At 51.0% G+C, this 266528-nt stretch overlaps 78 protein-coding genes across 78 annotated transcripts in view; 40 read left to right on the plus strand and 38 right to left on the minus strand.

Moving 5' to 3' along the window:
• Positions 1-5221: 5221 nt before the first annotated feature.
• Positions 5222-7465, minus strand: MIND_00539600 (Abhydrolase-4 domain-containing protein; the record flags this gene model as incomplete). The annotated part of the gene is made up of 11 exons (XM_037362179.1): positions 5222-5458; positions 5504-5564; positions 5612-5633; positions 5681-5734; positions 5782-5816; positions 5865-6399; positions 6448-6505; positions 6567-6910; positions 6960-7179; positions 7226-7291; positions 7343-7465. The coding sequence occupies 11 exons, from the start codon at positions 7463-7465 to the stop codon at positions 5222-5224; spliced, it is 1755 nt and encodes a 584-aa protein (XP_037222471.1).
• A 1210-nt stretch (positions 7466-8675) lies between these two features.
• On the plus strand, positions 8676-9871 carry MIND_00539700 (uncharacterized protein; the record flags this gene model as incomplete). The annotated part of the gene is made up of 2 exons (XM_037362180.1): positions 8676-8930; positions 8975-9871. 2 exons carry the CDS (start codon positions 8676-8678, stop codon positions 9869-9871), a joined length of 1152 nt encoding a protein of 383 aa, XP_037222472.1.
• Positions 9872-11138: 1267 nt separating this feature from the next.
• On the minus strand, positions 11139-13263 carry MIND_00539800 (MFS domain-containing protein; the record flags this gene model as incomplete). The annotated part of the gene is made up of 12 exons (XM_037362181.1): positions 11139-11507; positions 11555-11737; positions 11788-11900; positions 11948-11988; positions 12037-12070; positions 12118-12314; positions 12359-12554; positions 12601-12675; positions 12723-12847; positions 12895-12993; positions 13040-13137; positions 13192-13263. The coding sequence occupies 12 exons, from the start codon at positions 13261-13263 to the stop codon at positions 11139-11141; spliced, it is 1602 nt and encodes a 533-aa protein (XP_037222473.1).
• A 1934-nt stretch (positions 13264-15197) lies between these two features.
• MIND_00539900 (DNA helicase) lies at positions 15198-18414 on the minus strand (the record flags this gene model as incomplete). The annotated part of the gene is made up of 6 exons (XM_037362182.1): positions 15198-16043; positions 16093-16627; positions 16682-17064; positions 17117-17533; positions 17587-18103; positions 18158-18414. The coding sequence occupies 6 exons, from the start codon at positions 18412-18414 to the stop codon at positions 15198-15200; spliced, it is 2955 nt and encodes a 984-aa protein (XP_037222474.1).
• Positions 18415-18877: 463 nt separating this feature from the next.
• On the minus strand, positions 18878-20113 carry MIND_00540000 (Osmosensor protein; the record flags this gene model as incomplete). The annotated part of the gene is made up of 6 exons (XM_037362183.1): positions 18878-18909; positions 18960-19146; positions 19199-19839; positions 19874-19887; positions 19932-19980; positions 20026-20113. The coding sequence occupies 6 exons, from the start codon at positions 20111-20113 to the stop codon at positions 18878-18880; spliced, it is 1011 nt and encodes a 336-aa protein (XP_037222475.1).
• Positions 20114-20706: 593 nt separating this feature from the next.
• On the plus strand, positions 20707-22083 carry MIND_00540100 (uncharacterized protein; the record flags this gene model as incomplete). Its single annotated transcript, XM_037362184.1, has 3 exons — positions 20707-21184; positions 21239-21711; positions 21766-22083. The coding sequence occupies 3 exons, from the start codon at positions 20707-20709 to the stop codon at positions 22081-22083; spliced, it is 1269 nt and encodes a 422-aa protein (XP_037222476.1).
• Positions 22084-22192: 109 nt separating this feature from the next.
• Positions 22193-26630, minus strand: MIND_00540200 (uncharacterized protein; the record flags this gene model as incomplete). The annotated part of the gene is made up of 8 exons (XM_037362185.1): positions 22193-22385; positions 22431-22534; positions 22585-22818; positions 22876-22947; positions 22993-23106; positions 23155-23317; positions 23706-25291; positions 25338-26630. 8 exons carry the CDS (start codon positions 26628-26630, stop codon positions 22193-22195), a joined length of 3759 nt encoding a protein of 1252 aa, XP_037222477.1.
• Positions 26631-27809: 1179 nt separating this feature from the next.
• On the minus strand, positions 27810-30358 carry MIND_00540300 (uncharacterized protein; the record flags this gene model as incomplete). The annotated part of the gene is made up of 12 exons (XM_037362186.1): positions 27810-27916; positions 27963-28064; positions 28111-28567; positions 28618-28784; positions 28833-28907; positions 28954-29262; positions 29309-29495; positions 29545-29649; positions 29701-29909; positions 29955-30066; positions 30111-30191; positions 30236-30358. 12 exons carry the CDS (start codon positions 30356-30358, stop codon positions 27810-27812), a joined length of 2034 nt encoding a protein of 677 aa, XP_037222478.1.
• A 3984-nt stretch (positions 30359-34342) lies between these two features.
• MIND_00540400 (Glycoside hydrolase family 1 protein) lies at positions 34343-36757 on the minus strand (the record flags this gene model as incomplete). The annotated part of the gene is made up of 16 exons (XM_037362187.1): positions 34343-34655; positions 34706-34888; positions 34938-34957; positions 35010-35030; positions 35088-35107; positions 35157-35180; positions 35231-35311; positions 35367-35511; positions 35576-35586; positions 35643-35681; positions 35734-35870; positions 35919-36041; positions 36094-36131; positions 36179-36277; positions 36325-36699; positions 36755-36757. 16 exons carry the CDS (start codon positions 36755-36757, stop codon positions 34343-34345), a joined length of 1632 nt encoding a protein of 543 aa, XP_037222479.1.
• A 371-nt stretch (positions 36758-37128) lies between these two features.
• Positions 37129-42592, plus strand: MIND_00540500 (Mip1; the record flags this gene model as incomplete). Its single annotated transcript, XM_037362188.1, has 12 exons — positions 37129-37162; positions 37215-40654; positions 40708-40816; positions 40867-40984; positions 41031-41155; positions 41201-41421; positions 41479-41699; positions 41745-41891; positions 41940-42153; positions 42268-42422; positions 42471-42533; positions 42583-42592. 12 exons carry the CDS (start codon positions 37129-37131, stop codon positions 42590-42592), a joined length of 4857 nt encoding a protein of 1618 aa, XP_037222480.1.
• Positions 42593-43342: 750 nt separating this feature from the next.
• On the plus strand, positions 43343-47786 carry MIND_00540600 (uncharacterized protein; the record flags this gene model as incomplete). The annotated part of the gene is made up of 11 exons (XM_037362189.1): positions 43343-43724; positions 43775-44127; positions 44174-44232; positions 44284-44387; positions 44436-44629; positions 44679-44843; positions 44894-44911; positions 45157-45182; positions 45240-46849; positions 46899-47086; positions 47133-47786. The coding sequence occupies 11 exons, from the start codon at positions 43343-43345 to the stop codon at positions 47784-47786; spliced, it is 3753 nt and encodes a 1250-aa protein (XP_037222481.1).
• A 2791-nt stretch (positions 47787-50577) lies between these two features.
• On the plus strand, positions 50578-51366 carry MIND_00540700 (PLP-dependent transferase; the record flags this gene model as incomplete). Its single annotated transcript, XM_037362190.1, has 3 exons — positions 50578-50677; positions 50724-50969; positions 51020-51366. The coding sequence occupies 3 exons, from the start codon at positions 50578-50580 to the stop codon at positions 51364-51366; spliced, it is 693 nt and encodes a 230-aa protein (XP_037222482.1).
• A 568-nt stretch (positions 51367-51934) lies between these two features.
• MIND_00540800 (Alpha/beta-hydrolase) lies at positions 51935-54875 on the plus strand (the record flags this gene model as incomplete). The annotated part of the gene is made up of 19 exons (XM_037362191.1): positions 51935-52181; positions 52244-52441; positions 52482-52522; positions 52572-52665; positions 52715-52752; positions 52881-52973; positions 53022-53135; positions 53186-53256; positions 53307-53632; positions 53678-53709; positions 53747-53810; positions 53856-53927; positions 53980-54015; positions 54070-54076; positions 54127-54236; positions 54291-54301; positions 54349-54427; positions 54483-54565; positions 54615-54875. The coding sequence occupies 19 exons, from the start codon at positions 51935-51937 to the stop codon at positions 54873-54875; spliced, it is 1977 nt and encodes a 658-aa protein (XP_037222483.1).
• Positions 54876-55290: 415 nt separating this feature from the next.
• Positions 55291-56084, minus strand: MIND_00540900 (N-acetyltransferase domain-containing protein; the record flags this gene model as incomplete). Its single annotated transcript, XM_037362192.1, has 2 exons — positions 55877-56084; positions 55291-55829 (listed from the first exon to the last, which is right to left on the minus strand). The coding sequence occupies exons 1-2, from the start codon at positions 56067-56069 to the stop codon at positions 55291-55293; spliced, it is 732 nt and encodes a 243-aa protein (XP_037222484.1). The 5' UTR covers positions 56070-56084.
• A 429-nt stretch (positions 56085-56513) lies between these two features.
• Positions 56514-58412, plus strand: MIND_00541000 (Aspartic peptidase A1; the record flags this gene model as incomplete). The annotated part of the gene is made up of 14 exons (XM_037362193.1): positions 56514-56717; positions 56765-56953; positions 57004-57022; positions 57072-57083; positions 57138-57233; positions 57286-57301; positions 57356-57562; positions 57611-57669; positions 57712-57762; positions 57806-57831; positions 57880-58005; positions 58050-58145; positions 58195-58247; positions 58298-58412. The coding sequence occupies 14 exons, from the start codon at positions 56514-56516 to the stop codon at positions 58410-58412; spliced, it is 1269 nt and encodes a 422-aa protein (XP_037222485.1).
• Positions 58413-58502: 90 nt separating this feature from the next.
• Positions 58503-60699, minus strand: MIND_00541100 (WD-REPEATS-REGION domain-containing protein; the record flags this gene model as incomplete). The annotated part of the gene is made up of 8 exons (XM_037362194.1): positions 58503-58790; positions 58838-58984; positions 59032-59092; positions 59133-59238; positions 59284-59462; positions 59512-59846; positions 59899-60198; positions 60244-60699. 8 exons carry the CDS (start codon positions 60697-60699, stop codon positions 58503-58505), a joined length of 1872 nt encoding a protein of 623 aa, XP_037222486.1.
• Positions 60700-60927: 228 nt separating this feature from the next.
• Positions 60928-62957, plus strand: MIND_00541200 (uncharacterized protein; the record flags this gene model as incomplete). Its single annotated transcript, XM_037362195.1, has 9 exons — positions 60928-61006; positions 61055-61417; positions 61464-61549; positions 61600-61649; positions 61699-61945; positions 61996-62122; positions 62173-62284; positions 62334-62573; positions 62624-62957. 9 exons carry the CDS (start codon positions 60928-60930, stop codon positions 62955-62957), a joined length of 1638 nt encoding a protein of 545 aa, XP_037222487.1.
• Positions 62958-63165: 208 nt separating this feature from the next.
• On the plus strand, positions 63166-64198 carry MIND_00541300 (uncharacterized protein; the record flags this gene model as incomplete). Its single annotated transcript, XM_037362196.1, has 5 exons — positions 63166-63208; positions 63253-63369; positions 63421-63449; positions 63496-63562; positions 63606-64198. The coding sequence occupies 5 exons, from the start codon at positions 63166-63168 to the stop codon at positions 64196-64198; spliced, it is 849 nt and encodes a 282-aa protein (XP_037222488.1).
• Positions 64199-64217: 19 nt separating this feature from the next.
• On the minus strand, positions 64218-65705 carry MIND_00541400 (Agmatinase 1; the record flags this gene model as incomplete). Its single annotated transcript, XM_037362197.1, has 8 exons — positions 64218-64365; positions 64412-64490; positions 64538-64578; positions 64623-64891; positions 64936-65007; positions 65056-65077; positions 65138-65380; positions 65440-65705. The coding sequence occupies 8 exons, from the start codon at positions 65703-65705 to the stop codon at positions 64218-64220; spliced, it is 1140 nt and encodes a 379-aa protein (XP_037222489.1).
• A 660-nt stretch (positions 65706-66365) lies between these two features.
• MIND_00541500 (Alpha/beta-hydrolase) lies at positions 66366-69335 on the minus strand (the record flags this gene model as incomplete). The annotated part of the gene is made up of 21 exons (XM_037362198.1): positions 66366-66626; positions 66673-66755; positions 66802-66880; positions 66929-66939; positions 66989-67098; positions 67151-67157; positions 67210-67245; positions 67300-67371; positions 67418-67481; positions 67527-67549; positions 67599-67921; positions 67971-68041; positions 68092-68205; positions 68257-68349; positions 68398-68429; positions 68479-68517; positions 68568-68661; positions 68713-68753; positions 68790-68990; positions 69054-69195; positions 69246-69335. The coding sequence occupies 21 exons, from the start codon at positions 69333-69335 to the stop codon at positions 66366-66368; spliced, it is 1986 nt and encodes a 661-aa protein (XP_037222490.1).
• Positions 69336-69987: 652 nt separating this feature from the next.
• MIND_00541600 (PLP-dependent transferase) lies at positions 69988-71684 on the minus strand (the record flags this gene model as incomplete). Its single annotated transcript, XM_037362199.1, has 7 exons — positions 69988-70266; positions 70316-70613; positions 70659-71058; positions 71109-71354; positions 71401-71512; positions 71582-71592; positions 71645-71684. 7 exons carry the CDS (start codon positions 71682-71684, stop codon positions 69988-69990), a joined length of 1386 nt encoding a protein of 461 aa, XP_037222491.1.
• A 1963-nt stretch (positions 71685-73647) lies between these two features.
• On the minus strand, positions 73648-76222 carry MIND_00541700 (uncharacterized protein; the record flags this gene model as incomplete). The annotated part of the gene is made up of 3 exons (XM_037362200.1): positions 73648-74313; positions 74365-74552; positions 74599-76222. The coding sequence occupies 3 exons, from the start codon at positions 76220-76222 to the stop codon at positions 73648-73650; spliced, it is 2478 nt and encodes an 825-aa protein (XP_037222492.1).
• Positions 76223-76913: 691 nt separating this feature from the next.
• MIND_00541800 (T-complex protein eta subunit) lies at positions 76914-79370 on the minus strand (the record flags this gene model as incomplete). Its single annotated transcript, XM_037362201.1, has 16 exons — positions 76914-76985; positions 77036-77163; positions 77210-77216; positions 77270-77296; positions 77345-77458; positions 77507-77784; positions 77834-77985; positions 78033-78091; positions 78138-78187; positions 78235-78366; positions 78414-78467; positions 78512-78667; positions 78720-78860; positions 78906-78948; positions 79007-79063; positions 79119-79370. The coding sequence occupies 16 exons, from the start codon at positions 79368-79370 to the stop codon at positions 76914-76916; spliced, it is 1722 nt and encodes a 573-aa protein (XP_037222493.1).
• A 209-nt stretch (positions 79371-79579) lies between these two features.
• MIND_00541900 (T-complex protein eta subunit) lies at positions 79580-81520 on the minus strand (the record flags this gene model as incomplete). Its single annotated transcript, XM_037362202.1, has 6 exons — positions 81473-81520; positions 81036-81422; positions 80935-80987; positions 80094-80889; positions 79705-80049; positions 79580-79657 (listed from the first exon to the last, which is right to left on the minus strand). The coding sequence occupies exons 1-6, from the start codon at positions 81491-81493 to the stop codon at positions 79580-79582; spliced, it is 1680 nt and encodes a 559-aa protein (XP_037222494.1). The 5' UTR covers positions 81494-81520.
• Positions 81521-81561: 41 nt separating this feature from the next.
• MIND_00542000 (DNA repair protein) lies at positions 81562-85549 on the plus strand (the record flags this gene model as incomplete). Its single annotated transcript, XM_037362203.1, has 16 exons — positions 81562-82129; positions 82177-82233; positions 82281-82794; positions 82847-83088; positions 83148-83564; positions 83616-83726; positions 83774-83816; positions 83861-83908; positions 83960-84101; positions 84149-84294; positions 84341-84598; positions 84643-84733; positions 84780-84907; positions 84942-85179; positions 85229-85351; positions 85400-85549. The coding sequence occupies 16 exons, from the start codon at positions 81562-81564 to the stop codon at positions 85547-85549; spliced, it is 3276 nt and encodes a 1091-aa protein (XP_037222495.1).
• Positions 85550-89467: 3918 nt separating this feature from the next.
• On the minus strand, positions 89468-91669 carry MIND_00542200 (PseudoU-synth-1 domain-containing protein; the record flags this gene model as incomplete). The annotated part of the gene is made up of 10 exons (XM_037362204.1): positions 89468-89753; positions 89812-90047; positions 90097-90162; positions 90202-90210; positions 90260-90731; positions 90779-90810; positions 90859-91011; positions 91054-91147; positions 91198-91620; positions 91662-91669. 10 exons carry the CDS (start codon positions 91667-91669, stop codon positions 89468-89470), a joined length of 1779 nt encoding a protein of 592 aa, XP_037222496.1.
• An 834-nt stretch (positions 91670-92503) lies between these two features.
• On the plus strand, positions 92504-93190 carry MIND_00542300 (Carbohydrate-binding module family 13 protein; the record flags this gene model as incomplete). The annotated part of the gene is made up of 3 exons (XM_037362205.1): positions 92504-92827; positions 92882-93067; positions 93122-93190. 3 exons carry the CDS (start codon positions 92504-92506, stop codon positions 93188-93190), a joined length of 579 nt encoding a protein of 192 aa, XP_037222497.1.
• A 175-nt stretch (positions 93191-93365) lies between these two features.
• On the minus strand, positions 93366-98121 carry MIND_00542400 (uncharacterized protein; the record flags this gene model as incomplete). The annotated part of the gene is made up of 9 exons (XM_037362206.1): positions 93366-93887; positions 93942-96108; positions 96155-96219; positions 96423-96786; positions 96838-96951; positions 97006-97251; positions 97295-97330; positions 97382-97735; positions 97790-98121. The coding sequence occupies 9 exons, from the start codon at positions 98119-98121 to the stop codon at positions 93366-93368; spliced, it is 4200 nt and encodes a 1399-aa protein (XP_037222498.1).
• A 323-nt stretch (positions 98122-98444) lies between these two features.
• On the plus strand, positions 98445-99595 carry MIND_00542500 (uncharacterized protein; the record flags this gene model as incomplete). The annotated part of the gene is made up of 3 exons (XM_037362207.1): positions 98445-98881; positions 98930-99186; positions 99234-99595. 3 exons carry the CDS (start codon positions 98445-98447, stop codon positions 99593-99595), a joined length of 1056 nt encoding a protein of 351 aa, XP_037222499.1.
• A 542-nt stretch (positions 99596-100137) lies between these two features.
• MIND_00542600 (uncharacterized protein) lies at positions 100138-101849 on the plus strand (the record flags this gene model as incomplete). The annotated part of the gene is made up of 8 exons (XM_037362208.1): positions 100138-100505; positions 100559-100906; positions 100962-101297; positions 101353-101466; positions 101516-101560; positions 101611-101620; positions 101667-101726; positions 101775-101849. 8 exons carry the CDS (start codon positions 100138-100140, stop codon positions 101847-101849), a joined length of 1356 nt encoding a protein of 451 aa, XP_037222500.1.
• A 409-nt stretch (positions 101850-102258) lies between these two features.
• On the minus strand, positions 102259-102618 carry MIND_00542700 (uncharacterized protein; the record flags this gene model as incomplete). Its single annotated transcript, XM_037362209.1, has 1 exon — positions 102259-102618. The coding sequence occupies one exon, from the start codon at positions 102616-102618 to the stop codon at positions 102259-102261; it is 360 nt and encodes a 119-aa protein (XP_037222501.1).
• A 2538-nt stretch (positions 102619-105156) lies between these two features.
• Positions 105157-106142, minus strand: MIND_00542800 (C1D-domain-containing protein; the record flags this gene model as incomplete). Its single annotated transcript, XM_037362210.1, has 4 exons — positions 105157-105335; positions 105382-105778; positions 105828-105883; positions 105938-106142. The coding sequence occupies 4 exons, from the start codon at positions 106140-106142 to the stop codon at positions 105157-105159; spliced, it is 837 nt and encodes a 278-aa protein (XP_037222502.1).
• Positions 106143-106449: 307 nt separating this feature from the next.
• MIND_00542900 (uncharacterized protein) lies at positions 106450-110837 on the minus strand (the record flags this gene model as incomplete). The annotated part of the gene is made up of 13 exons (XM_037362211.1): positions 106450-106774; positions 106823-107412; positions 107461-107505; positions 107554-107702; positions 107749-107965; positions 108016-108504; positions 108552-108657; positions 108708-108783; positions 108819-109165; positions 109209-109435; positions 109480-109895; positions 110033-110670; positions 110722-110837. 13 exons carry the CDS (start codon positions 110835-110837, stop codon positions 106450-106452), a joined length of 3741 nt encoding a protein of 1246 aa, XP_037222503.1.
• A 15554-nt stretch (positions 110838-126391) lies between these two features.
• On the plus strand, positions 126392-127960 carry MIND_00543000 (Fatty acid synthase; the record flags this gene model as incomplete). The annotated part of the gene is made up of 6 exons (XM_037362212.1): positions 126392-126574; positions 126628-126753; positions 126805-127070; positions 127126-127229; positions 127262-127680; positions 127727-127960. The coding sequence occupies 6 exons, from the start codon at positions 126392-126394 to the stop codon at positions 127958-127960; spliced, it is 1332 nt and encodes a 443-aa protein (XP_037222504.1).
• Positions 127961-132456: 4496 nt separating this feature from the next.
• On the plus strand, positions 132457-133872 carry MIND_00543100 (uncharacterized protein; the record flags this gene model as incomplete). Its single annotated transcript, XM_037362213.1, has 1 exon — positions 132457-133872. The coding sequence occupies one exon, from the start codon at positions 132457-132459 to the stop codon at positions 133870-133872; it is 1416 nt and encodes a 471-aa protein (XP_037222505.1).
• Positions 133873-134880: 1008 nt separating this feature from the next.
• On the minus strand, positions 134881-136174 carry MIND_00543200 (Glycosyltransferase family 32 protein; the record flags this gene model as incomplete). Its single annotated transcript, XM_037362214.1, has 3 exons — positions 134881-135148; positions 135202-135552; positions 135603-136174. 3 exons carry the CDS (start codon positions 136172-136174, stop codon positions 134881-134883), a joined length of 1191 nt encoding a protein of 396 aa, XP_037222506.1.
• A 420-nt stretch (positions 136175-136594) lies between these two features.
• MIND_00543300 (3'(2'),5'-bisphosphate nucleotidase) lies at positions 136595-137792 on the minus strand (the record flags this gene model as incomplete). The annotated part of the gene is made up of 4 exons (XM_037362215.1): positions 136595-136786; positions 136832-137083; positions 137132-137331; positions 137381-137792. The coding sequence occupies 4 exons, from the start codon at positions 137790-137792 to the stop codon at positions 136595-136597; spliced, it is 1056 nt and encodes a 351-aa protein (XP_037222507.1).
• A 76-nt stretch (positions 137793-137868) lies between these two features.
• On the plus strand, positions 137869-139468 carry MIND_00543400 (uncharacterized protein; the record flags this gene model as incomplete). Its single annotated transcript, XM_037362216.1, has 4 exons — positions 137869-138144; positions 138199-138390; positions 138798-139067; positions 139121-139468. 4 exons carry the CDS (start codon positions 137869-137871, stop codon positions 139466-139468), a joined length of 1086 nt encoding a protein of 361 aa, XP_037222508.1.
• A 962-nt stretch (positions 139469-140430) lies between these two features.
• MIND_00543500 (Metallo peptidase M43B, zinc-dependent metalloprotease, pappalysin-like protein) lies at positions 140431-141518 on the plus strand (the record flags this gene model as incomplete). Its single annotated transcript, XM_037362217.1, has 5 exons — positions 140431-140510; positions 140563-140727; positions 140777-141140; positions 141191-141278; positions 141328-141518. 5 exons carry the CDS (start codon positions 140431-140433, stop codon positions 141516-141518), a joined length of 888 nt encoding a protein of 295 aa, XP_037222509.1.
• A 6974-nt stretch (positions 141519-148492) lies between these two features.
• MIND_00543600 (uncharacterized protein) lies at positions 148493-150627 on the minus strand (the record flags this gene model as incomplete). Its single annotated transcript, XM_037362218.1, has 15 exons — positions 150387-150627; positions 150322-150336; positions 150241-150261; positions 150164-150189; positions 149594-150117; positions 149493-149545; positions 149414-149445; positions 149331-149367; positions 149231-149286; positions 149072-149179; positions 148847-149027; positions 148784-148801; positions 148674-148738; positions 148593-148626; positions 148493-148545 (listed from the first exon to the last, which is right to left on the minus strand). Exons 1-15 carry the CDS (start codon positions 150598-150600, stop codon positions 148493-148495), a joined length of 1437 nt encoding a protein of 478 aa, XP_037222510.1. The 5' UTR covers positions 150601-150627.
• Positions 150628-151979: 1352 nt separating this feature from the next.
• On the plus strand, positions 151980-154590 carry MIND_00543700 (ATP dependent DNA ligase; the record flags this gene model as incomplete). The annotated part of the gene is made up of 2 exons (XM_037362219.1): positions 151980-153641; positions 153688-154590. 2 exons carry the CDS (start codon positions 151980-151982, stop codon positions 154588-154590), a joined length of 2565 nt encoding a protein of 854 aa, XP_037222511.1.
• A 3256-nt stretch (positions 154591-157846) lies between these two features.
• MIND_00543800 (uncharacterized protein) lies at positions 157847-158689 on the minus strand (the record flags this gene model as incomplete). The annotated part of the gene is made up of 2 exons (XM_037362220.1): positions 157847-158228; positions 158286-158689. 2 exons carry the CDS (start codon positions 158687-158689, stop codon positions 157847-157849), a joined length of 786 nt encoding a protein of 261 aa, XP_037222512.1.
• Positions 158690-168731: 10042 nt separating this feature from the next.
• On the minus strand, positions 168732-169619 carry MIND_00543900 (uncharacterized protein; the record flags this gene model as incomplete). The annotated part of the gene is made up of 2 exons (XM_037362221.1): positions 168732-169361; positions 169407-169619. The coding sequence occupies 2 exons, from the start codon at positions 169617-169619 to the stop codon at positions 168732-168734; spliced, it is 843 nt and encodes a 280-aa protein (XP_037222513.1).
• Positions 169620-176782: 7163 nt separating this feature from the next.
• MIND_00544000 (Glyco-hydro-79C domain-containing protein) lies at positions 176783-179287 on the minus strand (the record flags this gene model as incomplete). The annotated part of the gene is made up of 10 exons (XM_037362222.1): positions 176783-177232; positions 177283-177337; positions 177390-177603; positions 177649-177770; positions 177802-178164; positions 178210-178416; positions 178462-178673; positions 178721-178889; positions 178942-178954; positions 179002-179287. The coding sequence occupies 10 exons, from the start codon at positions 179285-179287 to the stop codon at positions 176783-176785; spliced, it is 2091 nt and encodes a 696-aa protein (XP_037222514.1).
• A 417-nt stretch (positions 179288-179704) lies between these two features.
• Positions 179705-182034, minus strand: MIND_00544100 (Glyco-hydro-79C domain-containing protein; the record flags this gene model as incomplete). The annotated part of the gene is made up of 7 exons (XM_037362223.1): positions 179705-180085; positions 180141-180506; positions 180553-180566; positions 180613-181254; positions 181310-181397; positions 181449-181673; positions 181729-182034. The coding sequence occupies 7 exons, from the start codon at positions 182032-182034 to the stop codon at positions 179705-179707; spliced, it is 2022 nt and encodes a 673-aa protein (XP_037222515.1).
• Positions 182035-182408: 374 nt separating this feature from the next.
• Positions 182409-183371, plus strand: MIND_00544200 (uncharacterized protein; the record flags this gene model as incomplete). The annotated part of the gene is made up of 4 exons (XM_037362224.1): positions 182409-182650; positions 182701-182921; positions 182970-183297; positions 183344-183371. The coding sequence occupies 4 exons, from the start codon at positions 182409-182411 to the stop codon at positions 183369-183371; spliced, it is 819 nt and encodes a 272-aa protein (XP_037222516.1).
• A 969-nt stretch (positions 183372-184340) lies between these two features.
• On the minus strand, positions 184341-185158 carry MIND_00544300 (BHLH domain-containing protein; the record flags this gene model as incomplete). The annotated part of the gene is made up of 2 exons (XM_037362225.1): positions 184341-184344; positions 184395-185158. The coding sequence occupies 2 exons, from the start codon at positions 185156-185158 to the stop codon at positions 184341-184343; spliced, it is 768 nt and encodes a 255-aa protein (XP_037222517.1).
• Positions 185159-185317: 159 nt separating this feature from the next.
• MIND_00544400 (Zn(2)-C6 fungal-type domain-containing protein) lies at positions 185318-186053 on the plus strand (the record flags this gene model as incomplete). The annotated part of the gene is made up of 5 exons (XM_037362226.1): positions 185318-185360; positions 185411-185686; positions 185741-185924; positions 185972-185993; positions 186048-186053. The coding sequence occupies 5 exons, from the start codon at positions 185318-185320 to the stop codon at positions 186051-186053; spliced, it is 531 nt and encodes a 176-aa protein (XP_037222518.1).
• Positions 186054-187752: 1699 nt separating this feature from the next.
• MIND_00544500 (RNA polymerase II subunit A C-terminal domain phosphatase) lies at positions 187753-190433 on the minus strand (the record flags this gene model as incomplete). The annotated part of the gene is made up of 6 exons (XM_037362227.1): positions 187753-188460; positions 188506-188682; positions 188730-189208; positions 189255-189529; positions 189574-189957; positions 190006-190433. The coding sequence occupies 6 exons, from the start codon at positions 190431-190433 to the stop codon at positions 187753-187755; spliced, it is 2451 nt and encodes an 816-aa protein (XP_037222519.1).
• Positions 190434-190640: 207 nt separating this feature from the next.
• MIND_00544600 (uncharacterized protein) lies at positions 190641-191711 on the minus strand (the record flags this gene model as incomplete). The annotated part of the gene is made up of 1 exon (XM_037362228.1): positions 190641-191711. One exon carries the CDS (start codon positions 191709-191711, stop codon positions 190641-190643), a length of 1071 nt encoding a protein of 356 aa, XP_037222520.1.
• A 2336-nt stretch (positions 191712-194047) lies between these two features.
• MIND_00544700 (uncharacterized protein) lies at positions 194048-195795 on the plus strand (the record flags this gene model as incomplete). The annotated part of the gene is made up of 2 exons (XM_037362229.1): positions 194048-194311; positions 194359-195795. The coding sequence occupies 2 exons, from the start codon at positions 194048-194050 to the stop codon at positions 195793-195795; spliced, it is 1701 nt and encodes a 566-aa protein (XP_037222521.1).
• Positions 195796-196341: 546 nt separating this feature from the next.
• Positions 196342-198077, minus strand: MIND_00544800 (Protein arginine methyltransferase NDUFAF7; the record flags this gene model as incomplete). Its single annotated transcript, XM_037362230.1, has 2 exons — positions 197466-198077; positions 196342-197421 (listed from the first exon to the last, which is right to left on the minus strand). The coding sequence occupies exons 1-2, from the start codon at positions 197997-197999 to the stop codon at positions 196342-196344; spliced, it is 1614 nt and encodes a 537-aa protein (XP_037222522.1). The 5' UTR covers positions 198000-198077.
• Positions 198012-201885, plus strand: MIND_00544900 (ARM repeat-containing protein; the record flags this gene model as incomplete). The annotated part of the gene is made up of 17 exons (XM_037362231.1): positions 198012-198078; positions 198122-198205; positions 198253-198442; positions 198489-198583; positions 198629-198869; positions 198919-199006; positions 199057-199155; positions 199208-199421; positions 199473-199830; positions 199882-200373; positions 200425-200536; positions 200588-200792; positions 200845-200951; positions 201003-201170; positions 201220-201289; positions 201343-201817; positions 201867-201885. 17 exons carry the CDS (start codon positions 198012-198014, stop codon positions 201883-201885), a joined length of 3084 nt encoding a protein of 1027 aa, XP_037222523.1.
• Positions 201886-202126: 241 nt separating this feature from the next.
• On the minus strand, positions 202127-204252 carry MIND_00545000 (Non-specific serine/threonine protein kinase; the record flags this gene model as incomplete). Its single annotated transcript, XM_037362232.1, has 6 exons — positions 202127-202882; positions 202928-202977; positions 203023-203430; positions 203480-203922; positions 203969-204110; positions 204168-204252. The coding sequence occupies 6 exons, from the start codon at positions 204250-204252 to the stop codon at positions 202127-202129; spliced, it is 1884 nt and encodes a 627-aa protein (XP_037222524.1).
• Positions 204253-204323: 71 nt separating this feature from the next.
• MIND_00545100 (uncharacterized protein) lies at positions 204324-206011 on the plus strand (the record flags this gene model as incomplete). Its single annotated transcript, XM_037362233.1, has 6 exons — positions 204324-204625; positions 204673-204873; positions 204926-205282; positions 205332-205422; positions 205469-205693; positions 205742-206011. The coding sequence occupies exons 1-6, from the start codon at positions 204417-204419 to the stop codon at positions 206009-206011; spliced, it is 1353 nt and encodes a 450-aa protein (XP_037222525.1). The 5' UTR covers positions 204324-204416.
• Positions 206012-206438: 427 nt separating this feature from the next.
• On the plus strand, positions 206439-208156 carry MIND_00545200 (uncharacterized protein; the record flags this gene model as incomplete). Its single annotated transcript, XM_037362234.1, has 5 exons — positions 206439-206755; positions 206811-207143; positions 207196-207528; positions 207575-207688; positions 207739-208156. The coding sequence occupies 5 exons, from the start codon at positions 206439-206441 to the stop codon at positions 208154-208156; spliced, it is 1515 nt and encodes a 504-aa protein (XP_037222526.1).
• A 66-nt stretch (positions 208157-208222) lies between these two features.
• Positions 208223-209626, minus strand: MIND_00545300 (ANK-REP-REGION domain-containing protein; the record flags this gene model as incomplete). The annotated part of the gene is made up of 1 exon (XM_037362235.1): positions 208223-209626. The coding sequence occupies one exon, from the start codon at positions 209624-209626 to the stop codon at positions 208223-208225; it is 1404 nt and encodes a 467-aa protein (XP_037222527.1).
• Positions 209627-214356: 4730 nt separating this feature from the next.
• MIND_00545500 (uncharacterized protein) lies at positions 214357-217938 on the plus strand (the record flags this gene model as incomplete). The annotated part of the gene is made up of 5 exons (XM_037362236.1): positions 214357-214462; positions 214515-216187; positions 216235-216419; positions 216467-216501; positions 216551-217938. 5 exons carry the CDS (start codon positions 214357-214359, stop codon positions 217936-217938), a joined length of 3387 nt encoding a protein of 1128 aa, XP_037222528.1.
• A 4255-nt stretch (positions 217939-222193) lies between these two features.
• Positions 222194-223137, plus strand: MIND_00545600 (uncharacterized protein; the record flags this gene model as incomplete). Its single annotated transcript, XM_037362237.1, has 2 exons — positions 222194-222604; positions 222658-223137. 2 exons carry the CDS (start codon positions 222194-222196, stop codon positions 223135-223137), a joined length of 891 nt encoding a protein of 296 aa, XP_037222529.1.
• A 100-nt stretch (positions 223138-223237) lies between these two features.
• MIND_00545700 (uncharacterized protein) lies at positions 223238-224514 on the minus strand (the record flags this gene model as incomplete). The annotated part of the gene is made up of 4 exons (XM_037362238.1): positions 223238-223940; positions 223995-224161; positions 224209-224287; positions 224318-224514. 4 exons carry the CDS (start codon positions 224512-224514, stop codon positions 223238-223240), a joined length of 1146 nt encoding a protein of 381 aa, XP_037222530.1.
• A 782-nt stretch (positions 224515-225296) lies between these two features.
• Positions 225297-226483, plus strand: MIND_00545800 (AB hydrolase-1 domain-containing protein; the record flags this gene model as incomplete). Its single annotated transcript, XM_037362239.1, has 3 exons — positions 225297-225498; positions 225539-225874; positions 225921-226483. 3 exons carry the CDS (start codon positions 225297-225299, stop codon positions 226481-226483), a joined length of 1101 nt encoding a protein of 366 aa, XP_037222531.1.
• A 140-nt stretch (positions 226484-226623) lies between these two features.
• Positions 226624-227575, plus strand: MIND_00545900 (uncharacterized protein; the record flags this gene model as incomplete). Its single annotated transcript, XM_037362240.1, has 3 exons — positions 226624-226741; positions 226788-227083; positions 227135-227575. Exons 1-3 carry the CDS (start codon positions 226636-226638, stop codon positions 227573-227575), a joined length of 843 nt encoding a protein of 280 aa, XP_037222532.1. The 5' UTR covers positions 226624-226635.
• Positions 227576-228757: 1182 nt separating this feature from the next.
• On the plus strand, positions 228758-229128 carry MIND_00546000 (uncharacterized protein; the record flags this gene model as incomplete). Its single annotated transcript, XM_037362241.1, has 3 exons — positions 228758-228787; positions 228843-228929; positions 228991-229128. 3 exons carry the CDS (start codon positions 228758-228760, stop codon positions 229126-229128), a joined length of 255 nt encoding a protein of 84 aa, XP_037222533.1.
• A 347-nt stretch (positions 229129-229475) lies between these two features.
• MIND_00546100 (RFX-type winged-helix domain-containing protein) lies at positions 229476-231460 on the plus strand (the record flags this gene model as incomplete). Its single annotated transcript, XM_037362242.1, has 3 exons — positions 229476-229581; positions 229632-230562; positions 230611-231460. The coding sequence occupies 3 exons, from the start codon at positions 229476-229478 to the stop codon at positions 231458-231460; spliced, it is 1887 nt and encodes a 628-aa protein (XP_037222534.1).
• Positions 231461-232831: 1371 nt separating this feature from the next.
• On the plus strand, positions 232832-234144 carry MIND_00546200 (Gpr1 family protein; the record flags this gene model as incomplete). Its single annotated transcript, XM_037362243.1, has 5 exons — positions 232832-232959; positions 233010-233143; positions 233199-233349; positions 233857-233959; positions 234013-234144. 5 exons carry the CDS (start codon positions 232832-232834, stop codon positions 234142-234144), a joined length of 648 nt encoding a protein of 215 aa, XP_037222535.1.
• Positions 234145-236496: 2352 nt separating this feature from the next.
• MIND_00546300 (Pyridox-oxase-2 domain-containing protein) lies at positions 236497-237294 on the plus strand (the record flags this gene model as incomplete). The annotated part of the gene is made up of 1 exon (XM_037362244.1): positions 236497-237294. The coding sequence occupies one exon, from the start codon at positions 236497-236499 to the stop codon at positions 237292-237294; it is 798 nt and encodes a 265-aa protein (XP_037222536.1).
• A 70-nt stretch (positions 237295-237364) lies between these two features.
• On the minus strand, positions 237365-237926 carry MIND_00546400 (uncharacterized protein; the record flags this gene model as incomplete). The annotated part of the gene is made up of 4 exons (XM_037362245.1): positions 237365-237574; positions 237625-237660; positions 237710-237736; positions 237792-237926. The coding sequence occupies 4 exons, from the start codon at positions 237924-237926 to the stop codon at positions 237365-237367; spliced, it is 408 nt and encodes a 135-aa protein (XP_037222537.1).
• Positions 237927-239890: 1964 nt separating this feature from the next.
• On the plus strand, positions 239891-242065 carry MIND_00546500 (uncharacterized protein; the record flags this gene model as incomplete). The annotated part of the gene is made up of 9 exons (XM_037362246.1): positions 239891-240123; positions 240171-240597; positions 240648-240959; positions 241004-241329; positions 241376-241478; positions 241528-241560; positions 241608-241711; positions 241758-241842; positions 241898-242065. The coding sequence occupies 9 exons, from the start codon at positions 239891-239893 to the stop codon at positions 242063-242065; spliced, it is 1791 nt and encodes a 596-aa protein (XP_037222538.1).
• A 1343-nt stretch (positions 242066-243408) lies between these two features.
• MIND_00546600 (Gpr1 family protein) lies at positions 243409-245182 on the plus strand (the record flags this gene model as incomplete). The annotated part of the gene is made up of 3 exons (XM_037362247.1): positions 243409-243612; positions 243667-244165; positions 244215-245182. The coding sequence occupies 3 exons, from the start codon at positions 243409-243411 to the stop codon at positions 245180-245182; spliced, it is 1671 nt and encodes a 556-aa protein (XP_037222539.1).
• Positions 245183-245491: 309 nt separating this feature from the next.
• On the plus strand, positions 245492-247791 carry MIND_00546700 (Autophagy-related protein; the record flags this gene model as incomplete). The annotated part of the gene is made up of 15 exons (XM_037362248.1): positions 245492-245675; positions 245721-245740; positions 245782-245822; positions 245869-246019; positions 246067-246190; positions 246237-246454; positions 246504-246604; positions 246651-246688; positions 246739-246890; positions 246937-247030; positions 247074-247147; positions 247197-247239; positions 247287-247438; positions 247490-247535; positions 247589-247791. The coding sequence occupies 15 exons, from the start codon at positions 245492-245494 to the stop codon at positions 247789-247791; spliced, it is 1641 nt and encodes a 546-aa protein (XP_037222540.1).
• Positions 247792-249765: 1974 nt separating this feature from the next.
• Positions 249766-250383, minus strand: MIND_00546800 (uncharacterized protein; the record flags this gene model as incomplete). Its single annotated transcript, XM_037362249.1, has 2 exons — positions 249766-249769; positions 249818-250383. 2 exons carry the CDS (start codon positions 250381-250383, stop codon positions 249766-249768), a joined length of 570 nt encoding a protein of 189 aa, XP_037222541.1.
• On the plus strand, positions 250374-254218 carry MIND_00546900 (Protein kinase domain-containing protein; the record flags this gene model as incomplete). Its single annotated transcript, XM_037362250.1, has 5 exons — positions 250374-250461; positions 250514-250644; positions 250694-250799; positions 250851-251339; positions 251391-254218. The coding sequence occupies 5 exons, from the start codon at positions 250374-250376 to the stop codon at positions 254216-254218; spliced, it is 3642 nt and encodes a 1213-aa protein (XP_037222542.1).
• Positions 254219-254441: 223 nt separating this feature from the next.
• Positions 254442-255331, plus strand: MIND_00547000 (N-acetyltransferase domain-containing protein; the record flags this gene model as incomplete). Its single annotated transcript, XM_037362251.1, has 1 exon — positions 254442-255331. The coding sequence occupies exon 1, from the start codon at positions 254618-254620 to the stop codon at positions 255329-255331; it is 714 nt and encodes a 237-aa protein (XP_037222543.1). The 5' UTR covers positions 254442-254617.
• Positions 255332-256369: 1038 nt separating this feature from the next.
• MIND_00547100 (uncharacterized protein) lies at positions 256370-256846 on the minus strand (the record flags this gene model as incomplete). The annotated part of the gene is made up of 2 exons (XM_037362252.1): positions 256760-256846; positions 256370-256693 (listed from the first exon to the last, which is right to left on the minus strand). The coding sequence occupies exons 1-2, from the start codon at positions 256832-256834 to the stop codon at positions 256370-256372; spliced, it is 399 nt and encodes a 132-aa protein (XP_037222544.1). The 5' UTR covers positions 256835-256846.
• A 380-nt stretch (positions 256847-257226) lies between these two features.
• MIND_00547200 (Linalool dehydratase-isomerase) lies at positions 257227-259102 on the plus strand (the record flags this gene model as incomplete). The annotated part of the gene is made up of 6 exons (XM_037362253.1): positions 257227-257625; positions 257677-257894; positions 257947-257971; positions 258020-258204; positions 258252-258893; positions 258940-259102. 6 exons carry the CDS (start codon positions 257227-257229, stop codon positions 259100-259102), a joined length of 1632 nt encoding a protein of 543 aa, XP_037222545.1.
• Positions 259103-259310: 208 nt separating this feature from the next.
• MIND_00547300 (NHL repeat-containing protein) lies at positions 259311-260828 on the plus strand (the record flags this gene model as incomplete). Its single annotated transcript, XM_037362254.1, has 5 exons — positions 259311-259538; positions 259582-260259; positions 260305-260453; positions 260501-260697; positions 260758-260828. The coding sequence occupies 5 exons, from the start codon at positions 259311-259313 to the stop codon at positions 260826-260828; spliced, it is 1323 nt and encodes a 440-aa protein (XP_037222546.1).
• A 2664-nt stretch (positions 260829-263492) lies between these two features.
• MIND_00547600 (uncharacterized protein) lies at positions 263493-264596 on the minus strand (the record flags this gene model as incomplete). The annotated part of the gene is made up of 6 exons (XM_037362255.1): positions 263493-263601; positions 263649-263872; positions 263922-263968; positions 264016-264349; positions 264403-264525; positions 264576-264596. The coding sequence occupies 6 exons, from the start codon at positions 264594-264596 to the stop codon at positions 263493-263495; spliced, it is 858 nt and encodes a 285-aa protein (XP_037222547.1).
• Positions 264597-264853: 257 nt separating this feature from the next.
• Positions 264854-266528, plus strand: part of MIND_00547700 (uncharacterized protein) — a gene marked incomplete at both ends in the record, with an annotated part of 2855 nt that continues 1180 nt past the window's right edge. Inside the window, 10 exons of the mRNA XM_037362256.1 lie at positions 264854-265052; positions 265105-265150; positions 265196-265298; positions 265345-265392; positions 265440-265487; positions 265532-265545; positions 265595-265725; positions 265771-266272; positions 266320-266359; positions 266407-266528. The exon at positions 266407-266528 is cut by the window's right edge and continues 385 nt beyond it. Coding sequence (XP_037222548.1) covers positions 264854-265052; positions 265105-265150; positions 265196-265298; positions 265345-265392; positions 265440-265487; positions 265532-265545; positions 265595-265725; positions 265771-266272; positions 266320-266359; positions 266407-266528 — 1253 coding nt within the window. The remainder of the gene's footprint in view (positions 265053-265104; positions 265151-265195; positions 265299-265344; positions 265393-265439; positions 265488-265531; positions 265546-265594; positions 265726-265770; positions 266273-266319; positions 266360-266406) is intronic.

The raw sequence follows: 266528 nt of genomic DNA on the forward strand, positions 1-266528 counted from the left end.
ATTGGTGTGTGGAGGGGTGTGTACTTTTACCACATACCTTGGTATACAATTGGTGTACAGGATGGTATATGGCTGTATACTACCCCACTGTATTATAGTATCCCAACTGGAGGTGTCCACTAACTTTAGTACCTAGTGTCCACTAACTTCCATACCCTAGAAGTTAGTGGACACCCAGTCTATATCAATTAGTATGTATAGGGTGTGTACTCTACCAAATATCTGGAATATGATGTACGGGATGATATATGGCGGTATACTCTCCCCACTGTATCATATGGCCCAACTCAGCTAGTGTGTCCACTAACTTCTATACCCCGGAAGTTAGTGGACACCGGCTGTATGCTTCAGGCTATATACATCTATTAAATCCTATGAGTTTCTCCTGAGGATAAATATAGTATTGCTCACAATAACTTTTGAAAGTCAGTAGAACCAATTAGCAGTGCATAAATAATTCTGTAAAGCTCAAGATGTACTCTCAGGTTGGAAGTCCTAAGTGTATGATATACATCTAAGTCAATTGTGATTTTGTTGAGAAACCGGGCGCATGATTTTATTTGGAATTAGATTTGACCCAGTATTGCTCCTGTTATTGACCCATTGATGTGCAACGACATTTTTGTTAGTGGACGCCAAACTATTATTGGTGCATAAATAATGGTCTTAGAGCTCATCTAAACTCTCAAAACAGATGTACTAGGTATACTACACACATCTATTTTGATTCTGACTTTGTCAAGAAAATAGATACATGATTTTACCTTGGTTCAGAACTTGAATTGCAAAGGCATATTGCGTTCACACTAATTTTCACATATCTCTCGGAATCGCTTACAAATTGATACACATCATTGGGCATGTATTCGAATCAATATGCTGCAAACCCCATACGATTTGACCTAGTATTGCTTCTGTTATTAGCCAATTGATGTGCAACGACATTTTTGTTAGTGGACGCCAAACTATTATTGGTGCATAAATAATGGTCTTAGAGCTCATCTAAACTCTCAAAACAGATGTACTAGGTATACTACACACATCTATTTCGATTCTGACTTTGTCAAGAAAATAGATACATGATTTTACCTTGGTTCAGAACTTGAATTGCAAAGGCATATTGCGTTCACACTAATTTTCACATATCTCTCGGAATCGCTTACAAATTGATACACATCATCGGGCATGTATTCGAATCAATATGCTGCAAACCCCATACGATTTGACCTAGTATTGCTTCTGTTATTAACCAATTGATGTGCAACGACATTTTTTGTTAGTGGACGCCAAACTATTATTGGTGCATAAATAATGGTCTTAGAGCTCATCTAAACTCTCAAAACAGATGTACTAGGTATACTACACACATCTATTTCGATTCTGACTTTGTCAAGAAAATAGATACATGATTTTACCTTGGTTCAGAACTTGAATTGCAAAGGCATATTGCGTTCACACTAATTTTCACATATCTCTCGGAATCGCTTACAAATTGATACACATCATCGGGCATGTATTCGAATCAATATGCTGCAAACCCCATACGATTTGACCTAGTATTGCTTCTGTTATTAACCAATTGATGTGCAACGACATTTTTGTTAGTGGACGCCAAACTATTATTGGTGCATAAATAATGGTCTTAGAGCTCATCTAAACTCTCAAAACAGATGTACTAGGTATACTACATACATCTATTTCGATTCTGACTTTGTCAAGAAAATAGATACATGATTTTACCTTGGTTCAGAACTTGAATTGTAAAGGCATATTGCGTTCACACTAATTTTCACATATCTCTCGGAATCGCTTACAAATTGATACACATCATCGGGCATGTATTCGAATCAATATGCTGCAAACCCCATATGATTTGACCCAGTATTGCCTTTGTTATTAACCAATTGATGTGCAACGACATTTTTTGTTAGTGGACGCCAACCTATTGGCACATGAATAATGTCTCAGAGTCCATCTGAACTTCCAGAATAAGTATCTGGGGTATAGTACACATACACCCATGGATATACCACCAGGCCTATGTATTTTAAGGTATTATTGCTTCTGTTATTACACAATTAATATGCAATAACTTTTAGAGAGTTGGTAGACATTATCCAGGCTTAGAGGGTTTAACCGATTCTCTAGCCATATTGAAATAGGCAAGCACAATAACATAGTATGGTATATATTCCCTGGAAGAAACTCACAGGATTCCATAGATGCTCATAGCCTGTAGGATAGAGCTGTAGGTCAGAGTCAACTCATAGAATTTCAGGGTAGGTTCTGTCTGGGTCAGGTCAGAATACATCAATGTCTAAACCTAGCCAAACCTGAACCCTTATATGGTCAACTGACTGGGTGTAATGTCTATTAACTCTGAGGAGAGATCCACTAACTTTGGTACCCAGAAGGTTAGTGGACATATTTCCAGTTGGGCCACCATGATACAGTGGCATAGTGTACCACTATATACTATCCCATACATGGTATCCAAGGTATTTGGTAGGGTACACCCCCTCCCTATACACACTGATTGATAGACTGGTGTCCACTAACTTCCGTACCCTGGAAGTTAGTGGACACAAGATACTGAAGTTAGTGGACATACTACTCAAGTTTTATGATACAGTAGGGTAATGTACTATGATATACTATCCCGTACATGATATTCAAGATATCTTATAGGGTATACACCCTGTACATACCAATTAATATACTAGGTGTCCACTAACTTCTGGGGTATGTAAGTTAGTGGACACACTACTCAAGTTAGGCCATAGTGAGGTAGGACACTATCATAGGGCTATCCTGTACATGGTATCTAAGGTATTTGGTAGGGTACACCCCCCTCCTATACATACTGATTGATAGACTGGTGTCCACTAACTTCCGTACCCTGGAAGTTAGTGGACACTAGGTACCAAGTTAGTGGACACACTACTCAAGTTAGACCACCATGATACAGTGGGGTAGTGTACTACTATATACTATCCCGTACATGATATCCAAGATATTTAGTAGGGTATACATCCTGTACATACCAATTAATATACTAGGTGTCCACTAACTTCCGGGGTATGGAAGTTAGTGGACACACTACTCAAGTTAGGTCATAGTAAGGTAGGACACCATCATAGGCTATCCTGTACATGATATCTAAGATATCTGGTAGGGTACATACCCTCTTTACACACTAATTAATATAGGCTGGTGTCCACTAACTTCCGTACCCTGGAAGTTAGTGGACACTAGGTACCAAGTTAGTGGACACACTACTCAAGTTAGACCACCATGATACAGTGGGGTAGTGTACTACTATATACTATCCCGTACATGATATCCAAGATATTTAGTAGGGTATACATCCTGATACATACCAATTAATATACTAGGTGTCCACTAACTTCCAGGGTATGGAAGTTAGTGGACACACTACTCAAGTTAGGTCATAGTAAGGTAGGACACCATCATAGGCTATCCTGTACATGATATCTAAGATATCTGGTAGGGTACATACCCTCTTTACACACTAATTAATATAGGCTGGTGTCCACTAACTTTTTGTACCCTGGAAGTTAGTGGACACTAGATACCAAGTTAGTGGACACACTAGTCAAGTTAGACCACCATGATACGGTGGGGTAGTGTACCACTATATACTATTCCATACATGATATCCAAGATATCTAGTAGGGTACACACCCTCATACACACTGATTGGTATAGACCGAATACAGAAGTTAGTGGACAGGGGCTTAGTAGACACCTCTGGTTGGGATAACATAATATACTACATATTGTGCACTACTACCACGTATTGTGCATATATGATAGAGTAAGTAGTTATGGACTCAGGAAAGTATACTTGTAGTTGTGGTGGTAGCTAGTTCTATAATGCCCTTTTATCCCCTCTCATTAGAGTGGAAGGGCATTATAGGATCTGTAACATCATTACCTCTTTAAATTTGGCATCTGGATCATGTGGTAGGGTATATAGACCTACCTACTACTATGGTATCTGTACATACTGACAAATATAGGTAAGATGTCCTCTCGCTCTGCGCCTAGGACAGTTAGTAGATAACTGCTCAATGAAATCATTATGAAAGGGCTTCAATATGGTATATGAATAGTCATAATAACCTATAGTATGGATATATGTCCAGAAACTTCCTATATACCTATCTATATACATATGTTGTCCACTAACTTCAGTGAACATATTACATACATCATAAGCCTATATTTTATTAGAGAGAATGAATTTCAACTTGATTTCTTTACATTACTGGCTAGAATTACCTTCTTTACAATTTTGATTTTATGATCGCAGATCATTAGATCAAAAGTCTTATATCTTCCTTAATATGTTAGATATTCAATTTTTATTGATACATCTAGGCTTATCTAAATGAAGCGCACAACTTTGATCTTTTGATGCGCCATCAGATCGGGACAGTGGGCGGGGGGTCGGGTAGTGTCGGGATCACAGCTGGAAAGAGGTTTGATGGCTGAGGAAGATAGCCGCGAGTGTGGTGTCACCAACACTCATGATGAGTCCACTAACCTCTGAGGACTTGGGCCTCCGCTGAGCAGGATGTCCACTAACACTCACAAGGAAGTTTAAGAAAGCATAGGCAATCGCGTTAAACCCCTCTAGTTAGAGGGAGAACCCCCCCCCCCCCTTGCCCCTCTAACTAGAGGGGATAAGCGGGCACTATAGGTGGACTTCGACCGTTGCCTTGTGCCCAGCAAGAGCATTGCTTGTCGTGACCGGTAGACACCACTGCAGCTAGATATCATGAAGAAGAAAGCAAGGCAGCCAGCGAGTGGTCTTACGAAATGCTGTACCCCTTCCCGCACAACTCTGGGTCTTTGGCAAGGTCGCTACATATTTCCTTTGCGATTCGAGTGTCGCCATAGTTGAGACTAAAGTAGTGGTTGATCTTGGGATACAACCAGTCTTTCGGGGCTTTATGTGGTTCAGTTGAGCCAATAGGGAAGGGAACGAAGTACGCAGTCTCGTTGAGGGCATGAAAGTGAGAGTGATGGAAGTCTGATTACATCATAGTTCTGTGATGATGATAGTGTGGGTGGTGGACAAAATATATCTGCCCTTCAGCATCGACTAGGGTTTAAGCACGTGTGGACAGGTCTTTGGAGTCTTAGACGAATTCTCGTTCAACCGACATGCAAGAGTTCCGGGCAGAATGATACGCTAGAACATGGGCACATGGAATTCCATCGACAAACGTTGTGCGTTATGATACAGCTCCATGTCAGACTCAGTCAACAGCCCCAGGACTACCTGGGCTTCCTCATAATGACTACTTGCAACAGGGAAAAGCTGGGTGTCAACAGAGCATACAGTCCCCAGCTCAGGTAGTGTGCCGTTAAGGAAATACGCGCGAATGTGTTTGTGGGTACATAGTGAAGGGCCAGAAAGTGAGCAATGCTGCGAAACGATGAGCCGTTGTCTGGTAAGCCGGCCTGCACCCACCCCAAAGGAGTCTTGCGTTAAGACGACCGAGTCTTTGAACCCCTTTGACACTTTTTGCGCTCTGAAAAGGATTCAGACGTCCAACGAAGTGTGTGGCAAGAGACTTACGACCACAGAGGAGTCACGGGGTCTACATTAGATGAGAAAAACAACGATTTATGGTGGATGCACGCTTACCACCGGTATTACCGATGAGCAGTAAGGGGAAACTCGTGTTGGCAGTGAACGGTCCTGAGTCGATGTAAGCACACAATGGGTAATTGAAATGACCTAGGCACCTTGAAAATTCGTCTTCGGAAATTTTGGCCATTCCCTGAACCAATGCATCGACCATATATGACTTCAGACCAATAGTACTCACAAGCAACCCATGCGCGGCATCGTCCACTGATCAGCGAATGTCGAAGTCTTGCTCAACTCAGTATAGTATGCCTCGAAATCCTCGTAGTCTGCCGAGATTTGGGCCCCATCGTTACATAACACCGCCCAGGTCGCTTCACCCAGGCTTTCGAACTGGAATTCTCCGGGATTGCATCCACATTGGAACGGCTGTCTCATTCCTCGCACCACCAAAGACAACTCCCAGAAGTCTGACGCGTTTCCACTCGCGAGGCTTGCTAGCGCTTTGGCCAGGGTGGGAAATTGAGCATAGGGAACATATAAACTTCGGAAGAGCGTGGTTCGGAAAGCGGAGAAGTCGAGAATCCCATGGGATGTACTTGTTTGAATAGGAATGGGTCGAGCACGCAGAGAGGAGGCAAGAGTTTCGATGTTGGTGAGGATTTGATCGGGACTCCCGGAATAGAATGCGCAACCAGAGGGACCGGCAGCTGCACAACCAACAGCAAAAGCTCGAAACACTTGATCAGTGTCTCGTAAACTGTTGGACCACTTGGCTGTTTGGTCTCTGAATTGACTCTACAATGAGAAGCCGACTGACATACTAGCATAGTAATCGTCCACGTCGGTAACTCCATCTATGACAATCCGTCCAACATTATCCTAATGAGTTATGTCAGCAATAGTTGGCGGCACTTTCAACGACTGTAGATTTACTGGAAACATTGCAGCAAAAGTTGCTCCCAAGACGCTGCCATATCTGTCCCGAGCTAAGAAACTTTCCGAATAAGTCTGTGAGAACGCTCGAGAAGCCCCAGTATTGCAGCTTCTCGCTGTTGTGCTTTTGGACAATACGCAGCATGTCTCGGGCAGTGTAATCAGTGTGGATGAATTTCAGGCTCCCATCGTCGTTCCCACGTGCCAGTTGCCCCATCAGAGTCCCATGGGCCCAAATTCGTGGGAGGACCTCTGCTGACGCGTTTGGTGAGGGTATATTCCACGCATCAAACAACGCTCGTTCGGCCCGACTCGAGAAAAAGTTGGCACGGGGTATGGAGCGCGCAATGCCTGCGGGTGAGTGAGTTAGTTAAGACTGAACGCGCGGTTATGGGTTTACCTCGTGGGTCAAATCCTATGATGTCGAACTCCGGTCCAACGATGGTTTGGAGTCGGTTACCGATGTTGATGGCCATGTCGACGCCTGAGCCTCCGGGGCCACCTGGATTAATTAATATGGGCCCTCGATAGCTTGGGGAGTTGTGAGAAACGACTGAGTGGACGCGGACTATGGCGATAGCAGCCGAAGGGCCGTTGGGATTTGTGTAATCCAAAGGTACCTTGTGACATCAGGCAGCCGGTAAGGGAGGCTAGCTATGTACTCACTTTCAGCCGCGCACAGTGTTTGTCGCCGTAGCATTCTGTCCAGACAAGGTCTTCAGATGGGTTAATCTTGCTCCAAATGAGTGCAAGGGTGTCGATTCAGCTGCCAATGCAACTGACCGTTGCCCAGGAGAATTTGTCCAGCGACTTGTCTTGTTTGCAGATATTGCTATACGCAAGGCAAACGCGGCCGATCCATACAGTCGAGAGGAGTACGACGCGTAAAACTTGAAGGGCGACCATGAGTGGCTAAGACAAGTGACGCGATCAGCGGTTGCAATTCTGACAACTGCGTTATTTATGCATTGATTAGCAAAGTCCCTTTCGATAAAGTGACTGTCTTCACATAGCGCGCGTCGTGGGGAAGCATACTAGTGGAAGGCAGTCCCAACTTGAAGTCACAAATGTGACTTCACTGTCACAGCAGAGACCAAACCCAGTGCTGTACAAACGGCCGTCCAAATCGGGCGAATGGCCCCAAAACGGCCCCTTTTTTGATTTTGCCTGAAGGGACATTTGATTTGTGACTGAAGGTGCCTATATTCGTACCTGAAGGCACTTAAATTTGCACCTGAGGTCTCAATATTCATGCCTATAGGCATCATTCGTTCTTGCCTGAAGGCATCTTGCAATTTATACCTGAAGGGACTTATAATTGTGCCTGAAGGATAAAAAAACTTGACTATAGGCATTTTCATCGTATAAGTACCTCTGGGGACTTGATGGTGATGTGTTCCAAAAAAGGCAATTTAAATAACATGTCATTTCAACTCATTTAAGCCACTCTCTGCTCATAACACAATGTATCTCATGAAGGGATAATTCATTAAGTTGTATCAGACTGGTTAAAAATGTCCTCAATTAATTACAGCTTGGATTTCTTAGATCATCATATACATCAGTGATGCCAAAGTACAAACCATTTAGACCTATCCTATAGCATCTTGCTCTTGTTGGTTTTCATGCTGTTTCTCTGTTATTTGGTGACTTGCCTATTGTGCTTTGCTTCAGGATTTTGAATGGTAGCCTTTTTTTTATATTACAAGTAACTTGAATTCATCTCAGTTTCTTCAAGTAATGATAGGCCTGAGGGCATTTTTATTTGCTACTGAAGGGAAAGAACAAAACTCACTACAGGAACAAGAATGAGCTGTCCTGCAGTGACCAGAACTTACACTGAAGGGGCAAAACATAATGTACTGTAGGTTCAATGCACTTGCACCTGAGGGAACAGAAATTGTGCCTCCAGGCATGAAATTGAATGCCTGAGGGAGCATAAAATATTGCCCTCGGGCACGATCTTTCGTCCCTGAGGGCGCATTGGATTTTGCCCGAAGGCAACTTTTTTGTCACTGGGCCGTTTTGGGGCCGGCCCATCAATGGGCCGTGACTCGTACAGCACCAGTGCCTATCTGTCACAGCATTACTAACTCAGATTTTGTGTCGATCCTCGATGTTGTCGCATGAAACTCTTCCCACTGAGCTCTGGCTGGAGGTCTTCGACCATCTAGACAACCACCGCTCCTTTACCGTTTCCCATGCCCCGTTTCAGCCGATTCCAGGTGTCGCCAATGAGAATAAAGTCTGCCACGACTACTTCACGCTCGTGCTCGTGTGTCGCAAATGGCGAGCGTGGGCTCTAGAGCGACTATATCGCAACTACAAGCTGTCCAAGACCGCTAAGTCGCCTCTCCAGTATGCAAACTGGGCAAGTGCTCTGTGAAACCCGTTATCGCGCTCAATTGAGAGCAGGTCAGGCGGGCAGTTGTGCCATATACCACCACTGCAACAGAGACACACAAGCCAATGCCCTCTACCGAGATTCTCAGCCGGCTTCCTAACCTAGTTGTTCTCGTCCGACCACCATATGCCCCCTCCCCACTGCGAAACCCGCGTTTTGAGTTTGACGCGACTTGTCCGCCGCTTCCCCAGCTCAAACGGCTCGATTGGTGGAACTACATCGAAGCCTCGCGCTCTGGAGGCATCAATTCACTCACTTCAGTCCTAAAACGTGCCCCCAATATCGAATATCTCTTCGTTGGCGGGGCGTTCAGCCATTTTACTGCCGTGGCTTTCCATGGCCTCGATATAGCAGCGAGTATACATCTTCCCCGCCTACGCACACTCAGAATCAATATTTCCGACGCCCTCCTCCTTCGACACGTTATGCAACGCTGGGAATTACCAGCTTTGGAAAACTTTGTCTTCGACTCTCCACTCGTCACAGGTAGTATTGGCTCGCGGCTTCTTTGGGAGACGATGGGCTCGCGACTGACCACTGTCGAATTTGGAAAGCACGTCCGATTTCTTCTGGATGACCATCTTGGGCCTTGTCTGCGTGGTTGTCCGCTGCTGCGTCAGGTAAACTACTACCTCTTTATCACTGCGGCCCTTGTCGCCGAGGAGAACGAAACCTTCCCCAATCTGGAGTGCATTGGGGTCAGCTTGTCGCATACGCCGTTCCTTGGTGGTGAGGCGGAAGAATGGGAGCATCTGTGGCGCCATGTGGACGTGTTTTGCTCTGGGGTACTTCCCAATCTACACACACTCAAGCTATGGGACACAAAACCAATTCTTCACTCGGACATACGCCTCCGGGACATGCGAAGGCGGCTCGAAACGAAAGGAATTGTTATACAGTTCTGCTGATCTACTCGTGAATCGCCCAAATAGTAAACACGCTTAGTGTCTCGTGGAACCCTGCTGTTGTCGATTTCCCTCAAATTCGGAAGTTAGGCCACCGGCTGCGCTGGATCGCCATAGTGCATTTCCGTCATATTTAGCTCAGTGCATTGGTGGTCTGATGCAACTAAGCCTGCGGAGGTCAAAGGCGACGCGTTGGGGCACGGGTGTGGCCAGGTAGCGGTGGTATAGTCGATGATTTTCACGGATTTGCCCACAGGAATAATGTGTTGCGGGAACCGGGCATCCAGACGGTGGTGATGGATGTTGGCTGGAAGGAATATGTGTTGCAGCAAGTGAAAGAGGAGGAGACGCACCCTGAGTGTGCAGCGCGCAGACGGCGAGGATGGTTTGTCGACTAGGAGTGATACAGTATCAGCCAAATAATTAACCGAGGCGGGGGAAAGGGACGAGCCGCAATTCGCTCGATCTGATGGTACAGCCCCCTCCAACCCACTCCAGCATCAAACAAGTCGTGTTGTGGCTTCCGTACTTTCCGCAAAAAGCGCCATAAAACTCTGGCGCGTACTCGAAGCCCTTCAATGCCTCGGTGTAGATTTCCGCCTCGTGACTGAGAAGCAGGCATTGCTGCTCCTGGACGCCAACCTTCAGGACGAATCGTTTGGCCGTCCCTGCTGTGAGTTGCTCTAGTGTGGTACCACGTGGCCCTCCCCAAACAACGTAGACCTTAATTCCGCTCTTAGGGGAGGTGCGAGGCGGCCCAGATGCCAGGCAGACATAGTGCTCTTGGACCGCGTTGGAGGTGAAGGAACACGGGGTCGCAGTTGGCGTGTAGTAGAGCGTAATAGACATCGTTAGTGGGATGTGCAGAGAGCGGGAGGAGACAGACAGTGATGTTGAGCCAGTGCGCTGCCTCTTTATACCATGTCCGTGAAGTGTGCTTTGTCCAAACTTTGGACGCGATCAAAGCCATTTGCAAGGCAGTGCCACTTGCCTTACTGGGCTCGAAATCTCCGCATTGTCCCGCCTCTTCAACGATTTTGGCGCAAGATCTTAGATTTATTTTTCATCAAGTTGTTTCGTCACGTGAACTCGCGTGATCGCGTCGATGTGATCAATCTCATCTCCGTCATCATCATTACCCTCCTTCCTATTTTAGGTTTTTGATGGGAGGCGGAATTTGCACAAGTGATCGCGTCTGACCCGCAATGTTTTTTTTTGTTGGCTCGCGACTCCATGCTTGATAGACAATCTATAAATAGCTAATATGTGTTCATTTGTTTGAACTACTGCTCGCGGTTTCCACTGCCGGAGCAGTCTTTTCGCTCGTATGCGAATGCGTTGTCGCCGCTCTCTCGAGATCTTGCATTGCAACATCTTCCGTGACAGCGTCAGATTGCGGCGCGTCTTTCGCTGGGTCTTCCTCCTTGGTATGGCCAATGATGCCCATACCACGCATCCCCACAGCGGTGATTAACAAACTAACAACACCGGCGGCAAAACACGTCCACGCAGCGTTGCGGAATCCGACCATGAGGACCTCTGGCGAGTCGATGGCCAGTTGGGGATGGGCGTGTTGGTATGTTTGAGAGGTGCCGGTTGCGACGCTCGAGGTGACTGCGAGGCCCAGGGAGGTGCCGATCTAACAGGTGATCAGTATATTTGGAGCGGAAATAATAATCGACTTACGCGACCAGCGATGCTGAAGAGCCCGCCAGACAGCGATTGCGAGTCGTTGTCGAACATGGAGGAAAGGTAGAGGTTTCCGACAGGGTAGCAGACGTCTGCGCCAACGACGAATATCATCACAAGGAAGGCCGTTGCCCAATATGACGCGTGGACGTTCATCGTGGCGAATATGAGAGGAGCAATCTGCCAAAGCTCGTGAGGAGTTTGTGGGAGTAAAGAAAGGAACAGCATACCACACAGCCCAAGATGCCGACCATAAGGAGGGGCTGGCCAGGGACTCGATGCATGATGTAGCCCGTAACAAGGTTGACGAGGAATCCGGCGATTGTCATAGGAATAAAACGCACTAGGATCGGTGTAAGAGTCAGAGAATGCTCGCAGCCAAAGACCTACCAGCAGTTTGCAGAGCGTTCAATTGATTAACTTGTTGGTAGCTGAAGAGAATATTAGGATATAATGAAACCGACTCGGAATCGACTCACTATAGCGTGGAGAAATAGGTGACAGTGTTGAAACCTTTGCTCACAGTCAGAGATTTAACCAACACAAACAGACACACGTACTCCACCATACGAAGAACTGCATCCCAAGAACGCTGAGCATCTTCCCCTTCCAGATCGACATGGGCAAGAGAACAGAGAGGTTGCGTTTCTCTCGGTAGCGTTCATAAAATACGAAGAGGGCGAGCACAACCGCGGAGCCGGTGAAAAGGCTGGGGATCTGCGGAGTAGACCATCCCTTGCGAGCAGTCGTGGAGTCACTGGAATATTGAGCAATCACGTCGAAGAAACTGAAGGAACTTACGCGAGACTATATGTGAGCATTCCGAAGCCTGCCGCACTCAGTATCGCCCCGCCCCAATCGATGCCCTTCTTGTAACGTTGCGCTGGCCGTTGATGGATGAGGAAAGCAAAGCCGAGGATAACGAAGATGACGCCGAGCCCCGACTGCATGTAAAATACGGCTCTCCAAGTGGCTTTACTTTGTGTTAATACACCACCTGACGAAAGTAAGCCCCTGGTCAGCGAAATTTACGGACTACACACCAAGTAGGAGGCCGAGGATGAAGCCTAGAGGCTGTCCAGCTCCGAGAACGCCATACGCTACATTCCGCTTACGGCCTTGACGATCGTTCAATCCAACGAAAATATTGCCTTAAAAAACGCACCAGGAGGGAAGAAGGCAGACAGAAGCCCGATGCCGCTTGGAGTGTTTGCAGCAGCCCCGATTCCGGTCAGCGCGACGAAACCAATAAAGGAGCCGCTGGTTGGAGCGAATGCGGTAGCAAGACTCCTAGTTGTGCGTTGGAAGATTTTTTGTGGAGGGGGAACAAGACTAACCATATCGCAAACCATATTGACCCAGTCAAGAACATGAATCGACCTCCGAGAATATCTCCCAGTCTTCCGCAGAACAGCACCAAACACCCATACGAAAGCCTCTCGGAGGGTGAGCCGGCCGGTGAAAAGGACCATAAAAACTCACGCGTAGACGTTAAGCGGCCATTGCAAGTCGGCTTGCCTGAAGCTGAGGTCTTTTCCGATTGTCGGTAGCGCGACAGTCAGAGCGCCAGAAAAAAAGACCTTTGCGAGTCAGTTCAATCACAAGACCCTCAATAGATTGCTGCAGAGACGTACGGTGAGAGTGGTTACTCCGGAGACGGACAGAATCAGGGCTAATTCGTTCAGCTGGAGACTGCTGGAGTCCATCTTCGATGGGTTTTCCAAGGGTTTTCCAACTTTCTGTCGGTTTATCTATGGTCGTTTCAACGGCAGTTACAGGCCGCATGACGTCGCGCGAATGGTGCTCTTACTCAGCCAAGGCTGACATAACGTCCAACGTCCTGGCATTAGCCACTGCGCCACGTATTTCGTTCGTGTTCGTGGGCCCCAACCGAAGCCTTCTCTGAAAAACAGCCTGATTTGATTGTTATGTAATCCAAGGATAGCTGTTATATGGGCACACAAAGCTAATAGTAAAACAAACATTATTGGAACTTATTCTGTACTTGTAAAGTATCCTGGATCTTCCTGGCAGTCGATATGATCAGGATTGCTCATTATGGTCTTGCCCTTCTTTTTCGGAAACGTAGACCTTGCCAACTCGTCCCAATGTGTTCTCAATGACGCCAGGCTATTACTGGTAGTTGGACGCGTACTAGCACGATTAAGTTCCCATTCCACCGTTAATGCAACCGGAAATCCTTGTTTGTCAATTCGAGTCAAAACATCTTCTTTGTTGTAGTTGGGGTTCTGCCGATCAAGCGAGTACTGGCTTTCCAGCAAGGCAGTGAACGACTCGAGGCAAATTGTCCTCATACTGGCGAGCTCGACAGGCTGCCAGTGCGGCGGCAGCGGGATGTGGTATAATAGCTCTAGATCATACTGTCCATCCGTCCCGGGCCTCTTGGGAGGCGATCGCAAAACAACGTCGCATCGGCCCGCGTCGAGACCGCCAGACCACATCGTAGTATTTTTAACCTCAACTCCGCTTGGGGCACGACCTTCAGCGTCACAGTCGCTCATCTGACAGCGCTTATGCTCTTCGTCCAACTGGATGTTATCGACTTCCAACTTGAAGTTGAGCTGCTGCCCAATTATAACTTGCAGCACGTTGCTTGGGGTGGCGACACAGCCAGGCTCTTGTGGCACAGTTGTGGCCAAGCGCTTCAAATTTCGATATCTCTCTCGTCCCGCTTTCGACAGCTGTTCATACGGCGCTCTTTGGTCCGGCGAGAGACCTTTCCAGAGATTTGCAACGTAAAGGAGCTCTTTCTCCTCTCCGCTTGTGGTCGACGGCAGCTGCTTGAGGTAAACCGATCTGTGGCGACATCGTAGTTGTAGTCTGGGCATAGCAGCGCGACATAATAGACTCACCGAAAGATTATGAAGGCGTTCGCTGGACGTTTGAGCCCACCCGTGTCTGCGTCTACGACGAAGTAAGCGACCCCTCGTTCCGCCCAGTGGCCAAGGTAAATTGCCTTTTTTCTTCCGGCGGGGCTTTCTCGTCGTCGATGCTGAACAACGGGCTGCAGATTTTTTGGCCGGCGCAGGAATTTCGTGGTTGCTCCAAGAGCGGGAGTCCGTGGACGATTTCGCCAGCCTATATAAGGCGTTCAGAAGCAGCCCATGACTCCCAAGAGACAGACAAACTGCATAGGCTGAAGCTGTGACTCGGTGGATTTATGATGTTGTTGACTCGGGGTGGGAGATCTGGAAAGGTCTGACTCTGGGACCGCAAGCCTGCTTGTTTTGTGTGAGCGACGAGAGGGCGGCATTGCAGGACGAGGGCCCTGTGGTCAATAGCAAGACAAAGAGTGGGATGCTAATCGAAGCATAAAAGGAGAACAAACCGTGGGATTAGAGGCGCAGCTAAACTTCGAGAATTCGAAGTCGAAAACGCCCACACACAGAGTCATGACGAACTAATTTAGTCTAAGACTGGAACAAGTTGGAGAAGGCAGTGCCTGTAGGAATGCGGAGTCAAGACCAGACTAAGGCGCCCTGTTTTGAGTCTTCGATTTGTTGGTTCACAGTGGGGGAACAACATGAACATGATGAATAAGCGCTGATGTCATCAGAAAGAAAGCAGATTCAAAGCAAGGCTGTTCTACGCTACAAAATACAACAACAGATTCAGAATTTTACATAGTCGACGCGAATGAGGAACCCTCCATATCTACTGACGGATGGACCATATAGTGGACTTTGACGTTTTCACTGTCTGTTGGTTGGCTCTCTTCCTCCATTGACGGGAGCGATTCCTGCACGTCGCCCTTGACTTCGAGGAGATAGTTGTCCTTGACGAGCTTTCTGAGCATCTTGGTAATCAACTCCTTTTCGTAGTCCGCATCCGCTTCGTCCTGCATGTCTGGCTCTTTCAGCTCCAAGTACCAGTCTATCAGATCGTCCCTGTCCACACCCAGCCCCGTTTCCTGCTCCACAGACGAGACATGCAGCACAATCAAGCTCTGGAGAGTTATGAACTGATCGTGGGTGATGATCATCCGTCGTTTCGGCGGGGCGGGGCCTGGCTGAGGCTGGTCGCTCGTGCTCGCATTCGTCGGGTCTGACTCTGAGCTTGCAACTGGTGCTTGGCGGTGAATGGTCGTCACTGGGATCGAGTGTCCATCGGTATCGTCCATGGACATCTCCACATCACCATCAGTTTCGTCCTGTGTCTGACCGTCGTTTGTGGCTGTCGGTCTAGGCGCATCTCCTCGCTCCCCACGCAGCTCCTCCTCGTCAAAGTCGATGTCGTCTTGCTCAACGTGGATAATCGACTGTCGAAGCAGACTATACGCCTCCCGCACCATTGATGGGTCAATGATAGATTTGCAGTTGGCCCGCGCTATGGCTTCGCAAAGTCGAATCATGCTCTCCAGTTGTCGGACCGTTATCCTATATGAATTTCGTCCCAGACCAGTCGAGTCGTCTTGTCGAAGAATCCGGTACTTTTCGACGAGGATGTCAGCTGCTTCGGGCGAAAGCTATAACGTCTTTGTAAAACAATTGCAAGTTTAGGGCCAAGTTAGTTACCTTGGGATTGAACGTCCTCGCATAACGAATATACCTCTGCAAAGCCTCCGTACTGAATTCAGGATTAATAGCCTCGTTTTGGAATCGGTGGACATTGACGATATGCCGGGCAATGTTGAGATCGGTCTTCTCGTCGCATTCGTCGAGTACCACAAAGAAGAGGTCAAAACGACTCATAATGGGCGAAGTCATCTGCACATTACTCCTGAGGGACTTTTTCCGGTCGTATCTTCCTCCAATCGGATTCGCAGCCGCAAGAATCGACGTTCGTGCATTGAGTGTAGCATGAATACCGGCTTTTGCAATCGATATCGTCTGTTGTTCCATGGCTTCGTGAATAGCGACTTGGTCACTGATGTCCATCTTGTCGAATTCGTCGATAGCGCAGATGCCGTTGTCCGCCAACATGAGTGCACCAGCTTCGATGGTGAAATCACCCGTTTCCTCGTCTTTGACGACAGCGGCCGTAAGACCGGCAGCAGAAGAGGCTTTGCCGGAAGTGTAAACTGCTCTGGGAGAGAACGAACAGACATATCTAGAATTTGGGTATGAGAAAACTAGAATTCGGCGCGAGCAAGCGGTTACTTACTTGAGGAACTGCGATTTTGATGTTGACGGGTCCCCCACAATACAGATATTGATGTCTCCACGAAGATGCATGCCTTCGGGAGTTTCCTTGTGGACACCACCCATCAACTGCAGAAGAATACCCTTCTTCACTATTTCATGACCGTATACGGTTGGAGCGATGCTCTGGACGAGACGATGGTAGATATGATCTCCATGAAGCATACTCTTGAGTTCGTCAAACTCTTGCTCCGTGAACGTGTTGATGAGGGCTTGTCGGATCCGCTTTTCGTGTCTCTCCTCAGGAGTGCGATTAGCCTTTTCCTGTGCCGATTCTTCTTCGTCAGATTCTTCATCCTCCATAGAGTCCGCAATATCCTCTTCGCCTCTCAGGTTTGCCCCACTCTACGGAACAAAACATTAGTTATAGGAGAGAGAATAAAGTAGAAGACCATACCCTCGCATCCGAGTCAGTCACCATACACGCCAAAAACGCAGTCTTGTACTGCAGGTCCCGCACACCCAGACTCTTCAAGCCCGTAACACCTCCACTAATCCCACCCGTTACCGCTCTTCCACTTCCACGACTCGCATCGCGTTGAAGTTGGGCTTGATTTCCTCCAGGTAATCCGAGTTGGCTAACATCGGGAATAACGATGAAGGTTCCCGTAAACGTGCATTTGTCCCCGGCCTTTGCACGTTCGACCATTTCAGACCGAAGGATAACATCAAGCGACCGTGGCATTGAGCCAGTTGGGATTTCGGAGGGGTTTTCTTGGATACGGAGCTTTTGCCAGTCAGTAAATTTCGAGTTTTCGATTTGCAGTTTCCAAGCGGTGCGATTGCCGCAGGTGAGGTTAGGACATAATGAAGGCTTGAAAGAGGTCAGTCGAGCATAACAAACACGTTTGAAAATAGGGTACGCACCTCAGTGTATTTGAACTGTTGCTCAATATCTGTCACCACTCCACTGCAGACTTCGCAGACGAAGGTGCCTGATAGCAACTCTGGTCTGACTTCGCTCGTCCGCGTCACAGTTCCGCTGATGCTCATGAGAGTCCCGATCTTCTCTGTCCTCAGACTGCGGATGCCGGAGACCAGAGGGAGGCTATAAAAAGCGACATTGAATTCGCGTGCCTTGTGGTTCGCCGAATCGGTGTTTGCCTGGCTGGGGTTTTCTTTGAGGTATTCTGGCACATATTCGCCGACCAGATTGACGACCGCTTGTTGCAAAAATGGAACGAAACGGTAGTACTGCCGTTGAATCGCGCCGGCAAGCACATCGTCCTTCAGGAGGACATGGGTGAAGTCGACGTAAAGAGTGGTGATGTTGTGGAGGGCCATATCGCGAATCTGCACGATATAGAGTAGCTCGTCAGCTTGTGCATCCGGAACATCGCCCTCTGAACCAGGTGTGGGGGCTAACGCGACCCCTTCAGTATACCTATTAGACGCGATCTTGTCACCAACACCCCAGACAAGACGAATGGCAACTCACGTCCGTAGAAACAGCTCAAAAGCCTGGGTTACGCTTGCTCCAACATCATCTTTCACACGAGGAACGTCGTTTGGCTGGGTTCGTTGCTGACGACCGCGTCTCCTGCCACCACCACTATTTTCTTGTTCTTGACCTTCTTGCTCATCTTCGTCCATCGATAATGCATTTGTTGTTGGTCGCGCAGCAGCGGACGATGTAGGATCGGGCATGCTGCTCGGAGGCAACCCCCTCGCAGGAGAGCTCATCTGGGTGGCCATTGGGAGATGGGAAGAGAGTCGCGTTACTTGTGATGTGACTGATGGCGCTTCGTTCCATATTTTTCGAAGAGAGGGAAAGAAACATGCTCATCACATGGCGAGTCCCCCAGTGAACTCCCTTGAACTCGGCGAAGAGCAGGATCTAAGCCCTAAATGTCGGTCCAAAACATGATATCGTAGCTGGCGTGTGGTATATTTTTCAAATAACGGTAGCTAGAAAAACAAGGGACAAGAACACAAATACTGCAGCCGCTGCTGACAGTAACAACCAGGTATATCAAGCAGCGACTGCGATGAGGGACGACGACGAAACTATCTGTGAGTGGTACAACATAGTCTCCATTATGGATGGAAGCAAGTAAATCGTGAGTAGATTCGGGTTTGGGGGTGCGCGGGGTCGTAAATAGGGCTCTACCAGTACACTCGGGATCTTGCGGGCATTGAATGTTGACGAAGTCCGCGGCTAAATAAGCTGTAGGTAGTTCGAAGGAGCAACTGAAATTTTGTGAGTGAATGGACAAGAAGGTTAGAAAAAAAAAACGCACTTCCAACCGAGCCGTCTGCTTTCTTTGCCTGCCACCATTTTCCCTGCTTATCAAGAATGTCAAGTATTTCACCCTTCGTAAAGGAAACTTCATTCGGGTCGTCAGCAGCAGCGGTATCTGGCGTTGATGGGTAAGTAAAGTAGTAACGCCAGCAATTGAGGATACTTGCATGAGTACAGAGCCTTGGCTTTGTAGAGGTAGTCGTTTCCACCAGCGTCAGCTCCCTGTGTGGGTCCCACGGGTGTCGTGGTTGACCCAGACATCAATGGTGAACTCGGCCCATTGTCGCCCCCTCCTATCGAACCGGGTCCACCACCACCAACAGGGAGATTGCTCAGGCTGCCACCTCCACCAGTACCAGTGCCCAGGCTTCTATTGCCCATTCCACCACCTTCGCTTGCTCCTCCGAAACTATTTTGGCTTCGCACGCCCATCGTTTGGCTCCCGCCACCAATTCCGCTCCCGATCCCACCACCCATACCGCCCATCTTGGAGTCATAGCCCATGTCAGAGCCAATTCCACCGCCTGTTCCATAATTGCCTGCATAGCCATTGCCGCCCATGTCGTGTGTCGACGCTGCCCTTGTCCGTCTTCTCCTCGACGGCGGCGTTAAGCCACCAGTGCCGAGCAGGTTGAATATGTGAAGCGCCAATGAATCCTCTTCAGATGTGAAGTAGAGTACCCAGACGATGTTGACCATGGCGAGAATGAGCCAACCAGCGGCCATCGCATCGAGGGAGCCCCGGCCAGAGAAGATACCGGCGTTAACACCCTCTACGGAGAAGACAATTGCTACAGCGCCAAAGGTTGATATTTGGAAACGATGCATCGCAATGGAGTCAGTTGCGAGCGTCCAGAAGACGCCAAGAATGAGGAAGGCTTGAAGGAAGATGGCGAACCATAATACGCCGACAGAACCATGCCCGACTGGAAAAACTCAGCATTAGAGTGAGTCAGGACTTCACACTCACATTGGGCTGTTGCTACAGCTTGGGAAATGAACGCAATGAACCATGCAACCTGGGTCTGTTTGAGTTATGGTCCGCCAAGCGGATAGGGACGCACTATGGATAGTATGCTGGTGAGCAGGAAGAAGTAGTGAGTGAGGATGGGAGTAAGGTCGAAGCCAGCCGAGTTTTCCGCGCGGAGGCATGGGTGTTACAAGAAGAGGTTCGCTGCGTTGAGCAGTGCAAAACAAACAACAAATCAATGCGTCACGCCCAGCTTTTTTTTCTTACTCTCAGATTTCTACGTCCTCAAGGCCTTGCTGGCAATCTACTGCCTTTTTTGCAACCCCTTCTATGAGCAGGCACACGCACACCACCCTTTCCCCCCTCTTGACGACGGCAACTGCGCCCGGGAAGTCGATCTATGACGCATTTTCGGTGATGTCAGCCGCCATCCGTTTCTTTGCCCAAACAGTCTAGCGAACGCAAACATCTGGATCCTCTTGTTTTTTGCAACTTACCCATTTGCGCGTCGGTATCTATCGCAACATCTTTACTTCAAGAAACCAAGATATGCCGATGCTGATGCAAATTCAGGTCTCGGATACGCCCGAGAGTGGTCTTTCAATCAACAGTGTCTTTCAAGCCTACCACCAGCGAGGTACGATGCCTCAGTAGCCTATACGTGAATACGTCGCTCGAAATCAACTGGCCCGCAAGATCACGTGAGCATCAAAGAACCCCTCGACAACTCCTTAAACAATCCCACTTGCTCTTGACCATCGACAATTACGAGTCAATGTTGCATTGGATCTTTTCCAGACTGCGCACCTTTCAACAGCGCTACTCTGTTGCCACCAGCAGTCCCGTTCAAGTTCCCAACGAAATCTATGGCTTAATCGCTTCACACCTTCCCACGGAAACTCTCCTCGTCCTTTGTGGCGTATCACGTAGTGTTTATCTCGAAGCGAACCGGTACCTGTATTCTGCTCTAACGATAACACCCATTCCCGTTGAGAACTGGCAACGCCGCAGTGCAAAGCAACAACTTGGCACGCAGTGGATCACACCCCATCGCGGTATGCTGTGTCTTCGTTTGTGGATCAAGGCGCTAGGCGAAAACTCCAAGCTACCGGTACATGTTCGTTCTGTCGTACTCAACCTTCCAGACGATTTTGAACCGGACGATGCGAGAGAGCTTGCCTCCGTGCTTTGTTTATGTATCAACCTCCAATGCCTCGAGCTTCGTCGACAGGACATGCGTTTTTGTCCTATAGGTGAACTTCAGACTGGTTGTATGAGTCAATCTCATTGCTTATGTTGTTTCCCAGTGAATATCGAGAGCGCATGCATATTTTGGAAAACTCTTTCTGGATGCAACTTCCAACTCACACATTTCCGAGACACGTTTTTCGACATCCATGAAGCACACCACAATGCTTTCCAAACTTTCTTACAGCGCCAAAGTCGGCTTGAATCCATTTCTGTGTACCAAGACGTTGGAGAGTGCACCTTTCCCAGGCTACGCCGACTTGAAATCGTGTCTAGCAACATCTCGCTTGCAGCCCGGTCATCAAGCTTGGAGCAAATGAAACTCCATGTCGGAGAAATTACATGCCATCCTTCAACATGGGGTATTCTCAAGGACATGAGACGCTTTGGCCAGCGTGACGCAACTAACCAATTGACGCGGCTTGAACTAGTCTACCATCGTGAATTTTTCATCGTCGACGTGGTTGTCCGTTATGTTGCCGAAGAGTTGCCCCATCTGAGGGTCCTTGTCATCCGACAACTCCGTTGTAGCGTAAGATCTCCCATTGGGCAACTCTCGCAATGCTGACTCTTATTTTGCATGTAGATCAAGCAGGTTGTAAATCACAACGCGAGCTTAAAGTCGGCGATGAAACAAGCCACACAACTAGAGGCGTTAATCCTCACCTTTCAGCCCGGCAGTTATGCTGACGCCGTGGGTTATCACAGACTGCTCAACTATCACGAACAATGTGCACCTCATCTCCGATACATCGAAATTGGGCCCGTAGCACAAGAGGGTAACTGCTACATCTTTAATCGTCACCGTCGGCCGTATCGCACGAAAGAATACTTCGCAGCTCCATATTCGGTTGATGATGACATTAGGCAGTGGGCCTATTGGAAGGACGAGCGAAAGCAATGACATTTTGCACTGATACTTATTGTAGTGCTCCGAAATCAACATACACGCTGTACTTTCCCCGCCAGTATTCTTGACTACAAATTGGCTTTTGAAATTGTTTCTTTAGATTTTACGCAGGCACCTCATATAGAGGCGATAACAACGCACGGCCATCAAACAAGTCATACTCCAAGTCCTTCAAATTGAGCTCCTCATTGCTCACATTGCGCAGATTGAGTGCCCGATGGAAACCTCGATCGAGGCCTTTGGCATCCAGTCCAACGAAGCGGGCGTAAATAGGGACCCCACAGACTTTGCAAAATCTGTTCCAGTTTAGCCACGGGTGAGCATGAGATGCGAAAGGTTACCCATGGAATACCCCACGTTTCCCAAAAGCGTATTCAGTGATAAACTCGTCGGCGCCACGGAAGGTGATGTCGTCTGTCTGCGGGTAAATCCACACCGCGCCGTTCTGGCGGACTGGTGAGTAAAACTTGGCTATTCTTCGACCACCACACTGACCCGGGCGCAGATGCTGCAGTTGCATGTGCGGGCGGCAGTGACCTTGGCTGGGTGGGCCAGCACATATGCAACGGAGCCGCAATGACAGTTGCCGTGGTAGAGGGCTCTATCTTCGGAAACTGGGTTCGCAGGACTGACTGGCGGTGGGGGTTGGTATGCGGTGCCTAGTTCGGAGCCTTTGAATGAGTCGCTCGGCTGGAGAGACCAGAGATCGAGGTTCTGAATAGCTCGAAGCTTGGGGAAATGTTGTCAGATCATGCGAACGTGCAACATGGCCATGAAATGACCGACATTGACGAGGACACCGTTGCCGTTTGCAGCAGAGAGACGGGCCAAGACCGCTGTGCCGCATGTAGGACAGAACTAGCAGCTCTCAGAAGCTTGAAAGCATATGCATTTCAAACCCACCTTATGCGCAATCCTCTTATCAGCGAATTCGTAGCTCGCGAGTGTTGTGTTCTCGTCGCCCTTTTCGATAACAAACAGTGTTTCTTGGCCGAGACGATACCAGAGATAGCTTTTCTGCGTTGCATCTTAGCATAGAAACATTATTGCGAGGACAAAGACGACCTTGGAACAAATGCTACAATCGCATTCTGTAGCTTTGGTGATCTCGGGAGCCTTGAACGAGAATTTGAATGCCCCGCAGTGGCAGTTGCCTTTGTACTCGACGAGCGCTGGAGTGCTTGGTTCGACAGACATGTGTGGTGGTAGACGGAAGGCCGATGCGACTCTGGGAAAACGCCGGACGATATTTATAGGCTTTGGTTGACTCACAAGTGTTGCTGACCAAGCACGCGTGATCGTGCTGATTCGCCTTATCTCGGATGTATGAGGGCATTGCTGGCTCAATCCGGCGTTCATTTTGGCGTTCGAGATGCCCGGCCGAAAGTGAAGTTCACTGATTTTTTTTTCAGCTGCAATGCTAGAGACTTGACTCCGTCTGACCCAAGTTCGCGTTCCGCAGCAAAGTGAAACAGTTCGTAACGCAGTCTGGTCATAAAAAATTCTACAAAAAGTACCCATACACATTACAGACACGTAGATCGTCAGAGGTAAGCCAATAAGTAAAAATACAGTCAGTTTCTGTTCTTCTCGAAAATTCTTACATAATCACACACCCCTCCCCATTCTCAGCAGCAGCTGGCGACCTCCTCCCTCCAGGCGACCACCAACGCGTGCCAACCACGCGACTGGGGCCGACTTCTTCCTCGTCTCCGTCAAAACTCTCGTGTGCCGTCCTTCTCGTTCGCGATTTCCGCCGCTTCTCTCTCGAAGCTTGGACGGCATTCACCGTCTGCCAGCCATAGAAAGTCTTGACCACCACCCGCTTCTCGTCCAGCTCATCCTGCCCGTGGCCGGCCTTGATGTCCTCTGTTTGCCCGTCCCTAGCATCAAGGTAACCCAATTCCTTGGCACCATATGATACCCAGCCCAATCTGGGTCGCGTCGCAGGGGAGAGTTCCCTCAGTAAAGGCTCCCCAAATCCACGGCAATCCACGGCAACTAGTTTGGCGTTGCTCAGTTCGCGCTGACGAATCGTCCGGACAAAAGTCTTCATGACAATGGGCCCCATGTGGGTATTGTCGGCTTCGAGGACACGAAGTCGCTTGCAGCCACGGATCAGGGAAAGGAAAGCATCGTCAGTGAGTTCCATGGCGCCAGAAACAACGAGATGTTCCAAAGGCGATAGGACAACATCGCCTTCCCCCTCCTCTTCTTCGTCCAACGGTGGTGTAAGCGCAGTCAGGACCGCATCAGTGATTGATGACGCGTCTTCCAGGTCCAATCTCCTCAACAACGGAGTCGTGTTCAAAAGTCTGATCAACCCGTCGTCTTCAATGCTGCTGCCAATTCCCGCCAGCTCTAAAAACTCCAATTTGGGGACGGCAAATGCAAGATGAGAGCACACTACATCGGTGAGGAGGATGCACGACGATAAGATCAAATGACGAAGTCTCGTGACGCGTCGACGGAAATGAGTAGCTTCGTCGGTGGTTCTGCCAACCTCTCGAGCATTGAGAGTCACGATCTTGATTCCGTGCGCCAAATCCTCCTTGTCTTCATCGCGACACGCCACCAAAGCCTCGATTGCAGTGTTGTGCAATCCGCGACTATAACTCAGATCAAGCACTTCAAGAAACGGTGCTGCCCGCCCGAGAGTCGCCATAGAACTGTCATCCACATGTTTGAGCCCAGAAAGACGAAGTTCTTTTACCGCCATATACTCTCCACGCAGAACAAAAGTAGCAGCAAGGTTGCGAATACCACTCGCGTCAATATTCATACACCGCCCGAGATCCAGCGTGGTCAACTTCGGACAGTAAATTCCGATGATCTCGCATGTCGTGTTCGTCACCGCCGAAAGGCCCTTCAGGCAAAGTCTCTCCAGAGACCGCGATTGGATGAGAAGGTGGTGTAATGAACGCGTGGTTATAGATGAACAGCCCAGCAAGTTCAGTCCGGTGATGAAAGTGAACGGCAAAGAGCCAGAACGGACAGAAAGCGAGGAGAGATTGTCTGTGACCTCGATAAGGGTGCCCGAACTAAGCGAGACATGACCGGCAAGGTTGACCTGGCGGATAAAGCTCCCCGCAGACTGAGCAATTTGGAGGAGAAGCGAGCTAGGTAGAATGGGAAACGCGTGCAGATCGAAGTTGCGCCAAATTTGACCGTCAAATACAAGTGATCGCCAGCTTTTGGAGACCTGCAAAATGTTATTGGAGCGACATATCGAGAACAAGTTCACATACCCGGCTGAATCGAACGAGGTCACGAAGGGCTTTGTCGCGTCCGACCCACTTGTTTCTAGACGAAGATGCTTTAACAGCAGTCCATTGATCATCCCGGATAGCGCGTGCTAGGTCCATTTCGTGTATGGCAATTAGTGAAAGCAAAACTTGTACCCGGAGCTCCCTTGGCAAGACATCATCGAAGTAGTTCACAACCTCAAAGGGTATTGGCGTGAAAGCATCGGTCGCGACACCCGGAATGAGGTCGAGCGGGGAAACCGGGAAAGGGAAGGACTGATGCCGACGATTGAGTATGACCTCATCGTATTCCAACCGCAACACCGAATCATTTCTCCAAGGCGCAAAACAATTTCCAGCACCTAAATCGACTGAAAGTCCTTCGGTAGGCGACGAAGGTGGGGTCGGGCATGCATCGCCATCATATTTCCTGAAAAGCAGTTTGCGCGCCAAAGTGCTTCTTGTTCGGGATGTCTTGGTGGACTTGACCGTTGAGTTGCCGGCAGCGAGGCTAGGGAGAGACCGACGTCGGAATAATGGACGAGCAACTGTGGTCGGGGTGTTGGCAATGGGAGCCGGAGGAACTGGAATGGGGTCAATGGGTAAGAGTGAAGTAGAACTATCAACAGGGAGCGACCCCGTATCGCCAGAAGACTCTGGCTGCTCATAACTGAGTTGCGTCGAGGTAAAGTTCAAAGGAGGAAGAGTGGGTGGAAGCTCTTTCTCCTTGCCTTTCCCTTTGCTTCCCGACGGTTGTGTTGGGTCATCGTCAAGTTCCATCGAGGTAGAGCTCTGCTCGTGGAATTCTTCGAGACCAGGGGAGGAGAAATGTGACGAAAAGGAAGAGAAGATATGGGTAGCGGCTGGTTGGCCCATGTCAAAGACATCCCTAGGATTGGGCAATGAACCTGAAGGAATGGCGTCCTGAGCCCTCCAGCTCGACCCTAGTATAGGATCATCGGGTGAATGTGAGGTTGAAAACGATGAGGGGGAGGCTAATGGGAAATATTCCCGGTCGCTATGGCTTGTTGAGGCCTCCGCAACATCAAATACATCATGGAGATCCGTTTGCAGCGCAGAAGGAATGTCCATCGGCCGTGAAACGCCTTTGCCCTTCCATGGTGAGCTCAGGCTCGCGAATTTGTCTGTTGAAGACAATAGGATGGAAGCCGACTCCTCAGTGGTCATCACTTCCTCCATCGGCGTAGGGGAAGACGACATCGCAAGGAGGCCTGGAGTCGCGGGAAAGTCAGAGAAGGGGTCAAAGTCGCTTTGAGCATCGTTCAAATCGAACATGGCTCAATGTCAGAGGTCACGATAAATGGACTAGGTAGTTGCGTGAAGGGGCAAACCCAGTGCAGTGCAAAAAGAGGATGTTCAGCAAAGTGGGCAGGCGGGAAGATGGGAGTTGAAAGGCACAGGCATGCCCGAGATCGAAAGCCGATTGAAACGATAAGAGCACTTCGTTTGAAGTGGCCGCAACCGCGAGACGCTGTGACAAGAGTGACACGGGTGACCGTTCCGGCTTTCCGGGTCGCCCCTCCTTGACTCGATTCGCTTCTTCTTCTTTATCGGAAGAGAATTCAACGTCGTCATTACTGTCTTTCTACGTTGAAAACTTTACTAAAATCGTTTTGAAACTGAAGTAAACTGGCAAATACGATTCATTAGCAGGAACAAGGAAGAGAGTATACGATAACAGCACTAGTCAGAGCAACAACAAAAGACGGGGAAAAAAAAAACTCAGGGCGACGAGCCGTTCTTCTCTTTCTCTGCTTTCCACAGCTGGTCGACGCGCTTCTTGCTGTTATACGAAACTCAGCAAACAACACAACAGCAATAACGCAAAGCTCACCGTTCTTTACCATCGGGTTCCTCCTCCTTCAACTCAGACATCTTGACCTTCTATCGGACTGGCTTTTCAGAAACAACGTATAACATCTGGATCAGCCACGAACCACAAAAAGCTGATATGAATTGAGCTTGCGGCGCTTCTTGCTCAAGTTGGTCCGTTCTGTTCATTGTATCGTCAACGTCAGTCGAATGAAACTCGATGAATGGTGCGCACTTTTCTTGGCCGAAGTCTGCGTCTTGTTGGCTGAGGGGGGGAGATGTCTTCGATGTCGTGACCATCTGAACCCTTGCTACAGTATAACTGTCGAGGTCCGGTGTTCAGCTGAGCATAGTGAGTGGGATACACGACTCACGCTCCAACTAACAAGTCTCGAATATGGCGGGGAAAGATGACAGAAGGAAAAGAGGGTGAAAGCGGACAAACAGGACACCTTAGCCTTTATACCTCTCCGTTGACAGCTTCGAATTTTATGTAAAAGGATTGCGGAAACGCGTCCAAGCGTCATCGTACTTTGGACTGTCAACCGACTATTCGTTGCCATCGCGTTCCGGCGTAGAATTGTTCCTTTTCACCAAGTCTTGGTCGCGTTATTGGATGAGCCGCTTATGATTCGCACAAAATCAAATAGACGCGTCCTTAGAGCTACTACTCCTGGGAGAGCCCGCTATGCTCTCAAACAAGTTGTTTCCATTGACAATCCCAGTAGTCGCGACCAAGAATCGTCGTCCTGCAAGAGTTTAGCTGTTATCTTGCCACTCAAATCACAAACTCACCCCGGTTCTGCCTTCCCACCCACCGCAATGCCGCAATCTCGGTATAAGTGCATCCGCCAAGGAAAAACACGACTGTCGTCGTTGGTTTTTGTAGTGGACGCACTGAAGAAAAGTCAGCCTCCAGAAGGCGCCTATAGAAAATTCGCACAGAGAGATGTCATTGATGCGGTCACTGAGTTTGGCCCACCCTTGCCGCCTTGTACGATATCGACTGTTTCGCCTGGAATAGTCGCCAATATATCTTCAAACCCACGCCATCCAGCAATGGGATGCGCCTGGACTTTGACGGGCGTTTGTCCCTTGCTGCCTTCGCTCTTCTCCTTCTCCGCTGGGTTGCTTAACACGCCACCCTTCTGTGCCACACATTGAACAAGTCGCACACTGATGGGTGCATAACCAGAATAGACGAAACTGATATCATTTTCGACCTCGTCCAATGCTTCTGGTGTGTCGTCGATCAACAGCCGAAGCGATTTTCGCAAGCCTGCGAACGGGTACTTCGATGAGTTCAGTGGGCTGTTGGCAGCTAACGGGTTTGGTATGAGGAGGTTTAATGGCGATGACGAGAGAGACAGGAGAAGGGGAAGGAAGTTGTACCCGTAGGCCTGGAAAACCATATTAGAGAAGAGCATTTTATGGAAGAAGAACAGCAGACCTGGAGTATTTCGCGCTTGAGGTTCTCCAGTGCCTTGGATTTTACGCCGCCTGCTGTGAGGCTCGCAAGACAGAGTAGCCTCAATACTGTCTGCATGTCTGCACCTTGTGCGAGCAGATCTTCAATCGCAGCGACCTGACTGTTGACTTCATACGACGCAAGTAGATCTATTGACGGTCAGAATTTTACACTTAATTGGTACTAAGGCAGTATACTCTGTTGTATTTCAAGCGTTTTGTTGAAGATTTCGGTCCTGGTCAGTGGGACGAGAAGCTCCGAAAGCCCGGTGTCTATGATGTGTCAGGCTCTTTATGCCTCTGAATGAACAGCACAAACGTAAACGTAGAGCTTGATGCTCGCTCTGCAGGCCACCGAGTTTCCCAACGAAATCTTTGAGTTGAGCAACTGTCTTAGCCTGATGCCGCCCTTTGTAGTCTTCTTCCAATCGCCTTGCAACCTTGTTCAAACGTTTCCCGACCGAAGAAAAGTTGAGGTCGCGTAGCTCAGACAAGAGCGGGTCGGTAGCAGTCGTCAGATGGTGTTTCTTCTTGGCCTCCACTTTCTTGAGCGATGTCCCGGTGGTTGTGGTCGGAGCTGCTCCCGGTTGCGGTGGCGTTAAAAGGGATATAGGCAGCTCGACGTGGGCTATTTCCGCGATTAGGTCTCGATGATGGAGAAGGCGAAGGTTTACAGTTCTTTATTCCAATGAGTTCGTCGACGAGACCTTCGTAGGTCAATTGAGTGAGCAATGGTGTCACCATGTCGACTCTGCGGTCGATTATGATTAGAGAATCGATCTTGTCTGATTCGGATTGGAGGGTGTCGGGTGTAGAAGAGTCTGTGGTGGTCAAAGGTCGTGTTAGAAGTGTTGCCAGACGCTGGATGCATGATTTAGATTGTATCGCTTGGAAGGAATAGTCAACGCACTGCTGCTTGGTCCCCTTTGCCAACGATCCTTGGGAATAGCCCGTATAACTTTTCCAACGTTAACAGAGCCTGGGCAGAATCATATACGACAGTCTCATCTCCGTCCTATGAGACCGTTCAATATTGACAGTGTAGTTATTTTTCAGGGAGACATACCACCCAAATCTCCTTGAACGCCGTGTCATGCTCCAGCGACACGACATCTGGAGCAATTGGAATGAACTGCAGTCCATATGGCACAATATGCACATCGCCCAGAACACCCTCCTCCTCCAATATTCGAGAGACGAGCGTAGATTCCCGAGGGACAAGGAGCAGGGTATATGTGTGTTTTTGGCCTTCACGCGCGTGTGTTTTGATTTGCTCTGTTTTGCCATTAGCTTGGGGAATGAATAGACCAGAAAGCGCACCAGCTATTATCTTCACATACTTGATCCTCGGCCGGCATAGATATACGATGTTGGTGGTGGTTGACGACAATGGCCCCGCCTCGAGCCAAAACATCTTGTCGACGCCATGATGCTGCGACAATGATTCGTTTTGGACGAAGGAAGTGGAGGTTTTACCTTGAGAAGTGCCACCTCAATCACCAGACCCAATGGCCCAGCAAGCGATGCATCCAGGACGAGAGTTTTGGCTCCGTTCACCTGCGCTTTGTTAGCCAGCTACGAAAGACTTTGTGCCCACGAACAGAATTGAGTGCATCCACCAGAGCTTTCTGTCCGATTTCCTTGAGGAGGTTTACGTCCAGGAGCGGCTCATCGACCTCTGACGATGCCTGGACTGTTGGTTCGTCGGAGGTAGAAGTTGCCATTGAGGCATCGGGCCGGGACAGTACCATGTACAAATCATGATGTCATCACTGATTCAATCAACAAATCTTTCAATTTGCAAGAACTTTCTCCATCCTACAAATATAGTGGGATACTCTCTGGCTCCTGTATTCTCCCACTATTTTTCCACCAGGAGGTGCTAAAATACAGCAATATTCCGTGGATCATCACTCCAAGACTCAAGTCTCCAATCTCCTCCAAGTCCAGTTCTGTTTTGTACTGTTGGCCACTGACCAGGACATGGCAGCTCGACTATCATCATCCAGCTCTCGTCTGGAGGTTGTACGACGCCGGAAAATGGTGTCACCACAATTTAAAAGCCGCGTCAACAGGACGATTAGGAGCATTGACCCTAGAACTCTTCACCCATTCGCCAAGTAGCGCGTCGGCGAAGGCGCTGTCGCTGAACGACGATATAGCAAAGAATGACCAAGAGGATGATGACGACCCCTCCGACCGCAGCACCGACCAGGACCGTCGTTTTCACTCTGGAATATGTGTTACACGTATTCAGGAGTCGGATTCATCATCACATGCCTTGATCCACTAGTATTAGCGGCAATACCGGAGGGACTCGCACCCGAAGTCTCCGGTAACACAGGTTGTCCCGCGGAGAGGTTTGGTTGGGATCGGAAGACGGAAGTGCCGGTCGGTGGGACTTGCGAGAATACGGTTGTCGTCTCAACAGCAATAGAACTGGATGCTAATTAGTTGGATTCAATAATTGAGGGAGCAAACAACGTCAATAGCGGGAGCGCATTGGAAGATGTATTGGTTTGCATGGGATTGCCTGGCAGAGTAGTCTCAATAGGTGCTGTTCCGCCACCTTTTGATGAGCCTGAGCTCGAGGTAACCGGATTATGCTGCGATAACACTGGCAGGACTGAGCTAGTAGCTGAAGCCGTGCTAGATGGTGAAGCTGATTCCGAGAGGGTCGGAAGAGACGAAAGGGCAGAGGAAGTCATCACTTAACAACAACGGCGAGCTGTGAGCAGACCTTAAGAACTTGGTTGCGAATGGGTCGAGCGAAATAACTCGCTGATAACTCCCTCGCCAATGCGGACGCCACCTGCAGATCATGAAGAACATGACGGTTGTCGATCTTCGTTGCAGTGCAGAGTCAATGAACCGTGTCAACGCGTGAAAGCCCGTGAAGCCATCATCGCCTCATTTATTCATCCAAATGATGCTGATATTTCCCACTCAAACAGAGTCTGAGTCGTATCCATACGTATCGCTTTCCATCATCTTCGTCCCACAGGAGACACACGATATTGCCCGACTGAGATCGTACTAGGAGGGGCCGAGGAGTTTTCCGCGGGTGAGGTCGGGAGGGTGTATGGAGCAGAGAAGGTGAGACTGCTAAACGTGCGTGGGCCGGCGATTGGGTCAACGGTAGTTCTCCCTTCGAGCTCTATTTCGAGCGGACTGCCTTCTAGTCGGGCTAAGCTTCGGGGCAGCCGACTCTGCCTTCGTCTTCTCCGACGGAATAGGAAGAAAGATAGCACGAGAATGGCAATAACTCCGCCAACAGCAGCAGCTATCGGAATTACTGGAAATGAATGACTGGGACGCTTCAGTGAGCTTTGAATCGGTGGCGGGTTCTCGACTCACTTAGCAAGTGAGCTGCGCGAGCTCGTTGCAACAGACGGGGCACTACTTGATGCAGTGAACAAGAAGCTGGGGGTTGCCAGTGCAGTGTCGATAGACGAGTTTATGGTGAAAACTACGTTGGATCTTGTTGCGGAGAGTGACTCGGTGAGAGTCGGACCACTGTTCTCATGTAGTTAGACTAAACAAGAAAATTTCGGTAGATAACGTGCCTTGAGCTCACAGGAGTGCTTCTGGGACTAACCATCATTGCCAGTGTTATGAACGCGAAGTTCCTCTGTGGAATATTGCTGAGCTGCACAGATTATCAAATGAGATGCAAGAGTCTAACCTCCAACTGGGTAATGCCTCTAGAAAAGGTATGAATGCGTGTCGAGAGAGCTCAACGCTTTAAGCTGAATTGGAAGCTAATCTGAGCCATTGTCGCTTGTGCCTTCAACGTGCTGAGCGTGAGGCGTGTGATCTCTGTGGCTATCCTTGAATACATGGCGCGTGGCGCGACCACAAGAGTCAGTTGTATGATGAGATGATGGAACTGCTGAGCAGATAGCGGAAGAGCAATGTTCTGTCGATCGTGGTTCAAAGGATCAACTGTGACATCATGATAGTCACACTTCTTGTTGAGAAAATGATTCCATCTGATTGCAACACTTCAATAGAGATATACCTTCTGCTGGTTGTTCTTGTTACACGGGAATAACGCTTCGCCTCGAGAAAGCTACCGGATCTGCTGTGAAAGAGACAAAGCTTTCAATGGCTGGGCCTACTGAGAAAGCCTACAAGGCTCCAATGGCATGACGTGTTGTGTTAGTGTCGCAAGACAAAGTTGAGCTAAGCTTCCCTGGTCTAGTTGGTCAAGACGTCGGTCTCATATCTCTTGAGGGATTTAACTGGATCCTGTAATCCGAAGGTCACCAGTTCGATCCTGGTGGGGAGCATCCTGTTTTTCTCCTAGTTACTGTGGGTTATTTGCGAGTGCCGACATTATTTACCTTTCGGATGGCCTACTTTCTTTCCATACTGCTGTAAATTTTGTCCTTCAGAGCACAATGCTATTAACTGGACTGTGCTTCGTCCTGGCCTACTGTTTTTCCGGTTGAACTGACATCTAGTACTTATGTATCCTAATCACTTCGAGACTCGAAGCTGTCGAGGTCTCGAAGAATACCAAACACACTCGAACCAAATGATACTGTACTTCGATCTCTGCTTCCAAGTGTGATTTCTCTCTAAGAGTCTCGGGCCTGGATGATTTTCTTCAGCGAGTGCTGGGCCACGAGTAGTGTTGCGCTTCATTCAAGGAAGAATCCGGTGTTAGAATAGATTTCAGCTGTTGAGGTGTCGACCTTCAGGCGTTGACTTCCTACTCGGAGACTTATTAGGAGACTGTCCTCGACATCAACATCTATATCATCACTTGACCACCATGACCCCACTCAGCGTTGCACTCAACCCCGACCGGAACAAATGAAACAACCTTCTCCCGAACGAACATCGAGCATCCTATACAGTCTCTGCTTCAGTGGCCGCGACAACCCTCCCTTGTGATTTGTCCACAACACGAAATCCTTGAATTCACCAAGTCGCGTGCGAGTTTAGATGGCGTTTTCTCAATTCACCGGCGTGTTGTGGAGCGTTGCATCCGAGTCTCTTGCGTGCGACCGCCCCAGACGTTCGGGCTCCGTTCCGCTTCTTTCGAGCTATTCTTGTTGAGCTTCGCGTGTGTAGTCCGTCTCTTTACTTGGCAGCAGCGATGGACATGGCCTTTGAATGGCCTCGGCGAAATCCAGGAATAAACAACAAACGAGGCTCGGTACCGCTGGGTCCAAATCTCCGAACTGATGCACCAAGTAAGATACCATAAGGGGACAGTGGCGAGCAGAATGCTGACTAGCGTCCAGATGCATTGAAAGGGTTGGAGAGCGGAAGCTTTTGTTAAATCATTCAATGTGGCCGGTTGCAGTGGCCGGAAATCGCCCGAAGAGTGACCTTGGGACTGTTTTTGCACCACGACTCTGACTTGTCAGGCTGAAGGGATTTAAGCGTGAGACGGGCAGGCAGAAGATGTTGAAGGTTCAAATGAGACTTCTACCTCGGTGGGAGCATAGATAGTGTCTGGGGGATCTCGATAATTCTCCGATGCGTCCCGAACTGCCGAAGCGCTTGTGTTGGTCCCTGGGTCACGTTCCCGAAACCAATTGAACGACGACGATTCGTGAAATTCATGAAATTAATGTAGCAAAGAGGAATGCGAGTGCACAACTGCGAGTATGTTACTATACAAGAGGGTGGGTGATGTACAACAACTACAAGGTGGCCAACGAGCCAGCCAATATGGAGATCATCAAGTCCTTTCATCTCCGTTTCAACTTGACAAGCGACAGCAGGGCGACGATGTACTTGGCGACCCAGGCCTTGAGCTGCTGCAGGATATTCGGGTGGTTGAGAGAAACGGCGGAAGCACCAGCAACACTGGGCACTTTGGAGGAGATGGTGGTCGTGCTGAGAGTGGTGCTCCCAGACGATGACAGATGTTTGAGTGGCGCGGGTGGGGGAACCCGTTCGCTAAACCACTTCGACACAAACGACGCAGAGGCCTTAGGTAGGCGTTCTTGGGTTCCGTAGTCAATGTAAGTTACCCCAAATCGAGTTGTGTAACCGTCCGCCCTTTTTTAATAGCCTTCGGTTTGTGTCAATGGACGGACAAAAACACGCACCATTCAAAGTTGTCCAATAAGCTCCATGCTAAATACGCACGCACATCCACTCCATCTTCGTTGATTGCAGCCTGCATGCAAGCAGTGACCCCGCGATAGTAGTTAACGCGATCGGTGTCGTTTACTGCGACATCGCGGGGCTTGGAACTCTCGTTCATGACGGCAAATCCATTCTCGGTGACACTAGCGGGTCGGTAAAACATGGTTTGGAGCCGGGATAAGAAAAACTCACTAGATAGGCTTGCGGTATCTCTGAGACGCGTCAGAATGCGGGGAAAAACAATGTTCCGAGTTACAATCGCACCTTCCAGAGATAGTTCAAGAGCTTGATGCGGAAAAACGCTTGTCAGAGTTACTTTTGTAGGCTGAAAGCAGTGCTCACAGAACGGAATCCTTCAGGGTCTGGCAATATATTCAGACAATGTGACCAGTGATTTGGAGACAGACGTACAGTCCTGAAGCCAGGCACAATGTGCTGTCGCTGTGTCAACAAGCCGAGTCCAAAGGAAGGCACAGGGCACGCACCTTGAGTTCCAAGTTGAGTTCCGTCTGGTCGTGTAAATGTGTAGTCCACCAAGCCCTGGAATTCATCGTCTCCACCCGCACCTAAGAAAACCCGTGATTAGTTTTGACACATCCATAACGGAAGGAGTGAGCTAACGGCAAAGATTCGTGGTATAGGTATTCATCCCATAAAAGTCCGACGAGCCATGGACGAGTTTCCATTCTTCCGGCGTGAACGGCGCCAATCGCGCTCCCAGGATTCGCTGCATTGAGGCAGGGTATCGTCCAAGGTAGATGGGGTCCTAGAGATAATTTTGGGTGATGAGCGACAGAATCCGTGGGTAACGAAACCTGACGTTGACGTACCGCATACCAGCCTGTAGAAACATCGGAGAATAAAGAAACGCGTGTGTGGTGGTTGATCTATACGTACCGATAGCGAAATCAAGGGCTGTTTGGGCGCCTTCCACATCTGGCAAGAAAGAAACGCGTTAGTCAAGAAGCCGGAAAACGGCATTACTTACTCTCAGGAGTATCGTCGTAGGGCATTTGCCAATCGCCATTTAAGGTGATGCCTATTTGCCCCCCTTGGATTGTTTTGTATTGCTCGCGATATACTTTTGTTGCGTGGGCGTGAGCGAGGATGATGTTGCGGCCAACACTAAAAGTAGCATAAGAGCAACTCAACGACGAATCTCAGGAGACCCACATCCACGGCTCCGTCGAAGAGTCGCCTTCGGGGGACCGGGTACGGTCACTCGATCGGCCGGGGGCGAAGACTCCGCGACCGTAGCCTAGAATGGCCACACACCAAGGTTCATTGATGGTCAACCTTTCAAAATAGTCAGACTTGAAGTATTTAGACAATGGCACAAATAGCAAACCAATGCTTTACACGGTCGCCAAATGCCTCGAAGCATACCTAGAACGCGTTGGAAAGAACAGCTGACGATCGAGAAACACACGCACTTTGGCATAGTTCGCATAATCCTGGACGATCTCGTCCTTGTTAAGCCAGCCTCCATAGCGATCATGCAAAGCTTGAGGAAGATCCCAGTGGTACAAGGTCTGTGAAGGTTTAGGACGAGTAACTAGAGTGGAACAACAGCACACACCACAAACGGAACGATGTTGTTGGCGAGAAGCGCGTCGATGAAGTTCGAGTAGAATTCGATGCCTTTAGGATTGACGGGATCCTTCCGACCACCGAGGGGTATGATACGCGACCACGAAAGGGAAAATCGGTATGTGTTGACGCCGTATTGTTTTAAGAGAGCAATGTCGGTCTGCCAGAGCTTATACGAGTTGGTAGCCACATCTCCGTTCTTTCCGTCGAGTGTTTTACCGGGAATACGCGAGAATCCGTCCCATATGGAAGGTCCTCGACCGTCGACGTTTGTCGAGCCTTCAATTTGAAAGCTGGCCGTTGCGAAGCCCCATAGGAAGTTAGGTGGGAGCTTGGTCACGAGCGGAGCAGCCATGAGGGTCGACTGGGGGCATTCGTATCGAGTTGTTGCTCGTCTTAAGTAGGCAGAAATCCATCACCATGCCCGGGGAAGCTTCGGAGCCTCGGACGTTTGACAAATTTCGGCCCATTCTGCTCACAGAAAAGGCTTAAGGGGTCAAGATTTGGGTAGAAACACGAGATTAGCGCGACTTGAACAAGTAGAAAGACAGAAAGTCTGGTAAGAAGGCTCACGATGTCATGCAACCGAAGGCGGTCGTACTTCGGACATGCCAATAAGTTCGTCGAAATCATCATAAGCAACGTTGCACTAAGTTTTATGACTCTCTGGTCGTGTAAAACCCGTCCCGAGATTTCACCAGTGGTGGTTGAGCGCAAGAGTTGTTCAAGACGACAACTGTCAATTTTCGAAGGCATGATGACGTAAACCTGCTTGCTGTTGAGCGTGTACCTCATGTCGCAGAGGAAACGGCCAACTTTCATTGCTGGTGCGCAATCATACCGACTGGTTGGCTTCTTTATCTAATTTTTTGGGTCTAGGGAGTACACATGAGGACTTTCGAGATGATTCGAGTGAGCGAGAAGAGGAAGGGGATGATGAGCCTGAATACGACGCACGCAATGGCCTTCTCATGAACGGGACCCACTTTTCCGACGAAAACCCCCATGAATCAGAAACATCTTCGCCGCAGGCTCCTTATTGGTCGACAAAGCGCCATACTAGTTGCGGCAACCCAACTCCACCACCATCCTGGTCAACCAAACCGATTCCATGGCGGGGCTCATCGACAAAGCTAAAAACTGCTAATGCCGCTCTGGTTCTGTGTCTCAACATCGACGTGGATCCCCCAGACACGGTCAAAACAAATCCTTGCGCAGTGCTTGAGGCCTGGGTTGACCCTCACACGATGCCTTCTCAGAAGGCAATGGAAGCCATCGCGACAAACCTCAAACTTCAGTTCGAGGGTTTAAGCCTCAAAATCATGTATAAGCCCATCCAAGACCCTTCATACGACGACCTTTGGCGTGCCTGCCAAACACTGAGGAAGAACGCCAAAGACGATGCGGTCTTGTTCCATTACAACGGTCATGGAGTACCAAAGCCGACAGAAAGCGGAGAATTGTGGTGTTTCAACCGGGGCTACACTCAATATATCCCCGTTTCGTTGTCAGAAATCCAGGAGTGGCTTCGTTCGCCTACCATTTACATTTGGGACTGTTCGGGCGCTGGTCATCTGCTTAGTAACTTCAATATCCTTGCAGAGAAACGCGATATGGACGATAATATGCGCCATGGTGGTCCTATGCACGGCTCACAGCCTTTTATGGCTTCCCTTCAACTCGCTGCTTGTGCGGCCCACGAACAACTGCCGACTTCTCCTGAACTTCCTGCCGATCTCTTCACTTCTTGTCTAACCTCACCCATCGACATTGCTCTTCGATACTATATCATGCACCACCAACTACCGAACAACATCACCGCAGACATGGTTATGCATCTCCCAGGAGACCTGAAGGACCGCAAGACGCCGCTGGGCGAGCTTAATTGGATTTTCACAGCGATTACTGACACCATTGCCTGGACGACGTTCTCACGAGATGTCTTTACGCGATTATACCGCTGCGACCTCTTAATCGCCTCCTTGTTCCGCAATTTCCTGCTTGCCGAGCGTATCATGAAAAACTACCACTGTACACCTCACACTCATCCCCCACTTCCTCCAACCAACACGCATCCTTTGTGGGCAACCTGGGACTTGGCGGTCGACGCCTGTCTTCGTCAACTACCCAATTTAATTTCTACACCAGCTGACTCAGGTCCTGTTGATCCAGGCACCACATTGCGTCCGGGGCGGATTGGTCAAGGCCATCCTGCGAGGGCGGGCTACAACTATGTTCCTAGCCGCTTTTTCGCAGACCAGTTGACTGCATTTGAGGTGTGGATTTCTCGTGGCGGTGCCGCTTTGACGAAACGAGGTCCAATGTCACTTCCCGCATCGAGCGAGCAATTCCATGGGTCGGGAGACAGTCTTAACGCCTTGTCGGAAACCGAGCCCGTCAAAGAATCACACCTTGTCCCTCGTAAACCTCCAGATCAGCTTCCTATCGTACTTCAAGTGCTGTTATGTCAACCACATCGACTACGTGCCCTTATTCTGCTATCGCAGTTCGTCGATCTGGGTCCATGGGCTGTGAATTTAGTACTTTCGATCGGCATTTTCCCATACATCAGCAAGCTTCTCCAAGCCGCCGGCCCTGACCTCCGACCTGTGCTTATATTCATATGGGCGCGAATCCTTGCTGTGGATCCTTCTGTGCAAACGGATCTGATCAATAATAACGGTTATCGCTATTTTGCGTCGATTTTAGGGGCACGTGACGACCAGACGGCATTGCCCAACTCGTCAGAGCACAAGGCCATGTGTGCTTTTATTCTAGCGTCAGCTTCTCGCGACTACCCGCCGGGCCAGGAAGCTTGCTTTCACGCGCGCGTGTTTGAGCACTGTTACGAGAAATTAGACGACCCGGACTATCTTTTGCGACAGTGGACCGCCTTGTGTATAGCCCAAATGTGGGATGGCCATGATGAAAACAAGAAATTTGGAGTGGATAACGGCGCCCACGAACGATTCGTCCAACTCTTGTCAGACGACTCGGTGGAAGTTCGTTGCGCTGCATTGTACGCGTTAGGGACATTCATGGGTGCAACGGGGGCGTTAGCTTCGAAGAAGAAAACAGGTGGTGGGGGCAGTGGTGCAGTAGCCCTCGAATCCCGAACGGACCACTTCAAACTTGAGGTTTCTATCGTCACTGGGGCCATGCTCGCGATTCGGGATGACGCTAGTCCCATGTGTCGAAAGGAAATGGTGGTCTTGCTGAGTTGTCTCGTCAAAGAGTATCGCGGGCATTTCGTGGTGTGTGCTTGGCTATATTGGGAAGAAGACAGGAGGTGGAGGGATGGGCATGTGGATGACGATGACATAAGCATCACCGACCAGGCTATCGCAGAATGGCTGGATAGCTTCCCTGCCGAAGAAAGTCAGGCTCAACGGGTCTATCTTTCCTCATTCTTCACCATGTTCATCACATTGCTCGATCTGTCTGTCGACCCTTACCCGGAAGTGGCTACCAACGCGCAAACGGTGCTTGACTACATTATGGCTCTTCTGATTGAGTCGCCCTTCGCTCGTCTTTCTTCCTCTTCCCTGCTGGATCGGCCCCTCACTCCAGATAATGCAACCAGTACCACCTCTTCTCGTACGCGAGTTGGATCACAAGCATCTTTCGTCTCTCTTTCGCCTTCTTTTGCACCGACTGCAGCGGCTCCCTCTCCTGTAGTGCGGCCAGCCCTCTCGCGAACGGAGACGATGACCAGCACCATCTCTCATGGGGTATCAAACACCATTCGACGAACTTCGTCATTTGCCAACGTCATCAAATCCTTTGCAAATGGTATTGCGTTCCCCACAGCAACGGAGGAAGGCCATCATCAAGCTCATCATCCCCACCATGCATCTATTTCAGAGCCGGTAGCTCGACAAGACTTCAATAAACCCACTGCATCTCGGCCACCGTCCCCTCATCTGAACCTCGCAAGATACGCTTCACCATATACACCAGATGCACTGATTGACGAGGAGAGTCACCATTTACACTATACCCCGAAACGCGACGCAACTTACCACCCTCAACCGCAAGCGGCAGCTCCTGTAGACTTTTTAGCTTCAAATGTAATTGAGGCTCTTACCGCAGAGGACATGGAACGACTACGCGCAAGGAGGCTGGCTGGACTCGGTGGACGAAGAAGCCATCATCGGGGTGGACCATCAGCCAGCCCAAGCAGCAGTATGTCGTCAATGGATTCAAATGGAAGCGTCATCTTGGGCCTTGGAACTGGTATCGGGATGGCGGATGTGCTACCGTTGAGAAGCACGTTCTTCGATTGGTGTTGCGAATACTTCACAGAGCCACAAATGCGGGTGAGTCTTCATTCTTGACGATTAGAATTTATGATATCAATCAGCTTTGTCAGCAAGCTGAAGCGGATGAGCCAGGCAGCATCCAATATAACTACCAGATCTGGCGGCAACAGCGCAACGAGAAAGTGCTTGAGGAGACCGCGAAACAGGTCGAAAATTTCGGTGTGTCGTTTGTCCAAAGATTTTGCAAGAGCAACCTGACATTTGGGCAGAAATGCGTTCATGGGATCGGCCAGTTGCGACCCTACAAGTTCATGGTTACCCTTTGACGATGGCTTTCCACTCCTTCGACAAACACCTGTTCATCGCCAACGAAGCTGACATCGTCAGGTTAGCAATGTGCATTACTGTCGTTCGGTCCTTGACACTTTGATAGTGTTTGGGATTGGTCGCAAAAGCGGCGATTGAGCTGGTTCCATAACGGGAACACCGCTGGGACGAGTGTTACCTCTCTAGAAATCATCAACCAAGATGTAGGTGGTATCATTCTAACAGGCGCCTGTAAGCCCATCTGCTCTTTCCGGACTGAAATCTCATTCGATCTAGCGGATGGCATCGTTCGGCTTTACAGGAATTACGACCCCTCTGTTGACCAGGGGCCTATCCAGATGGTTAGCGCGTTCCGAGGCTTGACCGAGATTGTCAACATCAACTCGGGTGGTGCTGGCGTCGTGATGGACTGGAAGCAGTCCACAGGGCTTCTGCTTGTTGGCGGCGACTCACGCATCGTTAAGGTGTGGGATGCTCAAACGGAAACGCCTATACTTGTTCGTTGGCTGCTTCTCTGTTCGCCTCCGAGTATCGCCCGCTGATGTTTGCTTCAGGATCTCGAGACAAACTCGGAGAGTCCGGTTACCGGACTCGTCTCAGATGCGGGCGCCTCATCACAGACTTTTGTGGCCAGTTTTGGCAACGGCGAAGTGAAGCTGTTTGACCGACGGTTAGAAGAGGAAAATGCGGTTGTCGCGCATTTCCTTGGCCACGAGTCTTGGGTGCAAAATGTCAGGTTGCACCCAACGATGCAGTCGCAATTTGTCACGGCAAGGTTCGTCGTGGAGCCCTTGTCGTGTTCATTTCTGATTCGTGGCAGCCTGGATGGAAAGGTGAAACTCTGGGATTATCGTGGCAAGCCAGAACACATCGCTGCCCTCAATGTCAATTCATTGGCAAGTTGGGACGTGCACCACGATGGAATTGCCGCATTCGATGTCCATCCGACAGCTGGGGTTTTTGCTGCGTATGTCATGTCGCCCGATTCCTCCTTGATTTTTGACCTTGTGCACAGTTCCAGTGCGATTAATGCTCGAAGTTGGAGGAGTCAGCGCGTCACAGTACAGTCCTTGGACATGGATTTTGTCTCTGCGAGCACTACAAGCGTGTCTAGTGGACTCGGCTTCCCGCCATCAAGGACATTCCCGTCGCCGTTTATACCAAGACTGAGCTCTCTCAAGTTTCATCCCTTGGAGTTGTTATATGGCGTTGGCGGGCCGGATGGGACGGTTAGGGTTATGGGCGGCGGAAAGCTGTAAAGGAAGATTAATCTACATGTACCATATACTTAGAATCAGCTTGGATGATATCTTGGACAGTCATCAGATACTCTACTCTTTTAGGCAAGCGAATCGCCATTTGTGGAAGCCGGCCGTGCCGATACTCTCCCATTCCCAGCCTCACTTCCTTCTTGGTATCTTTCCTCCTTGGTATTCCCCACCAAATACCTGAAGAGCTTCAATCAAACATTCCACATTCTTCAAATTTCCTGGGCCAGGTTAAAAGATTAGCATTGTTCACCTACGCCGTAACTATACGTGACTAGGAGATTTTATGCGTCAACTTGGCGTCAACCAAATGAGTCAATGAAGGTTTCTCGGAACTTTGGGTTATTCATATATATTCGGTCCCGAGTGTCTAGATTCACACGGTTGCAGACTTGCTTGAAACCACACAATGAACCACCAGTTAGGACCACTCCAGCTCAACTCTGCTACTGGAGAGCCTTTTCTCTCGCTTCTGGCGCACGATGATATTATCGTTACTCCTCCGCGGCAAACAGACAGACCGGCCATGATGGAATACATGAACGACGAGCGGGTCTATCCATGGTTGATCAGCCCGCCCTACCCATATACTCTTGGTGCTTACTTGGACTGTCTGATGGTCTCCTTTACTGAAACTCTGGAGCAGAGGCTGCGGACTGGTGGCTTGACCAGGCCATTCCAGCGGCAGAAAAAGTACTCGGAGAACTGGAGGAGGCGCGAAACGACCCCGAACTGCGAATTGTCGACGAATGCCCGGTGACCTATTTACGAGAAGTTCAAAAGGACGGGACAGACGTTTTTATTGGCAGCATTCGATTCTCCCTTTCCTGCCAGCCGTTCGAGCTCAAGCCCAGTGGGAGGGTACCCGCGGATGTTGGCGACAAACCGAAGCGTGACCCGAACAACCCGGACCTTTGGACGGTAGGGTATTACCTGGCGCCGAGTCACCATGGGAAAGGCATTATGTCGGATGCTTTCAAGAGTGTGTTGACGCTTTGGGCGATTCCAAGGATGGGAGTGAGGAAAATGGCGGTTAATGCTCTGGAGGGGAATGCGGGGAGTGTCAAGATCTTCACCAACCACGGGTTTCGGCTCCGGGAAAAGACGGATGATGCTTTTGTGAACGCGAGAGGAGTCATAAAGTCCGTCCATGTGCTTGATTGGGAACTTGCGTGACCGCGAAGGTGCCCACTTCAAGTTGTTTCTTACACCGATGGCGGGGTTTGGACATGCAACTCTCGAGACTCATTTCTCCTTTGAACCAGGCTATGTGAATCTAAATCATGGATCATTTGGCTCTCTACCGCGCCCTGTCGCTGAGGCATGTAGTGCTCTCGAACGACAGAGTGCAGCGAATCCAGACCGTTGGTTTCGTGCTTTCTACCGGCCAGCGCTTTGTGATGTCCGGCGACGACTGGCGGAAATGATTGGTGTCGAAACAGAAGAGTGTGTATTGCTGCACAATGCTTCTCATGCTATCTCGACAGTATTGTGGAATATCCAATGGAAAACGGGCGACGTCATTGTCCTGCGTAAGTAAGTAGTCTCTAATCCTGAGTCTTTTTTAATGACAGCAAAACAGTAAACACCACTTACAACTCAGTCGTCAGTACGGCGGAATATTTGACTGACCGACCCACGGGTTTCGCTCCCATAATCTCCACTCTTACGCTCGGCCCATTCCCCACTACCCCAACGGCACTGCTAACTCAATTTCGAAACCATCTTCGGAGTATTTCACGAGTTTCGCCTACTCAACGCATAGTTGCAGTAATTGACAGTATCACTTCCCTCCCGGCCCTGCTCTTGCCGTGGCAGGAAATGGTGGCTATCTGCAGAGACGAAGGTGTGCTCAGCGTAGTCGACGCAGCACACAGCATTGGGCAGGAGATGGATCTCAACCTGACGGTGGTTGGACCCGACTTTTGGACTTCTGTTCGTTCTCCGTTTGTTATCTGTATGTCAGCTGATACCGCTTCAGAACTGTCATAAATGGCTTTTTGCCAAACAATCTTGCGCAGTGCTATATGTTCCTCGACGGTATGCCGATCGCTTAGTTAGGTCCACAACTTTCGTTGATTGGTTTATTAGCAACCAGCACATGATTCAATCAAGCTTTCCTACGTCCGCTTCCTACATCCCCACCAGCCGCCGCTCGAGCGGTGGATTCACCAATCTCGTAGAACAATTTGAATGTGTGTGTCCATATCTGATCGTATGTATCCTAACACAGACGGCCGCAGGGAATTCGACAGTGGACTTTGTCCCATTCCTCAGTGTCGCCGCAGCACTTGACTTTAGACAGTCGATTGGCGGAGAACAGCGGATTAATGACTATTGTCGCAGACTTGCAAAGACGGGGAAAGAACGGCTGGCGGACATTCTAGGGACCGGTGACAAGACCTTGAGTGAGGATGGCGCAATGGAGTTGAACATGGTGCGGCGATCGCGACTCTTCCTCTTACGGTGGCTGATTGAATCATCAGGTCAATGTTGCGCTGCCCATTCCCCCCATTCTCGCCCATTCTGAATATGAGTCGGCGATCTTGGCCGCTACAACCACCAAGCTGCTCGACGCCAGTGTTTTCGTGAAGATTTTCCTTTTCCAGGACGTGTGGTGGGCAAGAGTGAGTGCACAAATCTTCAACGAGGTGTGTTGGCTTGCTCGGCGCCTGCACTGGCATGGACTTAGGATTGTCAGATTTCGGACTTTGAGAAGGTAGGTCAAGTATTGACGGAGATTTGCGAAGAAATAGAGCTAGATGCGAGGCAGTCAATCGTATAATAAGGCTGGAGCGTAATGCAAAGTACTACAATTGAACTGATCCACGCGAAGTCCTGTGATGTGACATCAGTTGATCATCAAACACGTACTCTTGGCACACGTGATGTGACACAACTTGCCATTGTCCAACGCTTTGTCTGTGTAGCTGCCGCTTTGTCGTTGCGCTTTGAAGAGAGAAGGTCCACTATAAGTGGCACCCACGCTCGTGAGTTGAGAGCATTGCTTTCCTCACTCTCCGCTCACTCACCATGAACTTGAATAGTTTTAATCCTGTCCTCTCTCTCGGAGTCGACCGCCAAAAGGACCGTCACCGAACCGGTCAGCCTCAGGCTCAGTCTCCCCGACCACGTCGTGCTGCACCTGCAAAGCGCGATTTGTTGCTCACGGCTATCAGCAACTCAGTATCGGGCTCTTTCCACTCATCTGAGCTACTCAACACGGGAATGCCAAACAGTCCTGCACCTTCTACCTCACTTCCGGGTGGCAACTCGCAGAACAGCAATAACAACATCATTCCGACGGGCCGCACCTCCTCGTTCCAGTTCTCATCCCACGGCAGCGAAAATCTATACGCGGATGTCACCGAACTTCGCAAAGCCGTCTCCGTCGAACTCTCTGGGACTTGGGTCTTCGAAGAGGCCTCCCAGGAGAACCCGTTGCATCAACGTCTCTGCGACAAGCTTGATGCCACCCACCCAGAGTTGCATGAAAAGGTGAAGGATTGGCTTCACAAATACAGGGGTTACAACAACAAAACGAAGGAATGGAAGGCAATTCCACAAGACCAGTCGTCAGAGAAAGCTCTCTACGAACCAATAAGACAAATCATCGACGACATCGTCGTTAGATTTCAAAACGACAAATCGAAGGCGAAAGTCCGAAACAGGAAGCCGAAGCTCACTCGCAAAGTCATCATCACCGCCAACGAAAAATTCAAGCACCACATCAGTGATGGCGTGATCCCCACCTCAATCAAGTCGTGTTTCGACATTGGCATTTTCGGGACTGGACCTTCAGCCGCCTCCGAGCTCGAACTTCCGGAGCCGCCGTCCTATGAAGATGTGGCGACGCCGGTAGAAATAAAAAAGGATGATGGTGACGTCCTGGAGGTTGCCAAATCGCCTGACGTTCAGGAGCAAATCGCCGTCTATGCTCGCGAGGTGCTTGTTCAGCAACCGAACCGCAACTTCGTGCGACTTCCCCTCATGTCTGGGAAATACATGCGCGTTGCCCACTTTGACAGGGCGGGGGCCCATGTCTCGCCTGCGTTCAACTACCACGAGGACGCCATTACCTTCGTCAAACTCATCTGGCTGTTCAGCTCACTCGACGAGGCGGAAGTCGGTTACGACACCTCTATTTACTGGGAGAATGGTACTCGCTATATCGAAGTCACTTCTCCCTCTGTCTGGGATCCAACTACCCAGTGCTGGATTGCTTCCCTTGGCCCACCGAGGAAGTTGAAGATCGTGCCACTGGAAGGCGAACTGCGTCCGCTTGATCCCGTCTTTTTCCGACGCGCTATTCGCTCGAGGGGCACAAAGTGCTGGCTGGTGGAAGGGCCCAACGGGGAGCGGTTCTACCTCAAGGACTATTGGATGGGGGCAGAACGCACTCCCGAGTCTGACCTCCTCCAAAGGGTCGCTGGTATCTTCGGCGTTGGCCAAATGCATCTTTGGCAGAACAACATCGCGACCATTTACGCCCAACGTTGCCATCAACCTGACGAGCAGATATTCGCGACTTACGTGACTGGCCGGCTTGTGGGGAACCGTGCTCTGATGCGGATCGTCCTCGACCGCTACGTGGGGACTTTCGAGGAAGCGGAAACCGCTCTCGAGCTTCTTGAGGCCACGCGTGATGTTGTTTGTGGTGCGTGTTTCCTTCACTGATTATCAACCATTTATTGACGCAACCTCAGGTCATAGGGACGCTTTCATCGAGAAAAGAGTCCTCCATGGCGACATCAGCTTCAACAACCTTCTCCTCACCGAAAACGCTCGGGCTGAAAATCCGAGCCCCGACAAGCCGAAGGGCGTTCTGATTGACTTCGACATGGCCCGGCATGTGTTGGCGAACGAAGAAGGACTGTTTACCGATGGAATGACGGTGCGTTGCCGTTTTATGCCCCTGGATCTTCCTTACCATCTGTCAGGGCACTCGCGCTTTCCAATCTGTCAAGCTCTTGTTGAATGACCCGCTCCTTGGACCCCACGACAACATGGACGATCTGGAATCCGTGTTCTATGCGCTCTGCTATGTTTGCCTTGGCCACAACTGTGTCGGGAACATGTTGCACCAGTTACCAAAGCCCATTCAGCAATGGACAACCACCACAGAAGGGTCAACGCTCGCGGACTTGAAGAAGAGCTTCCTGAAAGATCCCCTTACCTTCGGTGTGCAGCGATTCGATGGCGACGAGCGCAAGATTATGCGAGAATGTCTAAACGACATGCGCCGATTTTTCTTGCCTCGCATTGAAGCCTTGGCCTCGATTCTCGAAGAACAAGCTATCAATCTCGAGTCAGACGAGCCAGCCCCCGAGCCATTGAGTCATACATTTGCCGAGGCCCGCGCCGAGTACCAGGAATTCATTTCCCTCATCGACGCGTCGCTCGATAAATTGCGGGCACTTCCGCCAAAACCCGCTAGTACTCCATCTAGTCCGGGCAAACGACGCCATTCGGAGGAGGAAGAGACCCCTCCCTCCTCCGAGTCGACGTCTCCCTCGAGTCTCAAGCGTCAAAGACAGGTGGCTAACCGTCAACCATTGGCGCAACCCAGGTTTCGCACTCGAGAACGGAATTAGGATAGCTAGCTAGCCAGTGTAAAATGTTGAACGAGAAATATATTGGAGTTTGTACAACTTTTGAACAACTACTGCTGAGTTTCCGCGTGCCTGTGAACACCATTGAGGATTCTGCTTAGCCTGCTTCAATTGCCACGCTCAGTGCTTCAATTTGTTTTTGTGCACAATAAGTATTACCACCAGCGACCGAAGTCTTCGTTTAGCTTGCCCTCACTGTGCGCATGAAAGGCTTGGTTGTTGCGAAACGATTCGTTACCCGTTCCATTGACGTCAGACTCAAATCTCTTCTTGATCTCGTCGTGGTCCTCTGATGAGAACCTTCAAGTTAGCGACATAACTCAAGCAATAAAACGAATGACAAACCAGCAACCGTCTTTGGGACACCAGGCAAGAGTTTGCAAGGGAAGGCTTGTCTAAAGTTGAGTTTCGTGATCAGGTCATGATCATGATACATAGAGGGAAAGAGTCCTTCATGGCTTTCTTCTCTTTCGTGAACGACTGTCTTCACGGGTCAGAAAAAGGATTGCGAGCGAGACTACTTCATGGCGACATCAACTTCAACAATCTTCTCCCTACCGAGAACTCGACAAGCCGAAGGGTGTTCTGAACGACTTTGACATGGCCCGGCTCATGTTGAAGACATGGCCCGGCTCATGTTGAAGAATGAGGAAGGACAGTTCACTGAAGGAATAACCGTGTGTTTACGATTTTCGAGGCCCCGGGAAGCTCCACCAAATGGTGATTCAAAAATTTGGGTTTTTGAGGCCCAAAAATCGCGATTTCCTTGTCCAAAAAATGGGTTTTTGAGACGAAAATTCTGAAAACCTTCTTCAAGATATGGGTTTTTCAGGCCTTGGGGAGGTTCGCAGGAAAGTTTTAGACTGGCCTGTGCACCAGCGTCTCACCGAGTAACAGATGCCTTTTTTTGAGAGGTGAATCACCGCAAAGAGTGTTAGTTTCAAGGTAAAACCGCCGCAAGACACTTTTTGATACCTGTAAAAATTACCATTTTTGGCAGGTGTCACGCAGTTACATGTCACGATCCTTCTTCAAAAATGGGTTTTTGGGGCCCAAAAAATTGGGTTTTTGAGGCCAAAATTCGGAAATTTTTTGAAGCACCCTTTGGTGGAGCTTCCCGGGGCCTGATTTTCGTATCCTTGCATCAACTTGAAGTTGCTCACTTTTTTCCAGGGCACTCGCGCATTCCAGTCGGTCAAGTTGTTACTCAACAATCCTCTGCTCGGCGCCCCCGATATGGACGATCTTGAATCCGTGTTCTACGCGCTCAGCCCTAAACCCCGCGCTGAATTCATTTCCTTCATCGACGCGTACTTCCGCCCAAACTTACTCTCAGAAGCCCGAGAACGTAGGAGAATCAGAGTAGCTTAGTGCTCGTTGTAGTGGAACGAAGAATATATTGTAATTGGTACAATTACTGCTTACTAGTAGATTCTGAATGCCTGTGGACATCTACTACGCCACCGTTGATAACTTCGTCGTCGTTCTTCTGCTTAGCCTGCTTCAATTGCCGCGCCGAATGCTTCGATTTGTTTTCGTGCACAATACCGCCAGCAACCACTGCATCTGAAGTCTTGTCTCCGTTTTGCTTGCTCTCACTGTGCGCATGGAAGGCTTGGTGTTGCGAATCGTTGCCCGTTCCATTGACGTCAAAATCTTTAGACTTCTCGCCATTCTTCTTGATCTCGTCGTGCTCCTCTGATAAAACCTTTAGCAACATCACCCAAGCAATACAACAAATGACAAACCAGCAACCGTCTTTGGGACACCAGGCAAGAGTTTGCTCACGAGGGAGGGCTCGTCGAAGGTTGAGCCTCGTGTTTCGCCTTTAGACAGCTTTCCGCCTAGAGCATCGAGAGTAGCAGCAGCCAAGTCAAGGTCGCGAGGAGGGAGGGGGACTGGAGGCTTGACTGCAGGCAGCATAGGTGAATCACGTTTCGGGAGGTCAACAGGCGGTTTGACGGGAAGTGAGCTCTTGGATAGATTCGGGCTGGGCGGTGAAACAGGAAGACCACGTTTAGGAAGGTCGACAGGAAGTTTGACAGGGAGGGCGGGAGCGGCAGGGGCGGCGGGTGCTGGCGAGCCACGCTTAACGTGTACCATTTTCTGAATGAGAGATTAGATGACAAAGCACGCGTCGAGTATAATAACACGCACGTTAGATGGGACATAGACATCAGCCTTCTTCTCGCTGTTGGGGGTGTGGACGTTTGCTGTAACGGGCTTGGGGTCGGTAATGTCGCGAGGAAGAGGCAGGTTCTGAGTGAAACGCGTAAAAAGCGAGTTCGTTGAACGTGAAATCAAACTCGCCTTGGTGGGAAGACCTTTCTGGGCAGCGAGGTTGTTGACCGGTGCAGGGACGACAGAGGCAACGGTGAGGGAGGCGAGCGAGGCGAGAACGAAGAATTTGGGCGAGATCATGGTGGCGAGTAGGGTGTAAAGAATGTGTAGAGAGATGGTCGTCGTTCGAGTGCAAGGGCAGGTGGGTCCGTGACCGCAACAGCAAAAGAAATTTATAGCGATTATCTTATCACGCCATCATTTGATGCATCTGATCCAATATTTCTTTTTCCTCTTCCACTCCGACCGATGTATGCGTTGCCTATTCAACCGGCACTCTACCTCGGGGGTTTATTCGCTGTCAGATAGACGGCAGGTGCTGCCCGCTCACGTACCAGCAGGAATATCTTTGGTGCGTATCATTGTACCTTGCCTTTCTGACTCATCTCACCACCTTAAAAAGCATGTCGAATTCGGCTAGGACCTTCCAGCCATGTCGTGGAACGATTTTCAAGGAAAAACGCCTCCGCCCTTTGGCCATGCGATGCTAGAATACTTTGCCTTCGACCCTGGCTACACCAATCTCAACCATGGTTCGTCTTCATATCAGACGACATTCGTCTCTTTAAAGTTCACCAGGCTCTTATGGCTCTCTTCCACGACCCATATCGGCCTACTGCGACTCTCTGGATGTTGAAGCCGAGTCCAACCCAGACAAATGGATTCGTCAGACATACCTTCCTCTTCTCACCAATGTCCGTACTCGTCTTGCAGCTCTCCTTGGTGCCAAGCCGGAAGAATGTGTAATGGTCTCTAACGCGTCCCATGGAATATCGACGGTGTTGCGTAACTTGTTATGGAAAGGGGGCGACATTCTTGTTACTTGTTCGTGTCATTTTTGCTTTTTTCTTGCTTGAGAATGAACGAAAGCGCAGATAGCACGACTTACGGCTCTGTATTGTCCACTGCTCAATACCTCTCCGATACTCTGCCTCATCCGACAGTGTCCCAAATCAAAATCACTTTTCCCACATCTCGTTCGGCTGTCCTAGACCAATTCCGCGCGCATCTTGTTGCCATCCTTTTTTTCAATCTGGCCAGCAATTCATATGTCTGTTCTCTTCCGAGTCACATGAAGGCCACAAAAACTTTGTCGAGCAATTCGTCTCCAACCATCAACTTCGTTCCTTTCCTCGTTGTTCAACTATGTAAGTATACGGAGATTAACGCCACCGTCAAGATCTCGCAAAGCCTGGCATCATTCAGCTCGCAGAAATGCTAGGTACCACGGGCCATTTGCCTTCCTCCAACACCAGCAGAGAAGCTCGGAAGAACGCTATTGAATGATTGCACTAAACTAGAAGCAAGCGGCGCAGTCGATAACGATGTCAACGGCAAGCTATAACTACAGCTTTGCGTTCAGTTTGGTTTCTTGTTAATAGATATCACTCGCGTCAACTTTGATCGTCGCTTTATTTTTCTGCCTTCTTCCTCAATGAGCTCGTTGGACTCAGTCAGCCGCTATCTGGTCGACCACTTAAACTTCTCAAAATTTCCTCGTTATCAGAAGCTCTGGCGACTTGAAGATGTCACCTTTGAATATCGGCTCTCTCTCCTTAGTCCACTCATCTCGACATTGGGCCGATATGTTATAACCTTGCATATGCTGCGTGCTTAGACTGTGAACGTTGATGTCCAGCTTAGGCAACGGATAACAAAGTTTGTCTCAAGCTGCGCTGCGCCTTATGGCAATCAACGTTTAGCAAGACCTTCTAGTCAATGAGACCACTATTCAGTTCATTTTTATTGTTGACTGGTTCCCCACGGCTGCCTGAGCTCATGACTCAACGATGAAACGGGAATTGTCAACTCCAAGGGAAGCCGTTACAGTATATGGTTTGGAGCACCACTATAAATTCAGCTGCTCCAAAACCTCTCAACCAAAACCTCCCGAGAAAGTCAGAATGCTCTTGTTTATGTCTCTCGTCACGTTGGCTCTTCGAGCCTCGCAATATGCTAATGCTCAAGCACCGAGTACTTTCCCGCATGCATATCCAGGAATGCCCACCACGAATTACGGCCCAGACTGGCAACATTGTCGGTATCCTTTTAATCTGAACTCGCACTCGCCGAGAACTGATTTGCGACTTTGCTGGTAGATTTCGAGGTTACCTCACCACTGCCCAATGTTACCGAACCTCTGGGTGTTCGAAGCTTCGCCGGCAACGTCGGAGTTAACCGTGAAGGGCATCCCAATGCAACACTCTTCTTCTGGGCGTTTGAGAAGACAAACGGCAGTCTTACAACGAATTCGACGACAAAGCCATGGATCATCTGGCTCAATGGTCTCTCTTCGTGTCAGCGATCTGTACAGCGACTTACTATTTGAATGTGCAGGCGGTCCGGGTTCGTCCAGCATGATTGGCATGATGAGGGAGGTAAGAGCAGTGCATCATCTTCGATCGCCATTAATCCCTTCATCGTTAGAACGGGCCATTGCGAGTCACCGGCAACTTTTCTATCATACGGAACGATCTTAGCTGGAACAAGCTTGCAGATACCATTTGGATTGACCAACCAGGTTAGCGACATTGCTTTTCTTCGTCCTGTCTGGCTTGAACAATTTCCAGTCGCGCGGGGTATTCTACTTCTGACGCGGATGGCTACGGTTTGCTCTCTTTCACGCTGTGATTGCGATGGTTTCTGATCTAGTTTAGTTCCCGACGAAGATCACATGGGGGAAGATTTTGTACTTGATTCGTCTCTTCATTTTTACCTCATCCAAACGTCTTTCAGGTTCAATTCCTGTCCAACCTTGTCAAGATATTTCCTAGTCTTGCGAAGCGTCCTCTGCATCTTTCGGGAGAGTCGTATGCAGGAACTTACATTGTGGGCAATCTCCTCGCCGCCTCACCTTGCCATGAATCTTGCGCCTAGCCATACATTGCCAAAACGATATTCTCTACTCCCAACCCGCCAGTCAGACTCGCCAAAATCATTGTTGGCGATGGAACACTGGGAGACTTTGCGACCTCCGAACATCTGCCGACCGTAAGATGCTGCTATCTTGATTGAACCTGCGAGATGAAACCGTTTTCTAGATCACGACAATCGAAACGTACCCTCAGCTAATCAGTTACGACCCAGAGGTGTACGAGTACTTCAGACTCCAGTGCGTAATTGAGGACATGGTCGTCGTCATTGTTGAAATGATTTTTCCAGACAGCATTTATGCGGATACGATCTCAACTTCACCTACCCAGAAACGGCACATTTCCCCACCCTCAAGGACCCCAGCTTTGGATCGACTTCCTTCCCTTCCGCCGCGCTTCAAAATCGACAATACAAGTCTCTCAAGGAGCTCGCTGTTGGGAACAGTCAATTCAAGAGTGCCAACAATAAACGCGACCTGGCTCTACAAGAGGAGCGTCGACAAGCGTGGAAGCGAGATTTGTCCGGCCGCGCAAATGGAACAATCGACCCTTATTACGGCTGCTACACCTATTTGGAACTCTTGGACTACGCCTCGAACTTCTCGTTCCCTTGGAGTACGCCATTCACTTGCGAGTTGAACGTGAACTGACATGTTATAGACACGCCTCTTGGCGGCATTGACGCGAGTGCTGTTCTATGATTCTACCTTCCAGCTAAATGCTGCTTAGGTCTATGATGTTCCGGATGGGCTGAACCCCGAAGTCCCGAGCGACCCAACGATCTTCATGAATGGTCCGATTCAGTATTTTCTTGCTTTATTGTTGAATTTGGCTGTAGACCCTCTGACGAGAGCCGCGCTCCATGCACCGACATCCAAGAACTGGCTATCCTCTTTTAGCTATCCATTCGGTTTGTCCATGGCCGTTTTCCATGTCACACTTCCTGACGAAGAGCCCTGCAGGGGCAGCACCAGATAACACTCCCATTCAAGATCCTAGTGATTACTCGTCTTCACACAGAGGTTCTGTTTTGATGCTGAACCGATTTACAGGCCCAGCGTTCGCCGTCTCTTGTCTTGAAGTTACTGTGAATATGTTAATGATTGCAGAGCGATGGTTTTCTTGACGGATTTGGCGGCCAACGCATCAGCGAAGGGCGTCGGCATCGTGTTTTACGCGGGCAATGACGACTCGTTGGCTGCGCACCGTGGAACAGAGGGTAGGTGTTACCATTCATTCCATCTTGCTCACAACAATGCCTGATGATTTATAGTCGTCATCCAAGTGAGCAGATAATAGTGTTGCAGGTCAACCCTGATGCACGCATCCAGAACATGACATTTGGTGGCATTCAAGGGTTTACGCAGAAGCCAGCAACACCTTGGACGGATGACAAGGGCAATTTCGCAGGTGCGACCAACGATCTTGATTCTTCTCTCGCCATTATCATTTAACCGCTTGGCAGGAATCATCCACCAAGAGCGCAATCTCACCTATGCACTGTTCAAAGGCGCTGGCCACCGGGTCCCCGCCTCCGTCCCTGAAGCCGTATGTCTCTACCCCATCCATTCACAACAGTCCACGACATTTTGCGCAGGCCTTTGTGTTCATTCGCGACTTCGTCCTTGGAGCCAAGACCACGGGTTTGGTGAGGAGTGATGGCACTATTGTTGGTGGCAAAGACCCCCTGCTCGCTATGGATTTCATGCAGGGAAGCAACGTGATCTACTATGGGAGTGGGGCAAACGCGACGACCAGTTTGTCGACTGTTGTTCCGAGTGCTACGCTGGTGTCATGGCAGAAGTTTTTGGCTAGTCAGACTGCAACTTCAGACACCTTGTCAAGTACCAAGTGTTAGAACTAGTACAGAAACTTTAGGACTTCTCATGAACTTATGGATTTCAGCATGCGCAAAGAAGGAGCACAAAATTGATTAATATTCTTTGTGGCAGTGGTAAAAGTACATTGATTTGTAGCTACAAAGTTCCCTTCAGATACCAGAAGTATCCTCACTAGGAGAAGGTTTCCAAAAATTGTCGTAAGCCGAAGCAGACGAACGGTTCGGATGTAATTTGCAATCAGCAAAAGACCACGGATCGGTGTTAACCTCACTTCCGATGGTACGTGCCCGAGCACAAGAGATGGGGAATCAGGTCGGCGACCTCGCCTCTTTATACCTTTCAGTGGCGGTGCAGGTCTGCGCACGGACCAGCGAGCTGATCAAATAGTCACGTTGCACGTAGTCTGTCGCACCCATCTCCGATGGCTCTCTTCTACAGATTCCACTCATAAACATGAACCCCGCTCTTCCGTGTCCCTCTGACATCGACTGTATCCTCCGGCCATGTCTTGTGCAACACCATCCCATTTTTCCTGAAGACCTTTACGCTGCCCTCATTTCCGGTCAACGCGCTGACCCTCATCTTGCACATTCCCATGCGTGGCACTCCCCACTTCTCTAACACGGTCTTGAATGCCGCTGACATCAATCCACGGCCATGGTGGCTCGGAACGATATAGTATCCGACAGTCCAGATGTCTGGGTTGGCTGAGTTGCGCTGTGGCTTGGGGTCTTGCCCCAGCAACTCAAGCGTCCAGCCGGTGCCGTCCAGCTCGAAGGGCCGCTGGGCAAGCGTGAAGTCGATGCCGCCAACAAGAATTTCGCTCCCATCGGCCAGAACCTCCCGTATTATCGTCACTGGGCACGAATCGACCATCTTTAGGGCGGGCTCGTCGCGCGCTGCCTCCAGCTCTGCCAGAATCCTCTGCGACAGCGGCACCGCGTTTTCGCCCAGCCACCACTCCGCATTCGCTGCAAACATGCATAAACAACGGCTGCTTGAACCGCCCAAGACGTACCTTTCGTGTAGGGAAACGGCGTCCCCGTCAACCACTGGTACACCCGCTCGTCGTTGAAGACTGGCACCATCGCCTCTACATCGCTCATCCGCGGGGGCGTTAGCACGATGTTGTCGTACCCTGGCAGCCGCAAGAACGGTTCCCCCGTCGTTGGATTAACCTCCAGTGGATGGAGTTGGTGATTGATAGTCATGGGCGTTGAAGACACAGATTTCGCCGCTCGAATTGTTTGTCGGCGTGGATTTATAGTGGCGGCGCTCGTCGCTCACCTGATTCAAAATTGCCTATTTGGGCGGCGGATCCGATGATGTTACATGTTTTGTAGTCAACTTCAAACGATGTACTGGTAAGTAAACTCACTGAAAGGCAGACACATAATCTGAACCTGACTTCAACCTCGAATCAACTGAGAAGGATTGCTAAACCCAGTCAGGCACATTAGGCGTCTTGAACCCGGAAGGTCTGTCCCACATGTGCTTCACCTCTCGATGTACTATTCCGCCGGCCCGACCTATTCCCCTGCTGCTTCCAGCTCCCCCAAGAGGCGAAGAAGACGGCCGGCACTCTGTAACGCCGTTTCAATGCGAGCAGCCTCATATAAAATGACTACTCGTCTGCCTCGCTCTCTTACCACACCATGCAACTCACGGCAACTCTCATCTTGACCGCATTGTGCTCACTCGTAGGCTCCGTGCCAGCGAGCGTCAAAATCGATAGACTTGTCAACTCTATGGGCTCGGGGACACTCTCCCGCAAAGACGTTGCGCGCGCTCGCCAGCTCAAATCCGGGAGAGCGCGCAACGATAGCGTGCCGATCGAGGATCGGACTTTCTCATTTTTCGTGCGTTTTATTATTTTCCGCATTCCTCATTTTTTGACCCGATTTAGATTCCGATCCAACTTGGATGTCCCCCCGCTACATGTAAGCCGCTCGCCGTCTGGGCCCGCGACGCCGCTCATGGGACACTCAAAGACAATGTCATCCTCGACACCGGCAGCTCCAACACCTGGGTGGGGGCACAGACTAGCCACCCCTACATCCCAACGCGGTGCTCCAAGCTCACCGGCAACGCTGTTGTAGAACTCTAAAGTATATGTGAACCCCACTCTGATTGCGATTTTATCAGGAAGTCAGCTATGGTTCTGGTCAGCTATGTGCCTCTTCATGTGTTGCTCAGATTTGACTGGGAATCAGGATTCTTCGCTGGTGAGATAAGATAAGACTCCAAACACGCCTTCGCTGACCCACTGAAATTCGCAGGAACGGAATATAACGACACGCTTGCGCTCGCTAACGCGTTGACTGTGCAGGCCCAATCGATCGGGGCTGCCCAATTTGCGCGGGGCTTCGGTGAAGGTAAACCATCCAGGAATGCACGTGATTGAAAACATCCTCAGCATCGCTTGAGCGGACGGAATTCTTGGGTAAGTGGTCACTGTACCGTCTCTTCCCGCTCACAAGAGCCACCCGTTCTCTAGCCTTGGACCAGAGGATCTCACGGAGGGCACCCTCACCGGCCCCAACGCGCCCTCGACCATGCCCACCGTCAGCCAGAACCTGGGCCTCACCACTTTCAGCATCTTCATGGCTCCGATCAACAGCACTGCTGGCGACAAAGGCACGCTCAACTTCGGCCCGGACACTTGTCCAGATTCGACCCAATGCATCGAGGCGCCGCACTTCACGTTTGTTGCGTGACAGAGGAAGTCTAATATCGCTAAACCGCCTCTTAGGCCCGTGACCACGAGGTCTCCCGCGTCTCACTTCTGGGGAATCGACTTAGTCATCTCATGTGAATAGCGCTGCTGAATATTTTCGCGTCTAACAAGTCAAGATGGCGATGAAACCATTTTGGCGAGCAGCACGAATGGCAAGCCGAATTCCGGTGAGCCAGCCGCTATGTTGTCTGCAACTCACAAATATATCAGGCGTCGTGGACTCGGGAACGACATTAGTGGGTGTGATTTCGTGCACAGAGTTTATCACAAGTTGAACCCCCCAGGTCATCCTTGCCACGGATGCTTTCAACCTCTATATGGCCGCAACTGGCGCGACCCTAGACCCAAATGTTGGCCTGCTCAAGCTGCCCACGGCCAACTTCGCTGGAATGAAGGACCTTTGTTTTGCTGTAGGTCGATCTATCCTGTGCTAATCGTTACTAGCTATATCTAGACTGGCGCGAGTCGATTTTGCCTCACACCTGATGCCCAGGTGTGGCCTACGTCGCTCAACACACTCATAGGCGGCGACACGTCGAGTATCTATTTGGTGAGTTGCAGTTTTATCCATTTCTCGGGCTCAAGCTATTATGCCATAGATCACAGCGAATAGTGAGGAGTTGTCTGGTACTGGGCTGGACTACATCCTCGGGTGAGGAGCCTTTGTTTTCGCCACTTTTTTTTTTGACATCTTTCGCGCAGACAAATGTTCCACGAAAGGTTTCTCGTAACATACGACTTGAGCCAGAACGCGGTTGGGCTGGCAAAGACGCCGTTCACTGCTTCAACCACGAACTGCGGCAGTCTTTGTGCCTGATTTGTCCTGTTGTCACTTGTGATGCTTTAAAGTAGAAAATTGGACGGCTGCTATCGCAGCTCTAAATGCATATGCGACGTGAACACAACTTCACGGCTCCCAGTCTTCATCGTCGTCAGACATCAACACATCCTCTTCTTCATCATCCTCCGAGTCCATGTCCCCCTCGCTCTCAGTGAATGTGCCAGGCATTCGGCGTTGCGCCAGCCGTGTTGACCTCCGCGATCCACTCGCATTAGCCTCAGCCAGCCCAGTCCGCTCTCTCTCAACCCAGTCCTCCAACTTTCCACCCATCTTCGAAAGCCCCTTCCATTCGTGACGCGCAACGCGACTCCCTCCCCGGCCACCTTCCCACGCGGCACTCATCAACACAGGTTCCTATAAGAGTCAGTGTCAACCCTAGAAAACGGAGGGGGAACACCTACTTGTGAATGCCAGCTGACATCACGGACACACGCCTCAAAGTCCATCGCAGCCTTTTCCGCAGGCTCCGGCTCGGAGGGGTCAAACGACATCGCGAATGTCTGAGTTCGGTCAAGTACTTGTACCACCCGTCCGTCAAGCGACCAGATCTAAGAAAATAACTAAGAATTTACCAGGAACGCAATAAAACGCTTACATGGACCTTGCCGTCTGCAGAGCCAGAATAGATGTACTGCCCGCCAGTTGTCTCAGCAGGACTGAAATGGCAACGAATCAGCGTCCTGAGAACCGCGTGACCGTGGTAGGTCATGACGCTGCAGTCCTTGGGATGTGCAGCAAATTTCGGTTTTAGGGTAATGCGGGTAACGGTAGTCGTAGTTGGTGCCATAGAAGTGGTCCTTCTCTATTAAAAGTTAGACCAACAATAAATAATGCGTGCAAGTCTGACCTTCTTCAAACTCGGCGTTTGTCCGCATCTTGCGCAAGTCCCACAACCGCAGCTTCTGGTCCTTGCCGTTACTAATCACATATCGCCCGTCGCCTTTGGCTGAGACATAGGTGATACCCTCAGTATGACCCATCAGCACGCCTGAAGGTGTTTGTGAAGCACCAAGTGACCGTCGATCCCTGTGTTTGTCAGGAAGAAAGAAAGAATTCAGACGCTTGGGTCACCCACCAAACTTTCAGGAACGAGTCATCCGATGCACTGACCAGCACGTTACCAGAAGCAGTGTCAGCCCAACAACAACTGTTGACGTCGTCCGTATGGGCTTCAATTTTAACGGCGCGCCGGTTGGCGAGGAGGTCGTAGACAAATATTTGACCATTTCCTCCAGCGATGATTTCCTGGCCATCCGCTGAGAACCGACAGCTATATATTCGGTAGGCTCCAGCATCAAAACCCCAGAAGTTATGTTGGCGCGGTCGATGGGTACCGGGTGGATCGGCGAACGGTATGGGAATTTGTGTGGGTGCAGGGTCAGTCGTGCTCGTCATATAACATGTTGATGACTGAAAACATGTCTCAGTGGATGGTAATCGTGACGTGCTTTGTAAATAGTACCATTGAGGCATAAACCATGCGCTCATTGTCGCGCGAGAGATTGGCGTCAGTAATCGTCCATCGTCCTGGGTAGGCTTGAATGGAGTTCTTGAGCGCCATATTGGTTTTGAGGTGTTGTGAAGGCTCAGTATATTTCTTGCCAGCCTCTCGACGCTGGACCGGAACGGTGGTGTCAAATATGTTCAATCGGAAGTCTTGGGAGCAGGTGTAGAAGAAAGAAGAGTCGGCGGAGTATTGGGCAGTGTAGACGTTGGCATCGAATTCAGCGACTGTTGTCCCACTGCTATTTGGGACCAAACCCTAAAGATAATGAATGATGTTCACACAGAGACGAAAACAACGCACTGTAGTATAGTCCTCCCTGTAGAACCGTGGCCTTGCTTGCGATGCTCGAGCCCGAATTGTCCTTGCGATGTTGAAGTTGTGGTCGCGAGCCCTAATCTTCGGCCCTACCCTCCCGAAATCACCACTATGGATAAGGTTTACGCCGGCTTCCTGGGGGTCTTTGACCTCTTTGAAGTAGGCCCGGTGGCTCTGCGCATGCATGGCTCGTTGATAATGCTGGTCATCTTCCTCGTCATCGTCATCGTCGTCTCCATCGACTTCAAGTTGAGCTTCTCCAGTGAGTAGTCGGTTGAGATCTTCAATAGTCAGTCCACGGAGACCAGCAGCCCCCTGGCGTTGGAGAAGAGGGCCAAGGAGTGCTTGGAGTGCTGCCGCCTGGGTGGAAGCCCTGGATTGGCGAGGGGCAGTTGTTGAATCGTCGTCCGCGCTCTCCACATTCCACACTGGGTTGCTCATCGCAGGTGGTGGGAGAAGAGGAGAGAAGGTGCGGCTGGCATCCGGCGATTCCTACTCGTCCGATGTCTGCTCTGTAAGATGCGTGCGCTGACGTGATGCCGTGGTGGCCGGCATAGCCGACAGGTGTCCGTAATCACCGATCATGATCAACTGATCATCGCGTGACACGGCCGTGACCTTCCTGAACACGAACCCCGGCCCGTCATCAGTCCTTGCCACTCCCGCGCCATGGCGGAGACGAAACCCCTCATCAGACTCACCGCGGACGAGATAAACTGTCTCGTATACGCTTTTCTTGTCGACTCGGGTTTGCCGCGTCTCGTCCGCGTCGTTTTTTCCTGCTGACGCGGTCCAGGATTCAGACATGCTGCCTTCAATCTGCGAATGGAGGCGCAACTCGAGAACGGTCCCAACTTTACGAAGCACATACCACGGGGAGAGCTTATTGACTTGCTCGGCAAATCGCTCCTTTTCCGCGAAGTCGAAGCGCACTGGAAATCAGACAACCTTGCGCTGAACTGTCAGGTTGGTTTCTCGCTGCTGGAGCCACATATTTGCTCTCTGGTGGCGCCGAAGGAAGATGACCTTCCGCCCTCAGTCTACACCCAACGACCCCTTCTCCAGTCTATGCATGAGATGTATGGAAAACGGAAAGGCGAGGCACTCAACGGCGGTCCTGCGGACAAGAAACTAAGAAGAGACCTCAGTGACGGAGAAGGTATGCATTAGAGAAACTAATGGTCATTGAGCCGCAACGGTTATAGGAAAACTTAAAATCAAGGTGCAAGGTCCCAGTGACCATGAGACCGACCCACGCGCTGTGCTTGTTCTTCCAGGACACAGTACAGAAGTATTCGCCATACAAGCTCTCTGCGTTTCTTTGCATCTCACGCGTGATAGGTATTTGTTTGCTCTTTCAACCCCACCAAGCCAAATGTCCTTGTTACCGGGTTTGGAAATTTCTCTCGTATTTTTTTCGCCTGCTTACTGCCGATTCAGCTCTAAGAATGCGGTCGTGAACATGTGGGATCTACCTTTTCCTCCACCTGCATCGTCCGCCAACTTTTCTGTGGCCCCTGCAGAGGGACCCCATCAATTGGAACATTTCCCGGATGTCATTCCAGGTGATCTAACTAATATCGAGTGGAATCACGACGGATCCTTGGTGGCAATCGGCTCATATGACACTGTATTGCGCATCTTCACGATAACAGGCGACTTGTACATGTCGCACACACAGCATAAGGTATGTTCACGCGCCTTTTTGATGGCACCGGAAACTGAAGCCCTCTGGAGGCTCCAATATTCGCGGCCCGGTTCTCCAGAACAGGAAAATGGCTTGTTTCGTGCAGCTTAGATGGAACAGCTTGCGTCTGGGATGTTGAAAATCGCGAGTTGCTGATGCAATATCGCGGCCATCAAGGTTTATATCCAAAATCAATTCTCGTGACTCGGGAGTTGACGACGCACTAGATTGCTGTTTGGACGTTGAATGGCTTTCGGATGAAATTTTCGCGAGTTGTTCATCGGATAAAACTATCCATATTCTGCGAGTCGGCCAGGCGAACCCACTCGCCATTCTGACGTAAGTTTAACCAGACCCGTCAAACCTAAACCCTGCTGATCGCTGTCAGTGGCCATGAACGCGAAGTCAATCAAATTAGAGTCAATCCAGCGGGGACTCGACTTATTTCGTGCTCTGATGACCAGACCGCACGGGTCTGGAATATCGAACACATTCTGCGGCAGTCTGACTCAAACGGAATGCTGGAAGACACTCCCGAACCGATCGTTCTTTCTGGACACACCAATTCGATCCAGCTAATTGCTTGGTGTTGTAATCTGGAAGCGGGACCTAATGAAGTTCTAGCAACGTCAGTATAAGTTCAACTCGATCAATATCGATGCTTTATCTCACTTATAGCGGGTCTTCCGATGGAACTGTACGTTTCTGGGACAGCATAACAGGCGCATGTCTCCATATCATCGCTGACCACAAGCGGGGCGTATTTTCGCTTCGTTTCAGCCCCGACGGCCAGCGCCTTGCAACAGGCGGTGGCGATGGCTGGCTACACGTGTACGATGTCAAGACGCGCCAACTTCGTTGGTCTTGGTTTGCTGGATTCGACAAGCCCGGAATTTTCGATATTGTCTGGCAGACACACCCGGCATTGGGAGTGGACCGAATCGCACTAGGGCTCGAGTGTCGTCAGGTGGCGATTGTTGATGTGTTGAAGGTTCCAGCGTTGCAGAAGTAGCATCGGTACTGTTACTCTCTGTTACTCGTCTCTTGCTCTGGCTGGCGTTGCACATAATGTGTGGGCCGGTATTTTATAAACCATGAAAGCTGTTAGATTGCGGTGTCTGTCACATGTCACAGCGTGAAGCTTGAATAATGCCGCAGACACTGCCCTTTGCGAAGCCCCTCATAAACCAACTGACGACGAACTCAAGCACCCACAAAACATGACCGGTGAACCTCACCTTGAGACATATGGCTTCCCTCCAGGTCTGTACTGAATAGGCTAATCTCTGAGTCAACTGATGGTGTAGGCTACTTTATCATCCGTTCTGTGGGTTGCAATCGTCTGCTCGACGTGACCCTGGACGAATTCGAGGATGGGACCGAGATAGCTCTGTGGCCAGAGAAAGACAAGAGCATTGTCGAAAGTGCGTTATGGCTTCAACTTCCAACCAAATCCTATTGACATACCGCGAAAGCCCGACGCAGCCCGGAAGCAAACAACCAGGTTTCATTCTCCTTCTTAAACCACGAAACTCGACTGACGTGTATAGGTTTTCTTCATCGATACGTCGGGCGCTCTATGCTCTCGTTCTTCTGGGCACGCGATCGATGTTGAAGGTAGCCTACCTTGCCCAACTTACACCTCTAATGTTCTTTTTAGGTGATGCTCTAGTCCTTCGTCACCGTCGACCCGTTTCCTACCCCTTCCCTAACGCATACTCGCACCCCTTACCCCGCTTTTCCTATTCTCAAGAAACAGGCGAGATAACGGTCCATTTTACACACGACCCGAGCCATCCCCCACCATACTCGCTTTCGACGGAATGGGCCAACACATGGGAGCGCAAGACATACCTCCTAGCGTCCGTTCCGCTCCGCAAGCCACGCACAATCCTCGACGACGCCCACGCCTTCTTGTCCACCGCCATTTCGACCGTCAACCCGCTTACCCTCTTTAGTGGCGCCCCGACCTCCCCGCCGAAATCGGGGATTACTCACGAGGCAGTCGTCAGCACCGATATAGACCTGGGCGAAGACGAAGTGCTTGAGGAGGAACGCGGAGAGGAGGCTGAAGTGGATGACTCAGCCGAGTGGGGTCGCAAAGTGAAGGTGCTGGGTATAATCGACAAGGACAGGGAGGAGCGCGGCATAGTGGAGGCTGCTCGGATGCGAAGAAAGTGGCAGATTACGTCATTGCGGGCGACAGACGCGCGGACTGGGGAGGGCGCTGCATCTGAAGGGTACCGAGCATAATAACGGTGACATGTATTTTCTACAACTCATCTTTCGGTCGCGTCTTACGTGATGGTGGCTCCTCAGAAAGGAATAGCGAAAGAAAGTCGTGGACGAGGTCTGCAGCGACCGTTGCCGTGTTTTCTGCCCAATCATATGCTGGAGAAACCTCGACAACATCTGCACCGCTACGACAGGGTTTTAGGCTCTGTCGAGCATGAAGAAAAAACCTACACAAAGTTCAAGCCTGCTAAACCACGAATAATCCGTTTAAGCTCCCTTGCGTGCCAGCCTGCGGGTTCTGGTGTTCCAGCTTGCAGGAATTAGACCAATGTGACACCTAGGACCGAAATAACTCACTACCCGGTGCAACACTGGGGTCCAACACGTCGATATCCAAGCTATCCTGGTTACCTTTGTGGCTGAAAAGATTGGTTTAACTCACCTCAGATATACTGGTGTGTTTCCAACCCGCTTTCTTATGATTTTAACGATTTCGGGGATCCCCAGCTCGTCGATGTCGTCTGTGGAGATCAACTGGAAGCCCACCTTGTCGTCGTTTTCCAAATCTTCTGGCCCAGCAAGCTTGGTGCGTATGCCCGCATGTATGGACGCGTTGCTCATAAGGCCTTCTTCATGAGCCAGGTAGAAAAACGTCCCGTGGGTGATTTGCGACTGTTTTGTGATGGCGCCGGCATAACCAGGCCAGGTGTCCTGAATCATTTCAACGATGAGGAGCTGGAGTGGAGAAATGATACCAGGTGTGCATCGAAGTGGATAACGCTGATTGGCCCGTATTTTCTATATAATGCGCGTAGAATTGGGAGCACCTAGCGATGTTCAAAGACGGCTTGGAGTTCAAACTAGCACCCCCCCACAATCGTGTGATCCCCGCCCAAACTACAGGTAAAAATCCAATCAGTGAACACTCACAGCTTCCACCAGCAGAGGTGTCGTCACCTGATGATTTTCGGAAGAGAATTTTCTGTCCCAGAGGCTGTTGGCCGTGAGAGCAGTGTCGAGTATGCGACCTCCATCTGATCTACCGCCAATGCGTTGTCGAACGGGCTCACTGGGACGTCTCCGCAATCGAGAATCGTCGCGCCGACCTTGTAAGGATTCATTTTCCACGACATGGTGTACCCTCGAGCCTCCCGCTGACGCCTACTACCAGACCGAATAGCAAATGGCCCGAATCTTGCCCTTGGGGAAGTCAGAGTGGCCTGCGATAACTTGAACTTGAACAGTAAGTATTCACATACCCCGGGCGGTAGGTCACTCCCGTGTCGAAAGGCATCCCCAAGATAGCAATATCAAATTTCTTGCTTTCGTCTTCAAGACAGCGCGTGTATGGAATGTGCGAGAACGAAAGCGGGCCAGAGAATGGCTGGTCGATCTGGGCTCCGTACTTCTCCAGCCATGTCTCGGCAAAGGCGTCGTTTTGCGTTAATGGCAATTGCCGTGGCGCATCCGAGTGCGCCATAACGGCTTGCGTTATCAGGGAAAGCGAAAGCAAGAGAAAGCTCATGGTCGTTGTGGACGAATGAATCTCATCATGGTTCGGATTCAGATCGGCCCGGAAAAGTGGTAAACACGGTCACGTGAGACTATTGGTCAGCGAAGTCGAGACCGGGTCCCATCTTCAAGAAAACGGAATAATGTCGCCTTGAATGTTGCACAAGATAAGTATGATACGAATCGACTTGGGTGTCTGAAGAATGAAGAAGTGGAGCTTGAATGCACATCAGCTTAAAGGGTAGAAATTGCAAAATCCGAGTCACTGACTCACTGGCATTCAAGATCGAACACTGCCAGTGGTCCGTGCGCGAGTCGCACAGCCCCAAAGGGTATAAAGTGCCAGCTCGTCCCAGTGTAAATCCCCATCCTTGTGCTCGGGCGCGTACCATCGGAAGTGAGGTTAATACCGATCCGTGGTCTTTTGCTGATTGCAAATTACATCCGAACCGTTCGTCTGCTTCGGCTTACGACAATTTTTGGAAACCTTCTCCTCGTGAGGATACTTTTGGTATCTGGAGGGACCTTGGTAGTCTACATTGAAGTCAATACACGATTCCGATTGAACAAATCTTTTGTCCTCCTTTTCCCTTGCCAGTGGGTATCTTCCTTAGGCTGAACATTTAAATGAGTAAATAAAGCTGCTGCTACAACTCTATGACCCTATGCACGTCTAGTGCTTAGTAGTGGTCGCTGCTTTTGAGGTTGCAGTCTGACTGGCCAAGAACTTCTGCCACGACGCCAGCGTAGCACTCGGAACGACAGTCGACAAACTGGTCGTCGCGTTTGCCCCGCTCCCGTAGTAGATTACGTTGCTTCCTGGCATAACGTCTGCAGCGAGCGCGGGGTCCTCGCCGCCAACGACGGTACCATCACTCTTCACTAAACCGGTGGTCTTGTCTCCCAAAACGAAATCCCGGATGAATACAAATGCCTAGCAAATCATCGGTATCAAATTAGTGGATTGAACAGAAACGCACTGCTTCAGGGACGTAGGCAGGGACGAGGTGGCCAGCGCCTTTGAAGAGAACGTATGTCAGGTTGCGCTCCTGATGAACAATTCCTGTCGGTCGATCAGGTAATGTCGAGGTAAAGAATAGCTATCGCACCTGCAAAATTCCCCTTATCGTCCTTCCAAGGGGTCGCTGGCTTCCGCGTAAAGCCTTGGATACCGCCGAACGTCATGTTCTACTAGTAGTCAATATTCCGATCCACAGGATGATGAACTGCGCCGACTTGGATGACGGCTAGAGCGAGCATGAGGGTTTGCTATCAAACACAAACACAAACACCCACCCTCTGTTCCACGATGTGCAACCAACGAGTCGTCATTTCCCGAGTAAAAGACGACTCCGACACCTTTTGCCGAGGCGTTTGCTGCTAGTTGTGTCAAGAAAACCATTGGCCTACAGTCATCAGCATCTCCGCAATGGCGAATGAGAACAAAAGGTAGCGAACGCGGGACCTGAAAACGAGTTGAGCACCGAAACATGAGTTGCTAGCAGACAGGTGCTTACTAGGGTCTTGAATGGGACTGTTTTCCGGCGTTGACCCTTGAGGAATAAATAAGATTAGCCCCAATATTCCAGACGGAAAGGTGAACGGACCGAATGGATAGTCGAAAGAGAACAGCCAGTCCTTGGAGGTTGGGGCGTGCAGCGCGGCTCTCGTCCTAGGATCTATACCAAATTACACAACAACGAGGAAGTAAACCGCGAAGCAAACCATTCATGAAGGTTGTTGGGTCGCTGGGGACTTCAGGGTTCAGCCCATCCGGAATATCGTAAACCTGACGGATTTCAATTTGAAAACGGCAGTAAAGAACAAAACTTACGTCAATGCCACCCAAAGGCGTGTCTATGGTGCGTCAGTTTATGTCGAACGCGATGCAGTCAGAACAACCTACTCCAGGGAAATGAGAAATTGGCAGCGTAGTCGAGAAGCTCAAAGTATGTGAAGCAGCCATAGTAAGGGTCAATGGTGCCATTTGCGCGGCCTGACAAATCCCGCTTCCACGCCTGTCGACGCTCCTCTTGCAGGGCCAGATCTCGTTTGTTGTTGGCACTTTTTAATCGACTGTTCTCCACAGCAAGCTCCTTAAGAGACTTGTACTGTCTATTTCTAAGCGAGGCGGAACCAAAGATCGAGCCGAAGCTAGGGTCATTAAGGGTCGGGAAATGGGCCGTTTCTGGATAGGTAAAGTTGAGATCGTATCCACACAAGTGCTGTCTGAAAACATCATTTCAACAATGACAACACTCTGTCCCCAAGTACGCACTGTAGTTTGAAGTACTCGTACACCTCTGGGTCATAGCTGATTAGCTGAGGGTACGTTTCGATTGTCGTGATCTAGAAAACGGCTTCATCTTGTACTGTCAATTGAGGGAGCAGCGTCTTACAGTCGGTACTTGTTCGAAGGTCGCAGAATCTCCCAATGTTCCATCGCCGACAATGATTTTGGCGAGTCTGACTGGTGGGTTGGGAGTAGAGAATATCGTTTTGGTAATATAAGGCTAGGAGACAAATCAATAAGATCGTGAACCGGCGACTCGGAGCTGGCTCACAATATAGGTTCCGGCGTACGACTCTCCAGAGAGGTACAGAGGACGCTTCGCAAGACTGGGGAATATCTTGACAATGTTAGACAGGAACTGGACCTAAACTGGGATGAGTGAGGAACCAAAATAAATCGATGTGTCAAGTACAAAGTCTTGTCCCATTTGATCCTCGTCGGGGACTAAACTATGTCAGAAACAATCCCAATCACGGCTTGAAAGAAGACAGACCGTAACCATTCGCATCGGAAGTAGAGTACCCCGTGCCAACTGGAAATCACTCGGGTCAGATGGGACGAGGCACAAACAATCACACTGACCAGGTTGGTCAATCCAGATGGTATCAGCGAGCTTGTTCCAGCTAAACTTGTTCTGCACAATAGAGAAGTTGCCCGTGACTCGTAATGGCCCGTTCTAACGGTTACGACATCGATGCAGGGACAATATTAATGATGCCCCACTCACCTCCGTCATCAGCCCAATCATACTGGACGAACCGGGACCACCTTTGGAGTCAGTTTAGCGATGGAGATATGCAGCACAACAAAGAACCGTGCCATTTAGCCATATCATCCACGGCTCTGTCGTCGACTTTGCTGTGAGACTCCCATGCGTCTTCTCAAACGCCCAGAAGAAGAGTGTTGCGTTGGGATGCCCAGCGCGATTGACTCCGACGTTACCCGCAAAGCTTCGAACACCAAGAGGCTTGGTGATATTGGGCAGCGGTGAGGTCACCTCGAAATCTACCAGCAAAGCCGAAAATTAGTCGTTGAACGAGTGAAGACCATGAAAGATTAAGTACAGACAATTTTGCCAGTGTGGGCCGTAACCCGTTTTGGGCATTCCAGGATATGCATGCGGATAAGTACTAGGTGCTTGAGCATTGGCGTAGCGCGACGGTCCAAGAGCCAACGCGACAAGTGAGATAGCCAAGAGCATTCTGACTTCCTGAGGGCGCTTGAATGAGAAGGATTGCAGCAGCTGAATTTATAGCATACCTGGCCGGTCCCGAGCGCGGCACGCTGTCGCGGTGTCCCCGGATCGTAGACCGCTTTTGCTTTACAATTGCCGTTTCGTTGTCGAGTCATCACCAAATACGGAATTACGCAGCCGTGGAGCACAACTCATCAAGGACGAAAATAGACTGAATAGTGGCGAGCATGGTTGGCGAAGATCTCCCTGACTAGAAGATCTTGTTGACTATTGGTTGCCATAAGGCGGGCGCGGTTTTTGACGTAGTTTGTTATCCAGTGCGTAAGCTTGACGTCTCCTTCCACAGCACGCAGAACCTGCATGCTAATAATACAGGGCCGTCCTCGCAAGAAATCGCCGAAAGCATCACAGGCGACATTTGCGATGAGGGTGAGAGAACGAAAATCCCCCATTGCGGAGAGTGGAACATCTTGTCGAGTATCCATACTGCGGGCACAGTGGCAAAGCTTCTAATGCGGTAAGCAAGCAAAACGAGTTTCGCATGCATTGATGAGTGCATTCATTTTTCGCTGGTATGAACTCGGGAGGTGATTAGCCAGCGTGGGAATATAAGGCGGGCACCGAAAGCTTTTGAACAGGGCTGACTGAGTTGAACAAGGCGAACAGGGATCCAAGACGCCAACTGTCTTTTGACTCATGAGGGCGGAGTGCAGAAAAATAGAGCGGCGATCAAAGTTGATGGATATCATGATGATCCGAGGGTAGAAATACCAACGAAAATATGCCCCCCGCGACGCAAAGCTGCAATCATAGCTTCCCGTGTACCACATTATCTACCGCGCCGCTTGACTTCAATTCAGCGCAGACGTCTAGTAAGACCCTTCCGAGCTTCTCAAAGTCGGCAATCTCACTCCACACCTGAGCGCAACACCGTGTCCACCACCCCGAATGCGTTTCGTGGTCCTCAATGTACCACACAATTGTAAAGACGCCCGACTCTGGGGAAAGGAGCCGTTGGGCTATCTTTCTTTGGATAGGTGCACGGTCCAATGCTGGCGTTTGCGGGAGAGGAAGGCGGACATTAACCTGAATTGACGCATAAAGAGAAGCAAATGTGGGGTCAATATGTAAGTACCATGTTAAGAGCCATTCCGTCGTCTGCGATAAGTTGGCCGGTGGTACTCAGCATTTCTGCGAGCCGAATTCCTCCGCGCTTGGCAAGATCACGACAGTAGGCGTTGATTTTGTTCTCCCCGCCCAGCCATGCGCGGAAGTCGAGGGCAGCAGACACACTGAGGAAGGGGACAAAGTCGATGGTTGCAGTCCAGTCGAATTGCTGGACAAAGTTTTTGTGACCTTCGTGTTGCGGACGTGCAGAGGGAGAGAGATATGCGGCCGAGGTTGGGAATGTGGACTTGATGTAGTGCTGGTTGCTGTTCGGCGATTGATAAACGAGGTATCAAGTAGAAATGACCTACCGAAGAGGAACGTAGAGAACAGCCGCCGACCGTTTGGCATATAGCCACTTGTGACAATTAGAGACCCAGAAATCTGGATCGACTTCATTCAAGTTCAAACCCGTTTCTTGTCCAACGAGATGTGCAGCATCAACGAGACTGAGAACGTTGAACTCTTTGGCGATAGCGACCATTTCTTTCCAGGGCAGCCAAAGACCTGGTACTGAGACCATACCATCGATGACTGCGACGACTTGCTGACGAGGTTGGCGTTGAATGGCGGCAAGATGCGCGCGGAACTGCTTCAGGACGACAGAACGAGTTGTGGGGAAAGTGATTTTGATTTGAGATAACGTCGGATGAGGCAGAGTGTCGGAGATGTATTGAGCGGTGGACAATACTGAGCCGTAAGTCGTGCTATCTGCGCTTTCGTTCAGTCTCAAGCAAGAAAAAAGCAAAAATGACACGAACAAGTAACAAGAATGTCGCCCGCTTTCCATAGCAAGTTACGCAACACCGTCGACATTCCATGAGATGCATTGGGGACCATGACACATTCTTCCGGTTTGGCCCCAAGGAGAGTCGCAAGACGAGTGCGGACATCGGTGAGAAGAGGAAGGTATGTCTGGCGAATCCATTTGTCTGGGTTGGACTCTGCTTCAGCATTCAAAGAGTCACAGTAGGCAGATACGGGTCGTGGAAGAGAGCCGTAGGAGCCTAGTAAACTGTGAAGAGACGAATGTCGTCTGATATGAGGACAAACCATGGTTGAGATTGGTGTAGCCAGGGTCGAAGGCAAAGTATTCTAGCATCGCATGGCCAAAGGACGGAGGCTTTTTCCCTTGAAAATCGTTCCACGACATGGCTGGAAGGTCCTAGCCGAATTCGACATGCTTTTTAAGGTGGTGAGATGAGTCAGAAAGGCAAGGTACAATGATACGCACCAAAGATATCCCTGCTGGTACGTGAGCGGGCAGTATCTGCCGTCTATCTGACAGCGAATAAACCCCCGAGGTAGAGTGCCGGGTGAATAGGCAACGCATACATCGGTCGGAGTGGAAGAGGAAAAAGAAATATTGGATCAGATGCATCAAATGATGGCGTGATAAGATAACCGCTATAAATCCCTTCTGCTGCTGTCGTCACGGACCCACCTGCCCTTGCACTCGAACGACGACCATCTCTCTACACATTCTTTACACCCTACTCGCCACCATGATCTCGCCCAAATTCTTCGTTCTTGCCTCGCTCGCCTCCCTCACCGTTGCCTCTGTCGTCCCTGCGCCAGTCAACAACCTCGCTGCCCAGAAAGGTCTTCCCACCAAGGCGAGTTTGCTTTCACGTCCAACAAACTCGCTGTTTACGCGTTTCACTCTCTCAGAACCTACCCCTTCCTCGCAACATCCCCGTCTCAGCGAACGTCCACACCCCCAACAGCGAGAAGAAGGCTGACGTCTATGTCCCATCTAACGTGCGTGTTATTCTACTCGACGCGTGCTTTTTCATCTAACCTCTCATTCAGAAAATGGTACACGTTAAGCGTGGCTCGCCAGCACCCGCCGCCCCTGCCGTACCCGCCCTCCCCGTCAAACTTCCTGTCGACCTTCCCAAGCGTGGTCTTCCTGTTTCACCGCCCAGCCCGAATCTATCCAAGAGTTCACTTCCCGTCAAACCACCTGTTGACCTCCCGAAACGCGATTCGCCGATGCTGCCTGCAGTCAAGCCTCCTGTTCCCCTCCCTCGCGAACTCAACTCGAATGCTGCTGTTCTCAACTCTCGAGGCGGTACCGACCAAACTGATAGCACGACTCTCAACGAGCCCGCGATCGTCAGCAAGCTTTTGCCCAAGCTTCCAAATACCATTGCGGGTTTGTCGTCTCTTTTGACCGTTGACATCGTTTCAACTGTTCTCAGGACACTACGACGAAACGAAGAATGGCGAGAAAGTGGATGACTTCGACGTAAACGGCATCACTGGTACCAGCTGGAGAGACCAACTTGTCCACACGCACTCTGAAGAGCAACCCGACGGACGCAAAACGAAGAGCACGGTCATCGCTGGCGGTTTGCTTGAAGGCCACTCGGAAACACATTCAGCCCGCCAATTGACGCAAGACAAGCAGAAGAACGACGACGAAGTGATCAATGGCGGAATAGTAGATGTACACAAGCACACGGAAACCAAGCAGTAGTTACTCCAATATATTTCTCGTTCGATGAAAAGCCAAAGTCGTTAGTCGATGAAAAGCTCAAGTCGTTAGTTACATCAAGTCTAATAAATTCTTCGTCGAAGGGGCCGTTTATTGCTGGACGGGCTTAGGCTTGGGCTTGTGCTGGGAGTAGGAAGTGCCCGTAATTGATCGAGCGACGCGTCGATGAGGGAAATTAATTCCTGGTACTCAGCGTGGGCCTCGGCGAATGTATGGGTCAATGGGTTCAGGGCTGACTCAGCCTGTTCCGCGAGAATTGCTGCTACTGTAACGTTAACACACAGTTATTCCTCCAGTGAACTGTCCTTCCTCCTTCACCAGCACAAGCCGGGCCATGTCAAAGTCGTTCAGAACACCCTTCGGCTTGTCGAGTTGTCGGTGTAAGGAGAAGATTGTTGAAGCTGATGTCGCCATGAAGGACTCTTTTCCTCTCTATGACCTGATTAGGAGATAAAGAGTTGATAATCAGGGAGGAAGACACGAAACTCAACCTTAGACGAGCCATCCCTTGCGAGCAAACTCTTGCCTGGTGTCCCAAAGACGGTTGCTGGCTTGTCATTTGCTCTATTGCTTGGATTATGTCGCTAACTTGAAGGTTTCATCAGAGGACCACGACGAGATCAAGAAGAATGGTGGTATTGTGCACGAAAACAAATCGAAGCACTCAGCGTGGCAATTAAAGCAGGCTAAGCAGAAGAACGACAACAAAAGTTGTCAATGGTGTTCACAAGCACGCGGAACCTAAGCAGTAGTTGTACGAACTCCAATATATTTCTCGTTCAACATTTTACACCGGCTAGCTAGCTATCTTGATCCCGTTCTCGAGTGCGAAACTTGGGTTGCGCTAGTGGTTGCCAGTTAGCCACCTTTCTTTGACGCTTGAGACTCGAAGGAGACGTCGATTCGGAGGAGGTAGGGGTCTCTTCCGCCTCTGGATGCTGTCGTTTTCCCGGACTAGAGGGAGTGCTAGCGGGTTTCGGCGGAAGTGCCCTCAATTTGGCGAGAGACGCGTCGATAAGAGCAATGAATTGTGGATACTCGTCATCGCGAGCCTCGTCAAATGTATGACTCAATGGCTCGGGGGCTGGCTCGTCTGACTCGAGATTGATAGCTTGTTCTTCGAGAATCGAGGCCAAGGCTTCAATGCGAGGCAAGAAAAATCGGCGCATGTCGTTTAGACACTCCCGCATGATCTTGCGCTCGTCGCCGTCAAATCGCCGCACAAGAGACCCAAGGCCTTCCCTCAGGAAACCTTTTTTAACGTTTGCCAGTGTCGTCTCGTTTTGCGTGGTTGTCCATGAGGCAATCATTTTCGGTAACGGATTCAACAACCTCCCATCTAGGTCATGGGCCAGACACACGTAGCAGAGCACGTAGAACACGGATTCCAAATCGTCCATGTTGTCGTGGGCGCCGAGCAGCGCATTTTCAAGCAACAACTTGACCGACTGGAAGGCGCGAGTACCCTGGCCAACAGTGAGCGAAATAAAAGGGTAAAAAGAGAGTCAGAAACGCACAGTATTTCCCTCGGTAAACTGCCCTTCCTCGCTCTCCAGCACAAACCGGGCCATGTCGAAGTCGATCAGCGCACCCTTGGGCTTGTTGGGGCTGGGCGTCGGAGACCGCGAGTTCTCGGTTATAAGGAGGTTGTTGAAGCTGATGTCGCCATGAAGGACTCGTTTCTCGATAAGAGCGTCTCTGTGACCTGAAGTTGCGTAAGTAAAGCGAATGAAGGCAGCAAAGTGACGCACCACAAACAACATCGCGAGTCGCTTCAAGAAGCTCGATGGCGGTTTCCGCCTCCTCGAAAGTCCCCACGTAGCGGTCGAGGACGATCCGCATCAGAGCGCGGTTCCCCACAAGCCGGCCAGTCACATAAGTCGCGAATATCTGCTCGTCAGGTTGATGGCAACGTTGGGCGTAAATGGTCGCGATGTTGTTCTGCCAAAGATGCATTTGGCCAACGCCGAAGATACCAGCGACCCTTTGGAGGAGGTCAGACTCGGGAGTGCGTTCTGCCCCCATCCAATAGTCCTTGAGGTAGAACCGCTCCCCGTTGGGCCCTTCCACCAGCCAGCACTTTGTGCCCCTTGAGCGAATAGCGCGTCGGAAAAAGACGGGATCAAGCGGACGCAGTTCGCCTTCCAGTGGCACGATCTTCAACTTCCTCGGTGGGCCAAGGGAAGCAATCCAGCACTTAGCAGTTGGATCCCAGACAGAGGGAGAAGCGACTTCGATATAGCGAGTACCATTCTCCCAGTAAATGGAGGTGTCGTAACCGACTTCCGCCTCGTTGAGTGAGCTGAACAGCCAGATGAGTTTGACGAAGGTAACGGCCTCCTCGTGGTAGTTGAACGCAGGCGAGACATGGGCCCCCGCCCTGTCAAAGTGGGCAACGCGCATGTATTTCCCAGACATGAGGGGAACTCGCACGAAGTTGCGGTTCGGTTGCTGAACAAGCACCTCGCGAGCATAGACGGCGATTTGCTCCTGAACTTCAGGCGATTTGGCAACCTCCAGGACTTCCCGATCATCCTTTTTTATTTCTACCGGCGTCGCCACATCTTCATAGGACGGCGGCTCTGGAAGTTCGAGCTCGGAGGCGGCTGAAGGTCCAGTCCCGAAAATGCCAATGTCGAAACACGATTTAATTGAGGTGGGGATCACGCCATCACTGATGTGGTGCTTGAATTTTTCGTTGGCGGTGATGATGACTTTGCGAGTGAGCTTCGGCTTCCTGTTTCGGGTTTTCTCCTTCGATTTGTCGTTGTGAAAGCCAACGACGATGTCGTCGAAGATTTGTCTTGTTGGTTCGTAGAGAGCTTTCTCTGACGACTGGTCTTGTGGAATAGCCTTCCACTCCTTCGTTTTGTTGTTGTAACCCTGGTAGTTGCGAAGCCAATCCTTCACCTTTTGATGCAACTCTGGGTGGGTGGCATCAAGCTTGTCGCAGAGACGTTGATGCAACGGGTTCTCCTGGGAGGCCTCTTCGAAGACCCAAGACCCAGAGAGTTCGACGGAGACGGCTTTGCGAAGTTCGGTGACATCCGCGTATAGATTTTCGCTGCCGTGGGATGAGAACTGGAACGAGGAGGTGCGGCCCGTCGGAATGATGTTGTTATTGCTGTTTTGCGAGTTGCCACCCGGCAGTGAGGTAGAGGGTGCAGGACTGTTTGGCATTCCCGTGTTGAGTAACTCAGATGAGTGGAAAGAGCCCGATACTGAGTTGCTGATAGCCGTGAGCAACAAATCGCGCTTTTCAGGTGCAGCACGACGTGGTCGGGGAGACTGAGCCTGAGGCTGACCAGTTCGGTGACGGTCCTTTTGGCGGTCGACTCCGAGAGAGAGGACAGGATTAAAACTATTCAAGTTCATGGTGAGTGAGCGGAGAGGGAGGAAAGCGATGCTCAACTCACTAGCGTGAGTGCCACTTATAGTGGACCTTCTCTCTTCAAAGCGCAACGACAAAGCGGCAGCTACACAGACAAAGCGTTGGACAATGGCAAGTTGTGTCAAGTTGAGTCACATCACGTGTGCGTATGAGACGTGTTTGATCAATTGATGTCACTTGAGGCTGAACAACTCCTTACATAGTACTCCGCTAATATCATACTAATATCATTTACAAGACTAGTAAGTGTCTAGAAACTGTTCCCTAATACGCCCCAATAAAATTTTGTCGATAGACACCGTCTCTTGAGCCTTCAAGTCGCTCGGGGGAGCCGCTGAATGACATACTGTCACATACATGACCAGTGGGAGAAAGGATTCTTTCAGTCACAAGCATTGAATCACTGGTTATCGTTGTCCAGTGCTCGAGGTGACGCGACAACTAAATACAGTCCGAAGTAAGGGGAGACTGAAGACAGGAAGTGAAAGTTTCCAGGTCAAGTCGAACGTTGTCCTGCGCTCCGTCACATCACGTGTGCCAAGCTGACGCATTTGTCGCCCCTGATGACTTCAACACTCGCCTCGTATCCGAGCAGTTGCACGCCGTGAGGGTGCTCTCACCACAAGACTCTAGTTAAGACAGCATGAATTTAAAAGTGACTCGACCCAGCCACATCTAATATGCGAAACGGAAGTCCAGGCGCTCGTTCCCGACGTCCTTGGTCGTCTCAACATACTCTTGCTGCTCCTGTCCAGGAATTCAAACGCTTGAACCTTGCTCAAGTGGAGAAGACGCACCTTCTTTGTCCAAGAGTTCCATTTCCTGTCGCGCCACCGGTTTAGCGTGCGGTAAAAGAAGAAGGTCAGGATGTAGAGGCAGATGTTCATGCAGCAGATGCCGATCAGGGCTCTATTTCCGCGCTTATCTGTCAACAAGTTAGCTGGGCGGAAAGTGAGAATTAGAATTCATACATAGTGGCTGAACGAGAAAAGTCATCAGAGATGAGTAAGCGAGCGATTCGGCAGACCCACCTTGTCGTCGGTTCGATAGATATTAGCCTAGGGCAATTATGAGCAAGTACTGGCTACAGGAAAGTAAATGCAAACATAGGTTATGGCCCCGGCTTGCACAAACATATTGTAAACGCTAGCGGAAACGGTGCGGGTGCGAACGGAATACGAATTCCTCGACGCCCATGCTACTTGAATAGGATGAACATACTGGGTCTAATAAGCACACGAAAGGACATGGCTGCAATGGTCACCGACCGGGAAACCCGTAACGAGTGTAACGACGGCGAAGTAGACCCACTGGGAGGTTGCCTTGTTGAACGTGTAAAGTGCGATGAGTAGCGGTAGCGCCCATAGCTGCAGAACTATCGTCGCTGCAACACGGCTGTTGACTATCTCGCTGAGATATGCGGTAAACAGCAACATCAATAGGCCAATGACTGTGGACGGAATGGAGAGCAGGTTGGCTTGGGTAGTTGTGAAACCCAAGTTCTTAAGCGACAAGGTAAGGTAGATCTGCGGGGGTCCAGTCGGAACTGTAAATCCGGGTGAGCCACCACCACAAAAACCGAGCAAAATGCTGACTCATGTGGACCAGGCCCAAGCAGTAGATCGGCCACATTCGCCAGTCTTTCAGGGCCTGGAATATCCTCCTGGGAGCAAGTCCTTCGCGGTTATGCATGTCTGACTTGGATGGATCGTCCCGCAGCACTCGATTCACCATAATCGTCTCTTCCCTGCTTGATCTGATAAGATAACGATACCAGTTGATTGCATCACTGACCGTTCAGTAAACCAGCCTTTGGGCCGGAGATACTTCAGTTTCGTTTGTGTGGGTCCAGGCTGTGGTAGTTGAGCGTGAAGCTAGAGTGATAGCACATATGCTTGCCGGCATCATGAGGTATGAGACGAGCCCGACAGACAGAGTCAATAACCCCTCTGCGGATATCAACGCCAGAAAACCACGATTAATGGAAAGCACCAACCGAGCAGGAAAAGATATCGCCAGCCAGCCTTCCCAGCAACTCCACGAAGACGAAGAATTCCAGTCGCGAGGAACGCGCTCACAATGTGTGAGACATAGTTCGACACCCAAAAGTAGGCGAGTCGGATGGGAACTGAAGACTATGGTTCGGATTAGAATAGGGCAAACCGGAATGCATACGTTCGCGCTTGGTGTAGAAGTAGCTGAGATAAAGAACGACGTCAGGGATGAACCCTTTGGATCAGTCAGCTTTTGAATATCGTTCACATGAAGCTTGCCTCCTTCACATAAGCCAAGAAGAAAGCGCGTCGCGAGGAAGGTTTTCCTTCCAGTAAGCCAGTATTGACTGAATGCGACAGTGCTCCAGCAGACCATTTGCGTCGGAATCCAGACATCAGGGCCCACCCGTTTAGAGATCAGCTGAGACGGCAACTCTGAATGTGCTCTTCAGATAACTCCGGGAATTATATACCGAGGCAGTCTTACCAGCAATGAGGAAGGAAAGTCGGAAAAGTGTGTTTCCGAGATTGAAATCATTGGTCGTCAAATGTAAGTCATTCAGGAAGTTGTCTGTGTTGGCCTGGGAGATATTCGTGCGATCGAGATCCAGGCAAAAGAACATGATGGCTGAACAGCGTCAAAAAAACAGTCAACAGAATGAATAATGCTGACCTGCCCATATCATGATTCGGCGGTCAATCTTACGGACAAGACGCTGTAATCGCACGTCAGGAAATCAATGAGTTATATGAAGGGTCAAGAGCACAACGAGCCTTCTCTTCCCTCCAAGTCCACCGCGCATTGGGGTCGAACCGGTGGGTGTTTTCATACTGAAAACAATGTCAATTTCACAATGAAGCCCCAATAACAGTAAGCACTACGCACTTGAGGTGGTGGACGATAAGCCTCCAACGTGACTGGGTCATCAAACACGCTCGGCTGTGTCGCAATAGCATCGAGGTCATGAGTAGGCGTTCTCCACGGCGCGAACAGTCCAGTTGACTGCTCCAACGGCGCGCCAAGCGGCGGAGCTTTCTCCTCCGTCACTGATTGAGTAATTGACTTGTTGTCAGGCTTGTCGACCGAGCTCGTCACGTCAGACGACGCGCGCTGGTGACTCGGGAGATACGTGGTCATCGCGAGTGGAGTGCCTGTGAGAGTCAGTTCACCGAGTCTTTATAAGAACGCGTTCCTGATTGCAGAAAATGACCAATGGCGCCATAGAGCTCTTAGAACGCGCGATGGAACTCGGTCCGGTTACGACACGGGATCGCGCAATTGGAGGGTGGATGGCGAAATTTCCTTTTCTAGACTGCTGATATCACGTACTCTCTTTTATGTAAGAATTACCGCCGTGGTCCACCTCCTCGCCCTCTGAGTGCCCTCTGTGCAGTACCAGGTGGTGCTTTGGGACCCGCTTTGGCCTGTGAAAGCTATTAGGTCCTAAACATAGAGTTATAATAACACGCACCGCTTCGCTCTGTGGATTCCTGACCGTCTCGTCAATGCTCAAAACTAAGCAAGCTGCTTCTGAAGCGCTGCTGATGGCATTGAGTTTGACGAGAGACGGCTCCCAAACAAACGCGTCCATATTGTCTCGCACACCCGAAGCCCCATCAACATCGACACCAGTCCATTTTTCTCCATTGGCGTGTTTCATGCGCAGCTTGTTGAGAATGTCCGTAGAATCGAGCCCAGCGTTGTCGCAAATTTGCCTTGGAATAATTTCAAGGGCTTTCGCGAATGCTGTGATGATGAGTTGCTGTTTTCCTGGGATGGAAAGAGCATGTTTGCGTATGTGGGCAGAAAGATCCATCTGAATCTTGTTAATTGTGGCCAGAGAAGACAGATTGGACGCACCTCGACAGCACCGCCGCCTGCAACGACCTCTCCGTTTTTCACCGCCCTCTTCACGACCATGATTGCGTCATGCAAACTCCGTTCGACCTCCTCAATAAACTGTTCTGCCCCACCTCGCAGTACAAGGGTGCATGTTTTGGATTTGGGGCAGTCTTGGAAGAGGTTGTACCGCTCGCCACCAATCTGCTTCTCCTCAAACGACCCACACGTCCCAAGATGCTCCCGTTTGATGTCGCTGCAAGTCGATTGGATGTCTCCGCTCGTCGCTTGAACAACACGACGCAAATCGCCGCCAGCAACACGGCCCGCACAGAAGATGTCACGGTCGGCAAACCACTGGGTGGCCAGATCACCGATGGGCAGTTTGCTGAGCACAACCTTCGCGCCGGTTTTTTCTATTGCCTGCAGTTTGCGGTAGATAATCTCCCATTCGGCGTTGACGATGGCCTGGTAGTCGGCCACGGCATCAACACGAACTTCCGCGTTGTCTTTCTCCGCCTTGAGCTCGAGTTCGACGTTAAGACATAAGATGAGCGGGTCGCGGAATGATTTTGGTTGTTGCTCCGCGCCAGCGTAGGTGAATGTCTTTTTGAAGGCCACACCCTTGATCAGCAGCGAGTCCTGCATTCCTCCACCAGCAACTTTTTTCACGCCAATCAATGACTCGTCGAGATCGTCTTGGTCAAGACATTGAACAGCATCGACGACCATGTTAGAGAAGAAGGGTTTTTCGGAGTGGATGAGCTTCGATGACATGGATGTAGATGCGCATTTCAGTAGGAGAGAGCGGAATTTCCTAAAGCGAGAATGAGCAAAAAAAAGAGAGATGGAAAAGACACACTCAGGATCGGACTTATCGACGGAGATTTGTATGGCCTTTATCCTATCAGTTGCCTAACATTGTGAATTAGAGGCTGGGAATGAATGGTTTTAACCGCGCACTAGTTGGGAAGCCAACCTGAACCCCTTCATGATAATATGCGGACTAACACCATCCTCAATATACGTCCGAACCTCCTTGAGAAGCTGCGCCGCAAGCAAAACGACACTCGTTGTTCCATCTCCAACCTCGGCGTCCTGGGCTCGGGCAATATCAACGAGAGTCCTTGCCGCAGGATGGACGATGTCGAGCAGTTTGAGGATAGTTGCCCCATCGTTCGTGATCTGAGCCTCCCCACGGTCGTTGACAATGAGCTTGTCCATTCCCCGAGGCCCAAGTGTGCTTGCAAGGGTACCCGCGATGGCCAGGCATGCAGAGATGTTCGAGAGCAATTGAGGGTTTCCTTGCGATGTATCGGTCCCCTCTCGCAGGAGAACAACGGTGGGTTGCTGGAAATAAGCATTAGGTATCTTCAATGAGGCTGGATAGCTCGCTTCACCATCGGGAGCCCGCGCTGCATTTTTGGACGATTTGGTGGAGAAGAAACGCGACTGTCACAAGTGTGACTTCTTTTCGACGCGTGCAGTCATGTCCGACTCAGAAATGCCCACACGACCTCCGCTGTTCTTTGCTAGCTCAGACTCAGAAGATGAAGATGTTCCAATGGATGCAGAGGCTGAACCCGCTACTTCTGAAAGAGCATCGTCTCCCGCCTCTTCTCGTTTGTTTTCTGAGGGGAGCGATGCTGAAAAAGACCCCATTAAGAAACGCCCCATCCTTGTCGACTCTGACTCCGACTCTGCAAAGAATGCGGCGCGGAAGCCGCCTCCCGCCAAAAAAAGACGTGTTTCTCCCCCGCCCCCGCCTCCCAGTCCACCCGCTGTCCAGCTTATGTATCTGGGCGACCTGGTTTGGGGACATGGATGGAGCAATGTCTCTGGCAAGGGGTATATAAAGCCTGGCGAAGAGGTCAAAATAAAACGCGAAACAGTCCCCACCAAGGCCGAAAACAAGGCTGTGGCAAAGGGGAAGAAGGGCGGGGACGGGAAAAAGCAGATGTCGCTCGCTGCGATGCTTAAGCAGCCCTCGAAGACCGCTGCTGCCAAATCCAAGAAGACAGACACTATTGTCCGCCTCTACAACTCGCGTGGCTTTCGTATGCCCCCTTCGTTGCTTTCACCCGCTTGCTCTGATGTTTCAAAGAAATTGGTCGTCTTCCTGATGCAGTATCTTCCTGGGTGGCGCGGTTACTTGATCTTGGTGCGTCGTTAACAATTATTCTCAATGTTGCATCTAAGGCATTCCAGACATCATTGAATTTCGCGGCCAAATGGTAGACTGTCCTGAGAGGTTGACTACGGGTTGCAATCTAGTCATTTCCGTTGGGGTATACATGCTTCCAACAGCCTTCCAGCCTTCTAAAATGGACACCGACACGAACGAGAAGCCACCTGTAATGTTTTCCGAGGGCGTAGAGACACTGGACGAACAGCTATTGCGCGAGCGAAAAGCATCGATTCTCAAGCTATTCGATGAACTCAACCTTCGACCAACAGCGGGTGCCAACTTTGCTCAGCGGAAATCGGACGAGGAGATACACGACGAAGCGATGAAAAAAATGGCTCCAGCTAAAAGCAAAAAGGTAACGGAGATTGTGGGAGACGGTGAAGAAATTGAGGTCGAGGAGGGCGAGGAGGTGACGGACAATGATCTTGCCATGATATTCCAGAAGGCACAGAAAGGTGACCGCGCGATGGGCGAGATGGACCCGCCCGAAACCTTTACGCTGTCGCTGAGAGGGTACCAGAAGCAGGCGTTACTGTGAGTCTCCGTCTATGTCAAGTCCAATTTCCCATTCATAAATAATTATCAGCTGGATGTCTTCAATAGAGCTAGGCAAAATGGATGCCCGTGAGGCAGCATCAATGCACCCGCTTTGGAGCCAATATCTTTTCCCGCTCCCGCATTCGGACGGTATCATCGATTTGACTGCCGACCAGAAGCCATTTTACTTCAATCCCTATTCCGGCGAACTCAGTCTCGACTTTCCCAAAGCCGAACGACAAGGCCGCGGCGGGATTTTGGCGTTGGTGGCACATTTTGCGCTTCAGTCCGGTAACTAACTCTCGGCTTAGTGACGGTAAAAGATCCTCTTCCTGTACTATGGCTTGAAGCTGACGAAACAGAGATGGGAATGGGCAAGACCATCGAACTGGCTGCGCTCATACACACCAACTGCGAGCCCGACATCGACCGGCCGGTCGAGGAGAAGCCTGTCGGGAACAAACACCGCCAGCTCAAACTAAGCAATGCGTTCAAGAAGGTTCCGCGGAAGAAAGGCGCCAAACCTCCGACAGCGACGCTGATTGTGGCCCCAACATCGCTCCTCGCACAATGGGAGTCAGAATTGCAGCGGTGCAGCAAGCCCGGGACGCTCGAAACGGTCGTTTGGCACGGGCAAAACCGGCTGGACCTGCAGGGCATGCTGGATGATGACGATGCGGGTTCGATCAAGGTGGTGGTAACCTCGTATGGTGTGCTTGCGTCCGAACATGCAAAGGTGGACAAGTCAAAGTCCCCGCTATTCGAGGGTGGGTACCAGTTTTCTGATTAATATGGCGGTTTTATGGATCCTCGGTCAGTTGAATGGCTTCGTGTGGTCCTAGACGAGGCACACGCATGTAAATCAAGGACGAGCAAAACCGCCAAGGCTGTCTATGCACTCAGTGCTCGCCGGCGCTGGGCAGTTACTGGTACTGTGTTTTGACCGAGCCACTTTGCGAGCTGAATAACCGTTCAGGGACACCAATCGTCAATAAATTGGAAGATCTATACTCGTTATTGTCCGTCCTTCTCCACTAAAAGTTTGAGCTTGACATTTCTGCAGAAAGTTCCTTGACTTCAAACCTTGGGCCGATTTCTCATTCTTTCGCTCGTATGCAGTCTCCTTTAGACTCATGGTAATTGCGCTAATGTTGTTTATCAGATTCATTACCTTACCGTTCCTCGCTCACGATCCTAAAGCGATCGAAATTGTGCAGATTATTCTTGAATCCATCCTCCTGCGGAGAGAAAAGACGATGCTCGACACGAACGGCAAGCGTATCGTAGAGTTGCCACCGAAGGAGGTATGTCGCCACTGCCCATGCTTCTGCAAATATTAACGACAGAACAGGTCGTTGTTGAGTACCTCGACTTCTCCAGTCTCGAGCGCAGGATATACGACAGCCTGTTCAATTCCGCCAAGCGAGATTTCCTCCGACTCGATGCCAAGGGCTTGGTGGGGAAGAACTACACCCACATTCTTGCGATGCTCATGCGGTGGGTATCATCTCTATCAATGTGTGCTTTACTTGACTACATAAAGTCTACGGCGTGCTGTTTTACACCCGAATCTCGTCCTCACAAGCCGCGATGAACCCAACAAGTCCAGTCAAGACGAGGAGGACATCGATGTTAACGAGCTTATTCAGCGTTTCGCAAACGACGACGACGCGGCTGGGGCGAACGTGTTCGCCCAAAACGCCCTGCAAAACCTAGATATTCCTGATGACGACGCGGAATGCCCCGTCTGTATGGACGTCATGGAACTTCCGATGGTCATTCCCGAGTGCATGCATCGCTGGTGCGTGTAGTGGCTTTCAGTGGAGCAATATTCAACTGCTATAGTTGCAAAGATTGTCTATTAACCATATGCGCGAAGGCGGAGGAGGGTGGTAAAGATGCTACTTGTCCTACATGCTCCCGAGGTCCAATAAGGGTATATAGTCTGTCTATGTCCTCCGCTCTTTGCTGAGGTTTGGCAGGAAAAAGAGCTGATGGAGGTATTCCGGCCGCCCAGGAGCTCGCAGAACCCCGAACCCGCGGTAATTCTGCGCAAGAACGACTTTCGCTCATCGACCAAACTCGATGCGCTGATGCATAACCTCCGTTTGTCGCTAATTTACCTGAAAAATCGCGTCTGATAGTATGCAGGAAAGCTGCGGGAACAAGATCCGTGTTTCCGCGCGGTCGTCTTTTTCGCAGTTCACGTCCTTCCTGGACCTCATCCAGATCGTGCTCAAGCGGGACCACTTTGAGCACTATCGCTTTGATGGCTCGATGGATGTGAAGACACGGGGCGCGGCCATTGAGCAGTTTAAGGCGCCTGCCAGAAAAGCGAAGGTCTTGGTCGTCAGTTTGAAAGCGGGGGGTGTTGGACTGAATGTGAGTTTGCGCGTTTCCAGCGAAGCTGCACCGCTGACGGGTAGATTAGCTCACTGTGGCAAACCATGTCTTCATGATGGACTGCTGGTGGAATGCGGCCATCGAGAATCAAGCCATCGACCGTGTTCACCGAATTGGACAGGAAAAGACTGTCTATGTCAAACACTTCATCGTATGTCTTTCTACACACTCCCGGCCATGGCCTCTGACCCCCCACCAGATTGCACACACAATTGAGGGCCGGATACTGCAGATCCAGAAGCGAAAGACCGCCATCATCAAGGAAGCATTCCGCAGCTCTGGGGACGGCAAGGGAGACCCAGAGAGTATTGAGAACCTGAAGATCATGTTTGGAGACGAGGAAGAGTGAAATCATTACTAATCATATAGAATATTGTAGCATAATTGGATTTCTACTATAAGCTGTGAAAGAGTTGATAAGTTTGACCTTGAGCTTGGCTAAATATGAGCCTACTGTATGCCCTTCTGCCAGTGATGGTGGAAGTCTTAAGTTATTGCCATTTTCAAAAATATTGGCACTATGGCCACCTAGTGTTTTTCCATCCTTTTGCTCACTTTTGAGAGGGCAAAATGAAACAAAGACAGCTCTATGAATACTTTCTAGATGAAGCTCATTTTGGTCTGTCAAATCATATATGGCCTAATTATCGAGACAAAGGGTTACTCTTTATAAATACTTGAATTTTTCAGAGCTGAATCAGTTTGGCTATTGATATCTCATGACTTTGGAAGCCTTTAGTTTCATGCATATTAATATTACATCTTTCAATGCTAAACAATTTATTCAAGTAATTTATCCATAGATTGGAGAGGGTATAAAGGCCCTCAGTTAATGCCAACTTCATTCAAAAACAGCAATAAACTAAACTTGAGCTTACTGTTTGTTATCCCAGGCAGCCAGATACTGGAATATCTAGCCTGCTAGGGCTGGAAGTTGGCCCCATCACATTTGTCACACAGCCTATCACGCAGCATCAAAAACTTGTTGTCGACTCATCTTGATAACGGCTCCATATTTCATTCTTTCACCAAGATAAGGGTCAGGTTGCCCTCTCTGACCGTCGGTCCAACGGCGAGATGGCCGAGCGGTCTAAGGCGCCAGACTAAGGCCAGTTGCCTATGCAACACACCTTGTCGATCCATTCGATAATCTGGTCTTTCGGGGCGTGGGTTCGAATCCCACTCTCGTCATGTTTTACTCGGTTTCCAGCTTTGCATTTTGTCCAGCTGTGTGAAGGTCGGTACTTCGTGATTGAGACTACTAGGCAGCTACCAGGTAAGTAAGGTTCACTGAAATCAGTTTCCTTTCTTTGGGATGTCCATCCAGATTTACTCTTTGAAGCATTGCTTGATGGAGTTAATTAAGCTTGTTCGACAAACAAAACATATCAGTTACACAGATAGCCTAAGTCGCAGCTGACGAGCTACTGATTAACCTCCCCTTCCCACTAATGCTACTTACAGTACTGAAAATCCAAAGTAGAAATTTACACATTGGATCTCACCCGTTTGATTGCCCGCTCAACCCTCACACTCTCTAAATCATCCGCGCGCACCTTGACGAAGCGCTTCCACGCGCGGGCCTGGCGCACGTCCGAAGTATTGCTGACGCTGGTGAGATACGAGGCTATCACTGAAGCACTGTTCGGAATCGTCAACGATGGTGGTGGTAGTGAGGGTTTCGTCGGTATCAAGCGAGTTGTCCAAGTTTTTGGTCTTGTTGGCGCAGCGGGCCACGGCAGTTCGGGGAGACTTGACGCTGAACGCGTCTCCTGCAACTTGTGGTTAAGGTCCAAAAGCTCTGTTGCGGTCCGCGAGAGGGTGAGGTTGTGAGTGGGCGCTAAATAACTATGTCAGAAATGAGAGCAGGAAATACGCCAGGGACACAGACTCTTCACGTAGATGCTATACGATCCTTCCTGATACGCCGACTCAGCCACGCTCACACTCCACTTACCCGCTGGGTATTGCAAGTTTCTCCGGGAGCGAGGAGGGGATAACGCGCGTGGTCGACCATTGCCAACCGACGTGTCAGGTTTGCGAAAGACAGCCAGTCGATACTTGTCAACAACTCCCCGCGCAAACAGACTGGTACTAGTAGCGGGTCCGTTCCTGTCTTCGTTCCAGCTGCCATCAACGAAATCCCAATCGTCCTCTTCGTCGTCTTCTTCTTCGTACCCGTCCGTTTCTGGGTTTGCAGTCCGCGCCTGCCTGTCCTCCCAGCTCTTCAATCCGAGCAGGACTTGGAGCACTTTGTCTCGTCTCCCATACCGTATATCGTTGACCCTGACGCTTCCTATCGGCACGCCGTTATTCATTAAGAAGTCGAATAACCGATAAAGGCCCTCCTGATTGTCGTCCGTCGGGTCTTGGGGAAATGCAGAATCGGGAACGGGAGGGGATGAAGGTGTTCCATTGATTGCTTCAGCGAGACGAAGCAGACCCAGCCCATTGTAAAGTGCCCCCGCTGGGTCAACAATATGAAGGCTTGATGGAAGATGGGCGTTGGCCCATTCCAGCAGCCCCATATCTAACTCTTCAAGGATACTCTCGTCACTAGAAGCTAGCGACACTCTCCTGATTCCAAGTAGGGCTTCTTCTCCTTCCTCAACGGGAACAACCCTGCTTTGATGAGGATATCCTTCGTCGAGTTCATTCACATTGTCTTCTGTCCTTCAACGATAAAAGTTAGTGTTGACGGAGGAGAAAAGGTCTGTGTGCTCACAGCGGCACAACGACCGTGAATTCCTGGACCTGGTAAGGCGTCAAGAACCATTGCTGGAACAAGGCACTCATGGCCCATGCATTGGCATTTGGTAACAGTGCTTCAGCTTTAGGGCTAGTGTTCCAATTAGCGACAGCAACATTACAAATCAAATAACAACCCACAATCTGAGTGACGCGACGACTTGCAACATGCTACGATGCCATTCATGTTCTTGGACAGTCGCTTGAATACCGCGGTGGACGACCATATCATGGAATCCAGATAGCAAAGCGGTAAACAAAATGTCCAACCCATCTACGTCCATCGAGAATTCGCCAGTGTCAACCTCAGTTTGCTGGATATCGAGGTCTTGGAGTATCTGGGAGGCGCTCTCGCCGACTTTGCGCAACACACTGTCAAAAAGGGGACCAGACTGGAGCCAGAATGATGGCAGTTCGAGTATTCCACCGAGGTAGCGGAGGGAAAGCGAGACAGACGGTTCTGACAGAGCGCTATTTACTCCAGTTAGTTGTATCCAAGACAAGATGTAGATCTCACCGAGACCACAAAGTGATCAGTAGATACTCGATAACCGTTAACCCGCCATTGCAGCCCTCCACACGAGAGTTCTGAGTGGGACTAGCTTCCACTAAGCTTGCAATGTTGCTGTCGGCAAGGCAAGTTGCAGCAAGCTTGATAACAAAATCCAGCTCTTTCGCATCTTCATGGTCTGGTGGGAGCTGTGGCGTCCAGAAAGCACATAGGCCATTTATCGTAACCGGAGAGGCAACTTTGCGTTCGACAAGCTTTGTGGCGAGGAAGAAATGCCGCAAGCCGGGGCAACGTGTTGCAACATCAATGACACCAAAAAGCGCGTCAATCTGCGTTCTTGGCGTCTGTGTCCTAAAGATTTTGTCAGAAAGAGAAACATAGAAGTTCACAATGGAGTAACGCACGGCACAGTATACGCTAACAACTTGGCACAATCTTTCCTCAGTGTCGGGACACTTGCACTCTTGTCGCGCAAATCTGGCAGGCCACATATCTTCTTCTCCCTCCCCTTGACCCCTCCAGCGTCAAAATACCCGCTTATCCGCTCAACGACCGCAAATGGACCCATGCCCAAGCGGTGGGCAGCGCGATTAGCCGCACCTTCTGCGACTGAACCGAGCGAATCATATATCTCGTTTAGGGTTCTCCCGGGGAGGATATTAATGCTGGATGGGGTCGAGGCATGGCCTGTGTAGCGATGAACGAGTGCCTTGGATTGCTGAGTGCGGACGATAAGCGCCGTGCTGCTCATTGACGAACACAGGTCAGAGGAAACTGTGGCTTCAGCCTGTCAGATGACAGCTCGAAGGCAGTACGCAAGTAGTAGTAAGAATAGGTGTCATAGATGCGTCCATTTGTGAATGCACTGGATGGGGCGATGCGCGATATTCTGGCTCGAAGGACGGAGGACAATTGGAGGACAACAAACAGGACTTCACATCATTTAGTACATCATCAATCAGTGATAAGATCTTTTTTATTTCCTTCCTTCCTTCCAGTTGTAGACTGTCAGCCATCCAGCTCCTCTCTCTTTCCCGTTAGCAGTGCTGCTTCATCGGGGTCCTCTTCATCGTCCACCTCTTCAGCAACAACACCTCCAACTGGGAAACTTGTCGCATCAAATAACTTTTTCTCCCTGAACCCGCCTTTCCGATGACGCTCCTTGCCTTTCGCTTTCCCTTCTGCCAATGATGGTAGCTGAATAACCGCCGCCGCAGGAATAGTCCCACGCGGGTTGAGGTACAACAAATCACTTCCGCCATACGCGTCGACCATCCGAATCCACGCGTCAAATCTACACATCAGCGTCAACCCACTAAGAAGAAAGAAAGAAAGAAAGAGACGACACGTACAGCCCGTCCCGTTCTTCAACTGTCCTCATATTCTTATATATCCACTGCTCCTTGAACGCCTCCATTTCCGGCCGATGTCGGTCGAATTTGATGGGCGGCCGGTGGTCCGGGTCGTCCTCCTTAACTTTTTCATTCGCCTTGGCCACACGTGTGTTGTACGAGTCAAAAATTGGCTGCTCGAGTAAGAGCCCAAGCGCGGGCATTTTGGGTATGAAGACGTCTCGCGGGCCATATAGCTGTATGGAAAGTGTTAACAAAGGTGTAGGAGGCCAAGAAAGTATAGACCTCGTCAATCAATTCTGGCGGTGTTCCAGTGCGACAGGTTAGCACTAACGCACTGATCATTTTGCGCTACTCGTTGATGAGATGTTTTCCTTTGTTGACTCAAACTCTTACAATCTAAACCATGATTGTCAGTTCAACACACAAAAAGACCTTGGTGGTCTACCTGATGCATCATGAAGCTCTGGCCATGGAACAACACGCTGATCCATTCCGTCTCCCCATACACGACTGGATCAGCAATCTCGATGTTCTTCATAACCCTCTGATTGCTCCGATCGCCGAAGGCCCCATTGACCGTGAAATTGTGGAAGTTGTGTGTGGCCAGGTAGCGTCGAGCACCAGCTCGCAGTCGTTCCATTTGGTCTGACCCTATACGCCAAGCGCGTTTCCGCGCCATATCAGCAACTTCGTCTTGATTTGGTGTAATGGGAATGTCGCGGTCGTCGTCCATATTTTCCAGCTCCGTGACAGGGAAGATCTGGGACCAGAATTCATTCCCAGCGAATGGTACATCCATCGGAGGTGTGAGCGAGGCAGCGTGTTTGACGAGGACGCGATATAACGCTGAGGTGGGCTTGGGCGGAATCAGAAGGTAGGACGGAAAGAAGTACGTGTATTTCCGGCTGTCGCAGAGGCTGGGGTAGACGTGAATGAGGTTTCTGGAAAGGAAAACGAGACGGACGTCCTTGGGTTGAACGAGTTCTGGACTCGTATCTAGGAAATATGTTCAGATAAGAGTTGGAAGTCATGGAGAGGACACACATGTCCCCAAAGCCGGATTTCTGGGGGTAATTCCTCGTTTATGCGGGCAGCGAGGTCGTCAACACCAGGTATCTGAGTGATCATTTTGAGGGCAACTACGTTCCCCGCTGCGTGGACTCCGGCGTCAGTTCTAGCAGCGCGACCAAGGCCAACCTAATCCAGTCAAGAAAGCCACAGAAAACAAACAACGCTTACCTTGACTGGATCGTCAGCATTGTCCTTCGACACCGCGCCTATGCGGACAAGCGCGTCAAACAGCGTGTTTTCAATCGTTTTAGCGTTGCGTTGGCTACAAGAAAAGTTAGCCAAGGACCTGAAAATAGAATTTCCTTCCCATACATCTGCATCCCGCTATACCCAGACCCGCAAAAGCCAATGAGCAACGCACACATCCGCTTGGGCAGCCGCGGTGCCTTTGGTTCATCGCTGTCGACGCGTTTGGCGCCCCCACCCTCCTTCTCATCAAACTGCTCGCGCTTCCTCCGGCCCATTTTCTTGCTAGTTTGCCCCTTTGCCTGCTTCTGGCCCTTCCTACTCTTTCCCTCGCCATTGTCAGGCTCTTGTGTGGTTTTTGCGCGCTTGGGGTCGGGGCTACCACGTTGATCTTCGTTTGGACGCTTCGCAGTGGGCGATGGCTCGGAGTCCATAAGGCTCAGCGCGTCGACAAAAAGAGAGGATTGATGTCGAAATGAGCGCAGAGAGGTCGGTGCGAGCAAGACACGCAAGAGCGCATGCAATTGGTTGAAGGAAGGCACTTCGGAACTATGGGCCGATCGATTATGTAATTGCCTACGATGATAGACGTCGTCATGAACAATGGCACTTGTAATGAACAATCTGGATTTGCTCCCCCGATTCTCGACGGGTTTCCACCAGAGTTGGTGGACTAGAAAGGTGGCCTTGATCCCCAGCTGCCTATGTAAAAATCTCCAGGACTATGTCCTTCTCTGTCTTGCTATTGAGTGTCACAAATGCTGCGTCACCTTTTTGGATCGACACAGTGTGCCAGAAAAAGTGGAGTTTGGTGCTGGTATTCTGAGGCAACGGAGGAAATTATAAATATAAATTTGTGCATGAGAGGGTCAGGAAGAGTCATATCTCCCTACTGCCCCAGCTCCGGTGAAAATCCGTGAAGAAATGGGGTAGTAAACATACGATAGTAGTAACTCTCGCTCAGTACTAAGTAGTACTACCAACCGAAAATGATTGTATGTACTGGCATACTCTAAAGAAAGGTCCCAGCTGGAGCAGTGCGTTACAGAGTCAACATAAACATCGCGCTGCGACGTGGTCTTCAAGTTGGCTCACATAAGAAATTCACGCCGCTGGCAATCACTTGCTGTCTTGCCTCAACCAAGCCTCAACTAGTGGTATCATGGCTTTTCCAGCTGAATGCTTGCCCTCTGACACTGAAGCCAATTCCATGCGGGGCTTCTTCCCTTGCTCTAGTGCAAGTTCTCAAACACTGGCACTCCGAGTCCATGCGGTTCAACTCGATTATAATCCAGGCTCGACTGCCCGCCCCACCCAGCCCCCTAACAAAAGCAAGGAAATATAACCCGACGTTTCACCTCCAGGCCGTTATAAAACGGATTTCCAGCCTTGCGAAGAAATCCACCCACCCTCATCGCGTTCTTCTCCTTGAATGTTCTCCAAGACGCTCATCACCCTCTTGCCGCTGGCGCTCGGCGCTGCCGCTGCCACATCGCGTGACATCGGAGATCCACAACGCGTGGTGTACGTGATTCGTTTTCTCCGCCCTTGGCTCAAAATCTCTAACCCCGTTGCAGACAAAGGCGGTTGGAGCCACGGGTGTATTGGGGCATGGGGAGACAAAGAGGGTTCGCCTGTGCGTATAGACGAGTGCCATGATAAGATTTGGGACGCGGGCCGCTACTGGGAGCTCGTTTTCGCCAACCCCAGCGGGCAAGAGGTTGGCCCCCAGCAAGTCAAGGTCTACGGCAGCAAGGTGCACTTTGTGTGTTTGTTTACTTGCTTCATCGGTTGACGCGGCGCAATGCAGTGTCTCGAGGTCAAAGGCAACGTTGACGCGGACGGAACCCGCGTCCAAATCGCAACATGCGACAAGAACAACGCCAATCCCAACCAACATTGGACCTCCCGGCCCGACTCCACGCTTCGCTGGGGCTCGACCAACAAATGCCTCGACGTCCTCAATCGCGATCCCTACTATGCAGCGGATTTGGTGGTGAGTTGCCTTCAAAGTAGATCCAGTGGCCGCTGATACTAGCCATCGTTACAGATTTTACCCTGCGAGGATGTCAAACGCTTCCCGACCCAGGGCTGGTCTGATCATTACCTGGAGTTATAGAAGCGCACTTCTTACTAGAGAGCTACATACGAATGGTGGTATAAGTCGTTTACTCCAACAAGGAATATAAAGCTTACTAGTATTTGATTTGCCCCACTGTACCTCCGGAAACTTTGCAATACAGAAAAAAAAGTACAAACAGCTATTGACTAGCAAGATACACACGAAAGCAAGATCAAGCAGGAGGATGGGGCCCCATATATGACAGCGCAGAATGCGACGAGGCTGCAGAATTTGCACGTGACCGTGGCCGCGAATGCAATGTGGCCATAGAAATTGGCCGTGGCGGCGGGCCCGCGCCAAAGTTGTAGCCAGTATCAGCAGCATAGTAAGCCGGGTCAACGTATGTCTTGGCGTCATATGCGCCGTAGGCACTCCGAAGCGACGCGTTGGAGGCTTGCCGAGATAAGCTTTGCGGGGCTAGCGCGAGACTTGTGCTCGAGCCATTCATGCTCGGAGGCCTGTTCATTGGAATATGGGTCGGAAGTGGCGACCGAGTCAACGATGTCGACCGTGGGCGCCCCGGCGTGGATATCGACTTGCCATGCAAAGCAACCGGTACAGTTATTTCTGCAGGCACCGTCAGCGCCTGTGGCACAAATCCAAGCGGAGCCTTTTCTGCAGCTGGCGCGGGCAGCGGCTCAGTTGGGTAGTTGGGACTCAAATATTGCTCCGTTTGCGGAGGAAACGCGTAAATCTGCGAATGGAAATGAATCAATTCGAAATCTTCAACATCGTAGTCTTCACTTACCGGAGAATTAATCTGCATTCCGCCTCCGAAATCAGACATTGGCGATCCAATGTCAGACGGCGCAACTGGTCTTTTTTCCTTGACACGCCGTAAACTCTGTCGCGGCACCAAATCAACAGGGGGGCCTTGACTGCTCCCAGACATCGACCGCGCTCGCAAATGTGCAGTCCCGACTGACGGAGACAATGGCGCGGGAGTAGTCAACTGGGCAGGTACCCGTACATTTCGCGGTGGCTGATTCCTCGGAGCTGCATTGCTGCTTCCAGCCCCACGCATCGAGGCCGCAAAATCCGGATTCGAGTATCTCAATTCATCCGCCATAGTTTGTCGTTGATGTCTCGGGTCCTTCTCGATTGGCGGGGGCACAAACGACTCTGTTGATCCCATCATGCTCACGCTCCTTCGACCTTGATCATGTCCGTTGACGCGTCTCTCCTGCCCACTAACACTGCGCCGATGACCACTTCTCACACTCGCATCCTCTCGAATTGCACCCAAACCGGGATCCTTCTGCATCTTCGAGCTGGTGGCAAACTGGGCAGCAGCAGAGTCAAGAGAAACGTGATGCATATGTGGGTTGTAGCCCGATCGTCCTGAAGCAACCGACCGAGCAGTAGTTGATCCAGCATTTGAACGAGGACGACGCGGGGGTTGATACCACGAAGGGGGCTTCTCTCGCTCAACCGGCTCGCGATTATTATACCATGAACTGGTCCGTTGCATCAGTGGCTCCGGTGATGGTGCTTGAGGTGAGGCCATAAGTGGATTGGCGAGTATGAATGGTGGGGGCAAAGGAATGTCTCCATCAGGTGATACAGAAGGAATATAATTGTCGGGAGGTCGGGCTGGCTGAGGTGAGGGTTGTCGTTGGGGCTGTGGTGAGGGCTGGCGCATGGGTTGTGGTGAGGGTTGGCGCATGGGCTGTGGTGATGGTTGGCGCATCGGTTGACGCGAGGGTCTATGGGGAAGTTGAGACCAATGCTCTCTTGGAGGGGGCACAGGTGGTGGCTCTCGCATTTTATATCGTTGCGGCGGAGGAGTGGGATCCTTTCTTGGGGGAGGTTCATCGACAGGTGGAGGAGGAACCGCCGAAACTCTACGATTGATGAACAATGAGTCTCTGGGTTGTGACAGCCGTTGTGGTGTGGGTGTAGAAGTTGCAGGCGGTTGTGAAGGAAAGTCTGTTTGCACTTGCAGCGAAGGACGACGTGATTGCGGCGCATCGTTGAGCACTGAAGGTGGTGGAATTTCGATGGGGTAAATAGATAGTTGAAATGAAGGAGAACGCGCAGTCTCCGGGGGCTGCGGCCGACTAGATTCAGGTGCCATTAGATTAGGTTGTGCTGGAGATGAATTTGGGATAGTATGGATTGGCTGAGAAGTCCTTTCAGGTGAAAGGCGTCTTCTTGGTCGTATTGAAGCTGCGTCTAGAATAGAAATGCCGTCCGCCTGTGATGGTTGATAGGTTCCATTCTCCTCCCGCTGCTCATAGTCGTCGTCGATGGTAAGCCTGTCTTCAGGATCCAACCCTTGTCTGAGCGCAATTTCTTCTTGTGCTCTTCGGAGTCCCGCTTTGAAGCCTAGTTTCCTGCCTTCCTCCATCGCATCCGTCACCAGTTTCTCCTCTTTGAGCCGTCTTGCTAACGTCCGAGTTTTGGCTGCAGCGCGTTCAGCTTCGTCGCGCTGTGTTTCGACCAACTGAACCACTTCCTGAGCCCGTGAGATCTCCTTCTGCGCATGCTCAAATTGAAACTTCCACATCCTCAGTTCTTCGTTCCTTTTCGCAAGAAGCCGCTCCGCATCGCTCTTTGCCCGGTTGGCCTCGCGAAATTTGTCCAATGTTTGTTGGGTGACAATCTCAGCGGCTGCCGCCCGTTTGACCTCATCCTCTAGCCTCTCAAAGGCGCGACTCAAAGTCTTCCTCAGCCTCTTCCCCTCGTATTCTCGCTCAATGAGCATCGCCAGCATTTCCTCTGGGGGTAGACCGCCATACGCCTGTTCCCTCTGTCTTCGAAATCGGTCCGAAGGTCCCCGTTGGCTATGCCGGACGCGGTCAACTTCGTGTTGTGACCTGTTGGCCTCTGTAGGCGACAGAAGCTCCGTTCGGGGCGACGGGGTCAGCTCCTCGCGGGCAATGGTGTCGTTGACGAATTGACGTAGGATGGGACTGCTAGTAAGTTAGTGGAAGAATCGCCTGGGGTGGTTTGTACGACCTTTCTTCATCCTCAGAGTAGCCGTGGAGTGACATCCACGGCTCGGTCGACGCGTCGTTGACCGCCTCGTGGTCGTGTGGGTGGGACAGATTGATCGTCACGTCACGTCACAGCTACGTAAATAGCAAACATTCTGTCCTTTGACATCGCTGATTCTCGAGCACTGTCTGTCCCCATTATATTCGGCCTGCATGCGTATGTGCAACTAAATTTTCTTTCGCCTGCCCTACAACAATATATCCGACCGAGAGAATATTAATTCACTCACTGCCTCAGAGTCCGTGTCTGAATATTCAGCTTCCCGAGAGGATACCAGGTCACTGTCTTCCCCAGAGTCCGTATCGCGAGTTGGCGACAGAAGCCTTATCGGTATCACGTTGGTTTCTGCTCCAGAACTTGAGTCCGTGGTCAAAAACACGGCGCTGAGCATAGAGGGTGTTAAACGACGGCTAGCTACGCTTAAATTGCCAGAGCGATGCTGGTCCGATGGAAAAGACATTAAACTGCTGCTATCCTGTGTCATTGACTCGGCATTCCCGCTGTCTGGTGTGTGTGGGCCGGAATACCCGCCAATGAAGGGATCCTCATTGTGCATCATCTCCTCCGAGTCCTGCCATAAATATTCGTCCGTCCTTGCATCGATTCAGTTGGTCAATCTCGTAACGGTTGGCAAGAAATCTCACAAAGGAGCCACCACGGTAAACGTTTGGAGCCTCACCGGCGCATCGAACCAGCCGCGGAATGCTTCGCTGGTGGCCCACGCATACGCGCATGGCAACAGCGCCTCGGATTTAGGGCTGACCAAGTTAAGCAATCGCAAACACAAAAAAGTCGAAGTTGGGCAGACGCACAATCTGAGCGACAATACGAGCTCCAACGTGCTCTGATGCCATTCGCGATCTTGCTCTAGGCCGTGGCGTGCGATAAGGTCGTATGTTCCAGATAACAGCGCGGCGCAAAGAATGTCCAGGCCATCCAAGTCCATCAGGGGAGGCTCGCTCAAGTCGATGGTTGTTTCCTCTATGTCCATGTCTTCAAGTATTTCAGCTATGCTTTGGCCAAGCTTGCGCAGCACGTTTGTAGAAGAGTGGGCCTGACTGGTTCCAGAATGATGGGAGTTCAAGGATTCCACCCAGGTACCTAATGGCGAGTGCAACTGACGGGTCTGCGGGGGTGCTACAGAGGGGTTAAAATGCAAGTTGGACAATACCAGTGTAAACAACTAACCGAGACCACAGGACAACGAGGAGACACTCGATGACCGTCAGTCCATTGCTGTTGTAGTCGCCAATATTGGGGTTTTTATCGGGACTTTCTTCCATTAGAGAGGCCAAGTTGCTGTCAACAAGACACGCCGCTGCAAGCTTCGCCGCAAAGTCGAGGTCCGCTGCTTCTTCCTCTGAAAGGTAGCGTCGATTTGGAGGCTTCCAGAGATGATAGAGTCCGTTTATGGATATTGGGGAAGGCACCTCGTGCTTTATTGTCTTGGCTTCAATAAAGAAACGCCTCAAGCCAGGGTATCGCGTGCTGAGCTCGACGACACACTCAAGCGCCTCGATCTGTGTTTTGGTGCTTTGCATGCTGTGATATGTTTGTATTAGCGGATGGACGAGCCAAAAGGATAGAGTAATATACGGGAGGGTGTAGGCCACCAGCTTTCGGCAGTCTTTCCCGAGGCCACTTCTCCTCAAATCACGCGTGGGCAAGGCATGTATTCGTTTCTCCCTCCCCTCCACTCCCTCATTGTCAAAATGGCGCCTTATGTGTTCTGAGATGGCGAGCGGGCCAAAGCCTAGCCGATGGGCAGCACGGTTTGCTGCTGCCCCCGCGGCGGTGCCGAGCAAGTCGTACAGTTCATTCAGCGTCCGTCCTAAACCTGGAATCACTGGCTTCAACTGTTGGTTTTGACGAACAAGCGCCTGAGATCCTTGAGCGCGGAGGACAACTGCGGTGCTGGCAACTGGCATCTAGAAGAGAACAAGAGCGACTGCTTATGATTATCCTGATGCTCCAGCCATAGATATGTAGAGCTTGGGAATTTAACACCTTAGTTGTGATGGCACGGCCTTGCGCAGTTTTTATAGATTAACAGAGGTGTGGACGGTGAGCATGTAAGTGGAGGGCTTCGCGATGATTCTGTAGCAAAAGAATCCGTCGAGTGAACGGGATAAGGAAGAGACCTTGCTGTCACGTGTCACATTCGGCTTCGGAACGGATTGCCGAGGTCACGCACACTTCTTTCTTCGGAACCCCCATGGACATGTAGTTGGGCCCCTCCTCTTCACGAAAAATGGGCAGTCCACCGCAAGAATGGGACGTCTGGGAGTTCTCCAACGAATCCGTGTTGCACAGCCCCCTCACTCCCGCCTCCCACCCTCTCATCTTTTCCGCCCTCTTTAACCTCCGCACATGGCTTTTCTCTGACCCCCTGGGTCTCCACACGCTCACCCACCTCACCTTTGGCCGCGACGCGAATGTACCTTGGGAATCAGCTGTGTTCGCTGAGCGAAGAGATGCTATTCGCCGTTGGCTACATGACGACCCACCCAGAATCGACTTTACCGACGACGGCACGGCCTCGATTAGCGATACCATTCCTGGCAGCTCGCAGAAGCTTGTCCGCATCAGAATAGCGCGTTCTATTCTAAGGGCTATACTCAAACTGGAGGCCGGCATAGAGCATGAAGACGACGGTGACATCTCTGCAGGGATCCCACCCCAGCTCTGGTGTGTCCATAGTTTAACTCTGTTTCGTTTTGCTCAATAGAGGTATAGGATTGTGCTTTTCCTGTTTGAGAGGACCATCCTCCACGAGCTGGCCCATGCTGCCCGATGTTTATTCTCTGTCCCCGCGAAACCACTCCATGCGCGCGATAGAGAAGAGTGTGGCTGGGAAATGGAGGCCATCACTGGTGGCGCCGTCCATGTATATATGACTGGCCAGGAAGGGGTACGCAACCTCGAGGGGTCACGCATCATCGGCCTGGCCCTGCAAACAGGGAGAAACCCTGATGTTTGGCGCTGTGTTGACCGTATGCACTTGCACTTTTTTCTCATTTTGTTACTCACCACCGTCTAGTCAACCAGCGCGACCTGCTCAAAAAACTCGCAAGCGTCGACTGGCGCTACATCGAGTGGGACCTCGCCCGAATGCCCCAAACAGTCAATTTTCACGCCACATCCGTTATCTGCAGTGGCGGGGAGGTCGCCACCCCATGTAGCGTGTGGGCCAACCTCGAGGAAGGCTGCGCCAGGGCGTTCACACAAACAGAGTCTGTCGCATCGCCGTCGCTGTCTCATGTTTCTGCTGGATTCAGTGACCTGTCGGTCACCCTTACCGATCAGCGCGGGCGCGCGTATGTCGTGCATAGTCGAGAGGGAAGCAGCAGCCCTGCGTCTGCGACAGCGTGGCCCCCCGCGCGGAAGTGGGGCACATCATAGATTTTTTTTCTCCATTTAATCTGCATTATCACAAGGACAATCTACATATTCACTCGGGTTTACAATAGCTTAACAAGTTGCAGTCATTCAGAAAGTTGAATGCAAAATCATGCTTCTATGCTATTTTATGTCGACACAAACGATCAAGGCTTGCAATCTCTTGAGTTGCTTAGAGATTATTGTCCCTGATGATAGCTAGCTTGTTGACTTTGGCTGGCAAAACGGAGTTCCCCAACATTCCATTGGTTACTCCGCGCTCATGATCGGAGCGCCCACCGAAAAGTTGAAAACCCTTCGCTGGCACGTGACTGTCAGCGACCTGCTCTTGCCATCATACCCACGCCCATGCTCAATGTCCACATACACGCATAGACCACGTTGCCCTTGGCTGTACTACTAATCAGAAGCTCCTGGACTGCCCTCCGTCAAGCTGTAAGCTTCGAATTCCCAGCATGTAAGTGTCGATCCAGTTTCTCACTTAAGTTTGTCGGGACGATCGCGATAAACCTCCGTGCCTTCTCCCCCCGCAAGTTCAAACTCCAATGAGCAGTCAAGCCATCATCGTCCGCCCCCATGTTTCTAATGCCCTCGTTCGTGAAGCCCACTGGGGGAAGCCAGCCTCAGCGATCCCATTTCTTGGACGAACACTGAACGAATTATACGACTCGCTCGGCACGGTCGCGGGGACTGTCGCGAGTCGTGCTGCCCATCGACTGGGGCTGGGCCCATTCCCGGTTGCCGAACGCATCACGCACTATTTCGAAAGCGATGGAGCAGAGGAGAGGGAGCGGAAGATATGTGCATTTCCCACGCTTGATTTGCGGAGGACACGCAACCACACTACCAGTGGGGAGCCCCAAGTTGAGCTGCTCGTGAAAGACTGCTCCAAGCTGATGGCCTATACCCTCCCGTACGCTTTGTTGTCCTTCGTGCCTGACTTGTTCTCAGGCTGATATATTACAGTACGCAGACCGTGAAAACGCAAATAGAGGCGCTTGAGCACATTTTCGAGCTCGTCACGCGCTACCCCGGCTTGCGCCGTTTCTTCCTCGCAGCCAAAACCACGCAGCGCAAACTACCATTGCCAATAACCATAATCAGACTGTGTAAATTTTGGACGCCCGCCCCGCGACTCTACCTATCGGAGGACGATGCGACAGAACTTGATTTCGTTGCCAAACTCGCCGCGACTTGCCTTGTCGACAGCGATATGGCGGCGTCGGTGGAAAAATGTCCCAGCCAAAACTTTCTCGTCGAGAGCAGCGGCGGATTGACGATCATCGAGTGCTTACTCATGACATTATGGTCTCGGTGGGTCATCCCTTTGCCTCCGCATTGGGATTCTAACTCATGAATGAATTCATAGCACTCCTGCCGATCCGTCAGTTGCGCTCTCCATCAGGTATCTCAGTGGAATCCTCGAATTGCCCTCATTCTGGCGTCAATCGGGTCCGCTCTTCTATAACGTGCTGCGCAAGCTCAGCCAAAGCATAACCGAAATACTTGAAGATCTTGACATCAAGGAAACCATCATTGACTTGAGCGAACCATTCCTGATGGACTTCGACGGACTGGATATTCTATGCACCGTTCTGCTATCCGGAATTCCCCACCTTGTAGTTCTCGGTGGCATCGAGCCGGCATCTCAGTCTCAGCAAGAATGGTATCAGAGCGCACTGCGGCTTGTGTCATTGCTGAGATTGTGTGTTCATAACTTGTCCCATCATTTCGTCCCTTTACTGATTTGCTAACCCTAGTCCGAAAGCTGAGGCACTGCTACCAAGGGCATATGTGTGGGCCACCAGCAAGGAGCTCCAAAGCTGGTTTCCTACGCCGTATAAGCTCGAAGCCTTCACGATGGTGGTTCCTTCGTAAGCAGTCTGTGAATCCTAGCTTTTGAACTTTTTAATTCAGAGGCAGCCCGAGCTCAGAAGACGTTCTACGCGCAATACCAGTCGATGATGGGTAAGTACTTACTTTCACTTTCAATTTTTTGACAGCTCATTTGAATGCAGCCCGGTTTCGGTGTTTTCAGAGTATGACGAGTCGTTGTTATGGTCGTCCGACTCAGAGAGCTACAATGTTCCAAGTTCTATCTATGCAACTCCTGAATCGATACCGTGGGCACCATGTACGCATATTCTCCTCTCGATGGTGTCCCACTATTGACAAGCTTAAGGAGCCAAAAGCAAGAGCCACCATACACACGGTGTCCACTGACATTAACAACATTCCCCCCCCCTGGGCCGTTTAACTTTGCTATTAATAGTCGCTTGCCATCGCAGGAGGACTTGACAACAGAGCATGCATGGGACCACTAAAGCTAATGTAAGAGTGGAAGACGATTATTAATAGTATATGTGGATATTGATGACATTTCGCAATCTCCATCGAACATCACACATCCAGAGGCGTGCAGATGTTTCGCTAAGAGAATGAGGCGAACAACATTAGGATTTGGCATGGTCGCTATGTAGTTGGTCAACGAGTGCTCAGCGCATTTTTTCCGGGAGTAATATGGTGTATTAAATGAAATATTAATTTCTGCTCCAACAATAAGCCATCATATGTCCAGGCCGATAACAAGTCTGTTAAACAAAAGTGCAGAAAAAAGCGAAAAAAACGGGAACCACCCGCAACTGAAACAAAGAAGCCAGAGCTGGTTAGGCTCTGAGATGGGAACCACCCACCGGAAACGACGCAAAGTGGTGAGCTTTGCCCAGAGTGCCATTCGATCCACGGCAGCCACTAGGTTGATCAACCATTGAGCCCCTTGCCAGAGAGTTGGCACGCTCGCCACCGCTCGTACTCCCATTTGCGCCGGAGCGAAAACAAAGAGAGCCGGCCGCGGGTGGATGCGCCCTTGTCTCCCGGTCATCCTCGTGCATGTTGTCCAACTGACGCCCCATGAATGCGAAACGAGGGAATACATCGAAGTTGCGCGGTGTCAACTGGAGCATTCGTCCTGAAGCCGGGATTCGCGACGTCTGTCGAGTTGAATCCGCCACGGGGGGTCGTTCCATGGTTGCCTCTATTTGTCCTGGGCAAGCAGAGCCAATAATGGTTGCTTTCACGAAGTCTTTTCGTGCTTCACGAATTCGTATCGCGGCACCGCGCGTCCTAGCGGTGTGGCAAGAACGCTCCTTTGTTCTGCCGCAGAAGTCTGTCTCTGCCTTCACGGATTACTACCGTGGTCGGGCCAGCTCGCCGCTGTAGCGCCTTCACGTCTGCCACGTGTTGCGATGTTCCCTACCAGAACATTTTCTCTCTCTGCAAGAGAGCTGCCGGTCCTCCGCGGCCCTCCTCGAGGACTGTCGCATCGATCACGCCGACGTAGCGACTGACAGATTCAGTCCAAGAGAGTTGGCACGACTCCAGGTGGCAATTCGTACTCCAGGTGTGCTAGGAGCCGGGTAAAGCGGGGAGTCGTCCTCGTCGTCTCGGATAGCTTGGCATTATTGGCGCAAGCTGGTGTGGCCACGGCCAGCGACACACACACAGATGGTGGTCGGGACAAAAAGAGGTCAAGGTGACAACGTGTTACCGGTAACGTGATCAACTTTCTTCCAAATGCGTCAACATGAATCATTGTCTAACTACATTCCAAAGCCATATCTAGTGTACGTCTACACTACCATGTGGATGCGCGAAAGAGACATTGTCCATGTCGACTCAAAACCGAACACAGTCATCCACAGCAAGCAACTCAAAATCCAGCAAGTTACGATCCAAGCAACTCTCCAAATCCAATCCAGCAGCAAATCCCAACCAAACGAGCTGGCCCTCATCTACGAGCCAGTCGTTGAAACAATATCAGCGGAAGCTCCGAATGCGACTGCTTGAATAACTCGGAATTCGAGTGCAAAACGGCGCGATCACGGAGGTGATGGTGAGGGAGTCGGAGAAAAGGAAGGGGTGGTGCACATATTCCAAAGCCCTCGTACTTTCTCCCCAGCAAGCAAAAATGATCCATTATACGCGGAAGCTCCAGACGCGACCGCTTGAATAACTCGGAATAGCGAATCTCTGGTTCAAGACGGCGCGGTTATGGAGGTGATGGCAAGGAAGTCGAAGAAAAGGAAGGTGGTGGTGCACATATTTCGAGGCCCTCGTACAATTCTCCCCCATAAGCAAAAGCATTGTTTGATCATCTTAACGAGCCTTCTTGAGGATCCCCAGAAGTCGTTTACCGGAAGCAAAGCGCAAACTATGGTGCTCTTGTTTCTTCCGCAGCCTTGCACGAAGTCCTCTCAGTGCGATTTCGTACGATAACTCCGACTTAAAAGTCAGGACCGGCGGTAGTGAAGGCGATCGCAAGCCCCAAATACGAGCAACACATAGCAAAGCGCGTCTCTTGGATTCAAACAACTGCATGAGACGTGTTACTTGTTCGGGTTGACGATGTCGTGGAGACGGAGGTCGAGGAGGCGGGTTTGGCGGAAGTCCAGGATGTGTTATGGAGCTCACTAGCCATGCAATCGTAGTGGCGAAAGCCGTGATGGGAACGACAATGAGGCCCAAAATGAGCGCAGCGAATGATGCCGAGTTTCCGAGTCGGCGAATGACTATCAGTCGAGTTGCGCCATAGAGGTATTTGACCGGTGCTGGCAGTCGCATTGCAATGGGACCGGCGTCAATGGCGAGGATTTGTATTGTCGGAATGCGACGGATTGCCTCGAGGCCCTTGGTTTGAACGCGCTTGAATTTGATTGCCACATGCTCGAGAAACTCGGCGAAATATTTGAGGAAGATGAGAGCGAAGAGCCATTTGAGCCAATCATTTTGGCGAATACTGTTGAAGTCGTCTTCTTCAACGGGCCCGTTTGGAGGCGGAGGGTCTTCAGGCTCTGGATATCGTTGCGAATTGTTGTCTTCTTCCTTCTCATGTTCATCGTTATTCTGGTCGATGTCCTCTTCGTCTCCAGGATCATCATCTCCATCGCTATTATCTTGAGCTCGGTCGTTTGTTTCATTGTGGTTGTTTGTCTCAATGGGTGGCGGTGGTGGCGGTAGTGGCGGGGGCTGCCCAGCTCTCCGAAGTCGTCCACTACCTGGTGTGCGCAACCAAGTGGCTTGAAACATGACCAATTAGCCAAGGAGTGGAGCAGCTGAGACACCGACGACTAACCCGTAACTCCCGATGCAAGAGCAAGAACAATAACGCCGACTACCGAGTGCACACTGCTAGGCTTGACAATAATGTCCATAGTCTTGGTTGGTGCAACATTGACAAGCAAGCATGCAGACGGTTTCACCTTCTTAGGACCGACACGACTGTCTAAGCCCACAGTCATAAGCAGAAAGGTGATCTGGCAGAGGCCAAGAACGAGGCGGGGAAGAGAAGAGAAAGTAGCGCGGGGAGCAAATATCTCTTGATACGAAAACATGGTAGTTCAGAATGAACAAGCAGTGTCACTATCGTCACGGTGGAAAGGTTCAATTAGCCTGCCGGAAAAGGCGATGTCAGTTTCACAGAATTAGGAGGTGGAGGATCGCATACCTTATCGAGGGACAGAGTCGTGGTAGAAGAGTTAAACTATATAGTATCCATCTTCACGAGCTTACTTCCCTGTTTTTTTCTTTTTCTTCTTGGGTGACTTAGCATTGTCTTCCTTCCTGTTGGGCCCCTTTTCGGTTTCGATGCCCTTGTTCTTTTTCTTCGATTTCTGAGATAACTCTTCGTCATTATGCAGCGACGGAGCAGCTCCTGCGGAAGGCTGAGCTTCATCGTCCCCATAACCTAATATGCTCGTCAGCGGACGAAAAAAACGAGTGCTAAAACATACCAGCAAACGGATCGGCCATAGGTCTTCGCCTTTTGCTGCCCGCGACAGGTTCCGGCTTTGAATCCAAATCTTGCTCGACAGCCTTGCCCTTTCCTTTATCCTTTACTGCAGACATTTCCTCCTCGTTGATGATCTCCAAATCGCTGTCTTCTTCCTCACTTCCTTCATTCGCCAGCTCCTTCTGATACTCCTCCCGTTCACGCATCTTCTCTGTCACTTTCACGGGTACGAATGTAGACGGTGGTATTTCCTCGATTTCGGGCTCCTTGTTCCCGTATGTCGCCCGGGCAATAGCATGCTTGATGAATCGCGTTGCAGCACCTTTGTCCAGTTGTGTTGACGGCGTCTCTGGATTCTCTGCAGACGATATTTTCCCAAAGTATTCCTTGACACGATTCTGCTCGAGTGTAAGAAAAAAGCTTCATGTGCAGAACAGATTCACGCACCAGCTCCTCCACAACAGGATGGGTCTTTGGATCCAAGCCTTGTGCCTTGAGGTATACTATATGCACCCTCATTAGCATTCTCTATGCGACGAATAGAACAGGAAACAAACTGAAAACGAGGTCATAGACAAGATATGGCACCAGAGTTTGCAGTTTTGCGCGTTCGAGAGCAGTCAGGTCAGCGAGGGTCTCTGCGAAGGGCTGTTCGAGTAGAGGCGCTATAGCATCCTCTAGATTCGTTAGAGACGCGTCAAGCGCCCCAAGCTTCGCCTTCAGCTTTGTCGTCTCGGTGGTCATGAAAAAAGCTGGAATCATCACAAAAAGTGTCGGTTTGATGTATCAGGTTTTGATGCCAATAAATGCCAGCAAACCCGCTACAAGCCCCTAGCAAGACCGGGGAAGGTTCAGTTTAGTTTACCACCGGACAACAAGCGGTTTATGAGGCAGCCAAAACCCTTGCCCAGATAGCAAATCCCTATTACTCCCTGGCAATAATATTATACCTGACCGATGTGACCTTTTCTCGCCAAGTATCACTTATAAGTGGAAGGCTGTATTTACAAAGTGAAATGGCAATTCTTGATCAATTTCTTGTGCGTGGCGCGATAAAACCACATCACAATTATTCTGAATCATAACCTAATCTGCTTACAATAGTAGCACCGAGTGAATCTTCGTCTTCGCCACCCTCGTCTTCTTCACGCTCACTATCCGAATCAAAATTGACACCCTCTGCAACCCAGTCATCTGGCTCCCCTCTTTCTTCATCTTCCGCCACAAAAGCCGCCGCATTGACCTCCTCCGCCATATCAGCCACCACATCATCATCGACAACTTCTTCGGTTATTTGGTCCTGTTCTGTTGTGGGATTGCTCGTTGGAGCTCGAGTCTTGCGGTGACCAATGACGCGATCATGATACCGCATCATCATATCTCGATCGACGACCCTAGAATGAACTGGGTCAAACACAAGTTGACTACTTGACAAAACTTACATATTGACATAAAAATATTTCCAGTCTTCGTCTTGTTCAGATGCCCGTCGAGCCATAGATTTAGGAAGATATTTTGTAGTGCGGCCATGAGCAAATGCTGGGATGAGATGACAGCCACGAATAATATCGCTGGGGTCCAAGAAGCCAAATGTATCGGGAACGTCATGAGGCATATAGTGTACGCGAGGCAGGCGCTTAGCCTTTAGACCACATCGGTAGGTCGCATCACGCTGCAGCCACCGCATCCAAAGGAACTCCATACGCTGAGCTTTGTTAGGCTGGTCGGCCAGAAGCACACGGGCGTGAAAAATCCCAAGGACTTCGCCGTACCAGAGTTCATGGGAGTCCGAGTCCTGTGGGTCTTGACCCGCAACGATGCAGAATTTCCGGGTCCGGGGGTTGATGACGTCTTGGTCTCTTCGGAGATCGTAAGTGGTGAAGTTCACTCGCAGAGTGGCATGACTATAAAGGGCGTCCTTCTCGAGTACCACATTTATGAGCTCTTCATCGGTGAAACATGTGTCGTCACCATCGTACTCCGAGCCCAGGAGCCTTTGTCGTAGATGAGACTTTAACTTGCGCGTAAAATTCTAGCATAAGTGAGTGAAGGAAGAAAACCGAGATAACTAAGATCTTACATGTAGTGCAGGGTCAGGTATTACAGGATCGGGTGGGTCAATAGCCTATACACAGCCTCAGTTAATGAATGGTAGGATCGAGAAATAGATCACCATTGGACCATCTCCACCATCCGAGTCCGTGTCAGTGTCTGAGTGCAAGTCCGTGTCGACAAAGTCTGAGAGACGAATCGATGTTCGGGTGGAATCCGAGATGTAATGATGTTGTTCCGGAGGCACGTATGTATAATGGCTATAGGTAGCTTTGGGACAGAGCACAGTCCGCAAGCGTTTGCGTCGGTTTTTGACTGGCTTTGTGCGAAATCGTGGAGTTGGCGTAAGTGGAAATATTCGAGGCCGAGGGTGGGTTGACATTTCCTTTCTCCGCTTCCTTGTACCGCCTCCTTCGTTCCCACATGGCCCTCATTAATCGTCGACGTTGTTCATGCTTCGCAATCTGCCTTACATGTTCTCGTTTGTTGGTTCGTTGGTAGAAATACTTCACGAGACGGTGTGCAACTTCTCCCTGAAAGATTTCAGACAAGCTCACGCCAAGTCCCAATAAATGCTTCTTACATTTTGGGTGGAAGTAGAATCAGTCGTTCCAAACCGCGCAATAGCATCGGGGTAATCGGGGATTGCGTGAAGCTTGTATGTGATCAAGTTGAATGGCTTTTCCAGCCTCTGAGCGGGCGTCTTCTTCTTCGAGATCGGAGGTGTTGCCACAGCCTGGGTAGCAGACTGCGATGAGGCGGAAGGTATTGGTGAATTGTCCGACGTCGGCGGGGCGGGAGCGGATAAGTTTGGTGGAGGGGTCTTGGATGGTTGGTTCATTCGTCGCCTTGTTTCTCTGGGAAGCTCGTAGGTTTTGACATTCACAGTTTCACGAGCAAAACGACGGATGGTAGCGCAAAGATCTTTGGTCGCCAGGCGAAAGAGCTGGATAGTAGACGTAGTATGCATCCGGAGCTTGGCATATCCGTGCCAGATTGCTAATTCGAAAGCAAGTTTGTCGATCAGTGCTTGATGCATAGGAAATAATCCTTCGAGAACCGGAAGAATACACTGTAGAATGCTCATGAGTAAGTTGTCAAGCGGGAAGTGTGGCCGACCTGTATGATGTCTTCGTAGTTTCTGGCGGCAGCGTACTTTAACTCGGACACGTTCTTGCAGAAAGAACGGATGGTACTACGCCCGAAGGTGGGAACCTGCCGGAATCTAGCATCTCCGTCAATCTTCCGCGCCCTGATTGGATTGAAAATTTTTACCGTTGGTCAAATTCATCAATGTTCTTGAAGGCGTGTAACATTCGAATAATATGGATGACGATGGCTTTGGCGACCCCTAATTCGACTTCATGCAAGAGGTCGGGTACGAACATTGTGAACAGATTGAACGGCGTCTTGATCGTATCCAGTTTTGAGAAAGCATTCTAGGCAAATGAGCAAAGCGAATGATATGCGTGTGGTAAATACTCGCTCGGGTAGGCGCCCAAGATTGTGCCTTGAGCATTTTGTCGATGGCGGAACCAGCAACTGCATTTCCGTTGCCAAAGATGGCCGCCCGGGCGGACTCGATGGTTGACCGTCGTGCATGATCCTCCACTCGAATGTTACTCCGACGCTTCATGTCATTGACAGTGCCCGTCTCCATGATCTGCCCCTTCTGTATAAAACACCGGGGACAAGGGCAACCGCCGAAGCTTCGAATCGTTGCAAGGAGAACTCTGTGACAGATCAGTAAAAACTACTTAGATAGACCGAACCCACTTTTCTGGATAGTCTGCGCCATATATGAGGAAACGCGGAAATACCAACCGAACAAGCCCATCCCAACACTTGATTTTAATGCCGTTATCGTAAGCGTCCATAAATTCGTCGGACAGTAATAGCTCCCAAATCGCGTGGATAAGTTCGCGCTTCAGGTGAGTATATACCTCATCGGGCATATCACAACCATATTGCTGACGATATGAGTCACGGACAGAATCTGGAAGCTAATATAACTTAGAGGCGTTCATACGAGGATCAGCTACCTTACCGAAGCGAAATAAACTTGATGAAACCCAGCGTTGGATGTTGGTTTGCCACGAAATTCTTTGGGGTGATTTCCAAAGAAAGTGTAGCCTGGCCAGAGGGATGCAGTGCCGAATTGTGCGAGATGGGTTGCATCAGACCACATCATTAGTGCAATGACGATACTCTCTACAGCATCATCGGGAGTTTGAGGAGCCGGGGGCTGGGGAATGGCGTGATAGGCTTCAAGCATTGCGGGGGAAGTATAAATCTCGCTGAATATTTCTTCGTGGCCAGGGAGGAGAGGAGGTAGCCCATACTCGTTCAGAGTTGGTGCGTCATCCTCGGCCATAACGGGTGACAGCAAGTCGGATTCAGGAATAGCGCGCGCAGTGAAAATGGAGTGGTATGGAACCGTTGGAAAAGAGGCCCTTGCAAAACCTCTTTGATGGGGTCGAGCAGAGGACGATGGAGGATGTCGTTGACAGTAAAACAAGGCGCCGCAGTTTCGGATTGTTTCACACCCACACAAGGGAGCCTGATTGTAACAGAAGCACTCTTCCACTTATCTGTGATACCAAGTGGTGTGATACCGTTCTTGTCGAGCTGGTCTAAGAACTTTTGGGTAGAAAACGGCGTTGGCAATTCATGCAAAGAGATTCCATCTGACTGTGCCTCCTCGTTCGGATGCAGGAAGTTCGTAATCAACCGATCGAATCCAGCGATGGACTGTGGATGCTCTTCTTCGACATGGTATTTCATCATATGCGCGACTGAAACGTTGGGGAAGGGGTAGTACCATGGCTCCGGTGGAAGTGGAAGAGTTTGTAGAGCCGGATCACCAGGTTTGGGCACCCGATACAGGTCGGAGAGGCCCACAGACTCATCAGGATCGTGAGTTGGGCGACGAGGATAAATCTTGTAGAGACCAAATGCATTGGGCAAAGTTTGTACCCAATCTTTTGGAGGTGATGGAAGCGACGGGGCAGCGTCAGGTGGCGCGGGAGATGGCGCACTTGGTGGAGATGCGAAGGTAGGCTGTGAGATCTGATTCTGACCGTCGCGTCGTCGTCGAAGCCGGTGGTGGTCGTGGTGGTGCTGCGTCGTTGAACTTAGAAGGGACTCGAGTGCGCCGGTTGGGAAGTCCACTGGGCCGAGTGGCTGGAGGGGAGGGTGGTCGTGGTGGCGTTGGTGGAGGAGGCTGGTCGATCTCCATCTGCTATTGGTGTCAGAACTGCGTGGCAGCATAGAAGAACAGAATAATTACTGGGGTTTCCACGGAAAGTTGGGATTGGTTTGCCAAGTGCTGTTGAATGTACTGAACAGATTCCTGGTGGAGCCGCTTGAATCGAGAGCAGGTTCGATCGTGAACAGTTTGGGCATCTTCGCGGTTTTTCAAAGTTTTGCCGCATAATTGGCATTCAATTTTGCTCTTCGGCATCAAGAAGTGAGGAGGGTGGAGGAACCAGGGAACCAGGGACCCAGCCAGACAGGCAATTGCCTGCCTGTGGTCACCGTTGACCGTTCAAAAGGAAGAAGGAGTGATTAGTCAGCAGCCAGTGATTTGGTTGACTGAGACACGAAATTATGATCGGTGAGATAGCTCATCGTTCAAGTAATTGGTGAAACACTAATATACGACCAGCAGATGACGGGGGCGACGGTGCCAAAATGAAAGTATGTTAATTACGCTAGAGATTATACAGTCCTTCAGTAAAACCCGGTCATTTGAGGCATTATCCCATTCGTCTGGGAAGAGGAACAATAAGAAGCCCACCAGTTAGCCGTTTTGCGCTCATGATCCTCTTGCTGCACAGCTCAAACATATTGTTGACCCTACAAATAGTCGGAACAAGAACAACAAAGAAAACAAAGCATACCTCGACAATGGAGTTAACGATCTCAAGAAGAATACCCGTCGAAGTCGAAATCGTATCGACAACCTCGCGCAAGGCTGCAAACGTGCAGTCCTTCTTCTTAGAGAAAGCCCTTCATGCACGTGTCCTCGAAAGTAGCCTTCTCGGTGACGACAAGCGCGATTTGAGTCAAGTCGGTGGCGAGGAGTAGACCTTGTGTGGCTGAAGGTGTACTTGGGTTGTACAGGTCCATTCTCATTCCCTGCTCTTGCGAACATTGGCCAGTTGGAAGTCGCGATGTTGACGCTGATGTTTTCCATCGCGCATGTGGCGAATCTTAACGTTCAATTCATCACCAGGGATAACCATTCCAACGAAGGAGACATCGTAACTAGAAAAATGAGTTAGTGAGGTAAAGAAGAAACAGACTTAAAACATACGAAAGAACGCGTTCAAGATGGCGAACGATAGTCTCAATATAGCAACGAGTGGCTGCGCTGTACCACAGACCATGGAGGATTGCGGCGGGGAGGGAGGTGTAGTCAGAGAAGTACGGGTTGATGTGGATGGGGTCGAAGTCACCCGAAATGTTGGTTGGAGGAGCGTGGAACGGAATTGAAGTCGAGTTCAAGGTGTAGCCCTCGTTCGAAAGAGGCATCGAAAGACCTTGCGCAACACCATGTCGTTGAATGTAGGCATCGACTGGGTTATTACGACAATCGTCTTCTGCTGAGCCGACTGGATTGAGCTCCTTGAGCTGGTTGCGGACGAAGACTGGACCGGTGACAGTGATGTTGCCGTATGAGGTCTTGTCCTTGAACGTGACTGGTGACTGGATACGGAAAATCAAGCTCGTTCCAGTAGCAGCGGCTTAGAGTTGTCGATCCACTCAAACCAGTCCTTTGATTGCAGAACACCAACAGCAACATCCGTTTCGAGCTTGACAACGTAGTCAGGTTCCTCCGTCATCTCGAAAGTGTTCTCGTAGTCGGTAAAGCGACCACGGTAGAGGAAAGCGGAAACGACCTCGATGACCAGCTGCCGGGCCCGATAGACGTGACCCTTGATGGGCTGGCCGACACAAATCTTGGCCTCAGCAAACATCTCCAGTGCGAGGGGGTTTCGGGAAGCCGTTGGACAAATAGACCAGAGCAAGTGGTCGTTGATGAAAGATCGAGTCACGTGCTGATTTGGCGGTGGCCATTCCGAAGGACATCGAAGTGGTTATGCGCACGAGTGCTGCCCTGATGTGAGCATACGAGGTTGGCAGAGGAGAGGCAGTAAGAGATGGGGAATAAATCGGAGGGAATGGCTCCGATATGCTTGAGTTGAGGAGATAACGCCGCGGTACGACGCGACCAAGGCCACGCTCAAGCGGAAATGCTCCTTGGTGATAGCGAAGGGAATGACGATGAGATTGGGTATGTATTTGCCAATGAGCATGTCGGGATAAAGCTGGGTAACAATGATCATCGACAAATCTAACAAAAGAAATAAAGAGCAGTTCATACAAGCTCGCAAGGTAGGAGTCCGCCAGAGGTACGAAGAGCGAAATTGTAGAGATGCCACGCTCAGGTTTGAGGTGTCCGTCAGCCTTTTGCGTGTCTTGTAGACAACCGAAGTATTCCTTGACGATGTCGCCCAACATCTCCTTGACCTTCTCGACAGTGAACTGTTCCGTGAGCTGAACAGGATGCAATGAGTTTTAGTCGACGAAAACAATGGATTGAACATACCTTGGCAATGTCGATCTTCTGGATCTTCAGGTAGTTGAGAACATTGGTCGTCGGGGAAAATTGACTTCACGATAGCCTTTGAACTGCGTTAGCAACTTTGAGAATCAAACTAAAAATGAGCAAATGAACCTGTGAGCCAATGACAATCGCGAAATCCATTGGCGCGGTAACCTCCTCGTTTCGAACGGTGGAGAACGACTCGCCCGGTTGCCCACAATAGCACAGAACTGCTCGACAGCAGCGCTCTCCATGGTGACCTCGGGACCATGGAAAGTGTCGTGGATGTCGATTCGAGGAAGGACGGCATCGTCTCCATACTACAATTTCCACTTGGAGGCAAGAAGACGTTGAATGAGTTCGGCATGAATGTTGCCCAACATATCCTTGATGGGCTCGTCCTTGATCTTCGAGTGTTTAACAGCCATGGGGCCCTGAAGGATGAAAACACGCGGGGGGTCTTGGTCGAAGACAGATCGAAGCTGTCTTCAGCAGCCCAAAGAGAGTCCTACGGGAAAAGATCAGTCATATGAGAAAAGTAGGGAAAGTCGAACAAACCTTTTTGAACCATACTTCGAAAGTGGCATCAAGAATGGAAATGAAGGGAACAAGTTTCGAGGAAGGAGGCGGAGTCTTCTGCGGCAAGAAGCTGCTTAGTGGCAATCAGATACTCCTTCAAGAAGGACTCGATGAAAGGCAACGGGTCTTCCAAGGACTTGTAAGACTGAAGCAGGGAAGGCTTCTGTCCACCACCGTCGACACCCGCGAAACGCTCTTCAACCCGACCCTTGGCCAGTCAAGTTGCGCAACGAGACATCGACCCACCGATGTTCGTGGGCAACAAACATCAAGCGGACCATACGCAGGACGGTTTCCTCGTAGGTCATCTCGCCGAGCTCCTTTGCGACTCTGCCATCCTTCTTCCAACCAAACCACAGCTTGCTGAAGTCGCGATTCAACTTGCCAATAATCTCGTCCCGTCGCTCCAACAACCAAACGGCACGCTTCTCCTTTGGCATCTTCATCCTCGGCGGCACCGAAACCACTAACACCAACGAGAGAGATATTGGGTTGTTGGCAGAATTTGCAGTGGGTTTGGAGAATGGGTTGATGGAATTCCTCGTAAGAGTGGTGACAACAATACGACCACCAGTCCATTGGAGGATGATGGGGAAGTCGGCGTTGGCAGCAGCGATAGCGACAACTTGTCGGATTCTGTCGACTGAGCCGGGCTTGAAGGCGACATGGCGGATACCAGCAAGACGGAGACCGCGAATGATGTCTGCGGCCTTCTCCGTGCTCAGGATACCGGCCGCGACGCAGAAACCTTCGACGGGGAGCTCTTGCCACAGTGGGAGTTGGAAGCCAGGTGGCGCTGGTTGATGTAAACGACACCAGCGGGAATCTTGGCCTGTATTTCGGCGACTTTGGAGCGGAGAGCAGCGTGTGGTGTAGTGACCACCACTAGCGAGCTCTGTGATAACCAGCGTCAAGGACAGCACTGACGGAACCGGCTTGAACAGTCGAAGGAGTCATGCCCGCGACCATAATGGGTGGCTTGCCGAGGAGACGCGAGACGGGAGTGTCGATATACATGGTGCCATCCATCACTTGGTAGAATTCGTTAGTATGTGCAGAAATGAAAAGGTAATTATTGTAACATACCTGGTCTTCACCAACCTCGGCGAGAACTGCTTCGTCCACCAGTCGTCATACTTGACGCTCTGCGAACCAGATAACTCCGCGTCGCCCTTGGTGGCGCGGTCGCCCACAACGATAACACGGACACCTGGGTTCCTCGCGGTCAAAAGACCGATTCCGCTCAACCCTCCAGGTCCAAAGTCGACAGTATGGGTAGTAGTCTCGAGGAAGTTGGTCGCTGCAGACCAGTGGATTGCCCTCGCTGGCAGTGATGGAAGTCGATGGCGACGCTGAAAAGATTACATCAGCAAGATGATCAAACATGTGAAAAAAAAATCACCATCCTGCGTGGATTCGAGGCCTCCTCTCCATCCAAATCCTCTGCTATGATCTTCTCCGTCTGGCCGACAAGGTATCCATTGTGGCAAGGAACACCGACAACCAAGAAACGAGTGGAGAAGATGGGCTTGCGTTGAGAGAAGGGAATCTTGCTCTGAGCAGGCTGCTCGGAGCACGAACCTTGCGAAGGCTAGTGACAAGGCCATAGAGGGAGCGAGCTGGACCGGTAACGACGAAGGCGCGGGGGCATTGTGAAGGGAGACGCTGCAAGGCAGTTTGTCGTTGGTCGAGAATGGTCAGTGAAGTCCTCCATATCACCAACTTGTTGTCGAGACCGAGTTCTTGTGGGGTCTTTCGCGCCATTTGGAGGTAGCGAACCCGTTGTAGCTTGCCAGCAAATGTTGAAGCCACTGCTACAGATGCGGGATAGGCAGTCGATGGTCATGGAGACGCGCTAGAAAGCCATGAAACGACATCGAGGCCGAAGGTAGTGGAATGTGGAGTTTTGCGCTGGCAGCAAGAGGGATAATAAGCGCATCTTTGGTAACGGTTTCAATGAATTGCGCGACAAATCGCTGATAAATGTCGTAGAGCGATTGCAACTCGTCAAAATAGACCTGGTTCGTGCCTTGTCCGCCGAAAAGGGCGAAAACGGAGGCCTTGTCATTGGAAACGGTATTGAGAAGCCTAGATCGTTCCCATAAAGTTGGTGGCTCCCGTCTTGATGTAAGAGTCTGGAGCTAGTAAGAGTATGTATGGTCTTGCTCGGAATCCCTGCTTCATTACCTATAGAGTCTTTTATTCGCGGGCTATCGAGTTATAGCTAGTAGTCGGTTTCAACTTTTGGGGCTCGTTGACTTTGTTCGCGGAATCCAATCCGCCGTCATTTGCAACAATATGGTTGTCAAGGACGTGCATGGTGTTCGTTGTAGATAGTCAGGGCCTCTTCGAATAGTCTATGCTCTACAGCAATCTTGGCGATTTCGGCTGGGGATGTAGCCAACAGCCTGTGCACCGGGATAGCATTCAGACGCGAGAGGAAGTTGCAGTTGCCGTTCCATGGTGAAGGCTCAATTCGATAAGCTCAGCCGAGTCCTTCAGATGGTCGGACTGGATGAATGCGGCTGTCATATAGTCAGATGGTGTAAAAGCAGATTCGCAGCGAGTTTTGGAGGGGCTGATAGTGTCAAGAGGAGCCTGGTTGATGGTCGTTTGAAGTGTATTGGCCAACGGAACGGTGAAGGTCGAGAGCGTCTAGTGAGACATCATCGTCGCCAAGAACTTGAAATTGGAGTCCTGTGACAGCGAGCCTTTACCTCCTTTGCGGATGCTCTGACAGTCTCGCTCACAAACGACTGTTCATACGTCCTGATTGCTGGCAGTCCAACGTCAAAGTTGCTGTGCTCAACTTGAAATCACTGTAAATTCAATCTCCCGACACTTATAGCACCACCCGTGGCTCAAATTGTCTAAGTTATTTCGTAGGTCGGAAGTACTGCTGGAAACTGTTTTACGAACTGAAGTTACTAATCTAGGTCTGACGACGGTATCTCGATTTCGGTCATAGGATCGTCCAATTCCTGCAAGACTTGTGAGGCCTTGTCCACCATGTTGATCAATTTGTCGACGTTCTTCAGCAAATACGCTCCCCGCTTCTTGGCTTTCAGCAATGCGTTCTCGTAGGACCCGACGCGAGCCATGGCATCCTGGTGCTTATCCTGCAACTTGTCAATCTGGTCCTCCGCCTCGATAACCTCTTGGAAGAACTGTTCTCGACCGTGGTTGACGTGGGAGAGCGTGATCCTAAGCTCTCGGATTTTGTTGCGGTGGGCGCTGACCTCAAGCTCCCATTGCTCATTCTCCTTCTTGATGGCATCCAGCGCATCGGCAACACCAGTGTCGGTGTTCTCCGTGTCGTTGGCTTCCTTTTCGCCTTGCTGCCGCTCCGCTTGCGCGGTCAAGAGTCTGATTTCGAGCTTGGCTGCGTGGTGCGCTTGTTGCAGGGCCTCGTGTTCTTTGCTGAGTTTCTCGTATTTGGTGCCTGTAGCCCATGATCAATCCGTTATGGCTTTCAGCGCAGCGCACTCACGCAAGTTGGTGGCATCATCGAAGGGGTTGGGTTCATCGCTTGGGACAGAGCTAAGCTGGGCGCAAAAGCATTCTGGCTAACTTACCTGTATTGCGCCCCAAGTGGTGAGAAACTAGCTGACCCGCGCGTTGCTGCCCCAGACGCGCGTTCGCTGATTGAGGCGTAGGAGTACTCGTCACGGTAGCTGAGGCCGAATGAATATGGGTGTATTTGCGAACGAATCCACGAAAGACAGCCGAGTCGGAAACGTCTGAAGATAATTCAGACATGGTCAAAAGGAAAAGGTGAGTGAGAGTGACCACCTTCGATCGTTGAACTTGGAACAGAAATAAATTTCCCGATTTGGAAATCTGAGTTTCTGTCACTTTTGCACTCGATTTCTTGCCTCCCCCTTCACCTAACTCAGAAATTTCTGCCCAACTCTCGAAATGTCTGGTGGGTATCCCATAACCGGGAGATGTTAAGGCTCACCCATTCCAGATACAGTCCAAGTTGCAGTTTTGGAGGCCGAGCTTGAGACTTTGCGCGAACTCAACCACCAATTGCTCATCGCCAACGCGAGTGTCGCTCAAGACCGCGACCAGATACAGCTAAAGCTAAACGCACTCGAGTCTGCGCCTGCGCATCAGGCTTTGAAGGCAGTGAGGGTCGAGCTGGCTCAAGCCAACTTCAATGCTCTCGCTTGTCAGACTCAAATAAACTCTCAAAAGCAATTGATTCAGGTGCGTTTTGAGATTTTGTGGACATCTCGCTCGAGCCTTATGGTCTTTGACAGAGTTTCATGGCGGAATCGATTCATCTTCGGACCAATCTCCAAGTGGCCGAAGGTCAAATCGCCCTTCTCCGAGCAAAGAATTCAATTCTTGAGGGGAAGTTGTCTGAATATCAAGCGCAACTGGCGAAGGCTTAGTGGTGTGTCGGAGGGAGTTCAAGTGTTGTCGCATGTATTAGTCTGAGTCGCAAAATACATCTTTTGGCAGCCCACACGACGCGTGACGTCCTTCATTCTGCTTTCCTTGCGCGTTCTCTGAACGGTCTGTATTACTTTCCTTGCGCGAGCTACTTTCAATTACCCGCCACTCACATTCATACCGTGTCTGCTTACTTGCCAGGGCCCAGCCGCCTCTACGTAAGTCTCCTTGGCCGGTCATTTAAATGAACCGGAGTGATCAAGTTTATTATTTCCTTTTTTGCTTCCACCTGCAGGATGGCGTCCCAGCTTCCACACGTTTCCAAGACTGCGAGCAAGTAAGTATTGCCTTCTTTCACTATTACTTCCTATAGCTCATCCTCTTTCAGCCCTGTGACTGGCGTCGACCAGACTCCGAGTCTGCTCATCGCCGGTAAGTTGACCTCCCTCTGGTTTCGTCGCACTTCAAGTTAGCCCTTCAGACAATTTGCGTCTGAAAGAGTCCTGCGATGTCATGGCGGGCGAATGCCGGAACCTGCGCAACGAACTTGAAGAAGCCCACATCGCGCAGACCCGACTCCAAGCTGGTTATGATCGGCTCGCTGCTCTTCATCGCACTCAAGACCAAACCAACGCTCGCCTTAGCACCCAAGTGTTAAAACTCGAGACCCAAGTGGTCGACCATGAAAAAACCTCCTCGGCCTTGGACCTGGAGCTTGTGGCGCTCAAGACGCAACGCGACCGCTCCCTCACTCGTATGACAATAGCCACTCGCGAGCTCGCAAGTAACAAGGCGCTTATGGTGCGAAAGGATCAGGCTTTGACCGAGTTGGATCGAGAGTTGATTGCTATTCGGATGCAAGCTTTGAACGTGCGCGATGCTCTCCAGAACCTGCTTGCCAATGTCGGCTTGGCTGTTGCCACTGAGGACGACTCGGAGGAGGAGGAGGAGGTCGCCTCTTCAGATCAGATGGAACATTAGTGCTAGATGTGCATGCTATCGGACCGTCGAATGTAGACTGGCTATCTTCACATGAATTTGAATTGCAAACGCGTTATATTTGGGACCATTGATAATACTACTTCAGTTACAGGTACATACAAATATTTCATTTCAGTGCAGCGCGATTAAGACATCAAAGCTTCACCTGAGTGCTACAGTATCCACAGTCTGTATGTCCACACCGCACCAGCATTTTCCTCGACTGAATATGAGTGGTGACAACGGCCTGCGCCCGAGAAATTTCCTGCTCGACGTGGCGACTTTTTCTTCGCCACCAAATTGACTTGGTGTTGAAGTAAGTCGAGAGATAGTACTGTTTCATGTAGTCTGAGCTCGACGGTAGCCTGTTCGTACAATAAGACCCTTTGTTGGGCCTGCAGCAAGTGTTGAACCCGTTCGGATTGCGCGGGGAGTGACCTCGACTTCTAACGTCCAGTCTCGGTATTTTACACTCTGCTAAAGGTTATTAAGGCTCAGATTTTGCAGTATTGGAATTCACCATAGTTTCGGTCTCACTTGATTCATCTGGTTGGTGGGATGCGCACACAGACGGACTGACATCGGCGTTCACCGGTTCGGCTGGGCCCATGATGTTTTCTGTCCACTCTCCCCCAGCTAATACTCCAAGGTGCTGTTCGGAGAGACGAGGGGAATGCAGAAGAGATGGCTCTTCTCGCAGTGTGAGGGAGCCGTTCATCAGTGAGAAAACCAGTGATCACGCGGCAACAGCGTGACGGTATCAACGCACTGCCACATTACTAACGTTGTCTTCAACTTTCACTCCCAAGTCAAGTAACCGGAAGTTTGCCATGCGCGAAGTCGCCGAAGTCGCGTTCCTGCTGCTTATGGAGTGCAGTGCCCGCCTTATCTGGTTCATTAAATCTGGTTGACAGCTCGTTCCGGCTGCACGTGTAGGCAACCCTGAAAACTCAAAATCGCCATTTTGGGAAACTCAAGTCGTGAACGTCATGCCTGCACAATTTTGGTCTTGTACTTCATGTTCTCAGGTATGAAACCATCCACAACTACGCGCCATGCTAACCAATATGTTAGATTTCGACGCCCAAGCACACTTCGCTGCCGCCGACAACTCCAACGATGTAGATCTCCCCTACCAGTTGAACGATTACGCGCTCACTCACCTGGACGACGATTACAACAATCCATTCGATGCACAGGTATATGCGCCCTACTTGCTTGTTCTTACAGCTCATGCGCTCCAGTTGGATTCCGAGTCGGAGCAAGTTATTGCAGCACAATTCACGTTCGAGCCGGTATCGCGTTCCCCATCGCCAGGCTGGTTAGCACTATCGTCTTCGACCTCGCCTCTTGCTGGCTCGTCTCCACCAACGTCTTCTGTACATCCCAACACGTCTCCTACACCAATATTCTCTAATATTCCCCCGGACGACTCTCTCGCAATGACTCTCGCGGGCGACGCATCCATGATGCCAGATCACGCGTCCATTACCCCATCCACTGTCCATGAACACATCTGCGCCACTGCAACGGATGCATCATCGTCCATGGGCGTGTCTAAAGGTTGGCCTCCCGTCACCCACTCCCCGACGACCACGACGACGACCTACGACCACCCAACTCGTCAAACTGCAGCTAACATGTACGCGCCAGAGGCGCAATCTACTACTGGCTCCCACACCACTCATTCAAACACGAGCGGCATTCTCCAGCACATGAACACATCTGAAGTACGGCGTCCCTAACACCCACTTTCATACGACCACCTATCCCCGCGCCACCTATCCAACGACTACCAATGTCTTTGACCCCATGAAATCAACTGAAGCACGGCCTTCGACCACCCATCCAACGATCCAGCCCGAGCGCCGAGTCGATCATTCGAAGTCTTTGCCGATTAAACCTGTGGCTGTTTCCAATCCTGCGATCTTACCCGTCCCTTCTCCGATCGTATCAAGTTCCACAACGATTCCTGCATCACAAGTGCTGGCAATTGGTATCCATACTCAAGGGAACATCGCAAGCAGATCGGTCTTCCGTGCTGCCACACGACCGGTTCGTATTTCTATCTCTGGTACAGAGCGCTGACTTTCTTTGGACTTAGATCACAGCTATAGAGGTACCTACTAGCCGAAGAGCGCCTGTCCATGCGCCATCTAGGGTGGGTTTTATCTCGTCATGCACAGTTCATTCACTTACCTTCAACTCAGTTACGCGCGGAACTGCGACTGAATCCATACAATGCTGCCCGAGCTTATCGCACTCACGGCCCCCCGCATCTTCATGCCCCCCGTTTTGGACCAGAAATCCAGTGCAAATTCTTCAAGCGGAAACTCGTCCTCAACCATGTCCAGTTTTATCTCGCGCTTCAACGCCAGCACCATGGAACCCAAGCCACGGGGTCCTCGCAAAGCTCTGGCAGCGACTCCTCTCCAGTCGGTGGATTTGGTACTCAACACCACCGACAACCAGCGAGATACCCGATTGTTGGGTTATTTGGGGTCTTTATTCTTAGGCCACTCCATGGCGGTACAAGAGTTCTATCCAGACATCTCCAACCTGGCGCAATTCGATCAATTTCTGCTTGCTGCGCAGAATTGGCTAAATGCACGACCCTCGGAATTTCCGACCGTCTCAGATGGTGCGCCCACATTGATCTAGGGATTTGCGCATGTTCTGACTATCAGCTTAGCCGTATATGGTGCATTTCTCAGCAACATGCGAGATCACGTATGATTTTACTACCTCTGAGTGAGTGCGCATGCTGAAGCATCCTCAGATAATCCGTTCTGTCCCCCAAATTTGGACAGGATATAGGACACACATGCAGTCGCACCTTGCCCAAAAACTCATTGCCGACTCCGACGTGCACGAGCTTCTCCGAGGTTACCAAATTCTGCATAATTCGGTATGTATGCTTACACAGACGACTGGTCTTCTAACCCAATTATAGTCCAATCCTCATGCAGATGACAACGATGAGGAGGAGAGTTTCGAGGATTTCGACGAGGAGGATGGCGAGATCACGGGCGAAGTCCACTCTGGCGGGACCATGCATACCGTCCCCCCAGGTCAAGTCCTCGAGGGCGAACCACCTAGTGGCCTCACCGACGAGGAGGCCAAGGACCACCGGAAGAACTTCATACTCAGTCATCGACCGGAACGCGGCAGTTTCACTGGACGTTATCTTATCTTGGCCATCAAGGCGCTGCTCAATTACCGACTCCTTAGCCCGATGTGCTTGGAAACATTCGAAGAAGTTATACCGCTTCCGGTGATTGCGCTCAGTGCAGTTTTTGGTCAGTGTCTTTTTTTGGCACTTCTCTCTATTTCACCTTTCATTCAGCTAATTCACGTACTTCATACCATTATCAACCCGGCGGTGCGATTTGAGAGCTCACGATATAAGATGCTTTACTATGCGATCCTCGAGCTGCTGGAGGCGACTTGGAATCATCCAGTCCATGGGCTAGCTCTCCGCCGCCTCAGCGCCAAATTGGTTAAAGCCCTCGGGAAAAGTCAGTGCTACCTATTGTCATTCCAGAGGCTGACCGAAAGTTGTAGGAAAACAACAATAGAAACTGTCGTCGATGTCTGACAAGGCGCAGGCGCCTCATTTTTCCCTCAAGTGACGTATTTCATTCACAATTTGTAGTCTTCACCCCTAGATACTGCACAAATAGAACCAATTCATTGTCCTGACTATGAATATTGTCTGAATTATATGAGAGACCGTGAATTATTTGTGACGACGAAGCAAAAAGTGCGAATAGTATGATCGCATCATCATCATGATGCTTGAGCTGTGTTACTCTCAAGTTCTTACCACCACGAGCTTCACCCAGAGCCTACTATCGGGATGATAGAACGCTCTGCAGACTTCGGGGAGCACAATCAATCCAAGGACGTCGTCGTCCGAGTAGCTCATATCGCAAGGTGCGTCGTTATGCATTGCATTCCCGTTTCACTGAATACTTTGCAAGCTGCTACAGATTTCATCGCGTGTTGTCCTTCTACCTGGACGAGCAACCAACACTACTGACCGACCTTCTCACTCTTCTTATTTTTCGCAACATCGACAAGCGAAATCATTCGCCTCATTCCGATTCGCCTCTGATTCGAAACTCCTTTATCGCGGCAAGTTCCTTCAACTTCAAGTCCTCCAGTCCTTTCTCACCACCGCCCACAGCTCAAGATTGAGGACTTCAACGACGCCTACAACGAAGAGGAAGACTGCAAAACCTTGCGGAATTCCATCAACAACTTCGACAACTTTAGTATGTCAAGTTGTCGTCAATATCGCGACTTCTAACTCGCGTGGCGAGGACGTATTGGAAGGCTTGGCCGAGGTTTTGCAGCTCTATGTCTTCACTGGTCAAGGTTCGCAAGAGCAGGGAATGGGAATGCAACTGTACAATTCCTCGGATCCACTTTGGTGGTATCAAGGGTCAGGCTATTTCGTCGTCGCTACATGGACATAACCTACAACACAACGGGCAAGGACGGGAACTTGAGCTCTTCTCGTACATTGATACTCGCACACCGAAGTACACCTTCGGCCACCCACAAGGTCTACTTTTCGCCACCCAATTCACTCAAATCGCGCTTGTCGTTACCGAGAAGGCTGCTTTCGAGGACATGTGCATGAAGGGCTTTCTCCAGAAGAAGGACTGCGCGTTTTCGGCCTTACGCGAGGTTGTCGATAGGATTTCGACTTTGACGGGTACTCTTCTTGAGATCGTTAACTCCATTGTCGAGGTATGCTTTGTTTTCTTTGTTGTTCTTGTTCTGACCATTTGTAGGGTCAACAATATGCCTGCGCTGTCGAGCTCGTTGCTCTTCAGACGATGACCAATATTTTCAACTACCTGAAGATCCAGAATCCATCAACAACTTCGACAACTTCAGGACGTTTGCCTTGACCAAGCGCCACTCCTCGAGCTCCGTCCACTTGCCGTGTATCTATCTATCGAAGGTACGAAGAGTACCCCGTTTTCTGTTCTCTTTTCTCACTTTCTCAGTAGAAAGATTCGCGATGGGACCAGCTTATCGTTGAACGGCAGACTCTTCAGGGATGCAATAACCACAGCAATGTCGTTGGATCCACTGAGGTTGCTGAGCAACCAATGCCGACATCGCAATACTTCGCGCAGCCTGAAACAGATGTGAATGGTCGAAGAAGGGAGTGCAGGGGGAGCAAGAGGATTATCAGCACAAAACGGCTAACTGGTGGGCTTGTTACTATGACCAGACGAATGTAATAATGCCTCAAATGACCGGGTTTTACTGAAGGACTGTATACTCGAGCGTGGATAACATCCTTTTATTTTGGCACCGTCGCTTGGGATGTCTAGTCTGGGTTTGAGAGCGACAGAAACCCTATAGCTAAGGCTTCTGACGCTCCAACTTGCTCTTCCTCCCGTTCTGCACGGCTGCACTCGCGCTGAATGTACCGCTTATGTAACATACTTGCTTGACACTGAACACGCTGGCTGACTCGGACAGCAGCAACGACGACGGCGACAACCAATTTGCAAGCGAGAAGTCCGAAGGCCCCTCGATGAAGTTCATGTGTACATAGCGATACCGGTCACGGAGAGCCTCTTCAACACCAACTATGAATACAGCTCAATTGGAAACAGACAACCTCTTGCCACACGGCCGTGTAGAAACGGTGACTACCACTACGGAGACGTATACTGGGCCTTCTATCCGTGGAGACGCTTCAAAATCCGCGCTCTGAAAACCTTACTTTACCTTGTGGCCGAGGAAGCAGGCCCAGTGAAAGCAGACACTCTCATGCCTTTCTCACTATGGAGCCTGCTCGCTTGCATTCTGAAGCACGGTTGAGACTCGGATGGCGACGATGTGAGACTGAAGTCTGCACAAGTACGTGTCTTTAGTTTCACTTGAACTTTTATCAATCGTCGCAGCGCGCATCCTCTGCTCAAGATGCGCATCTGTCAATACATAGGCCTACACGAAGATTCGCTTGGATTAACAAAATAGAATTTGCTGTAGTGGGTGGTCAAGTAGCGACGGTTGATGCGGAGCTGGTATCCAGGCCATCTTTTACAGAAGGCTGGACTGGTGGAATAGGTGCCTTTTCCATTGTTTGCGTCGAGGTGTGCACTGTGAAACTCGTCAAGATGCACCCTCAGATTCTCAAGCATTACCAAGATTTCGCTGCCCTCGAACGGGCGGCATCGCTTATCCTGCGGCACTTGACATCCCGAGGTCCGCACTTCTATTCCATTTTCGCTTGTCTTCCACTGACCCTCCATACTTAGTGGCTTGTCAATCATCTCACCAGCAATGCTCACCGTCAGAACCTTCACATGGCGCTTCAGATTGCGACCAAATGCTTCGACATTATGGGCCCGTCTGATCGATTCAGATGTTCAAGTGTTTCAAGCGATTCGGAGGTTTGTCTTCTACTTCACCGTGTCTGTTAAACTGACATCCACAGGGCGTTATGAGGCCCTTGTCAGCAGCCCAATTGCGTCTATGACACGGTCGACGAGCTCGCGAACGAAGTTGAGCAACAAAAGCATTCATTCTTCCCTGCCTCGAGGCCCGTGTTCAAGCTGGTAGCCGGGGCACCGCCGTTTTCAATGCTATCGCACAAATCGATATTTACACAAATGCTGAAGCATTCGTCAAGCGCAACAATATGTATGTAGCATCTGACAATTACTGATTTAGCGGCTGACACGCGCGCGCAGCTCTACGATTCCACGGTGGTTGAACGCGACCGGTCCTTCGCCTTTATTGCCTATGTCAAAGGCTTCTGTGGATGAGGAGTAGATTGCGATTTATCCACCGCAACAACGTAACGTGTGGGGTCAAATTCTCTCAGGTGACAATAGTCATCGTCCTCAGCTTATTCATCGGTCAGATTTTTCCAAAGTATATCTGTTATTATCTGCAGCGGTTGACGACTCACTAAGATTGTCATGTGCTTCGCTACCCCGACAACGCATTGAACATCTTCCGAGGTTCCAACATCCTCGCGCTTGCAACTTTGCGAGCCTGACCAGATCCCTTCGGCTCCCAAATCAGCGCTTCTCAATACCGTTTCCAATGACAAGGCCTCCGTTTTCGCCCTTTTCGGCGGACAAGGCACGAACCAGGTCTATTTTGACGAGTTGCAATCGCTCTACGACATTTATCAGCGATTTGTCGCGCAATTCATTGAAACCGTTACCAAAGATGCGCTTATTATCCCTCTTGCTGCCAGCGCAAAACTCCACATTCCACTACCTTCGGCCTCGATGTCGTTTCATGGCTTTCTAGCGCGTCTCCATGACCATCGACTGCCTATCCCGCATCTGTAGCAGTGGCTTCAACATTTGCTGGCAAGCTACAACGGGTTCGCTACCTCCAAATGGCGCGAAAGACCCCACAAGAACTCGGTCTCGACAACAAGTTGGTGATATGGAGGACTTCACTGACCATTCTCGACCAACGACAAACTGCCTTGCAGCGTCTCCCTTCACAATGCCCCCGCGCCTTCGTCGTTACCGGTCCAGCTCGCTCCCTCTATGGCCTTGTCACTAGCCTTCGCAAGGTTCGTGCTCCGAGCAGCCTGCTCAGAGCAAGATTCCCTTCTCTCAACGCAAGCCCATCTTCTCCACTCGTTTCTTGGTTGTCGGTGTTCCTTGCCACAATGGATACCTTGTCGGCCAGACGGAGAAGATCATAGCAGAGGATTTGGATGGAGAGGAGGCCTCGAATCCACGCAGGATGGTGATTTTTTTTTTCACGTGTTTGATCATCTTGCTGATGTAATCTTTTCAGCGTCGCCATCGACTTCCATCACTGCCAGCGAGGGCAATCCACTGGTCTGCAGCGACCAACTTCCTCGAGACTACTACCCATACTGTCGACTTTGGACCTGGAGGGTTGAGCGGAATCGGTCTTTTGACCGCGAGGAACCCAGGTGTCCGTGTTATCGTTGTGGGCGACCGCGCCACCAAGGGCGACGCGGAGTTATCTGGTTCGCAGAGCGTCAAGTATGACGACTGGTGGACGAAGCAGTTCTCGCCGAGGTTGGTGAAGACCAGGTATGTTACAATAATTACCTTTTCATTTCTGCACATACTAACGAATTCTACCAAGTGATGGATGGCACCATGTATATCGACACTCCCGTCTCGCGTCTCCTCGGCAAGCCACCCATTATGGTCGCGGGCATGACTCCTTCGACTGTTCAAGCCGGTTCCGTCAGTGCTGTCCTTGACGCTGGTTATCACAGAGCTCGCTAGTGGTGGTCACTACACCAACGCTGCTCTCCGCTCCAAAGTCGCCGAAATACAGGCCAAGATTCCCGCTGGTGTCGTTTACATCAACCAGCGCCAATTCGGCTTCCAACTCCCACTGTGGCAAGAGCTCCCCGTCGAAGGTTTCTGCGTCGCGGCCGGTATCCTGAGCACGGAGAAGGCCGCAGACATCATTCGCGGTCTCCGTCTTGCTGGTATCCGCCATGTCGCCTTCAAGCCCGGCTCAGTCGACAGAATCCGACAAGTTGTCGCTATCGCTGCTGCCAACGCCGACTTCCCCATCATCCTCCAATGGACTGGTGGTCGTATTGTTGTCACCACTCTTACGAGGAATTCCATCAACCCATTCTCCAAACCCACTGCGCAATTCTGCCAACAACCCAATATCTCTCTCGTTGGTGTTAGTGGTTTCGGTGCCGCCGAGGATGAAGATGCCAAAGGAGAAGCGTGCCGTTTGGTTGTTGGAGCGACGGGACGAGATTATTGGCAAGTTGAATCGCGACTTCAGCAAGCTGTGGTTTGGTTGGAAGAAGGATGGCAGAGTCGCAAAGGAGCTCGGCGAGATGACCTACGAGGAAACCGTCCTGCGTATGGTCCGCTTGATGTTTGTTGCCCACGAACATCGGTGGGTCGATGTCTCGTTGCGCAACTTGACTGGCCAAGGGTCGGGTTGAAGAGCGTTTCGCGGGTGTCGACGGTGGTGGACAGAAGCCTTCCCTGCTTCAGTCTTACAAGTCCTTGGAAGACCCGTTGCCTTTCATCGAGTCCTTCTTGAAGGAGTATCTGATTGCCACTAAGCAGCTTCTTGCCGCAGAAGACTCCGCCTCCTTCCTCGAAACTTGTTCCCTTCATTTCCATTCTTGATGCCACTTTCGGAAGTATGGTTCAAAAAGGTTTGTTCGACTTTCCCTACTTTTCTCATATGACTGATCTTTTCCCGTAGGACTCTCTTTGGGCTGCTGAAGACAGCTTCGATCTGTCTTCGACCAAGACCCCCCGCGTGTTTTCATCCTTCAGGGCCCCATGGCTGTTAAACACTCGAAGATCAAGGACGAGCCCATCAAGGATATGTTGGGCAACATTCATGCCGAACTCATTCAACGTCTTCTTGCCTCCAAGTGGAAATTGTAGTATGGAGACGATGCCGTCCTTCCTCGAATCGACATCCACGACACTTTCCATGGTCCCGAGGTCACCATGGAGAGCGCTGCTGTCCAGCTGATATAGCTACTTCTATGCAAAAGATGTGGGCCACTGCCCATGGGTGTAATGCAAAAGATGTGGGCAACAGCTTTAAAGTCACAAATGTCACAAGTATTTTCATGATAATTAATTATTTTAAGGCTTTCTAGCACCTTCTAGGTGATGGGATCAATGCCTTTTATATAATGTTTTTGATGTGGAACCATTTTTGATGAAGATCAATTGATTTGCTTATTAGGCTCTGTTCCATCAATGTGACATGTGATTACATCAATTCCCTTGCCCTGTATTATAAACTGTTCCAAATTATATACCGAATCATCGGCCTGAAGAAATAGTGACTTCTATTACCATATATAGCATTAGCTTAGTCATAGCTATCAATTTGGCTCTTTAATCTAGTATTTATATTACAGGCTTGTGACCTGTGGGCAATTGCCCACATCTTTTGCATTAGACTGGTGGGCAGTGGCCCACATCTTTTTGCAAAAGACTGGGTATACAGGGTGTGCTGTCGAGCAGTTCTGTGCTATTGTGGGCAACCGGGCGAGTCGTTCTCCACCGTTCGAAACGAGGAGGTTACCGCGCCAATGGATTTCGCGATTGTCATTGGCTCACAGGTTCATTTGCTCATTTTTAGTTTGATTCTCAAAGTTGCTAACGCAGTTCAAAGGCTATCGTGAAGTCAATTTTCCCCGACGACCAATGTTCTCAACTACCTGAAGATCCAGAAGATCGACATTGCCAAGGTATGTTCAATCCATTGTTTTCGTCGACTAAAACTCATTGCATCCTGTTCAGCTCACGGAACAGTTCACTGTCGAGAAGGTCAAGGAGATGTTGGGCGACATCGTCAAGGAATACCTGGTTGTCTACAAGACACGCAAAAGGCTGACGGACACCTCAAACCTGAGCGTGGCATCTCTACAATTTCGCTCTTCGTACCTCTGGCGGACTCCTACCTTGCGAGCTTGTATGAACTGCTCTTTATTTCTTTTGTTAGATTTGTCGATGATCATTGTTACCCAGCTTTATCCCGACATGCTCATTGGCAAATACATACCCAATCTCATCGTCATTCCCTTCGCTATCACCAAGGAGCATTTCCGCTTGAGCGTGGCCTTGGTCGCGCGTCGTACCGCGGCGTTATCTCCTCAACTCAAGCATATCGGAGCCATTCCCTCCGATTTATTCCCCATCTCTTACTGCCTCTCCTCTGCCAACCTCGTATGCTCACATCAGGGCAGCACTCGTGCGCATAACCACTTCGATGTCCTTTCGGAATGGCCACCGCCAAATCAGCACGTGACTCGATCACTATCCTCTATCCGCATTTGGTATATAAATTACGCCGATCATCCTTCACCTCTTTCCCTCATACTTTACTGCTCGCAGCGTTGGGATGCCTGAATCGCAAGCAAACCCTGACCCGAATAATCCGACACCTCCTCCTTCATCCACCATACCCGTCCCAATCCCCCCCCCTCGACTTCGCTCACCCCCGAACAACAAGCTTTTTACCAGGATATTCTTGACCATCTCGGCTTCAGCGTTCCGCCTGCGGCGTCCTCTGGTATCCAGTCCGTCCTAGGGAAGCGCAAACTTGGACCTCCCCGAAACGCGCGCAAGCCCACTTCTTTCTTCGACGGAATCTGTCAATCACACTGTGCAGGCTACATCGAGGGGCTTACCACCAGTTAATCGACGCTGCGAAGTTTACTCCTCGCGGCGCAGATGCCTTCTGGAATATGAAGCGCATCCTTAGTTATGGCTGTCTCAAATCTTTCCCCGCTGCTGGGGCTGCTCGCTTCGAGGACCTTCCTCCCAGGTAATATTCAATTCATCGACTTTCTTCTCTCATTATGCGTCACAGCGAACGTGCAGGTCATCACGCGGACATTTTCGCGAAGATTATGTCAACATGCCGCGTCAATCTCTTACCTGTCCTGCAGCACATCTACCATGACTCGAATAGTCGTCCCGCCGTCTGGCAAGCACTATGTGATCGAGTGAGTGTTCCTTTTCTCTTATTAGCCTTCCTTACTATGATTTAGATGGCCCAAGCCGCTCGTGAAGCACGAACTCAGGATACGAACACATTCAAGAACAGCTTGCGCATTGTACTCCCAATTCCCGGCTCGGACTGCCTATTTCCACCCATCGAACAAGGCATTGCCAAATCCAAACGGGGTCTTGCTCATCCTCAACTCCGCATGCTACTCATGCCCTGGAAAGACCGAGTTCTATTTCCACCTTTAATCTATGGACCACCCGCTAAGTCAATCATTCGCGTTCCCATTCGATACCAAGGCTTATTATTATTTCAGTCCAACACCCACTCTATCGTAAGGTTATCGCCTGCGTGCTCATTTCATTGACGAGTCAAACCGTGTTAGCCCTGAAGCTCAGATGTGCTTTTACTTTCGCTACCTCAATTGGCCCACTCATCCTTTCTGTAGTATCTACGACAAGATCGTCGCAAGTCAATACACCCCGTCTTGCAAATACTTCCCTTCGTTTTGCTACCCGGATGGCCAGTGGAACCCCGACGCCTATCTAGAAAATCTATTCACCGGGGTTGCAATTTGGCGAGTATGTATTTATCTTCATGTCTGACTTCCTTGAATATTGATGCTCCAACAGGGCATTCGGCTTTTATTTGTCTCGCGTCTAGGCGCAAGTAACGCTGCAGACGACGAGCTCTCTTACGGTTGTTTAGCTGCTATTCACAACATTCGTCGTGTCACCGCTCATATGGTCGCATATGTGGTTGTACAGGTAATGCATATATCTTCTCAGGTCTACACTGAACCTGTTTAGGTTCGGCTATCCCTCAGCAGTGCTCCTCAGTGGGCAAACCAAGAGTCTAAAAAATACAAGTTTACTGTTCTCTATCAGAAGGTTTTGGATGCGTTTGCTGACGATTCCGACCCCGATCGCCCCGAATGGGGCAAGGAGACACTTGACTGGTTGACTGAGTATCCCATCTACCCTCTCATATTCTTGTTTCTTATTGTTTGCAGGCGGGTTTTTGGCGAAGGCGAGGATACCATGTCAGATGGGTCGGATTGCGATGGAGCTGCCAGCGAAGATGAAGCAGTGGCTCAACGTCGCCGTCGTGCTAGCCAACGTGTGCTTGCGGATGCGACCAACTCTGGTGGTACTTGAATTCGTGTTGCGTTCCTCATCTCCATGTTTGTATCCTCTCTAATCCTTTTCAAAGCAGGACCTATCCCATCCCATTATGTCATATACCATCTATATCGTGATCGTTTAGTGGTCCCTCGTCGTTTACCCGCTTCTTCTACGCTCGTTACCGGTGCCTATCCACTCGCTTATATCTTACTCCCAAATTCAATAATTGTTCTTCGTGATGACTGTGGATTGGATTGATGGGTTGATTTTCTCGCATCATTAGCCCGCAGTGGTAATCCGTCGTCAGGCGTTTAGCAGTTGGCAATCACCTGGAATGGCTTACAGCCGTTGATTAAATTTGAAATGGGGAGCAGCAGACTTGATGTCGTTTTCAACAGCTTGTATTCTCAACCTATCCTGTTCTTTAGCTTCCCAGTGCCAATGAGAATTTTAGGCCGTTGCAAATTTTGGCTTGAGTTGAGATGGCCTATAAGAGCAAAAAACTCTCATATTCTCCCTAAGGTTTTGGGTATCTATTAAGGGACTCGCTAATTGCCTAGAATCCTTGGCAATCAGTTGTAGCACTGGTAAACAAGACAAAGGTTAATAGGCAATGATAAGGTCAGAAATTCAATGCAAGAGAGACACAACCCTATTCAAGCCTTACAAGGGACTTTTCAGGGTTTGTGGGTTTGAAGATCTCCATATGACCAAGATATAACTCGACTCAGAGGATTGTTGACGCTTACAAGACCTTACAGCTGTTATAATTACGTAGCATGACCGTTACATCACGCGGCCGCTTTCTGTGATGATCGGCGATCACTCCATCATGATGGCTGTGCTCTCGATTTCAACAAAACCCATGACGGTCCTACTCGACCTTCCTGTCGAGTTGATACTCCTTATAGCGTCCTCCATCAGCACTATCTATAATATTGACCCTGACTACCGACTACCGCCACACAAGTCGATTTTCTACCCTCGCAGGATCTTAAAACCAGTCTTGAGGTTGTTGCCCGACCTCGCGTCAATCAACACGCTATCCAGAACCTGTAAAGCTCTGTACAATGTCGTCAATCCTCTTCTGTATGACGTTTGCTCCAAAAACGAGGCTCTCGGTCGACTTTCTGTCCTCTTTGCGGTTGAACACCAACTCGAAGAGGTCGTGGACAGACTCGTTGCTGCCGGAGTCAGTCTAGACTTTGAAGTTGTCGTCGAGAACGACGTATACGGCCTTCTGCATGTCGCGGCCTGGCTGGGCTACGTTGGAATGGTCCAGAAGCTGTTGGATGTTTATGGAGATTCAGATGCGAGGCAAACGTGGGTTTATCGACGACTAGGTCTGAACTCAAACAAAACGGCGCTCGATATGGCTGCCGAGTCTGGTCGGTCTGATGTTGTGCGACTACTGGCCGCTATCCCCTTGCCCTCCTCCCAGGTTCCCCTTCGAATAGCGCCAGGGTACAAAAACAGTTCGCGCGCCTTGGCAAGAAAAGACTTTGTGATCGAGTATGCTGGATTTGAGAGCAGGCGCATGTATATTGGACGAGCATTTTCCGGCTCCGTGGCGACCAAAAATGCACAACTCGATACCATTAGGTGGCTTGGGACCCATGAAGATTGTGACGTGAATTACTGCGACGATGGTGAAGACTGTGACAACAACTACATCCATCCTCCACTTGTACGAGCTATCTCGCCGCTGAATTGCCAAGCCTCCGTCGTAAAACTACTCCTGCAACTGGGAGCAAACCCCAACTTCCACAAAGACAACGATCACGCGCCTCTCCATATTGCCGCAACCAAGGCACTCGTCGAGGCGGCCGAACTGCTACTCGACGCTGGTGCCCATGTTAATGTGCCCGGTGTCAATGGCGGCACAGACCTTACCGATATACTTCGGCCCATCCGCCATTTCACCCTCAGCAGCAGAGCCCAGATGCTGCAGCTTCTTCTTGAGCACGGAGCAGATCCCACAGCGACCAATGGTCTTGGCCAGACGCCTCTGCATGTGGTGTTTGGCCTGGAAGACGCATCACATGTCCAAGAGTTGGTGGGGATACTGTTGCAGTTTGGTGCCGGTTCGACTGTTGAGAAAGAAGACTTGCAAGTGCCTCCCCGTACGCCCATAACACACTCCATGCGGACCAGCAATATCGGTGCGGTCAAGGCATTTCTTCCCCACATTCAAAACCAAGAGCTCAGACAGCAAGTAGTCCAATGGCTCACGAATGCATCATTATAATCACATCACATCCAATACAGTCTAGTTCCTGAATGGTTACTAGCTCAGCTATAATCTATTGATATAGAGCACAACCTAATTATCAGATTCTACGTGATTATGTCATGAAAGGATATCTTGCAGCACATTCCGCAATTGCACAATCTCCTCGCCCAGCTTTGGCCGTTCGGGCTCATAGTTATTAGTGTCTGGGGCAACACCACCCATGCCGTTTAGCATATAGCCCGCTTGGAAGAACCGGGGAACAGAGGCATTCGGGAGCCCATACCTGCCGTCGCAGACAAGGCGAGGAGGAGAGTCGCGGTTCCAGATGATGGAGTGGCCGATACCGACAGTTGTGACAGCACTATTGCACGCAAAAAGGGCGGCGACATCGCTTAGTGTCCGAGGGTCAGTTGTAGGGCGTTGCTTTTTTTCGGTGCCTGGACGGGGAAAGAGTATATGGACATCGGTAAGCGATGGGAAACGTGCGAGGCTGGCGAGGAGTTGGCTCGAGATTGTCTAAACGTTGAGTGAGAAATGAATGGAGCAATTTGGTAGAAACCCCACACCTCATCTCGTCCATACGCTTGCCATTTCCACTCGAAGCCAAATTGTGTGAGCTTGGCTGGATCACACAGGTCAAGGATGGCTTGAACGTCCGCGGCATCTATCCGACCGAAGCCCACGCGCAAACTTGTGAGGCGGGACAACACCCCTCGCAGAGCCTCTGCATAGGCAATCGTCTCCACGGTTTGCGGACTGACCAGTAGTTGCTGGACGGAAAGCTTTGCTGGCATCAATACACATTCATCGACCCACAAGTGTGTAAGATTTGGCAGTCCGCCAGAACCCATCGAGGCCAGAAATGTGGTCACGAGACCGGGATACGCCCGAGCACTTCTGTTTACGACGAGTCCTCGGTGCCATTCATATTCGTCGGCGTCAGAATGATCGTTGCTGTTTTCATCATTGTCGTCCTCCGAGTCATCTTCGCCATCGTCGTCATCAACTTCATCATCTTCATCATCATCGTCCTCCTCCTCCTCCTCCCTCTTCTTCTTCCTCCTCCTCCTCTTCTTCTTCTTCTCCGTTGTCCTCCTCCTCTGACTCATCCGCAACTTCCTCAGGGTCCTCTTCTTCTTCGTGTTCATTTTCCACTTCAGCGTCCGAATCCCAAAAATTACGTTGGTTGTTGCTCGTATTGTCTTTGATTTCCAACAGGCGCAACGCGTTCATTTCGAGTGGCGACAAGGCCTCAAAAAGGCGTATCTCCTCAATAATATTGAAGCTGAAGCTATTGCCAAAGGGATCAACAGAAAAACGACAGTAACGAACAAGGAAACGCACCTATATCTCAACTCTAGGTAGAGCTCTTTCAGAAGACCGCGATCGACCAGGTTTAATGGCCCAACTTGAGCAGCGCGCAACGTTTGCTCGCATACTACCAGCTTTAGACTGTGGAGAGATGGGAAACCAAGGAAGGGAAACTTGAATTGGGGAGTCGCCCCCCTTGGTGGCGAGCCAGCACCATCCCAATCCCAGACTCCTTCTGTGATGTCGAGTGTAAGGTCGCGCAGCCGAGTATACGTTTTGAAGTCATCTATCTTGCTCTGGAGAACCGCAAACATCGTGCAATTGACATGTCTGAGCTCCAAGGCAGAAAGGCGGGGCCCAATCGTTGTTGTGAAATCATCAATGCTGTGAACTCACATGAAAAAAAATAGCGATAATAATGAAGTCAGACGCACTCCCAGCTCTCTGCGTCATACCCCGCGCTGAAGCCTCCGGGTTGTATAGAATCCGGCAGAGGAGCTGCCCCCGTCTCATCCATGCTAAGATATGGCGCACAATCGACGCCGAATTTTTCAACTCGCTCTAAATTCTTCAAGGGTCCCAGAATAGTCGAGTCAAGTCGTAAGCCCGGATAGCCACGATAGTCGAATGAACGCAAGTTACTCGTCAAACCGAGGAGGTCCACAATCCTGCTTTGCAGCGCCAGGACACTGGCTCGCGGCTTGGGAAGGCTGAAGAGGTTCATGGATTTGTGTTCGAGTCGGATGATAAGATGGCGGAGATGGTGGGCTCGCGGCTTGGATTCTCCAACAGGGGTTGTGAGCAGGTAGTCCAGAATGGCATTCGACGCTTGTGTCGCTCGGGCATCGAAAGAGTCCAGGTTGATCGGCAACTCCCACAATCGGTCCAAAGCGACGAGAAGCAGCGGGTGGGACTTGGGAAACACTTTGAAGAGTGCGTAGAGCGTTGGGGGGTCGTGGATGTAAGTCAAGATGGCCGCAAAGACATCCGTGTCGAGTTCAGCCATTATGGTTCGGGGCGAGGAGAATATGGACTGGTCGTGGTTGAGGACAACCAGTGCAAGCAACGTGCAACCAAAAAAGGGTCCACATTTTGGGGAACTCGGCGGTCAGAGTCTTGGAAGAGTTACAGTCCTAATCCGATCGATGACATCGACGATCACATCTTTTTTCGTCGCACGTTTGGGCTCTGGAGTGAACGCAAAGTGAGAGAGAGAGAGTAGAAGAGAGTGCCTTTTCCGTCTCGTTTCCCCGTCAATCTCTCGCAACGCATCACCCGGCCCGACTCAGACATCACTGACTTGCCCGTTGGCTTGGATCCAGTAATGCAGTCAACAGAATGGCACAAACGCATAAACCCTTTTCAACTACCTCTGCAGTTTGTTTTTCGTTGCGCACGCAGTACATTTTATTCTTTAATTTGTAGTCTACACTTTGGCTTTCGCACTGTTCGCCTGTTGAACAGCCTTCAAAACCGCTGGATGCACCTCCCCGCCCGCTGCAACGACACCGAAATTCTCCCCGAGTGTCCGACCTAACCCAAAGTCAAGCCTTTCTCCTCGCGAGTCAGTTACGATTCCGCCCGCCTCTTCAACAAGAAGAGATCCAGGCGCATGGTCCTAAAAGAATTCAGTTCAAATGTGTATTTCTGCTCAATGACGAACCCAAATCTTTTCCCGATAGCCCACACCAGTGGGCATACGGAGATACAGGCCACCGTCCCCGCGCGCCAAACACCCGTATTTTGCTTGACTATCCATCCGCAACGGAGGCTTGGTTATTCCAAGAAGGGTCGATATCGTGTCTGTCGTTGAATGTGAAGAATGGGCTGCCTCGACTGACTCTAGAAAACTGAGGGTTGCTGGTGTAAAAGCGGGCATTCTAAGCAGAGCTTCGGAAGGTCCATTGAGAGGAAGCTATGTCGTCCATTGAGGATTGGAATACCATCGCAATGGGATACTCGCCTGGAAGCAGCCTTGACCTTTGATCGCAAGGAAGATGCAGCCACGCTCGCTGTCTGGCTTGGACAAATCGAGTGGGAGATTCGGACAGCCGATGATGCCCAATTGTACTTGAGCGTCAACAATCAATGACACACAGACTGCGTATTGCTCTCCACGAAGGAAACCCTTCGTTCCGTCAATGGGATCTATGGTCCACATTCCTGGAAAGCGAACTTTAACGTCAATCCAATAGGTCAAGCGGAGACATACGGCCGTTGCGCCCGCCCTCGTGGCTGCCTCTATCAATGGCATCCAATATTTCGTCGGTTTTTTTGGTCTGCCCCGGGCCGATTCCCCAAGCAACATCGTCGCCGTCGATGAGTGGTGCATTTATAGCCTCGTTTGCGAGTTCTACAATTCGCTCTCTCAAAGCCCGGCCTTCCTCCACGCGCAAGTCTTTGGAGTCTTCTTCGCCCACAATCGGGTCGTCAGGAAACGCTCGAGCCAGCATCGAGCTGATCAACGCCTGTGCTGCGTAGTCGCCCACAGTCACAGGCGATTTGTCGCCTTTCGTTAGAGTTTCATTCTTGACAAGCTTATTGAAGACGGAGTCTGTGAGGGCACAGGCCCTGCGGACAGCAGAGATAGCAAGCTGCCGTTCACGAGCGAATGGCCGCGCCATGGACGTGAATCGGCTGAGGAGGGACATGCACGTGACCGATCAATGGCTTAAGTAACGCCCGTGACAAGAAATTTTAATGCTACTTGCACTTGGATGCTCCCGTCGTCTTGCCAGACCACCGCCTCGACGATGGGCATCCTCTGCGGCAGCGCCTTCTCGAGCTGTACCGTCATTCTTCAATCGCAAACGCGGTGAAGATGAAGATGATGAGGAGGCATCCGAGAAAGCTAAGGCTGGGGATGGGAGCATAACTTTCCCCCAGTTCCTCATCAAATTCGACAAGTTTCGTCTCGCGTCGCCGCGAAACTGGCTTGCCGAGACAGAGAACGAAGAGGGACAGCGCACTTCATTCGTATGTTTTTTTTGTCGTCGTGTCACTATGGGTTTGCGCTGACGTCGTCGAAAGCCATTCCCCATGAACCCGTCCTTCAAACCTCCACCACCCATATCTGATCAGGTTCGAAGCTACATCTACGAGCTATATATCGACAACCCCGAGACCAACAACATACGGGTTCTCTCGCAACGGTTCCACATCAGCCTCAAGCGTGTCGAGGCAATACTACGCCTCAAAGGACTCGAGGCCGCTCATGTCAAGGTTCGTGCCCGTTCTCTGTTCCTCTTGGCCTTCGTGCCATATGATGAGCCTATAAAAATCGATTAGTCTTTAAGACACCTACATGGTTACGAAAATTTCAGCTTTACCATCTGAATCCCGTCTTCGACTCTATATATTTCGTCTCAAACTTTCGCTGACCCTCCCTTCTTTCTAGGTATATAATGCTTGTCTTTTTCCCTAACATGCCACTGATTGGTGTGTTTTTCCAAATAGGATGTGAGTGTTTACCCTCATCCCTCTCTATGATGATACAAACCTATCATTCGCGAATTGAAAGACGCTTTGGCGCCCTTACATCGCTAAGCCTTGGTTAAAACGATTTCAACCCCATCTGAACTGCACCTTCCATAACTATCGCGGTTCAAGATACTGACCAACGTGTTCAGGGCAAACCTTTGCAAACAGGATTTCAATGGGGTATGGAGAAGCTTCTAGGCGTCAAGACACCCGGGGCCAACTACTTCCTCAGTGAAACGCCGGCCACACTAGCCGATGAGGGAATGCCAGAGCGCGTTGACGTGGACAAGGCGGATATGTTGGAGCAGTTGGAGAATCGTGACGCAGCCAGACAGCGCTTCCAGCGACAATACTGGGAATCTGTGGTTGACGACGGACGGGCAAGTCTTTCCCTCTCTATCTCTGGCTGCAACATATTGGTAACGCACGACAGGCCCCTCTCCTACCCGCTTCCTTGGAGCATTCGCGCCAGCTCGCGATCCGCTCTGCCGAGCGTGCCCTGAAGGACAAGTCGAATCCCCGCCTCATGCCCCGCTTCCCGGACACGCCAACGATCAAGTCACCGCGCGCCAAGGTGCAGATTATCGAGAAGGAGGGCAAGCTACCGGTGCATTTCGTGGATGTTGGTGGTCGGTTTATCGAGGTGCACGAGCGGGAGAGACGGATGGTGGCGTCTCGCCGGAGAAGGGCTCTGAATGCGAAGGAGTCGAGCGAGAAGGTCCTGCAAGGCTGGATAAAAGCGAGAACGCGGCATGAGAGGGCCAGACGCCATGCGGTGAAGAAGAAGGCGGCTCAAGAGAAGCCGCAGACCACGGTATAATATGCTCCCAATTGGTACAATTAAGTAATGGACGATTTGGTTCGTGAGTGCATACTGGTCGGTGATGATGGGGTTTGCTTATCTGATGCTGGCCAAAATCACGTGTTTGATTGTCAGGTTGCTGATAAAATGATGTCACAGTGCCAGTCACGGACACGTTCTTTCCCAAACCCTTGCAAACCAATTGCAAACCACCGTATTCCTTTGCCGCAGCGACGGTGGGGAATCGACCGACACTCAGGCTCCCTTGTTTCGGCGTGAACATTGTGCAGCTCGGACATGACCGGATCTCAGGAATCAGCGGCACCGCCGGCACCCATACCCGAGATCTTCCTGGCCGCGCCATTGCTTAGACCTTCAAGCCCGAGTTTTCGACAATCGCGCAAGCCTGCCCAGTGCCCACCCTCAACGTGCTCCTACAGCTCTTCTGTACGCGCGGACATGATCGTCCACCCGCCGCGTGCTCGGCGGCCGGCCGAAACCCGCTGCCGGCGATCTCGGGGGACGGTGCCCAGCAAGATTCCAGTTATTGCGATAGCGCAGACTTTTCTGCTCGACAGACTGCTCGCGCTAGCCGACCCGTCCTCAAGCACGTGCTTCCCGCGATGGACCCACAGCCGCCTCTTTGCACTGGCAGTCTCGTAGCTTGCTTGGTCCACTGGAACGGGGGGATCTCGCCGTCAGGCACAGCGGCGAAGCCCACTGCCCAACCAACCAAAGCCCCCGCTATCTGAGGCATCGTGCCATATGCACCCAATGCGAATTATCAGTCCTTCCTCCTTCTTCTCGTCATCATGGCCCATAACACGGTCAATTCCACATGGACGCAGACCGCAGCAGCACGTCCCGCGAACCGCTGCTCAGTCAGCTTTCTCGGATTGCTTCACTCGTCGCTTTATAAAGGCAGGCTGTTGAGAAGATAATGGTCACCCGTTGGTCTCTTTCCCTCTTCGCAGCCGACTATGATCGCCCTGAAAGCCGTCGTTCTCGCACTCAGTGCTGTCTCCGCTCTTGGTCACCAGCTCGCGTCTCGCCAGCCCAAGTGAGACGATTTTTTTTTGGTTTTTATCTCGTTGTTACTCACGTGCGCCCAGGCGTGGCTGCGCGACCGAAATCTCCGCTGCGCAGAAGGACGCTGTCGAGGCGGACTTTGCCGCACGCCGTACGGGGCTCCCTGCAAAGAAGGCTGCTCCCGTGACCATCCCGACCTACTTCCACATCATTCGCGCCGAGGAGACGGTTGACCGTGGCGACATTCCGTGCGTGGAGTAGTTTTTTCTTCTGATTGATACTTACTCCCTCTGTCAGTGAATCGCAGGTGATTGCCCAGATGGACGCCCTCAATGCCGCTTTTGTCAACACACCGTATACGTTCGAGCTGAAGGAGACGACCCGCACGACAAATGAGACCTGGTTTGACGTTGCCTCGCCCTGGGGCGACGATGCTGTCTACCAGGACGACATGAAGGCCACCCTTCGCCGGGGCGGCCGGGAGTCGCTCAACTTGTACTCGCTCGGGTTCACTGACGTCAGCGATGGCCTGCTCGGCTACAGCACTTTCGCGTCGAGCTACGAGAGCAACCCCCAAGATGACGGGGTCGTGTTCCTCTACAGCACCGTCCCTGGCGGCAGCAGGGCGATTTACAACCTTGGCGGCACGGTATCGCACGAAGTGAGACTTGATATCTCCCTTTTCTTTGGTTGTTCAACATTCTCTGCCAGGTCGGGCACTGGGTCGGCCTCTACCACACGTTCAACGAGGGAGACGGCGGAGAGGAGTGGGACACATGCGACGTCTCAACTGACCTAGGTGAGTCTGCTTGAAATAAAATGCAGCTCAAAGCCCAACTCTGCCGCAGTCGACGACACCCCGGCCCAGCTTTATCCGACCAACGGCTGCCCCGAGCGGTCAGACACGTGCCCCGACGTCCCCGGGGACGACGCGATCCACAACTACATGGACTACAGCGACGACGTCTGCTACAACAACTTCACCCCCGGCCAGGTCGAGCGCATGATCGCGCAGATGGCCATTTACCGCGGGCTCTAGGCAGTGGTGGAGACCAGGGGGCATTTTGGATAAGTAGCTGGATGTTGTATGTAGTTTTATTTATCTGGTGCTAACACACAACAACGTTCGCCTTGTGATGCTCGCAGGGCCGTGAATGTGCATCAGATTGTGGCTCCCTGGACTGTGCAGTTGTGGACAATTGAAGGCTGAGAACTTTGTCAATATTATAATGTACTAGTAGGAATGAAGAACTAATTTTGCAGTTGAAAAGAGGGATTTTTCGCTGCCAGAAACTATCTGAAAACTTTGAGAATTATATACTTTGAGATTGTTTTTTTGCAGCACCCTAGCCAAACACGGTCGCCAACCTTAAACTCCGGAGACGGAGTCCGTCTCCGGTCGTAGTAGCGCTTGTACTCCTCTTTGGCCTTAGTGAGCGCGGCCTTGGCTTCGGCAACACCAGTGGCAATCCGGTCGCGGAACTCGTTCACGGACTCCATAGCGGAACGGACTCCGGGTTCGAAGCCCATGCGCGGGAGTCGTCCCGTGTCCGTCATGAAGGGGACTTGTTGCGTGGAGGAGTGAACGTGATTGTTGTAGGCGAACTCCGCGGCCGGAATCAGCTCATCCCAGTCGTCCTGCTGATAGTTGGTAAAGATCCGCAGGTACTGCTCCAGCTCCTGGTTGACGCGCTCTGTTTGACCGTCTGTCTGCGGGTGGTACGCGGTGGACGTGGCAGGCTTGATGCCGATTAGACGCCAGAGTTCTCGGGTGAAGTCCGTGATGAACTGCGAGCCGCGGTCGGAGACGTACTTCTCCGGAGTCCCATGGTGCCGCCAGACATTCCGGTAGTAGAGGCGGGCTGCCCCTACTGCATCGACCGTCGTATGACACTCCGAGAAGTAGGCACGCTTCCCAAGGGTGTCGACGACGACCATGATCGCGTCGTACCCATGGGCCTCCGGAAGCTCGACGATGAAGTTGACGGAGACGGTATGCCAACGCTCTGGGGGCGTTTCCGTCGGGTGCAGCTCTCCGTGGCGCAGTCTCCGGAGTGCTTTGGTGCGACAGCACAAGTCACAGGTCGCGACGCACCGGCCAATATGGCGAGACATCTGAGGCCACCAGTAGTTCTGGGAGACCAACTCCAAGGTCTTGAAGCGACCAGCGTGTCCGGCAACTCGAGTGTCGTGGCAGAGCCTCGATGATGCGTCTCCGGAGGTCCTTATCCTTAGGTACGACAATCTTCCCACGAAAGTGAAGAAGACCACCGAAGACAGCCCACTCGTCAGAGCGCGAGGAGCGGGGGCCTCGAGCTTGACCTTGGACCTTTAGAAGTTGCCGGGCCGCTAGTGCGACGGGCTCCTCTAAGTCAGGCTCACCGGAGAGGGCATCGCGGATGTCGCAAAGGAGTTCAGAACCAGGGCCGGAAACGGAAACACCTTCGAGAGCGCGGACATGGAAGAGTTCGGGCCGCAGAAGGACGACGCCGGAGTTGTCGGAATCGATTCCGTGGTCGGGTCTCCGAGAGAGGGGCGTCAGGTCGGCCCATGTCGCGGCCGGGCTTGTGGTGCAGCGTGAAGTCGAACCGGGAGAGGTAAAGGGACCAGCGGGCCTGTCTCCGGTTGAGGTGCTGCGTCTTCCTGAAGTACTCCAGATTCTTATGGTCAGTCCAAATCTCGACGGGATGCGCGGCGCCCTCGAGGAAGTGTCTATACTCCTCGAGTGCGCGGATGATCGCCAGCATCTCCTTGTCGTGGATTTCGTGAGTTGCGCTGGACATCATTTAAGCTTTTGGAATAGAATGCTACAGGGTGCCACTTCCCGTCCGGGGCGGATTGTGAAAGAACCGCCCCGTCGCATAATCAGAGCTGTCCGCCTCGAGTCGGAAAGGCCGTGCGTCGTCCGGAATCGCCAGGACCGGTTCCGAGGTGACTGCGTCCTTGATTGCTTGGAACGCGGAGGCCTCCGCGTCGCCCCAAGTCCATTGCTGGTCCTTCTTGGTGAGCACGAAAAGAGGGCGCGCAAGGGTCGAGAAGTCCCAAATGAACCTGCAGTAGAAATTAGCGAACCCAAGGAACTGCTGAATGTCCTTCTTGTTTTCCGGAGTCGGCCAAGCGGAGACGCCTGCGACCTTGACGGGGTCCATTTCGACGTGGTTGTGGGAGATGATGACTCCGAGGTACTCGATTGACGATTTTTCAAAGTCGCACTTCTCCGCTCGGAGGTACAACTTGTGCTCTCGGAGTCGCCGTAAGACCTCCTGAACGATCTGCCGGTGTTTCCGGAGGTCGGAATGGGCGATCAGGATGTCGTCAAGGTAGATCATGACGTCTCCGGAGAGGATAAGGTCCTGGAAAATGTCATTCATCATCGTTTGGAACGTCGCGGGAGAGTTTGTCAGGCCGAAATACATCACCAAGGGCTCAAACAGGCCTCGGTTAGTCCGGAAAGCCGCTTTCCACTCGTCACCTTCCTTGATCCGGACGTTGTTGAAGCCCCAACGGACGTCGAGTTTGGTGAAGTAACGAGCGCCTTTGAGCCGGTTGATGAGGTTGTTGATCAGCGGAAGGGGGTACCGGTTTTTGACAGTCATCCGTTGAGAGCACGGTAGTCCTGGACGAAGCGGAGTCCGCCGTCCTTCTTCTTGACAAAGAAGACCGGAGACGCCATCGGAGACTTGGGGGGCGAATCCGGCCCGTCGAAAGCCCTTCCTCGATGAACGCGTCGAGCTCGCGTTGCTCGAGGGGCGAGATGGGGTACACCTTGCAGTTGGTGGGCTTAGCGTCGGGGACGAGTTCAATGGCGTGGTCCCAGGCTCTCCGCTCCGGTAGCGTGTCGAAGGACTCCTTGTTGAAGACGTCCTGAAACTCCTTAGCCCAGTCCGGGATCTCAGAGGGCGGAGGGGCGGAGTTTCTGGCGAAGGCTTCGGCCAGGCGCTGTGAGACAGTACTGCCAGCGCGTATCTCCTCCGAGGGGCGGAACGAGGTGTAGAAGATGCGGTCACCATCTTCAAGCTGACCATCGTCTTCATCGTCGTCGGAGTCCGGCATCAGATCAGGCAGGGCGGAGTCGTCACCGGAGACGGAATCGTCTCCGTCGTCAGGCCCAGAGAGGTCCATGGCGCAGACCGAGGGGAACGGGCCGGAGCGGAGTCGCTTCTGGAGCAGCCGGAGTCGCCGTAGCTCAGTCCGTTCAACGCGTTCTTCCTCGCGGCAAGTGGAGCAACCGCGGGGGCACCGTGTCATCTTGACCTCCTTGGTTTCCCAATTGATTTCCGGGTTATGCTTCCGCAGCCAGGAGTACCCCAGAATGAGGTCTTGTTTACCAAGATGAGTGACGGCGAGTTGAACACGCTCGGAATGGCCTTTGTAGCGTAAGACCAAGTCCGCGATCTGGTTGATGGAGCCGGCATCGTTCGGAGTGCCATCAACGTTAAAGACCGGAATCGGTTGCGCCAGGGTGCGGACCGGAATGCCATTCCGAGCGACATAGTTCGTGTCGATAAAGTCGGAGGTGGCACCACAGTCAACCAGGCCAGAGAGCGAGAGCTTAAGCGCTGGTAGTGGACTCTAGCTCCAACGGGAGGTGGAGGGAGTTCACTCCAGGGGAAGCAGCGACAGTGTACTGCTTGGGCAATTTCTTTTCCCAGGCAGTGAGGCGGCGAAGGACGATGACCGGAGTCGCGGGCGGAGTCGGAGACGGAGTCGAAACGGAGGCGGGGGGAGGGTATGTCTTTTGTTTCAGGCTCGTGTAGGGCAAAGGAATTGATTCGTCATACAAACAAGCGAAACGATTTACGGACGCGAACGAGGGCACACCAGTCACTCGTCGCGGGGACAAAATCCTCTCCGGCCATCGACTCCGCTGGCTGTTTCCGGCAGCGCAGCTGTGTCCGAGTAGCGGGCGATCAACTCCGCTAACATCTCGTCACCGAGTTGTTGGATCACCTCGTCGAGGATGTCCATTGAGCAGACATCCAGGGGAGGGGGCAATCTCGGGCGAGATGGTTTGGGTCGCCGCACCTGAAGCAGGCGCGACGAGGGGCACCCCGAGCCCTAGTGCGATCCAACTCCATGGGGACGGGAGCTGGAGGCGCCGGAGCGGGGGGCGCGGGCCGCGGGTGGCACGACCGGAGCCACCGGGCGGAAGGGAGCCAGAGCCGGGACGCGGTTGACCGGAAACGGAGTCCGAATCAAACCGCCAGGCGTCTTGGGGGGGGCTGACTTGATCAGCTTGGCCCGGACCAGGGCCTCGTATTGACGGAAGGCCCGGGTGCGCCAGCTAAGATAGTCCCGGAGGTCCGGGGGGTCATTCGAGGACGTGATTCCGTTGTTGATCAGGGGATCAAGTCCGTGGCGGAACTTGGTCACCTTGACCAACGCGTCTTCGAATCCGGCGAGGTCCATCAGGTCCTCGAAGTCGTCGGTGTACTGGTAGACATCCTTGGTGCCCATGTGATAGGCGGAAGTCTCCAGTTTGGAGAGAGCGTGATCTTGCTCATTCTCCTCGACGAACCGGAGTCGAAACTCGGAAACGAACGAGCCCCAGGACGGAAACGGAAACGGGGCTTTGCTTCCGTGGCGCTCCGCCCATTGCTGAGCAGGTCCTTCTGCCATAAACGACATGGCATAGCGGACGGCCTTTTCCTCGCTCGCCTCTCCATTGACCACGAAGGCCTCAGGGGCAAGGCGGGCGTAGGTGCGGACCGCGTAGAGGAACGCGCGGCCGCGTTTCCGATCGCCGTTAAAGGTGAACGGGGGGTTTGGTCGCAAGACCAATTTTGAGGCGAGGTTGATATCGCCAAAAAGGGCTTCGGAGTCGCCCTGGACCGGAGTCGGAGTCGGAATCGACGTCTCCGGCGATGGTGTTTGGGGTCCGCCAGCATTATTAGCGGCGGCAGCGGCAGCGGAAGCCTGGTTGGTGAGTAAGGCAAGGGCCTCAGTTAGGCGGTCGATTTTCGCCTCGAGTGCATCCAGCCGAGTGTCAGCGTCAGGAGTAGCTCCGGAAGGCATGACAGGTGCGGGGACGACAGGAGTGGCAGAGGAGGAGGGGACAAGTGGCAGGGGCGGTGGCGAGGGCGGAGTGGACTCGGACTCCGAGCCTGAGTCAGCGCCGAACCTGGCAATCTTGTCCGGTTGATCCCGTAGAGAGTTTCTTCTGCTGTAAGGGCAACCCCGGAGGCCTGAGATCAAGGTCCTAGCAGGGGAGGATCCAAAGAGTGAATAGAAGTAAGCAAATACAAGTGAGGCTGACCTAGCAGGGGAGGATCCAAAGAGAAGAAACTCTAAGGGTCCGCCTGCTAGGTAGCGGAACTATATACTGCGCTCTTGACGCGCCAAGGTTGATCGTTGCTCCGTGCAGTATGCCTGCGCCATGTCGCAGGCCAGGTCCCAGGGGGATCGCCAGGTGGGGGGCGGCGATGCGCCTGGCGGATGCGGTGATGCGATCGCCGGAGTCGGAACCGGAGTCGGACCGGAATCGGAGTCGTCTCCGAGGGGCCGAAAGGGAGGTTCCCCTGACAGGGAGAGCTTGCTTCCCCCTATTCCCATGTCACTAACACTCTTAATTTGTGATGAGGTAGACTTGCACTGACAAAGTGATTTGTCAGCAACTTGTAAGGGCAACCCTAGAGACTCCGATGAAAGCCTAGCAGGGGAGGATCCAAAGTGTGAATAAAAGCTACAGGAAATACATGGAGGGACCAACCTAGCAGGGGAGGATCCAAAGAGAAGAAACTCTAAGGGTCTGCCTGCTAGGGTGCCAACTATATACTGGTTGTCTGTAACTGCCGACGTAGAGCGCAGAAGGCCTGAGCGGTGTCGCAGGCTCTGTCCCAAGGTGATCATTGGGAGGGTTTTGATGGATTGGTGATTGTGCGGGCGAAGGAGGCTGAGGCTGAGAGTCGGGGTGGGTCAGAGCATCAGAGAGGGTGCCAGTCGGATGTGCCTTGGCACCTTGTTTTGCACTTAGTTACAGTGCCGGCTGGGGTTTTCCACCTCAGACCCCATGCTGCTACTCGCCATGTAAGAGGACCCGGGAAGCTCTACCAAAGGGTGATTCAAAAAATTTCCAGATTTTGGCCTCAAAAACCCATTTTTTTGAGCCCCCAAAACCCATTTTTGAAGAAGGATCGTGACATGTCACTGTGTGACACTTGCTAAAAATGGTAATTTTTGCAGGTGTCAAAAAGTGTCTTGCGCCGCTTTTACCTTTGAACTAACACTCTTTGGGGTGATTTTCCTCTCAAAAGGCATCTGGTACTCGGTGGTGCACAGGCCAGTCTAAAACTTTCCTGCGAACCTCCCCAAGGCCTGAAAAACCCATATTTTGAAGAAGGTTTTCAGAATTTTTGTCTCAAAAACCCATTTTTTGGACAAGGAAATCGCGATTTTTGGGCCTCAAAAACCCAAATTTTTGAATCACCCTTTGGTGGAGCTTCCCGGGTCCTCATGTAAGCCCGCTGTGTGGAGCCGTTCCCCCATCTTTTTTCGCTTGGCTGTCACATGTCCGGGTCGATCTCGGAGAATGGGAGTGTCGTCTTGCTGTATCAACAGCTTCAAGTGTCGGACTTGGGTGCACTTCTGGCAATCAATTCCCAAACCTAGTAGGTGTCTTAGGTGAGTGCAAGGTGTGTCAGGGTGTCGTGAGTGTCGAAGATGAACTAACCTAGTGGCCCATGCCAGAGAGGATGGGCCAGGTCTTACCCATGACAGAAATTATGTATTTCAGATCCCCCAAATCTGAATCTGAGCTTAGGATTCTTATAGCAGTGATGGTTGGATCACAAATCAAAGTTTATTCACTTATCAGCTGTGATTCTCTAAAGCTGTACATTCTGCGATGGTTTACTCACCACATAGTGTCTTGGGAAGGGACAGGGAAGTTGTGAATGCTGTAAGTAATGGACAATAATACTTAGGGTGTTGCATGATATATAATACAAATGTGTGGATGTGTATGTGTGTATGTCAGGAGCATTGCGTTGAACAGATTAAAGGATGGCCTGTAGCCTATAAAATTAGGTGTGATTCTTGTAGATGGAATCGCATAAGCATGTCCTTGACTAGAAGAAAATATGAGCAGATTCAAAGACCACCCGGAAGCACTCACTCCCAGCGAGGACATACTTCGTCGACTTGGTGTCCTGAACCAGGATCGTCAGCGGAATCCTACGAACAGGAAATGACATACGATGGCATTAGTAAGATGACAGTAGAAGATTCTCGGAGCGGGTGAGTTTTGTTTGAGGATAGCATCTGTGGGTGGGGTCAGCATAGAACTGGGGGTCCTTGCGGCCATACTAAATTGTTTCTTTAAATCTGCAAAGGATCAGATGTGGCTACAGCAAGATGGCGAGCACGCACATCGCGAAGCACTGTCAAAGTCATTCGGCCGCCGCCCATACGAGTCGACAAAGTCCGCCAAGCGGATGCCCGAGGCCAATTTGGCGTGCATGATGTCGATCTTGTTGAGGAACAGGATGACGTTCGTCTTCTGGAGCAGCTTGCTGGCGACGATCGTCGTCCACAGCTTGTACGAGTCCGCCTAGCCAGGGATCAGAGCGGCGCAATGGACCCAACAAGACATACCAGACGGTTGACAGTTGGATCCTCCGTCAACACTTGATCGAACGCCGAAATCGGCGCGAGGAATATGATAGCGTCCATGTCATCGAAGTAGCTCACCCATGCTGCTCGCTGGTTATTGCAAGTCAGAGCGAGTGGATCAGCGGGAAACAAAGCACGCACCAATGAGCGCGTTCCGCCAACATCAAATATTCGAAAATCGCGGCTCATCCCACCAGCTACAAGTCGTCAATGTTGCTCAAAAGAAAAGGAACTGGCGCACTGGGGTCGGAAAGCCGCATCCGATGCTCAGACACACCCTGCGGATAAATAAAACTCCGCTCGCGGGGACAAGAAACTGCGCACCAAGGTTTTTAACCGAGCCCTCAAAATGTGATCTGTCAAAGTGTCAATTAATGTTGGGCGCACAAGGTGCTTGACCGACCATCGGTAGGAATATATCGCAATGAGGTGACTGCGTCTATCGAGTCAAGGAAGCTGCCAGAATGTGTGAGCGAGGAGATGGACAGAATCGCCAACACGCACAAGCCCGCACTTTCTTGTAGCCTGATGCACTGTTTGTCGAGGATGGCTTGAACTGTAGGGTGCTCCCATAGCCGCTTCAGGTCGTCTCGACATGAATGTAAGACCACGCCAGGGTCATCAGGGTCATCCCAGTCGATCATATTGTCGCCGTCGTTACTTGTCGCAGCCCCGTTTCGGCGAAAGGCACCCTGCCATGCGACAGAAGAGTTGACCGCAATCTCTTTGGGTTGGTGCCGCCGTGATAAAGATGTCATTGGGCGCTCGGTCGGCTCGACTTCTCCGGGGACGGATAAACGCTTCATGAGCAGTTTTTCTACGTCAAGAAGAGACACAAGGCGCATCTTGAGGGCTAGTAGCTCTGCATCGATCCGAAACGAGTCTTGCGATGATATGCTGGAACGCTCGCTTGGAGGTCGGTCATGGGGGTTTTGAGCACGGGTAATCGCGTCAAGGACAATATGGACGGATCGGACAACGTTAAGCTGTATTATAGCCCGCCATGAGCCCCGTTCCGCCCGGAAAGCCTAGTTTAGGTTGAGTGTTTTGTAAAAGGTGGCGAGGTAGAAGGACCTTGGGCTCATATAGCAGCTGGAAGTCTAGAGAGAGTTAAACGACAATGTCTCGAGCCCAGTGGACGATTAACGCACTCTTCAATGTTGTAGACTTCCCTAAGCCAGACAATCCAGTCAGATCCATACGCTGGGAAGCTTAGAATCGCCACAACGAACCTGATTCACTTTGACCTAGCACCGGAATGAGTATGATTTGGGAGGCACACAACACCAGCACGCACCTAGGAGGAGGATTTTGACCGGCTTTGGACGTTTCTTCTCGTATGCTTGTTCTTTTGAGAGTTCGGCGTCAATGGCATCGGAAACTTGCTTTGCCGCCCGTTCCTTTTGCATTCGGACTTCGCGGTCTTCTGGAGTCTCGTTCTGGGGAGGCGCAATTGCGTTTGCGAAGGGGTCGATGTCCTCCATCGGCCGTCGTGCTACTCTGGTTGGCATAAGAGCAGCACGGCACGAGGTGGTTGTGGTTGAAGAGGAGAGGTATAGACTTTTGACTTGACAAGCTTGACATCCTATCACTGACGAAATGATTGGATGCCACAATCCTTGTTCCCGCCCTTCATGTGGGGTCGATTGAGATCCAGAGAGTCAACGATTCCCTCATTCTCGTCGGCCTTACTGTTAACGAAATCGCGATAGAAGCTCTTGGCACAATTTAGACGTCTCACGGCCAATAGTGCTGTCCAATGACGAACCTAGCAAACCACCACCGAACCAACTCGACAAGGCTATGGCGGCGATGAACACCGAAAGGATCAGAGGTGTCGGTGGAGGGATCACCACTGGGTACGCTTCGTTGTCATAATTTGGGCCATCAGCCAGCTTTTTCGCAAGACACCCAGTTTCCCTCCAAGCACTTCCACATTCTGCTCTCAACACGCGACAACCCTCGATTGGACCAAGGCCCGGCATCTTTTACTACTTTCTGGACAGTTTCCACAATCACCGTCAAGCGACCTCCTCGACCATGTAGCATTCACAGTACATTCATCTGGAAACTACTCCCGCGTCAAGTAATATGGATACCTACCAGTGCGGAGCCAGAACGATCGCACCGTCTCTTCAAAGCAAAATAAGTGAACTGTAATGTGTTCCCTCCAGCTCGAATCTCGCCTGATACCTCTCAATGTCTTGGAAGCTTTGTAAACTACCCCGCTGGTTCCACTGGCTCGTTCCACACCTCAACACCCAAAAATAAAAACACCGCGATGCTAGCAGGACCGCACCTTAGCATTCGTCCGAGTCATGTCATCACACTCACCGAAGAAGAACCTCTGCCAAAGAAATCGTTCCGATCACCAACACTATCTTCCTTACCACTCCCCAACTTCTATCTAAACGAACAAATGGACTTGATACGTCTTTATTCGACGACGAATCGAAACTACCACTACTCAATTAGTGCGGAGGTGGGAAAGGTCGAGCTAGCACTGTTGCTCTTTGCATATGGCTTCCGCGTCAGACTCAGCAGCTCACCATTGACAAATGCAACCAGCCCCGAAACTTATTTACTGTCGCCCAATATCGTATTATATACTCTTTTGCGTACCTTAATGGTGAAAGGCCAAAGATACTTTCCTGTATGATAGTATCTCACCGCTTTCTTCCAAACTCGGCAACGTTAGCACGATGTTAGCCAGTTCTCATTACCGTGGGAAGGACTCGGACGCGCTAGATCCCCGAGTCACGGTGACCTTGACAATTCACTCTCCACCATGTTCTGACTCAGAAGTTGTCGTCTCTCCGCTCTGGGGAGACAACGGGTATTTCAAGTCGGGAAACCGAGTGGATATTCTACCCTTGTTTCTGTCCTCCATATGGCGTCGATTGAGATCCAGAAAGTCAACGGTTCTCTCATCCTCGCTGGTCCCACTGTTGACAAAATTGCAACCGAAGCTCTCGGCGCAACGTCCCCCGACGCATTCATCATAGAAGTGTTGTCCAGTGATGAACTGAGCAAAATACCGCTGAACCAACTCCACCAGGCCACTACGACAATGAACACCACAAAGATTATGGGTCTCGGTGTTGGAGGAGATGATTCTGGAGTACGCTTCGTTGTCATCATTTGGGCCACCGGCCAGCTTTTCCGCAAGGCACTCGGTTTCCCTCCCAAACATTTCCACATCCTGCTCTCGGGACGCGACGATCCCCGATTGGACAAAGGCCCAGCTTCCTTGCTTCCTGGACAGTTTCCGCAATCACCGTCAAGCGACCTCCTCGACCATCTAGCATTCACAGTACATTCATTTGGGGACTACTCCCGCGCCAAGTCGTATGGCTCAGACCTGGTCAGTGCGGACCCGGAGTCCCATCGTGGATTTCTTAGGCTTGCAGACGCGTCGCTGGCACTTGATGAGTATAAACTCGCAATGTTGTCGTTTGCTTGCGTATTAGAGCGCTCCAACGACACTCGCGTGGAGGAATACTGTCTCAAAAAGTTACTTGAATGTGCGCAACACACCGAGTGGGGCTCTGTCATGCGAGAGGCCGAGCTACCGCAGATTCCGGATCAGCTTTCTGTCCTTCTCCTTGCGCCATGGTCAGCCTCTCTTCGAAGTAGAATAACTGAACTGGAATTTGTCCCGACCCTCCAGCTCGAATCTCGCCTCCCACTATACCTCCCAGCCTCTCGGAAGCCTTTCAAACTACCCCGCTGGTTCCGCTGGCTAGTTCCATACCATCTCGCAATCATGTCAACCCCCAAGAACGAAGAGGACATCGCGATGCTTGCGGGACCGCACCTTGGCATTCGTCATGTCCTCACGCTCACCGAAGAAGAACCGTTGCCAAAGAAATGGTTCCATGGGAAGCCGATCACCAACACTTTCTTGCCAATCCCAAACTTCTATCCGCCATCGCTCGAACAAATGGACTTGATATTGTCTCTATTCGACGACGAATCGAAACTACCCCTGCTCGTTCATTGCGGGGGTGGGAAAGGTCGAGCGGGCACTGTTGCTGCTTGCTACCTCGCTGCATATGGTTTCCGTCGACCGTCAGGAGCCCACCAAACACAACCAGCGATGTCAGCGCCTGATGCAATAGCCAGTCTCCGTCTCCTTCGTCCCGGCAGTCTCGAAACCTCCCGCCAAGAAGCTTTTGTTTCTGCCTGGTGCAGTGCTATATGGAAACGCCAATCTGTCCGTATAGATCTTCCCGTGGAACCACCGTCATCGCCTATTGAAATCGAGGGCGTGCTTGAGCTGTCCAATATTGACTTGCTTGTCCTTGTCGGTCTACCAGGCTCTGGGAAATCATGGTTTTCGCAGGCGTTGATCGCACGTGACCCCAAAGCATGGCGACGTATCTCTCAGGATGAGGCAGGCAGTCGGGCATCTTGTGAGAGTGAGATCGGGCTTAAGGGTGTGGAAGCAAAAACGTTACTGGATCGATGTAATGCCGCTGCAACGGATCGTAAAGGCTGGTTGCAGTTGGCTGCCAACTGGGCAACCGCTCCAGTTTGCGTCTGGTTTGACGTATGTTGTGCAAACTCTTGTGTTTTCCTGCTGATTTGGAGTTCAGTATGACAAGGCATTATGCGAGTCTCGGGCTCAAATGCGTGCTGGGCACCCTACACTTCCTCCGGGAAGTCGCGTCCGCAATGCTGTCACCCAAATGCACGATATCTTCGTTCGCCCAACCTTGCAAGAAGGTTTCAAAGCCGTCATTCATATCAAGTCGTTTTCGGCAGCCGAAGAGCTTGTCGGACGTCTTTCCCCACCTGTTGGGGTCTGCAAATTTCCTCGAACGACTCATCTCATCAATCTTGGCGCGGCCACAGCAGACGACGAGGTGCTTCCCAGCTATGCGCCCTCTTCCAACACAGCACACGTCGTAATCACCGAAAAGGTTGACGGCGCCAACATGGGCTTCTGGTTGGACCCGAGCACAAAGCAGCTCCGCATCCAAAATCGCTCCCATTTCGTAAATCCAATGTCGCATGCCCAGTTCAAGCCGCTGGGAAAGTGGATTGCAGACCACGAAGCAGAACTAGTGCAGCTACTGAATCGGGACCCGCACTTTGCCAGCAGGTATATCTTGTACGGCGAGTGGCTTGCGGCAACACATTCGATCGCGTATGCTCGTCTGCCTGACCGCTTTCTGGCATTTGACTTTTATGACCGGAGTACGGGCCGGTGGGCCGACCGACGGACTCTCGAAGGGTTGCTGAGTCTGACATCGATTCAGATGGTGCCAATAATATATCAAGGTCCACCAGTAAGTGAGACCGAGCTGAAGGCAATGGTTCAGCTACCCTCGCGCTATTATGACGGACGAGTGGAAGGCGTGTATGTCAAGGAGGAGAGTTTAGATGATGCCATAGTTTTGCGGAGAGGCAAGGTTGTGCGGGCTGACTTCATTGCGGGGAATGAGCACTGGACCAAGGGCATCTTACGCTTCAATGAGCTTGCCCTTGAAGGTTAGATCTCGCGAGCCAGTAGGCCCCGCGCTCACTTTCTCCTTGTTATGTAATGGGTCGATGCCATCGATCGGATCAATCGGACACTGTTAGTAACTCCCGCCAAGCCAGCCAAAATGTTGGCATTCACGGACCCTTCAGCACTGGTTGTTCCCAATCGCCCCTTGAACCACCCCAACGACGAGTCCATCGACTGACTATCTTCTCCTCAACCCATATCATGGTTGAACTTGACACGGATGTCTTTGCCGCCATTCTAACATACATCCACGACACTCCAACGCTATACGCACTCTTTGAAGTATTCCCCAAGTCCCACCCACTGCTTCTCGTCACTTTGGATCGCCTGTGGCAGTTGCCAGTCAATCTCGACTCTTTCGATACACAAGCGACAGAAGCGTCGAATGCTGTCCTGGACAACCTACTCACGGCCCCTGTTGGAGAATCAGAGCCGCTCGCTCGCCATCTCCGCCATCTTATTGTCCATCTCGAGCATACTTCTCTGGAGAGCCGCACCCCGTCGGATCCGCCCGCCGATGTTCTGGCGCTGCGAAGCAGGATTGCGGACCTCCTCGGTTTGACGAGTAACTTGCGCTCGTTTGACTATCGTGGTTTCCCGGGATTGCGACTCGACTCGACTATTCTGGGGCCGCTGGGAGGATTGGGACGACTTGAGCGATTTGGCGTCGATTGTGGGCGGTGCAGCAGCTCTCTGGGGGTTCCGGCTGCTTGCCGGAGTCCTTCAGAACCGGGAGGACTGAGCGCACGTTTTGACGCAGAAAATTGGGAGTGAGTCCTACCTGCGCGCTGAAACTTATTACTATTTCTTATGCGTGTTCACATAGTATTGATACTTTCACAACCACAATCGGCCCGCGCCTTTCTGCTTTGGAACTCAGACACATCAATTTCACGATGTTTGCGGTCCTCAAGAGCAAGATAGCCGAGTTCAAAACGTATACGCAGTTGCGCGAGCTTACACTGGACATCACTGAAGGGGTCTGGGATTGGGACGGCGGTGGCTCGCCGGCCATGGGGGCATCTTCAGAGTTCGAATTTCCTTTTCTCGGGTTCCCCGCCGTTCGTCGCTTAGAGCTGGTCGTGTGCGACAAAACGCTGTATGCTTCTCAAGTGGGGCCATTGAACATGGTCGATCGCACTCTGTTGGAAGAATTGTGCCTGGATTTGAGATCGAGGTCCGTTCTCTTATTCACCAATGTTGTTTCTTCACCAATGTCGTTTCCTGCTGAACATTATCTCTGTAGCATCGGTTGGACAGACTTTGAGGAAATCTACCTTTTCGAAGCCTTGTCGCCACTCGAAATGAACGCGTTGCGTCTTTTGGAAATCAAGGACAATATACTCAACAACCAGCGCAATTTTTGGGACTCGGACGAGGAAGATGATGATGATGAGGATGGGGACGACAATGATGAGGCTGGTGATGAGGACGAAACAGCAGAAGACCAAAATAACCAGGAAGAAGACAAGGACAATAGTCTTGAAGAGTACAACAAATGGGACCGAGATGGCAGAGTATATCCCGGTCTCGTAACCATGTTTCTGGCCTCGATGGGCTCTGGGGGACTGCCAAATCTTACACACTTGTGGGTCGATGAACGTGTGTTGATGCCGGCGGAGCTCTCCATCCAAGAAATACTGTCTGCTTATGGGGACAGTCTTCGAGGAGCTTTGTCCCGCCTCACAAGTTTGCGTGTGGGCTTCGGTCGGGTCGATGCTGCGGACGTTCAAGATATCCTTGACCTGTGCGATCCAGCCAAGCTGACACAATTTGGATTTGAGTGGAAGTGGCAAGCATATGGACAAGATGAGGTATGGGTTTCTGCTAAATTACCTGAAATATCTCTCATTTAGCTCCAGACAATCTCGAGCCAACTCCTTGCCACCCTCTCGCATTTCCCATCGCTGACCGATGTCCATATTCTCTTTCCGCGTCCAGGCACTGAAACAAACGAGCGCGCTACAACTGACCCCCGGACACTCAGCGATGTCGCCGCCCTCTTTGTGTGCAACACTGCTATCACAACTGTCGGCATCGGCCACTCTATCATTTGGGACCGCGCCTCTCCTCCCCTCCTTGTTTGCAACGGCAAACATGGCCTCCCAAATGCCTATGTTCCACGGTTTTTCCAAGCAGGCTTCATGCTGAATGGCATGGATGGCCCGGCGCCAGAGCCTAACAACTCTGTACCCAAGCGGCCAAAACTGGGTGAGGAGATTGAGCAACTGCGGAATGTGTTGCAAAATGTCTTTTCATGATGAACTATATGCCGCGTTCCGTAGATGTATTGTCAACTTGTGCAATCAAGTGAACTCACACTGGAGTTTCTGCCAAACTGGGCCCTGAAGCAGAAACCTGTGCTACACTACAGGGTATTTCAAGTTTTCAAACATCTAAATTCATTTATGGCACTGTCTTCTCAATCCACTACCCTACTTTTTGTTTTATTTGCAATTCAAGCAATTAGAGTTCATTGGCAGCTCTAAAAAGGAGTCTGGACCTATACTGACCCAGAGAAAAGAATGTTTTAGTGTAAACTTTACTGCTTCCTTGGCATATATGTCTGCATCTACAACTGGAATATAACAAGGCCTTACTTGGGAAGGGGTCAGCCTCAGCTCATTATTGTTTATGACTGTGAACTTTAAGATTCTGTCCAATATTTTGCTGGATAGAGTACTGATACTGTACTATCAATCAATTCATACAGTACCAAGTTAAATACTCTGAAGGCTGTAATAGATAAAATAAGAAGTGTCAGAAATCAGTGTAATAGACCATGCCGCACACTCCCGATTGAGTGCCAACAGACGAATAGCTTGACCACTACCTGAGGGTACAAAGGGAACAAAGGGGGAATAAAAGCATGTCCTACAGGCACGCAGACGTCATTACTTATAGCGCTTCTCCGGCACTGCCCTAACCTGGGCTCCAGCCAGCCGCAATCACATGCAGGACCGCACATCACCGCGCTCCTGATACATCAGCAAAATCGGGAATGCCAGGTGATGCCAGGTGACTCGTGTAGTGCAGGTGAGATTAACCCGGCATGGTATGGCCTTGCAGATTGGTTACCCAGCAAAGTAAATAGCTCATATGCCGGACAGCTCTTGACCCAGCTGGTGAATGGTTTGCAGGTGTATTACCAGGCTGTTTGTCCACAACCTGCTGTTTATGACATTTGCAGCGCAACAACCTGACTGTTCAGCAGTATTTACTAACTTTGAAATACAATGCATTTATTCGATGGAGCCCGACGCAAAATACTGTAAGTGGTCATCAAACCCATCCTCTCCATCTTCCAGCCTCAAGTCGATGTTTCCAAGCTTATCTTCATTGTCATCATCATCACTGTCGCTGAGCTCAGTCAGCTCGGACAACTCAGACTTATGGCCTTCGTCTTCCTGCAAATCCCCATTCCCATCTACCAGATCTTCCTCTTCCCCTTCTTCAAGTTCCCCCTCCTCACCATTGTCCAGTGGCATGTCAGTTGATTCTGGTTGATCCTGGTCTGGAACCTCCCATACTTCCTCCTCCCATTCATCATCTGGAACACTGACATAATACGAATGGCCAACACCACCTCCCAAATACCGCATAAGCATGTTGCGGTCAACAAAACTGGATACAAGTGTCAGTAGCCTGTAAATCGACCAAGTGGCCAAAGACTCTACTCACAAGTTAACATAATGGTACTTCCAGTCTGAATCTTTGCCTGACTTGCACGCTAAGGATTCAAAATACATAGTTGGTGTCCTCCCATGAGTGTATGTGGGGATGAGATGGGCTTCGCGGATGACTTTGTCTGGGCTGACAAAGCCAAAAGCATTGGGGTCAGTGTTGGGTAGGAACTCGATGCAATGTAAGTGTTTCCACTTGAATCCACCCTTCCAGGCACTGTCAATGCGGAAATGTCGGACCCATAAGACTGGCACTGTTTGAACAGTACTCATCTGGCCATAAAACAGGTGTTGCACATTAAAATGCAGCACTGCGAGGACACGAGCATAGGCGTATGGATGGTCAATTGTTGTGTCTTTGAGGGCAAGAGTCATAATATCAGAATGGGTTCGGGAGTTCATTGAGTCTTGTCCGCACCGCACGTCATAGCTCGTGTAGTTAACGTGCAACACCCTGTGAAAGTACATCCTATCATTGACAATGAAAAGCCGGTTTCGGTCAGCGGTATCGTATTTGGCTCCATTGGTTGAGTATGTGGGATGCAGAACACAACCCAAACGATGTCATTGGAGTTTTACACAGAAGTCCTGTAACTCAGTCAAAGAAGAGACAACACAGCAAATCAATCAATACCTTGACTGCAGCATCTCCCGCGTTGTTGGTGAGCCAGAGCAAGAGGTTATGGTGAGTGTTTCAACCAAGTGAGATGTGGAAGTGAAACTCTGATGGAGTTGGAGGGAGAGATTCAGTTTCACACTTATGTCGCTTGGAAGACTGGTGGGATTCTGTTTCGGCTTGTTTGCGCTTGTGAGAGCGAGGCATTAAACACTCCGCATCTGAGGCTTGGGCTTGTACAGCAATCTTCAACAAGATAGCCTCTCGGTGTTCTAAATTACTGATTTGTTGGGTTGCATCATTCTTGCTTATTCTAGAATAAAAGGCCTTGCCACATTTATGTTCCGCTTCTCCCTAGCCGATGAAATGAGCATAAGAATAAGCAACAGATAACGGAGACCAACAACAACGGTGGAGTAGGAATTGGAAGTACCGATGTCGGGAATGGTTGGAACATAATCCCCAAGAAAGTGTGTTTTGACTGTGTTCAGGTTGAATTTCTTAAGCTTGGTTCCAGTCAATGTCGCAGGCGGGGGCATATCTCCTGTTGAGCTCGCTTCCTGAACTTTGTGCATGTACTGCTTTTGCCGTGCTGCTTCCTCACGTGGGAGCTCCTTGGTCGGGAAATGTTCACATGTTGTCCACGCAAAACGACAAAGCTGGTAACCCAGTTCACATGTGGCTTCTTGGAGGTGTGCCAAGGAAGCTGTGATATGGACCCGGAGCTTCGCCAGCCCATGCCAGTATGCATGCGCAAAAATGAGATCTTGAATCATTGCGTTGTTGACAGCATATTTGTCAGCCAGAAGGTCCTCAAAAACAGGAAGAGCACACTGGTCACAAGTCAGTATCTGTATTTGCTTGAGAACTGACGACATACTTGCAACAAGTCTTTGAAATCGTAAGCAGCAAGCTTTTTTCATGGCGGAGGTATTATTGGTGAACCGTCAAATTGTGTCACGTCCAAAGGTTGGCACTCGTCGGTAGCTTATGAAATTTGAGGTGGTGAAGAACAAGTGAGCAAGTCAGTACTGACTTGCGTAGGGACCCAGGACTCAGGATAAAGTAAGCCCTCGACTGCTTTGCTCTTAATGGCTTTTGCTGCACAATATATAAAGTGGCGAGCACGGGGTAATTATTGAGTCTTGCTTATGTGATTGGACATGAGCAAATCTTTGGCGTCGTTTGGTGTTGTTTACTGTGCCCAGCTCGTGGAATTGCTCTGTCGGAATGGTGCAACGTGGACATGAGCAGTGCCCTAGTCCTCTGATGGCAGCAAGAAGAACTCTGTGTGAACGTCAGACGGTCCTCGAAGTATGTGGTAGGTAATGACATACTTCTCCAGATAGTCTGCAGAATATGTGAAGATGCGGAAATAGAAGCGTCGGGAGATGCCATCAGGGCACATAATAATAACTCCATGTTTACAGGCCTCTATGAATGTGTCGTTCATGAGGAACTGCCAGATTGCATGGAACAGTTCACAACGATAGTGAGCCAGAACTTCTTTTGGAGGCGCACTGCCAGTTTGCAACTTGAACCAGTCAAGAAATTGGTTGTCAGGGGAACCTCCCTTTCGGCCCGGAGACGCGCCCGATTCCGGTCCGATTCCGGTTCCGACTCCGGTCCGGCCCTCCATCTCGCCCGCACAATCACCGATCCGTCAACGCCCTCCCGACGGTCGCCCTGGGACCTCGCCTGCGACGCCGCCCAAGCCTTCTGTGCCCGACAGCGGCAGCTACGGACAAGCAGTATATAGTCAGCTCCCTAGCAGGGACCCTTAGAGTTTCTTCTCTTCGGATCCTCCCCTGCTAGGTCAGCTTCATTTGTATTCGCTACCAATGTTCACTCTTCGGATCCTCCCCTGCTAGGACCTTGATCTCAGGCCTCCGGGGTTGCCCTTACAGCAGAAGAAACTCTCTACGGGATTAACCGGACAAGATTGCCAGGTTCGGCGCTGACTCAGGCTCGGAGTACGAGTCCGTTCCGCCCTCGTCACCACCCCTGCCACTTGTCCCCTCCTCCTCTACTCCTGTGGTCCCTGCACCCGTCATGCCGTCCGGAGTCACTCCTACCGCAGACGCCCGGCTGGACTCACTCGAGGCGAAAATTGACAGCCTAACTGAGGCCCCTTGCCTTACTCACCAACCAGGCTTCCGCTGCCGCTGCCGCCGCTAATAATGCTGGCGGACCCCAAACACCATCGCCGGAGACGTCGATTCCGACTCCGACTCCGGTCCAGGGCGACTCGAAGCCCTTTTTGGCGATATCAACCTCGCCTCAAAATTGGTCTTGCGACCAAACCCCCCGTTCACCTTCAACGGCGACCGGAAGCGGGCCGCCGCGTTCCTCTACGCCGTCCGCACCTACGCCCGCCTTGCCCCCGAGGCCTTCGTGGTCAACGGAGAGGCGAGCGAGAAAAAGGCCGTCCGCTATGCCATGTCGTTTATGGCAGAAGGACCCGCTCAGCAATGGGCGGAGCGCCACGGAAGCAAAGCCCCCGTTTCTGTTTCCGTCCTGGGGCTCGTTCGTTCCGAGTTTCGACTCCGGTTCGTCGAGGAGAACGAGCAAGATCACGCTCTCTCCAAGCTGGAGACTTCCGCCTATCACATGGGCACGAAGGATGTCTACCAGTACACTGACGACTTCGAGGACCTGATGGACCTCGCCGGATTCAAAGACGCGTTGGTCAAGGTGACCAAGTTCCGCCATGGACTTGATCCCTTGATCAATAACGGAATCACGTCCTCGAACGACCCCCGGACCTCCGGGACTACCTTAGCTGGTGCACCCGGGCCTTCCGTCAATACGAGGCCCTGGTCCGGGCCAAGCTGATCAAGTCAGCCGCCCCCAAGACGCCTGGCGGTTTGATTCGGACTCCGTTTCCGGTCAACCGCATCCCGGCTCCGGCCCCTTCCGCCCGGTGGCTCCGGTCGTGCCACCCGCGGCCCGCGCCCCGCTCCGGCGCCTCCAGCTCCTGTCCCTATGGAGTTGGATCGCACCAGGGCTCGGGGTGCCCCTCGTCGCGCCTGCTTCAGGTGCGGCGACCCAAACCATCTCGCCAGGGATTGCCCCTCCCCGCGGACGTCCGCTCAATGGACATCCTCGACGAGGTGATCCAACAACTTCGGTGACGAGATGTTAGCGGAGTTGATTGCCCGCTACACGGACACAGCTGCCCTGCCGGAGACGACAGCGGAGTCGATGGCCGGAGAGGATTTTGTCCCCGCGACGAGTGACTGGTGTGCCCTCGTTCGCGTCTATAAATCGTTTTGCCTCTTTGTATGATGAATGCAGTTCCTTGCCCTACAATGAGCCCGAAACGAAAGACACACCCTCTCCTGCCCCCGCCTCGACTCCGTCTCCGACTCCGTCTCCGACTCCACCCGCGACTCCGGTCATCGTCCTTCGCCGCCTCACTGCCTGGGAAAAGAAACTGCCCAGGCAGTACACTGTTGCCGCTGCCCCTGGGGCGAACTCCCTCCACCTCCCGTTGGAGCTCGAGTCCACCACCAGCGCGCTGAAGCTCTCACTCTCTGGGCTTGTCGACTGTGGTGCCACCTCCGACTTCATTGACACGAACTATGTCGCTCGGAATGGCATTCCGGTCCGCACCCTCGATCAGCCGATTCCGGTTTTCAATGTCGATGGCACCCCCAATGACGCTGGCTCCATCAAACAGATCGCGGACTTGGTCCTGCGCTACAAGGGCCATGCCGAACGAGTTCAACTGGCCGTCACCCATCTTGGCAAGCAAGACCTCATCCTGGGGTATTCCTGGTTGCGGAAGCATAACCCAGAGATCAATTGGGAAACCAAGGAGGTCAAGATGACACGGTGCCCCCGCAATTGCTCGACCTGCCGTGAGGAAGAGCGCGTTGAACGGACCGAGCTGCGGCGACTCCGGTCGCTTCAGAAGCGCCTCCGCTCTGGCCCGTTCCCCTCGGTTTGCACTATGGACCTCTCTGGCCCTGAGGACGGAGACGACTCCGATTCCGGTCTCGATTCCGACCTGCCTGATCTGACGCCGGACTCGGACTCGGATGACGAAGATGACCAGCTCGAAGATGGCGACCGCATCTTCTACACCTCGTTCCGTCCCTCAGAGGAGATACGTGCAGGTAGCACCGTCTCACAGCGTCTGGCCAGGCCTTCGCCAGGAACTCCGCCCCACTGCCCTCCGAGATCCCGGACTGGGCTAAGGAGTTCCAGGACGTCTTCAACAAGGAGTCCTTCGATACGCTACCGGAACGGAGAGCCTGGGACCACGCCATTGAACTTGTCCCCGACGCTAAGCCCACCAACTGCAAGGTGTACCCCATCTCGCCCCTCGAGCAACGCGAGCTCGACGCGTTCATCGAGGAAGGGCTTTCGACGGGCCCGCCCCTCCAAGTCTCCGATGGCGTCTCCGGTCTTCTTCGTCAAGAAGAAGGATGGCGGACTCCGCTTCGTCCAGGACTACAGTGCTCTTAACGTGATGACTGTCAAAAACCGGTACCCCCTTCCGCTGATCAACGACCTCATCAACCGGCTCAAAGGCGCTCGTTACTTCACCAAACTCGACGTCCGTTGGGGCTTCAACAACGTTCGGATCAAGGAAGGTGACGAGTGGAAGGCGGCTTTCCGGACTAACCGAGGCCTGTTCGAGCCCTTGGTGATGTATTTCGGCCTGACAAACTCTCCCGCAACGTTCCAAACGATGATGAATGACATTTTCCAGGACCTCATCCTCTCCGGAGACGTCATGATCTACCTTGACGACATCCTGATCGCCCATTCCGACCTCCGGAAACACCGGCAGATCGTTCAGGAGGTCTTGCGGCGACTCCGAGAGCACAAGTTGTACCTCCGAGCGGAGAAGTGCGACTTTGAAAAATCGTCAATCGAGTACCTCGGAGTCATCATCTCCCACAACCACGTCGAAATGGACCCCGTCAAGGTCGCAGGCGTCTCCGCCTGGCCGACTCTCGGAGAACAAGAAGGACATTCAGCAGTTCCTTGGGTTCGCTAATTTCTACCGCAGGTTCATTCGGGACTTCTCGACCCTTGCGCCCCTCTTTTCGTGCTCACCAAGAAGGACCAGCAATGGACTTGGGGCGACGCGGAGGCCTCCGCGTTCCAAGCGATCAAGGACGCGGTCACCTCGGAACCAGTCCTGGCGATTCCGGACGACGCACGGCCTTTCCGACTCGAGGCGGACAGCTCTGATTATGCGACGGGGCGGTTCTTTCACAATCCGCCCCGGACGGGAAGTGGCACCCTGTAGCATTCTATTCCAAAAGCTTAAATGATGTCCAGCGCAACTACGAAATCCACGACAAGGAGATGCTCACGATCATCCGCGCACTCGAGGAGTATAGACACTTCCTCGAGGGCGCCGCACACCCTGTCGAGATTTGGACTGACCATAAGAATTTGGAGTACTTCAGGAAGACACAGCACCTCAACCGGAGACAGGCCCGGTGGTCCCTGTACCTCTCCCGGTTCGATTTCACGCTGCACCACAAGCCTGGCCGCGACATGGGTCGACCTGACGCCCTCTCCCGGAGACCCGACCACGGAGTCGATTCCGACAACTCCGATGTCGTCCTTCTGCGGCCTGAACTCTTCCACGTCCGCGCACTCGAGGGCGTTTCCATTTCTGGTCCCGGCTCTGAACTCCTCCGCGACATCCGTGATGCCCTCTCCGGTGAGCCTGACCTGGAGGAGCCCGTCGCACTAGCGGCCCGGCAACTTCTTAAGGTTCAAGGTCAAGCTCGAGGCCCCCGCTCCTCACGTTCTGACGAGTGGGCCGTCTCCGGCGGTCTTCTCCATTTCCGAGGAAAGATTGTCGTACCAAAGGACAAGGACCTCCGGAGACGCTGATGAGGGTGGATGACGGGTGGGGAGACCGGAGATGAGACCGACACTACACAACTAAAACTCAACAACAAAACAACAAATAGTCGTTCTGTCTGAGCGATAACCGTATAACACCGTTCCAAACGTCCAACAACCACCAATAACCGTCTCCTAATACGAGTGCAGAACCCTGGGAACAGAGCCTGTACACGGGTGTGCAAGGTTGTAGGGTAGATCGAATGAAATCTTGTTAAAGATTTGTTTTGTGGTTGTCCTTAAGCGTACTATCGACGAAATCCAGCAATAGGAAAGCGCCAATACGATGCCCAGAACCGTTTATACTCGTTTGGATCAGGAACTAACTGCCTTAAACCCAAGGAGTCGTCTCAAGTCAGGAACTAACTGCCTTAAACTCTCGACCGCCAACCGAAACCAAGTGTACGCCAACCGAAACTCTCTTATACAGCAACCGGAACCCTCAACTCTTTGATCACAACGCCTTTTTACTTGAATGAAAGAGCTAGCAGGATGATATTGACAAGCTAGATCCCCAGATGCACCTAGTAACGCGGGGCAATCCGTGAATCGCTCAAATACAGGACAGAGATATAAATACTAAAACAGAAAATGATAAGATCAGGTAAATCGCCACAACAGAATGATGGTCCATGTGCATAATTTGTAAGGTATCGTTTCGCCATAAGGCCCAGAGTCGAAAATCCAGGTCTAGATGACCGGTAGGCGTGTTTGGTGTCAATGACCTTTGTAAATCCTCCTTTATTGCGACCGTCTATGCATTTTTTTTGAACGGTCCGCTAACCGTTGTTGTTATCGTCGTGTTGCTCCACTTCCTAGCTTTCCATCGATATCCATGACTTGAGGTTAACCGCCAGACACCGTTAGGCAAATCTCTTAACGAGATAGTCGCAATCTATTGTCGAGTTGTTCGGTTGGACGGTTGCGGGTTAAGGTCGCCGCGATTTGCAGCCAAGCCCTCGTTTCCACTGAGTCATGCTTCCCGTTTAACCGCACCTCCACATGTCCTTGTCCTTGCGTAAGCTCCAAACCGCATTCCAATGCTGTCAGGGACTGATCCGTTCAAGCCTGGTTGAACCTTCGCCGGAGCGTTCTGAGTTCGAGTCCCAGCGTGCCAGACCGAATATGCCTTTTAGTTTACACTCCCTTTTGGTATATATATAAAGGATTGGATGGATCCTCTATGTTGGTTGGGCTCTGCTGTTGTTTTGGTTGTTGTAAGAGTCGTTCTGAACGGCCAGTTGCTATCAACAACGGTCGAGTCGAAACGCCTCCTCGCAGATATCTCCCTAACTGGCCATTTGGGACTCATGCCAGTTCCTAGACGTGCGCTGTACCCATGAAACGAACGAAAACGGTGGTTTTCTATGTGTGTTCCAAAATGCGGCTTATCAACGCATCATCGAGCTCTGCCATGACACCCGAGTCGCTGGACACGCAGGTCATTTCAAGACCCTGGAGTTGGTCTCCCGGAACTACTGGTGGCCTCAGATGTCTCGCCATATCGGCCGGTATGTTGCGACCTGTGACTTGTGCTGTCGCACCAAGGCACTCCGGAGACTGCCCCACGGAGAGCTACACCCCATGGAAACGCCCCCAGAACGCTGGCATACCGTCTCCGTCGACTTCATCGTAGAGCTTCCCGAAGCCCATGGGTACGACGACGCGATCATGGTCGTCGTTGACACCCTCGGAAAGCGCGCCCACTTCTCGGAGTGTCATACGACGGTCGATGCAGTAGGGGCAGCCCGCCTCTACTACCGGAACGTCTGGCGGCACCATGGGACTCCGGAGAAGTACGTCTCCGACCGCGGCTCGCAGTTCATCGCGGACTTCACCCGAGAACTTTGGCGCCTAATCGGCATCAAGCCCGCCACGTCCCACCGCGTACCACCCGCAGACAGACGGTCAGACAGAGCGCGTCAACCAGGAGTTAGAGCAGTACTTGCGGATCTTCACCAACTATCAGCAGGACGACTGGGATGAGCTGATTCCGGCCGCGGAGTTCGCCCTACAACAACCATGTTCACTCCTCTACGCAGCAGGTCCCCTTCATGACGGACACGGGACGGCTCCCGCGCATGGGCTTCGAACCTGGAGTCCGTTCTGCCATGGAGTCGGTGAACGAGTTCCGCGACTGGATCGCCACTGGTGTTGCTGAAGCCAAGGCTGCGCTCACTAAGGCCAAAGAGGAGTACAAGCGCTACTACGACCGGAGACGCACTCCGTCTCCGGAGTTTAAGGTTGGCGACCGTGTTTGGCTGGATGCCTCTGACATCAGGACGACTCGCCCCTTGGAAAAGTTCTCCCATCGCCGCCTCGGACCGTTCAAGATAGTCGCGGAGATCAGCAAAGGTGCCTACAAGCTCGACCTCCCTCCGCGCTACTCGAAGCTCCACCCGGTCTTCCCCGTCATCAAGCTTGAGCTCGCCCAGGACGACCCCTTCGACGGACGCCCCGGCTACGACCAGCCCCCTCCGGACCTCGAGGACGGAGTCCCGGAGTGGGAAGTAGAGGCTACCACTACGGCTCATTCTATGCAAAAGATGCTGGCAATTGCTTACCAGGCTAATGCAAAAGATGTCAGACCCCTTGTATTTGCTGATTTTCTCAATGGAACTGATGCATATGACTAATGTTTTGACATATTATGTCAGATAAATCACCTTTTCTTCAGGCCGATGACTCGGTATGTAATATTGAAGACTTGATAGGACAGAAACAAGGAAATAAATAATGGCTTAAGTAAGATTGATCTAACAGAATTCAGCTATCAAAAGCAGTGATGGCAATCAAAAATCGTTCCACATTAGTCAAAATACCTTATTGCCATCAATCCCATCAATGATATCATCTCCCAGGTGCTAAAAACACAGTAATACTTCTGTGAATAATATATCCTAGGCCCTTGCCATCATCTTTTGCATTAGCCTGGTAGGCAGTGGCCATCATCTTTCGCATAGATGGAGCTATATGAGCTGATTCCGTTCCGGTCTATGCGTCGAGACGCCGCATTCAAAGGGGGGGGTGATGTCAGGGGAACCTCCCTTTCGGCCCGGAGACGCGCCCGATTCCGGTCCGATTCCGGTTCCGACTCCGGTCCGGCCCTCCATCTCGCCCGCACAATCACCGATCCGTCAACGCCCTCCCGACGGTCGCCCTGGGACCTCGCCTGCGACGCCGCCCAAGCCTTCTGTGCCCGACAGCGGCAGCTACGGACAAGCAGTATATAGTCAGCTCCCTAGCAGGCGGACCCTTAGAGTTTCTTCTCTTCGGATCCTCCCCTGCTAGGTCAGCTTCATTTGTATTCGCTTACCAATGTTCACTCTTCGGATCCTCCCCTGCTAGGACCTTGATCTCAGGCCTCCGGGGTTGCCCTTACATTGGTTGGGAAGCTGAAATCTTGTAAGACAAATTGCTATAAAAGCCAAGAGGACCGCAAACCTTTGGCATGTACGCAACATGATGACAAGCACGCGCTCGAGGTTTGCCGCAAAGCCATTTGGACTGGTTTCCGAAAAAAAGATATAGCGGCCATAACAAAGCGGTGCCAAAGTTAGCGGGATGGGTGAAGTCTGACCAGAACATAAGAGCGACAATGCATCGCTCTAATGTGCAATCAGGCTTGGGTTGTTGTTGTTGAAGCTTGGTGTATTGCTTGATATAAGCGTCTGAGGAAAATATTTCGTCATAGACTCGTTGTGCAGGCCCGCTGTCGTTTGGCTGCCAGAATTGGCGGAATGAGGTGAATTAGAAGGATGTAAAATTGTTATCAGTCAACACAGCCTTGATTGCTTCCGTTAGATCGCGGAAATGCAGACCAGGGACTGAGTAACGGAGAAGAGACTCATTCTCCATGCGTTGGCGATTGTCGGGGACGTTTATAGCGATGTCAACCTTCTGCCAGCCATCCTTTGTGTCCCCCGATTCACCGCGTAAGTATTTGTCGAATCAATAGGTTTCTGCTTTCAAGTCAAAAGCGATCAAGTCTGCTAACTTGAATAACAGCGACTTGAGATACTCCAATAATTTCATTCCCTTGCTAATGCTCTTCTTTGCAGAGCCGGTCCATATCCAGTTCATGAAGCCCCATGTTATGAAGTTTTCGAACAGTCCATACAATATGTCGTTTATGGCAGTGACAGCTTGCAGGGCTTCCAGCGGAGCAGCCAGCGGGGACAATTGGGTTTCCCCAGTCATGATTTGATTTGGTGGCTTGGGGGAAGGAATATCAGATATGTCGCCGAGTGCAAGGTTGGTATCGGGATTGTGGCTGGGGAGGGAAGGATATTCGCGAAATGGACCAAAATTGTTGGGGGATGTGTGAATAGGCCATTGGATAATATTTTCGGCAATTATGCTCGCTTGTGGTGCCTGAGGCAGCTCGTCCATGGGCTTGTCCGGCAGTGGCACTGGTGCTTCTGGAAGTTGTTGCAAGATTTTCCATGTGGGTTGTTTGGCTTGAGCTCCACGGCTAGCAGGCTGCTCAGGGAGGGGAGAAGGCTCCTGTGGTGGTATCTCTGGCGGGGGATTGACAAAAAGTGGTTCATGTGGTACTGGTTCAGGAGTTTGCAAGCGAATCTACCAGCCAGTTAAAGAAGAAAAACTGTCTAGCATTCAACGCACATTAGGAACTTCAGCTATAGTAGTTGCCCGTTCTGCTACAGATATCCGAGCTGCAGCTTTGCGGGCTCTATATGCAGCCAGGGCAACATCCATTCCATCATCCTTCTCATTAGAATCTTTGCAGGTGTTTCGATGAATTGTGAGGGATTTGGAATTATTGTAGACATGGGTACATGGACCCTGTCGCTGGCAGTAAAATAGTGTGGTGGCCATATGGTGCAAAATGTAAAGGAGTGTGGTTGTCGAGGAAGAGACAGAAGAGAACAGATCACACCGTGACGAATTATGATCATAAGATCACCACTACTTCAAGTTTGTCATTTCATCTGCTACCAATAGTACGAGTGACTTTGTGGGGGGTACAGAGAACAGGTATTAAGCTTCATATGAATGCTCCCGAACCATCTCAGCATCACACCAGGGGCAAAGCTTGCGGCAGTTAGGAAATGGCAGTCTAATGACAGTTGAACTGGAAATTTTTTTGCTTTGTTCAAAGCAAAGAAACCTTCATTTCTTTCCAACTGCCATTTGCCCTGCCATTTCCAAACTGCTGCAAGGTTTGCCCCCAGTATCATCCTCAATCTTGATGTCGTCTGAGTCGTTGCTTTCCCATTGTATCTGAGTCAGCGGCCATCGCCTCGTCTGCGGAGGAATCATCACTGCTTTCGGAATCGTCCGAAGTAAACTCCTCGTTGTCTTCTGGCATCCATCTTAAGAGCAAGCGCTCATCTGCACTTGGCAACTTGGCTGCACAGTGATTATACTGTCGAATCATTAGCAAAACACATCGGAAGATGGAAATAGGATACCTTGAGTGCCCAAACGACAAGATCGCACGACTTAGTTGATTAATCAAGATACGACTGGCTGTTAAGTAAGAGAACACTCACAATGACTGTATTCACAACAAGATTAGCCATAAGGAAACAGCGACCAATGGCAAACTCCATCGGAACGATACGGAGTCGAGAACGACCATTGTCGAGATGTAATTTGATCCACCAAGGCTCCGCACCATAGCGACTATTCCAGCCATGCAGAATAGCACGTGGACTAATACCCCCACTGAATGCTGCACGGGGTTGGCCACCCTATGCGAATTGGATGACAAGATAGTATTTATCATGGAGCTATGACCAGTAGTTAGTGAAATCCCCCAAGTAAAAGACCATGACGAACGGGGTTATATTCACATGTAAGCTCTTGAACAGTGCGCGTGGTTTTGAGAGACTGTGAATAGCTCTAAGGCATATTATAGAGTATAAGTCGTAGACTGCAGGGAGGAAGAAAGCCAGCTGGATATGGAAGCAAACTGGTTGATAACACTGTCAATACACCATCCAAGCTGCCAACCAATGTCTCTGAGCTGTCACTGGCTGGGATTGAAGCCTGAGGATCAAGCTATGGAATGATTCAGATTTGTTGTTCAAGATATTATGAGCTGCTTACAGTCGTTGCGCTGTCATCCATATGTTGCAAGAAAGGGCTAGCATCCAATCCAGACATTGCGGAACCTGTCGACATGGGAGTAGGACTGCTTTGTGGACTATACTTGTGCTTGTCAGAGTCAGAAGCCTGAAATGCGAGCCTTCGATTAGTTAAGTGCGGGAGAAAGTTGCATAACTCTTACCGACTCGATGTCAGAATCATCGCAAAACAATTGACGTCTTAGTCGTGCAACCATTGTAGTCATCAAGCTTGATGCGTAAAGTTTTATAACCAGGAGTCTGGTTTGAGAAGTCGATTTGGACAGGTGAATCAGTGTATGGAGGGAACAAGAAGGAAATAGCAGGAGCTAGTGTTTCGGTTAGGTTAGGACAAGAGATACAAGCGAGCTGAGGGGCTTATCAGGGAATAACAAGGATTTTCGTTTTGAACAGCTAAGTTCCAGCAAGACAATATGGCTTGTTCCGTGTTTTGTTTTGGTCGAAAACAAGACCGCGCGTTGCAGGCATGTGATGTCTGTTAACGCGTTTAGTAGTCAACCTCCTGAGGGACTATAAAACAAAAGAACTTATCGGGTCAGTACTTGCCTTCCCTTTCTTCTGCCCAACCATGGCTAATCCGCTTCAAGACTCCACCAACGTGCCTGTTCCAGCTGCTGTTGCTGTTGCCCAATGCCTCCAAGCGGAGTAAAGCTTTTCGCACGAGTGTTGCCATCCGCGGATGACAGTGCAGGTACCCGCACTTAAACATCCGCAGGTATTGTATCCGCGGATGGGACACTCTTATTCCCACAGATCCTTAGAATACAGGTGTGGAATATTACCGCCACGGGTACCCGCAGATCCGGTTTAGATCACCGATCAGTGGCACTGTCTGTCAAAATGCCACCTCAGCGCTGACCATGACCTGGAACCACAATGCGTGGCCTCCTGGGCTTTGTCTGCGTCCAAGCATACTTGTGGGCTCGGTATAAAAGCAAGTCAGGCAGCCTTTCCAACCCCAAACACCTTCCGCCTTCCACTATAGGCAAACGATCCCACGGCACGGACTCCACTACCGAACTCGAGCCAGCCGGCAAAACGTCAGAAAGCGAACACCCCTGAGGAACGCGACGCAGAACTTCTTCTCAGACTCAAGAAGCTCAACAAAACACTTGATGTTGAGGACAACGAGGCCGTGTTGGGTGCGTCCACTACACTCTTGCTGTTTTCTTATTCACTCATACATGGGATTTTTTTAGCCCTCCAAGTCCGTGAATGGGAGAAAAAGGGCACGGAAACCTACTCACATTACAAGATGCCCCCTACCTTGCGCATGGGAGAAGACGGAATCATCCGCTATGTCTTCATCTGCAAACGGTGTGTGGTCCTTGTTGCGATGCAGCCCGATTCTGATGTCTCTGTCAGCTTCCCGTCAAAAAGTATAAAACGGGCCCGCTACGATACGTCGACAAGCAACCTTGGCAACCATATCAAGACCTGTGAGCCTGGCGCTGTCACGATTAAGAAATACACGGCTTCTGGCGACTACAATCACGGTCGCTTTCGACTCAATCTTGCACTCTGGGTTGCCGTCCACAACCGACCTCATCTCATAGTCAAGGATGCCGAGCTCGTGGCAGCGTTCCGCACTCTTCAGCCGAACGTGCACGTCCCTTGCAACGACACCGTGGCTCGTGATATCAAGATAGTCTTCGAATTGACGAAACCAGCGGTCAAAAGCCTGTTTTCTGTATTCATTCCTGTTTATGGCCTCAATTGGAGACTAACTACATATGCAGAAACACAAGGGCACGCTCCACGCCATGCTCGATGGCTGGACATCACCGAATGTCTTATCAATAGTCGGGCTCGTCATTCAGTTCGTTGTTGACAACGATATTCGGACCTTTCTACTGGACATGATTCCATGCGTCGTTGTCATCCTCTTCAATACCATTTTACTGACATGTCTTGATAGTCTTAGTCTGTCCCATACGGGGAGTAATCTCGCTCGGGCTATCTCAGACACATTCAAAGACTATGGAATCGAGAAAAAGGTCAAATTTATCGCACGACTGTTCCCAACTGACACCATTTCTTGTAGATTCTTGGGATTGTCGGCGATAATGCAAGCAATAACGACACCATGATGGAGTCGTTAGTGGAGCTAATGCCGGAAGGCTCGCGGCTTAATTTAACAACGCGCATCCGCTGCTTTGCGCACATTCTCAACTTGGTTGTGAAGGTCAAGAACTCGGATGGCCATGCTGCGAACAATTACTCATATTTCACAGGCCATTCTTTCCATCTTTGCCCCGCCTAAGGGTGCCCGAGCGATACCCACGGAAGAGGAGGACGAGTTTGATGCCGAGGACGATCTTGAGGCCATTCAGGTGCGGGAAGATGTGGATGAGGCTGTCGAGGCCAGCGATGCGGCCGCGATCGAGGAACTGGACCTCCAGGAGCTTGCAGAAGCTCGCGAACTCGATTTATTGCTGAGTGACGAAGAGAAGAAGCTAGCCAGGGATGCATATCGGAAGGTGCATGAGCTCTAGGCTAGTCGGTGTCCTCCTCATGCTTCCCAGCTCAATCGGCTCGGCAGTCGCATCTTCAACTCGGAACGTCTGCGAAAGCAGCTTACCGAGATCGCAATATTGCTCAAGCTTAACAACGCCAAAAAAAAGCGCATGATTCGTGCAATTCTGACCCGCTGGAACACTATCTACGATGTGATAACGCGTGGTCTTGAGCTCCAACCTGCTCTCGACCGTTTATGCATGAATTCGACGGGCCGATCAAGCATCAAAAGTCTTCTTCTACAGCTGGTATAGCTACTTCTACACGAAAGATGTGGACAATTGTCCATGGGTGTAATGTGAAAGATGTGGATAACTGCTCCTAGGTCACGGTTGTCATGTTTTTTAAAAGGACTAATTAATTATTTGAGGGGCTTGTAGGGCCCTGTTGGTGATGGGATCATTGCCTTTTATATATTATTTGCAATGTGGAACCATTTTTGATGGAGATCAATTGTTTTGATGATTGGATGGTGTTATATCAATGTGACATGTGATTACATCAATTCCCTTGCCCTGTATTACAGACTGTTCCAAACTATAATACGAATCATCGGCCTGAAGAAAAGGTGATTTCTATTGCTATATATGGTATTAGCTTAGTCATATCTATCAATTTGGCTCTTTAATTTAACATTTACTTTCTAGGCTTGTGACTTCTGGACAACTGTCCACATCTTTTGCATTACAGCTGTGGACAATTATCCACATCTTTCCTGAAAGACAGGGTATATGGGGTGCTTCTAACCAGCGATGAATGGCAGCTGATGTCCCAGCTTCGGACATTGCTTAAGGTGCATGGGTTGCCATAATTATAGCACATGCGCTGACGTCTCATCATGGACAGCCCTTCAAGGACGCCACTATTCGTTTTTCGAAGAGCAAACACCCACGCATCTTCGAAGTCATCCCCGTTATCGACTTGATCAACGAGCACCTTGAAGACACAACCCATCTGACGGAAAGCCCAATGTTTATTCACCCCAAAGCCCCAAAGCCTACGCGATCACCACCAACACGGCGCTCAACATTCAATACTGTATGCATGGCCGCAGTTGACGGCCTTGGGATTCTCGACAAGTACTATGCCAAGACCGACGAATCGGTGATGTATCGGATCGGGATGTGTATGTTTCCTCGTTTCCACGCTCGCTTGTTTACTGACCTCGCAACTATCTAGTGCTGCATCCAAGCTACGGGATGGCCTACTTCGACCAGATGGGGTGGCCACAAGACTGGAAAGATGTCGTTGTTGATCTAGCACGGATGCAATGGACCGAAAACTATCGAGTGGATGCTCCAACAACAACGAATAATGAGGTGGGCCTTTCGTCTGACCCGAGCAGCGCACAGTATAACAAGTTTTCAGATGTTTGTCGAGAGGACGATTTTCGATAGGCTCGACATGACGCCAGTGAACACCGATCCATTTGAACACCTTATTGCGTCACCACCGATTCCGAAGGACAGCTGCCAGAACCTATTGTTGTGGTTTGCCACAATGTCGCCATATTGCTCTGTGGAAACCTGGAGGCCACCCAGGAAACACTGAGGGAATCAGACAGCCAAGTCAATGGAACTGTGCTGTATTCTGCAAGGATCAAGTACAGGGAAGAGAGAGTAACTAACTGTGACTAGATGATGTAAACTATGCTGAGCAGGTTTACACTCTGATCCTTCGCCAAATAATCAGGCTTTAATTCGCATGGCACATGACTTTATTGGAGCGCCGGGTGAGTAGCTTGCGAATTGTGATCGTATCTTTTCTCATATCTCTCAGCAACTTCCATTGATGTGGAGCGCGCTTTTTCACATGGGGGCGGAATGGTGACCAAACGTCGTCATGCTCTGTCTCCTGAAACAATTCGTGCCAATGCATTGGTATCGGCCTGGCATCGTGACGGCCTGACCCCTGAAGACGAAGTGATCAAGGCCTTGGGCTCCCGACAATCGCGTAAGAAACGGACCACTGCTGAGGCCACTGGTGATGAGGAGTCATCCGCCGATGAGGATGAGTAGCTTAGTTTGTATAATTTGTAATAAATATCCTTTTCATCCGTGCCATCCGCAACCCGTTGGCAAACCTGCGGGTAGACATCCGTGGATGGCACCCTTACAGATGACGGATAGTCCGGATGCAGGTGCTGATTTTGAGAGATCAAATACCCGCGGGTTGAATACAGGTATCAACCTGCGGCCACTCGTGCGAAGCTTTAACTGAAATCATGTATTTATATCAAGTGGTTATAGAAATAGAAGCCCATCAGTTGAACATCAGCTAGTGATTAGACAGTTCTGATACTACTATTCAGCTGCCACTATACATCACTTAATGAAAGTTGTTTGTATAGTCAAAATAGAGAACTATCATTTTGTGACAATTTGTGACATTCTGCGATGATTGTGGAAATTTCCTTTTTTGGAAATTTCTTATATGTATCACTCTATGTTACAGTATATAACTATATGACATAGCCACTAAAACTACCAACTCCAATCTCTATTGACGAAAGTTCCTTTTTGGGACGCTGTGTCACCTGTCATATAGTGTGCCTCCGGGAGACTTGGTCTGGATGACCTATATTGTATTATTCACCTTTATTCACCCCTTACATACTAGACTTGGTACGAATTTTGCCTTAGAGCTCAACTTTATTCACCCCTCTCCCCAGCAATTATTCACCTCAGGGGATGTTCTGAAAATACTGAGCCTTGTCAATGGCACCCCGGCGGGTTACCACTGATAACTCACAGTGTTTTGTGGGCTAAACAGGTGTGCTCTACATGAATGGTGTCATATATTCACAGGTATATTCTACATTTGTCTATCTAGATGGTATTTCTCCGCCTATCGGGTCTAGTTCACCTGCCTGGTGAAGATCCTGCAGAAAAATGGTGCCAGGTATTGCCCGGTTGGCGCCGAGCAGCCGGGTTGCGATCTACAGCCAGGTTAGTCAATTGTGGCATCTACAAGGCAATGCCGTGCCATGTACTGACTTCCCGATTTTGCTGATGTACCGCTAACAAGAAGAATGCCAAAGAATACACTTTCAAAGTTACAGCAGCTTAATTATAATCTTTGAGTACAGGGAGAGTTCATATCTAGAGCAGACCCAATATGTAATAATACACTTTTTTGATAAATATTTAGGCTTGAATGGGATACACTTATTGTCAAAAAATTATGATTAGGAAAAGGATAGTCTCAATATCTCCTAGATTTGATATCTAACCAGATCAGCTTTTGCATCCTTTATCTGCTCTATTGTTTTGAACCATTATTCACAATTGAATCACAAATAAATTATGCTTTGGGGACCATTTTTTTTTGCAGAAACACTGGTGTGACTGAAAAAGATGATAATGAGTCAAGTTACAATTCGGTCAAATCAGACCACAATAATGCAAGTCCAATCCACAGTCCTACCACAGTCAAGATTGTGCTTCGCGGATCCAAGACTCTCGCTCCATTTATATGGTGATGGTGTTCCTGTGCATGGCCATCCGGCCGTGGGTTATGCAAAGACCACCACTTTCTCCTCCTTCCCGTACTGCCTAGTGCCTCCTGCATTCCTTTCCCCCCGTTCGATGTTGCGAGAACTCCCGCATCTGCCGTCAACGCGGTGAGTGTCTTGGTATGCACAGTCGTCGCAAACGTCTTCGCATCCGTTTTGCCTGGCCCATCATCCTCGAGGAGGACAAGAGCGAACCCTGGTGCTGGCACCTGGACTTGGCACATCTTGGTGAGCGGGTCGCAGGGAATTAACTTCACGTCTAGAATTCCGTGGAGGCGGCCGTCTGAGGATAAATTTGGTCCAAATGACTATGCAAATGAGCAGTGGTTTCGAAGAATGCCGGAGGAAAGGACTGCACCTGTCCGGCCCATGTGATATTCTTCAATGAACTAACAGACGGCGCCACCAAGTATCTGCGGACTTTTCGTCGGCATTCATGTCCCCAGAGAAGGAAGGACAACGCACTTGACATTAACATGCGTCAAGTTGGCCTTCTCCGTCAGAGATATCGTGGCCGTGTAGTCACCTGCACCACTCGGATCGCTGATAAAATTGAAGATGGCGAGTCGCTTCAGGACACCGGCTTCGTAGATTGCATAGCCGGGCGTGTATATACTGCCATTGTTCATCTCGAGGTCCATGATCTGAGATTGGTTGGATTTTCCGAAAATTTCGGCGCCTTGAAAAAGTTCTTGAGACATATTGGAGAATGAACAACACCAACCTACTAAAGCCGCGTAGAAAATAGGACCGACAGACCAGCTCTTAAACATCGACTGGTTGGTTGGTGGGGCTGGGGCCATCAGTGAACACATAAGTTGAAGAGGATCACAAACGGGTAAATGCCTCAAGTAGAGATGAGTTTAAAAAGTGTTACGTAAGAAGACAGACATTGTAGTATGAGCTGAGCCCACCGAGATGCCTGCTAATGATTATCTGGTGAGTCTGAACCGAAACCGTCAACTCACCACATTGCGCCGGTAAAATTGCTATATGCGAGTTGTAGTCCATAATCAAGAGCCCATAACGCGCTACCGAACGAGTCGCCACGCCGGGAAGCCCACCACACGAGGCGCTGTTGGTCTCGAGCATAATGAATGGTAAACCGAGTCGTTGGGCAATGTCAGTGCTGTTGAGGTACCGCTGGACAGCGCTCGTGGCGGCCGTATGGTTGAGATAGCTGGCAAAAACGTCCTGTGGGTTGATCTTTACAGGCTGAGGACAGTTATTCGAGTGATAACTACAAAATTTGCTTGTTTGTAAGGAGAAAGAAGGATTGACGCACTATTCTGCGGAAAGCGCGGCCAAGGACAGGTTGAATTTCTCCAGAAAACCCGCGTCCCAGACATCTTCGAGTTTCCAGTGGCTTGATATGCTTGGCCCGATAAGTTTCTTCCTGGCGAAGCCATAGTGCCCTTTCAGTGTCATGTCGATAAGTTCAAAGTCATCCACATAGTCAGAAGCGTTGTAGGCCAACGGTCGAAGGTGATTCCTGCGCTCAGGTAAGCTTCAGCCGCAATGGGTTCATCCCACTTACAGTCCATATTGATCAGGTTCATTTCCGACCTGAAACCCGAGCAGCCTGTCGCCCAAGATGGCCTCCGCAGCAGAGACGATACCTAGTCGGAGATGCTGCGTATCGTTCATGGGAATGCCGAGGTACCAGTGGACATCCACCAACGACGAAATGTTGGCCAGCATGTACAGCACCTCTGGGGTGTAAAAAAGCGGTGGACTGGACATCACCATCTTGTTGACCCTTCAGTCATGGACAAGGTCGTTACGCAAAAGCTCACCGAATCACTTTCCAATGGCGGTGTGCCTTTCTGCATCATCACTCCGTTGGGAAGAGAAGGCACCAGTGTAGCTGTGTCCTGCGAGTTGCCTCCAATCCGCACACGAACTGACCCTCCTCGCGCTTGGAGAGAAGACATCAGATTGAGGAACGGCACTTGAAGAACCGATCTTCCACCATGATAATATCATTCGAGTGCAAAACAGGGTTGATAAGCCTTACCCATTGAGCCCAACTGGTACCATTCAGTCCCAAACTCAACGAGAGAAAGCAAACACGCACGGACTTGGTTTATGACCGAAAACTCGATCGAAAACCCGAAGAAGTGGCCTCCTTGCGGAATGGACGCCCCACTGACGACAAAGTTGTCAAGTTGGACCGAAAATGCGGTGGCAACTTCAGAGACAGGTGGCGGGTCGAGCATTGTCGAGTCGTATGCGGCTGCGTCGGTGTAGGCGACCACATTTGCTGTTCCAGTTGCGGTTCCCATAAATGGTTGCTGGCTGTACACTGTGATGCGAGCAAACACACATGGTATGGACAAGAAGAGGTCGACAGGGACACGCATAAAAGGACGATGGAGCAAGTTGAGGAGCAGAGTTTATTGGCTTCACCATTCCGTAGCGCTTTAAGGGCGACTCTTGGAGCTAATTTGGGGCACGAAGTAGAGGTGCGCGTCAATCGTGCCGCAACACATTTGGATTTTGGCCGGAGATTGTCTAGAGCGGGATTAGCAAGCTAGTGGGATTTCTGATACCGATAGGTCTGCATATTCATGCAGATCGATTGCTTGGAGTTCAGCACTCTGCATCAATATGGTCAAAGTGGTTTGAGAAAAAAGTTGGTGACAAGAAACAGGTGCCTGCGTGACGTTGTGATCACTTCCTCTCTCAAGTGCTACGGTACAGTCCATGGACCTACATCTACATACTATTATTAGTGCTATAAGCGTCCACGCGTCGCACTGTCTTTAATAACAATATCATCACATCGCCAACAAAGCACCAACAACGCTGCCAAACATCCATAATCCCGACAAGGTTCTTCCCCTTCCTGCAGCATCACTCTTCGCCTTGCCTTTGCTCGTCTTGGCGTCCATAAAGTTGGCACCAGCCTGGCCATTCGAAGCTGCCAAGGCCGTGGGGTCGATCATTGCCGTATTAATCGTCTTCGTTAACGCCGTCGTCGCAAACGTTTTGACCGCCCCGAAACTCTCGCCCGAGCTCGCCATGTCCTTGAGGAAGACGAGAGCAAAGCCCGGGGCGGGAACCTTGATATTGCAGGTGTTGTCCGTGTTGCAGGTTACTGTCTGGACTTGCTCAGCACCAATTGGCCGTCCGTCGGACTGGAATGCAGCGCCAAATGTCTGTTATTTTAAGAATAAGGAATGTGCAAGGTTTTTGGATTGGTCGAATTCTTACCTGCCCAGCCCAGGTGATGTTGTCCTTTGCAGACACCGATGGCGCTAGCAAGTATTTTACCTTGACCTGTGCGGGTGTCCCATTGGCTTCACCGCTATCGCCACCGCCAATAGCAAATGTCATGTTATAATCACTCTCCCCAGAGGGATCGGTCACATAGTTAAACAGCGCCAGCCGCGCCAAGGAGCCACCATCGTAGATAGCATAACCAGGGGTGTAAATGTTGTTGCTGTTCGTTTGGAGGTCGATTATCTGTGACTGGTTGCTCGTTCCGAACGCTTCGGCGACCGCCAACATCGAATAATATACCGGGCCGATGGTCCATTGGCGGAACGTCGACTGGTTGGTTGGCGGTGGAGTCATAGGCTAAAGAAAGTTAGGGAGGCGGATAACACGTTTGCTAAACACAAACATTGTAGTAGACATCTAGACGTCATTAGATTGTGAGGTGGCAGAGAAGCAGCACACAAACCTTGGCCACCGACATGAAGCAAAGCCGTCGTAAAGTTGCTGTAGGCGAGCTGAAGTCCATAATCCAATGCCCACAATGCGCTTCCAAACGAGTTGCTGACACCCGGAAACCCACCACAAGAAGCAGTATTCGTCTCCATCATCACAAATGGTAAATTGAACGTTTGCGCTAATGCTGTGCTACTGAGGTATTTCGCCGCAATGTTTTGGCCAGCGGTATGGTCAAGATAACTCGGGAAAATGGCTTGAGGATCGATAACATTGGCGGCATTGGGTCCACCGAATACTTTGGCGCAATTGTTTGCAGGGTAAAACGACATCGAAACTGCTTGAAGACTTTTTTCGTGGTCGGGAATGAAATTTACATCCCAGACATCCTGTGGTTGCCATTGACCAGAAAGACTGGGACCTAAAAGTTTGCGATCGACAACGGCGACTTTCGAATCTGCACGAAGAGCAGCATCTATGATTCCAAACTCATTCGAGTAATCCTGTGGGCCATAGGTTTTGGGTCGATGGTCGTGTAATGGGTACTGGTCCGGTTCGTTCCCAACTTGGAAAGCGATGAGCCTGTTGCCGAGAATAGCCTCTCCATATTCAGCGATGGCGAGCCGCAGATGGCTAGTGTCGTTCATCGGAACGCCTATATCGATAAAATGTTACGATATGTTCAACCCCGCTGCAGGCTACAAGCTTACCAAGATACCAATCAACGTTCACGAGCGAGGACACGTTTGCAAGCATGAATAAGACGTCGGGAGTGTAAAGCAATGCGGGAGTGTTTGTCTATAGGCTTAATGAGACTTTGAAAATTGAAACTACGCGTTTATTACGCACGGGATTGGACGTGTCTTGCTTTTGTTTCTCTATCATCTTCCGATCCGCCAAAGATTCAACTAACGTGGCTGTTTCCTGGGTGTTACCGCCGACTCTGATGCGAACTGAGCCGCCACGAGATTGTAGGTTTGAGATAAGGTTGAGAAATGGAACTTGAAGACGGGTGCTATGTACTTTGAGGCAGTTGTAACTCAAAAGAAGGCCTAACCAACCTATTAGTACCGACTACATGCGAAGTCAGCATGAGATAAGAAGCAACACGGTGTGTCTACTTACTGACGGTGTTTATTACGGAAAACTCGACCGACAAGCCATAGAAGTAACCACTTTGCGGAATAGATAGACCCGGTACAGGTGAATTATGCAGTTGCTGAAAGAAGGTGGTAGGCGGAGGAGGGTTTGGGACGGGTGGAGGATTGAGTATGGTGGGGTCATAAGCTGCTGCTCCCGTGTAGCCTGCCGCAGCCGCTGAACCACTTGGTGTAGCAGTCGTTGCAGTGACCCCCAAAGGTTGCTGGTGGTATACCGTGATGGACGCCCATGCTGCTGGAAGAAACGGGAGTGCGTAGCGGAGCACTGAACGCATGCGAGGGGGAGGGAAACAAGATGCCGTCTCCCAGGCTGTGGTATTCAGTCGATGGTGACTAAAATAACAGGGAGGGTCGTGGTCGTCAGCGTGTGAGTTCGAGCCGGTGTGGAAAGACCGTGTCGGCTAGATTCCCGCTGATTGGAGCAAAAAATAGAAGACAATCGTGCTCCTGGACCCTTAGCCCGTTGGCAGTCGCATTTGAGTTGCATATGCATTGATTTTGACAGTTGGTCACCGCGAGACCGTATCCTGTGTGTATATTGGAGGACTCGAGGTGAAGGTTGGATTGAACGTGGGTCACGCAAATGTGACCCACCCACATTCACGAATCACGACTGTCCACACAACCGCAACTAGTCTTGCAAGTCTTCATGCCACCTACACCTCCTCCAAAGACGCCAGAACCTGAGGATAACTGGCCTATTCCTAAATTTAACCTGCGGGTGGAAGACCTAGATCATCCTGGTGCCCAACTCTTCTTCGCTGCCCTTGCCAGTCCAGGAACGGATAAGCACAGTCGACACAACAGCAATGGCGTGTTAGAAGCACTCAAATATGCGGTAATCGCCTCGTTCGAATGGCTCTATGCTGTCCCAGAATGCGCTCCAACCAAGTGTGTTGTTGGCTCGCAATTCTTGCTCAGGGCTGACCGTCAACCACCAGTGTCAAACAGATCCTACTGGTTTTAAGGCCAATGGATGGCGTTGCGTACACCTTCGGTTCTCATCACGAGAAGGAAATCCACTTTTCGCTCGACCATATCGAAAATAGCCGAGACCGCGCTCGAGAAGAGATTCTCGGTGTCCTGGTCCACGAAGTCGTACATTGCTATCAGCACAATGGTAATGGGACAGCTAACGGTGGATTTATTGAGGGCGTTGCTGGTACGACTCTTCCGCTTTCTTCTCGTCCATCAACTGACGACAACCCAGACTATGTTCGCCTCCACTCTTCTCTCGCCCCGCCGCATTGGCGACGCTCTGCCCCATCTCGAGAGGACAACTGGGATGCAGGCTATGAGCGGACGGCATATTTTCTCGACTGGCTCGAATCTACATCCGGAGAGGGGACAATACGCAAAATGAATGCAGCGCTATCAGGGGAGGGCGTGACTTGGGAAAACGCACGAATATTCGAGATCTTTGGCGGTGCCAAGGTTGGAGCACTATGGAGGCGGTATCGGGTTGAAATGGGCGGGGAGTCAGTGACGGAGGACGACGAGCACAAATCGAGGAAGGTCGAGGTCGATGAGACGGCAGTGTAAGTTGCTCTGCGTCACGAAGCTGTCTTCCCTGACTATTCACAGGCGCAGCTACAACCCAGTCTACGTGTAATAAGATTACCATGGTCCTAACTTATTGCTATGTTATTAAAGATCGGAATCTCAAACAACTGTTTGGACGGAAATACTTTTTGGGTCACCGGCTACTACAACTTCCGTTGCCGACGAAAAAAAGCTTCCTCCAAAGGAAAGCCTTGTGAAGACTCCACCGATTATGATCTCAGGTAAGATCTCCTCCCAGCTCAAGTTTCAGCTCTGCACATCAACGGCGTCTTGTATTCGAGAAGTTCGTGGATCCTCAAATGCTGCAGAAGCATTCGGTCAACGGTGACTACATGTAAACGAAGAGGCTTTTTTTTACCTTGATACGACTCGGACGAGGAACAACAGTCCTCGCAGCAACGCACAACGAACGAGCTTTCATTGCAAGCACCTGTTCTCCCCAGGATTAATGATGGGGTCGCGTGCCTTGAAGGGCTGCCGAGTCAATCCTTCGGCGTTCGCAACTTACGACAGCGACCACTCCGAGTCAAGTCCACTCTTATCACTTTTAGTCCTACGTAATCCGGAATAACCCATATGATATACTTGCCGTTGTGGGCGCCGCTAGCTGGAATCGATTCCGGCTCGAGCGAGAAACCAAACTCAATCTCCGATGTTTCTGCTCGCTGGTCGAACGATCATGAGCTTTCCCTCAGGATCGGACACAATGAATGTAGCAACCGCAGACAGCGCCTCCTCCCCTTTCTACATTAGCGACGTTTAGCCAACTAGTCGCGGTCACCACGTCCCATTTTTCAAGAGCCCTCCACCCATGATGATACTGGTTGTATTGCGACAATGGCGACAGGACAAATACCAACAGCGACTTCTACCATGGCTACCTGACTGTAATCGTGGAGTTAAAGGATTAATTCTCCCAGTTAAATGTCCTCATTAAGTAGTGAATAGATAAATAGTAGCAAAACAGAGTGGTGTTAACGATACACTTTGCTAAGTAAGTCATACAGTTCATCGCAGGTTATCTGGCCTTGAAGTTAGCCTGCATCCTATAAAAAAAGGCCGATAAACGAGCCTTGTCACGATTCCAGCGGCTGTTTCAACGCGCGTCACTTCCATTCGCATGGCTTCACTCCCTTCTTCTAGCCACTTGATGTACTCGACGGCGCGGAATAGGACCCCGCTCTTGCCTTTGCTCTGGCCCTTCCCGCGACTGCCGCTGCCCTTTGGACGACCGCGCTGCGGCATGCCAATGCCCTGAGCACCTGCCGGGGCCAGAATCGATATCAACTGCGCATATCCGTCGCGGATTGCATTGCGCCGTTTTTGTTCAGACATAATGTGGTTCAGGCGCTTCTGGGGCGTCGAGAGGAGGGGCTTGTTGGCGCTGATATTGGCTGGGATCGAGCCCGTGCTATTGCTCCGGGCCAGGGAGACTGACGGAATTTGTGGTTGTGGTGGCTGGGGAGGAGGGGTGCCATTGGTAGACGATTCTGACGCGTTGCTCGGCGTCTGGCTGTTTGCTCGGAGAATAGCGTTGTAGTCTGGGCGGCTGGACACAGAGCGTGGCCGTGATGTCGACGTTGTTGTCGCCCTTCGTTGTTTTGTGGACGTCGATGGCTCGGGAACAGTATGGAGATGCGGGTTAGAGTATGGAGCCCTTGGAGACGAAAATTGGGGCGGTTGGTCCTCCCATCCAAACGTATCGAGAAAGCCGAAAAGGTCAGAGGTCTCACTTGGAGAGAACAGGTCAGCCGATGAGGGGAGAGGGGGAGGCGGGTTGCGAAAGAGGGAGGGGTCAAAGCTGAAGTTCTCAAAGTCCGCAAAGTGGGAGGTCATGGTGGCTTGTGGAGGGCAGCAGTTGCATCAGGCTGCTTCAAATATCGACGATCTCAGTTTGCCGGAGACGAAAGAAGCGTGACGGCAGCTGATGGATCACGCTAGCAGTGTGACATTCCCCATCCGTCGTTGACCCGGCCGCCCACCACGTTGCCGAGTATGTCACACGCCGACGAGCCCCAGCCTGAGCAATCGAAGAAAAGTAGAATTGTTATGCCTTTCCGGGCTCCATTAGCGCTCATTACACTCCAGACAAGCCTTCTGTGCGACGAGCTTGCGTCGCATGTCACACTGGGAAAACCCGATGCAGCGAAACTCTGCCTTGTCAGAATTGCGTCAAGCGGGGTGTAGCATCCCTGTGTGCTTACCCCGACGCAGAGGTCACCAGCACGCCCCCAACTTCAACTAGCGAGCAAGCAAAGCCTCAACAACGTGACGACAGATCGACTCCCATCTCCGCGATTGTGGCTGGCACGGCTCCCAATCCAGCGTTCACCGTGGCTCCTCCAGCATATCCAACCATGTCAGGTCATCAGCCCTACTACGAACAAGCTAGTTCCTCCAGTAATCCATCTTATTCAGTTTCTACGACTACCACCCCGTCTTTTCGCCCAGCCAAACGACCCCGTCCTCTGACAGAAGAAGAGACTGCCTCGATAACACGCAACTTCACCCGTGGAGACTTTTTCGTCGGTTCTAATGCCCCAGTCCGTATCGACCCACGGCTGCCGGTCCGGCTGATGCTTGGAGAGGGAGACCAAGTCCAGTGCGTTTTGTCATCCGCCTCCTCTGCTTCGCTCATATACGACCTAGTTTCACTGTTGGGAACTATGAGGTAAGCAACCCTTCGTGCCAACCAATTTAGACGCCGGACTGAGCCCGATTCCAGCCTTGAGACATCGTCTCTGGAGCTTCGTAGACCAGATGTGCCTGTTGGTGACCTGTATCTTTATCTATACGATTGAATTTACAACGGTTTTTTTGCTTCCGCCAATCCCTCCGTGATCTTCGATGTGGCTGGGCAAGTAACGCCGCCTTGAGCTAACGCGAGCCCCTCAACAACCTAGCAAGTTCAGGTCTGCTCGGCATTGACCGCGGCGTTGATCTTCACGCAATTTGCCATTAGCCGAAGCCCTATGAGGCCCTATTCTCGAGTAAGTGAAGCACAAGCGCTCGCCTCTGTTATCGTTGAAACTCGCCCAGACTACTTCTCTCAGGCAGTGTTCTGTGTTCACTAAGCTACCTAGACAACCTTCGCATTCAGCGCAAGAACGGTTTCGCCAAAGCTACGCAACTCAATGGGCGAGAGGCAGGAAACCCGGCCTATTGGGTCGAGATGCTTTGCAGTGGTTTTGGCTGTCTTGCACTGGGGCCCTGTCGAGGGATTGAAGATTGGCGGACGCGAAGAGCGGAAGCGAAGCGACGCTATAGGAGTAAGCATAGAAACCTCCATCATCCGTCACGATAAGATCCCTAACTCATTGTTGTCGCTCGGAGTTTAGAGATGCGAGAAAACTACAAGATTGCGGGGAACTCGAGCTCAGAGATAACTGCCACGTGGCAGAAACACGGGCTAGAGACCATGTCTCTCACTCCAATACTGCAAACAAGGCTATTAATAAGCAAGGACCAGAGATACTTCTTGCCAGCAGCAAGCGGTAACACTTGGGGTAAGCTCATTTCAAGCTTTTCAAGTTTCCGGCAAGCCTGCAAGTTGCTAGACGCTCACTAACTTTCTGAGTCTGACTAAGCCCCACTCGAAGGCTCATTGACAACTTTCATATGAATCATCAACTCCAACTCAAATTGATATCGTTTCCCTCTCGCTTGACGCTCCTCGTCAATGCATCAGAGCCCCCGGCTGCGACTGGCAGCAACTGCGCGGCAATTTAAGTGAAAAACAAGTTTTAAACAACTAGAGTCTAGACGACAGTCACAGAAGGCTCAAGGAAAATGGTTTTTGCGCAAAGAATATTGTCGATACTGGCAGTCGTGGCTTTGCTTGAAGAAGTCGAGCAAATGCAACAACTATCTCCGCCTACTGCTAAGCGATGCTCAACGACTGATTAGAGAGTTTGATATCGACGGAAATGGAACAAAGGCCTCAAGGCCCTCAACAACCACCGAAACTTCACTGGCAGACTGCGAGACGACAACTGTGAGCAGTACATGTTGGATTTACTTCGATAATCTTTAAATTTGATATGCATATAGAGTCACAGACGTATTATGCTACTACTCAGGTCATTCAAGTTGGGGCGATGATTAACCTTTACTACTTGCAAAGCCTTTGGGGTGGATGGACGGTTAGCTAGGTTGACATTCAACGGTGCCTGCGAACGCCACTGGATGCCCGTTGCTGCACTCTCCCAATTGTTGCCGAAGCTGATAATACTATACACAAGTGAAGAGACACTATACTTCAATAGCGAGACTTGGCAGTTGCTATGTAAGACTTGTTTCGAGTTCCGCATCGTAAGTCAACACATTGAGTTAGTAAGGTACAAACAGATCCGAATAATGTAGAGTAGGAACCGAAAACAGAAAGACGAAAGCAAAATTAATCTTACAAGAAACGAAGGCACGAGGTCTCGCTATCCCCAGTCTTCCTCCAGTTCTCGTGCAAGGAAGTCGTCTTCCTCGTCATCACCGTCATCATCATCTTCTTCTTCTCCAGAGTCGTCCTCGCCATCAGAAACATTGGATGCTAGGCTTGCGACAGTGGGAGGAAGCCCTTCAGTCGTTATTGGAGGCAGCTTCTTGAAAGCCGCTGTCGATAGGTCGTCGGCGGTGACCCCCTCCTTTAGTTTCGACGCGCCAGTGAGCTTTTTGCGCTTGCTCAGCGGCGAGCCTCCTTCTGACGGCGTAACACTCCTTAGACGTTTCCGCTTACCACGTGACGGCGTTCCTGGCGCGCTGCTATTGTCTCGATCCCACTCGTCTTCCGACATCACACTCCGCTCACTCTTGCCCCCGTCTTCGTCGTCGCTCTCGTTCATCGCAGCATCGACTTCGTCGTTGATATCGTCCCAGTTGATGGCATCAAGCGCAAGTGATCCGTCGGCTGGCCTGGACTCGTCCCATTCTTCGTCTTCGTCCTCCTTTTCTATTGTCGTTGGAGCGGCGGTCGATGAGGGGTTAGCTGATACACCCACGGTGGGTATTGGGGCTCGCACGCCCTCAAGAAGATATCGAGTTTCGTCTTGCCGTGCGAGGAGGTTCAGGCAATCAGCAAACCACTCAGATCGAATGACGTAGATTCCGCCTCGCCGCATGGCTGTATCCGCTTTGACGGTCCCGGGCTAACAGTTGATTAGCGGAGACAGAAACGATAGTAAAATACTGACCTTAGCACAAACAAGATGTGTCGTCTCGGGAGTCAATTCGGTTGAACACTTTGCTCCAAACATTCGCGCTAACCGCCAATGTTCTGATGTTTGTGGGTTTGTATCAAGCGGGATGACGCCAGAAAAAACGAGGTGAACGCCCGCGAGAACTTGAGCGCGTTTTCGCAGCATTATTTCCTACGCACAATCATTAACAGGCAGGGACGTGAAACAGAGAAGCTCACAGTGACATCGTAAGGTGGCTTCGGTTTGGTTGGACCGTTCCGCCTACTGGTAGCCGGTGGCGGGGGAAGCGTCTCATGGCTTGACCTTTCGTAGACGGTGTAAAATTCTTGGTGTACCTCCTCTAACAACTGGCGAATACGAACGAGTTCGTTGTCGTCATCCTTCAGCAGCGCTGCTGTCATGGGACGTGTTGTTTCAGGTGTTGGATGTTGGAGTTCTTCTTGTTTCTTTGCCAACGGCCGCTCTTCAACTTGTGCCTCCAATGCGATCGTGTTTTCTTGGATTAATGCCTTCTCCGCGAGTTTTGCTTGATTCGCAGCTGCCGTTGTGGCGTCAGGATCAGGTGGAGGTTCAGGATCCCCTCCGGGTGCTAGTCCTTTGGGTTTTGCAGCCGGCTTTTCGGGTTTTCCTGGGCCAAGAATGTTGTTCTTAGGCAGGAATGTGCCGTTGATGTCCCCGATGCCCACGAAGAAATCGACTAGATGTTTCGTCAGTTAGAAGAAATATCAAGGGAAAATACCTGCATGGAACGACTTTGAGGAGGTTTGGTATCCACTCCCAGACGTCTGCGCGGTCATCGATGACGACTACCATAGAGGTATCGCAGGGAAAGAGTCGCTCAAGACTTTTTCTAGTCATGTTGTTGCTCTCGTCTCGACTTAACAGTCGTCGACCAAATATATCGCCTTTAGGGTCAATTAAAGCGCACACTTCTTCTGCATAAGCTCGAGTGCCCATCGTGTAGACGTGCATTTGGTACTTGAGCGACATATCTTGGAGGAACTTTTGCCAGCCAGGTCTAGATTCCAGTTAGCGCTAATAGGACTGAAAACGGCCACGTACCTCCTCTTGATATAGTAAGTAGGTCCCTCGTGCTCCGGAGTCTTGCTGAAAGAGTCATTCTTGAGTTTGAACTCAGCGACATCTTCGAGTGCATCCCAGTTAGGGTTACAAATGTCGTCTGGGTTTTCATCTGGTTTATCTACATGCCGGGCTTTCCAAGCCGCACCGTCTGCTTTCCATTCGCCCACAGTTGGATCAACAGTTGCATGGACAATCGTTTGATCAAGGTCAACGATGAGTGTGAGCTTCCGAGCCTGGAGTAACTCCTGAATATTCTCCCGCTCAATTCGCTCCGCTTCTTCCAGCGATACCGTAGGGCCATTGGCCGAATGGGTCATCTGTATGTTCGCACGGGACGAGTCGGCGAAGCCAATGTAATCCGCTCTGTTTCATTCGTCAGACCACAGCAACAAAAGTTGACCAACGACGTACACAGTCATATCCCTTCCACAGACAACACACATTCCTCCTACTTGCATGCCATGTTTGCACTCCTCCAATACCAGCACAACGGGCTGTTCGCGTGCTTTGCGGGCTGAGATGACATCCCCGACGGTGACAGTCCAGTTGACGATGTTGCCTTCAATGGCCGAGTCCCAAGTACCGAAGCGTGATTCGGGTTGGGCATTTCGTTGGGCTGGGACATGCACAAAGGAGTAGGTTAAGAGCCGCGTGCCCCGCTTAATTTGGGAATTCGCGTCGATGGAAATTACTTTGATGGGAAAGGGAAAGGAAGGAGGGAGAAACAAGTCGGTGGGGGTGGGCTCCGAGTCTGCCATAGGCGCATTCCAGGTCGATGTAGAGGGAAGACGCGACGTTGAGAGGGTGATCTTGTATGCGGTCACGAGATTGTCATTCATCTTTTGTTGACGTTCAATGTACCCCCCTTGCAAGTCTTGTTACAACTTGGACCCAACACTTCTTGTGAGCCAACAAAATGGGAACAGATGAATTTGTAGTCCTATGAGCAATTCTTCGATGGACCAACGCCAAGGTCAATACTGTACTTCTGGGTTTAAATCTTTCAAGTTCGAGGAGAAACTTGTATTGTCTTCTAGACCCTATTCCTATCTTCCCCTCCCTCTTCCTTTTCCGCGGCTGGATTTTGACCGACTCGGATTTGTTTTCTTCTCTTGTACCCACTCCTTATCCATTGCCTCCTCCCATTCCGCATGGGCCTCATCAATATGATTTCCCCAGCTACCGTGAGCCTCATATTCGTTAGAGTCCGCCGCTTGCGCCGAGGTTTCCAAGACGTGTAAAACTAGCTTCACAACCTCGTCGCTGTTGTAGTCTCTCAACGGCCATTCGATCCCGCCGTTGTAAATATGTTCTCGTGCTGCGTCTAACATGGTTATGCATTCCAGAGGGATATACTCTGGTATGACGATTCTCCGTCCTTCTCCACTTTGCGAATTGATATCAGCCTGGAGAAAGCTGACATCCCAGTTTTCCCGCGGAAGCTTGGATGTGGCGAGTATACCATCCTTGAGTCGGTCGAGGTCCCACAACTCCGTGCTGTAACTTCCATTAAACCAGACATAGTCAGTTCCTCTGCCTTGAATTGGGGGCCGGGCGGACTCGAGAGTAGTCCAGCAAGTGAGAACCAGGATAGCAGCAGCAAAACGAGAAGCAGGAGCTGGGTCTGAACCGCTCATTAGTGCCTTGACAAACACAGGGGTAAGCGCTTGTTGCCAAAGTCTACGGCATTGGGTGCGGAATTCGCTGTAATGTGTGAAATAGATTCGTAGTCTAAGCTCCATTGGCAAAGCAGCTGCAGCCGCCAAAATATCGTCCTCGGTCTTTTCGCCCGGCGCGGGCGAAGACGTGGAAAGCAGAGCGAATGCCCGCCCTATCATTGTTGCGTGGACCATGCAAGTCAAATATTTGTTTAGTGAGACTGCCGGTTCACCTCCCCAGTATAGCGGCGGGGTAACATTGTTTGTCGTCAGGTCATGAATCATGAATGCGAGTGCTGCAGGAAGAGCTGGGTCGAGAAGATGAGGATTAAGTAATTCGTCAATTTCTTGAGGCTTTTGGTGGGCAGCGGTGAGCAGGGCCGATATATATTTGGGTGGCTGAGGGATGACTAGTCGCAAGCGAGTTTTTGGCTCTGTGTGGTCAGGTATCCAGGACATGGTCGTTGTTGCGCAAGCGTCTTCGGGATTTGCCCGGGCTAGTCAGATCACTTTACAGTCGTCTTTACTGTGTGACCTTCTGTGACCCATCGTTTGGTTGATTTTTTGACTTCGTTGAAGTCCGTGCGTCGTCTTCGACTTCAACCAAGCCAGTGAAGAAGCCAATAAAGCACCAACACATAGCTCAATATCCATTCATGACCAACAAACCTGACTGTTCAACCAATTGCGACATCGCTGATACTTGGAAATTAGACCGCGTTTGACTCTTCCGCTGGTTGTTTGGACGACGATCCGCCTTAAACCCGCACCATCACAGTCAATCACCCAATACCAGAGATAGTACTTGGACACACACAGAAATAAACGTATCCTGCACTTATTTTGGCGGCTTATCAGCGCAGGTCAAGAAGCGATAACGCTCAAGACTGGTACTGTTTCCCTTCTCTGGGGCAAGAAGTCATGCCAAAAGCAACATCGACCAGCATGAAGGACTCTGACATCGCTCTCCTGCAGGGACAATTGCTTCCCAACTCAGGTTACCATCGGCTGTTATACCTTCAAATCGTCGAATCAGCTCTGTTTCTTCCCTCGTGGTCCCGCAAACGTCGATCTACCGAACGAGCCCGGAGATAGCCGTCATTCATTGGCTTCATGATATTATACGATGACAGTTTATTCTGTTGGATACTCCTCAGGCTACACGGACACATTGGCACCGATTCTGGCCTTGAACGTCGTGATGTCAATGCTCTGGATCCCACCGACTTCTTCGATGCAAATTGGATTCATAGAACATTCTCTCCACTCGCAAACTGTCCTCCAAGCTCGTCAAATATAGCGACCACGTTCTCTGTGATGACCTTGCGGTCTAGGTCTCGTTCCGCCACAGCGGTACCGGACCCTGCACTTCGTAGTATCATCGGATTAGCCATGCTGACGTCTTCGAGAATGCAGACTAAAATAAGTCGCGCCGGGCCGAGTGCCACACCCTACCATTTTCCAGCAAAGAACCTGAACAAAGCCCTGGGATGATGCTCGGAGAAGCTTTGCCGCCTGGCCGGAAATCCTGACGGAGTTTCTTGCTTACCATCGCGTGGCTCCTGTGGTAGGCCGCGATTTGTCCGTCGGCCAAGTTGCTCGTTCTGCGTCTTGCCTCCCAGTTGAGCCTCGCAGGTATGGAAGGTGAGCATAGATCGATACTAGGAGAACTTGAGGCTCCTGGCTATTTTCGATCACTATATCATTTCAGCTCAAAGCTTGCAGGCCCTTATTGGTTGTTAATTTGCATAAGCTTACCTATTACTAGTGACGCGTTTTTTCATTAAATTGGCTCAGAAGTGCTCTGCAGAGCACTGTACAAGCCGATGTGCAGTCTAAAAGTCACCAAAATAAACATTCACGTTCAAACTTGGCGCTCTATTTTAATTAGCGCTTTGCTCGCAAGCGTGACCGGGAAACCCAACTTGTATGTGCATGTCTAATCTGAACGCTAAGGCTAAATCGGAAGGAACGGAGTCATCTCCGACCCAATCTTGATGCTTGGTGCAGTTTGATGCTTCAGACTTGTTTGGATATTGTACCGTTGAGTAGTACTCTTCAGGCAATTTCTTGACGACTATGAGCTATCTGGCGGAGTTAGAACCCAAAGGGGGCGCCCATTTTTTTCGAGTTGGGCTATTTCGACTGTAGCTGCGCCACGGTAACGCGGATGGTCGATATGAAAAAAGCGTTATTTTTGGGCGAGTTTCAGGTTCCGGCTAAACGTGATGATGATGATGATGAGGAGTAATAACTCGTGCGGAACGACGATGGAAAGCTAGGGATGCGCTTTCGACTGAAGACTCAGAAGAGGACAAAAGAAGACGCATCTTGACGTGAGGTTGGGGAAAGAGAGACGACATCGGCGCGCACGGAGAGAATTCGTTGGAGAGAAGTGGCGCTGGAGTCAGTGAATCTCCTAATAAGGTCGAAAGGCCTTCCTCTCCGGTTTGTTTTCGTACTCTGTCGCTGAGTAGTTCCCGCATTAAAGCCGAGCAATGCGGAATAAACGTAAAAGAAAAGCTATAAAAAGCCAGCCTCCTGGGTGAAGAGCCGATTCTGGACGAATATAGACCATGAACGCGCAAAGGCCGTGGCCAGCCAGCGCTGGGTAGAAGACTCGTAAGGTAAACTTTTGTGAGACGCTGAAACAGTGAAACCTAGAAATCCGATAAAGATCGAAAGGGTCTAAGAACAGCGCGATAAATATAGCACACGGGCGCCATATGTAAAGGGACTGCTGTCAGACGGTTAGTCACAGCTGTCACATACCATTTCCTCTCTCGCCCAACCGAATGCCTCCAGCAGTGAAGCAACGACGTGGTTGGCCGCCACCGTTGCTCGCGTTCCTATCAGCCAAGACCGCTGGCTCCTCAGCCATGGCAATGCCAGTTGATGAGCCACCCCTCGTCAATGTCGTTGCTCTTCACAGACACCGACTTCCAACTCCGACCGACCCTGCAGCCCGTCGTCACGTACCACCTCAGTACTCCCCCGGAAGAGATGGATTATGGAGGAGGATTGACTCTTACACCCTTGTGGGCTCGACAATATGCGATGTGCGTCTAGAATCAGCGGTAATTTAAATAACTGAAGCTGATTCCAGCAGACTTGCAAGGTGACCCCAACGACCATCAAGGAGACAGACACCGAGTTCTTCAACACGATTCCCTCTGGCTGGGTGCGCGACACCATATCAACCCCCGCCCGGACATCCATCACTGTCGCACTCTCAGTTTCGCTTGCCGTGTTCATCTTCTTGACACTCATTCGCTGTCACTTCTCTCTACGAAAGAGTCACCGGCGAAGGAGGGATCTCGAGAAGCAGAAAGCAATAAAACGGGGAGACATCCATGCGAGCACAGAAACCCTTACCCCGAAACCACCCACTGGGCCCAAGTCCCGCAAATGGATGGCCAAAGCGACAGAACGCTGGCGGGAGAATGCGCGATATCTTGCTCGTCAACGCAGAGGTCGTAGGACTAGTCGGAGAGGTTCGACAGACTCACTCTCTGAGCCGAAACTCCCAACTGAACCCTCCACTCCCCGACCTGCTTCTCCTTCTCCGTCCACAACCCAAACCCTTTCAGGCCCAGAAGAGGTCGAGCCCTCACCCGAACCCACTCAGGCACCGGCATTGGAGCCACCAGCCTATCTTTCCCCGCCTCAGCTTAAACCCTCACCAGCTATGGACCTGCGCACCATTCTGGCGTCAGACTCACCCTCCATCGACACTTTTCCGCCTTACACCCCCCGACCAGCGCCAGACGAGTCTTGTGACTACTTCAATCCCCAACCCGCAGTACCTCCCGATAATACAGCCCATTTAGCAACAGACGACAAAGCTTTACTGGCCCGTCTAGCAGAGCGAGTATCGGCACCTGACATGCGTGCTGGCTCTTCTCGGCCAACTAGCTCAGTTCCCACCCAACCTACTCATGTCGAACCAAGGGCCCCTCCAGAAGATGACCTTGACTATGACTTCGAAGGCTTCGAATGGTCCTCGACCGATCCCTCATTCCAGCCCCCTCCAGAGCAACAAGCTGAATGCAGTCGCAGTCACAGTCGGCCACCGTCATCACCGCGATTGCCTTCACCTCCGCCCGCCATTGATGCTTCGAGTTCATTCGAGAAGATGCAGCTTGAGCGGGCATATGCAGCGCATGATCTCGATCAAAACATCGATTTAGGCGGGCCATCGATGCCATTACCTTCTGCCCCCCCTCCTTTCAATCTTGAGGAAGGGGTGGTGAGCGTACCGTCAGCGCCAGCGTTTGATGAATTTGATGACGATGTCTACCCGGAAGCGGGACCGAGTTCACCCAGGGCACCGCCATTGCAGGAATTGGAGTTTGAGGAGGACCAGTTGGAATATGCGGACGAGGACGAATTGAGGAATGCCGCTACCCTGCAACACGACCCAGACCGACATCTGCAGGATCCGCCTTTGGTGACTGGAAAACAAGAGGCTGAATTACCGGAGGGGGAAAACCCAAGGTCGTTAGAGCATGAAGCCCACGACACGGGATGGGACGGTGGTTAATCGCGTCGATGACTGGATGATTTTTTGTTTTTCTTGACTCTTACCGCACTGCTCAACAACTCAACTCATATCCATCGCACAGTTTTCTTGTATTTACCAACGCATACTAGGGGAAGAATGAAATGAAAGAAGTCGTGACAACTGTTTTTTTTTTCTGAGGTACCAAAGCCAGCGAAAATTCCACGCGCTTGCCTCCCGGTCCGGTTCGACCTCACGACGGTGGACGCACAATTCGCACCCTATTTTGGCGGCCAGCGCGGGTTTGGTGTGGCAACGGAAAAACGGATGGGCTCTCCCGTGGACTAGCGCAGATGGAGATCGATATCCAAAAATAGTACCAGTGCAGAAACTGACTGATGGCAGGCGATTTGGCGAGGTATGCAAGTCGCTGGCGCTGGCAGTTCCACCCGTACCTTGTTCATCTGACCAAATGGGACTTTGTGAAGAACGCCGGAGACATGTCAAGGACTCTGGACAGCAGCAGCAAAAAACGAGGCTGAAGTAAATTCGAAAGCAAGAACGCAAAAGCAAACATGCGGTTTTCCATTAGAATAAAAACTTGACATTCTGGTAAAAGTCCACCATGGGGTTCTCCCCATTCCTCAACCGCGTCTTGTCAATGTCGCCGTAAGTGTTGAGGAACTGCGCATGCGTGAACACACTTGACTTGCGCTCCCCCACGGGCAGGCCACTGGCCGATGTCACGCCTTCGATTGGCCGCCGCCGGTTGCTCGGATGGTAAGAGGAGAAAAAATCTGCACCGAGAGCTGTCGACGGCGAGGGGGTGTCAGCAGGTTCCGCCAGGGTGTGCTCATACATGTCACGTAGTTGTTCGAAGTTCGTCGGGAAGAATATGTCGAAGTAGCCAGGGGCGACAAGCAGCGTGGTAACGGGGACAGTCGTGTTTTGGAACCGCGTTTGGACGACAGGGGCGTTCTGGCCCTTTATGGATTCCGGCATGGAAAAGAAATCCGAGAGGAGCAGCCGATGTCGCGGGAAGTGGGTCCGCAGCGTCCGGAGGAGACTCAACAATCGGGTCGGAATATATTCAGGGGTAGAGAGGTTGGGGGCAAATGGGAGGTTTGCATAGAATTTCAACAGGGGAGGAGCAGCCCTAAGGAGACGAGGAATCGCTGGGGGGTGTGCTAACCGTGTCCGTAGTTTGAGGAAAGAGGCAATAAGCGGATCGGTTACTGGAGAGTAGATCATATCGTAGTCTCCTCGATCGTCTACCGTTACTAATGCTTGTAGTGGTTGGAGAGTTTTGAGGTCATAACGAACCATATCATGCGCGAAATTGTCGATGACTTCCATGGCCACAACGAAACACGGCGAGTCCTCTCTCTTGTCCCAGCGAAATATACTCTTATGGACCACCTTCACACAAGGGTGGCGGGAAGAGAGCTTCTTGCGTTGTAACCCAACAAGGCTGCCTGAGATCTCGATAATGTTGTAGCGCGTGCGGTCGTAGACCTCTGGGTAGTTTCTCTTGAGGAAATCGAGTATGTTCATCGCCAACGTGCCATTCCCAGCGCCGATCTCGTATATGACAAAATCCTCGTAGGGAAAGTATTTGAGGAGATACTCGGAAACCAGACAGCGAGCAATGGCCTCGCCATAATGCGGCTAGGATTCCTCAGCAATGAATTGGTCAGACATAGAAAGCGTACCTTAAACAACTCTGTGGGTGTATGCCAAATCTGCCTGCCTGGCCCTTGATGTTCGTCTGAGCCATAGGCTGCATAGCGCTTGCCAATTTCCTCCTGGAAATCCACCGAATTCCGGAGTTTGGGGAAGTCGAACACGATGTCCTGCGTATCGAAAATCACGGCTTGCTTGGGGAAGTAGCCGTAGTTGGGGTTGTACAAGCAGTCTTCAATCCAGTCGCGGACGAGCATCTTCACCTGCTTAGGCTGCTTAGTGCATTCCTCGAGCGCATTCGCATCGACAAGCTCGTATGCTGCGAGCTCTTCTTGGGTTTTGGCATCGCCAACAAGCAGCGAACTAGAATTATAGTTCCATTTGTCGGGTTCTGGCGGCGGTTTGACGGGTTTGGAGACAGAGAGACGTGGGTGTGATTTTCGAGGCGGCTTGGAGGAAGCAAAACGAAGAGAATTACGCGCGATTTGGCGGCATGTGGAGGTTGAGGCAAGAGCCAAAACCATGACACAAGACGTGACTGACGCGCTTCTCACTTGTTCCATCTCCTTCGCAGCATGGAGCAGGTTGTAACAACATGGATGGTTACGGGGAGAGATGAAGAGGTGGATGCTGCGGTGTCTGGTGAGTATTTTTGAGGCATTTTCTGCTTACTGATACTCTACAGATGTTAGTCAGGGTCGACTGCTTGGAGTGGTTAAAGCCTTGGGCCAGTATCTTACCTCAGAGGACGACACCCTACGGACCAAGGGTAGCAAGCTATATTCTCCAGCCGTGCATTCTAAGCCTGTACTCCAGGCGTCGAGTTTCTATCGACTGTTATTGTAAAATGCCCACCAACCGCGCTGAACCCGCAATCAGTCAAGGTCCTATCGACTTTCTTTTGCGACAAGCTCGACGACACAGAGACAATAATCCCCGCGTTGAAAGGACTGGGCAGTCTTCCAGCGATATGCACCGGAGAGGACGCGGAGAAGATTATCAAAGCGTATGTTCTTAATGGTGTCTCTGGCTTCAAATTCAGATCTACACAGCATCTTTGCCCATGTTCGCATGCGGGCCCTGGTCCAATCAGTGAGATTTTCAGTCTTCTCCATTGTCGATGGGTTGGTCAAGCACCACAAAGAAGGTGCGTAAATCAGTTTCTCGACATCAACACCTTAGCCCGTTTTAGTCTTGAAAAGCATGAAAAGCGAATTCGTTCGGCCATATATTTCTCTCGCAGAAGGCGAAAAAGACCCACGTAATCTGCTCGTCGCGTTTACCATTGCTCGCGTAATCTTACTCGAATTCGATCCGACTCCCCACATCGAGGCACTATCTAACATCCTCTTCTGCTACTTCCCGATCACCTTCCGACCTCCTCCAAATGACCCATACGGAATCACTGCTGATGACTTGCGAGTTGCCTTGCGGTTCGTACCACTTTCCCTTTTTTTTCTGCTGTTGGCTCAATCGTTGCAGCAATTCTCTCAAAGCCCACCCAGACTTTGGCCCCTTTGCCATACCAATATTCTTAGAAAAGCTTGGTGCAGGTTCCCCAGCAATCAAGGTATGTTGGGCTTGAAAAATCTGAGATCCATTTTTGTTAACGTCGAAAAGCGGGACACATTACAAACAATGGCCCAATGTTTCCCCGTTTACGGCCCCTTTCTTGCGCGGAATAATGCTAGGAAGCTCTGGAACTCACTGAAACTAGAGGTATGCTAATTTGTTTTGTGCCCTATCCCACCCCGCTTATCGTCTCAGAAAGATTTTTCAACCGACAGACCCGCTCACCGAAGCAGAAGCACTCGCGACTTTATCTGCACTCATCATCACAATACACGAAGACGAAGCCCAAGACGATGATATCCAAGGTCTCGCACGTGATGCTTGTGAGGAATGCATCGGAATACTCCGCGAACCGGAGAAGAGTCAGGCACGGGCAGCAATCAAGGTTCTGTGTGCCTTTATGGCCACAACACGTTAGGACTCTCATTTGCGCTCCGCGTTTCGGTTGTCTGATGGATTCATAGCATCGGTATCAAAGTATACCCTCGCAAATGTGGTACCCCACCTCCTTAAACTCTTCGCCGACCCGCGAGAGGTGCCTGCCAGGCCATCAGTGCTACTGCTACTCTCAGAGGTGATCGCTGCTGCTCGTGATGCATCCAAAAAGAGTGGTACCCCGTTGTTAGCATCCTACAAAGATGAAGTTCTTGGTGGTTGTGTGTCCGGTCTCAATGCTACTGTGACCATACGGCCGGCGCTTGCTGGGCTGACTGGTCTTGTTTCCACCCCGGAACTTATCTCAGAAGAGGAAATCGGATTCATTGTAGTTAAAGCTAACGAGAATTTGGCGCAAACGCTGGACGAAGACCATTCTGACGACAGGTATTTACAATCATATTATTTTCAAAGCGGCTTCATTGACTTGGCTTTCAGAAGTGCCATCATTAAACTCTTCCTCACCATTTCTGCACGCTCACCGCTCCCGATTCGCGACCAAACACTCCCCCTTCTGTTCGCCGCCCTCCCGACAACAGCGCCCAGTCGAGAAGACACTGCTGCACGATCCAAGTACCACGTCGTCCTCTCTGTTCTCAGCACACTCAGCCCACCTGCTCCCCTTTTCGCTGCGCTGATTTCGGAATTGCATCCGCGTATCAACTCTCTCGCATTTCCAAGTGAACACGATCTCGACGAAGAGTTATCAGCAGCCTTGCTTCATTCGCTGCTGTTTGCGATACGTCGCGCGTTAACAACAAAGATCGACGAGTCGCACGATGACATTGGGAACTATGTCGAGACATTGGTGCCTACCCTTTTTGGTGTATGCGTACGGGCGGCTTTACAAGGAGGCCCTGCGCGGGACCGGCGAGTGGTTGCTGTTGCTGGGGATATCATGAATTTGGTTGTTCAGCGACTTTCGGTGGAGTGGGTATTCTTCTAACCCCGTTTTTGACCTGGTTAACTCGGATTCAACAGACAACAGCAGACCTTTGCGTCCAAACTGGTTCCAGGCTTTCTCTCTGGAGGAATCGCAGCTATCTGTGCTAGCGAACATATTGCTGCAGGCTTCCGATTTATCCCTTTCGAGGTTGGTCCATTCTTTACCGCTTTCTTCGGGACCATGATTAATATCCTCCAGAAGGATGGCACTCCCGCAGAGAGGGACCTCTTGGTACTGTTCGAAGCCGGAATAGCGCCTTTGAACCCGGCAGTCAGAATTGACGCCGATATCAATACGTGTCTGCAACAGATTCAGGTTCAAGGTCTAGCATATGCAGAGGACAGCCTCCAGGAAACAAGTGTGATCCGGCTTGTTGCCTCAATTGTCAATAAACACGTCGATGGTCGGTGTCTACCATGAGTCTCATGATACTCACTCAGACTGACGATGGACAGAACTGGCGCCATTCCTTGATAGGATGTCAACAACGTATTGGTCGACTCAGATCATTGGCTCGGCAGAACCCGAACGACGGAGACAGGCAGTCAGGATGTGGACCTGGGTGAATATTGTTTCTATTGCGTGTCCACGCGCCAATTGATCATGATACTAGTTGAGCAAGGCTCTGTTAGTCCGAAGTCATCCTCAAGCAATGTCATTCGTTAATCGCCTCTTCGACGTGTTTACTGATCCGAACATTGGGACGGATGCAGCGAAAGCGTTTGGAGAAGTTGCTAGCAGGGACACAATCCTGACTAAAAAGAACGGGGCGGTTGTGAAGGTGGGCCAATCCCAGTAAGTAGTCAGTGGGGACTTGACTTTGTTCACAGATACTTTGGGCACAGAAATTTGCGACCGGCATCTTACCTCGGCTTATGAGCGGTGCGAAGGACAACAGTGGTTGGTTCACTTCATGGATTGACTCCAATCATGCTCATGTTTTTGTTTACTAGATGCGACCCTCCAACACGCCTACCTTGTTGCCCTCACCTCCCTAATCAAGTCCGTCCCCCATGCCGCATACTCCCACGAAATGTCCGCCCTCCTCCCACTGCTCCTCCGCGCTCTCCCAATCCCGGACTCCGACATTCGCGCGGATGTAGTCGAAACCCTCCTGGGTGCCGTGTCAACGTCGCCGCCCGCCCATGACAAAGAAAGGGCAAAAGACGCCTTGACAGAAGAAGACAGCGTGCTCAGCCAACACGCCCCTTCGTTGGTCCGGACAATGCTCGGTTGTGCGAAAGCCGGGCCCCTATCGACCGCGCGATTGCGTCTCACCTCGCTGCGGCTGCTTTCTGCCCTGCCCAGAGTCGTGAGATATGCGGTTTTGCATCCGCTCAAGGCCGATGTACTGCGTGGGCTCGATGAGGCATTAGACGATCCCAAAAAGAACGTGCGAAGGGAAGCAGTTGACGCTCGCGAGGTTTGGTCTGTAACTATCTATCTTATTTTCTTCGTGAACTGATAGCTTCTGTAGGTTTAAGTATAGTGGCTAGGGTACTCTCCGCCCAAACAGTAGAATTGTACCATGTGATCGTGTCTGATGGCGAAGCCCAATATGGCAAGTTGCCTACCACTTTAGGAAACTGTGTCTATTGCTCCTCGATCAATGTTCCGAGCGTCATAATCTGTACTGCGGGTACCTCCAGCCTGATATTTGGACACAGCAATACATCTGATTGATTAGTCAACAAACACAAATACAACAAAGATCGCGAGTACAAAGCAGCTCCATATCTATTGTCCAGCAAGCTCTAAAATGAGGCGTGTTGCCAAGTCCATGAATACAAATGGACTCATTACCGCTTCCTCCGCGGGTCCGTATAGCTCGGCCATCGACCGTGAAGAAGCAGCGATTGAGTCGACCTCGCCATTGATGGGCGACTCTTTGACCGCGGGGTCAAATTTGCCTGCGTCTGGCGCGGTGGAGGCGCGGTACGACTTCTTGTGGTGGAAGTCGACCAGATAGTTTTGCGCGTCAACGTTGTACAAGTTGATGTTCATGAGGACCACGATGTCCTGAACACGGGCACGTGTCTCGATGCAGAATATGCTGCTCGCGGCACGCAGATCCTCGTCGCGCCGCTCATCGTACACGTGACGGTCGCGTTCGCGCGGTGGCCGGCCAAGCGAGCCGAGGTTGGTCTTCTTCTTCCACTCCATTCCCATGCTCTGCAGTGTCTTGTAGATCTCCAGCATGACCTCCATTGGTGCGCTCCTGCTCCGAATGCCAAAGTGCCATCGAGTGGCCTTGGCCGGTCGTCTGCTGTTGGCACGGCCAGTCGGAGAAGTAAGCAATGACTGGTCTGCTGTTCGGAGGGAGGAGTTGAGGATAGCAACGCTTGACGGAGCATTGGGGTCTTCTGGAGCATTGACAACTTCATCAAACCCGTCGTCTTCCGGTGCCTCCTCCTCAAATTGCTCTTCAAAAGGGTTGATGTCAAGATCAGCACCACCTGGCGATAATGCGTTTGGTGAAATGACATTGCGCGGCTGTGGACGAGTCAATTCACGTATATTAAATGGTGGAGTGCTCACATCCATGGCCGCCAACTCCGCATCACGCTCCTGCTCCGCGTATATTGCCACTGAAAGAGTATTAGCGAAAGCTTTAGACCAACTTCAAAACACACAATTCTTGCCAACCCGCTTCTTGTCTTTCAGTAACATATAGGCGACCTTTACCTGGTTTCCCCGAACACCATCATTCCGCCGCAGACTATACATGATTTCTTCTTCGTCCGTATCCTCCAAACGTGAAGCTAGGTCTTTGACGATCTCTTCGTCGATGCGTCCTAGCCCTTCAACGAATTCGAAGTCGAGAGGTACAGCCGGTGCCGAGACAATTGAGCTCATCATGCCTACTACAGGGCCTGGAATTGGGGGAAGCGGCTTAAGATACCGAGGAAGCTTGACGTCAATCCAAGGGTGGGTCATTATTTGAGAGACGGTTATGCGTTTAGTGGGGTCTGCGACCAGCATTGATTTGATTAGGTTTTGTGCTTGCGGGCTGAGATGCGTTGGCGGCTCGTAGTCCACATCTGGACTGAGTTGAGCGACTGACAAGGATAGGCAAAAAGCGTAACTAACTCTCAATTTTGTGGAAGAGTTCTGAGATGTTGGAGTCCTCAAAGGGGAGCTTTCCGACCAGAAGAACATAGAGTATAATCCCAGAGCTCCACACGTCTATTTCAGGGCCAGAGTACCTGAAGCCCTTGATAACTTCTGGTGCCGCGTAGTTGGGACTGCCGCAACTAGTAGCCAAGAATTCACCATCCACGGTCTCGTTTGATAAGCCGAAGTCAGCAATTTTCACATTGAGATACTCGTCAAGGAGGATATTCTCTGGCTTGAGGTCACGGTGGACGATCTTGAGACGGTGAGAGTACTCTATTCCGGACATTATTTGCTGGAAGAAACGGCGGGCTTCGTCCTCGGATAACGGCCCGTTGTGCGCGCAATGGTTGAAGAGCTCGCCTGCCGCGTATTCTAGCACGAAGATGATGTCGCGCTCGGTGGTGATGACCTCGTATCTAGATGCCATGGTTACCTCAAAAAGAGAAGTAAGGCGAATCTCACAGCTTGATGATGTGGGGATGACGGAGGAGCCGCAGATATTCGAATTCACGCCTGACACGGGCCTTCATCTTGTCGCGGTGGATGATAGCTTTGGAAAGGAACTTCATAGCGACATGATGGCCCGTAACTTTGTGGATGGCCACTATTGCGGAGCATGCTTATTCAGAGAAAGAGTTGAGCGAAATAAGAGTCCACGCACTTTTGACTTTGCCAAACGTGCCCTCGGCAATGTCGCGCACCACCGTATACATGCCCAGCTTCTGTGTATCGTAGACCTCGGGCATCGTGGGTGGAGGAGGGGAGTCTGTCATGGCGGAAGCAGACCAGAGGTCGTGACAGTCCGTGTGACGTCTTCTCCTTCAAGCCACCAGGATTGGACTGGGTTGCACCTGGCAACGACCTACCTATTTATCTTGACTCATCTTGGAGAAGACTCCTCAAAACCGGAATGGATGGATTCGGCCAGAAGTTTCCAGCTGCCCTACCCCAAGCAACAACTGCTGGACACAGTGTCTCTGCTCCCGTCTCACAGCCAGCCACCCAGGATGTAGAAGACACTCCGCGAAAAGGAAATAAGCGGAGAAAGGTCAACCACGCATGTCTTTACTGCCGCCGAAGCCATATGACGTGCGATGAAGGCCGACCGTGCCAGCGATGGTATGTTCGCAGTCCACCACCATTCTTCTCATAATCTAGCCACGTAGTATCAAACGCGAGATAGGGCATCTTTGCCACGATGAACGTCGTTCCAAGACCCTTGATAAACTACCAACAACCACACCTTCCCCGTCGACGACTTTTAACGGCACAAGTGTCCCTACTCCTACATCGGCAACACCCTGGCCGAAACCACAGTATTTCAACTATCAGTCAGAGACGCTTGGGAACGAATTCTCAGTCCTCACGTAGGTAAATACGCTTCCGCTTTCGTAATTTGTCCAACATATGTTTTTATAGCGACTTTCTTGAAACGTTGGACGACGGGTCATTCTTCGCCGAACCACAAACTCAAACCCAAGGCCCGCTCATGACCTCTGCATCGGCCGGCTTCTCGCGATTCAGCACCACCACCGCTCCCCAACAACCAGCACTGTCACAAACACCTGCTTCACCAACTCCCCAGTCAGCTCCCCCAGCAGTGATTCCCTCGGCAACCAAGACGGAGAAGTTCTTGCTCACCGCGGCAGATCAAGAATCCGGGTCCCGCGACGAGCGGCTGAGTCGCGTTATTCGGAGCAAATATGAAGCAGGCTTGCTAAAACCGTACAACTACGTCAAGGGCTATGCCCGTCTCAGTCGCTGGATGGACCGCAAGTGAATTCCGCTTGAGGAACTGACCGACGTCAGGCTGACCATGGTGTAGTGTCTCACAAGAATCGAAGCAACAGATTTTGCAGCCTCTTTCCGTTCTTCGACCGAAATTCCGCGCGGTGGCTCAGAGTCTCCGCGACATAGTACGCCCCGCAATCTCCGCTGAACATGGTGCTGATGGTCGATTAGGACCTTGTATTCATCGAAGAAGCATTTGAGCGCATGCTTCTCGATTACGACCGCGTCTTCTCAGCGATGGGTGTTCCCGCCTGTCTATGGCGTCGAACTGGCGAGATCTACAAGGGGAACCGGGAGTTCAGTGAGCTAGTTGGCGTCCGTGGCGAGGATATGCGTGATGGCCGATTATGCATCTACGAACTGATGGCGGAGGAGAGTGCTGTGAACTACTGGGAGGTGCGTTGAATAAGATCCTACATTTGCTGTTCTCTGAATAAAGTCTAGAAATACGGACATGTTGCGTTCGACTCTTCCCAAAAAGCAGTACTGACGAGTTGTGTCCTGCGATATAAACCCGTTTTACCGTCCTCGACTGCCGCACCAAATGCGGCATCCGAGGTAGCAAAAGCTGCGAGCGAGCGCGGCATGGACGACCGACCCCATGAGTCGCCTGAGCAGGAAGGCGGCTTCATTAATTGCTGTTTCTCGTTTACCATACGACGCGACAAGTGGGGCATTCCAAGCATGATTGTAGGCAATTTTATCAGGACGTGAGCAGTGTAGTATTATATGTATGCTAGCTAGGATCTGGTTTTGTTTTGTTCATTCGGAAGTGTAGCTCTTTCGACCACACGTGACCTGTACCAGCTTTCACTGCTTCAGGATCTAGGATTCCAAGCTGTACTTTTCTTTTCAGAACAGCCACAAGTGCGCATCATCATATTGTTCTCGTTAAGTAGAGATACGTTGCCGCCGCGGAAGCGACAGCATTCGACGGGATCTGCCAGTATCCGATGTTTTCCTTCTCCCACCAAGATCTCTATGACATCTAATAACACGACTACACTACCAGTTTCCTACCTCCAGGCGGTCCACATATAAGAAGGTCATAGCTGCGCGTCATAGTTCTCTACGTCAAGACTCAACCTGATTCAGACCTATTTAACAGCCACCTTGCTGCGGGCAGGCTATATCGTCCACTATGGCACTCACCCTCCGGCCCCAGCCCTCGAGCCTGAAGGTTCTCGCCCTCAGATATGAATCCAACTCTTTACCCGGGCGGACACTCAACGAGGTTTATGGCTCGCTGGGGTCAGTCGCAGAGACTGTCGCCAATCGAGTCGCGCATCGCTTGGGGATGGGGCCGTTGTCTGCCGCTGACCGAATCAACCGGTTTTTTGACGGGGAGGGAGGAGAGGCGAAGGAGCGGAAGATAGCTGGCTTGCGATCGGACCAGAGCATGATTGGCATAAAAACGTTGAGGAAAGACTGCGCCAAGTTGCTAGCGTATACTGCGTCGTGTGTTTCCTCGTCCTTCTTGGAGAATGAGCCGAATTATTGAAGATCTTGCCAGAAAACAAGCTACACGAACAAGAATCGACGCGTTTTGGTGTATTGTTGACGTTGCGACACGATACCCTGGTTTGCGCCATTTCTTCCTCGAAACACATATCGTCCCTTCGCCTGTTAGCGTGGATGGACTGTGTGCTTTCTGGAAGCCTCAACATTGTCTAAGCCCTGAGGATGCAAAAGAGTTTGATTTCGTTGTCAAACTCACTGCGACATGTCTTGCTGACGGCAACATCGCGATTTTGGTTGAGGCCAATCCAAGACAGAACCCGCGTATCGAGGGCTGCAACACTGGGCTCACAGTCGTCGAGTTTTTGCTCGTCACTTTATGGTCGCGGTAAAGGTGTTCCACTAGTATTTGTGAGTGGTCTGACTTTTTTTGCCGGCAGCACTCTCGCCGAACCGTCAGTGTCGCTCTCCGTCCGCTATCTGGCCGGAATACTCGAACTGAAGTCATTCTGGCTCCAGTCGGGGCCCATCTTCGACGATGTGCTGCGCAAAGTGAATGAACACGTTTGCCAGATGCTCGAAGACCTTGACATCAAACAACAAGCCCAAGACGAAACCGAGTCCTTGATGGACTTTGACGGGCTCGATGCCCTGTTGACGGCATTGCAAGCCGGGATTCATGATATGACGCTCAGTCGCAAGATGGAGACGACGACACTGCAAGATTGCAAATGGTATCAGAGCGCAGAACAGGTTGTCTCATTGCTGAGATTGTATGTTTTTCGGAGGTTTAATTGTGTCGCTGACATTATACCTCAGTCCTAAAGCGGAAGCGCTGTTCCCAAACGCGCATGCATGGGCCATCACTGACGAGTTTCAGCGGTGGTTTCCGACCCCATATCGAGTCCAGGAATTCACAGTCGTCGTTCCTGTGTGAGGGTCAAATAATTTGTGCATATTTTGGTCGCTAATCCGCATTAAAGAACAGGGCGTGATGCGGAGGATCACGAATACTTCGACCAAGGAGGCCATTCGGTAGTAACCGAAGAGGATGACGTCGCGTCAGATGTGAGCTCGGTCTCAAGCGATGCGACGAGTGTTATATCGAAAGAAGCACTGGAGGCGGAACCACAGGCAGCACCGTCCATAAGAAGAAACACAGACAATGAACGATCGGCAACGAGCGAGTCAAGAATTGACCCATTTGATAGACGGTTCTTTAGCTATGAAGACAGGGATGAGGAACGGGATAAAGCGAGGGGCACGTATTTGTTTGGTCGGGAAGTGGACGAACGATTTCGAGAGGCAGGCCTTCCCCTTGGGCCACCGCCTGTGCCTGGCGCACCGATTCAGAAAGCCCGGCCAAAGATATCTGCGCGTTTTTTCAAAAGGATACGATAATGTCCATCCGATGGAATTAGCAAACGAGTGTTCACAGCAGGCAACATTAACAGTGTTGACTTCAACTCATGTATTACTAGTAAGCCATTGCACTACTTGCTCCCAAAGCTCTTGGTTTTTGATGTGAGGAAGGAATGCCCCGATCGCCCCAATATTGTGGGTTCGCATGGCATGAGCAATGGGCGTATTCGGAGGCAGTTGATGATCTTTTTTCTCGACCGTCGAACCAGCACCAAACCATAGTAATTTCTCCACCAAATCCTCGATAACGTTTCTATTATCCAGTTTGAACACTTTGTGTAGGGGCGTTTCACCACGGTTATCAGCAGTGGTGGGATCGGCCCCGCGTTCAAGGAGGAGTTGGACGATTTCGTTCAGAGGATCGCCATTGCGAGGCCGTAGTGAATCAAGCAGCGCGGTGCTTCCGAAAATGCCTGGTGCATTTATGTCGGCACCAGCGTCGAGTAAAAGCTTGACAAGTTCTAGAGACCTGGAGTCGGCCACAGCGACGTGAAGAGGAGACACATCGTTGAGTCTCCGGAAGTTGGGGTTTGCTCCAAGTTGCAAGAGCAGTCCTATGATGGAGGGCTCGAAGTCCGTTTTGAACATGGCCTGTAAAAGAGGAGGGTAGAGGTAGTTGTAATCATTGTCCTCGCAATAATCAACGTCGCAATCTTCATGAGCTCCAAGGAATTCCAGAGCTCCGATGATTTCAAGAGAGCCTCTTGCAGCTGTGGAGAAGGCCCGTCCGATGTACATACGCCTTGTCTCGGCTCCACTTCCGGTTCGCTGGATCACCCCATTGTGGTTTGCGAAGAGGGGCGAACGGTCATTACGTCCTGGAGCCACCCGGAGAGGAATAGGAGCAGAGGGTGGAAGTATTGCGGCCAACACCCGTACGACATCACTGTAACCATACTCAACAGCCAGATCGAGGGCGGTCTTATTGGAGTCCAAGCCCAGTCGTCCGTAAGCCCACGTTTGCCTGCGCTCTCCGTAGACATCCAACAATTTCTGGACCATTCCAACATCTCCCAAAGATGCCGCTACATGCAGGAGGCCATATATATCATCTTTGAAGACGACCTCGAAGTCTAAGTCCACTCCAGCAGCACTGAGTTTGTCCAGAACGTCTTCTAATTGGTGCTCAACGGCAAAGAGAACAGAGAGTGGACCGAGTGTCTCGTTCTTTGAGCAGATGTCGTACAGAAGCGGGTTCACGATACTATCCAGAGACTTGCAAGTTCTGGATAACGCGTTGATTGAAGCGAGGTCGGGTAACAACGCTAGCCTTGGTTCCAAGCGCTTGAGGGGATAGTAGATCGACCTGTGTTGCGGTAGACGAGCATCAGGGTCAATAACAGAGAGATGACTGACAGAGGACGCGATATGGAGTATCAACTCGACAGGAAGGTCAAGTAGGACCGTCATGGGTTTGTTGAAATCGATTATCGAGAGCACAGCCATCATGATGGAGTGATCGCCGATTCCAGCTTTTTTCATGACCACCGAGACGACAAAGCTGAAGGCGAAGCTTGGGGCGCTTGACGCGTCTCTAACGAATCTAGAGGATGCTATAGCGCCTCTACTCGAACAGCCCTTCGCAGAGACCCTCGCTGACCTGACTGCTCTCGAACGCGCAAAACTGCAAACTCTGGTGCCATATCTTGTCTATGACCTCGTTTTCAGTTTGTTTCCTGTTATATTCGTCGCATAGAGAATGCTAATGAGGGTGCATATAGTATACCTCAAGGCACAAGGCTTGGATCCAAAGACCCATCCTGTTGTGGAAGAGCTGGTGCGTGAATCTGTTCTACACATGAAGCTTTTGTCTTACACTCGAGCAGAATCGTGTCAAGGAATACTTTGGGAAAATATCGTCTGCAGAGAATCCAGAGACGCCGTCAACACAGCTGGACAAAGGTGCTGCAACGCGATTCATCAAGCATGCTATTGCCCGGGCGACATACGGAAACAAGGAGCCTGAAATCGAGGAAATACCACCTTCTACATTCGTGCCTATGAAAGTGACGGACAAGATGCGTGAACGGGAGGAGTATCAGAAGGAGCTGGCGAATGAAGGAAGTGAGGAAGAAGACAGCGATTTGGAGATCATCAACGAGGAGGAAATGTCTACAGTGAAGGATAAAGGAAAGGGCAAGGCTGTCGAGCAAGAATTGGAGTCGAAGCCGGAACCTGTCATGGGCAGCAAAAGGCGAAGACCTATGGCCGATCCGTTTGCTGGTATGTTTTTAGCACTCATTTTTTTTTCGTCCGCTGATGAGCATATTAGGTTATGGGGACGATGAAGTTGCTACAGCGCTACATGAGGAAGGATCATCCAAAAGGTCAAAGAAGAAAAAGAAGGGCATCAATACCGAAAAAGCGACCAGCACGGGCGAAAACAACTCCAAGTTGCCCAAGAAGAAGAAGAAAGCGGAGAAGTGATCATAAGCATCGATACTCGAAGTTCTGGTCTGTGTATTGCTGCAGTATGTGATTGCCTCAGCTTACTGGCTCAGATTGATGTTCAAACAAGAACGGAGGAAGATGTTTTCAGACCCAAGGCCATAAATGGAAATTTCAAGTTTGTGGTGATCAGTTGGCTCGTGTTGTGATCCAGCGTCCGTTGTTTACTCTACTACCATTCGTCCATACACGCACCCCCACCAATGAGCGAGGAACGCCCAAGACCACCCCACTCTCCACCAGAGTTCTCACAAGATCACGCCTCTCAAGCTTGGGGGAAAGAGAACACTGCTGAACCGGTCAATGTAGATTATAGCGCCTCCGCCTACGTTCCTCCCGATACAATGTTCGAGCAGAGTATAACCAATCCCGAAACAATGGCAAGTCTTGGGTGGTGACACAGTGGTTCTGTTTGCTCACGTCAGCCTAGCCTGTTCCGTATCGAGACTGGACGTTGGAAGTCGCCGTCAATCCTGTTCAAGCAGAACGGCTCCTACACTTACTCCAAGCCTACGAGAGGACTGCGATGTACCAAAAGGCCACCGTAGAGCTGCGCCTGCACGAGACAGTCCTCTTTCTCGACTTGCTTCGGCATCAAGTTGAGCTTGCAGCGAAGAGAATGCAGGATGTACAACTGGCAGTTGGCAGAGCCAAAGCAGTGATGAGTGTATATGGCTTGGGAGTTCAGTCCCTGCCCCCACACTTGTGTATATTGTCATGGAAAACTCTGACACTTATCTCTTACAATGCATGTATAAAAAGTCGACATTTTCGAGGCGTGACGATCTTACAACTCAACTCGTGACAGTATTTGCCTGTTCTGAACTACCATGTCTTCAAGAGATACTTGCTCCCCGCGCTACTTTCCCCTCTCTTCCCCGCCTCATTCAAGATAATAGCGATGGAGATGACGGTCCTGGAGCGAAGAGGACATCGACCAGAATAACGATGAACACGAGGAGGAAGAAGACAGCAATTTTGCAACGATATCCAGAGCCTGAGGACCCTCCGCCTCCAAGTTGAAGAAGACGACTTCAACAGTATTTCCCAAGATGATTGGCTCAAATGGCTCTTCGCTCTTATCTAAATTCGAGTTTCTCGAGCAAGTGGCAATCAAATTCAAGCGCGTTCAAACCAAGGGCCTCGAGGCAATCCGTCGCATTCCGACAATACGAATCCTCGCCATTGACGCCACTCCCGCCGCAATGAGACTGCCAGCACCGGTCAAATATCTCTATGGCGCAACGTCTCCACGACATCGTCAACCCGAACAAGTAACACGTCTCATGCAGTTATTTGAATCCAAAAGACGCGCTTTGCTATGCGTTCAATCAATAACTTGTGATACTCATTTAACGATGCTAACCGCAATTTCCACGCTACATTAAATGGGTTGCGGAAAATTCACGGAAATGCGAGCATTCTGCGAGCCATCCTTTTCCACCGTCATCGACACGCCAGGCACACCGTTGACCGTTGTATTCGCCCACGAGATCGCTGGATAGCCGGTAATGAGCTCCAAATTGATATTCTCGAAGACCATCGGTTTGCTCGGGTAATCGCTGGCCTTTACAGCCCCTTCTTCCTCGACACTCAGAACTAGCTGCGTTGGGGGCAAGTCGAGGACGAAGCCAATCTCCATTGGCAGCATTTCCGGTATGCTGGGGAAGAATGCCTGGTACCATATGGCTCCTGGGGGAAGGTCCGTCGCGGGGTCGGGGCTGATCGACATTGACAGAGAGTCGCCAGCGTTGAGGCGGGCAACGAATCCTATCGTGACAACGAATATAAATCCAGGCTGTGTGTCAGAAATGTTTTCGACGAGTAATATCGCCGTCCAGAATGGACCGCCTTGAGCAGGGCTGCCGCCGTACTATATTAATGTTTGAGCAGAGCAGCACTGAGTGGGAGGCAACTGACCTGGAGTGCGGTTTGCATGAGCGTAATGGGCGTCCCCTTTTCGTCAAGCTGCTGAAGACCAGGGCCAACGAAAATGATCTGGTTCTCAAATGTCGTGGGCTCCGGGGGTACTGTGGCCGATGCATTGAACCATTTGATGCTGTCTGGAGCATTCAATGTCACGAAGGTCTGGCTTGTTCTGAGACTGGCGTCTTGTCGAGCAACAGTCGCCGTCTGCTTGTTGAAGAAGGTATGGATGAGGGTGCCGTTGCGTGAAAACAGGTGAAAGTCTCTGTTCATTTGTTGGAGCCGCGATCCAGGTGGCCCATTGAATATTGGTTTGCCAGAGGGCGTATAGCCCACCGGTTGGAGAGCAAGAGCCGTGTTCGCGAGGAGTACGGCGGTAAGAGAGCGAAATAACCTCATAGGATGAGATGTTGGAGCGACTTTTGCAGCAGAGACAGTCTTAAATAGTGACTTGACGGGTGAGTTACTGTCCCCCGTCTCCCCAGATTTTAAGCCCGCTGTGAGAATACTTATGGGAGTCCAGAGCAAAATCGGAGTTGTTGTCAGCGAACTAGGTCTTTCGTATAGAATGCTGTAAACCTGGAGCTTGTCCGCATCTTCGAATTGCTAGCGTTCCGAAATGTGCTCCATTCTAGGGCAAATAATAGCTGTTGATGGATAGATCTGGCATGACCTTCACAAGGTAATACAATACAATACTTGGACTACCACTGGTATTTGTGAGGCAGTTTGAACTTGGAGGGGAACCACATACTTTGAGTATTGAGGAATTTAAAGATGATGACGATAGAGACGTTAGGACTACATATTGGTTTTCGAATTCTTCCTTCCACTTCGAAAGAGTGCGGCTGTTCCGAGTCAATGTCTTGCTGTCTTTCAGCTCAAGTATGTAAAGACAATCATTGACCAGAAAATATATTTGCGGAGTGGAAGTTCATGAGTTCATAGTTTGGTCATAGCAGTTGGCATTGACTGGGACTTGATCGTTACGGCTGTAAGATAGTAAAAGAGTCAGCAGCGAAAGACAGATTTCGTCTTGCTGAGACTTGCTCATGCCCTCATTTGCGATTGGAGCGCCGATGTCGAGGTCATTCATAGGGCAGTGCATCACGGCGTTGGTGTACAATCGATGAACGCGTGTCGAGGAAGAGAAGTTCGGCAACCAGATAATTTTGACGGAGGAGTGGTGATCCAGAACTTTAAGGCTCTCTCAATCGCGTTGTAGCCACAGAAACCAGCTAAGGGGCGATGTATATGGTCACTATGGACGTTGGACCGAGAAGAGTGCTAGTTGCTGGGGTGCCGCACTGTTTACGGTGACCAGGCCTCAACCAGGCCTACAAACGCCGAAAGTTGATTTGTTGGTTGCGGCAATTCTGTTCTAGCGCTGGTCTGAGCGACTCAGAGCGAAAGAAAGGTCTGAGAGAGGGAAGGAAGGATAAAGAAGCGGAAGTGAACGGCAAGAAAATCTAATTGTTGCCATGATTGCTTTGAGCATGCTCGCGTGATAAAACCTTCTTGCTCTTGACTTTTGCTCTACGTTCTCTACAACTCACCCACACGCCAGACAGCATCTTAGCAGCTTCTTCCACCTTCTCTCCCGCTCTTCCTACACCCAACCAACCCGTGATCTCCAGCCTCGAGGCTCCGGGACGGCAGTCGACCTCGTGTTGAATGGGATGCAAAGCAGTCCTAGCCATCGGTTTAGCACGGTGACGGACCCTCGTCGTAAACTTAGGGCAAGCCGCCAACAGGCACAAGACTTTGTCTTTGTCGAGTCCAATATTCCTACCGACCCTAACACGATGGATGCCGCTCGCCGCCCACGAATCAACCAGCAGGATGGCCCGTGGAGCGTCAGTGTGGCAGAGTCGCCAGAGGACCAGCGCTCCTACTCTATCTACATAAAAAGTGTGTGTTGTGGCCACTCACCGACTGTTGACCTCCGAATAACTTTTTCCAGCTCCCACCCACAATCTCACCCTCACACGAACAGCCCAAGAGCTTTTCGACCTGGATAGAAAGCTGCGAGAGTCGCATCCGGGCACCAAGCTTCCCGATTTGCCAATCGACTCGTCCAAGCGAAAGACCAAGTCTGTCTTCCTCAATACACTCTCCCGACTTGCTTCACCAAGCACCAACCGCACTTCCCGTGCAACATCCGCCACAAGACGCACCCCCGTTGCCTCCCCCCAAGCGGAAACCACTGACCCCTTCCTCTCTTTTGGGCCGAGCGAAGGCCCAGTTACCCCATCACCATCTCCTTCTGGTCAAAGTACCGCATTGGCCGCATATCTTACGACCGTCAGTAATGCCCCTACACTCCGTCAGGCCCGTGTTTGGAAGCGATTTGTCCGTGTTCGGACCGACGACTTAGAGAGTGTGAGGGTCGAGCGAGCAATCAAAAGGGTACGGAGCGATCTTGCTTCGCATACTGGCGGTGGACTTCGTGGTAAGGAGAATATCGCGGTCGATGCTGGGATCAAGGAAGATGAATCGCCCGAGCCTACACCAGTGACAGCGACAGCAACAACAGAGGACACTGCTAAAGAGGAATCGCAACCTGACCCTCAGCCGTTGTCTGCTGAAGAGCCACCACCCCCACCAGCGGACGCGGAAACAAGCTCACTTCGTGAAGCCGCAAGGATACCTCGTTCTCAATCCGCCGACCCGGACAGGTCTTCTCGTCTCTCACGCGCTTTTACCAACCAGGAGGCAGAGCAAACCGATCAGGAAGATATGACTTCTTCGCAAGCCGGCGAAACAGAGGACGACTCGAGCATTTCCACAACAGGAAACGACTCGCGACCCAAGAAACGTAGTTCCAAGAAAAAATTACGCGGAATATCGGTCCCCCGAAAGAGCAGTCGTAAGGTCGTCATTGACGACTTCGACATGATGCGGGTGTTGGGCAAGGGCTGCGCGGGCAAAGTTCTCCTCGTCAAGCACAAGAATACCTCCGATTTGTATGCGCTCAAGGCCATCACGAAACGTCACGTATTAGCTCACCAGGAGCTTCAGCATACGCTTACAGAGCAAGCTGTTCTCAAACGTATGGCTGCGGAGAACAAGGATCCTTTTGTGGTCAAGTTGTGGTGGAGCTTCCACGACAAAGAGAATCTTTTCCTTGTTATGGATTTTCACCCAGGAGGCGATCTCGCAACACAACTTGCACGCTGGGGTCGTTTAGGCCGTGACCGCGCTCGGTTTTATGCCGCCGAAATCGTCGAAGGTGTCGAAGGTCTCCATGCGGCTGGCGTAATCTACCGGGATCTCAAGCCAGAGAACATTCTGATTGGCGCTGATGGCCATATCGTTTTGACTGATTTCGGGCTCTCAAAAGAGTTCCCACGAAGGACGACCGCGACAACAGCACCGACAACACCGACCGGAGCTCGTGAGTTCGGTAGCACCGGTGCTTTGCCTGCTTCTCCCCCATGGTTACGTCCGGAGAAGGGCGGAGAACTTGCAGCTGGTTGGCCTGGCCAACCAACGGGTCAAGCAGCCGATACGACCACCACATTTTGTGGCACTGCCGAGTATCTTGCACCAGAGGTCATCCAAGGGCTTGCATATAGCTATGAAGTCGATTGGTGGAGTTTCGGGACGATGTTATACGAAATGCTAACCGGAATAGTGGGTTTCTTCCTCGTCTCTCTAAGTCTGACTGAAAGCTCGCATAGACACCCTTCTGGGCCAATAATCACTCTGACATGTATGTTCGAGTGTTACAAGACGAACTGCAGTTCCCCGATGACCGCGCTATGGACCAAGACACCAAGAGCTTGATTCGGGGACTGCTTCAACGGAATCCTGCACTCCGAATGTGTGAACCGCGGATAAAACGGCATCCGTATTTCTCCATGATGTGTGTTTTGCATCAGGACCAATATCATATCGCTCATTCCCTTCCAGAGATTGGTCCCATGTCTATTACAAACGCTATATTCGTTCGTGTTGCTAATTTTGGGTGTCTGTCTGTTACTAACGCTTTTTTAGCCCCGTATATTCCTCCCATTGATCCGTCCAACGCAAGCGATACCCAGAACTTCGATGACACTTTCCTCGATATGGAACCGGTATTGGACGCGGCGGATGACGATGCAATGGACACTGATCAGGAGCCCGCGACGGACACTGAGCGAACTGACGGCGAGGATTCTAACACCACACCCTCGCAATCACGCAGCTCGTCAATACAAATACCAAACGGGCAGGCGGTCACGGGACCAAAAGAGGAGGACGAGACGGTGGACGTGTTTGATGGGTATTCGTTCAAAGGGCGGCATTCGGTCCTGATCGACGATGAAGAGGATGAAGAAGAAGGAAGTGGTAGTGAAGAAGTGAGCGGAGAAGATGATGATGATGAAGAGGATGTATTGCGCGATGTGGATGTCCAGTTGGAGCCGGAAGCGCCGCAAGAGACTGGTGATATTGAGGAGACTGTCGAAGGGCCTGAGGAGGATGCAGAGCCAAAGACACCTGAAGCGAGGCCAGTGGTGCCTGCTGGGCAGGTTCCGCCGATTGAAAGCGAAATTTCTGAAGAGCCTCGAGAAGAAGAACCAGAAAGGAGTCAAGATGTCCCGACTTCTGCACCTCCTCCGGTCCCCGAGAAGCCCGCAGCCCCAGAGGTCCCCCCCAAATCGGCAAAACCTCCCAAGCGTCCAACGCGTCGCGAGAAATCAGGGGTTGCAGCCCTCGACAGGCGACTTCCCGAAGACGACCTCGAGAAAGACTCAGAATTCGACGAAGAAGACGAAGACTGGGACTTTATCGATGCTGTTGACGGAGAAGACAGGAATGGGGCGAGGGGCACAAGTCTGTTTGCCCGTGGAGTTGTGGACCGGTATCGACTGGCTGTCTTCCGCAAAGCATCCACGCCGAACGCCAGATCGGTCTCGGGTCTCTCACAAGCTGACACAGAGGCATCAACGCCAGGCGGGTCCCCTTCCCCTTCACAGCGTCGTGGCCGGACTGGGGCTGGATTGACCTTCCGAAAACAAACGAGACAATTCCTCCGGCCCAAGTCGCCGGCAGTACCACCATCGTCCTTCTCGTCCAAGTCAAGTAGCTTCACGGCTGGTGGCTTGCTCACACCGGCGACATCAATCGCGGCTATCTCGCCTTCACTCAAGTCAAAAGAGTCGGCGATGTCGATGGGAGCGTTGAGCTCAAGTTCTGGCGATGGCGAGAACGGGGGGGTGCTGTCGGACAGCGGACCGTCCCTTTCCAGAGGGCGAGCGGCGACTGGGTCTTCTTCGCCCGAGACCGATAGGCGGAAGAGCGGTGGGGGCGGGAACAAAAAGCTCAAAAAGTACAAGGAGAACGCGGAGAAGGTGTTTTCCTTCCTGTCGTCTCCCCGCGAGCGCGAAAAAGACAGGTCGTGAGCGGTTTGTTTTTTCTTTTTGTCTATGCGCTCCTCTATGCAATGAACTCGACGACCCGTTATCTTAGCATTCCCTTTTAAATATCCATCGCAGAAACACCAACACACGTACCACATTCCTTGCTCAAACGTTGACCCTCGTGGTGGCCTGGCGGTGGACATGCAGGCATATTACTCATTTGTTTTCCCTTTCTTTGGTCTCTGAATATCTCTAATTTGTCTCGTTGCTTTCGATAGTTTTTTTTAGTTGTCATAGAAGAAAAGAAAGAAGTCACTCATTTATGGAATTTCTGCAGCTTGTTGTTGTACTGATTCCAAAAGCTAGAAACTACAACAAGTTTGTCTATCTAATGCTCCGTACTACTAAGTAAACTTTCCAACACAGGTAAAGAAGGGGAAAGAGAAAAACCAAGAAAGTCTAGAAAAGCAACTCGACTCCATTGATTTACGCGCAGCCATTCGGCGGTTGCAGCAACTTGAGAACCATTCCTGATGGACTTCGACGGACTAGATATTCTCTACGCTGTCCTGTTGTCTGGAATTCGCGATCTTGTAGTTCTCCGTGGCGTCGAACCAGCTTTGCAGCAAGAATGGTATCAGAGCACACTATAACTCATGTCTTCCCTCAGATTGTGCGTTGGCTAGTTTCTTCTTGTCGTGGTCTTCGTATTTGAACTTGTCATACAAGTCCAAAGGCCGAGGCACTACTACCAAGGGCACATGCATGGGCCATCAGCAAACAGTTCCGGAGTTGGTTCCGACGCCGTATAAGCTCGAAACCTTCACGGTGGTGGTTCCTTCGTGAGCAATTTATGGATGTTATCTGGACCTCCTGATGACTTAGAGGAGACGATGTTCAACCAGATGACGAGTGCGGTCTGGCTTAATAATTTTTCTGGCTCACTCGACTGCAGCTTAGTTTCGGGGGGACGATGATTCACTACGAAGGACGTTCGACTTTGACGCGGAGAGGTACCCTCTTCCTCCGCATGCGACCCGACCATGTACGCTTCATTTCCATTCCTGATGGCATTCCGCGATTGACAAGGAGCCAAAAAGTCGAATCTCCCACACCCCTCCCTCAATATATGATGCTAATGGACGACGAAGGGTATTTATTCACTGCAACTCTAAACCTCTTTTTGATAGCTCACTCGAACAGCCAAGTGATCCCAGGTACAGTCAGGAAGCTCAATTGGGATTAGCCACAAATGACAATGGGGCAGCAGCAGAGAAGAAATACTACGTAGCCAGATTCAGAACCTTTTGCTTAATCCCAGCATCATCTGCCACATGCGTTCAAGGGCAATCGGAACGATTTATATTTCAGCTCTGCGGAAGAGTATTTCGTAAATCTTGAGAGGCCTAGAATGGAATCATTCACGTCTAAAACAAGTCAGTAAGATAAAAATGTACAGAAAGAAAGGAAAAACGGGAACCACCCGCAACTGAAATAAAAGAAGCCAGAGCTGGTTAGGCTCTGAGATGGGAACCACCCACCGGAAGCGACGCAAAGTGGTGAGCTTTGCCCAGAGTGCCATTCGATCCACGGCAGCCACTAGGTTGATCGACCATCGGGCCCCTTGCCAGAGAGTTGGCACGCTCGCCACCGCTCGTACTCCCATTTGCGCCGGAGCAAAAACAAAGAGAGCCGGCCGCGGGTGGATGCGCCCTCGTCTCCCGGTCATCCTCGTGCATATTGTCCAACTGACGCCCCAACAATGCGAAACGAGGGAATATATCGAAGTTGCGCGGTGGCAACTGGAGCATTCGTCCTGAAGCTGGGATTCGCGACATCCAGTCGGTTTGAACCACCACCACGGGGGGTCGTTCCGTGGTTGCCTCTATTTGTCCTGGGTAAGCAGAGCCAATAATGGTTGCTTTCACGAAGTCTTTTTCGTGCTTCACGTTCCTATACGTGGCACCGCACGCGCTGGCGGTGTGGCAAAAGCACTTTTGCTTCGCCGCAGACATTTCAATCTGCCTTCACGGAATTCTACCGTGGTCGGGCCAGCCCTCGGCTGTGGCGCCCTCACGTTTACAACGTGTTGCGGATGTCAACCGCGATGTTCTGTACAAGAACATTTTCTCCCTTTCCAAGAGAGCTGTCGGCCCTTCGCGAGGACTGTCGCATCGATTTCGTCGATATAGCGACTGACAGATTCAGTCCAAGAGAGTTGGCACGACTCCAGGTGGCAATTCGTACTCCAGGTGTGTGAGGAGCCGGGTAAAGCGGGGAGTCGTCCTCGTCGTCTCGGGCAGCTTCGTGTTGTTGACGGAAGCTGATGTGGCCAAGGCCAACGACACACAGATGGTGGTCGGGACAAAAAGAGGTCGAGGTGACAACGTGTCACCGGTAACGTGATCAACTTTCTTCCAAATGCGTCAACATGAATCATTGTCTGACTACATTCCAAAGCCATGTCTAGTGTACGTCTACACTACCAGGTGGATGCACGAAAGAGACAGTATCCATGTCGACTCCAAATCGAACACGGTCATCCACAGCAAGCAACTCTAAATCCAGCAGGTTACGGTCCAAGCAACTCTCCAAATCCAATCCAAATCCCAACCAAACGAGCTAGCCTTTATCTACGAGCTAGTCGTTGAAACAATATCAGCGGAAGCTTTGAAAGCGACTGCTTGAATAACTCGGAATTCAAGTGCAAGCCGGCGCGATCATGGAGGTGAGGAAAGGAAGGGGGGCGGTGCACATATTCCAAAGCCCTCGTACTTTCTCCCCAGCAAGCAAAAATAATCCATTATATGCGGAAGCTCCAAACGCGACTGCTTGAATAACTCGGAATAGCGAATCTCTGATTCAAGACGACGCGGTTATGGAGGTGATAACAAGGAAGTCGAAGAAAAGAAAGTTGGTGGTGGTAGTAGTGCTTTTTTCTTCCGCAGCCTTGCCCGAAGTCCTCTCAGTGCGATTTCGGACGATAATTTCTGCTTGAAAGTCAGGACCGGCGGCAGTGAAGGCGATCGCAAGCCCCAAATACGAGCAGCACTTGAATACTTACTGAGATAGTCAACAAATGAAATCTCATCTGTTGCTATCACATCCGGCAGAACTCGGCATCGGGATGAGTAGTCACCACACCGCCCAACGGCTCAGTAATGGAAGCAGGTAAGTGCCTGTTGGAGACACTTGACAACCATTTTATTACCCTCTCATGATCAGGATGTAACTCTCCGTCTTCGAGCTCCAACAAGGCCATGGAAATGACCCGTAATCCGCCGAGGTCCTTTAAATTGTCGGCAAAATAGATCAGAAAAAGCAAACTAGTTTGTTCGAAAGGTTCAAATATTCTGAACGACACTATTCGAAGTTCAAGGCAGGAGTCTAGGGCACACCTCTCTCTTGTGTCTTGACAACTTGAAGGTCATCAGCTCTATTCTATGTCGGTGTGAGTCGGCTCAGTCGGGACGACACGATTCTGACACGAATATCTACATTGCTTCCACTGGCACTCCAAGCTCCAGCGCTTCAAGTTGTTCAATTGATTCACAAACGCTCAACTGGGATATACGACTGCAAATTCTCTCAAGACGTGTAATACAGCACTTGTCAACCACTCATAACCTCAAGCTTCGTGCTGCGCATCACCCAAGGACTGTGTTGACTACTCCCAACAAATATATGATCATCATGATCTGGAGATTCTTGACTCGGAAAGGCGCAATGCTGGCAGCGACCGCATGAGATGCTGGGGAACGTCAGCGCAGTTCAACTTCGGAATCCATCTTGATTGGTTGCCATTGTTGCTCATGTTCCCATTGCAAGAGGACCTTTAAATAATGGCTCCTTGCCTGTCACTGTGATTGTCCGGAAGTCGAAGTCAAGCCAAGCATCTAGGGACGAGCTGGGAAGAGTGAGCTTCTCTCAAGAGCCAACACCATAACACGGATCACTCTGGAAATCGTTCAGCGACGGCTTTGCTGCGGATTGATCACAATAATTCAGCATCTGCAACAACTCTTCACTTTCCGGAACACGAAGAGCTATCAGCGCCGCTTTACCGGCAATGCCTTCTCAAAATACTCCAATTCTCTATTTTTGTATGCGATCCACACAAGTCTTCCTAAGATCTTATTGCGAATTGAATGTCTTTGCAGTTTCTCTTTCTCACAGCGGGCATGAACCTTCGCCAAGTACGAAAATCGTGGACTCGGAACGGCATTCACCATCATCCACGAATATAAATCAACGTTTGCGATATAAGAGCGAGCTTGAACGCTGTTTAATTCGAGCTATGCAGATCTTTCGCACTCTCACCGCTGTACTCCTCGCCAATACCGCTTTCGCACTGGTACCCGTTGGTCATACTCCCTCTGGCAAACCAATCTTCAATGCGCCGCCTGGCTCGCGCGTCCAGCAAATCGGCAGAGACTTCCATCTCTTTGCGCGCAACGGAACCCTCATTCACACTTTTCTCCACAAAAAAGCGACGAGGCTCGCTCGACAATCAGACGATACGAGTCTACGAACGTCTCAGGCCATTGTGACAGTGGGCCCAAACGACACAATAGCGTGGGTGAACGCCTCGGTAGTGGTCCCTCCCCCCGCTGCGACATACGAAAGCCAAATCATCTTTGTTGGCCCGGGACTCCAACAGCTCGACGCGAACGGCACGGCCATCACACTCTTGCAGCCTGCGTTGCAGGTCAGTCGTTTTCCGCATCTTCTTTTAATGGAATGTTAACATCCACAACTCAGTATGGCGCCAGTTTTGCCCAAGGCGGTCCCTTTTGGACCGCTGTGTTGCTCATTGAAGAACCTCCCACCGAAGGATTTGGCTTCATTCTGACCGTCGGGTTGGACCCCCGCGTCAACACTGGCGACCGCGTTTCAATGGCGATCGGCCCCGACCCAGCGACGGACCTGCCGAAACCGTTCATCTGGTATCAAGCCCTTTTCCCGAGCATACCAAACCTGATTCCGTTCGAACTTGGATTCAACCCCGATTTACCTCCCACGCAGGCGGTGATAAGTCTCGAGGAAGAGGGGGCTTTCGCAGCCAGCGATTACCCCAGCGAGCCTGTCGTCTTCGAGAATGTCAATCTGACGCTGACCACCGGCTTTCCTGAAGTTTCATGGAATACGGGCGTCAATGGTGCCCCTGGGGTCTCGTTCACGGTCGAGAAGGATGGGTCGCAGAATGCTCGTATTTCTCTCAGTTTCCCGCAGAGTAGTTAGACATTCTTATGTCATTGGTCTAGCAAGTACAAGCTGTGGAAGCCCATTATCGATCCTTCATCGCTGTTGAAGCTATTGATACAGATTTGTTCAGTTTTCTCTACAAAACGTTGACTTTGGGCCACTTATATTGCGGTCCGACCAGTTGCACACACATCCCGCCGAGCTTGTGGCCAGCCTCAACACATTCGTCGAGTGTCTTTCCAGCGACATAAGCACCGAGGAAACCACCAGCAAACGCGTCGCCCGCGCCATTCGTGTCGACGATTTGGTCGTCGGTAAGTGCATTGACACCGTAGATTTTAGGGTTTTCTGGTTCAGCGGAGGAGACCAGGACGGTCGATTCAGCGCCTTGAGTGATGACGACAATGCGCGGTCGTGATGCGTTGCTTTTGGGGAGGAGGGCAATGGCTTTGGCAACGGCAGGCATGTCTTTTGGTTCAGCGAGACCGTTTGCGGCGGCCCAAGCTTCAGCCTCTGCTTCGTTTCCAATGACGATATCGCAGAAGGGGATGATTTGCTGGAGCTGGGAGCCAAAGAATTGGGCAATGAATGGCGCAGAGAAGTTGATCGCGAAGACCTTGAAAAAAGTTAGTTCCGAGTTGGGAAGTTTGTGAAAAGAGCGGGCCTTGGATGCTGCAGAGGCCTTTTGGCTGAGATAGACAATGCTTTCTGTGCCATGTGTGAGGAAGTATCCCTCGACGTAGAACACTTTCGCGTTTTCAATCAATGGCGCGACGAGTTCTGACTTCAAATGAGCGATATTGAACTTTTCCGCCGCCCTCAAGTTGGTGACCAGAGACCTGCACGGATTGTAAGGTAAGCTGAAACAGAATAGCGAAGAATAACCTGCTTACCGATGGTGACCCGTGATAACGACCGCGCAAGCACCTGTCTTCTCGCCAGGCAGCACATAGTAGACCTCCCGCAGACCCTCCCGTTTGTTTGCCGCTTTGAGTTGCTCAGCGAGCTCATCGTCGCCAACCGCACCGGTGTATACGACGGAGTCAGGCGGTAGGACATACTGCAAAAGCGATCAGCGTAAAATTATCGCTCCCATCGCTGACTCACCGCTGCCCCACGCGCCGCGTTCTGAGAAGCCCCGCCAGCGACATAAGTGATCTGGTAGTCCTTCACAATCTCGGCGTATCTGACTTGGGTTCAAAATACAGCCAGCAACGCGTGGTCGACTTGCATTGGCTCGTGCTTTTCCTCAGCGAGGATCGCGTCGTTGGCTTTGAGCTCGTACTTGGCAAGGAGGGCCTCGCCCTTGGTGACCTGCATGTCCAGCAGGGGATTTCCGATGCAGAAGAGTTCGTAGGGCATGGTGGCTAAGAAAAAGTTTGTGGAGAGATGTTGATCGGATGATCGAATCATGTGATTTGATTGTGATCCAAGAGCAAGTACGCCTACTACACGCGCCAACCATACGGAAGTTGCCCTAGAGTCAGTCCCCCCTTATGCTTATGAGACTAACATTGCTTCTTGTGCAAGTCGGCCCCATCACAATTACTGAGCACATGTCACACATCCCATCACGTAGCATCAAAAACTTGTGGGTGATTCATCTCGATAACGGCTCCATATTTTTCGACGATTCTTTCACTAGAATAAAGGTCAAGGTGCCCTCTCCGACGCTCGGTCCAACGGCGAGATGGCCGAGCGGTCTAAGGCGCCAGACTAAGGCCAGTTGCCTATGCAACACACCTTGTCGATCCATTCGATAATCTGGTCTTTCGGGGCGTGGGTTCGAATCCCACTCTCGTCACGTTTTGCTGCTTTCTTTGCTCGCCTTGCTGTGCGGCCGTGCATAATGTGTTTTATAGCAGCGGCGGTCGATGACTCTGTCTAGTCTCTCTTGTCACACACTCCCAATTCACTCTTTTTCAACTAGTCGTAGACGCCACCCACCTATCATCGAAACCTGCTGCTACTCCTAGGCTTGTTCTTATCTTCTTGCGCGCCGCAGCGGCGCGTCTAAAGATTCTCTTGGAGTCGATCAAACAGTTTGGATGCCTAATCGATTACATAGCTCGGATAATTGAGGTTACAATTCCCGCGCTCACGCGACAAGTGTATTCAATGTGTCCTCCGAATATGGCCGCGAGAGTTCAATGCTTACGACGATAGGCAGCAGTAAGTAGCATAGTAATGACACCATGAGAAACGACATCAAGTATATATTGCATGGCGGACTGTCTAATGAGCGAATAACCCTCATGTCTTTCTCCCAACACACGCTCAAGCTCGCGAATAATTTGGAGTTCCGTTATACAGATAGCGGTGCCCCGGCCTTGTCGACTGATTATACGACTTTGGTTGGAATTCATGGGATGGGGTTCAATGGAGGTCAAGCTGCTTGTGCTGTCTTAACATCGGAGATCTAATGCCATTTCAACAGACGGGTTTGAACGGGTTCATGAACACGCACACAAGAGCAACATGCGGACCATATTCATCAACCGACGCGACTACCGCGGCTCAACGCCGTACGCCGAGGAGGAGTTGGCCCACATACGGTCTGGGAAAGAAAGCATGTTTGCCGACTTGGGCCTGGAGGTCGCAATGGTATTGGAGTACTTCGTCGACGCTGGTAAGATCGGAGGCGGTGGAATTGTCGTGTTTGGATGGAGTCAGGCCGTGCTGTGGGTCTTGCCGCTGCTGGCGACTGCGGAAGCATTCGACGCAGGCTTGTATGAGAAGTTGGAGCCTCATCTTCGCGGTGTTGTGTTATATGGTAGGAGTCTTTAGCAATTCGTCGTCATTGACCCAGACGTCTTTAGACCCTGCCTTCAAAGTCCCAGAGTTTACACCGGTCTCAGACACTAGTGCCACAGCCGCCGATCCAGAGAGCGCGGGGAAAGCATTCGGGAAATGGGTTAGCGGGTATTTTCACCACCCTGGCGGCGTTCCGTCATGGGATGCAGCACCGACCCGGTATACCCTGGACAAATGGACCGCCGAAGAGGTTGAGCGATGGTGCGAGCTCACGGTGGGCATGAGGACTATTCCAACTAGGTTTGTGGCGGTTGCATTTGAGTATCAGGCTGATCTTCGCAGTGTCGAGGAAACAGCCCAGATGAATAGCAGTCTCGAAACGATGACCAACAGAGCCTTTTTCGACGATTCGATGATTTCGAAGCGCTTTCCTAGAGCGCATTTCCTATATCTCCATGGTACAGAGTCTCCCGCCTTGTGTGTTTCGGCGTATGTCGGCTTCAAGGAGCGGACTGACAAAGACAAAACCTCGAGAAGAGTCACATTCGCGGTGGTACCGGAGGCGAATCATTTTGTGAGTCGTTGGGTAGCCATATATCGCCTAATTTCCTTGCCAGATGCACTATGAGATGCCAGAGGTGTTGTTGCGGGAGATAAAGAGCGGTTTAGCTTAGGCTTAGCGTGGAAATATTTAGACCAAAAAGAATTCTGTCGAAAAAAGATCCAAAAATGGCCCGATCAATCCGAAGTTCTCGCTTGGTTTGCTGCTTGCCTTCTACCATGATGACCCCCTCCGAGTCGCTCAACCTGAACAGTCTGGCATCCTCTCTGCCCTCACACTCTCTCAATGCACACGCCGAGAAGGCCCTCCTAGACAACTTCAAAGGTCCGTTTCTCTTCTTTCATAGTACGTCACCTAACCCGTTGTCTAGCCGCTGCTCTGAGTATAACGACACTCTATCGCTCTTCACGCCATGCATCGAAGCGGGCATACAATGCTGGCTATGCTGCCGCCTGCCGAGACCTAATGGAAATGCTTCAACTCGGGGTGTCTGATTCCCAAGTACTCGTTGGAAAGAGTTCCGAGTCTGGGATGACCGTCGGACGGGTTATGGACTGGGTGGAAGCACGGTTGGAGGCTGTCAAAGCTCGGGAAGAAGAAGAAGATGAAGAAGATGGAGTTAACGCAACGGGTTCATCATCGAATCAACCACCTCCTCCCAGCAAGGTGTGTTGTGAATTTTCTTTGATTAAAAGCTTCGACTTATACCCCCAAAAGCCCTCCTCTTCTTCTCCCCCTGTCAATGCCACAACACCTGTGTCTCCTCCGCGCCCATCGATACCACTCAAACCGACCCGAAACACGAAACTGGTTTCGAGCCCGCCAACCAATCTTTCCTCAGCTCCACCCTCACCTGAGACCATGACGTTCCCTTTCGCAGAGAATGTTCCACCATTAGCACTTGCCGGCACCAAGCGTCGACACGCTATGATGATGATGCCCAATGCTCCAACCAGCTCGACCATCATCACCTCAGCGCCGTCTTCATCTTCCAATTCACCATTACCGATCTCGCACTCGCATTCCCAGTCTTACCGCCGTCGGACCCGAAGCACGCGCGGGCACGGTCTCTTCCCGCTGAATCAACCGGTGATAGATACCTTGATGGATGTCGAAGATGAAGGCGGTCGGGAGCGCAAGCGTATTGCCAGGCGTTAATCAGCGCTGTCCTCCTCCTCCACGACTGCTTTTCGCTCTTTTTGGAGTGGTCGTGTAGCACGTTGGGCCTCGCGGAGAGCAGGAAGCTGGTTTGGTGAGTTTGGCGTCGCTTAATTATCTTCCTTATCTAACGTTTTTTCAGATTTTTAGATGCCCGTGCATTCATGTAGTCGTCGTATTTCACCTAGGTAAACACACTGTACTTTATCCCACCATGACCCCAATGTCGATGAACAACGAATTGAAATAACGAATCAGTGTCTATGAGGCACTTTGCAGGTTTACAGGCAGCGTCATGATCGATGGGAAGCATCATTCAGATCCTTCTTTCCAACAAGAAATTACGAGGACTTCAGTGACTTCACGGAAGTCCACTGAATGCTGGCGATGGATAGCTTCCACAAGTCGACAGGCAGACTAATGCTGACTACAAGAAACGACCTGAAGGGCAAGGTTTCACCTCAAATCGAAGCAAAACGTGGATCCTCGCATGCGAAATTGAGAGACTTGCTCACAAAAATGTGTTTAATGACTGGTATTCAAGTCTATTATTGTCTGAGGCCACAACTTGTAGAGAGCTGGCACTAAAGTTGACCGACAGAGTCAGCAGAAGGTCGACAGACACTTGACAAAGACAAATGTAGTCCGTGTCAAGGTAGTACGGACCTTCGAGGTTAATTATTGTCGCCGTAAAGAGACATAACCAAGGGAGGCCATATTGTCCCAGTCACTCGAACAAAAGGGAGTGGGTCCAAGCTGTGATCTGATGGCATCAATTGCCAGCGATGTACCTTGGTTCGGACCGTTTAACGCCTTCTAACGCCGACTCAGCGCCACACCAGAACAAGCGCTTGAGCCTTGGGGCTTGCTATAAAAGTGTCAAGCTTCAACAGCCTTGCACCTTTTGATCCTACAAAACCTCTAACTTCTCATACGTATTTTATTCGAACTTCAAGTTGGCCATTGTCATGCCTTCACGTTCTAGTTCAAATTCACGCTCGGGCTCTAATAGAGTCACACGATCCGCCACTGCGACTAGACTCGGAGCTACAAATGAATCTAGTAGAGATTCTGAAAACTCTCCAACTAGTCCAAAGCTGGCCTCCTCAGTTCAGCGCTCGATGCTCGGCCTTGATGACCCGCTGGAATACAATTTCAAGGTGGAGATATTTCCTCGCTGGCATGATGAATGTGGCGCACATTTGTGACATCGTGCGCTCTCTTCGAGTCTGACCAGCCGTGGCTTACTAGTGCTTTTGTCCTGCAGGCAAACGAAATCGTCTGGATTCGTAACAACGACAAGTGGATGCCGGGTCGGATATTTCTGTCCACACCCAAATTGCGGCCCAAGGACGTACGTATATTCAAGTTGTCTATGGATCACCTGTTCCTTAATGACTCGTTCTTGTCGACAGAACTTTCTCTGCTGGAATGTGGTTTACCAGGACAAAGCCGGCCACAGGTTGCGAAAGTACTTTGCGCCACTGCTGGGAGAGCTGAAGCCGGACACGGCCAGCGTCCGCCAACTATTACAAGAGGCACATTGGATCTAAGGGAGCTTAGGTGGTGGTTGATGCCACAGAGTACCCCTAAGATCTAGAGTCATTGGAAAAACTCGCCCTCGACGATGAACAATCGGTAGCTATTCAGGTTGGCCGTAAAGATTGCCAGACAGCCCAGTGCTCAGCAATTTTGAGCTGAACGCGGAGTGGCGATGTTTGGCTGGCGGGTCAAGGGCACATATTTTCTCGAAGGGTTGTTATATAGAGACATATATTGTAGCAGAAGCTTTGTCGCTGGAAAAAGCAATCCTCTAAGTAACCGTCCGCTAACGCGTCGATTCGTGAATCGTGATTGGGTGTGACCGTAGGTGACCGTGATATCGTGTGACTTTTTCTCTATGCAAACCCCACGCGCTGTAGTCGCGTCGGTTGCACCAAGTACACATTATCGGCCTCAGCAGCAGCAACTACCCCCTCGGCATAATACAACAGACGGATATGAGCGTAAGACTCGATTCTATCGGGAAGACCACACGTTTGACGCGTCTTTCCAGGTTGGTACACAGAAACAACCCCACATAACCGTATGGTCCTGGCGCTCCGATCTGGTATTCACCACGAAATCCATTGGGCCCTCGAGCGCCTTCTTCGACTGAGCATCGGCGAAATCTTCTACTTCGAAAAAACACCCGGGCTCGTCGACGCGTTGTTTGACTGGCCGGAGTGGTACGTGAAGGAGGGCTACAAGGAGATGGGAGAGACATACCAGTTGTTTTCGCCGTCATCCGAGCTTGTTCAAAAGCGGCGTCATGCGCTCGACTCGCTCGCCATCTTGCGAAACGCTGCGTGGTTTGAGGCGAATACCAGAGAACTCATCTACCATCCGCGGTCAATGCCCCTCGTCTGTCTCGCATTGGCCAACCTGGACTGTGCGGTTGACGACCATGCCGAATTCTTGCTCAACGTCATGGACTTTTGCTACTGCTTTTCGGCGTATTATGTGGTCTATCCCAACCTCGTCAACACCGTCTGGAATCCGATTCCCCGTCTTTGCCACATTGCAGGCACAAGCAGTAATCGATCACTCATCATATCCGCACTCCTCGCTCTCAATATCTTCCTCACCAACCCGCAAAACATGCCACTCATCACGCCAAATTCACCAGCACTCGAGGCGTCGTTGCGCTATCTCCCGCTGGTGGTTGATAAAACGCTGCTGGAAGCGGTCTTGAACTATCTGTTCACGCATTTGTCCCACCCAACAATGGCGAAAGAGTTTTTACTGCATCCACAGATGCCGGCAACGGTCAAACTCCTCGTTGAGGTGCTTTTGAGCGAACAAGTCGAAGAGTCCGAAGATATTGTGGTCGAAGAGCCGAAGCATATCATCCCTACGGAAGCTGCTTTTGCAAGAGACTACGAGTTAACGAATCAAGATCGGGAAACTATCGTCAAACTACCGGAACCCCAACGGTGCTATACGTGGTATGCATATTCCTGCCGTTGAAACGCCTCTAAATCGAATCAAATTAGGATGAAACTGATGTTTGTTGCCAAACGGTACAGCGAGCTGACCCAGGTCGAATTCTGGAATCACTACGAAAAGGCCTTTGGCCCGCACAAGAGCCAATATCCGATTCTAATCGCTGCGGACGTAATTAAGAACGTCAGCGTCGTTTTCCCGTCTGCTCAGCCGATGGTGGAAAATGGCAAATTCATCGTTCGTGGGGTGGATAGGCGGAAAGTGTCCGGAACTGATCCACGGTTTACTTGTTTGTGGAATCGTGCTGGTTGTCGTACAGCGTTTTCAACTCTAGGCGAGTTATTCGACCATATTCTGGGCCATCTCGCCCAGCTCCAAGGCGCGGAGTCCCCTTGTTTGTGGGAAAGCTGCAGTCATGCATCGTTACCTCAAGCCGCCCTTCGACACCATCTCCTCACACATCTCCCCAGCCCTAACGTGCCACAAACACCAACATCGCAAAACGACCACATCACAACTTCGGGCGAATCGTACCCGATGAAGAACCCGACAACAAGGGAGCCACCGCCGATCAAGACGACACTGACCGTGCGCAAGGCAACGGGGAACCCGCCTTCTAACTCGCTCACCGCTTTGCTTTGCATTCGCATTCTGTTCCGCGGCTCATTTTCTGCGTTAGAGGCGGCGCCAAGGGCAGATGACGAACGATTTGGGTTCCCAGGGGTGTCGGAGGGCCCAGACGAGCTCGAGTTGGACGACGATATGTCCGCTGAGAAGGAGCGCGAAGGCGTGGCACGTGGACGGAAAGCGTTTTATGGAGTGCGGAAGTTGATGCAGAGGGTTAAGCTTGCTGACGAGCCGCTGATGGACTGGATAACGGAGATGGTGGATATTTTGTAGGGTTTTTCGTCGTCTTGTCTATGAGGTGGGTGGTCTATGATTTTGTCTCGAGTTTTGGCGCTGATCAACGATTTTTTTTTTGGTTGATGGCGTTCCCCGACCATCGCCAAATATAACTTGGGGGAACAGAAAATCCAGTCGTAGCCGCTCTTCTCAACAAACCCAGATGTAGCTCTTCCGATGTCAAATACCCCGGCATCGACCAGTCGTACCCTGAGCTCCGTTGTCATCTGGCTTTATGAAAATGGAGGACGGAGTATAGGACGGAACATACTGCCATTGGAGGAATTGGCCCTGGTGGGACCATGATGGCTCAGCCTTGACGAAGGCTCCCTGTTTCGTCACTGGGTCGAAGAATTGGTGCCAACATGGATTGTTACTATCCAGCGCGATGCTCAATCTTAACCTCACTTCTGTGAGCAGGAAGAGCAGATGCTTGCTGCGCCAGGTACCAGACGGAAGACTGAACTTGTACAAATGTCCGGAGTTTTATTCTGTCCCCGAAGCGCTAATAGTCGGAAACGTTGACCAATATTAAATATCTGGAGCGGCGCTCATACAAAGGACCGTGACGGATAAATCACCACCAGCGAGGATGGGCGCAAATGCGCCACTAAAACGACGTTTCAGGTATATTTGGCCACCTCGGTTCCACGCCCTCGTTGTGTGCCCAAATTGATTAAGTTGGAGAAGTACCGCGAGATGCGCATCAGGTAGTCGTTGGACCACTTGAAGAAAATCGACTCAATTTGAATGCCTCATACTACCGTGACGGCCTGGCCACGGTGCTCCTGTTTAGATCTAGAATCAAAGTGGTCGTTCTCGCTCGCGGATTCGAGGAGTCCGGCTTCGCAGCAAGTCCACAAAGCGACGCACGCATCGGATCTGGAGAAGGGTTGGAGAAAGAAGAAGTCGATTATTACGTGAGAGGTGATCACTTCGTGAATCGGAAGGCGTCCTCAAGCCATCCATATGCCTTACGGTACTACCGTCTTACGCAACCGATTTTCGTGTCAAACTTAGCGGAAGTCGCGCGACTCGGGCGCAAGAAAAAGTTTGTTTGCTTTGGCGCCGAGTTCGTTCAAAAACTCAAGGAAAAAACCGGAGAGATGGTCATCGTCTTGGGGGTCATTTATTGACAGCGGTGAGCCGCTAGAGACGATCGCAGAGGCTTGGAGGGCCGGTGGAGGGGGCGAGACCGAAGGCGAATTGAATGCGAACAAGAAACGACAAGTGTCAAGCGTGACATGTGACCGCTTCAAGGGTCAGCTGGATGCCTTTAAATTCGCCGACTTTTGGCGTGGTGGAGTGAGCCCACCCAAAGCCCCCCTGGTTTGAGCTTCTCTCCTTCTCACCACCACCACAAGAACAATGTCCGACGTCGAGAAAGGCCATGGCTCCTCCATTCACAATGTTGCGCGCCCAGTACCAGGCGCTCACATTGCCAACCCTGGCGCGCTTGGTCTGCTTGCCTTCGCGTCAACAACGTTCATGTTGAGGTAGGCTCACTGTTGGACTACTTCATATTCCAATAAAAACGCGTTTTTAGTTTCTACAACGTCCAAGTGGATGGTATCACCCATCCTAACGCTGTCGTTGGAATGGCGCTCTTCTACGGGGGTCTTGCCCAGTTGCTCGCTGGCATGTGGGAGTTCCCTCGCGGGAATACATTCGGCGCGACTGGTACGATATAGATTTTCTCTTCTCACGTCTCTCCCAAATTGACTATCGCTATCAGCCTTCTCATCGTATGGCGCGTTCTGGCTGTCCTATGCAGTTGTCCTTTGGCCCAGCTCTGGTATCATCGCCGCCTTTGAAGACCCCAAAGAACTCGACAAGGCGCTCGGCATTTACCTCTTCTCGTGGTTCATCATCACCTTCATCTTCCTGTGCGTTTCTTCTTTTTTGTCTTCTATCAATGTCCCCATACCCCATGGTCGTGGTTACCCCACATATTCTGGGCCCCATGTTTGCTTGGCTCTCCATTGCGAAGACCGGCCTCTGGGCACTGTCTGGACCTTTCCCCGTCCTCTCCCCGCAATTCAATGTCCCGCCAAAACCTCTTCTCCATTTGTCCATTATTTCCCAGAAATGACATATTGCCTGACGGGCGATCTCCTCTTCACTCTCCTACACGGTCTCGTCCAAAATTATCTTTCTCTCGTTCTCCTTTCTGTCTTTTCTGTCGGTCTCGATGACCGTCTTTTGCACAATTTGTCCTGGTTGACCCTGCTAGACCGTTGCTCGGTACTGGTATTCTACCGAGGGTGGCGGGATTCTAGTGCGGAGAGTATGATCCGACAAACTGCCATTCCCCGAATTCGCTCATCTTCCCCGAGTGTCATTCATTTCTACGCAACATTCCTTTTACCCGATGACTAACCATACCCCTCCAGGATCGTCTCGCTCCGCAAGTCCGTCGGGTTCATCACGCTGCTCTTCTGCCTGGACCTCACCTTCCTTCTGCTCGGCGCCGGCAACTTCGTCACCAACCACAACGTCCGTCACTCTATCCGCCGCCCATGTCATATCACGCTAACCGTATTCGACAGGTGACCAAGGCTGGTGGCGGAGTGGGCATCCTCACCGCGTTCATCGCGTACTATATCGGGCTCAGCGACATGCTTGCCGCCGAGCGCGCGGCTGTGATTGGCCTGCCCGTCGGTGTCTTTAAGCACGATTAAGTGAAATGGAGCGAAAAAGTTATAGCTTAGCACGACCCGCTATACCTGCCTTATGTGCCCCCTCTTATTGTACTCTGAATACGCATCTTAACACCGCCGAGTCCGTCGCTGTGTACCAGTTGTTTGCGCGCATGGTCGGTCATATGCTGCACGTGATCGCGGAGGAGGTGTGTGATCAGCCCCAGGATCAGGTCATCCACCCACACCTCTGAGATGATACTGCAGCATATCCGCGCAGAGGATGAATACAGCCGAAGAAAAATGCATATGTACTTAATTGAAAGCGGCTCAGTTTAATTTTGGCTCGCGGCCTTGTTAGTGCCTTGTTCTCGACCATCCTTCATGGCCGGAATCCAGATCAAGCGCCACCATCGAGCACCGCCTATGGGTCCAGCCGCCCACGAACACGTCTACGACTATAGTGAGTGGGTTTTGAAACTTTTTAGGTTTGAATTTTCGACCGCCAATTTCCAGCGATTTCAACAGCCATGTTATTTCCTCGACACATGGCAATCGCGATTTTCATGCCAGTGGGCCAGTGGCAACCTGTGGCAACCCGAAAATCGCTGCACAAGCGTGGTGTCGGGATCAGCAGTCCAGCGTAAGTCCCGCCTTCGCTAAGTAAGCCAGGATCCTCAGATGCTTAGATGCTAATAATAGATGGTCAGTGGCGTCAGTTGGGGGGTTTGAGTCGTTGCTTGCTGACGATTCTGTTAACGGGGACAGTAATTTTATTGGCCACAAGCAGACATGGACACTCATGAGTTTCACGACTCCGCTTGCGCTGATCATACATAGCACCATTTTGTGCCGAGTGTTCAAAAGAATTGTGTGTCATTATAGAGTCGTATGTAGCCGTACAGCTTGAAGTGATTTGCGAGCCTGTCCGTGAGTAGAGTGCCGAGTCAGCCTGCGCCTGTAAAAATCAGCCTACAAGGATTCAGAGGTGTAGAGTGCCGATCCGCCAACCATGCTAGTACTTTGAGTCGGCGCTGGGCATCAACAACATGCGGAAGCAGCAAGTTTTCGACGAGCTCATACTGCTCCGCCTTCATCGCAACATCAACCGGCGTCAGCGTTCTCAGCCAAGTGCCATTTCCATGCCGCTCCGTTTCAACACTTGCGGTCGCCCCTGCAGAAAGGAGGAGCTCGACCACGGTGGTACCCATGGGGCCCGGAAGACGGATAGCGCAGAAAAGTGGGGTCGTGTTGCTGTTGTCGGGCAGGTTGACATCCACGCCAAGGGAAAGGATGAGCCGAAGTTTATCGAGGCCCGCCTCGGAGGCACATGTGGGTATTGCCCGATGTAAGATCCCGCGTCCGACTCTGTCTGTGGCCGTGAGGTTGGCCCCAGCGTCGAGCAGCATGACAATGATGTCCGCGTGAGTGGCGACCAGCAAAGGTACACTGCCTCTGTATGGGGGGAGGGAGATCAGGAATCGCACCAGCAGCAAGGAGAAACTGGACTGCTTCGCGGTGTGCGCTTCTGGCGGCTAGAGTCAAGCAGGAACTGTGTTCTGAGAAATCTTCTGTTGAGTAGTAGTTGACGTCTGCCCCGTAAGAATCAACAAGCAGCTTCAAGACATCTGTGTGCCCATGCTTCGCTGCGAGTTGGAGTGCTTGGCCTAGAAGTCGCCGTCTTGCCTCAACGTTAGGCGGTGGACTAACATCCGCCAATAGTGCAACGATGTCGGTATGCCCTCGGCTGGCAGCATGTCCCAGAGGAGTGATGTCGTCCACTTCTTCATACACCCTCGCAACCGCCTCCGCGCCAAACAACTCCAGGAACTTTTCCACTAGTTGTCTTTCCCCGAGTAATGCGGCAAGATGGAACGCTTTGTGAATTCCGAGACCAACAGGGTACACAAACTGCAGCGACACACCTGCCGTGGCCAATCGAGTCAGGAGGTCGGGTTCGGCTACTTCCACAGCGTGGCGGAGAGCGCGTTTACCGAATACTTGGTAGCGCGAGCAGGCGTTCAAGAGACTCCAGCTGTAGTGTTGGTGTAGAACGCTGCATGTTCGTGAAATAGCGCTCATTGTCGCTGTGTCTGGCAAAATCAAGCTTGGGGCTAGGGCCGGGTAGCCCTTGCCAGCGCCAAAGAGCCCATATTGAGGAATTTCACGGGTCAAGAAACATGCGATGTGGTGGTGCAGCTCTGGAGGAAGGCACAATATCGTGGCCATGAACGTCGAGTTCCAAAATGAACCAGCTGATGGCCCATCAGCGCTGCATCAGCTGTCAAAGATAACCATTCTTGCCTTTTCGCTTCACTCCACTTTAGTTCCTATTCCAAGACGTATGTCAGCCAGTCAGCCAGCTTGCCTTGAGACGGCCGTTGTCAGCAGAAAATGCAAATGACGGCTCCCCGCTGGAAACTAGCGCTCGACAAGGCGCTGGCTGCGTCCCCCAAGGCAACTGGTACGGCTGGTAAAGAACGTGAAGACAGCTGCTTGAACTTGCTCACAGTCATCCAACTGGCGTCGATTGACGTGAATACGCCAGTCCCCCACGTCCGTTCGCTCGTCTTTCGCTCGTTTGTGTCGCCGACGAATGATGAAAGCCATCCTTTGCTGCTTGCGACAACAGGTGGGATTGATTTACTTACCGCAAAAGAAACTAACTGGAATGTGATAGATGTCCGAAGTCCCAAGACCGCGCAACTGATCTCAAACCCGCATGTACAAGTTGTGTGGTATATTGAAGGCACGCAAGAGCAATACCGCATTGCTGGGACCGCAAGAGTGATACCAGCGCCGGGTGAAGGGCTCTACAAGCATTTTGTGCACACTCTTGTCGAGCTACAGAACACGGCGAAACCAAGTTCTTTCGACTGGGAGGCCAAACGACTGGCGGTATTCCGCAGTATGAGTCCATTCATGAAGGCCAGCTGGTGCAGACCGGTACCCGGAAGTCGGCTAGAAGGCGGGCAAGAGGAAGCACGCAAATGGCCTACCGAAATTCACGAGCCAGCGGCGGACGATGCGGAGGCGAAGAAGTTGTGGGACATGTCGTTGGGTAATTTCGCGTTGGTGGTCATTGAGCCGAGTGAGGTGGACCATATCGAGCTCGCGCCAGTGCCAAATCTCAGAACACGGTATTGGCGGTCGAATAACGGGGTCTGGAAGGATGAAGAGTTGGTTCCCTGATGGTACAGTACAAACAAGGGGGTGTACAAACAGTTCGATAGCAAAGCAAGCAAAGACGTTATAAAGATATTCAAGCCTTGACTTTCTTATTTCCTCCACCTTCATCCTCGTCATCTTCGCCAGCGACGTCTTCAAATGACCGTTTCTTGGAGACTGGCGATGCTTTGGAGTAATCTGCTTCGTCTTGGTCGTTGTAGTCATCATCCTCATCGTTGTCTTCATCGTATTCTTCTCCTTCATCGTCCTCGTCATCGTCCTCTTCTCCGCCAGCGCCATTGGGCTGCAAACGACATCATGAGCTATATTTACCACACAGATAACAAGACGAACGTTCGCTAACAGCAGCGCCGTCAGACTGGACTGTTTCTACGCCCTCTGTTAGTAACCTGGTAGCATACGAAATGGGGGGACATACCTGTGTTCCCTGATCCTCCTCATAGTCCTGGTTCATGGAGAGTTAGCCAGAAGTAACTTGAAGATACGAAATCGTGACCAACCTCACCACCGTCGCCGTCGTCTTCAGGCTCCTCATCATAGTCGTCGCTATCCTCTTCCTGCTCTTCTTGGAGGGATGTCACGGTCTCTGGCTCAACTACGCCTTCTGGTGGGTCTTCCGCTCGAGGAGACGACATTTAGGCCACAGTGTCGTTGTTTTGTGGTCAGATTATAGGAGGGGAGATAGCGGAGCTGGGAGTGTGATGGGCTGACTGAGCGATGGGCGGTGGTGGGAGGAAACTTGAACCACAGTTGGGGTTGACTTGATAGAGTGCTGGTGAGCGCTTGCCGCCGCCGAACAATCTCCCACTGCTACCTTTTTAGGCAATCCTATCACGTGAGCGTAAATTTCTACCTCGGCGATGTCCGGAGGTACTTGAGTGCCGAATAACAATAGCAATAAGACGACAAGCACATTGACAGATGAGCACGTCCTCTATTGACTTACCAGGTCACAGAAGTAGTTGAAGGAGAACTGCAGAATTCAGCAGCGAAACCCATCTATTCCAAGTAATTGAAGTAAAGAAAGAGAGGGAAGGAGAGAACAAAATCTAAGAAATGGATAGATCTTCACACAGACGACACCAGGTACTACTGAAGGAGGAATCACGTTCTCTGAAAGTCTGGATCGTTTGGCGTCCCGCGCAATCCGGACTTTTTGTTCGTCATGCCGGCGTCCCCGCATGGTCAGAGCATCTTATTCCTCGAACAGTTTCCCGGGCTCTATGTTCCCCCTCCTTAGTTGCACTGCGTTTGCGAGTCTGAACAGTTGTAAAAAATTTAAAAACAGAGTGAAGAAGAATACCCGTTCTTGTTCAAATGCAGTAAGGTTGGGCTGGTCGGTTTGAGGACTGCAGTCGAGCTGAACATTGGAAGCTGCAAGATCATCAAAGACACGGAAAGATGTGAACGAATAACCTTTCCCGACACTCATCTGCTGTAGTGCTGCCTCGTACGCATATTAATGGCGCTTAGCTCTTTCAACAATCGGCGAAGCAAATTTTGGCGATCCGACTGGCTGATGTATAGTAGTGTATCATGACCATTGACCCGGCAACTCAGGCCAAAAGAGCACGTCATTCGTCGCTTCGGCCTCGAAGTTATGAGCAAGACCAAATTCAATAATAATTTTGAGGTGATCCCCAACGATAACCGGATTGCCAGGTTTAATGTCGCGATGCATGATTCTGTGCTAATGCAACGCAAAAGAGACCGTGAATCTGCGACCAACGTCAATTGAAATAGGTCCACAATATAGGACATGCATACCAGTTGTCTGCTAAACGTATTAGTAAATCTGAGACTTTGTCAACGGAACTCCAGCAAGGCAGAAGTCGCCCTTCAAGTTTTCCATGCGATATAGAAATAACGTGAATCGTGCCAAACACCATGAAGCGTCAGGAAAGCAGGTTTTCCCTCTATAATTTTCGAGAACCACTTGGATACAGCTTGTCGTCGTTTGTTTTGTGTTTTTCGACCATCGATGGTTCCTCGGATAATCCACTCGCCCTTTGGAATTCTTTTGATCGCTATGTGGTCACCCATAGCAGTCCCTACCTCGACCGTAACCCCTCCTGTCCCCAGCATTTTCAAAAAGCACAGTTGTTTGTGGTCGAAACTCAAAGTGAAGCCGAAATATTGCAGGGGTTTCCAATTCACGCAAGCCCCAGAAGGTGCGATCATAACATGGGATGTGGAGCAGGTACAATGATTGAAAACGTCTTTGTAGGAGGAGGCGGTGGTGGTGGGGCGGCGGGAGAGTAAGGATGAGAGGGAATCTCAACACGTAGAGTTTCGTTGTAGTGGTCGTTGTCAGCCTGAGTTCAAGAGTTCGACGAAGGTATTGCGACTCGTTGAACAACCACTCTGAGCATACCGATGGCTACGATGCAATTGGGAAGCGATGGAAGCGCGAAAAGACACGGGATACGAGTGGCCCTATGGACAAGATCGTCGTTTGTGGTCAAGAAACAATTTGTTAGTTCGTCACGGTAAGGCACGTCACGAGTCGCCGATAAGCCCTCATTTCTCCCAGCATGAGACAAGCGCGGATGTATTCTAGCCGTCTTAGGAGCGCGAGCGACTTCAGTCGTGAATAACCATGACTGCCATTACCAACATCGACCAACTACCTGGCTCTTTTCCGGACCCCAGCTCCCTTTCGGTCTTCACAGATGACGAGGCCGTTTCCATTGCGAGAACAGTAGCGCCGCAGATAGTTGCGCTTCTCACGAGTCCCGAGAAAGACGATTTCGCCCAGCTCTTTCTAGCTGGCGCTTTCTGGAGAGACCTTGTGGCCTTGTCGTGGACATTGCGCACTTTTCATCCCACCTCGTGAGCAAAGCCAAAAATACTTCGGAATTCCATCTCTAATATCGCAGTGCAATCACAGAAAGTGTCGTACCATTAATAAAACGAGCCTCCATCGACTGCTCATCCATACGACTTGACGAAGCACATGTTGTGGCCATTCCATTCCCCAACGGCGTTTCGGTAGTCCGCGCACCGTTCACTTTCACCACCTCTTCTCCTTCGACACAGTGCACCGCTGCTTTTAAGATTGTTCGGCTTAGCACCGGACATCTCAAGGTCCTTACGGTTACAACCGCACTTCATGAAGTCAACTCGATACCCTGGAGAAAATTCGATCTGCCAGCAGCGTTTTCACCTACGGTTCCGACAACTCTTGATGTATTGGTTGTTGGAGGAGGTCACGCCGGACTGAGCATTGCAGCATACCTAAAGGCCCTCGGAGTCGATTTCGTTGTGGTAGAGAAGCAAAATGCAATTGGCGACAGCTGGAGCAAGGTCATCATTCTCGCTATCCGTTTTCTTCCAGATGCCAACTCGCACTCTAGCGCTATGATAGCACGACTCTGCACACTACCCGTGTTTTTAGCGGCTTGCCGTTCGTTGGCTTCCCCTCCGATTATCCACAATACATTCCTGCTAAGCTCATCGCCAACTACTACACCGATTATGTGAACAAGCTCCACCTTCCAGTCTATTGTGGGCGGGAATGCGTATCAGCGACTTGGGATGCTTCCTCCGATCGATGGGAAGTTACTCTGAACGACATATCCGGAAACCAAACCATCCGAGTTCGAACTCTGGTCTTCGCAACTGGCATCGGTGGACGTTTCCCTCTGGTTCCCGATCTTCCAGGAAAAGTACACACTATAACTCTGACTCGAAGTCACTCAATTCTCGTTAGGATGCATTCAAAGGCCAAGTCTTGCATTCGATCGATTATACTTCCGCCTCTCGTTGGGCCGGGAAACGGGTTGCAATCGTTGGAGCGAGTACAACTGCATGTGATGTTGCCCTGGACTGTGTCAAAGCCGGAGTTGAAGTCGTTACGATGATCCAGCGCGGAGCAACGAGGATTTACCCACAAGAACACATCACGCGAGTGCAGGCGCGTTTCTGGAACGACGACATACCGGTTGAAGTAGGCGATTCGATGGCGACAGAGGACCCGATGGTGTTATCGGCTGCGCTAAGCTCTATCGTGTTAAAACAACTGCAAAATTCCTACAGGTGAGTGGTTTCTCTGTTGTCTCTGATGAAGATATCAATGCCGCAGTCCGGAATTTTATGCTGGGCTGAAAAACGCTGGGTTCATTGCAGCTGTCGACGGTTCGGTCCATCAACAAATTTACTGCCGGGCGGGAGCGCATTATCCAGATGTTTGCATCGTTTTGGCGTTCTAGGTCAAACCCATTGACTGCTAAGTAGATTGGCGCATGTGGTGCTATTTCGCGGGGCGAGGTCAGTCTATCCCATGAGAATTCGCGTCTTGGTTAATGTTTGAATAGATCCAGGTCAAGTCAGACGCAAACATTGACCGTATCCTCCCCACAGCAATAGCCTTTTCCGACAATACACGTCTGGACACTGACGTCATTGTCTACTGCACTGGGTTCGCACTCCGCTCGTTCTCATTTCGTGGCTCACTGAGAGGAAAGGTTCGAAAAAGATGCCAGAAATACTGCAGCAGCCATCATTGGGAAGGATACTGCGAACATCTTAGAACCTGTTTGGGGGCTTGATGTTCGTTCACTTTTTTCCTTTTCTCGTCTTCGAGACCTGATCCTCGTTTCATAAGGCTGAAGGCGAAGTACGCGGCTGCTGGCGGCCCAGTGGTCATCATAGGATTTGGTTTCATGGCGGAGAACTGCAGACAATGAGATATTACGGCCGCTTTCTGGCTATGCAAATCGCTGCGGAGATTGCGGGGGTTAGACCGTCACCGGCCCGGGCTGTAAATCCTTAGACCCCAGTGTCTGATCTCCTTCGGTTTGCATTGTGCAACTTACAGTACGGGAAACTACGGAGAATTCAAAGGTGCTGTTCATAGACAGACGGTCAACTCCGGCCGACCAGAAAGAATTGATTCTAAAAGAAAACCCACCAACCTTGGACGCGTAGTCAAGCTGAAGATGGCCTCCATCTATCAGTGGGGGTGGCCGTCACTGACAGATTTTAACTGAGAAACATCAACAACAGGAAGGGTTGTTGTGACTTATTCCGTCTCTCTAGATATGTAGTTTATAAAATCCTTAGATTTCAGCAGCAGCGAATCCGTATATATAAGGAGCTGCCCACACAGAGACAATCGTGATATTAGGCAATTTTTTAGAAGTAAGAAAAGGACCCGTGCGAGTCCCTCTTGAGGTAGGATACCGAAATCCGGACAAATTTTTGGAATCTTTGATGGAGGTGTGACCAAAATCCGGACAGAATTTCAGCCAAAACCGGACATATTTGATCTAAAATCCGGACAAGACCATCGACAACGTCTGAGGTCTGAGCGCAAATCCGGACAAAAGCACGATTTGGACTCTTGACTACGAGACTTGAGGTCATTTACTACTTTAAGTACTTAGTTTCTAATATACCCATGACAACCAACAATTAGGCTGAGAATATCCGGCAAAGACTGTTTTACTGTTTTACTCCGCATTTTCTACCTACTTTTAGTGTGATAGGAAAAAAATTGAGGTTGAAGCGGAATCCGGACAAATTTTTTGGATTTTCGGTATGTCTGATCCAAATCCGGACAAGAGAGGCCCAGGCCGATGTCCCAAAAATCCGGACAAATTTTGGCCAGGATGATTTTCAGAATCCTACCTCAATAGGGATTCGCACGGGTCCTGTAAGAAACCATTTGGAAGTGATGGTCACGTGCGGCACAATGCTCGTCTCTCTCTCTCGACAAACCCCACATATGGCAAGGCAATGCTCATACGCCAATGGACCATTCTCAACAATGCGACATGGACATAGCGTCTATCTAGGAGATGCAACATAACAGCTTTCGTACGGCAAGACATCATCGCCGGGTTGGCATTCCGAACGCTTTCGAAGCGGATGGGACCGTTTCTCAGCATAGATACCCTCACGGTCCATCTATTGACTAGTAATGCTAATCATGCAGCTATGGAACGATCATCTTCCTGTCCATGTCCGTTCTACATTCCGAGCCGAATCAAGGACATGGCGAGTAGAGATTCTCACCCACCGACGGCTTGACCGCCAAATAAAACCAACTTGGGTGGGAGTCTGTCAGATGCTCCGCGAGCCCTGACTTGTCATCTCACCCTCTTTCAAGTTCCAATGTCTTCACACTTGGATGCAGTCAACATTGTCGTAGACGACTCAGTACTCTTCGACCAGCCGAATACTGTCATTGGCGATCCCAATGGCGGCTTTTTCATCAATAGAGAATCAAAGGAATTTGGACTTCCTGCGCGATTCAATAACACTGCGTTGATAATTCAGAGCAACTACGGAAAGGATGGCTGGTTCTTTTCTTTCGATGTCGGTGCTTCAACCCCTCTCTTGTAATGCCGCTATACTGACTCCCACTTCTAGGGCACTTCTATTTCGCTCTATGGCATCACGCCGCCACTTTCCTTCAGCCAGAATATTGCATTTGCGACCTTCCCTTTTGACACAAAGAGCGACCTTTCGACGTCCGATCCAGCCACATATAACATCACCAAATACTCTCAGCCGGCATTTGGTGGACTTCTTTTCAGTACCCCTACGCTACCCGATGGCGCGAGCGCCATCGAAATAGGACTTACTGGTGCTGCTGGTATCATTGTGGACTACGCCGTTGTCAGTGTTGGCAATCTGACTGACCTTCGTAGTCAGACAATCATTCTTGACGACACAAGCCCCGAAATCTTCTGGAATGGCTCGTGGACAGGGAGAAGTGACCTGATCTTGGATGTTCCGTCCATAATGCCATTCGACACGCAATTCAATGAAAGCGGGGCGACACCTTTCACTGCTAGTATGCGACCACATGAGAACACTACGCACGAGACCAGCAGGGTTGGGGATGGGTTCGTCTTCCAATTCAGTGGTAAGCTTTGAGTTGTCTACATCTCGATCCAGTATTTACAATTAGACAGGATCAGCACCACTAGTATCAGGGGTAACGCCGTCTAGCGACTCGACCGGGAGCGACTGGCTTCTGAGCATGTCCTTCACCCTTTATACCACCAATTCAAGTGATGTCCCAACTACGGTCATCACCAACTTCACGCGCGACGTCACCGACTCGACTCGACCCCACTTCACCTACTTCTCAGCACCGTTATTACCGAAAGGCGACCACACACTCGTTGGTCGTATTTTGGCTGTTGCAGGAACGCCGACTCCGCAGGCGCAGATCGACTACATCACTTATCAGCCTGCATTCGCGACGGTGAACGAGAAGCCTAAATTTGATCCAGCCAAGGCTGCGCTAACGCTTGGGAATCAATCGGAAGGCGCGACGAGCTCTAGTACTAGTCCTAGTTCTTCGGCAACACAGAGTAATACTCCACCGTCCACTAAGTCGAACCACTCGAAACACGCAGTCGCTGCGATCGCAGGCGGGGTGGTTGGCGGTATTGGATTTATCATTCTGGTTCTTCTTGTGGCTTTCTGGCTATGGAGGAGAAAATCGAGAAGGAGAGTGTCGGAAGACTCGGAGACTTTTGGTCAGCCAGCACCTTTCATTGGCCTTCAAATACCAACGACCCAATTGTCATTAGCTGGACCACCGTTCAAATCCCCCCAATCGAACTTTTCTGCACCACATACCATGACCATGTACTCGCAGTCATCGGCTCTACCGCTAGTCTACGAGCCTTATCTCAACAGCCCAGTCGTGCAAACCCAGTCTCCTGGATCCATACGCACCCTACGAACTACCGCTTCGCTTGAAGGGACTGCAGACGCAGCTGAGTTGCAAGCCCATATGCGCGAGCTGCAGACTCAGATGGCCCAGTTGACTCATCAGTTGCGCCATCAGACTGTGGTGTCTTTGCCGCCGTCGTATCGTCACGGAGCCTTATCAGACACACTGGGCTCAACAGAGGGAGGGGCTGTTTGAAGGGATCTTTGTAGGCTAGGTTTATACCATGCAAGTTATCAAAATGATAGATAGGGGTTGGACACATTCGACTCGGCCCGGCGGCCCGACCGTGAGTGTGGTCACGACACCAACAATCCTGGTCGCTTTCTTTCCCCTTCAACAGCCTTCAACCCACTTGTAACTCACAATCTAGGTTTCTGCTCCGCAATCCACTTATACCCTACCATGCGGCTTTTAGGTTTGCAAATGATAAGGCTCCAAAGATAGAAGCCGATTCGCGTTGTGGATCCGGTCATTTGACCCCGCTGCTTGCTTCTGCCGTCCACCATGTCGCGCCTTCCCGCCCCAGAGAACCCTGTTCCTGACGCTGAGCCCCAGGCTCACGACCGTGCTTCAGACGACTACAAGGATTCTGACGAAGTTGCAACAGGAGGGAAACCCTCGCTCTTCGTGAGCTCGATAACGAAAGACGAGCCGGCTGTGACGCGGCGGGAGCTGTGGAGCTACTATCGTGCGTGGTTGAAGCATTTGACTTTTTGCAACTAACGTCTTGCAGTGTACTACAACGGTGACAACGTATGTTGCCTAATTCTTTGGGCGTAGGCTTATAACCGCAGGGAGTTGGGCCAAACGGGTACTCGGCAACGCTCTTTCAAGGGTAAGACTCCATATCATACCACCGTCCTCTCTGAATCCATCGCTAGACTGGCCTTCGCGGCAGGTTATGACCCAACCGTTGGCCCTGGCTCTTCCTGCACTTCCGAAAGCTCCTCGGGAAAATGCGTTCTCCCCTGGGGTGGCGGGACAAAATCCGTCACGAGTATAGTGCTTGTGGCGAATGGCGTTAGCTTTGCGGTATGTCTGCCATATTTTGCGGGTTCCTGTTTTGACGGAGTCTCGAGATAATGACGGCAATTTTCACTACTATTGGCAGCGCTGCAGACTACGGGACGTTTGGACGCTGGTTGCTGTTTTTCTTCACGATAGTGTGCTGGGGAGCCCAATTTGCGAGCATGTCACTCACCAGTGCGTTTATTCTGCATATCAAGCTCTCCACTCTAAAGCACTGCAGAACCGTCGCGTTGGGGTGCTGCCATGGCTTTGTATATGGTTGGATTCATCTCTTATGGCGCGACACTCGTCTTCTACGCGGCTCTGTTCCCCCGTTTAGCCCGAAATACTCCCCGTGCCAAAGAGACCCGTGCGAAATATGAAGCAGGAGAAATCACCAAGGAAGAGTATGAGGTCGAGGAGAGCATGCAAAAGAATTTGGTCAGCAATATCAGCACTGTAAGTTGACGCGCTTCTCGATGATCTTTCGTTTCAACGTCGTTTGAAGGCACACAGTAATATCGGCTACATCGTGACTTTGTGCTTGAATCTTTCGATTCTCCTTCCCCTGGCGGACAACCCGTTGGTCAACAACTATACTCTTGTCCTGTGCGTTTGGGCACAGTAATCATAGCTTGTTTTGACAACTTCTCAGAACAAACGGTTACTGGGTTATTGTGGGGATCTGGTGGTGTGCGTCATCCGTCTCCGTTTTCCTCTGTCACGTCTGACCAAACGAGCAGTCATATACCAGCAACCTCGTCCCGGCCCACCACTTCCCAAGGGAGAACACTACATCACCATCGGGTGGAAGCAAATTTGGGCTGCTTGTCTCCAATACAAGCAGCTTCCATACACATTCATCTACCTCTTTGCATTCTTCCTGCTCGCCGATGTTTGTTGTCGTCGTTTTGTGCTGGATTTCCATTGAAGCTTTCCAGGGTCTCAACACAACTGGAACGCTTGTTTCCATCTGTCAAAACGACAAGTTCCACTTTAGCTTCCTGCAGAACACGTACTTGGGACTCTCGCAAGGTCAGCAAGGACCAAAAAATTGGCTTTTTCTAATCGTCGGTAGCAATCACATCAACACTGTCGACATTCGGGTTCTGGTATATCCAGCGGCATTGGAAGATCTCGACGAAGAAGATGGTTTGTGGGGCCCGTCCGTCTGCGATGCTGGGTCTGACACGAAGAGCAGTTCGTCGTAACTAACGTGGTTACTATCATGATCCCACTCTGGGGTGTGTCTCGTTGTCGCAGTTGTTTCGAGACTTGACGCGCGACCCAGGAATGATTGGCATTTGGACTGGAAAGCTGGGTTTCCACAACAAGTGGGAGTTCTGGGCGTACAACGTCGTCTTTGGGCTATTCCAGGCACCATACTACGCGTTTTCGCAGACGATGATGGCGGAGTTGACGCCCCCTGGTTTTGATAACATGGTTTGTTGTTGTTGTCTTTTTTTAGATTTACAGTGCTCTGATTGGAATTAGTTCTTTGGACTCTTCGGGCTGTCAAACCGCGCGAGCTCGATGATTGGTTTGTGCCATCCTTTCGGCTTGGAGAGGGAGTTTTAATCCCTTTTTGTTCAGGTCCAAATGTTATCCAAGCCATTATAGACCGGTCGGGAAACAACTGGATGGGCTTCCCGTTCCTGTTCTCGCTTTGCGTGCTTGCGTCGCTGGTGATTTGGTTTGCGGTCGATGTGGAGAAGGGCCGGGCCGACGCGGTTTCGTGGGCAGAGAGTCTGCGGGCCAACAAGTATGCGGAGGGTGGGCTGGTTACGAAGGAATGAGACATGGCTAATGCTAATAATGGTTATCAACGATTTATTTGGGCAGCACACTTTCACCGATAGCCAAATCGGCGGGCAGGGCGAAAAGAGGTATGTAGAAGCACCAACAGCCGGGTCATGACCCACATCCAATGTGGCGATAGTTTCAGAGAGGCCAGTAAGTGTGTTCACTGGTAATAAGGACTATCAGTAACTTGAGTCAAACAAATAATATCGAACGCAGATGTGTTCATATAACGGTGACGATGCAAGAGCTTTATCAGCTACACTGGGATGCTTTTGTGATTTCTTTGTACAATGACCAAGAAGCTATAGCCAATTTTTACATGTCAGGGGAGAAAGGGGTTGGAAGCTGGTCGAACACGCAGACGGGTGAAAAGCGTGGGTTCATCATGGCTGCTGGGACCACGGACCGGCCGAAATAGAGTTTGTTTTTGTGCTCGAGGGCAAGGACTGTGCCGTTGGCAACGGCGAAGGTTTTCCATGATTCTATAATACGCCAAGTCAGAAAAGCATGTTGATGAACCCGAACAAGTTCACCGTGTGGGACATCACCCAAGGAGGCATCGGACGTCCATTGGGCTAGGTGCTCGTCCAAGTATGCGGGGTGCCAGTCATTCAAGTACATGTCCCGCAGAGAAACAGGTTCCGTGGGCTTGCCGGCATAGGCGTAGTGACAGAGCCATACCCTTCGTCCTGGGCTCGAGGATTGGTCCAGAGGACGGCGATGAACGGTGCGTCGCGGAAGTTGATGATGCACCCATGTCCCCGCGTGCGATCGGGCGTGTCGAAGTTCTCATGCGAGGAGGTTGCGGTTGTTGCGACTTGATAGCTCTCACAGGATTGAGGGCATTGTGGTCGATAGCTTCTGGCTGGAGCTGCCGCCATTGGTCTTCAGTCAAGGCATCGAGCTCTTCGTCTGTGTAGAAAGGTTGGGGTAATCGGCTCTGGGACACTGCAGCTACTTTGCGGGAGGAGTCAGACATGGAGTTAGGGGTGGTCACCAAAAACAAATAAACAAGTCAAGGTACTAGGCTCGCTTATGCCAGCACCCAACGGCTAAAATCAAAGGGCAAGCACGATGATCCGCCAGAGGGGCTGGAACATAATCACCGTCAGCTTGGTGACAACAGCGTTTCGGCGGTCGAGTTTCCTGCACAAGTGAACTTTTTCTCTTAGATTTTCGATTTTTTTGTACCACTGGATAGCCCTCAAAAATCCAAGACTCGTGATGTTTTTATTTTTGCGTGAATGTCATAATTGCGTGTGCTATGGACGAAAGAGTTCCCATCCGGCCGATCAGTCCCGACCCCAAGACTGTTACCGTCACGCTTCTGACAGCTCGGTCCATGCTCGGTCCGAGCAAAGGCTCGGGACTCATCGGCCGCCTCAGGAAACTTTTGCTCTAGCACACACAATTTTGGGTTTCACGCAAAAATAAAAACATCACGACTCTTAAATTTTCAAGGGCTATCGATAGGCATAGAAAAATTGAAAATTTGAGAGAAAAAGTTCATATGTACCAGAAACTCGACGCCCGAAACGCCGATGTCACCAAGCCACCGGTGATTATGTTCCAGTCGTTATTGAAGTCACATTCAATAACGACTGGTCTCGAGTCTATCAAGGTACCTAGTTTGTTGTTTTTAACTTATGTGGTCAACTATTATGATCCCAGTTTGGGGTAGGTTTCTTCATTGCGTTTGTGTTTGGAATTGGTGCTGCTATAGGAATGAATGAGAGAGCTTGGTTTTCGCAACAAGAGGGAGTTTGGGACGTACATCATCGTGTTATGCAGGTCCACATGTTATTCAAGTGGTTAAATCCCGTTCGGGAAACAACTGAATGGGCTTCAGAGCTTCAGCTTGCATGATGACAGGGTCGACGCTCTTAGGTTGTGGGATAACAGGTATGTGGAGGACGGACTCATTACGAGGGAATGAGAGACACGAGTAATTAATGATTATAAGCCATTTACCTGGCGCATATAATTAGTAGCTGGAGCAAGAAACAAGAAAGAACACACTTTTTCTTTGGAGGCGCCTTCTTTTTCGTGTCTGTATGATTCCGCACGAGCTCTCCACCAAGCTGACTTGACCGCATCTTCTCTACGCCTTCCATCCAGTCTACACTCTCGCCAGATCCACCGATTCCCTCGAACCGGCGATTGAAGCGACCCAACCGACCCGTGCTCTCGCTTTCTTCTTCCAGTCCGCGACCATCAGACCACATTGCGGTATTCCAGAGAGGATTGCTTGTCGTGTCTCGTGTTAGGCGGATAAGGGACCGCGGAGAGGTTGTCCAGTGGAGAAATGAGGACCCGTCAGCGCGAATCACGCGTTGGGGAAATTTGGGTACAACTGGGTTGGGCAAAACAGGCTTTCGCCTTTTCCAGACGTGGGTCCGTCCGTACGGAGAGCTAGAGATGGCGCGTGTTTGGACCTGGGGGAACAGCCGGGCGACGGACATGGTCGTTTGCGGGAAGCTCTGAATTGTGCACGTGACGCTCTGTGCTTTCCTCCTTCTCCTCAACCAAACTCGTCCCTCCTCTTCGCCACGCGGCTCCACTCCCCTGTGCCCGCATGGCGGCATATCCGGGCACCTTAGTCCCTGGGCAATCCATATCCGTCAACAAATACACCGTTCAAGTCGAGCGTTACCTGTCTCAAGGTGCTGAAGCTTTTACCAGCTCAATAATATCATTTTCCTGACCAGAACTCAGGTGGTTTTGCCCATGTGTATCTAGTTAGAACTGCGACGCCGGTCTACAACACGACGCACCACGTTCTGAAACGCATCGCCGTGTCCAATGATGCCATGCTCACTGAGGTCAAGAAGGAGGTCGATATCATGGTGTGTGTTTGCGGTTGCTCTTCAGGGTCGTCATAAACCGGCTATACAGCGCTTGCTCAAAGGCCACCCCAACATTGTCCACCTCATCGATGCAGCATGGCATAGAATGCCAAATGGGCTCTACGAGGTCTTTATTCTTATGGAGTTCTGTCCTGGTGAGTCAATACTCCAGCAACTGAAAAACAGCACGCTAATATGTTTAATAGGCGGCGGAATCATCGACATGATGAATAGAAGGCTGCGGGAACGACTCACGGAAGCAGAAATCCTGCAAATATTCGTAGATGTCCTAGAAGGGGTGGCCTATATGCACAACTCGCGACCGCCGCTGCTACACCGTGATCTCAAAGTCGAAAACATATTGCAGTCCTCTGCGACATCCTTCAAACTTTGTGACTTTGGTAGTGCGACAACTGTGGCGCAACGGCCACCAGCCAACACCCAGGAGATCCGTGCGCTGGAAGCAGACTTGAACAGACACACAACTTTACAATATCGTGCGCCAGAAATGGTCGATCCATACATGCGGCGACCAGTTGACGAGAAGAGTGACGTATGGGCGCTTGGGGTTCTACTCTACAAGCTTTGCTATTATACGACCCCATTTGAGGAACACGGGCCCCTCGCAATCCTCAACGTTCAATACCGCATTCCACCATATCCCGTTTACTCGCAACAAATGAACTCGCTAATCGGTGCGTTCTCAAGCAAAATTTTGTCAATATTTTCACTGACGTTACCTGAAGCTTCGATGCTCCGCGAGCACGGTCATCAACGTCCGAGTGTTTTTGAACTGCTGAACAACGTCCATCGTCTTCGGGGCACCAAGTCACAGTTTACATATACTATTCCAACGCCACAACCGCTTTCCCCTCGCACACAAAATCAATTCTCATTACCCTCCTCATCCAACGCTCTCGAATCCACGGTCACTTATCGCTCACAACAACAGCAACAGCAGCCGTCTGCTGGCGTTCAAGCACGCGATAAGGTCCTAGAGGCTATTGCGCCCATGCGTCGTGGTCGACCTACAACGGAAACGCCGACAAATATGAAGTCTTCGTCACGATCGAGAACTACGAGTCCACATAAACAACGGGCAACTCCTCAACCTGACAAGGCTAAGAATTGGCTGGAAGAAGAGGACAAGGCATGGAAGGCAGCAACCGTCCAGAATGATACCAATATTCCAAAGCGGAATGCGTTAGACGATGCTTGGGCTACGCGAGGCGGCTCTGCCGGGAACGCAGCAGCTCCGTCGGGGGCAGGATTCGGAGATGATTTTGCGGAGAAATTATGGGACGAGTTTGACACCAAGAAGTCTACAGTACCTCCCGCCGCTTCCAAATCGTCAACTACTCCGCCATCTCTTCCATTGCGACCATCTGCATATACTGGGACGCCCGCCATTAACCGAAGAGAAAGAGACAAAGACGCATTCGATGGCCTTGGTTTGAGCGGCAGCGACAATAAGCCCGCCCCAACTTTGGGCGAAGCGCGTCTGTTAAGGACAGGGCTCGCAGGCATGTCTAGCTCCAGTTCTCGAGACAAGTACAGCGGGATCAGTGGGGACTATAAAGACTATAAACCCTCCAGACCCTCACCTTCTCCTCGCCCAACCTACATGTCGCAATCAAGTTCATCGCCCGCAACTGCCCTTTCGCCGCCCCCATCCTCACAGTCACAAGCACTTTCACCCCCACCGCCGACATTAAAGCCAACCAGCTCTGGCTCTTCATGGCTCTCGCGACCGCCCTCATCGATGGCTGGAGTAGGTTCAGACGGGAATGATGCTGCTGCAGAGACGAGGTTCCCTTCTCTGGAGGAATTGGATAAAACATTTGGGTCCTCTTCTTCCTCGTCAAACACTTACCAACAATCACATCCTCCGACGCCGTCAATGCCGCCATTACCCCCAAGGAGAGCGACACCAGAGGTTCTTCGTGCTGATTATAAACCAGCGTATGCCTCGAATTCGTTTGGCGATGCTGGACGATCTCAGCCCGCAACAAGTAATGCGATGAGAGATATTAGTTCCAATAACCGGGTTATCCAGCCAATTCCGACCCCTGCAGCTCCTTCCCCTTCTCTCGAGAATTCCAGACCATCTTTAACCCGGAGACATAGAAGTTCATTGACAATGAAACACGCTTATTCCGCCAGCACTGATGAGGGGCTCCCTCTCCCTTCAAGGACCGATGTTGGCTCTTCCTCTGCCCACCCAGCCATTCCATCCAATCACAAGTCTCGAGACTGGTTAACCGGCGATGATACAGACTCTCCTGCCCCTTCCTCACATAGTCGGATGGCAACAACCCCTGCCTCTTCGTCGTCGGGACGGCCTGTTCTGAGAGATTCGCCAAGCAAACGAGCCTCAGTTATCGATCACGTGCCTCTACACTTACAAGAAGCGGTGGTGGTCCAACGCGAGACCATGAACCCGACACCTTCTTCGCCGACCACGAGAGCACAGAGGGTATTCCCTGCGATAGATCTCAACGAGGAGCCGACAACTAAAGATGCTGATTCAGCATCTAGTGCAGATGAGGGACCGGAAGATGCTGGCGGTGGCCTCAAATCTCCACCAAAGTCCATCAAAACTGCACGACCATCGAAACATAAAGCGAGGCAGAGTTCTGTGCATGACTTGGTGGATTTATATGGCGGCGCGGGGTCCATTTCTTTGCTGCAAAAGGACCAAGACTTGACGCCGAAAAAGACTACCTTCTCGCCGGCGCAGCCAACGGAGACGAAAGCAAAGAGGCAATCATCGGCGTTGTCTGCGATTGGTGTTGGGAAGCCTTCCTCCGCAGGCGTGTTATCGTCGGCCTCGCCACGTAGCATCAAATCACCGGTAACGCCTACCTCGCCTTCCACCAAGTCTCGTCCGCAATCGATGTTCCTTTTCCCCTCTTCCAAGCCATCCGACCCAAATGCGCTTGCCAACTCGCTTGCTCCTCCCCCAGAAGACCCCAAGCCGCGAGTTCAGATGCGCCGAACTTCTATATCGGATATGGTGCAACGCTACGAGTCCATCGGCGTTCCCGGGAGTGGTGGTGGGAAGTCGCCAGTCTCGCCGCCTTTGGCCGCGCCGAGCAAGTCGCTGGGGGCGTCTTCTCCGCGAGTGGAGAACGGCTCGGGCAGGTTTTCGTCAGTGTCGAGCTCGAGCACGAGTACATCGAGCTCCTCTTCGGTGGGATATAATGGGCGTTTACCTGTTCTCGATTCTACCAAGGGCTTCCCAGCGAGGGTGTCACCCACACCGAGGACTTCGACACCACAGCAACAACCGTTACAAGAGCCTGTCCCGATAGCAACGCCCCGAGCACGACGGCCGTCTTACAAGTCTCTTGACTTTGGTGTTGCTTCAAACCCGCCCTCGCGGAAATCCACTGTTGATGACCAGCCGCCGCGCTCTGCTTCGCCTGAACGGCCATATCAGGGTGTTGGCAAGCTTATCGACCAGTGGCAGAAGAAGACGGCCGAGTCAGAAGGGCCGCCCGGGCGTGGAAGTCCTGCGAAACGTGGTGGGTTGGTGGCGAAGCGGGCTGGACTGGTGGGAAAGGGTGCTTAGGAGTAAAGAACACGTAATTAAACCTGACTCATGATTAACTCTGGAGAATGACGAGCATGTATTGTCTGTAAATTAGCGCTAATTTTCTACATTGCATGACAGGAAAGGTCTTTAAATAGCCTTTGATGGCTTACCTTATCTGATCTGATCCGCCTTTTTTTTGATTGCGTCATTGATGATCAGGTACCACAGCCAACGATCATTTGGGATTTTCCTCCGTACCGCCTTCTGCCTCTTGTCCCGCTTCTTGTCGGAGCGCCGTCGCCGCGGGGAGTCATTGGTACTAGTTCTTTGCACTGCTTCCAACGCTCACCGCGCTCTTTCGGACTGTTTGAGGTTGCCGGCCGGGGTGGCCGACCCTATAAGTCAGCCCGCCGACTTCTGTGTTGCCTAGACACGATGGCCACGTATTCTACGCTTGCTTTACCCTGTCCCCGCACCGACTTGGCTCCTCCCGATGACTTCTCCGCCTTGTGCGAGCGCTATGCGGCGTTGCGGCTGGAGGCGCTGACAACGTCGCCCACCGCGTTTGGCTCGAGCTATGCCATTGAGAGCGCGTTCACGCCGGAACATTGGGCAGCGAAGGTCTGGCGGGAGGATGCGGTCGTGCTTGTGTGTGTTGCTCATGCGATTGGTGAAGACCCGCGAAAGTCTGGCACCTGGGTTGCAAGCGCGATTTTGCGCGGTCCGATGCCGCTGGAAGAATATACTCTCCCGCCCGAAAGCAACGCGCCACAGCCTGGTAGCGACACAGAGGAGACCCACTGGCAAATGACTGCCGTGTTTGCCTCAGCGGCTCACCGTGGTCGCGGGCTGGGCAAGCTCCTCATTCAAGCAGCAAAGGACTACGCTTTGAATCACACCCGGACAACGACTTGCACGCGTGTCAGACTGCGTGCAATCGTCCACCCAGACAACATCGCTGTCCTGGGTCTTTATACGCGGTTTGGGTTTGCAGATGTCGCGCGGACGACGGGAAAGGAGGCGTATAGAACAAATGGCGACGTGAAAGAGTGGGAGCACAAGTTGGAGACTCTGACGGACGATTTGAAGGTGCGCTGGCAGACTGCGTTGCATGCCGTTGTTTTAGAATGGGAGGGCAGCATTATATAGACGTCTTTTAAATTACACTACCATGGGTTCTTTGTTGGCATTATCTTCCGCTTTCGAATTGCAAACTGTTTCATCATCCTCGGTACCAACCAGTTGATGCTCAACTTGGTCACTGGACTTGGAGGCCGAGCAAAGAAATGCAGTCTGCATTTGAATCAGCTTTTAGGTGGAACAACTCAGGTTACGCACGATCGCAGTGAACCCACTGATCCAGCCCAGAAACGTCCCGATCCCATGTCCCACCCACGTCTCCCCATTTCGGCTCGCCCACGCCAGCACCAAACAGTATGCAAGAACATTGGCCGCAACTGCAAGAGAAACACGCTGGAAAACGCTGCCAGTGTCGTTCCAGTTCGCACTGGTCATTACAGGATCTGTGTCGCATATGAAGGGGGCGAATGTTGGAAAATCAGCAGTCCACTCACTTATTGCGTAGATGACCTGTATAGCAAAGCTTCCAACGAGCATTGTGAAGCATTGCCATGGTGCCCTATCGGCGCATGAAGGGGCGATGGCTGTGATGAATAGGCCTGCTAAGCGACAGACAAAGTCTTCCACCGGCGAGGTCCCCGGAACGAGCGTGAGGCTGATTGCGGCAGAGAATGTGAACAAGAAGTAGAGGACGCTTTTTAGCCAAATTTTCCAGTGCTTTTTGAAGAAGGTTTTGGGGCCCTGCGACATGGTGAGGCTGAGGGGCGGCCTGAAGTGCGTGACTGCTGTTTATAGGGATACTGTAGCTGTCAGTGAGCATGGGGCCCACAGTTGACCAAAGGAATCTCCGAGTCTTTTGCTTTGGTGACTTGATGGCTACGAACCGGCGCTTCAGACGATTATCGACGAAGGGTGTTTGACTGCATGAAAAAGTTGTTGAACGTAGGTACAAGTAAATTAACGCTCATAGCACGGGCCGGATAGGGACTGTTTTGGATGATCATGAAGAGAGACTGGTTTCAACTTACTTACACCCATCGTACTACCTATCCTTCTATAGGGAGGTGAGAAGAAGGGCTGGGATTGCGGCGAAGCGGATTTCATTTTTTACGTAGGCTTATCCGAATGTCCCAGACTCTTGCCTGGCTGCAGAATATCACGTATTCTCTGTTTCTGTGACCGCAACAAGTTAAAATACTGCAGACTGGAGTTGATAATGCTCACAAGAACCTTCAACTCCGGAAACCCACCCTCCGTCTTGCGATCCCAGACCAAACGCGGCGCGTTTCCGTTCTCGGTCACCCAGACACGGAACCGGCCAGCAGTCTCTTCGGAGTTGCGAGGGATGAGTGTAATGGCCTCAATGGCGGGTGGTGGGAACGTTAGTCGGAGTTCCGTTTGCACCCAGGAAGCACGGTGAAGCCACCGACACTACATTATCACCGTGAGTCGAGACGGGCAGTCGCCCGCAAGTCACATGGAAAAAGCTAGGTTTACCCTATCGCAGAATTCTATCGAGACGAGCGAACTGTTGTCCAGAGCAGGAGGGTCAAATGCTTGCACCGTGGTCATTTCCGAATTTCTGCCAAGTTGATCGGGCGTTGATGACCAATCAATCAACACGTGCACGGAAGTAAATGGTGACTTGTTGACTTCCTACCGACAACCCGTTCTTGACCACAAAAACTATTGGTCGTCGGCACAGCAAATGCCTCAGACTGCTTGGCCAGCCTCGACTGCACTGGATTAGATGCACTGTAGAGGTCAGCGGAAGCAGCGTGCTGAAGCTTTTATTCAAACTGCAGCTCGAATTTGACCGTTGGCTGAGCACGGATACTGCACGGATCTGTCGCCGAATTTTCTCGTAATGCGGCCGCATGTCAATGGCTGTCGTCGCGACCCTTGAAGTTATTTCGTATAAAAGGCCACGACGCAACGGACCGCCTACCAATTTCCGTTCGTAAATGACCTTTCCAAAGACACTCCCCAGCGGTTTTCTCGACCGCTTCCCAAAGCTCTCGCGTGAGCAGGCGGGCCACCTGCGACACATCCACAATCTCGCTACCGCGCTGCCTGGCGAGTACCCGCATATGGGCACGCAGATCGCTGGCCAAGAATGGCTCGATTCGCTCCGATACCAGCTCTCTGGGATGGTTTATGCCGCCTCGGTGGCCCACTACCACCGTCTCCCCGCCCTTCGCTCCGTTTTCCGCCAGGTCATCGAAGCGCTCATCGAGAAAATGTTGTACAAAGATGTTTGGTCCTATTGGTATCTCACCAGCCAGAGCGGCCGTCTCGTCGATCCCGACATCCAAGAGTTGCGCAAGCCGTGGCCCGACCCAGTCGTCAAGGAGAACATTATGGTGCTGTTTTTTTTTCAATGCTTTTTCTCTCTTTTCTGATTCAATTTGTAGTATTCTGGCCACCTCTTGCTGATGATATCCTTGCATGCAATGCTGTTCAACGACGACAAATTTGATCAACCTGACGCGATCGTCTTCGACTGGAACCCAATCTTTTGGGGAATGGGTCCGGAGCGCTTCAGCTACACTCGCAGCACTCTTCAAGACGCGATTATAAGAGAAATGGAGCGCGCCAACTGGATCGGTGTCTGCTGCGAGCCGAATTCCGTGTCAGTCCCTGTGGTTTCTGCAGAGGTTTCAATGCTCATTGTTTTCTTGCAGCTTCGTCGTCTGTAACCAGTTTCCGGTGAGCATCCGCCGCCCTAGATTCCCTGCGTGCTCATAAGCAACGCAGATCATCGCGATGAGGTACAACGACATTCGTAAAGGAACAAACACCATCGAAGGAGTTCTCGAGAAGTACATCGCCGCATGGAAGTCAAAGAGCGGTTTTCTACAAGAAGACGGCTTATTTGTCGACTGGTATCAAGTAAAACAGGACCAACGCGTTCCAGCACAGAATATTGGTTTCACTGCGTGGTACGTCCTCACTTCACCAAGCGATTCTTGATCGATATCTCTTCTAGGGCCTGTACCTTCATGAATGCCTGGAACCCTGACCAAATGAAGGCTTTGTTCCCCAAACAAGCACTGGGATACCTCAGCGCGCCTTCAGCCGACGGCCGGATCAACGTTCGGAGTGATGCCATCGCAAAGGCCATTCGCCAGCTTGTCCAAGACGAGAAGGCGGATGCGAACGATGCGTCAGCGATCCGGCGCGCGACCGAGATGGTTGCCGCTGCCCCTCCGCCACCCACCGGCCCGTTTGTGCGTCCCATCTTTGGCTACATCGCGCAGTGGGCCTCCGAGGTGGCCGAAGATCGGGCAATCACGGACGGGCTTTTGGCTCATGCTGACAAATACCTCAACCCGACGTGGGAGCGGGGCGGCCTCTTCTACCCTCGCTCAGGGACCGACGACACTGATGCTGACGGAAACTGGGTTCGTGTGGAGCCCTTTACGGGCAACGCAGCGATCGCCTATGCACGGCTGAACGTGTTTGACGGCCAGCGCAAGATGTGGGACAAGCCGTGGACCCGAGAGCGGTTCGCGGACTACGCCTACGTTGACGGTGTCGGCTTGGGCGGTGGTGTGGACTTCCTGCGTGGAATGTGGGATGGGGAAAACATGGTGGTGACTGTTCGTTCCTGGGACGAGTCAGAAAAGAGGTCAGTTGCCGATGCGTCATGTTTTATTCAACTGATAGTCCCAAAGGCTCGCCCCGGCATTCCACAATCTGCCAAAGGGGAAATATGGTGTCTACGTTGACGGCGCACTTGCCGATGTCAGGGACGTTGCAGCTCGGGGGGAGGTCGTGGAGGTGCCACTGACTGTTGGGAAGAAGGAGGTGGATCTGGTTCTGGTATTGGAAAAGTGATCACGTTGTTTTTTGTTCAAGTTCAATTTCGCACGGGGTGGATTTTCTGTTACACTCAAGTTACACTGGCCAGGGCTTTACTTTTCGCACGCCGCCAATGTCATCCACGTATCATTTCTCACTCAGCCTCAGCGTATCAATCATTGGTGACCGACGATCTTTGACCCCGCCCTGACAGTGAATGTGAGCACTCTCTTGCTTTTCGACCATGAGGGCGGCACTCCTTGCTCTTCTCCCTCTTTCCGTTTACGCTGGCACTGTTCAGCCTCCAGGGATCCCGTTTAAGGCCCCAGTCACCGTCGCAACTGGCTTCACCGCACGCGTGTTATTCTCCAACCTGACGACTCCAAGAGGAATAACCCTTGATGCGAACCAAAATGTGCTGGTGGTCGAGCGTGGGCTGGGGGTAACCGCGTTCAGTCCAGCCCCCCGCTGGGTGGGAGCGAAGCGTCGTCATTGCCAACACGGGGTTCACGCAGGGAATCCAAGTTGATGATGAGGGGCATTTGTATGTCAGCACGGCCGGCCAGGTTCTGGTCTATAGCTACGATGCGGGCAGCAAAACAGTCTCGGGAGAAGCGTGTGTGGTCATTAGCGGCATTCCGCCTGACGGAGATTTGACGACACATACGCTGCAGCTTCAGAAAGAAGGCAATGCTTTGAAGCTTCTCGTGGCCACCGGGCCACAAACAAACATTGACCCTACCGCTCGCAATCCTTCCTCTGGGCGCTCACAAATCCGCCGTTTTGTGCTCCCAGCCGGATGCCCGGCCACACCACTCGACTGGGCAACAGCGGAGATCCTCGTATATGGCATACGGAACCCAGGAGGGTTTGCCTTCCACCCTACCCTTTCCAACACCCTCTACGTGGTCGAGAACGGCGCCAGCATCGACAACGTCACCGACTTAACGGCAGCATTCGTCAACGACAACCCGGCTGATGAAATTAATCGCGTTCATTTAGGTGGTCATTTGAAGTTTTTTGGCTTCCCCGATTGCACAACCCTGTGGAACCCCACCGCGGACCCGACCGGCGACCCGCAATATACGACTTTGCAGCGGGGCGACCAGATCAGCCTGAAGTTGCTGCCGGAAAGGGACGACGCGTGGTGTTCGGACCCGAAAAACAATGTTCCGCCCGCACTCACGCTTCAGGTCCGCTAAAGCAGTATTTATAGCGAAGTCTCATACGGAGTCTAGGCCCATTCTGTCCCCCTGGACATCAAATTCTACCACCCGCCAAAAAAGACTACCGACAAGTCATTCCCTCGGTCGCTCCATGGCGACGCCGTGGTGTCTTTCCATGGCTCTTTCAATCGCTCCCCGCCAACAGGCTATGGGGTCGTTCAGTGTGTGTCTTCTTCTCACAAATTCGTTGGTGCTGAGGTAGCCACAGTGTACCCTTCCCCTTGAGCGACACCTACGACTTCCTCATTCAAGCGACAAACTTGACTTCATGCCCGGGAAAATGCATTCGGCCCGTCGGCCTTGCATTCTCCAACGATGGGCGGCTATTCGTGAGCAGCGATTCCAGTGGCGAGGTGTGTTTGAACTGTTGTCCAAAGTTTGCTACTGATACATTTGTAAATAGCTGTTTGTTATCGAACGAAGTGCTTAGATACAAAATGTGGTCAAGTTGAATAGCGTTCCAAGATCAGCTTTCCCTCCGGCGGAACAGACGTGACATTGAGCGGATCGACAATCGTGTACCGGTTTCCCTCTAGGCGTGGCGTGCCGCTCAGCACGAGCGACCATACAATCATTTTGATTTCTGCAGGTCAATTCAGAGCTTTCGGAAAAGATGACAACGCACCAGAAACTGCGAGAATCCGGCCGGGACACGCCCACCGTCCCATCCCGAATGCGATATAGGACGCGCTGCTCATGATGGCCGGGCGTGCATTCGGCGCGTGCCATCGTTCTGGCTTGAACGTGTCTGGGTCAGGGTGGTGCGCTGCGTTGAAATGCGCGCGTGTGGCTAACGGGAAAACAAGATGTCTGATAAGATTAGATAAGATTGGAGATAAGGAAGGGGAGCAAGAACTTGCTTACCCTTTCGGAATCGTCCGTCCCCCGATGTTCACGTCGACTGTGGTGCGCCGACAGGTGCTGAGGGTGTCGCCTTTGGTGCGCATGACTTCTCGGATGAAGGAATCTAGCCACACTGCTTTCTGGACTGCTGCGCCGATATTTGAAGGGTCTAGTTGGTGGTTGACGGGGTCGGCGTGCTGCAGGGCCTCTTCACGAATGTGCGCAAGGTATTCGGGCCGTATTGAGAGCTCGAATACTATCCACACAACCACGGAAGCACTAATGAAATGTCAAGCATATGGCTGATGGCAGACAAACCAACACACGTCTGGTGGACTGATGCGAAAATCAATCTGTGGAAGTCAGCTCAGTCGACGGACCATATTATGCGCTGACCCAAGAAGCATCACCATTATCCATAGAAACGACCCAACACCCACGACTCCGTCCTTCGCGTGCTTATAAGCCATATATTCGAGCACATTCGTGGCTTTTTCGTCTTGGTTCTTGTGCCATTGACGCGAACGGAGATGCCGCCAGACTTGCGGGCCCATAACGCGGAAGAATGCCAAGATGGTCGTGAAGAAGACTCTGATCCAGGTGAATGCGACATAGACATTAGGGAACTGCCGTCCCAGGAAGGAGGAGTTTTGATACACTGCATGCTTGTTATTGTCCGTGAATAACGGAAGATAGCGGGACATACTTCCTGTTAGACCCGCAATGTCGGTCGCGACCGCCGTGAGTGCCCTGATGTTTCGCGCGTTTGTGTATCCCTACTAGATCGTGAGCATATCGCTGACTTCTTTCACTGCCATCTGACCTCTCCAAAAATAACGACCGTCATCGCCTCAGCAATACTCTGGTGTGCGTACTCAAACATGTCGACAGTCCCTTCTGTTACTGCCGTTTGCGCAGAACGAACGAAGACAGGGCACACTGAACAACGACGTCAAAATTTCTTCTCATAGACGGGAAGAAAATGGGAACTGACTTCGTTCTAACACTGTCTCCAGCATCGGATTGATACCATTTTGAACCAAGTCGTCGATCTCGCGGAAGAAAGACCAAAAGAATGAGACAAAAGGACGGAGGTTGAGGACCTATGAACATCGATCTACTTGTCATGCAGATGTCAGAACGTCGGCGTACTGTGGCCATGGCTTCTTCAAAGCTGAATACTTGGTCGGATGTGAACAACGTGGAGATCAAAGTCTCGTCGACAATGAATTCGAGCTTGGAGGTGTAAGTCGCGAGAGATAAAGCTCCATAGACGACACAACTGACATTGCCTTTCCGATGGACGCCAATGACCGGACCGTATTCGCGAAGTGCTCTTTCATACGCTTCCCGCGGGTTGTTGAATATCTCAGACATCTGGCACGTTCGTGAGCAGACATTATAGGCTGGTTAATCCAGACGATGCACAGGCAAATCGATAATCGGCGGATGGTTTGTGTTTGACTATAACTTTTCAGTGAACATTCAAGCCAGGAACAGCGGTCGCAGACCTTTCTCCATTTCGATCGGGCACCAAGTACGGCTAGTAATCCAGTTCCTAGAACGAGGGATGAGCAAGTCAAGAGGGAGGCCATTTGTGGGTGCAAGAAGCAGCAGTGAGAACGGGAGCTGTGGGAAAGACATGAAGGTTGGCCAGAGGTTCATATGACTAATCGTAATAAGCCACTAGTCGCCAAGCGGCTAGCTTAGCAGCAATGTCCTATTCAGCGGTCAAGTATTCACAGATAGGCTATGCAGGAATGGACAACAAGAAGGCTTCTTGCAACATTTCTTTCGAGATTCGAAGCAGTTGCCGCGGACCATGAATTGCCAGTATCAAACGCGATGTTGACTAGAGGTGCCTTTTTACCGGGTTGCGGTGCAAGCTAGCGCACTGGACGCGAATATATTGAGGAAGTAAGCTTATCACCGACACTGACGACGACTAGATTCAAGTCGAACAAGTATCTATGGGAGACAGAGAAAGCTCAAATGTTTCGATAGGATCATGGACATCTTGAGCTTTGAGTTCTAGATTGGATATGACATGCTGACGTGCTCCGAGTCTTTGTCGACATTCACCAATCACGACTACGCGATGGCTGCTTTATACTGGCGGCGATGATAAGAAGTCTCTATCTTGTCACGAGCAAGGATTCTGTTGCTTGATGACACGTATATGAGCGGCGGACGGCAGTAACTCAGACTGGCTTGGAGGTTTTAGTGGACACTTCATTACACCTGATAGTCGTCAGTATCAGCTACCTCCGGTTTACGAACGGACCTGGAGTACGTACGCATACGCTTATTCTGGACTGTAAGCCGATTATACGATAAGATAAAAAGGGATGCTCAATCTAGTCCGGTCCCATAAGCCGACCAACAACCTGGTTCGCATTATTTTGATTTGCATATTCCAAGGCAGTTAGCCCAACCCCACTCTTGATTTCACGATTTGCTCCATGACTAACGGGACATCAGTCTGACCGAAGAAAGGGTTGGAAGAAACAAACCGGAGAAGTAAGTCAACCCCGGCGAGGTCATTAGCCATCGCCCTCAGATGCAAAGCTGTAAAACCCTCGCGTGTCATAAGATTTACGTCGACGGGTTCTGGGTCCTCCAACAGAGCGATTACAATTGGAAGGTTCCTGACATTGAGCATGTCGAGAAATATTTGCTGCTTGGCTTGTCGAACAAGGACGAATCTATCTTCTACAGCTTGACTTATGTTCGTCCACTTTAAAAACCTTCAGTTCGGTTGTTTCGGAATGATGACTTTTACGGACAGCACCACCAGATTCAATCTGCACCCAGTAGACCTCATTCCTAGTCACTGTTGAAGGAATGAGCCTGTTGCTGACGAACGAGAAACAACCAAACTGATGAGACTACACGTTGGACAGCATTTCCGGAGGTCAAAGGGGGTGGTTAAGAGCTTGTTCATATAACAACCATAATGGAAGTAATGGCCGCAAAGAGTCGTAAAGCCGGGAATTTCGTCAGATGAAGCCGGAGTAGGGATTGGTGGATATGAACAAAGTCCGCAGGTCGTCATTTTCGCGTTTGCGGAAGCAGAGATCGGAGGCGTTTGAGAGGAATGGCTGCTCGAACTAGGTTGTGAACTATTAAGACGCGGCTTCGGTGGTGCTTTACCGCCCGTTGACTTTCGGGCGTAGGTGGGCTTGAAATATGGCTTTTCATTTTCCTCCAGGGCCTGCGGTATGATATCAGCACCAAACAAAAGATAAAGGTCCATTGTTTACGCACCAATTCTGAATCGTCACTCTTGACTCTTTTGCGAGGGGGCTGTCCACCCGTAGACTTTCGAGCGAACTGGTTATTACGTTTTCGAGTTTCCTGAGCCGAGAAGACGTCTTTGTCCGGTGGACTCTACTGATCATTGAGAAACCGATTGGCAGAGAAAGAAAGGAAATAAGTACTCCGGGTTGGGACTGTGACATAATTATTATGAGATAAGACGAGACGATTGGCTTTTCTTCGATGGGTGGGGCATGAAGGGTCGCGCGAAGTGCGTGCTGAGGACAAGAAACTGGAAGAATCTAGTCAGTCGGAAAACCATATGATCCGATCGACAATTGCTGATCGCGTTGTGACGCCGTTGTGACGTTGTCATCCATCGAAAGACGTCACAGCTCTCATCCCTTCAAGCTCCGTTCCGAGCGCTCGACCACTCCGTTCTTTCCTGTTGACCACCACTATGATTCCAGCTAAACGCGTTGCCGCTCTCTCGACTAAACTTTCGCCTGCTGTCGCAGCCACTTCCCGAGCAACCCACACATCTGGCAAGACGGGCCGATGGCAAAGCTCCCAAGCCGCGCTAGTCGTCCCTCGACGTGTTTCTCGCGCCCACACCATCAACAGAACCTTTCCTAAGAGATTATACGCGTCTGAGAGCAGTATGTCTCGCATCTCCAGCCCATTGACCCCACATTTCAACTAGTCTTTCAGAGTCTACCCGCCGTCCACATTTTGACAAGATCCTCATTGCAAATAGGTATGTTATACGCTTACTTTCTTTGATATACTGACATCATCTTAGAGGAGAAATTGCCTGTCGCGTTATCCGGACTGCTAGAAAACTCGGAATCAAGAGCGTTGCTGTCTATAGTGAAGCAGACAGGGATTCTATGCATGTCAAGCTGGTGGGTCAATCTTGATGGCTTTCCTCTGTCATTAAATATCCTGTAGGCTGATGAGGCTTATTGCATCGGGCCAGCACCTTCGTCCGAGAGCTATGTAGGTCTGCTATCGCTCGAAGGTGTCAAGTTTTCATGCGTGAAAAGCTCCGGAGCGACAAGATTATCGAAGTTTGTCGAAGGAGTGGTGCACAAGTGAGTGTAAACATTGGGTACCCTATATCTTCTGACATGTTTAGGCCGTTCATCCTGGGTAACCGAGCTTCTCTCTCTCTATCTTCTTGAGACTGAAAGTGTGGAAGTTATGGCTTCCTCAGCGAAAACGCCCAATTCTCTGAGGACCTTGCTTCAGCCGGAATTGTGTTCATAGGACCACCTCCATCAGCCATCGTCAGTATGGGCTCTAAGAGTGAATCGAAGAATATCATGTCTGGTTGGTAACTTCAGTTCACAAATTCATTTTTCTAAACTTGCACAGCGGCTGGTGTCCCTTGTGTACCTGGATATCACGGAGAAGAACAAACACCCGAGTTTCTATTCGAAAAAGCGCAACAAATTGGGTTTCCCGTTCTCATCAAAGCAATTCATGGCGGCGGGGGGAAAGGCATGCGAACCGTCACAAAACCCACTTTTGCGGCGTTTCAAGAAGCTCTCTCTTCAGCACAGCGCGAATCTTTGAAAGCATTTGGTAACGACACGGTGCTGGTGGAGAAGTATATTGAACGACCACGGCATGTCGAAGTGCAAGTCTTCGCTGACACCTTGGGCAACGTCGTGAGCCTTTGGGAGCGGGATTGCTCGGTCCAGCGCCGTAATCAGAAGATCATAGAGGAAGCTCCAGCGCCAGGTCTAACCCCGGAACTCAGGGCTGACCTGAGCGCAAAGGCCATTGCTGCGGCCAAGGCGGTGAACTATGTTGGTGCGGGCACAGTGGAGTTTATCTTCGACAACGATACCTCAAAATTCTATTTCATGGAGATGTAAGCGATTCCTTCCCAATACCTCGCTAGTTCTCAACTTTGTTTAGGAATACCCGTCTTCAAGTCGAACATCCTGTAACAGAGATGGTATGGGAAACCTACTTTTCGCTCGCTTTCGCTGACTTGGTAACTAGGTCACTGGATTAGACCTTGTCGAATGGCAACTAGAGGTAGCTGCTGGGAACACACTTCCTCTTCCACAAGCTTCTATTCCACTTGTGGGTCACGCGTTCGAGGCACGAATATATGCAGAAAA

Source organism: Mycena indigotica (assembly GCF_014461135.1).
Source record: "Mycena indigotica strain 171206Taipei chromosome Unknown Mind.scaff0004, whole genome shotgun sequence".
NCBI lineage: Eukaryota > Fungi > Basidiomycota > Agaricomycetes > Agaricales > Mycenaceae > Mycena > Mycena indigotica.